Below are 228,248 nucleotides of genomic sequence, written 5' to 3' on the forward strand. Positions count from 1 at the left end.
GCAAATAGCGTACACTAAATATTTAGCCATAATTTATTTTATTTTCTCTTAATTATAGAGTAATGACTTATGATAATACCTATAAAATGATAATAATTACGCCACATTTTATAAATAGCGTTACTGTTTTCGTAGCTCAAATGGTTTAGTAGTAGTTATGAAAATGTCATCACTTCCTTTTTTTTATTTGATATGTACATTTTGCATGAAAATATTACTTTGTATTTTAAGCCAAATTCCTACTATTAAAATAGGAATAAACTAAAAACTCTTATATGTTCTATAAATCTCTTTGCATTTGACATAAATAAATAATCAGATCTATTCATATAAATTTTCTTTGGAATATAAACTACATTATAAAATCTCCTTGAATAATTAGGTTCAAGACGTCTTTAAGGGACTGGAAGTGTGGTCCAATTTTAGTTTGGATGACATTATGTAATTGGTTCTTTGTTTTTTTGGTTTCAGTTCTCAACTTCTTACTGGTTCAATTTTTACTTTTAATTTGTTGTTAATAAATCCTTGCCGTTCAGAAAGAAAAGAAAAGTAATATCCAAGAAATTTGGTGTAAATTTAACACACACCAAATATTTACCCATATTTTCAGTTTTTTTCAATTATAGAGTAATAACTATTACGCTATAACAAAGTACCTATAAATGATAATAATTGCTCTACATTTTACAACCAACCTAATTATATTATTATTATTATTATTATTATTATTATTATTATCTTGTATCCGGTTATAGCGCAATTATTTTATTAAGAGTAATTATGAAAATGCCATCGCTTCTCTTTTTTCCATTGATTTTGCATGTTTAGCATGAAAAAAATATTAATTTGTATTTTGAACAAAACTCGTACTATTATGGACGGTGTAAGCCAAATGATTTACTCTATATGTTATAGAAAATCCTCTTTGTATTTGATCATATAAATCTTCTTTGGAATATAAACTACATTATAAAATTTCCTAGAATAAATGGAAGATTTGAAGTGATTTTGGAGAGTCAAATATTTGATATGGTTTGAAACCTTTATGTGATCCGATGTTCCAAGAAGGTTGGTGGTAAAAAATAAAATGGACAAATATAGATTTGTTGCGAACAAGGAAGGCAAGACCAAGAATGTGCGGCGGTAAACTACGGCACACACACCCAAATGATCCGAAGCACCAAAACCAAGAGGTTTAGTTTAGTTATTGAGTCAAATGAGTTGACCACTTATGTTTCTACTTTAAGAAACTATAAGTGGTATGATATAAAGGATTAAAGCCTCTTTAGATTAGAAAATGTTGTTTTAAGTAAACCAAAATAGCACTTTTATTAAGGAAAAAAAACCTTTAAACTGCGTATCTTAATCTTAAAAATATATAAACGAAACATTTAAAAGTTTTCTGATTGCTCTCTATATTATCTTAAGTCATCAGATTGCTTTTTGTAAATGGAGGTTTCTCATGCATTTTGCCCGAATTCACGGATATGGGTCTCACCAAACCCAGATAGCCCTTAAACGGGTTATAACATCTCATTAAATTAAAAATTAATTTCATCAAATATTTGATATGAAAATTCTATAAATTAAGGATATGTTAAAAATTAATATCAATTTTTAAAAAAAATATATTATTTATATTAAGAAACAATTTGCGGATAATGGGTCTCATCAAACTCAGATAGTTTTTAAAACATGTTATAACATCTCATTTATTTGTGAAACCCCTTTTATCATCAAATCTTAAGTATATTGTTAACTCTTTTACAATAAATAATCCAAAAAATATATATAAATATTAGACGAATAATGTAAAATAACCTCGTAATATGGGGATAAAAGCTAATGTGAAATAAATAAAATTTATATTATGATTATTTAAATCTTTTAAGCATACGTCCAATAAAAGATAAAAAGTAGTAGAAAACCCTTGAAAACATTTGTGATACAAATATTAGATACTTGTTTATTACTTTTGTTTTATTTAAATGTGTAATCGTAATGAAAAATATAATCAAAGGATGATTAATTAATTTAGTAAATGAGAGAATTAGAAAAAGAAATCAAGGAAGATATGGTTTGGGTCGAAAGTTCGGATCTGGATCTTCATTGGACTACTCATTGGCGCGTGTCTTTGTCAATTTGTCACCCTAATTCGAACCACCATATAATCTATAACCCGTTCCCCATGAACTCAACACAAAAGAGCAAGTGTATTTATATTCACATAATAATAAAGTTTGAACTATTATCAAACTATTTACTATATTTATTTTCTTATTAGTGTTTTACTTTCTAAAGTTTTTTTGAAGAAGCGAATACCAACACATGTTGACAACTCTTCAACCACTGTTTGAAGTGTGAAGTATTATTGGACTGCAATCGGAAAACAAGTATGTAAGATCATAAGAAGTATTCATCTGATGTGTGTGTTGTCAGAACATATATTAACGTGTGTTATAGTGAGGTAGGTGGGGTGGGGGGGGGGTCCAAACACATGAATGTTTTAGGCGCCAGGAGGTTAACGAGACAATGGGCTCAAGTGTGCGTTGCCACTACAAATTCAACCAATAACATTCTTTTCACTCATCTTTGTTATATTAAAAAAACATTAAATAATAGTCGTGTTTTAGTCAAACCATTACGCGTGTTTGATTGGTTAATTAGTTAATGTCTCACTACCTACGTGTCAATGACGTGACATCACTTTTGATTAACTAACCATCATGCATAACTCAAGCCTAAATTGTGTTAGATGTTTCTATCACCGTCATAACCGCCTTAATTATAACATATCAAATTTGATTGCTTCACAAAGCATGCCATCCATATAGTTTGCCACGTAGGTGAACCAGGCACAATTCATATCCCATGGATCTGAGTACATATTCATCCAAGCCCAAACTCGTTAGAACCGCTCGGTCTGTCAAACTTGAAATAACTAGACCGTTCTTAAACGTCTTGTCACTTTATTTTTTGTTAAATCAGATCATAGATTACTCTTGTTAAACCACAATGACAATTTGAATAATGAGCTCTAAATATTTTATAACTTGTATATTGTATTAGGTAATATACGAGTTAAGTCACATCCTTCGGTTTCAACGTTTGAACTTTGAGTTTATATATATTTAATAATATTTTCTATGAACAAAATTAACTGTGATAAAGGTTGCAGGTGTGACTGTTGCGAGGTGGCCGGCTCATCAGTTTTCCGGCGATTCGGCGAAGGAGGAGCAACCGGATTTGACCAGGTTATGTTAGCCGGATAATGCTTTAAGGTCGCTGAACAGAATCGTGTTAACGATCGCCGGTGACGGAGGCTGTTGGGCAGTTTGCCGAATGCCGAGCCACCGTGGTTCGACGGCAAGTGTGTTAACCAGATATGTGTAACAGAAGTTGCAAGTGCAGGTATCAATATTTTAAACCCTAGGTAGGCCATAGATTATTTTGTTCTTTTGCTGGACCATGTTTGAAAAACAAAAAGGAGCTAGTGGAGTTTTTTTTTGAAACTAGGCCTTTCTTGTTTCACTGTTTGTGTTCTTTTTATGGTTTTTGGGTTTTGGTAGTATTTCAAGTTTGGGTTTTGGCATTATTGTCAACCATTATTATTTTAACCCGTTTTTGTAAAGACCATTTAGGTTCGGGTTCAGATTTGTTTGCAAGAGATTAGTCTGAGGTAACTTTATATAGTTTATTTACAGTTAGTTGATTTATCGGTTATTGCAAGAGCAAATCGGTTTATTTGGCAGTCATCTGTTGAACAATCGTCAAGTTTAGGCCCGTGCCCTTGTTGTGTCTGTTCACTGTTTTCGATTTGTTCTCGTTTGTTATTGTTATAACTGAAGACGAGGTGGTTATGATCGGAATGTTGACGGTTATGGATTTTGGTTGATTGGTTTGTCATGTGAACTTGGATATAGTACTGGTGATGGATAAACTTGGAGAAAATGGAACCAGCGGGTGTGCTGGTGACGGCATAAGTGAAAAAAAAAATGAGGTTAGTGGCAAGTCATGTAAACTATTGCTCGTTTGGATGATCTTTCGGTTAGGGTTTGAGTTAACTGATCGTGTGTACGGTCATAGAACCCTTGGTACCGCTTGATTTTATGAAAGTTCTACTGTTGTTATAGCTGTTTGCCTGTTAGCTGGTTCGAAACTGTGATTATTACTTCTTGTTCGTTTGGAATTGTGAAGTTATATCTTGTTTGGTGGTGATCAGTGGTACACCATTTGAGAGGTTCATAATCTCGTGTTGGGTAAAGTTATTTGCCGGGATAGTACGAGTGGGGTTCATCTCATGGAGTGTTGGTGTGGCATGGGTTGGGATAACAGAAACAGTGGGAGCTGGGCATAGTCGACTTGGTAGGTTGCGTAGAGGTGAGACATTTTAAGGGTCGATGTCGAAAGGTTTGGAATTCTGCTTTTGAGAATGTATCTGGGGTTGATGCATTGGGACTCAGTGAAGGCGGTGACGACTCTTGGGTTCAAGATTATGGTATGCTTTATTTGTTACTCACTTCAATGAAGCATTGTTGAATCTTTTAATTAAAGACTTTTGGAAGATACGAGTTTTTTTTTTGTATCGTCGGAAGAAGTGAACCAACTTCCGAGTTATAAGGTCTTGGCTCGCTGAATCGGGTAGAGCTAAGGGGTTTCAGTTTGCAGACATGAAGCCTGGAGCCACAGTGATGTTAGTTTGAGCGTATTCGGAGGAGGTCTGAACATGTTCGGGGTTTTGGTAACAGTGGGAGCACGCAGGTGTGTTCTAGGTTTGTTTCCAAAGGGACGTTGGGTTCGGAGGACCAGGAATCCGAATGTGAAAATCTCTCCTGGTATAGTCTGCTGATTTGGAGAGTGTTTATCCTCTGGAAGTCTTTGAAGCCGGTTGTGTGAGTAAGTGAGGGTCGGTTAAGATTGAGGATGAGTCATTGGCGAGTTTTGTCATGGCTGGGTCTGGGATGACCGGATTGGAGTTCTCGGGAGCTTCAATAGGCCTTTCAGGTAACTGATGAGAAGGGCGGATGCAACCAGGGTGTGGATTGGTAGAAATCTTAGTTTGTTCCTAGAGAACTGGAGGCTTGGAGAACTTCTTTTGTTGAAGTTTTAGCTTGTTCTTGGAACTGGAGGCTTGGTAGATTTCTATTACTGAAGATTACTAGAGTTACTGGATGAATGAGATTGTTATATTTACTTGGATGGCAGGCTGGAATTTATCGCAAGGCCTTCAAGTGGGAGATTGTTGGGTTATAAAGGCCTTTGGGCCGGTTTTATTAGGAGGCCCAGTTTTGGTTCCTAATTATGTTTAACCATAATATTGTTTATTATATATATCCCATCATGTAATTGTAATCTTTGTTCTGAGCTAATAAGAAAACCTAGTTGCAGCCCGTGGACGTAGGTCCCCTCGCGGGGACCGAACCACGTTAAATTCTTGTGTCGTTTATATTTTTCGTTTATGCGTGTTTATCGTTGTGCATGTGTGTGCTGTTTCGCTTCCGCGCGCCGCTTTGTTCCTAACAGTTCTAGCTTTTATGCACGGATGGCGCCAATGAAGAAACACTAATAGACCCCGGGCAGATTACGGATAATCTGGGGGTTAAATAGATGTTTCCCACGAGGGGTTAGACCCGGCAAAGATGGTTCTTCTGATAACCTGCAAAACAGACACCGTGAGCTCGTCACTGAGAAGGGGGGGGGGGTACCTCCTTGTGACCACCCTCCGGCGTGAGAATCAGACTAGATTGCTCTTGAATATAAGTGTATATTAAGAGATTGCTAGAGCAGATATCAGGTATAAGATGTAAGATACAAGATAAGATGAGATGATCATACCATTTGGGGTATTTATAGCCGAAGGTAGGTTTCCAAGAGGGTATAGCCGGTTGAATAGTATTCCTGTTCTACCAACTGTGGCCTACGCACGTGCCATGCTGGTAGTTGGTGGGTAGGCAGCGGCTGACAGTGACCAGGCCTGCTGTGTACTATTCCTTTTCCACCAACTGCAGGCTATGCACGTGGTATGACAGGAGTTGGTGAGTAGGTAGCGGCTAATAGTGACATACAGTACAAGAGCATGCTGCTCGCCATACTGTTGTCAATGGGCTGTCGTATCTCTGGTCAGATCTTTTGCCCATACCTCGTCAGGTACAGTACAAAAGATCTTCCAGTATCGTACGGACGGGCTCATTTGGGCGGGAGTATTCCCCCTCCCGCCTTTGTGCGGGATTGTTCCCGGCTTTGCTCATTCCTTCAGGTGACTACTGAATTATTGAGAGCTAAGTGCCTTGTGCGTGTAGCCTTGCTGCGCGGGTGGTCTTCCCTGATGGCTTGTATCCGCAGCTGCGGGAACAGGCGGAGTACTTCACCATTGGGAGGCATTTCCTGCGGGAACAGCTTGCGTACTGCGCGTAAGGACGTCACGTCTCTGAGCATGGTGGGTCCTGCGGATCCAGTTGGTTTCTGCGCAGACGTCTCTCTTCAAGGTGAGTCCTGTGGGTCCAACTGGGCTCTGCTGAGACCTACCTCTTCAATGATACTACGTACACAGACTCATATGTTCCATTCCCACTGCGGTGGTTGAGTTTCTATTTGATTGAACATCCATCACATTACTAGAAATCATTGTCTTAAATGTTCTAACTTGTACTTTGAATATTGGTGGGTATTGTTATTGTCACTTTTTGTTTGATGTTTGGTTGGTGTTGGTGGTGTTATTGTTTTTCATTTCTGTAGTTATTATTATATTTAGGTATATATTGTTTATTATTATTATTATTATTATTATGTTATAAATATTTATATATTTTGAAATTTTAATACTTTCGATATAGAATCTTTTTTTCACCAATAATATTTCTACCATGTATCAAGTAATACGGGAACTCACAACCTTTTAGTGGAAGGCCAATATACCTTTGTCACCGTACTAAATTAGTGGCTGTGAGCTGTTAAAAATAAAAATACTCTTTTATCAATTTCATAATCCCCATGATCCTTTTACTTTTTCTGTCACTAAAATAATAGAGACAGTTCGGGATCCAACCTAGCATAATCGTACCAAAACCGGACATGCCCTAACTGAACTCGGGTACAGGCTAGGTACCAATTCCTCAAAGAAACCTTACACGGATCCGGAACCGAATCGTAACCAGTTTCCTCTCTACCTGGTCAAAATCGATAATAAAATTTGGCCAAATGGTTCAAAACCCAGTCAAAAACCCAAAACGATCCTAAATTGGACTGACCCTACCCGGTTCTTGACTTTGTTGACCAAAATCAGACCCAATTCTCTGCTCTCTACCTGTAAATGGTTCTTAAAAATATCGGTTTGTACACCTCGACATGTTTCGAAATACTCATGTTGAGTTTGGACAGGAACCATGCCATCGGATTCTCAACCCTGGTCTTAAAAGACACAAGGTGCTTCAACACACTTAACTTAAGATAACACAGTTAAAAAAGAGACTTAAGATTCAGTAAATGGGCTCAAAATAATAGAGCACCCAATAAATAACCAACTCAAAGTCAACTACAAATTAACAAAAGTACAAAGATACCTATTAAAAAACTTTAGGGCTTAGCAGCTGGGCCTTGCATACTGATGTTTTCATTAATAGCCCAATTTCTATCTAAGATTTTTGACTGAAAACCCAACTTGTTAAACATAACAAAACAATAAAAGAAAGTTTTAAAAATTAACTCATATCTGCTTTATTAATCCAGCTTTATCTAAAGAAAATTACAGTACCTTCCCAAAACTCATTAGGCAGTTAAAACTATGAGTGATCAATAAACGAATCGTTAACGAACTAAACCGAAAACTGGTGAAACTGAACGCCAGTTATCGGTTATTTTTTGTTTCCTCGGTTAACCGATAACCGAACCAAACCATTCATATTTTCATATATTTCTAGGTTTTCTATCTTAGTTTCATGTATCTCATTTTTTATACCATCATTTCATGTATTTATACCTTCATATTATGTATTTATGCGTCTATTTCATGTACTTTTAAGTAAACCTTAGACCAAATTTGATTTTGGTTATTAACTAAAATTAACCAATACAAAAACTGAAAAATAAATCAATTAACCGAAAACCGATTGGTTACTTTAGTTAAGGCCAACAACCAAACTATACACACCTCTATTTAAAACCGCAACCATTAATATTGATGCACCAAATCCATGTCAATTTCTCTTAATTTATGCACAAGGATCCTAAATAATGTACATGTAATGATGTAAGTATGTAACTCATTTTGCAGTCACATCACACCTACATAAGCTGTTCTCTCCATAAACAGAGGCGGCTATGAGAATTCATGTGCCCTGGTCAAGCCGGAAAAAATGTCTCTTAAACCTTAACAAACTAATAGTGTTTTTTTAAATGACGATTAAAGTTATATTGATAATAAATATAACAATTAGCAAAATCATGGCATTCGAATAAGTTTATGACATATCAAATAGCAATAAACATAAGATTTTGGATATTTTAAAAATATATACACGTTATATTGAGAATTTTTTTTAAAATTTCATGTCCTCGAAAAATACATGCTCTGACCATATGTCCACATCTACCTATATATTAAAGCAACACATGTTTTACACATGCCATTCAACTAGACCCTTCATATAAGTGCCAAGGTGTATAAGTTTCCATTATTACAATTTTTATTTAATGAATAATAAAATAAAAAATATATTGTTGGTGGGAATTGAACTTACTACCTTAATTTTAAAATATACATTGGATAGTTGTCAATGTTTATGTGGTACCTTCAAGCACCTCTCCAAAAGCTTAATTATCTAATGTTCATGTGATCTTGCTCTAGTTTATGTTGATGTTGACTATATGAATGGATTGTCATTATCATTGTCATTTTACCATTAGATGCTATATGTTTTTCGGCACTAAATCTCCCTATTCATGGTTATAAGTAATTAACTCATATTTTTAAAGGCTTTCATTATTCCTTTGTCATCACTCATCATACCTTTTGATTTGACAACAGTAGAACTACATATTTAACTCATAATACAATGTTTTATCTACATATAAATTATCTTGAATTAAGTCTACATTATATTTGTGGAATGGTTTTAGCATAACCTATATGACTTCAGTGTATTTCTACAGTTGATCAGCTTGTTGACCTCGTGACCAAGTGATTGGCTTCCACACAGATTAATCATATTTGTTTCAAACTTCACGTGATCACGTCATTGTGAGCGTTTACCCTAGGGTTAAAATATTAGTTTTGTCAGTCTTAAGAGTCTGTTAAGTTCTTTTTGGTTATCATTAGCTGTTAATAACGACAGACTCACATTTTGCAATCTCTATAGCGTCTACTTATTAGTGTGAATACAATATAAAGCTCGAATACTTTTATTTTTCCTAAGTTGATAAATTCAAAACAAGATTTATCTTTTTAGTGCCATTTTCTTACCTTATTTCAAGCTTTGTGTTTCATGTTCACATGTCTATGAAAGAATAAAGCCGTGTAAAATATGGTTATATAATATCATCTAGAAACAATGGTTTTAATCTTTGACATTTGGGAGCATGTGACTTTGATTTTTCTATCTATAACTTGTATACATTTTAGCATTTGACTTCTTATTTTAATAATAAGCTCAAACATCCAATGCTCATTTTATGTTATGTTTTGTTTTGAGACATACATGTCTCAATGTATTGGATATTTGACCACATATCCCAAGTCTCAGTTACCTGACTTTTTGTAGTTAGTTTGACTTTTTTGCCTTTCAAGTTTTGTACACTACAGGATGCATATGCATGCATGTATATATATATTGGAATCAAAATTCAAAACCATATATTATTGAATGAATATTAATATATATATATATATATATATATATTCACTAATTCGAATTTGGTTTTTTTTATTTCTATAGAATGTCATTCACCCAAAACAATCATTTAAATCTTCGATTTCATCTATACTAGATCAACATTGTTGGTTTAACCGTGTATGTCTGTTTCAAATCACGCATGTCTTACTTTTTTCTGTTTATCATCATTTTCATTATTAAGTTCAAACTAACACTCGTTTCTTTCAATAAGAATGCTTTATTTAAAACTATTAATAAATAATAAGGTAATGTCTAATTCAGTGATATCCCATTAGTAGTATAATTTGTTTGCAAAATTTGCTAAAACTCCAATTGTCCACCATTGCCGTCGTTGCCGCTGCCGCCTCCAACGTTAGCTAACAAACCAAATATTAATATTCCACATAAAATAATACATTTAAATTAATTTGACAGTATTACTTTTTATATTAATATTTGTTTCTTTTTTAACAAATTTTAATTCTTTGATTGATTTCATATCATTTAAAAACATTAGAAGCCAAAATATTTATGACTATTTTGGTCTCATATATCTAAAATTATATTCTTAAAAGTAATACCACTCAATATTGGGAAGTGGACCAGAGAGATTTTTGTTCCATGACAAGGAAAGGCTTTCCAGATATTCAAAACTTAAGATGTTATCAGGTAATCTTCCTTGTAAGTTGGTGTAGCTAAGCAAAAGTGTTCTTAATGATGAAGAGATATTAAGATAGGTGGGTAAAACAAAACCTATATTAACTTCACGAAGCGAGAGATCTCTCAAAAAAGTGGATTTTTCAAGGAGAATACTAAAAATATGAGGTTGCATATGCAAATTATCAATCCCATTCCAATTGTAGGAGTGATCAAGTGAAACCAATTTTTGAGAGATCTCTCCTACAATGGGAATGAGATTGATAATTTGGCTAAGACGGTGGCGCTAAGCCAAAGTGATCTTAGAGAAGAAGAGATATTAAGATAGGTGGGTAAAACAAAACCTATATTAACTTCACCAAGCCAAAGATCTCTAATAAAAGTGGAATTTTCATAGACCACAAGGTTTTCTAATAATAAAAGTGGAATTTTCATAGATCTCTAATAATAATAAAAGTTTAGCAAACTTTTTGTTGATGGCATGTTTCTAATTGCTATAAACGTTCATGCTTTGCTATATACACATCATGGCTATTTGTTTGTAGCCTCAAACTTCAACTTTCATGTCTTATTATGCAAAAGATCCAATGCAGAGTATTAACAATCAATTCAACTGTTGCATAATCTGCAGCTGCAGTATCTGTCATGTGAAAAATTATCAAATAAAAATAACTCAAATCAAGTCTTGTACAAATAATCAAAGTAAGATGGAATATTAATGGTAACAATTTGAAACCTTGACAGCCACTTTTGTCCCTGATGAGTTTTGGCAACATGAACCTAAGCAAGGGAAGCACTTGCAATAGGAACAGGATCAAACTCCTTAAATATCTGTGTACACAAACATTTAACTCACTTTTAAGACATGAAAGATATAATCAGAATAATATAGATATATACTTCTCATATGCATACTTCTTCAGGTGGGCCACCGAGCTCTTTCTTGACAACCTGGCACACTTGATCATATGAAGACGTCAGGCATCGATTCAACATAGACTCCCTCAATGTATTGATGTATTCTTGAGGTACCAAATATTCCTATATCATAAAATGTCATTTAGCTCAACCATAAATTCAACTTTTTAAGAAGGGGCTTTCGAAGATATCCTACCAGTTGACCTATATGTTGGCCAAGCTTGATGTATATTCCACCATTTTTAAAACACAGTTCTTCAAGCCTACGTGCACTCCTGGTGTGGACCCCATGTTTAACTTATGTCCTCTCAATGCTATCTTCTGGCAGTCCCAAAAGTGAATCCTGATAATCTAAAAGGGCGCCAATGTTTATCTATTTTAGAACCAGTTTAAAAAGATGGTGGAATTCATTCGGATTGTATGAAAAATCGCTTCATTATTACCTAACTACAAGCATGCATGAAAGTGAAAAAAATGATCCGAAACAAAAACCAAAAGACGAACTTGCGGTTCATTTTTTTATAATTTAAATAATTTGTAGGTATTTAATTAGTCCAAAACATTCCAAAAGAAAAATGAAATTGGTCCAAAGTTATGGACCTACTTTGGAAAGAGATTCCACTTTTGTGCCCAAAATTTTAGAATTCCAAAAATGTCCACCTCTTACTCATCTTTGACGATGTGTTAGGAAATCTAACGTATCTTTGACGATGTGTTTGTAAAACATGATTATTTTTATCTATATGTTGGCATAGATTTTATTTAAAACCGTGCGGGGTCAAATTTTATTGAACATTTCGATCTTGATCTGACACGGCTCAGGTTTACGTAAGTTTATGTCGGTTCGTAGATAAAAATAAGCATGTGTATTCGAAATAATATAAAACTTTATATATTAAGAAAAACAAATATAAGTAGAATTAGTTATATTAATATAACTAGCTTTTGAATACACGGTATTTACCAAATGTTAAAATAAATAAAATGAGCTATTTGAAATAAATGAACAAAACTAAAGGTAAAAGATAAATGAAATGTATTGTACAAACTAAAGGTGCCCGAACCCTATGATGAAAGGCGTTTTCATCTCCTCAAGTCATGCTTTTGTGCCGCTACAAATAAAAATCATTTGCTTCAGCCTCAAGAGACTCCAAAGTTGGCATCCTAGTCATTGAACTCTTGATATATACCCTTGTTAGATAACACACCCCCTCTCGTAGCTAGCTTTTTTCCGGCTGACTTGGGTATTTTTTTGTAAAATTTTTAGCACCTAATGTTAATTTTTTAAATAAAAGAATTAATGAAATGTATCTAGATATATTGTAACATATTAACTATAAAATATAGATAGACTTCAGATTTTCATTTAAATTCATTACCTCATAAGAAAGTAACAGGCTAGTAGTTCCTGCACCACCATAGCAGTATTCAACTATCCATACCTATTCAAGAAGGTTCCATCTCTAAATCATTCTCTTGATGGAAGCTTAAGCTCTAAGAAACATGTACCAACAACATATGTTTGTTAAGAAAGATAAAAACAAAGAAAGATTAAAACAAATGTCTATCCTGATGATACCATCTCCATAACAAATGTCTCTTTACATGACCCAAATAATTAACTTCACAGCATAAAAACAACAATGAAACCATTCAATTAAGATAAAACACATCAAATATAACAATCACGCATAAATCAATTCAATTCAATGAACACCCTCAATCAAATGAAATGAATAATAAGAAAAACTAGTCAAAAGTGTATTCATAATTAAACCTACAATTGGGATAGTCAAAGTAATATCAAAATTCGAACTTAGACCAATATTGGAGAAATCTATCAAAGAGAGATAACATCACCTGTTGGTTGAGACGATGGTTTTGAAATCCAAGATCTGAGGAGATCGATGGAATTAGGGTTATGATTAATTGGGAATGTTTTGGTTTTTCTGCGCATCTGGTTGCTTATTATATATATATGACATATATTTTTAACCCATGGATACCTAAAATGCCTGAGATTAGGATTTTAGACCGGAATGTTATAAACAAAAACAAATAATTGTGGATGTTTAAAACTTTTTTATTTTTAACAATAAATTTCTTTTCAACGAAAATCCTCTTTATCCATCTTATATTTTTCAATGATTTGAACCCACCATCTTCATTTTAAAAAGATAGACCTCATACCACTAGATCATTGATGAAACCTTTTTGTTATTTCTTGAATCTTTTATTCACTATTGCATTCTATTTCAAATTAATTGAAAAATAAAAAACAAAAACTATCATTAAAGTTGAGTGATCTTAAAAGAGCAAAATGTTTTTGAATGATATTATGAAACGGAATAATAGTTACTCTTTGGTGAAGTTTTTCCATATGTAAAATGATGTTCAGTCTAGTGGCACGCAAAATGAACGTGTTTGAAGATGGTTTAAGATCGGGTAATACTTACAGAGATAAAGACATGCAACTCGTAAGTTAATTCTTAATTCAACAAATCAAAAGCGAACTCCTACAACTCATACTATATACACATTCATGCTTATGAAAGAGCTGCATACACTACAACAATGCCAATGAGACACAAATCAAATACTACAATACTATCACTAAACAAAACAGCCTTTACCATATGTAAACAACATAATTTGTTCGTGTTCGAATGGTCGTTTATTAGCCTAAAGAAACCTGCATGTTTTACTCCAACAACCATGAGCCATCTTAAGTGTCGCTTGCCAATCCTCTCTTTCAACCAATCCATTAACAACCTAGTAATAAAATGCCATATATTAACCACAATATTATTAATTACCTTTGATTGATTAACAACAAACGAACCTCAACTAATATTCCATCTCCACTTTCACAAAGAATACCAACATGCATTGAAAATTAAAAAATCATATATAGATAACAATATTTACTAATATTGTCTAGGTTGTTCCGGATAACGTTAACTTTCAGCCGCTCAGTTGATTAGCTGACTACCACTATACCTTAAGTTTGATGGTACAGTGACAATTAATATTTCATTTTAAAGAGTTTAGAATAAACAAGTATACAAATCATAGGATTAATAATCAGAACCGAAACATATAAAATGTTGTGTTTAGAAAGTAATATGAAGTAGAAAGTTATATGCACGTAGTCTAGCAAAGACAGAAACATGACATGAGAAAGAGAGAGGAGTTTTAAGACTTATAAATGTACAGGAATAAACTACACAAATTAATTCAGGTATACAAAATAGGTATACAAAATAAATATGTAGTGGTTAATTGAGAAGAAAACTAAATGGTCCTAGTAGGATCCAGACATATGTTTCTAATTATCTTCAAGACAACAAACACATACTGCTATCACTACGTACCTCTTATGTACTACACCACAAAGAAAAGCCTCATATATACACAAACTAGGTTAGGTACCCATGTCTTACATGGATTTGATAACTTAAATTTTGTAAGTGATAACTTTTGTTAAATAAAGTTGAGTAATACATTAAATAAGTATATGAAGTTAAATTATAACTACTATTTACAATCTTAAAAGTAAATCACAAATCTCTAAATACTTCTTTTGATACAACATTAGATGATATACTAAAAATATGGTAAAAACTAATGTAAAATAGAATTATGAGAGCATAAACGGTACAATCGGAACAATACGAACCAGTCATCAATAGAAGAAAGCTTTCGATCAGTCAAATAATGTGTACTAAAAGAGAATCAATAAGGTTTTGATCGGCAATATATGGATAGAAAGAAGGTGATTACAGTTACAAGGGAAAAAAGGCGGGTTGGGTTCAGTTAATGATCCACGCGCTTTTGATAATGAGCCCACTAGGTAAGTTTTAGAAGCTAAAATTTTTCATCTATATGTAAATGTTTTCTTATATATATACCTTATATATATATATGAGATATAATTTATATTAGACAAATTAAATAATGAAAATGTTTAGTTTATAAACATGTTTTATAAACAAACCTAACGCTTTTTAAAAATAAAAATACGTTTTGTAAAAGCAATTAGAGAAATCATAAAACAAAAAATATATAAAGAGAACTTTAAAAATGAATTAATGTACAATTAATAGGAGATAGAGGCGGGAAAAAAGAGTTAGAATTCATATGAGAATGACATGTGGGTGGTAAGAGGAAGCTTTTATTTATTATATAGTATAGATACACACAAACACAAAATGCAAGCTCGGGTTCAATTGATTTATAAACTAGCCGAGTCCAAGTCGGCTTGCGAGCCAACTTATTTAATTTAATGTATAGTGTTTGAATCAAATATAAATGACTTTTATCATAAGAAGTGTACAAATAATTGAAGTAATTATTAGTACTTTATAACTTTTGAACTAGAATAATTATTATTACATTACTTTATTTTTTATAACATAAATATTCTAGTTTAAAACTGTAATTACACTAGTTATTTGTATGTTGAGTAGGTTAAATTTTTTTATAAAGGATCCCACCCCTTTTATGTACGTATGTGTGTGTATACATAAATTGCTATTTTTTACACCATGGCTCGAGTACGGCCTGCGTAGACTATTATTATTACGAACACACACAGTGCTCGGGCTCGTTTATTAAACAACATAGCATTCATCACCAAGACCTACCGGTCTTCTGTCGAAACACGTGGGTTACAATCAACTAGTTTGTTTAATTGGTTTATATATTTGGGTCTCTTGTCCCCAATAACATTTGGGTCGTACACAGTAACTCATCGACGTTGAAGAATGATAAATTTATTTTCAGTAGGATCTGATTTTCCATTTTGAAAAGGACGACAGTGTAGCTTATTACCCGCACGCTTACCTACCATTGTAGTTGAATCCTTTGGTTGCTGTTAATAAAAGATTTTCCATTGTGCATTGTATTCAGAAATCGGTTCAAGTGAGAACGGAAAATGCGTATAGTTGGACTTGGGTGGCACTAGCTAGCTGCACTTGTTATCACATGATCTGAGCTGTAAACTGCTTGACACGTGTGAGTGTGTCATCGGATTGCAGCTTCGTGTACACGTATGCAAAAAGATAATAACATGTTCCATTATGAAAATGGAAAGACCTTAAAATAACAATAAGTTATCATAAATATTTTGGAAAAAATAGCATGAAACTATTTTATAAATTATGTTTTATAAGAGATGTAGTAGCACTAGTACAGTCATTGTAACATAAAGGGTATGTTTGATAAGGAGCTTTTATGGGTTTCAAGCTTAAAGCTTTTAAGAAAAAGCTCCTACTTAACATAAAGCTTTGTTTGGTTCAATGGGTTTAAAGCTTTTATATTAGGAGAAAAAGCTCTTTCTCTAAACGCTACTAGACTAGCGTTTGTGAAAAATCTTCAACCTTTACAATTGAATTTACAATTTTGGTACTTGAACTTTCATCAACTTTTGTTAATTTATATAATAGTTACATATTTTACCTTTATTCAAAACTAACTACCTCCATGACTCTTTAAAAGTTCATAACTTTTTTTACATATATATATATATATTCTGACCTAAACCCTCCACCTTTACTCCTTTAGTACCACTCACTCACTTACTCGATCATGGCTTCAAGCCTACTCATGATCATCTGCCTCCTTACCACCACCGCCAATATCAAACCCACCTCCAATTGGACACTCCTCCAATCCAACGTTGGCATCAATGTCATGCACATGCAACTCCTCCCTAACGACCGAGTATTAATGTACGACCGTACCGACTACGGTGCCTCTAAAATCTCCCTCCCCGACGGCAAATGCCGCAACGACTCACGTGACAAGACGTTGAAAATAGACTGCACCGCGTACTCTATCGAATACAACATCAAATCCAACACTTTACGTCCACTCATGGTTCTGACAGACATTTGGTGTTCCTCTGCCTCGTTGTTACCCGATGGGAGCGTTGTTCAAACGACGGTGCGTTTGTCGCTAGGGTGTTCAAATCGTGTGATAAGTGTGATTGGAAAGAGATCCCGTCAGCTTTAATCAATAAAAGATGGTACTCCACGAACCTGATGTTGCCTGGCAGCCGCCAGATTATTATTGGCGGCCGTTGACAATTTAATTATGAGTTTTACCCGAAGCTTTCAGGTTCGGATAAAGCGTATGATTTGCCATTTCTCTCTGAGACAAATGATCCGAAGATCGAAAATAATTTATATCCCTTTGTTTTACTTTACCCGGATGGGAATTTGTTTATATTCGCAAATAACCGCTCGATTTTGTTTGATTATACGAATAACCGGGTGGTTAAGAATTACCCGACGATACCGGGTGGGGACCCGAGAAGTTACCCGAGTACGGGGTCCGTGGTCTTACTTCCAATGCGTGTTGTACAAGGGAATGTGAGTGTTGTTGAGATTTTGCTTTGTGGGGGTGCTCCTAAAGGAGCATATATGAATGCGCTACATGATATACATGATCAGGCTTTGGATACTTGTGGGCGGATACGGATATCCGACCCGAATCCAAAATGGGTAATGGAGAACATGCCTTTGCCACGTGTGATGGGTGGCATGTTGTTACCAAACGCCGATGTCTTGATTATAAATGGTGCGTCTTATGGTGCCGCGGGTTGGGGGCATGGGCGAAACCCAGTCCTGAACCCGGTGGTTTACAATCCGAATAACCCATTTGGGCAACGGTTTGATATTCAAACCCCGAGTAGCATACCTAGAATGTACCGCGATTTTAGCTCATGATGGTAGGGTGCTTGTTGCGGGAAGTAACCCTAACAAATATTATAATTACTCACATGTCCGTTTTCCCACTGAACTTAGGTTCAAGGCGTTTTCGCCATCGTATTTGGATTCTAGATTATCTGACTCACAACCCACGATATTACCTGGTCCCCTGACCAAATTCGGGTATGGGGACAAAGTGATCATTCAGTTCAAGGTTTTAGGTCACGTGGACCCAAAACAAGTGTCAGTACACTGTTGGCGCCTCCTTTTAATACCCATTCATTTTCCATGAACCAAAGGTTGTTGATCTTTGATGGGGGGAACACCCGGCTTGTCACACGTATCAAGTGGAGGTGATGTTGCCGTTGTCGATCAACATTGCTCCGGCAAACCATTATATCTTGTTTGTGGTTCATGCCAACTTCCAAGTGAAGGCCTTTGGGTTCAAATAGGCTGAACCCGTAAATGTGTGATTTATGTTTTGTTTTGTGTGATTTATGTTTTGTTTTTTTTTAAGGTTGCTGGATAATTTGTATTGAGTCTTTAAAGCTGAATTAATATTTTATGTTTTGTTGCTGAATACTAATAAGAACTATATAGTCTGTATTTAAATATTGGGATTTTCTGATATATATATATATATATATATATATATATATATATATATATATATATATAAGAAACATTTATTAAGGACACATGTAAGAAACATTTATTACGTGAAATACTCTTATTTAGCCTTCTATCATTCCCTCCTAAATTTTCATTTCATTTATTACTACTGATTAAATTTTTAGTTACAAAGTGATGCATGGTAATTTGCTAAGGTTTAAATCAACCTTTATTCTACTATGTAGGAAAGTAATTATATGATGGTATAACCCAACAAGTCATGAAAGATGTGTGTTAGTAGATTGTATACCAGTGGCTTATTATTGCGAGTCAGGATGTTATGCTTTTGAAGAGGTTTTGTAGAAGGAAACAATGTAATACCTTGCAATGTATGAAAGTTAATACTTCCCCAGATCTTCGACGTTTGGGAACACGCGTCATTTGTTAATGTTGCTATCGGTTTGGATTTCGATACGGGCATTCTTTGTTTGCGTGAAAATTTCTTCAATTGCATCCACAAGTGTAGAAATGTTCTGTCATACTTGTACAAGATATTATACCTTATGGAAGCAGTGTTCACAATAGAAATTAGCTAAGGATGGCTTTCATACTACTTTATCACCAACTTATAACAATTTGAAATCAAATCTATAACATAAATAAGTATGCTACAACATATTGTGGCCTTTGGGTCACCTTCATTGACGACATTGCCGTGTTCAGGTAACGCCTTTATATACTTCTCAGTTTAGATATCCACATATCACATACCAATCGGTTTCCATAACTAAATTAATTTAGTGATTAGACTCCAAATATGAATTCGAGACAAACATGAATTTTTTTACTTATTGTTGAAAAGATTACAACTAAACAATTTAAAGAGGAACACCGCATTACTTAGTAATTTAATTTTGCCTTTTCTTTTTTCTTGCGGATATTGCGATTATGAAGCGTTGGACATGCATCCCAGAAAATTATGCGTTTCATCATGCCCGTCGGAGCCAAAACTAACAGTCGGTTTTTAAATTGTTGGCGCCAAAACTAAACGTTCGGCGCCAAAACCAAACGTTCTCTTTTCACAAAAACGGTCAGGCCCGACCGTTTAAGTGTATATGTTTCAAGATGTGATTGGTTAAAAAACGGAGGGTATGAGACAGATCTGCCGGGTGTCAATTCTATTATAGTGGATCATTCCGTTTAGAAAAGAGCCAGGGGATTAGTCAAGGAATTTGTATGGTCAAATGAACCATTTTAATCATTTTCTCTTTTATTTAATGTTGATTCTAAAGGATCAAGGACAAGAACTTTTGAGTTGTTATCAGCAAATAAAGGGATATGGATCGTAAAACTGACCTTGTGTCGAGTATTGTCACTTTTCGTAGGTAATGAATGAATTTTAGAAAGAGTCATATAAATACAGTAAAACCTTTATAAATTAATAATGTTGGGACCGGGATATTTTATTAATTTAATGAGATATTATTAAATCGATAAATTAATGAATTATTAATTTAAAGGGTTGGCAGCAAATCTAATTAATGTATCGACCTTCAAATTTTTTATGTCCGTTCACTTTATCTATTTGAATAAAACAGAAACAAGGACCTTCAAAATTCTCATATACAACTCTTCACAACTTTTTGTTGCAATATGAGAATACAGTGCCTCAACTCTTAAGTGCAATATGGGGAGATTTAAAGATGATCAACTCAATATAGATTTGAAGTTAACAGAAAAACAAGTTATTATAGATTCATTTTTTTACTAGACAATCCTAGATATTTGGAATGTTTTAGTAATTATAAATTTATAGTTCTGCAGAAACCAATATACTTACATTAGGATATCAAAAAAATTATTATTTTATCTATTGAGGTCCAATTTTGTAGTGGTCCCAAGTTGAGACCAGACAAATTATTAATTTTATCGAGTATTAAATTATAGAGATTCTACTTTAGATGAAATTCTTCATCTGTATAAACTACATTCAAAGTTAACTGAAACGTTCATTGTAAAAGCTTATTGTAATTTGTAAAAGTTCTAGTGTAATACAAATTTTTAATTTTGACTAAAGACGTATGAACTATGCAGTGCTAATTCTACATAAGGCTACCACAGAATTACCTGGTTAGAATAATTAACTCGGTTAATCGTAGCTTTAGAACAATTGATCCTTTACCTCTTGTTCTTTCTGAGTTGGTGAGTTTTTCTGACTTACATGAGTTTTTCTGAGTTGGTGAGTTTTTGTAAACCTAAGGTGTAGGAACATGAGAATTTTGTGATGCTTTTCGTTAAAATTAAAATATCGTTTATTATTATTAGGTGATCGATTAAGCAAAATTATACATGGCATGACAAGACTTATCAACTAGCAATAAAGTTGGTTGTAGATGCTTTAAAATAGGGGCATCTATCAAAGCAATTGTTAAGTTGCCATACTTGTTGTATTTGAAGCAAATAAGCAATTGGTATAAGTTGTATAACTAATTGTGGTTGAATTAGCATTCACTGGTATTTGCATTGCTAACAACTTGATGTGTAGATAAGCATGTGCAACGATGATATTGCCTAACAACACAAAATCAAAATAAATTATTAAGCTAATCAAATTATACCTTTTAAATATGGTAATGAATGTAACAATAATCATCATAACCAAAAACTGAGAGCACAAGCACTTCATTTCACCAACAAAATAACATTGATCTACCAATGATCTTTTTTAATCCAATGTTTCTTGTTATCATAAAACCAAAAACCATCTGTTCTTGCCTCCCATATACAATCTTTAACAAACCCCCCAACACAATCACTAATCATATCATCAACAAAAACTGTAACATATTTCTCTCTTGATTACTGCTTGAAATGGCATTGGTAAAAACGCTCGATATATACAACAAATTTAACTTCCTGGCCTGGTTGAAGCGTATAATCCTCAAGCATCTCCACATTTCGAGCGTCTGGAGCTTCACACCAAAACATTAGATCGTTAACATCTTTGTCTTTGATGTGGAGGACATGATTCCAGCTAGCTTTCGGTGGCAGTGGACCGGCCAAGCAACATGGTGGTGCCACAAGAATGAGTAACAATGCAAGGAATCTCATGGCTTTGTCCATTCTTTTTATATTATGTGAACCTTTGATGCTTGTTATATAGGAGAAAGTTTAGTGGTCTATCAAATATTTAAATTCAAATATCGAAATTAATTGATTTTTTGAACAGGTAAAAGAAACTTCATTGGTATAGTAATTAAGTTATTGAGGACAAAAGATCTTGCATTATGTTTGCTAATTTATTTTAAAAATATATATACGTTAATGAATGTAATTAGTATGATTGATATCTAATGTAAATATGATTATTTATATGTACCTTGAAGACTCTGAATTTTAGAAGTTTATGTATTTATCGTGGCATTATTGCAAAACTCTTAAGCAGTGCCTGATATGAATATATAGAACACGGAATGAAATAAAACATGCGTGGAGTGTGGTTGTTATGTATTTTTCATTTTTAATGTTTTCATTCTTACGTGTGAAGTGTAGTTGTCATGCATTTTCCATTTCAATTATTTTCATACTTTGGGAATAGATGTTTTCTTTTATTTGGTAGTTTATTGAGAATAGAATAAATTATGAATTATAATGGATGCACTATATATATATATAAAACAAATTTACAAGCAAATATCAAGAACAAGATTATGTACAGTAAATGATATAATAATTATAAATATATGGCATATACGTAGTCTTGATTTTCTACATGGATTAGGCTTGATGATTAATTCAAAATATTTGAATTAATGATATTTTCTTTTAGGTAGTGTCTGATAAGAGATGGGAGACATAATGAAACAGGTCATTTTAAAAAAATGGAAAAAATCATGTTTGATTGTCATGTGATAATGGAATGAATCATTACATAATGAATAAATTCTTTTCAAATATAACATTTTCATTCTTTTATTGATGTGTTTTTTCTTTTTTCCATTCCTTAGAGCATTCTCATCCTAATCCTTATCTCTAAACTAAAACTTACACTAAAACTCATTATATTTTCTCTCTTTATTTCAATTGAATAATACTTTTTTATATCTTTTTCATTAACTTTTCTCTTTCCCTCACTCATAACCACTTTCAAAAAATATTAAAAAATTATATGAGGTGAACGGTAATATTTCAAATATACAGAAAAATCACTACTTTTTTCTAAAATATAAAAGTTGTTCACTCACAACACCGAAAATCACTCTCTAAATTATAAAAATACCCCTCACATAAAATAAAGGGTTAGATGATAATACTCTTAGAGGAATGGAATCAACAACAACAATAATAATAATATGATTATTATTGTTATTATACAAGATTATTATTATATTATAATTTGTATATTATAATACATGAGTTTCTATCTTCTGATCTATTATCCAATAACAAAATGAATAACAAGTAGGTAACTTATACTAACGAAGTTTCTTCAAATGTCCCACAAAAGGTATTCATTTTTAATTATTTACATTTTATTTAAAATTACTCGGCTTTCATCAAGCGTTTTATGAAGGGGTTTAGATTGGGCTATAGGTCTTTCTCATCTATGGCGGGTCCATGGCCATCTTCGAGAATTCAAACGCCTAAGACAAGTACTAAAAATGAACCTCGTATAAAACAAGAGAACGACGATAATTGTAACACGAACAAACAAAACATATAGTCATTTACTTATTGTAACAATCTCAAATACACAAAATAAAGATAAGTGATAAACAAAACAAAATTAAACGAACGAAGAGGCCCTCAGAATACTTCGAAGCAAAATTTCGTGCACTTGTCACGAGACACCAGCCTGTATGGAGTCAAATACACTCGGCTACCAAACGAGTCACACACACACCCACCGTTCGGCGATTCAAACTGTACGTCGTCGTTTTACAAACAATGAGATTCAATTTTGACTTACCGGAACCTACCACAAACACCAACACCAACAAAGCCCTAACCCTAACACCAACACCACCGTCATAGTCACAATCACAATCACCGTCACCGTCACCGTCTACTCCGGCAACCGATGACGTGGATTGGCTTCCTCTTCAAAACCACCCCGTTTTCTCCACCTCCAATTCATCTTCAAATAATAATAATAATAATAGTATTATTCAGAGGAAGCGGAATCTTATGGCGTGGGACGGAGCCTCTCGCTTATACTACTGGAATCTCAACACGCAGTCTCTCCATCGGCTTTCGCTTCGGTTTGGCGAACCGGACCCGAGCTTTATTCTCGCCACTTCGCCTTCAAAGGTTTGAAGTTATAACTTGTTTTAATTGCAAATGCAGTCAGTATTTGAAATTATATGGTTAAAATGTTAATAATTAGGGTTTTGCTGTAGTTGCCCGTTGAACTATGTTTGAGCCTACGAGTGAGCAATAACCAAACCGAAATTAACCGAAAACTGAATTAACATAAATCGGTTATCAGTTTTTATACAGGAAGTATATTTTTTGTAGTATTTTTCATTGTGTTTTTTCCATTGTGTTATTTACATTGTGTCATACAATTGTGTTTTTTTTTTCATAGTGTATTTTTCCATTGTGTTTTTTTCATTGTGTTTTCATTGTGTTTTTTCGGACTTTTTCGGCGAGGTGGTGGCGGTGGGCGGTGGAGTGGTGGTGGTTGTAAGAGATGAGTGAAGATGTAATTGGGATTTATGTAAGTGGGTTTTTGAAATTAATTTAAGTGGGTTTTGAGATTAAAGTAAGTGGGTTTTGATATTAAAGTATTAGACTAAAATACCCCCCTTCCTAGCCTTTTTAGGAAAATCAAACTTCTTATTTGAACCTAACCCCCCCTTGGTTAATAAAAATAAACCGAACCGAGCAACTCATGTTTTCATATATCTTTAGCTTTTATATCCCTGTTTCTTGTATTTATACCTCCATTTCATGTAACTTTAAGCAAAAGTTTTAGCTCAAGTTTGGTTTTGGTTATTAACCGGAGTTCACCGAACCGAAAACCGACAAACTAACGGAATAAATCGATTCATTTAGCTGAAAATCAGTTGGTTAATATATAGATTAACCGATAACTTTGGTTTTGCTAGGCTAATAACCGAACTGAACTGTGCACATCCCTAGACTTTAGCGAACTGTTCGGTAGGAAGTTCGTTTATGCTCTTTCGTTTAATAAACATGTTCGTTTAATAAACGTGAACAAGGAATGTCGTTCGGTTAACTAATTGAATAAACACAAACAGAGGCCAAGTTCGTTCAATTGTGTTCGTGAACATTTGATAACGTGTTGATTTACGTTCGTTAATGTTTGTTTGCTTATGTTTGTTCATTAAAAGTTTGTAATATCATCATATAGATTTAAGCAAAATTATTAACAATTAAATAAGTGTATACATGAGTATTATGTGATTATACTTTATATGTGAATTAACTTATGAGTATGAATGCTAAAAAAAACACCAACACAAACTTGGTAACTGACCGAACCGTTGACATTGACCATTCTCGGTTAACCAAATAAGATAAAGCATTGTTTGTGTTTGTGAACCGTTCACGGACAAGTTCATATATGAACGAATACGAAAATATAAATTTCGGTAGGTTAGGTGTTTGTGAACAGTTGCTTGTCTGATAAATACTTAATGGACGAACGCGAACAAGGCATTGTTCGGTTCAGTTTGGATCGTTTACAGCCCTATGAATAACCTGCGAATGTGTTTTGTACACTATAGGTATTGCGACCTGACGTGGAGCTTAATTTCACGGTAGATAGAATTACAATCAACAGACACGGATCAGCATTGCTCTTAGAAGGATCAAATGGATTATGTGTTATGTATCTGTATGGGCGTTCTTCATCAAAAGATAGTTCTGTTATATGCAGGTAATTAAATAAATATAACTTTTGGGTCTTAATTTTTTTCTGTTGTATTACTGCATCTCTTTCGAAAACACTTTCATTTTACTAATTTGCAGGACGATCTATGTTGGCTCGAATCTCTACCTCAACACGAACAATGCAATACGGACTTTGAAAGTTTCATGGCACCCTTATAGTGATACTCATCTTGGAATTCTATCTTCTGATTCAGTTTTCAGGTCTGCAATTGAGTTTTCATTTCTCATTGGTTGTTTTATTTAGTTGTAGTTTATGACTGTATCTCGCATTTTGTAGGCTTTATGATTTGTCCTCAGCTATTGAGCAACCAGAGCAAGAATATTATTTACAGCCAGTTTCACGTGGTCGATCAAGGAATGCCTCATCAATATGCCCTGTTGACTTCTCTTTTGGTGGGGATCATTTGTGGGATCGATTTAGCGTATGTTGACTTTTAATTGTTTTTTACATGCTTTTGCTATATCGATTGCTCAACTACTTGTAATATTTGATTCTGCAGGTTTTTGTTTTGTTTAGTGATGGTGCAGTGTACATCTTATGTCCAGTTGTTCCTTTTGGGAGGTAAAGTTGCAAACTTATATATGTTTCCTTTTAAGCAATATGGTATGATGCTATGATCTCATTTATTTATGTTGTTACAGCATGTACAAATGGGAATCTGTATTGGAGATATATAATGATGCTCAAACATTTGGACTAAATTCTGGTAGCTCAAAAGCCTCTAGTAATGAAACTCTGGCAATTTCTTGGTTAGAAGCCACATTTCCTGAACTGGCTAAACAAGCAGCAGAAGGCGGGGTTCAACCTGCACTAAAGTCCCATCCTTATGCTCTGTTTGACGCATCAGTTCCATTGCAGGTATCTCTTTTTAACTACTTTTAGTATTATTTAAAACAATCCTTAAAACAGTTTTTATAAAATTATAGGGACCTTTGCATAAAGTGTACCATGGAAATGAAGAAGATTCTGAATTCAAAGTTACCGAGTGTGAGGGCCGAGCTGTCAGTTTTCTTTACAAGGCAGTAAGCAAAGATTCAATCCTTGTTACGGTTTGGAGCGGTGGGCAGTTACAAATAGATGCATTAGCTGATGAAATACAGCCTATTTGGATGGTGGGTAATCATCCACGTATCTCTGTTGATTCTCAAAACCGAATGGTCGGTTTTGCCATGATTTGTGAAACACAATCCAATGAGCTATCGGTTATGTCATTTGAACAATCGTCTGATAAAAACATCTGGTTGGGACATCCACCCCCGTTGTTGAAATTGGCCACTATTGATTTAGCCCTACCTGGGAAAACCGAGACCGGTTCCATAATTTCATTGTTTATTGATCCACTTATACCTGAGAGAATATACTGTGTTCATGATGGAGGTGTAGATTCAATAGTGTTGCATTTTCTTCCTTTCACTAATCAGAAGAACGGGATAGATGATGATATGAGACCGCCAACTGTGCAGTCGGTTCTCAATACGTGCCAGGTGGAATCCTCGTTGTCGTCTCTATATGGTTTTTTGGCGTTGGCGGATTCATTTGGATGTTGTTGGATTGTGGAACTCACGTCTGGTTTTGAATGCATTGTAGTTGGGATGGAAAGTTGGAATCTTTTGCTTCCTGCTCGAGTTGATAAAGAAAAGAAATATGAAAGTTTGGAAGAAAATGTTGGCACCGGAGATGCTACTATTATAAGTAAAGAATTACTCGCAGGCCCGAAAGTGGTTATTGTGCCGCCTACCTCACCGAACCCTGTTGCTGCCCGACTCTATTGAAGGGAGGTCAACTCTTCATCAGTACTTCAAGCTTTTTCATGAAAACTATGTTGAGTATGCACATAAGGTAAGTTTAGGGTTTTGACCTTTTACTTACAAATTGGTAATAATATATATGTATATATAGGATCAGGATCATGTGAGAACTTTTTGGGAATTGAGAACTATGAGAACCATTTTGGACCACAAAAAAACCCAAAAATAAAAAATCATAAAACAAAAAAAACACAAAAATAAAAAAAGTAAAAAAAACCAAAGTTCTTATTTATCACCCCGGTTTCTAAAAAAAAAAAACCCTTAAAAAAAAACTCGGTTTAGCTAAATTATACATATATGTATAATATGTACACACATGTTTTTTTCCTATACACATGTATATTTTAAGGTAAATGATAATGTACATATGTGTACATTACGTAACTAGAGATTAAATGAAAGTATACATATATGTATAGGTAAATACGAATTAAAAAGAAAAAAAATCGGTTTTTTTTATTATACATATATGTATAATATGTACACACATGTTTTTTCCTATAAACATATGTATAATTTAAGGTAAATAATAATGTACATACGTGTACATTACATAACTAGAGATTAAATGAAAGTTTACATATGTGTATAGGTATCATAAAAATTTAAAAAGAAAAAAAAACTTTCGGTCTTTTTTTTTTTTGAAACCAGAATGAAATATAAGAATTTTGGTTTTTTTACTTTTTTAAAATTTTTGTTTTTTTTTGTTTTATAATTTTTTAAATATTTTTTTAGAGGTTTTTTTAGTGGTCTAAAATGGTTCTCAAAGTTCTCAATTTGCCAATGGTTCTCTTAGGATCCTTACCCTATATATATATATATATATATAAATATTTTGGAGTTTGAAAATCTTGATGCTTTATGTGGTTTCTTAGGTTTACTTTGAGCTCAAACACCATGGACCGCAACTAAAGAAAATCATTGACGAACAACATGCTCGGTTACGTGAGGCACAACAAAAGCTAGCAAAAGTCGAAGAGAAACAAGAAAAGTTGGAAAACCGATTAGATCGTGCAATTGAGACTCATGGTATGTTGGAAGAACGGTTGATAAACCTGAGAACCTACCAGGAATCCACAAGAAGCCATTGTCGAAAGCAGAGCGGGAGTTCAAGATGGAGCTTGGTAAGTTGTCTTCAACTATTATCTTTCATCTTGTTTGACCAAGCCATCCCATTTTGAAGATGGTTTTGTTTGTTTTATGCAGACAGATTTAGAGGATTAGAATTAGACGCGTTGCACACGACCATAGAAGCTATAAACGGTCGAATAAAAAGATACTCTTCTTTTTCTCCGCAAACCAAAAGACCGAATCAAAGAAGGCAGATTGCACTTGCAGGGAGGAGGAAGGGAAATGCTGAAGATGATGAGATCTCCCACCTCAAACCCGCTATCGAAAAGCTTTCTTTGGTCAACAGCGAGAACACCAAAAAAGTCAAACTTGTGGATTCGGCTTTGAGAAACCGCGAAAGCACAAGTTGAGGAAAGGTAACATGTTACAACTTCGTTCGAAATCAAGAATTATGTTATTACTAGCTTTGAAAGATTGTGAAATGCTGAATAACTTTTGTGTTGGCATTTTTGATTTTGAGTTCAAGAAAATAGTAGTATTATTTTCATGTTATAGAATATTTAATGTGCTTATAAATTACTCAAATATCACTTCAATTAGTTTACACAAACAAAAGGTGTTAAATTTTAACACCCTTGTTTTAAAAAAATAGTGAAATTATATACCCTAATTTAAGTGCATGGTTTGGTTTGGGACCCAAAACTAAAATTTTGGTTTTTAGTTTTTTGAAAAGCGTTTGGTTTTGTTTTCCTGATGTTGCCATTGCAGGTTGAAAATTTTGGGCTGATAAAAAATTGTCTAAAAAACAATGAACCTGGGTCTAAATTATATTGTTAAATAATAAATTGATTATACCATTTGACTAAAATAATATCTATTAATTTTCATTAGTTACTTAAAATAAAAAACAAAAATCTATAAATTCGATTGATTAATAACTAATTGATTAATATACTTATGGGCCAATTTTGATAAGTTATTGGGCTATGATATGTCACTAACAACCCCAATTGATTCATTCACCTATATATACAATCACCGGCTATCATTCATCAAACGCACAATTAGTAAGCCCCACTTTAACCTTCATTATTTACCTGCAACCTTTGTATGGCGAATCCGTTTCCTGAGGATATAATATTCGGAATATTGTCAAGACTGCCCGTAAAATCATTGGCTCGTTTTCGGTGTGTATGCAAATCATGGTTCAAGTACATCAACGATCCTTACCTTCATACCATTCATGTCAAAGAACCCACACCAATATTCTTTCAACTTTATGTCAAAAAACTCACACCAATAGGGTTTCAACTTTCTCCAGTTAATGTTTGGGGTTACATCAAGATCAGTTTTTTGCATGGTACTACTAGTCTGCGAAAGAAGCCGGTTTTGGAGTTGGATTTTATGGGTCGCTTCTTCGATTGTTTGCTTGTTGGTTCATGTAATGGGCTAATCCTGGTGTGTAATGAGCAAGACCCCCGTGACTCTGAAGGCATTCATCGGGGCGTCTTTCGGTTTGCACTTATCAATCCTCTCAGTAAAGAGCGCTGTCATTTGCCACCCATCCCAACCAAGATGACTGGACTAATTGACTTTCGCAGTCCATACTACTGGGCATCAGGGTTTGGTTTTGACGATTCCACCAACACTTTAAAGACGGTGTTTTTCGCTAACTTAAACCTAGAGGCTTATGTGCCATGCACCATGGTTCATTCTTCGGGATCGAGCTCTTGGCGAGAGGTTGCCCAAAACCCTGCTTATCCGATAAAGGGTGGAGGGGTATTTGCTCATGGACGTTTGTACTGGTTGGCAGAGTCGTTCACATTAGTATGGTTTGATGTGAAGAGGGAGGAATTCGGGTTAATCGACCCTCCCAAACCAAAAGGAGACCGTTGGTTTGACTGTAATGAGTTGGATGATTTAAACGGTCAACTTGGATTTTCGTATTACGGTCCCTTTGGCATCAAGACATGGATATTGAAGCAACACAAAGAATGGGTGTTGCACCGTTGCTTTGATATCAGTCCTATTCTGCCACCACCGTATGAGGAATATGATTTGGAAATTTTGGGTTGTTGGAACAACGATGGGGACATATTATTGATGGGCTACATTTATCAAACGGAACGGTTGTTTGTTTACACCCTCAAAAGTGGTGATCTGCGAGAAGTTGATTGCGGGGATGCATCTGGAGGATGGATCCGAATGTACCAAAGCAGCAGCTTGTCTTTGCTCCCCACAAGTGCTTGATCATATGAACTTCTAATATTTCAAAATCTTTGTTCTTGTTTGTTAGTATAATGGATTACCTTTTTTGGCTTTAGTCCATTAGTTTTTAGTATGGATTGGTGGTATGAATTGCCTATTTGTATATTCACAACCAACTTTGACAAGTAACTAGAAATTTTCCCGTCGCGCGTTGCGGCGAGGGCACGTTTTGTTAAAGACGCGTACGTCAGGTTTTGAACCAACAAAAAGGGTGAGTCATTCGACGGATACATAGACCCTGGGTCAGAAGATAAAGATTGTTGAGGGCCCACTTCTATATTATATAGAAAACATGATGACGTCACCCTGTATAATCCATGTTAGTCTTTTCTATTTTTATATTTCTGTTTCTTTTGGATGTGATCCTCATACACCATCCCCTGCTAAGACAGGACATGTATATACGTCTCGTATAGGCATATACGGGCATGACTGACATGGGACAAAAAACAACATTTTTGCAGCCTATACAACCTTATAGACCTATACGAGCCGTATAGGCATTTAATTGCTCGTATTGCTCCCTGACACCACCCCCTGCCGACAGGACATGTCTATACGGCTCGTATAGGCATATACGGGCTGATAGGCTACGCATGACTGACATGGAACAAAAAAACAACTTTTTTGCAGCCTATATGACCGTATAGACCTACATGAGCCATATAGGCATTTAATTGCTCGTATTGCTCCATGACACACCATAAAACCTATACGACCGTCTATTGCACCATGTGTTTAGAACATAATGTATTTCGGGGTGCATTTTTATTTTTATATATGTGGATCAGATGTTTATCAGTGTGTTTTGACAAAATGTTTTCTTGTTTACTTAATCATTGATTGATTATTATGTATGGAATATTATAAAGTGTAACATTATATAATCTTAAACGAAGGTTCTCGGCATACAACCACAAAGGAGAGCGGCTAAAATTGCTAAAAAAAATATGGTGCAAGTCAGATAATATATCTGAATGATGGCTATATAGGATGTTAAAGTCATAAATCACATAAATATATGGTCGTAAAAAATTTGTGTCCAAAAAATTGTCTATACAGCCATATAGGGCTATACGAGGTGTTATACGACTGACGACATCCGACAAAAACTGGCACGATTCAGGTGCTATACGACCATATAATCATATACGAGCCTTATAGAAAAAAAATGATGTGTGAGGATCTCTAGTGATGTGGGAAGATCTTAACCCATTTATAAATGTGAAAACACGTTATGATACTTTCAGCCTTTTCAACTCCCAAGCCCTAAAATTTCTAAATTTTTTTTGTAAACTTGTTTATAGCGTACCACTTGGGGTAACTGTTTCCGTCATTAGGAGTGATGCTTGGTTTATTCTTATAAATTATTTTTTATTATTTCTACTAGCCTATGATACTTTTCTTTTTGTTCACGTTTTTTTATTTGTTAAAAATTATTAAAAAATTATATTATAGACTTATAATACTTTAATATTTTATTTTTTTATATATCAATCCATTATAACAGATTACTTAATTTTAAATGTCATGAAACTAAGCACCAATAAACTGTTATTTATATTATAATAAATTTAATATTCATTTTATTGGAAAAATTGCATTAGTTTCTCAACGTGGTTAGGTGAATTTACAAATGTACCTAATAAAATTACTCAAAAATCTTAATTAACATTATTAGTTATATTCGGTCATTACCCTTCTTTTGTTTTCTACAATAAAATTTCACATTTCTCTTATAATTGCAAAGATATTTGTAAGTAGGAACATAAAACCACTAGACCAAAAAAGTTATAAGACAGTTATTGACCTTCTAATAGTTAAATCTGCATATATCAAAACACTATAAGAAGATGTTTGTTAGTCAGGAACTGACAACCTGAGTTCAAATCTTTGGTCATTTTTGTGTAAATCTTTTATTAGATAGAATGAATTGGGTGTCATCGTAAAAATAAATGGCGGGAACAATCAAGAAAATATATTTGAAAAAAGATGGATGGATATTGGGGGGTCCGTTAGTAGATAAGTTTTCTCAAAAGGATGTTTGTAACAAGATTGATGAGACTAATGATCTCGCTTTTGCCACAAGTTTAGTGGCAAGTCAAATTTGGCATCTTATTGTGTCATGGCTCGGTCTTTCTTTGATGACGGGTTTTAATCATGGTGAAATGATGGATTGATTGGAAACACTAAAAGTTCAAAATGAAAAAAAGAAAGAAAGAAAGAAGAAGAAGAAAAAAGAAAAGGAGGAGGAATGCTTATTTATTATAATTAGATCATTTTTAACTTTTAATCAAAATTTCGTTTTCACTAACAAATGATATTTTTCCTTAGATTTCACAACCAACACACTATTTTGATTCATACATTTCCAGTCTCCATTTATTTGGAAGTGGGATTTAGGACCCCGCGCTTCTCGACGGGGCCGTTAAATCGGAAAAAAAAACATACGTAAAAATGTTAAATCATAAACTCACTGCAAGTCGACGTGAAGTCAGTATATATCAAGTTACGACATCGAAAGTAAACAAAAGAAATAAACCCGTCAATGTCAAAATACAACCAATTATCATATATAGAACCAAAAAACCAGGCATGTGACAGCTGCAAACCAACACAAATTCTGTTAATATCAGCGGTACCAACACAAATTCGTAAACATAAATTAGTAAGCCAAAAAATATTTTAAAGGTGAGATGTCAAACGTTGAAACGCGGATTAAAACCACGTGACGATGGAATATTTTAAATCATGAAAAAGTTTCAGTCATTGTAAAGATGAACTATAAAAAATATGAAAATGAAGTTTAAAAAAATCGTTTAACCTACATGTAAAGCCGATACTTGCCCAAGTTAACGAAATAAAAACAATCATTTTTATTTATGAAATTATGTGATGAACAGGGCTAATATATTAGACGGGTTAGACGCGTTAAAGGGAAAGCTTTCATCATAGCTGAATCTAGATACTTCACTCACATCGCGTGATCTCACATGTTACCGCCCATTCGAGCTGTGGTCCATAAAAAGCTTGGGACACCGGTTAATGCAGCCATTATCATGACTGCTACAAACTGCCTGGTCACGAGCCTCAATGTTCTAGCAAATCTTCTTTCCATATCTTGGGACATCGGTTAATGCAGCCATTATCATGACTGTTCATATTCTTGCTAGTGGCAATCGGGCAATTGTGAGACGATACTACTCAACGGGGGTGACAACGGGCCAATATAGAACCATGCTGATTATCTTCTTGGTGTTGACCGTTGTTCGGCTACTGGGATGGGTTTAGTTTGGGCATAGGGAGTAAACTGTTGGTTTGTGTATCTGTTTGTTGTGCATACTAAGAAAAATATATATATTCTGCACAAGCAATTACGCTGAACCACTTTTGTTTGAAAATACAAAAACATGCACATGAAAATCTGCTAATTTCATGTTAAATCAGCAACTAGTCACCCCTGCAGCAAATCTAACGCAAAAAATACACACGGAACTCTGCTAATTTCATGTTAAATGTCTGAATAACAGCAATGAAAAGTTAAACCAATTACTATTATAAAAGAGATTTTCGACTATCAAACGTAATTTTGAGACATTGTAATGCAAAACTAAAACAAATACTCAAAATGTAGACATTGTAATACAAAATTTAAACAAATACTCAAATATAGACATTGTAATACAAAATTAAAACAAATACTTAAAATATAGCATAATTTGATCAGAAAGTTCCCTACAACTGCCTGATTCAAAAGGGTCCAGATGCACCCTAAACTTCTTTACCTGCATCATATTTAAAAAAAAATGAAAGAAAACAAAGTTACGAGTTCTGAACAGTTTTGGAGAATAGAAAAACATATGAAATACATACCATTCATGAACTAATTTTATCATCTTCTCTTATTTTGCCTCTTCATGATCACATAGTTTGCTTCATCAACAATTGCATTGACCCATTTCGGTCTTCCGGTTGATAGCATTAGATATCCCAACACGAACCCAAGTAAGATTCCACATATGTATCCCATCATCACCACTTTCCATGCAAATCCACTCTCATCTTCATCTCCATCACCTTCAAGTTGTGGTTCGTGCAGACGCTCACTGCAATTTTTGGGCAATGGAAACCCACAGAGTTTTGGATTCCCTCCAAACGAATTCCCTTCAAATGTGTTGAACTGTTTTCCTTGCGGAATGTGGCCCATGAGATGGTTTTGGGACAGATTTAAGAACTCAAGAGAGGTCACATCAGCAAGGCTTTGTGGGATCTCTCCTGTGAGTTTGTTCGAAGACAGGTCTAAGGATTCAATTTCTGAAATATTTCCAAGAGCCTGTGGGATTCGGCCCGTTAGGCTGTTATGGGACAGGTTGAGTGCTTTCAAAGAGTTTAGATTACCAATGATGTTTGGAATCTCCCCTTCAAATTTATTGTTTGATAGATCGACAATCGTGTACTCAACCAAAAGTCGTGGGAAATTTTGATCCACTCCTTTCAAAGCACAAGTGATAGAGTAATACTTGTCACCTATGTTTAAATAGTATGGTCCTGTGTTACTTGTTACCACATTCTTCATCGCCTTGAAATTTTGAAAATATTTTGTAGGGAGTTTGCCTACAAACCCATTATGAGATAAGTCAAGAACTCGCAGACTTGGAAATGGGAAATTAACAAAGGAAGAGGGTACAATGCCACCATGAAAATTGTTTGATCTGAGGACGAGAACCTGTAAATTGGGAAGATCTCCTAACCAACCCGGGAATGTGTCATTTAAGTGGTTGTTTCCCAAATCAATTACACTCAATTGTTTACATTTGTTTAAAGAAGCTGGCACCTTTCCTTCTAACTCATTTCCATTCAAAAGAAACCCTTGTAATTGGCCCCAATCCTTGTATACATTTGGAATGGTGCCCGTTATCGAGTTATTTGAAAGATCAAAAAGTTCCAACCCATTTCCTCCTATCTCCCCTACCCAATCAGGAATGTGCCCATGTATATCATTTCTTGACAGATCTAAGTATCTAAGAGTTGTCATGGATCGAATGGATGCCGGAAACACCTTTAGACTGCAAGAGGCCAAACTTAAGGACCTAAAATTAGGATTGACATAATGATTAGCATTATTGGTGGTAACAGATATACCACTAAATGACAGAATGAGAAATTCAAGGTTTGTGAGGCTTGATAACAATGTATCCAACTCCCATTCACCTGTAAAATTATTATATGAAAGGTGTAGGGAAGTGAGGTTGGTAAGCCGTTGAAATGTTTGCTGGATGTGGCCATTATCAAGCACATCAATCTGCCCGCTTAATCGATTGTTATAAAGGGATAATACTCTTAAAGAAGAAAGGGTAAACAATGAAGAAGGTAATGTTCCAGAAAGCTTGTTATATGATAAATATAGAGATTCAAGGGATCTAAGGTTACCTATGGATTTGGGTATCTCTCCTGATAAGCTTGTGTCTGCCAGACGCAAGTCAATTAAAGATGTGAGATTGCCAATTGAAGTGGGTATCTCTCCTGATATGTTTGTCCATGATAGAACTAAAACCGTGAGAGGGGAGTTAGTGCTTGTGTTAACATTGGGAAGTGGACCAGAGAGATTTTCGTTATATGACAAGTAAAGTCCTTCGAGATATTCCAGACTTAAGATGTTATCAGGTAACCTTCCTTGTAAGCCGGTGTATTCAAGCGAAAGTGATCTTAGAGAAGAAGAGATATTAAGATAGGTGGGTAAAACAAAACCTATATTAACTTCAAAAAGCCAAAGGTCTCTCAAAAAAGTGGAATTTTCAAGGAGAATACTGAAAATATGTGGTTGCATATGCAAATCAAACCAATTGCTGGAAAGATCAAGTGAAACCAATTTAGGAAGAAGTGTGATGTGTGAAGGGATATGCCCTGTGAAACTGTTATCCGACAGGTCAAGTTCTTCCAAAGATTGAAGACTGAATATGTTGTTAGGTAGGTTTCCTTTCATTTTAGTGGAGCCAAGATTTAGCAATTTTAAAGAAGAAGAGATATTCAGATTATTAGGTAAAACTGAAGAGATTGTAACACCTTTAAGCGAAAGTTCTTCCATAGCAGTAGAATTTTGAAGCAGATTGATGAAAACATGAGGTTTTAAAATAAGATCAACCCAAATAAAAATCACACTGCTAGAGAGATCAAGGGACACCAATTTATGAAGGTGTGAAATGTCTGCAGGAACTTGACCCGTAAACCCACAAGAAGACATGTTGAGATGTGTGAGACTATTAGAAAGCTTGCTTATATGAGGTGGAAACTGAGAATCAGTAAAATTATTGTAAGCAAGGTTGAGTCTCTGGAGACGAGGAAGGTGAAAAAGAGTCGTGTTAGGGTGGATAGTACCTTGCAGCATACCACAACTAAGGTCAAGACCAATAACATCTCCAGTGGAGCGGTCACAAGTAACTCCATTCCAATCACAACAGTCCGTACTTGTGTTCCACTTTATAATTTTTGGAATATAACCCGAACCAAGCCAATCTTCACACTTGTAGTTAAACCAAGACATGTTAAACCAAGACATGTTATAATTGATTGAGGAAAGGTTTTGTTTGAACAGAATCAAAGCATGGGCTTGTTTAACTGAACATCTATGAGTGGTGTTCATAGAAGATGAAGAGGATGAAGGGATAAAAATAATAAACGAAAGGAAAAAGAAGAGCAGCATTGAATTACTCATTTTTGTTGTTGGTGTGTTTCTAGTAGCTATACATATTCATACTTTGGTACAATCTATATAAACACATCATGGCTATTTGTTTGTGGTCTCAAACTTCTACTTTCATGTCTTATTATGCAAAATATCAACTTCTAATTGTTTGTGGCCCATAATAAAACTTCTCACCCAAATACTGGCCTAATGCAGATTGTTCAATAACGTGTCTTTTGGTTTACAAGACTTTGATTTGGTCATGTCTTTTAGGGTTTTGGAAGTATACTTACAAATATCTTGTAATGAAATTAAGCAAATTGGTTTCAGGATGACAAATATCATAGACACATTATTGCTTCATAAATCAAACATAAGGCAAACGCGTTACAATTGTCTCAAATAGTGAACATAGACCACAACTTACATTATCATATTCCATATGGAGATATAAAATGTGGAGATAAAAAAATATAATAAACAAAAAAGTGAAATTTCATCTAACGTCTCAAAACACATACTCTGTCCAATGAACTGAAAATATATAGATTGGTGCCAATAAAGCTGGCTAATTTATTGATTTCCTCAAACTAGCATGGTTGTTAGTAACAAGGGATTCATCCCCAAAGAATACAAACGTAAATGATTTCTGTCTCCGATATAAATGCTAATGATTATTCAAAACTAACTAAAAGCTGTACGGAATTGCAGCATCCACAAGGCAACCTGCATTATGAAAAACCGGGCCTCTAATGAAATCTGCTCAAAGCAGACAAATAGGTAGGTAAAGAGCGAACTCACATGTGACAACTTTTCCTCAATCAATGCCTCTGAAGAAACTCTTCCAATGATTATGAAAGACTCCACAGATGGTCTTTGTATCTGTCGATAAACAATATACAAACCTCACTTCCACACACTTTCAAATTATAATTATTATTATACATGTTCAAAAGACATTTATAAATTTGGTAAAAAAGAGGATACCAAAGCGTTATTTACAGAACGCAAGCAATCATTGGTCTTTAACATCAGCAGGATAACTCGAGGTAGTTTATGCAAAAGCACTGTGATTTGCGGGAAATACTGAGAAGCATACATCTGCAAAACAAGACATCAACAGTCAAAATGAAAAGGCCCAAATGATTCAATTGTTAGTTATGAAGGGTGAGTCAGTTCACCTGACGTTCTGAGTGATCATTGCCTTGTATGGCAAGATGGTCAACTGCAGGGTCAATGACCCGATTCCAAGGCCTCATTGTAAGAATCCCTGCAAATAATGCATAAAGATCCTCTCCTGCACCCAATTTCATGCAATTTTCCTTGATTCCTTTCGCATCAGCCTGCAAAAACATTCACATGATAAGCTTGTTGATCACGTAAACATGGTAAGAAGATAAAAGGTGATTATTAAGATTCAAGAAAAACACCTTCCAGAGGGCAGCATAGTTGGTCCTAGTGGAAACGTCAAGTTTTTTGTACAGACCGTGGTCCAGCAGTACCAATTGTGGCTTTCTTCTTCCTCTTCATATACATACAAACAATAAAAACATCAAATAAAATTTATAAAAAACGGAAAACATCAAAAAAAAAAGAACAAATGAAAGTGCGACTATGAAAGATGGTCGACTCCCATAAGGAGCAGATTTTGTAAACGTTATCATTTCTTATATTTTTAATATTTAAAATCATCCAGGTCTCTTATCAAATTAGATCAAAGCTACGTTGTATGAGAAATTTGATAAAAATAGAAAGCTTTTACATTAAAAAACATAGTAAAAAAATGTATGATTACAAGTGTTGTTTAACAATTAGATGTCATACCAAAAATGCCACTTTTGTGGGAAGGCAGTGGTGCGAACTAGCAAGTTGGCAGCATGTGGGTCAATGCACAAATCCATGTTTAAACATCATCTCAGCAAATGTTTTACTCACCTGTATTGTCAAATATTAATAACATACGAAGCAAAAAAAGAAATAATGGCAATTTACTATCTAGAAAGAAAGAACTTACTAGAAAGAAAGAAAGAACTTCATCTATCAACCACCTATATTCAAACCAAACACAACTGTGGTTATTGCCAAATATCTCCATTTGCAAACGCACGCATAAAATAATAACAGCCAATGACATAAACCTGTAATCAAATGAGGGAAAGATCCAATGCAGAGTATTAACAATCAATTCCACTGTCGCATAATCTGTCATGTGCATATGTTGTACCTGCAAAAAGAATAATAAGAAATGAAATGAATAATAAGAAAAACTAGTCAAAAGTGTATTCATAATTAAACCTACAATTGGGATAGTCAAAGTAATATCAAAATTCGAACTTAGACCAAGATCTATCAAAGAGAGATAACATCACCTGCTGGTTGAGACGATGGTTTTGAAATCCAAGATCGATGGAATTAGGGTTATGATTAATTGGGAATGTTTTGGTTTTTCAGCGCATCTGGTTGCTTATTATATATATATATGACATATATTTTTAACCCATGGATACCTAAAATTAAAAAAAAACTATCATTAAAGTTGAGTGATCTTAAAAGAGCAAAATGTTTTTGAATGATATTATGAAACGGAATAATAGTTACTCTTTGGTGAAGTTTTTCCATATGTAAAATGATGTTCAGTCTGTTATCTTGTTCGAATGTTTTTTAATCTGAAAACTAGTTTTATACTATCTCCAATCCGGATTTCTCAAAATAATAAAATTAAATTTAACCAAAATATTCAACAAAAAAACTCATTAAGCGACTGGTATTACTAGACATAAAATAAGCCCTTTCAACTAAAACATATTCCTTCACTTCTATTCACATCCCAAGCTCAACCTCTTTATATTTCAGTATTATTATTATTATTATCCAAATGGAATGAGCACTTGTAGACTTTAGTCATAGACCAAACCTCTCATTTTTTTCTTTTTTTACTACGGACTACTTACACTTTACTTTTTACTTCTAAACTACACCAGGGGAGTTATCTACTCCAATGATATAATTCGATTAATGGTTTTCTCCTCAAAAGGCAAAAGTCTATACCAACCAACCAAACTGAAACAGTTGCTTAACACAAATATGATTATATGAGCATGATAATATATGCCGTTGTAGCATCATAAAGAAAATCATAGAGTTAAAACTTAATTCCCGGTTACAAGTTAAAATATTACATCCACATCACATAATAACAAATCAAAAGTTTGCTATATTAAAAAATAAGTAATAAAGTTTATTATAAATAAGGCATTTATATAAGTTTAATCATAATTTTATGCCATTACCATTTTCAGGTTATAGAATTATATGTTTTTTTAACGGTCAGTTGGATCTCTTTATCTTTCATTATCATTATCCAAATAGAATGAGTATTTAATGGCTATAGATATTCATACTTTGCTACAATCTATATATACACATCATGGCTATTCGTTTGTGGTCTATATCTATTTCAAAATGTAAGACAAGACTTTTGAGTCAATAGGCCTTGAACTCTTGCAAAATATCCACCTTTTAATTGTTTGTGGTCCATAACAATAAGTCTCACTCATATAGTAGCATAGTGAAAACTTTTCATTAACGTATTTTTTGGTTTACAAGACTTTTGACTTGTTCTGTGTCGTGGCCCTTAGGGGTTTAAAACATGTTATAACATCTCATTTATTTGTGAAACCCCTTTTATCATCAAATCTTAAGTATATTGTTAACTCTTTTACAATAAATAATCCAAAAAATATATATAAACATTAGACGAATAATGTAAAATAACCTACTTAAAGAGTTGCAGCGGCTTATAAGGGTGCGAACGCACTCACCCACCCTCGAGCGAAAACAAGGACTTATATATCCTAATCAATTTTGTAGTAACCAGCAAAAACATATATTTAACTAATAAGACAACAAGATACATCACATCGTAAATAAAGTTACATATTTAAATCCTTTTATGTGATTGACTAGCTAGGTTCAAAGTATTTATCAAGTGGTAAGTTTTAGTGTCTTATTATTATTAATACTATGTATGTAACACGTTAGAGATATATGATACTACGTACACAGACTCATATGTTCCATTCCCACTGCGGTGGTTGAGTTTCTATTTGATTGAACATCCATCACATTACTAGAAATCATTGTCTTAAATGTTCTAACTTGTACTTTGAATATTGGTGGGTATTGTTATTGTCACTTTTTGTTTGATGTTTGGTTGGTGTTGGTGGTGTTATTGTTTTTCATTTCTGTAGTTATTATTATATTTAGGTATATATTGTTTATTATTATTATTATTATTATGTTATAAATATTTATATATTTTGAAATTTTAATACTTTCGATATAGAATCTTTTTTTCACCAATAATATTTCTACCATGTATCAAGTAATACGGGAACTCACAACCTTTTAGTGGAAGGCCAATATACCTTTGTCACCGTACTAAATTAGTGGCTGTGAGCTGTTAAAAATAAAAATACTCTTTTATCAATTTCATAATCCCCATGATCCTTTTACTTTTTCTGTCACTAAAATAATAGAGACAGTTCGGGATCCAACCTAGCATAATCGAACCAAAACCGGACATGCCCTAACTGAACTCGGGTACAGGCTAGGTACCAATTCCTCAAAGAAGCCTTACACGGATCCGGAACCGAACCGTAACCAGTTTCCTCTCTACCAATTCCTCAAAGAAACCTTACAACCAACCTAATTATATTATTATTATTATTATTATCTTGTATCCGGTTATAGCGCAATTATTTTATTAAGAGTAATTATGAAAATGCCATCGCTTCTCTTTTTTCCATTGATTTTGCATGTTTAGCATGAAAAAAATATTAATTTGTATTTTGAACAAAACTCGTACTATTATGGACGGTGTAAGCCAAATGATTTACTCTATATGTTATAGAAAATCCTCTTTGTATTTGATCATATAAATCTTCTTTGGAATATAAACTACATTATAAAATTTCCTAGAATAAATGGAAGATTTGAAGTGATTTTGGAGAGTCAAATATTTGATATGGTTTGAAACCTTTATGTGATCCGATGTTCCAAGAAGGTTGGTGGTAAAAAATAAAATGGACAAATATAGATTTGTTGCGAACAAGGAAGGCAAGACCAAGAATGTGCGGCGGTAAACTACGGCACACACACCCAAATGATCCGAAGCACCAAAACCAAGAGGTTTAGTTTAGTTATTGAGTCAAATGAGTTGACCACTTATGTTTCTACTTTAAGAAACTATAAGTGGTATGATATAAAGGATTAAAGCCTCTTTAGATTAGAAAATGTTGTTTTAAGTAAACCAAAATAGCACTTTTATTAAGGAAAAAAAACCTTTAAACTGCGTATCTTAATCTTAAAAATATATAAACGAAACATTTAAAAGTTTTCTGATTGCTCTCTATATTATCTTAAGTCATCAGATTGCTTTTTGTAAATGGAGGTTTCTCATGCATTTTGCCCGAATTCATGGATATGGGTCTCACCAAACCCAGATAGCCCTTAAACGGGTTATAACATCTCATTAAATTAAAAATTAATTTCATCAAATATTTGATATGAAAATTCTATAAATTAAGGATATGTTAAAAATTAATATCAATTTTTTAAAAAAATATATTATTTATATTAAGAAACAATTTGCGGATAATGGGTCTCATCAAACTCAGATAGTTTTTAAAACATGTTATAACATCTCATTTATTTGTGAAACCCCTTTTATCATCAAATCTTAAGTATATTGTTAACTCTTTTACAATAAATAATCCAAAAAATATATATAAATATTAGACGAATAATGTAAAATAACCTCGTAATATGGGGATAAAAGCTAATGTGAAATAAATAAAATTTATATTATGATTATTTAAATCTTTTAAGCATACGTCCAATAAAAGATAAAAAGTAGTAGAAAACCCTTGAAAACATTTGTGATACAAATATTAGATACTTGTTTATTACTTTTGTTTTATTTAAATGTGTAATCGTAATGAAAAATATAATCAAAGGATGATTAATTAATTTAGTAAATGAGAGAATTAGAAAAAGAAATCAAGGAAGATATGGTTTGGGTCGAAAGTTCGGATCTGGATCTTCATTGGACTACTCATTAACGTGTGTTATAGTGAGGTAGGTGGGGTGGGGGTGGGGGGTCCAAACACATGAATGTTTTAGGCGCCAGGAGGTTAACGAGACAATGGGCTCAAGTGTGCGTTGCCACTACAAATTCAACCAATAACATTCTTTTCACTCATCTTTGTTATATTAAAAAACATTAAATAATAGTCGTGTTTTAGTCAAACCATTACGCGTGTTTGATTGGTTAATTAGTTAATGTCTCACTACCTACGTGTCAATGATGTGACATCACTTTTGATTAACTAACCATCATGCATAACTCAAGCCTAAATTGTGTTAGATGTTTCTATCACCGTCATAACCGCCTTAATTATAACATATCAAATTTGATTGCTTCACAAAGCATGCCATCCATATAGTTTGCCACGTAGGTGAACCAGGCACAATTCATATCCCATGGATCTGAGTACATATTCATCCAAGCCCAAACTCGTTAGAACCGCTCGGTCTGTCAAACTTGAAATAACTAGACCGTTCTTAAACGTCTTGTCACTTTATTTTTTGTTAAATCAGATCATAGATTACTCTTGTTAAACCACAATGACAATTTGAATAATGAGCTCTAAATATTTTATAACTTGTATATTGTATTAGGTAATATACGAGTTAAGTCACATCCTTCGGTTTCAACGTTTGAACTTTGAGTTCATCATGATTCATGTTTATATATATTTAATAATATTTTCTATGAACAAAATTAACTGTGATAATTATTAGCTAGATAATGTTAGAAGACAAGTGGACTAGTTTACTATATACATTAGCCCCGTGCCGCATGCCACGGGATCACAGTATTCAACAAATGAATAAACAAATTTTAATCAATCATAATAAGTGTTATTGAATTATGTTTAACAATTTTACCCAATATATACTTCTAAGCATGGTATTGGCTTAAAGTTGAATATTTTATGTGTCGTATATTTATGTACCTAGGTGATGAATTCGATCAATGATGTAACTTGTAATACTGATTTTAATGTTGGTTTTTTGACCAATTGCCTGAATTAATCTCTAAATCGTGAATAACTTCTAGATAAAAACTTATTTATGGGTATACACGATAATTTATTGGATAACACAGAGATTTCTGTAGATGACGTTGAATTTTGATGATTATGTGAATGTGATAATGAAACAGAGAAGTAACTGTCCTCTTCGGTTATGTCTATTCGATCAAGTGGGAGGGATCCCATGGAATGAAAACTTCGGCATTTAAAAAACGATTCCCACATCCCATATGAGCCAAAATAATTAATTAGAAGCCTACTTATCATTATACGTAAGTCCAAGTAGACTCACATAATAAATTCAAATAACATCAAGAATTAAATCAAGCCCGCATTCCCACGTCTACTAACTCGTTTATCTCCAACGTTATTTCCTCGATAGACAAGTTAACCCAATAACACTAAAATAACCAACATTATGCACGATCATTTTGGTACATACTTGATGAATAAAGTTACGAACTAGCTTTTTGGTGATGAAATGATTGAAATGATGATATATTCGTGCCTATAGAGTATATTGTTCATTCAATGTTTAAGAACTTATAATAATAATAATACTTCAGAATAATAAGATAAAGAACCGATCCTTTACATGACACCATACGAAGGAAGAGAATATGTGAACCATACATGAATGTAAACGATGATTTGACATAGTTGCTTTTGGTTAAAAAAAATAAAAAAAAATTAATATTATATATGGTTTATTTGGGTTACTGAAATTATACAAGGCAATTTGAGTCTAATTATAGTATTCAATGGATATGCATGAATCATTAATACAACACTTGTTAGTTTGAAACACACGGTTTGAATATAAGTTAATACCAACATCGACTATTGTTTGTTACTACCACCTACTCGTTGTCGACACCACAACCTGTTGTCATCGCCCTACCTACTACCATTGTTGCCGCTCACCACCACCATTGCTACCATAACCGCCGCCACCACATTCACCTGTCATCGCTAGTGTTATTAACTAGCATATAGCAGGTAAATCTATTTTATTGTTTTTCTTTTAAACCACTAATTATAAACTTTTTTTCAGACCGCTCTTAATTGTAATCTAATTATATATTCACCTTAAAGGATATTATCCTCAACTCACTTGGAAAGAGAGAAGACATTTTTCAACTAGGATGTCTCTTAAGGATCCACTCGTTTCAAACCAAGTCAATTTTTTTTTATGATAACTAGTTTTGACTCAAACAAAATTTCTAAAGCAACCAATTTCACCCAGATCTATTACCTACATGTACATTTTTGTAAGTTATTAGTTGGTCTGCCATCCTCAGTGAAGATGCAAGTTTGATTCTCACTTTGGCCATTTCTATGGATGACTGGGTGAAGGGACGAATCATGGCTTTAATCCTGGGTTCAAACCCGACATGGGGCGAGGGTTTACGGATTCCATCTCGTTCCCAGCATCATAAGGGTACGATATCACGGCGGTCGAGGAGTCACAGGTTTACATGTGAGATCCTCCGACGTTCAAAAAACTACTTCAAATATTGTTTGAAAAAAATCCAAAGATGAGATTGTAACTAAATCACAATCATGTGTGATTCATTTTTATAATCATGGGATGAAATATCTGTACTAAATATAAAATGTAGATACTATAAATCTTAGTACGTGAATAAAAATAGGTAGAAGAATTAAGATTGATTAGTTACAAGTGTATGTTGGTTGTCATTCCATTGATACTGAAATGGTCGGTTTCGTATGTTCTGTAATCTTATTAACATAAAAAGGTCGGTTTTATATATTTTTGTTTAAACATATAATATAACCAACTAATAACTACCTTTTTTTTTAATATTTGTCGGCGCCATGCATACACAGCTAGCTGGGTTGACTTAAATTAACTAACTACATATTTGGCTAATTGTTATTCATATAATAAAATTGTTTGATCTTTGTAAAAATATATGCTACATTAAATCAGAATTTTGAGGATGTTTAATCTATTTTGTATCTGAAACAAAGTTCTTTCTCTAAACATATTAATAGAAAATAAAAGGATCAAATTACAATAAATAGACAGGTAAGCGAGCAGCAAGCTGCGTCGCCACCCTCTTTTAAATGACAAAAACTAAAATAAGAATTGATTAGAAAAGCCAAAATAAGAATTGATTACACAGTATATCTAGTCACGAGACTTTCATTTTGTTAAAGCAAATACCCCCGGCTATCGGTATAGTAATGACGAAGATGAGAGAGTGAGCGAGAGATTGAAAACCACACCGTTAATGTTTTCTACTACAAATTGTGAATGAATTATATTACAGATTTACATCACATATATATGTATGTGTTAGCTTTGTTAGTTACATGCGCAATTGTATTAATAGTGGCGTCATCTAGTGGTCCCCTGGACCACTAGATGCCGCTATCTAGAAGAATTATTTGTTGCTTCTGGGACTCACCAAATAACAACTGATAACTTCTTCTCGGGACCACGGGATGTCACTGTCGATGCTCTTATTTATGTATCGATTTATTGTTTTAGAGGTGTTATCCCTACACATTTCATGAAAAATATATTGGAGCAAATGATTAAAGTTGGTCTTGTCGTAAATGGTGATGAGGGAGGACCATAGTGGACATTAGATTCTTCGAAGTACTCTTAGCCTTAGAATTTGAGATGCCATCGCACATAGGGTTCCATCGAGGGTCAATCAACCACTTTTTGAGATGCCAAGTGTTGAAATCGTAACGTCCACCCACTCATGGGTTCAATCGTCTCTTGAACCCAATGGTTCAACCCACTAAAGCGCGTATAACTAAGATTAGCGAGGTACAACAACCAAAACAATAATTATACTAACATAAAGGTCACACACTCGAGATCTCACCAGCCCAAGGTGTTTGATAAAAAAAAAACTATATTTTAATAAAACCGAAGGTCTTTGAGTTACAATAGGTGAATAACTAGTCATTAACAATTATAATGTTATCAAGGAATATTATTTAGTTAAATGATTGACATTCATTAATCAATCACCTTGAAACCCGCTATCAAGTAACAAGTATGTACGTTTTTGTTGATTGGGTCACATATCGTCATTACTATATACGTCCTATGGCTACAACAAAATTTAAAAACCGATTTCATAGTCGATTTTATACTTTTATAACCATTCCTTATATGTCAGGTTTCGAATTTAACCATGTAGTTAAGTAGATGTGGGCAAATAAACCGGTTAAACGATCCGACCCGAAAACTAAACCGAAACCGAACCGGTTTGAAACTGATTATGTAGAAATCGGTTTGTAATTTTCTCCACCAAAACCGGTTACAAACCAGTTAACCGAACCGAAATTGGCCAAAACCGGTCAAAACCGAAACCGATCAAAACCCGAACCGAAACCGATCGTAACATGGTAAGAAATCGGTTTCAACCCGAATCAAAACCAATCATAAACCCGTTTTGACTTTTGATGACCAAACCGGTTTTAAGTTTTAATCATCAAACTTTATTGTGTATTCATCTGATTCCAAAACTGCCTTTTCATAATTTCATTATTACTTTGTACATTTGTCACCATTTTGGATTTGAGTCGAAAATATTTATAAAAAAACATGATGCTTGAATTTAGAGAAAGATTGATGTGACACACAAAATGAAGTGCATTGAACTGACTACAAATTGGGATAATTCAAATGATCTAATTTATTAATTTCTAAAAAAAATTGTGGAAGTGGATATCGGTGTGTAGCTGGGATTTATCAGGTGGAGCAACCCTAAACCAACTCGTGTCCAATTTTCATTCGATACCCACTAACATAACAAAGCGTGCGGGGCCTTCGACTGAGTGTAGAGGTTTTAACTAAAAAGTAAGCAACAACACACCACGTATGTATAGGGAATCTCACTAACCTTTTACTTTAACCTTTTTTTGAACGACTTTTATCCCACTCTCTAACACAACATTCTCGGGTTTAAAATACAAGGAAAAGAAATGATAAGATTGAATAGAGGAAGAAAGGAAAAGAAATTATATATTTAAAAGATATTCTCGAGTTAAAATAAAATAATAAAAAAGAAAGTGTTAATTATATTCTTGAATTCGATAGGAAGGAAAAGATAGGAAAAAATTGTAACTTTACAATCATGTCCTCATTATTGAGTTAGATATGAAGGAAAAGATAGGGTAATTAGTAATATTGTACATAACTATAAACTTTCCTTCTAAATCAGGCCAATTTGGCTGAAAAGTTTTTGAGGAAAAAAATCCTAACTTTTCTTTCCATTCTCTTTCTTTTTTTTTTAATGAAAAACTCAATAATGAAAAAAGAAAAATTTTCTTATGTTTTCTTTTCCAAATCCTCAAATAAAAAACTCAAGAATGCAGTGTAAATTTAGAGAGCCCCGATGCCGCATTCTGGCCAGACTATGCTGTCATAGGTTTATAGTCGGGCCCACGCTGGCTTCAGAATATGGCTTGGGCGTTCCCTCGGGAAACCATACCATTGACTGCCACTTGAGAGTTGTGCCACCACAAGAGCAGAACTCTTTGGTGTAACACACGGTAGGGAGAAAACCCGGGTGGGCTTAGGTTTTGAACTGACAACCTTTGCATAAGGCCTAACCCAAATCCTTCATTGTCAATATCCACCAAAAGTGACACAAGTGGGATTCGAACTTGAATCTTTACTGAATAACCCAAGCCTCCTACCATCAAGCTGCACATAATGATTTAACTAAAATAACAATTATTTAATACTTTCTTTTTATTATATAAAATGTGAGTGAGAAGCTGTGATTGGTTAAAACATATGGCCCCACACGACAAGCCCTTAGCCCGCCAAGCTAGTGACGCCACGAGGGCTCTTATATTTTGTGCCCCTATGGAATTAGGACACCTCCAATAGTGCCTACATGACACCATCTCAAAATTCCAAAAACCAAAGTAACAAACTATTGACACCATTGGAGTGGTATCATCCGTCAAAAGTGGTTTGTGGGCAATAACTCTTACAAATGGTTTAAAGTGGGCCCAATTAATTCCAATAAAGGGGAAAAAAGGTGATCAGATGATAATTTGAAACATAAACTAGATAATAATTATTGAAAAAGAAATGAAAGTTTTTATATGTTGCAGATGATAATTTGAAACATAAACTAGATAATAATTATTGGAAAAGAAATGAAAGTTTTTATATGTTGCTTTGAAATCTGATGTGTGATGTTGAGTTAACGGTTTAAAACAACGATACGTGTGTTAAATTGGAGATGCTCTTAGGATGTGGGATAAAGAGTGGATGACGAGGCAGCCTGACATGTACACCACCCTACAACACTTGGTTTTAAAATGTTTAATTTTAAAAATTTAAATATCAGAAAGTTAAATGTATTTACAGAGAAATAAAAAAATCAATAACTCTTAAAAAACTTAAAAACGTTAATTCCATAGCTCTGATTCTCATAAGCGTAGCTAACCAAATTTGTTGTTGTCTTAAGAAAAGAGGGTTTCATTTTGAATTTTGCATGTCACAAAGCAAGACGGAATGGGCACAGAAATACGCGCCGGTGATAGCCAGTATGATCCAGTATCAGCGGGAAGCACTAGGCCGTGTGGCGCGATACCAATGTAAAAGACACCCAAGCAGATTTTAAGCTCAAACTGAGACATTTTCTATTTTAACAGTCAATATAGTTTTTTTATATTTCAACCGTCAAATGCAGTCGGGCAATTTCTTTAAAAAAATATTTTTTTTTACCAAGATTACTTAATCCCGTCTCCTTTAACAAAACAGAAATAAATGTTGCATTTTCTTTCATGCAATAAATTGTTTTCTTATTGATTTTGACTACATTAACTAGTCTTAATTGGATAGATTCGTTCATAAAATTAAATACGGATAACTTCGTCATCAATACGGATAAATTTGTCACTTTTGTGGTGTCACGTCATAATTCATAAAGTGCATTATTACGTGTAACTAAACAAAAATAATCCACATATAGCACACATTATCATATCAAATAAACATCTTAAATCTAATCTTAAATATATATAAACGGAACCTTTAGAAGCTCTCTGGTTATTCTCTACATTCCCTCAAGTCATCAGATTGCTTTATTTGTAAATGGGGACTTCTCATGCATTTGACCCAAATTCACGAGTACGAGTTTCACCAAACCCATATAGCCCTTAAACGGGTTATAATATCTCATTAAATTAAAAATTAATCTCATCAAATATTTGATATAAAATCCTATAGAATAGGGATATACTAAAAAATAATATCTGATTTTTTTGTTAAAAGATATTATTTATAATTAAGAAACAATTTTATAGTAAAAAAAATAAGCGGGTCATGGGTATCACCAAACCCAGATAGTTTTTTAACCGGCTTATAACATTTCATTTATTCGTGAAGCATTTTCATCATCAAACCTTAAGCATATTATAGCTTTTAAACCGGGTTATAATATCTCATTTATTTGTGAAACATTTACATTATTAAACCTTAAGTATATATTATTAATTTTCTTATCATAAATGAAATTAAAATCCAAAAACATATATAAATATTATAAATAAATAATGTAAAACATTCCTATAATACGACAGAAAAAAGTAGTTAATCATAAGTTTAATAAGTTATCTAGATATAGTGGTAAGTTAATGTTTGAAAATAAGATCCGGATACATCGTCTTTTATATGTTTTCTGACATGCAATTGATAGGTGCAAAGTATTTTGAAGTCTCTTTCATTCCATCATGTATTGCACGTGTAGCTCGTCTATGATATTATATACTACACACCAAGATTAATGTTCCAGAACAAAGGCGATAGCAAAAACAATATTTTACTCGAACCTTGTTATGTTTGTAGGCCTGTGTTTAGACCTGGCTTATTAGTTGAAGTTAAAAGAGGCAGATGCAGAACGGTTGGATCTAAGCGCAACCTAGTTTGGAATTTTATGTTTAATAAGTTGTAAACTCTAGCTTTGTCTCTATATATTTCACGTTATATGCTTGTAATTGCTTGCTACTGCAGTACTACATAAAGAATAACCAGTTGTCACATATGAATGTAGGTCAGTTCAGAACGAATCACGTTCAACGTTTTTACATCTATTTTTTTTTTCCGTTCAACGTTTCGGTCCCAAGTCGACTGTGTTATTATTTTCCATAATTTCATGTTTAATGTTTCAGCCTAATCTTTTGTGTGTAACACGCCACAACTGGCGTGCGTGACTGGACATTTTTACGTCTATTTTTCTGTTTAATTTGGCATTTATGCAAAGCACGGGCCCAACGGCCCATCAACACACGTGTTTGATAAAACGTATTATCGTTATTTTTTCATGGTTTTACGCTCCCATCACAACGCGAGAGCCTTGATACTAATTAAAAAATATTTTCATATAAATCTTTACTCACCTTCACCTTTTGTTTCATATAATCACCACATTTTACATTTATATTTAATAATTGATTTATTTGTTGGAAAAAAGTGTGAGTTGAAATTATTTTTATCACTAACTCTAAACAGAAATAATTGTATTCTTGTATGTGAGTTACGCAGATAAAAATTTTCGGGTTTGTTTTCTTCAATTTGACAACTAGACAACAAACTAAACCATGTCATAATCTTAGCTAAGATGGATGGAATATTGATACTTGAAAAAAAAAATCAAAGATGTTAGAATTTGGAAGAAATGGATTAAGGTTTGCCAACTTGTCCACATATGTCAGAAGACCTACTTAAAGAGTTGCAGCGGCTTATAAGGGTGCGAACGCACTCACCCACCCTCGAGCGAAAACAAGGACTTATATATCCTAATCAATTTTGTAGTAACCAGCAACAACATATATTTAACTAATAAGACAACAAGATACATCACATCGTAAATAAAGTTACATATTTAAATCCTTTTATGTGATTGACTAGCTAGGTTCAAAGTATTTATCAAGTGGTAAGTTTTAGTGTCTTATTATTATTAATACTATGTATGTAACACGTTAGAGATATATGATACTACGTACACAGACTCATATGTTCCATTCCCACTGCGGTGGTTGAGTTTCTATTTGATTGAACATCCATCACATTACTAGAAATCATTGTCTTAAATGTTCTAACTTGTACTTTGAATATTGGTGGGTATTGTTATTGTCACTTTTTGTTTGATGTTTGGTTGGTGTTGGTGGTGTTATTGTTTTTCGTTTCTGTAGTTATTATTATATTTAGGTATATATTGTTTATTATTATTATTATTATTATTATTATTATTATTATTATATTTTGAAATTTTAATACTTTCGATATAGAATCTTTTTTTCACCAATAATATTTCTACCATGTATCAAGTAATACGGGAACTCACAACCTTTTAGTGGAAGGCCAATATACCTTTGTCACCGTACTAAATTAGTGGCTGTGAGCTGTTAAAAATAAAAATACTCTTTTATCAATTTCATAATCCCCATGATCCTTTTACTTTTTCTGTCACTAAAATAATAGAGACAGTTCGGGATCCAACCTAGCATAATCGAACCAAAACCGGACATGCCCTAACTGAACTCGGGTACAGGCTAGGTACCAATTCCTCAAAGAAACCTTACACGGATCCGGAACCGAATCGTAACCAGTTTCCTCTCTACCTGGTCAAAACCTACACCCGAACCGGCTAAAAATCGATAATAAAATTTGGCCAAATGGTTCAAAACCCAATCAAAAACCCAAAACGATCCTAAATTGGACTGACCCTACCCGGTTCTTGACTTTGTTGACCAAAATCAGACCCAATTCTCTGCTCTCTACCTGTAAATGGTTCTTAAAAATACCGGTTTGTGCACCTCGACATGTTTCGAAATACTCATGTTGAGTTTGGACAGGAACCATGCCATCGGATTCTCAACCCTGGTCTTAAAAGACACAAGATGCTTCAACACACTTAACTTAAGATAACACAGTTAAAAAAGAGACTTAAGATTTCAGTAAATGGGCTCAAAATAATAGAGCACCCAATAAATAACCAACTCAAAGTCAACTACAAATTAACAAAAGTACAAAGATACCTATTAAAAAACTTTAGGGCTTAGCAGCTGGGCCTTGCATACTGATGTTTTCATTAATAGCCCAATTTCTATCTAAGATTTTTGACTGAAAACCCAACTTGTTAAACATAACAAAACAATAAAAGAAAGTATTAAAAATTAACTCATATCTGCTTTATTAATCCAGCTTTATCTAAAGAAAATTACAGTACCTTCCCAAAACTCATTAGGCAGTTAAAACTATGAGTGATCAATAAACGAATCGTTAACGAACTAAACCGAAAACTGGTGAAACTGAACGCCAGTTATCGGTTATGTTTTGTTTCCTCGGTTAACCGATAACCGAACCAAACCATTCATATTTTCATATATTTCTAGGTTTTCTATCTTAGTTTCATGTATCTCATTTTTTATACCATCATTTCATGTATTTATACCTTCATATTATGTATTTATGCGTCTATTTCATGTACTTTTAAGTAAACCTTAGACCAAATTTGATTTTGGTTATTAACTAAAATTAACCAATACAAAAACTGAAAAATAAATCAATTAACCGAAAACCGATTGGTTACTTTAGTTAAGGCCAACAACCAAACTATACGCACCTCTATTTAAAACCGCAATCATTAATATTGATGCACCAAATCCATGTCAATTTCTCTTAATTTATGCACAAGGATCCTAAATAATGTACATGTAATGATGTAAGTATGTAACTCATTTTGCAGTCACATCACACCTACATAAGCTGTTCTCTCCATAAACAGAGGCGGCTATGAGAATTCATGTGCCCTGGTCGAGCCGGAAAAAATGTCTCTTAAACCTTAACAAACTAATAGTGTTTTTTTAAATGACGATTAAAGTTATATTAATAATAAATATAACAATTAGCAAAATCATGGCATTCGAATAAGTTTATGACATATCAAATAGCAATAAACATAAGATTTTGGATATTTTAAAAATATATACACGTTATATTGAGAATTTTTTTTTAAATTTCATGTCCTCGAAAAATACATGCTCTGACCATATGTCCACATCTACCTATATATTAAAGCAACACATGTTTTACACATGCCATTCAACTAGACCCTTCATATAGGTGCCAAGTGTATAAGTTTCCATTATTACAATTTTTATTTAATGAATAATAAAATAAAAAATATATTGTTGGTAGGAATTGAACTCACTACCTTAATTTTAAAATATACATTGGATAGTTGTCAATGTTTATGTGGTACCTTCAAGCACCTCTCCAAAAGCTTAATTATCTAATGTTCATGTGATCTTGCTCTAGTTTATGTTGATGTTGACTATATGAATGGATTGTCATTATCATTGTCATTTTACCATTAGATGCTATATGTTTTTCGGCACAATCTCCCTATTCATGGTTATAAGTAATTAACTCATATTTTTAAAGGCTTTCATTATTCCTTTGTCATCACTCATCATACCTTTTGATTTGACAACAGTAGAACTACATATTTAACTCATAATACAATGTTTTATCTACATATAAATTATCTTGAATTAAGTCTACATTATATTTGTGGAATGGTTTTAGCATAACCTATATGACTTCAGTGTATTTCTACAGTTGATCAGCTTATTGACCTCGTGACCAAGTGATTGGCTTCCACACAGATTAATCATATTTGTCTCAAACTTCACGTGATCACGTCATTGTGAGCGTTTACCCTAGGGTTAAAATATTAGTTTTGTCAGTCTTAAGAGTCTGTTAAGTTCTTTTTGGTTATCATTAGCTGTTAATAACGACAGACTCACATTTTGCAATCTCTATAGCGTCTACTTATTAGTGTGAATACAATATAAAGCTCGAATACTTTTATTTTTCCTAAGTTGATAAATTCAAAACAAGATTTATCTTTTTAGTGCCATTTTCTTACCTTATTTCAAGCTTTGTGTTTCATGTTCACATGTCTATGAAAGAATAAAGCCGTGTAAAATATGGTTATATAATATCATCTAGAAACAATGGTTTTAATCTTTGACATTTGGGAGCATGTGACTTTGATTTTTCTATCTATAACTTGTATACATTTTAGCATTTGACTTCTTATTTTAATAATAAGCTCAAACATCCAATGCTCATTTTATGTTATGTTATGTTTTGTTTTGAGACATACATGTCTCAATGTATTGGATATTTGACCACATATCCCAAGTCTCAGTTACCTGACTTTTTGTAGTTAGTTTGACTTTTTTGCCTTTCAAGTTTTGTACACTACAGGATGCATATGCATGCATGTATATATATATTGGAATCAAAATTCAAAACCATATATTATTGAATGAATATTAATATATATATATATATATATATATATATATATATATTCACTAATTCGAATTTGGTTTTTTTTATTTCTATAGAATGTCATTCACCCAAAACAATCATTTAAATCTTCGATTTCATCTATACTAGATCAACATTGTTGGTTTAACCGTGTATGTCTGTTTCAAATCACGCATGTCTTACTTTTTTCTAGTTTATCATCATTTTCATTATTAAGTTCAAACTAACATTCGTTCTTTCAATAAGAATGCTTTATTTAAAACTATTAATAAATAATAAGGTAATGTCTAATTCAGTGATATTCCATTAGTAGTATAATTTGTTTGCAAAATTTGCTAAAACTCCAATTGTCCACCATTGCCGTCGTTGCCGCTGCCGCCTCCAACGTTAGCTAACAAACCAAATATTAATATTCCACATAAAATAATACATTTAAATTAATTTGACAGTATTACTTTTTATATTAATATTTGTTTCTTTTTTAACAAATTTTAATTCTTTGATTGATTTCAAATCATTTAAAAACATTAGAAGCCAAAATATTTATGACTATTTTGGTCTCATATATCTAAAATTATATTCTTAAAAGTAACACCACTCAATATTGGGAAGTGGACCAGAGAGATTTTTGTTCCATGACAAGGAAAGGCTTTCCAGATATTCAAAACTTAAGATGTTATCAGGTAATCTTCCTTGTAAGTTGGTGTAGCTAAGCAAAAGTGTTCTTAATGATGAAGAGATATTAAGATATGTGGGTAAAACAAAACCTATATTAACTTCACGAAGCGAGAGATCTCTCAAAAAAGTGGATTTTTCAAGGAGAATACTAAAAATATGAGGTTGCATATGCAAATTATCAATCCCATTCCAATTGTAGGAGAGATCAAGTGAAACCAATTTTTGAGAGATCTCTCCTACAATGGGAATGAGATTGATAATTTGGCTAAGACGGTGGCGCTAAGCCAAAGTGATCTTAGAGAAGAAGAGATATTAAGATAGGTGGGTAAAACAAAACCTATATTAACTTCACCAAGCCAAAGATCTCTAATAAAAGTGGAATTTTCATAGACCACAAGGTTTTCTAATAATAAAAGTGGAATTTTCATAGATCTCTAATAATAATAAAAGTTTAGCAAACTTTTTGTTGATGGCATGTTTCTAATTGCTATAAACGTTCATGCTTTGCTATATACACATCATGGCTATTTGTTTGTGGCCTCAAACTTCAACTTTCATGTCTTATTATGCAAAAGATCCAATGCAGAGTATTAACAATCAATTCCACTGTTGCATAATCTGCAGCTGCAGTATCTGTCATGTGAAAAATTATCAAATAAAAATAACTCAAATCAAGTCTTGTACAAATAATCAAAGTAAGATGGAATATTAATGGTAACAATTTGAAACCTTGACAGCCACTTTTGTCCCTGATGAGTTTTGGCAACATGAACCTGAGCAAGGGAAGCACTTGCAATAGGAACAGGATCAAACTCCTTAAATATCTGTGTACACAAACATTTAACTCACTTTTAAGACATGAAAGATATAATCAGAATAATATAGATATATACTTCTCATATACATACTTCTTCAGGTGGGCCACCGAGCTCTTTCTTGACAACCTGGCACACTTGATCATATGAAGACGTCAGGCATCGATTCAACATAGACTCCCTCAATGTATTGATGTATTCTTGAGGTACCAAATATTCCTATATCCTAAGCATCAGCATTAGGATATTCTAAAAATAGTCTAATACACTTATAAAATTTAGTGATTATATTTTTCAGAATAACAACATATATGATTCTTTTTCATAAAAGTCATATATGTTTTACGTCACCAAAAATCTTTAAAAGAAAGGCCAGCAAATGATCTGGAGGGACATGAAGACATTGAATATATACCCTTGTTAGATAACACACCCCCTCTCGTAGCTAGCTTTTTTCCGGCTGACTTGGGTATTTTTTTGTAAAATTTTTAGCACCTAATGTTAATTTTTTAAATAAAAGAATTAATGAAATGTATCTAGATATATTGTAACATATTAACTATAAAATATAGATAGACTTCAGATTTTCATTTAAATTCATTACCTCATAAGAAAGTAACAGGCTAGTAGTTCCTGCACCACCATAGCAGTATTCAACCATCCATACCTATTCAAGAAGGTTCCATCTCTAAATCATTCTCTTGATGGAAGCTTAAGCTCTAAGAAACATGTACCAACAACATATGTTTGTTAAGAAAGATTAAAACAAAGAAAGATTAAAACAAATGTCTATCCTGATGATACCATCTCCATAACAAATGTCTCTTTACATGACCCAAATAATTAACTTCACAGCATAAAAACAACAATGAAACCATTCAATTAAGATAAAACACATCAAATATAACAATCACGCATAAATCAATTCAATTCAATGAACACCCTCAATCAAATGAAATGAATAATAAGAAAAACTAGTCAAAAGTGTATTCATAATTAAAGCTACAATTGGGATAGTCAAAGTAATATCAAAATTCGAACTTAGACCAATATTGGAGAAATCTATCAAAGAGAGATAACATCACCTGTTGGTTGAGACGATGGTTTTGAAATCCAAGATCGATGGAATTAGGGTTATGATTAATTGGGAATGTTTTGGTTTTTCAGCGCATCTGGTTGCTTATTATATATATATGTCACATATATTTTTAACCCATGGATACCTAAAATGGCCGAGAATAGAGATGATTACTATAAAAATAAAATATTGTAAAAATAATTACTATAATTCAAACATTATAGTGTAATAATAATTACTTTAGTTATCTGTATTTACTTATTTGTACACTTCTCACGATAAAAGTCATTTGTATTTGATCCAAATCTCAAATAAAAAAAATCAAAATTTGATTCCTAAAAATACATATTCTAGCTGTATCTCGGAACGTTTAGATTGTCATAAATACTAAAAGCATATATGGTTGTCATTGTAGTGTTTATCCTAACCATTGCACATATATATATATATATTCTGACCTAAACCCTCCACCTTTACTCCTTTAGTACCACTCACTCACTTACTCGATCATGGCTTCAAGCCTACTCATGATCATCTGCCTCCTTACCACCACCGCCAATATCAAACCCACCTCCAATTGGACACTCCTCCAATCCAACGTTGGCATCAATGTCATGCACATGCAACTCCTCCCTAACGACCGAGTATTAATGTACGACCGTACCGACTACGGTGCCTCTAAAATCTCCCTCCCCGACGGCAAATGCCGCAACGACTCACGTGACAAGACGTTGAAAATAGACTGCACCGCGTACTCTATCGAATACAACATCAAATCCAACACTTTACGTCCACTCATGGTTCTGACAGACATTTGGTGTTCCTCTGCCTCGTTGTTACCCGATGGGAGCGTTGTTCAAACGATGGTGCGTTTGTCGCTAGGGTGTTCAAATCGTGTGATAAGTGTGATTGGAAAGAGATCCCGTCAGCTTTAATCAATAAAAGATGGTACTCCACGAACCTGATGTTGCCTGGCAGCCGCCAGATTATTATTGGCGGCCGTTGACAATTTAATTATGAGTTTTACCCGAAGCTTTCAGGTTCGGATAAAGCGTATGATTTGCCATTTCTCTCTGAGACAAATGATCCGAAGATCGAAAATAATTTATATCCCTTTGTTTTACTTTACCCGGATGGGAATTTGTTTATATTCGCAAATAACCGCTCGATTTTGTTTGATTATACGAATAACCGGGTGGTTAAGAATTACCCGACGATACCGGGTGGGGACCCGAGAAGTTACCCGAGTACGGGGTCCGTGGTCTTACTTCCAATGCGTGTTGTACAAGGGAATGTGAGTGTTGTTGAGATTTTGCTTTGTGGGGGTGCTCCTAAAGGAGCATATATGAATGCGCTACATGATATACATGATCAGGCTTTGGATACTTGTGGGCGGATACGGATATCCGACCCGAATCCAAAATGGGTAATGGAGAACATGCCTTTGCCACGTGTGATGGGTGGCATGTTGTTACCAAACGCCGATGTCTTGATTATAAATGGTGCGTCTTATGGTGCCGCGGGTTGGGGGCATGGGCGAAACCCAGTCCTGAACCCGGTGGTTTACAATCCGAATAACCCATTTGGGCAACGGTTTAATATTCAAACCCCGAGTAGCATACCTAGAATGTACCGTGATTTTAGCTCATGATGGTAGGGTGCTTGTTGCGGGAAGTAACCCTAACAAATATTATAATTACTCACATGTCCGTTTTCCCACTGAACTTAGGTTCAAGGCGTTTTCGCCATCGTATTTGGATTCTAGATTATCTGACTCACAACCCACGATATTACCTGGTCCCCTGACCAAATTCGGGTATGGGGACAAAGTGATCATTCAGTTCAAGGTTTTAGGTCACGTGGACCCAAAACAAGTGTCAGTGACACTGTTGGCGCCTCCTTTTAATACCCATTCATTTTCCATGAACCAAAGGTTGTTGATCTTTGATGGGGGGAACGCCCGGCTTGTCAAGGGGGACACGTATCAAGTGGAGGTGATGTTGCCGTTGTCGATCAACATTGCTCCGGCAAACCATTATATCTTGTTTGTGGTTCATGCCAACTTCCAAGTGAAGGCCTTTGGGTTCAAATAGGCTGAACCCGTAAATGTGTGATTTATGTTTTGTTTTGTGTGATTTATGTTTTGTTTTTTTTTTAAGGTTGCTGGATAATTTGTATTGAGTCTTTAAAGCTGAATTAATATTTTATGTTTTGTTGCTGAATACTAATAAGAATTATATAGTTGTATTTAAATATTGGGATTTTCTGATATATATATATATATATATATGTCTTAAGGACACATGTAAGAAACATTTATTACGTGAAATACTCTTATTTAGCCTTCTATCACTCCCTCCTAAATTTTCATTTCATTTATTACTACTGATTAAATTTTTAGTTACAAAGTGATGCATGGTAATTTGCTAAGGTTTAAATCAACCTTTATTCTACTATGTAGGAAAGTAATTATATGATGGTATAACCCAACAAGTCATGAAAGATGTGTGTTAGTAGATTGTATACCACTGGCTTATTATTGCGAGTCAGGATGTTATGCTTTTGAAGAGGTTTTGTAGAAGGAAACAATGTAATACCTTGCAATGTATGAAAGTTAATACTTCCCCAGATCTTCGACGTTTGGGAACACGCATCATTTGTTAATGTTGCTATCGTTTTGGATTTCGATACGGGCATTCTTTGTTTGCGTGAAAATTTCTTCAATTGCATCCACAAGTGTAGAAATGTTCTGTCATACTTGTACAAGATATTATACCTTATGGAAGCAGTGTTCACAATAGAAATTAGCTAAGGATGGCTTTCATACTACTTTATCACCAACTTATAACAATTTGAAATCAAATCTATAACATAAATAAGTATGCTACAACATATTGTGGCCTTTGGGTCACCTTCATTGACGACATTGCCGTGTTCAGGTAACGCCTTTATATACTTCTCAGTTTAGATATCCACATATCACATACCAATCGGTTTCCATAACTAAATTAATTTAGTGATTAGACTCCAAATATGAATTCGAGACAAACATGAATTTTTTTACTTATTGTTGAAAAGATTACAACTAAACAATTTAAAGAGGAACACCGCATTACTTAGTCATTTAATTTTGCCTTTTCTTTTTTCTTGCGGATATTGCGATTATGAAGCGTTGGACATGCATCCCAGAAAATTATGCGTTTCATCATGCCCGTCGGAGCCAAAACTAAACAGTCGGTTTTTAAATTGTTGGCACCAAAACTAAACGGTCGGCGCCAAAACCAAACGTTCTCTTTTCACAAAAACGGTCAGGCCCGACCGTTTAAGTGTATATGTTTCAAGATGTGATTGGTTCAAAAACGGAAGGGTGTGAGACAGATCTGCCGGGTGTCAATTCTATTATAGTGGATCATTCCGTTTAGAAAAGAGCCAGGGGATTAGTCAAGGAATTTGTATGGTCAAATGAACCATTTTAATCATTTTCTCTTTTATTTAATGTTGATTCTAAAGGATCAAGGACAAGAACTTTTGAGTTGTTATCAGCAAATAAAGGGATATGGATCGTAAAACTGACCTTGTGTCGAGTATTGTCACTTTTCATAGGTAATGAATGAATTTTAGAAAGAGTCATATAAATACAGTAAAACCTTTATAAATTAATAATGTTGGGACCGGGATATTTTATTAATTTAATGAGATATTATTAAATCGATAAATTAATGAATTATTAATTTAAAGGGTTGGCAGCAAATCTAATTAATGTATCGACCTTCAAATTTTTTATGTCCGTTCACTTTACCTATTTGAATAAAACAGAAACAAGGACCTTCAAAATTCTCATATACAACTCTTCACAACTTTTTGTTGCAATATGAGAATACAGTGCCTCAACTCTTAAGTGCAATATGGGGAGATTTAAAGATGATCAACTCAATATAGATTTGAAGTTAACAGAAAAACAAGTTATTATAGATTCATTTTTTTACTAGACAATCCTAGATATTTGGAATGTTTTAGTAATTATAAATTTATAGTTCTGCAGAAACCAATATACTTACATTAGGATATCAAAAAAATTATTATTTTATCTATTGAGGTCCAATTTTGTAGTGGTCCCAAGTTGAGACCAGACAAATTATTAATTTTATCGAGTATTAAATTATAGAGATTCTACTTTAGGTGAAATTCTTCATCTGTATAAACTACATTCAAAGTTAACTGAAACGTTCATTGTAAAAGCTTATTGTAATTTGTAAAAGTTCTAGTGTAATACAAATTTTTAATTTTGACTAAAGACGTATGAACTATGCAGTGCTAATTCTACATAAGGCTACCACATAATTACCTGGTTAGAATAATTAACTCGGTTAATCGTAGCTTTAGAACAATTGATCCTTTACCTCTTGTTCTTTCTGAGTTGGTGAGTTTTTCTGACTTACAAGAGTTTTTCTGAGTTGGTGAGTTTTTGTAAACCTAAGGTGTAGGAACATGAGAATTTTGTGATGCTTTTCGTTAAAATTAAAATATCGTTTATTATTATTAGGTGATCGATTAAGCAAAATTATACATGGCATGACAAGACTTATCAACTAGCAATAAAGGTTGGTTGTAGATGCTTTAAAATAGGGGCATCTATCAAAGCAATTGTTAAGTTGCCATACTTGTTGTATTTGAAGCAAATAAGCAATTGGTATAAGTTGTATAACTAATTGTGGTTGAATTAGCATTCACTGGTATTTGCATTGCTAACAACTTGATGTGTAGATAAGCATGTGCAACGATGATATTGCCTAACAACACAAAATCAAAATAAATTATTAAGCTAATCAAATTATACCTTTTAAATATGGTAATGAATGTAACAATAATCATCATAACCAAAAACTGAGAGCACAAGCACTTCATTTCACCAACAAAATAACATTGATCTACCAATGATCTTTTTTAATCCAATGTTTCTTGTTATCATAAAACCAAAAACCATCTGTTCTTGCCTCCCATATACAATCTTTAACAAACCCCCCAACACAATCACTAATTATATCATCAACAAAAACTGTAACATATTTCTCTCTTGATTACTGCTTGAAATGGCATTGGTAAAAACGCTCGATATATACAACAAATTTAACTTCCTGGCCTGGTTGAAGCGTATAATCCTCAAGCATCTCCACATTTCGAGCGTCTGGAGCTTCACACCAAAACATTAGATCGTTAACATCTTTGTCTTTGATGTGGAGGACATGATTCCAGCTAGCTTTCGGTGGCAGTGGACCGGCCAAGCAACATGGTGGTGCCACAAGAATGAGTAACAATGCAAGGAATCTCATGGCTTTGTCCATTCTTTTTATATTATGTGAACCTTTGATGCTTGTTATATAGGAGAAAGTTTAGTGGTCTATCAAATATTTAAATTCAAATATTGAAATTAATTGATTTTTTGAACAGGTAAAAGAAACTTCATTGGTATAGTAATTAAGTTATTGAGGACAAAAGATCTTGCATTATGTTTGCTAATTTATTTTAAAAATATATATACGTTAATGAATGTAACTAGTATGATTGATATCTAATGTAAATATGATTATTTATATGTACCTTGAAGACTCTGAATTTTAGAAGTTTATGTATTTATCGTGGCATTATTGCAAAACTCTTAAGCAGTGCCTGATATGAATAAATAGAACACGGAATGAAATAAAACATGCGTGGAGTGTGGTTGTTATGTATTTTTCATTTTTAATGTTTTCATTCTTATGTGTGAAGTGTAGTTGTCATGCATTTTCCATTTCAATTATTTTCATACTTTGGGAATAGATGTTTTCTTTTATTTGGTAGTTTATTGAGAATAGAATAAATTATGAATTATAATGGATGCACTATATATATATATATAAAACAAATTTACAAGCAAATATCAAGAACAAGATTATGTACAGTAAATGATATAATAATTATAAATATATGGCATATACGTAGTCTTGATTTTCTACATGGATTAGGCTTGATGATTAATTCAAAATATTTGAATTAATGATATTTTCGGATGGGAGACATAATGAAACAGGTCATTTCAAAAAAATGAAAAAAATCATGTTTGATTGTCATGTGATAATGGAATGAATCATTACATAATGAATAAATTCTTTTCAAATATAAAATTTTCATTCTTTTATTGATGTGTTTTTTCTTTTTTCCATTCCTTAGAGCATTCTCATCCTAATCCTTATCTCTAAACTAAAACTTACACTAAAACTCATTATATTTTCTCTCTTTATTTCAATTGAATAATACTTTTTTATATATTTTTCATTAACTTTTCTCTTTCCCTCACTCATAACCACTTTCAAAAAATTTTAAAAAATTATATGGGGTGAACGGTAATTTTTCAAATATACAGAAAAATCACTACTTTTTCTAAAATATAAAAGTTGTTCACTCACAACACCGAAAATCACTCTCTAAATTATAAAAATACCCCTCACATAAAATAAAGGGTTGGATGATAATACTCTTAGAGGAATGGAGTCAACAACAACAATAATAATAATAATATGATTATTATTATTATTATTATACAAGATTATTATTATATTATAATTTGTATATTATAATACATGAGTTTCTATCTTCTGATCTATTATCCAATAACAAAATGAATAACAAGGAGGTAACTTATACTAACGAAGTTTCTTCAAATGTCCCACAAAAGGCATTCATTTTTAATTATTTACATTTTATTTAAAATTACTCGGCTTTCATCAAGCGTTTTATGAAGGGGTTTAGATTGGGCTATAGGTCTTTCTCATCTATGGTGGGTCCATGGCCATCTTCGAGAATTCAAACGCCTAAGACGAGTACTAAAAATGAACCTCGTATAAAACAAGAGAACGACGATAATTGTAACACGAACAAACAAAACACATAGTCATTTACTTATTGTAACAATCTCAAATACACAAAATAAAGATAAGTGATAAACAAAACAAAATTAAACGAACGAAGAGGCCCTCAGAATACTTCGAAGCAAAATTTCGTGCACTTATCACGAGACACCAGCCGAGCCCTGTATGGAGTCAAATACACTCGGCTACCAAACGAGTCACACACTCACCCACCGTTCGGCGATTCAAACTGTACGTCGTCGTTTTACAAACAATGAGATTCAATTTTGACTTACCGGAACCTACCACAAACACCAACACCAACAAAGCCCTAACCCTAACACCAACACCACCGTCACAGTCACAGTCACAGTCACAATCACCGTCACCGTCTACTCCGGCAACCGATGACGTGGATTGGCTTCCTCTTCAAAACCACCCCGTTTTCTCCACCTCCAATTCATCTTCAAATAATAATAGTATTATTCAGAGGAAGCGGAATCTTATGGCGTGGGACGGAGCCTCTCGCTTATACTACTGGAATGTCAACACGCAGTCTCTCCATCGGCTTTCGCTTCGGTTTGGCGAACCGGACCCGAGCTTTATTCTCGCCACTTCGCCTTCAAAGGTTTGAAGTTATAACTTGTTTTAATTGCAAATGCAGTCAGTATTTGAAATTATATGGTTAAAATGTTAATAATTAGGGTTTTGCTGTAGTTGCCCGTTGAACTATGTTTGAGCCTACGAGTGAGCAATAACCAAACCGAAATTAACCGAAAACTGAATTAACATAAATCGGTTATCAGTTTTTATTGTACCCTTGGTTAGGATTATGTTATAATAGGAAGTATATTTTTTGTAGGAATGATAAGAAATAATCTTGTCCATTAATTTTGACTATGGAGGGTTGAGATTAGTTTAGGGGAAATCAAGTGTGAACACAAGGTAAGTTGCATAAAAGGAATAACACATTTGTTCACTTTCTCTCTCCACATGCAACGCACATGCCAAATTCCCCCATCATTTTAAAACAGTCCATAACTTTTTTTTACGACGTTTTTATTGAAAAACAAATACACCATAATAACGAGTGTCTTTTTATCTTTTATATGAGTACCATATTGTAATATAAAAATTAAAAAAATTAGTGGGTTTTTTACAAATTGTGTTTTACCGAATTGTGTTTTACAAAATTGTGTTATACAATAGTAATTTTCATTGTGTTTTTTCCATTGTGTTATTTACATTGTGTCATACAATTGTGTTTTTATCATTGTGTTTTTTTTTTCATAGTGTATTTTTCCATTGTGTTTTTTTCATTGTGTTTTCATTGTGTTTTTTCGGACTTTTTCGGCGAGGTGGTGGCGGTGGGCGGTGGAGTGGTGGTGGTTGTAAGAGATGAGTGAAGATGTAATTGGGATTTATGTAAGTGGGTTTTTGAAATTAATTTAAGTGGGTTTTGAGATTAAAGTAAGTGGGTTTTGATATTAAAGTATTAGACTAAAATACCCCCCTTCCTAGCCTTTTTAGGAAAATCAAACTTCTTATTTGAACCTAATCCCCCCTTGGTTAATAAAAATAAACCGAACCGAGCAACTCATGTTTTCATATATCTTTAGCTTTTATATCCCTGTTTCTTGTATTTATACCTCCATTTCATGTAACTTTAAGCAAAAGTTTTAGCTCAAGTTTGGTTTTGGTTATTAACCGGAGTTCACCGAACCGAAAACCGACAAACTAACGGAATAAATCGATTCATTTAGCTGAAAATCAGTTGGTTAATATATAGATTAACCGATAACTTTGGTTTTGCTAGGCTAATAACCGAACTGAACTGTGCACATCCCTAGACTTTAGCGAACTGTTCGGTAGGAAGTTCGTTTATGCTCTTTTGTTTAATAAACATGTTCGTTTAATAAACGTGAACAAGGAATGTCGTTCGGTTAACTAATTGAATAAACACAAACAGAGGCCAAGTTCGTTCAATTGTGTTCGTGAACATTTGATAACGTGTTGATTTACGTTCGTTAATGTTTGTTTGCTTATGTTTGTTCATTAAAAGTTTGTAATATCATCATATAGATTTAAGCAAAATTATTAACAATTAAATAAGTGTATACATGAGTATTATGTGGTTATACTTTATATGTGAATTAACTTATGAGTATGAATGCTAAAAAAAACACCAACACAAACTTGGTAACTGACCGAACCGTTGACATTGACCATTCTCGGTTAACCAAATAAGATAAAGCATTGTTTGTGTTTGTGAACCGTTCACGGACAAGTTCATATATGAACGAATACGAAAATATAAATTTCGGTAGGTTAGGTGTTTGTGAACAGTTGCTTGTCTGATAAATACTTAATGGACGAACGCGAACAAGGCATTGTTCGGTTCAGTTTGGATCGTTTACAGCCCTATGAATAACCTGCGAATGTGTTTTGTACACTATAGGTATTGCGACCTGACGTGGAGCTTAATTTCACGGTAGATAGAATTACAATCAACAGACACGGATCAGCATTGCTCTTAGAAGGATCAAATGGATTATGTGTTATGTATCTGTATGGGCGTTCTTCATCAAAAGATAGTTCTGTTATATGCAGGTAATTAAATAAATATAACTTTTGGGTCTTAATTTTTTTCTGTTGTATTACTGCATCTCTTTCGAAATCACTTTCATTTTACTAATTTGCAGGACGATCTATGTTGGCTCGAATCTCTACCTCAACACGAACAATGCAATACGGACTTTGAAAGTTTCATGGCACCCTTATAGTGATACTCATCTTGGAATTCTATCTTCTGATTCAGTTTTCAGGTCTGCAATTGAGTTTTCATTTCTCATTGGTTGTTTTATTTAGTTGTAGTTTATGACTGTATCTCGCATTTTGTAGGCTTTATGATTTGTCCTCAGCTATTGAGCAACCAGAGCAAGAATATTATTTACAGCCAGTTTCACGTGGTCGATCAAGGAATGCCTCATCAATATGCCCTGTTGACTTCTCTTTTGGTGGGGATCATTTGTGGGATCGATTTAGCGTATGTTGACTTTTAATTGTTTTTTACATGCTTTTGCTATATCGATTGCTCAACTACTTGTAATATTTGATTCTGCAGGTTTTTGTTTTGTTTAGTGATGGTGCAGGGTACATCTTATGTCCAGTTGTTCCTTTTGGGAGGTAAAGTTGCAAACTTATATATGTTTCCTTTTAAGCAATATGGTATGATGCTATGATCTCATTTATTTATGTTGTTACAGCATGTACAAATGGGAATCTGTATTGGAGATATATAATGATGCTCAAACATTTGGACTAAATTCTGGTAGCTCAAAAGCCTCTAGTAATGAAACTCTGGCAATTTCTTGGTTAGAAGCCACATTTCCTGAACTGGCTAAACAAGCAGCAGAAGGCGGGGTTCAACCTGCACTAAAGTCCCATCCTTATGCTCTGTTTGACGCATCAGTTCCATTGCAGGTATCTCTTTTTAACTACTTTTAGTATTATTTAAAACAATCCTTAAAACAGTTTTTATAAAATTATAGGGACCTTTGCATAAAGTGTACCATGGAAATGAAGAAGATTCTGAATTCAAAGTTACCGAGTGTGAGGGCCGAGCTGTCAGTTTTCTTTACAAGGCAGTAAGCAAAGATTCAATCCTTGTTACGGTTTGGAGCGGTGGGCAGTTACAAATAGATGCATTAGCTGATGAAATACAGCCTATTTGGATGGTGGGTAATCATCCACGTATCTCTGTTGATTCTCAAAACCGAATGGTCGGTTTTGCCATGATTTGTGAAACACAATCCAATGAGCTATCGGTTATGTCATTTGAACAATCGTCTGATAAAAACATCTGGTTGGGACATCCACCCCCGTTGTTGAAATTGGCCACTATTGATTTAGCCCTACCTGGGAAAACCGAGACCGGTTCCATAATTTCATTGTTTATTGATCCACTTATACCTGAGAGAATATACTGTGTTCATGATGGAGGTGTAGATTCAATAGTGTTGCATTTTCTTCCTTTCACTAATCAGAAGAACGGGATAGATGATGATATGAGACCGCCAACTGTGCAGTCGGTTCTCAATACGTGCCAGGTGGAATCCTCGTTGTCGTCTCTATATGGTTTTTTGGCGTTGGCGGATTCATTTGGATGTTGTTGGATTGTGGAACTCACGTCTGGTTTTGAATGCATTGTAGTTGGGATGGAAAATTGGAATCTTTTGCTTCCTGCTCGAGTTGATAAAGAAAAGAAATATGAAAGTTTGGAAGAAAATGTTGGCACCGGAGATGCTACTATTATAAGTAAAGAATTACTCGCAGGCCCGAAAGTGGTTATTGTGCCGCCTACCTCACCGAACCCTGTTGCTGCCCGACTCTATTGAAGGGAGGTCAACTCTTCATCAGTACTTCAAGCTTTTTCATGAAAACTATGTTGAGTATGCACATAAGGTAAGTTTAGGGTTTTGACCTTTTACTTACAAATTGGTAATAATATATATGTATATATATATATATATAGGATCAGGATCATATGAGAACTTTTTGGGAATTGAGAACTATGAGAACCATTTTGGACCACAAAAAAACCCAAAAATAAAAAATCATAAAACAAAAAAAACACAAAAATAAAAAAAGTAAAAAAAACCAAAGCTCTTATTTATCACCCCGGTTTCTAAAAAAAAAACCCTTAAAAAAAACTCGGTTTAGCTAAATTATACATATATGTATAATATGTACACACATGTTTTTTTCCTATACACATGTATATTTTAAGGTAAATGATAATGTACATATGTGTACATTACGTAACTAGAGATTAAATGAAAGTATACATATGTGTATAGGTAAATACGAATTAAAAAGAAAAAAAATCGGTTTTTTTTATTATACATATATGTATAATATGTACACACATGTTTTTTCCTATAAACATATGTATAATTTAAGGTAAATAATAATGTACATATGTGTACATTACGTAACTAGAGATTAAATGAAAGTTTACATATGTGTATAGGTATCATAAGAATTTAAAAAGAAAAAAAAACTTTCGGTCTTTTTTTTTGAAACCAGAATGAAATATAAGAATTTTGGTTTTTTTACTTTTTTAAAATTTTTGTTTTTTTTTGTTTTATAATTTTTTAAATATTTTTTTAGAGGTTTTTTTAGTGGTCTAAAATGGTTCTCAAAGTTCTCAATTTGCCAATGGTTCTCTTAGGATCCTTACCCTATATATATATATATATATATATATTTTGGAGTTTGAAAATCTTGATGCTTTATGTGGTTTCTTAGGTTTACTTTGAGCTCAAACACCATGGACCGCAACTAAAGAAAATCATTGACGAACAACATGCTCGGTTACGTGAGGCACAACAAAAGCTAGCAAAAGTCGAAGAGAAACAAGAAAAGTTGGAAAACCGATTAGATCGTGCAATTGAGACTCATGGTATGTTGGAAGAACGGTTGATAAACCTGAGAACCTACCAGGAATCCACAAGAAGCCATTGTCGAAAGCAGAGCGGGAGTTCAAGATGGAGCTTGGTAAGTTGTCTTCAACTATTATCTTTCATCTTGTTTGACCAAGCCATCCCATTTTGAAGATGGTTTTGTTTGTTTTATGCAGACAGATTTAGAGGATTAGAATTAGACGCGTTGCACACGACCATAGAAGCTATAAACGGTCGAATAAAAAGATACTCTTCTTTTTCTCCGCAAACCAAAAGACCGAATCAAAGAAGGCAGATTGCACTTGCAGGGAGGAGGAAGGGAAATGCTGAAGATGATGAGATCTCCCACCTCAAATCCGCTATCGAAAAGCTTTCTTTGGTCAACAGCGAGAACACCAAAAAAGTCAAACTTGTGGATTCGGCTTTGAGAAACCGCGAAAGCACAAGTTGAGGAAAGGTAACATGTTACAACTTCGTTCGAAATCAAGAATTATGTTATTACTAGCTTTGAAAGATTGTGAAATGCTGAATAACTTTTGTGTTGGCATTTTTGATTTTGAGTTCAAGAAAATAGTAGTATTATTTTCATGTTATAGAATATTTAATGTGCTTATAAATTACTCAAATATCACTTCAATTAGTTTACACAAACAAAAGGTGTTAAATTTTAACACCCTTGTTTTAAAAAAATAGTGAAATTATATACCCTAGTTTAAGTGCATGGTTTGGTTTGGGACCCAAAACTAAAATTTTGGTTTTTAGTTTTTTGAAAAGCGTTTGGTTTTGTTTTCCTGATGTTGCCATTGCAGGTTGAAAATTTTGGGCTGATAAAAAATTGTCTAAAAAACAATGAACCTGGGTCTAAATTATATTGTTAAATAATAAATTGATTATACCATTTGACTAAAATAATATCTATTAATTTTCATTAGTTACTTAAAATAAAAAACAAAAATCTATAAATTCGATTCGTTAATAACTAATTGATTAATATACTTATGGGCCAATTTTGATAAGTTATTGGGCTATGATATGTCACTAACAACCCTAATTGATTCATTCACCTATATATACAATCACCGGCTATCATTCATCAAACGCACAATTAGTAAGCCCCACTTTAACCTTCATTATTTACCTGCAACCTTTGTATGGCGAATCCGTTTCCTGAGGATATAATATTCGGAATATTGTCAAGACTGCCCGTAAAATCATTGGCTCGTTTTCGGTGTGTATGCAAATCATGGTTCAAGTACATCAACGATCCTTACCTTCATACCATTCATGTCAAAGAACCCACACCAATATTCTTTCAACTTTATGTCAAAAAACTCACACCAATAGGGTTTCAACTTTCTCCAGTTGATGTTTGGGGTTACATCAAGATCAGTTTTTTGCATGGTACTACTAGTCTGCGAAAGAAGCCGGTTTTGGAGTTGGATTTTATGGGTCGCTTCTTCGATTGTTTGCTTGTTGGTTCATGTAATGGGCTAATCCTGGTGTGTAATGAGCAAGACCCCCGTGACTCTGAAGGCATTCATCGGGGCGTCTTTCGGTTTGCACTTATCAATCCTCTCAGTAAAGAGCGCTGTCATTTGCCACCCATCCCAACCAAGATGACTGGACTAATTGACTTTCGCAGTCCATACTACTGGGCATCAGGGTTTGGTTTTGACGATTCCACCAACACTTTAAAGACGGTGTTTTTCGCTAACTTAAACCTAGAGGCTTATGTGCCATGCACCATGGTTCATTCTTCGGGATCGAGCTCTTGGCGAGAGGTTGCCCAAAACCCTGCTTATCCGATAAAGGGTGGAGGGGTATTTGCTCATGGACGTTTGTATTGGTTGGCAGAGTCGTTCACATTAGTATGGTTTGATGTGAAGAGGGAGGAATTCGGGTTAATCGACCCTCCCAAACCAAAAGGAGACCGTTGGTTTGACTGTAATGAGTTGGATGATTTAAACGGTCAACTTGGATTTTCGTATTACGGTCCCTTTGGCATCAAGACATGGATATTGAAGCAACACGAAGAATGGGTGTTGCACCGTTGCTTTGATATCAGTCCTATTCTGCCACCACCGTATGAGGAATATGATTTGGAAATTTTGGGTTGTTGGAACAACGATGGGGACATATTATTGATGGGCTACATTTATCAAACGGAACGGTTGTTTGTTTACACCCTCAAAAGTGGTGATCTGCGAGAAGTTGATTGCGGGGATGCATCTGGAGGATGGATCCGAATGTACCAAAGCAGCAGCTTGTCTTTGCTCCCCACAAGTGCTTGATCATATGAACTTCTAATATTTCAAAATCTTTGTTCTTGTTTGTTAGTATAATGGATTACCTTTTTTGGCTTTAGTCCATTAGTTTTGAGTATGGATTGGTGGTATGAGTTGCCTATTTGTATATTCACAACCAACTTTGACAAGTAACTAGAAATTTTCCCGTCGCGCGTTGCGGCGAGGGCACGTTTTGTTAAAGACGCGTACGTCAGGTTTTGAACCAACAAAAAGGGTGAGTCATTCGACGGATACATAGACCCTGGGTCAGAAGATAAAGATTGTTGAGGGCCCACTTCTATATTATCTAGAAAACATGATGACGTCACCCTGTATAATCCATGTTAGTCTTTTCTATTTTTCTATTTCTGTTTCTTTTGGATGTGATCCTCTTACACCATCCCCTGCTAAGACAGGACATGTATATACGTCTCGTATAGGCATATACGGGCATGACTGACATGGGACAAAAAACAACATTTTTGCAGCCTATACAACCTTATAGACCTATACGAGCCGTATAGGCATTTAATTGCTCGTATTGCTCCCTGACACCACCCCCGGCCGACAGGACATGTCTATACGGCTCGTATAGGCATATACGGGCTGATAGGCTACGCATGACTGACATGGAACAAAAAAACAACTTTTTTGCAGCCTATATGACCGTATAGACCTACATGAGCCATATAGGCATTTAATTGCTCGTATTGCTCCATGACACACCATAAAACCTATACGACCGTCTATTGCACCATGTGTTTAGAACATAATGTATTTCGGGGTGCATTTTTATTTTTATATATGTGGATCAGATGTTTATCAGTGTGTTTTGACAAAATGTTTTCTTGTTTACTTAATCATTGATTGATTATTATGTATGGAATATTATAAAGTGTAACATTATATAATCTTAAACGAAGGTTCTCGGTATACAACCACAAAGGAGAGCGGCTAAAATTGCTAAAAAAAATATGGTGCAAGTCAGATAATATATCTGAATGATGGCTATATAGGATGTTAAAGTCATAAATCACATAAATATATGGTCGTAAAAAATTTATGTCCAAAAAATTGTCTATACAGCCATATAGGGCTATACGAGGTGTTATACGACTGACGACATCCGACAAAAACTGGCACGATTCAGGTGCTATACGACCATATAATCATATACGAGCCTTATAGGAAAAAAATGATGTGTGAGGATCTCTAGTGATATGGGAAGATCTTAACCCATTTATAAATGTGAAAACACGTTATGATACTTTCAGCCTTTTCAACTCCCAAGCCCTAAAATTTCTAAATTTTTTTTTGTAAACTTGTTTATAGCGTACCACTTGGGGTAACTGTTTCCGTCATTAGGAGTGATGCTTGGTTTATTCTTATAAATTATTTTTTATTATTTCTACTAGCCTATGATACTTTTCTTTTTGTTCACGTTTTTTTATTTGTTAAAAATTATTAAAAAATTATATTATAGACTTATAATACTTTAATATTTTATTTTTTTATATATCAATCCATTATAATAGATTACTTAATTTTAAATGTCATGAAACTAAGCACCAATAAACTGTTATTTATATTATAATAAATTTAATATTCATTTTATTGGAAAAATTGCATTAGTTTCTCAACGGGGTTAGGTGAATTTACAAATGTACCTAATAAAATTACTCAAAAATCTTAATTAACATTAGTAGTTATATTCGGTCATTACCCTTCTTTTGTTTTCTACAATAAAATTTCACATTTCTCTTATAATTGCAAAGATATTTGTAAGTAGGAACATAAAACCACTAGACCAAAAAAGTTATAAGACAGTTATTGACCTTCTAATAGTTAAATCTGCATATATCAAAACACTATAAGAAGATGTTTGTTAGTCAGGAACTGACAGCCTGAGTTCAAATCTTTGGTCATTTTTGTGTAAATCTTTTATTAGATAGAATGAATTGGGTGTCATCGTAAAAATAAATGGTCGGGAACAATCAAGAAACTATATTTGAAAAAAGATGGATGGATATTGGGGGGTCCGTTAGTAGATAAGTTTTCTCAAAAGAATGTTTGTAACAAGATTGATGAGACTAATGATCTCGCTTTTGCCACAAGTTTAGTGGCAAGTCAAATTTGGCATCTTATTGTGTCATGGCTCGGTCTTTCTTTGATGACGGGTTTTAATCATGGTGAAATGATGGATTGATTGGAAACACTAAAAGTTCAAAATGAAAAAAAGAAAGAAAGAAGAAGAAGAAAAAAGAAAAGGAGGAGGAATGCTTATTTATTATAATTAGATCATTTTTAACTTTTAATCAAAATTTCGTTTTCACTAACAAATGATATTTTTCCTTAGATTTCACAACCAACACACTATTTTGATTCATACATTTCCAGTCTCCATTTATTTGGAAGTGGGATTTAGGACCCAGCGCTTCTCGACGGGACCGTTAAATCGGAAAAAAAAAACATACGTAAAAATGTTAAATCATAAACTCACTGCAAGTCGACGTGAAGTCAGTATATATCAAGTTACGACAACGAAAGTAAACAAAAGAAATAAACCCGTCAATGTCAAAATACAACCAATTATCATATATAGAACCAAAAAACCAGGCATGTGACAGCTGCAAACCAACACAAATTCTGTTAATATCAGCGGTACCAACACAAATTCGTAAACATAAATTAGTAAGCCAAAAAATATTTTAAAGGTGAGATGTCAAACGTTGAAACGCGGATTAAAACCACGTGACGATGGAATATTTTAAATCATGAAAAAGTTTCAGTCATTGTAAAGATGAACTATAAAAAATATGAAAATGAAGTTTAAAAAAATCGTTTAACCTACATGTAAAGCCGATACTTGCCCAAGTTAACGAAATAAAAACAATCATTTTTATTTATGAAATTATGTGATGAACAGGGCTAATATATTAGACGGGTTAGACGCGTTAAAGGGAAAGCTTTCATCATAGCTGAATCTAGATACTTCACTCACATCGCGTGATCTCACATGTTACCGCCCATTCGAGCTGTGGTCCATAAAAAGCTTGGGACACCGGTTAATGCAGCCATTATCATGACTGCTACAAACTGCCTGGTCACGAGCCTCAATGTTCTAGCAAATCTTCTTTCCATATCTTGGGACATCGGTTAATGCAGCCATTATCATGACTGTTCATATTCTTGCTAGTGGCAATCGGGCAATTGTGAGACGATACTACTCAACGGGGGTGACAACGGGCCAATATAGAACCATGCTGATTATCTTCTTGGTGTTGACCGTTGTTCGGCTACTGGGATGGGTTTAGTTTGGGCATAGGGAGTAAACTGTTGGTTTGTGTATCTGTTTGTTGTGCATACTAAGAAAAATATATATATTCTGCACAAGCAATTACGCTGAACCACTTTTGTTTGAAAATACAAAAACATGCACATGAAAATCTGCTAATTTCATGTTAAATCAGCAACTAGTCACCCCTGCAGCAAATCTAACGCAAAAAATACACATGGAACTCTGCTAATTTCATGTTAAATGTCTGAATAACAGCAATGAAAAGTTAAACCAATTACTATTATAAAAGAGATTTTCGACTATCAAACGTAATTTTGAGACATTGTAATGCAAAACTAAAACAAATACTCAAAATGTAGACATTGTAATACAAAATTTAAACAAATACTCAAATATAGACATTGTAATACAAAATTAAAACAAATACTTAAAATATAGCATAATTTGATCAGAAAGTTCCCTACAACTGCCTGATTCAAAAGGGTCCAGATGCACCCTAAACTTCTTTACCTGCATCATATTTAAAAAAAAATGAAAGAAAACAAAGTTACGAGTTCTGAACAGTTTTGGAGAATAGAAAAACATATGAAATACATACCATTCATGAACTAATTTTATCATCTTCTCTTATTTTGCCTCATCATGATCACATAGTTTGCTTCATCAACAATTGCATTGACCCATTTCGGTCTTCCGGTTGATAGCATTAGATATCCCAACACGAACCCAAGTAAGATTCCACATATGTATCCCATCATCACCACTTTCCATGCAAATCCACTCTCATCTTCATCTCCATCACCTTCAAGTTGTGGTTCGTGCAGACGCTCACTGCAATTTTTGGGCAATGGAAACCCACAGAGTTTTGGATTCCCTCCAAACGAATTCCCTTCAAATGTGTTGAACTGTCTTCCTTGCGGAATGTGGCCCATGAGATGGTTTTGGGACAGATTTAAGAACTCCAGAAAGGTCACATCAGCAAGGCTTTGTGGGATCTCTCCTGTGAGTTTGTTCCAAGACAGGTCTAAGGATTCAATTTCTGAAATATTTCCAAGAGCCTGTGGGATTCGGCCCGTTAGGCTGTTATGGGACAGGTTGAGTGCTTTCAAAGAGTTCAGATTACAATTGATGTTTGGAATCTCCCCTTCAAATTTATTGTTTGATAGATCAATAATCGTGTACTCAACCAAAAGTCGTGGGAAATTTTGATCCACTCCTTTCATCGCACAAGTGATAGAGTAATACTTGCCACCTATGTATAAATATTCTGGTTCTGTGTTCTTAATTACCACATTCTTCATGGCATTGAAATTTTGAAAATATTTTGTAGGGAGTTTGCCTACAAACTCATTATGAGATAAGTCAAGAACTCGCAGACTTGGAAATGGGAAATTAACAAAGGAAGAGGGTACAATGCCACCATGAAAATTGTTTGATCTAAGGACGAGAACCTGTAAATTGAGAAGATCTCCTAACCAACCCGGGAATGTGTCATTTAAGTGGTTGTTTCCCAAATCAATTACACTCAATTGCTTACATTTGTTTAAAGAAGTTGGCACCTTTCCTTCTAACTCATTTCCATTCAAAAGAAACCCTTGTAATTGGCCCCAATCCTTGTATACATTTGGAATGGTGCCCGTTATCGAGTTATTTGAAAGATCCAAAAGTACCAACCGATTCCCTCCTATCTCCCCTACCCAATCAGGAATGTGCCCATGTATATCATTTCTTGACAGATCTAAGTAATAAAGAGCTGTCATGGATCGAATGGATGCCGGAAACACCTTTAGATTGCAAGAGGCCAAACTAAAGGACCTAAAATTAGGATTGACATAATGATTAGCATTATTGGTGGTAACAGATATACCACTAAATGACAGAACAAGTTCTTGAAGGTTTGTGAGGCTTGATAACAATGTATCCAACTCCCATTCACCTGTAAAATTATTATATGAAAGGTCTAGGGAAGTGAGGTTGGTAAGCCGTTGAAATGTTTGCTGGATGGGGCCATTATCAAGCACATCAATCTGCCCGCTTAATCGATTGTTAGAAAGGTATAATTCTCTTAAAGATTGAAGAGAAAACAACTCTGGTGGCATATTTCCTTGGAACATGTTATTATCAAGCATGATATATTCTAAAGAAGAAAGGGTAAACAATGAAGAAGGTAATGTTCCAGAAAGCTTGTTATATGATAAATATAGAAAATAAAGGGATCTAAGGTTACCTATGGATTTGGGAAGGGACCCATTCAAACCACAATATGAGAGTGTCAATTCAAATAAAGATGTGAGATTGCCAATTGAGATGGGTATCTCTCCTGATAAGCTTGTGGATGACAGATCCAAGAAAAATAAAGATTTGAGATTGCCAATTGAGATGGGTATCTCTCCTGATAAGCTTGTGTATGACAGATCCAAGAAAAATAAAGATTTGAGATTGCCAATTGAGATGGGTATCTCTCCTGATAAGCTTGTGTATGACAGATCCAAGAAAAATAAAGATTTGAGATTGCCAATTGAGATGGGTATCTCTCCTGATAAGCTTGTGTATGACAGATCCAAGAAAAATAAAGATTTGAGATTGCCAATTGAGATGGGTATCTCTCCTGATAAGCTTGTGTATGACAGATCCAAGAAAAATAAAGATTTGAGATTGCCAATTGAGATGGGTATCTCTCCTGATAAGCTTGTGTATGACAGATCCAAGAAAAATAAAGATTTGAGATTGCCAATTGAGATGGGTATCTCTCCTGATAAGCTTGTGTATGACAGATCCAAGAAAAATAAAGATTTGAGATTGCCAATTGAGATGGGTATCTCTCCTGATAAGCTTGTGTATGACAGATCCAAGAAAAATAAAGATTTGAGATTGCCAATTGAGATGGGTATCTCTCCTGATAAGCTTGTGTATGACAGATCCAAGAAAAATAAAGATTTGAGATTGCCAATTGAGATGGGTATCTCTCCTGATAAGCTTGTGTATGACAGATCCAAGAAAAATAAAGATTTGAGATTGCCAATTGAGATGGGTATCTCTCCTGATAAGCTTGTGTATGACAGATCCAAGAAAAATAAAGATTTGAGATTGCCAATTGAGATGGGTATCTCTCCTGATAAGCTTGTGTATGACAGATCCAAGAAAAATAAAGATTTGAGATTGCCAATTGAGATGGGTATCTCTCCTGATAAGCTTGTGTATGACAGATCCAAGAAAAATAAAGATTTGAGATTGCCAATTGAGATGGGTATCTCTCCTGATAAGCTTGTGTATGACAGATCCAAGAAAAATAAAGATTTGAGATTGCCAATTGAGATGGGTATCTCTCCTGATAAGCTTGTGTATGACAGATCCAAGAAAAATAAAGATTTGAGATTGCCAATTGAGATGGGTATCTCTCCTGATAAGCTTGTGTATGACAGATCCAAGAAAAATAAAGATTTGAGATTGCCAATTGAGATGGGTATCTCTCCTGATAAGCTTGTGTATGACAGATCCAAGAAAAATAAAGATTTGAGATTGCCAATTGAGATGGGTATCTCTCCTGATAAGCTTGTGTATGACAGATCCAAGAAAAATAAAGATTTGAGATTGCCAATTGAGATGGGTATCTCTCCTGATAAGCTTGTGTATGACAGATCCAAGAAAAATAAAGATTTGAGATTGCCAATTGAGATGGGTATCTCTCCTGATAAGCTTGTGTGTGACAGATCCAAAACCGTGAGAGGGGAGTTAGTGCTTGTGTTAACATTGGGAAGTGGACCAGAGAGATTTTTGTTATCTGACAAGTAAAGTCTTTTCAGATATTCAAGACTTAAGATGTTATCAGGTAACCTTCCTTGTAAGCCGGTGTATTCAAGCGAAAGTGATCTTAGAGAAGAAGAGATATTAAGATAGGTGGGTAAAACAAAACCTATATTAACTTTATCAAGCCAAAGGTCTCTCAAAAAAGTGGAATTTTCAAGGAGAATACTGAAAATATGAGGTTGCATATGCAAATTATCAATCTCATTCTTATTGTAGGAGAGATCAAGTGAAACCAATTTAGGAAGAAATGTGATTTCTGAAGGGATATGCCCTGTGAAACTGTTTCCTGACAGGTCAAGTTTTTCCAAAGACTGAAGACTGAATATGTTGATAGGTAGGTTTCCTTGCAATCCATTGGAGCGCAGATTTAGCAATTTTAAAGAAGAAGAGATATTCAGAGTATTAGGTAAAACTGAAGAGATATGAAGATATGCAAGCCAAAGTTCTTTCATAGCAGTAGAATTTTGAAGCAGATTGATGAAAACATGAGGTTTTAAAATAAGATCAATCCCACTGTTAGAGAGATCAAGGGACACCAATTTATGAAGGTGTGAAATGTCTGCGGGAACTTGACCCGTAAACCCACAAGAAGACATATTGAGATGTGTGAGACTATTAGAAAGCTTGCTTATATGAGGTGGAAACTGAGAATCAGTAAAATTATTGTAAGCAAGGTTGAGTCTCTGGAGACGAGGAAGGTGAAAAAGAGTCGTGTTAGGGTGGATAGTACCTTGCACCATGCCACAACTCAGGTCAAGACCGATAACATCACCGGTGGAGCGGTCACAAGTTACCCCATTCCAATCACAACAATCTGTACTAGGTGTCCAGTTAATCATTTTTGGTTTACAATCAGAACCAAGCCAGCCTTCACCTATGTAGTTAAACCAAGACATGTTATCATTGATTGAGGAAAGGTTTTGTTTGAACAGAATCAAAGCATGGGCTTGTTTAACTGAACATCTACGAGTGGTGTTCATAGAAGATGAAGAGGATGAACTGGGAGAGATAAAAATAATAAACGAAAGGAAAAAGAAGAGCAGCATTGAATTACTCATTTTTGTTGTTGGTGTGTTTCTAGTAGCTATACATATTCATACTTTGGTACAATCTATATAAACACATCATGGCTATTTGTTTGTGGTCTCAAACTTCTACTTTCATGTCTTATTATGCAAAATATCAACTTCTAATTGTTTGTGGCCCATAATAAAACTTCTCACCCAAATACTGGCCTAATGCAGATTGTTCAATAACGTGTCTTTTGGTTTACAAGACTTTGATTTGGTCATGTCTTTTAGGGTTTTTGAAGTATACTTACAAATATCTTGTAATGAAATTAAGCAAATTGGTTTCAGGATGACAAATATCATAGACACATTATTGCTTCATAAATCAAACATAAGGCAAACGCGTTACAATTGTCTCAAATAGTGAACATAGACCACAACTTACATTATCATATTCCATATGGAGATATAAAATGTGGAGATAAAAAAATATAATAAACAAAAAAGTGAAATTTCATCTAACGTCTCAAAACACATACTCTGTCCAATGAACTGAAAATATATAGATTGGTGCCAATAAAGCTGGCTAATTTATTGATTTCCTCAAACTAGCATGGTTGTTAGTAACAAGGGATTCATCCCCAAAGAATACAAACGTAAATGATTTCTGTCTCCGATATAAATGCTAATGATTATTCAAAACTAACTAAAAGCTGTACGGAATTGCAGCATCCACAAGGCAACCTGCATTATGAAAAAGCGGGCCTCTAATGAAATCTGCTCAAAGCAGACAAATAGGTAGGTAAAGAGCGAACTCGCATGTGACAACTTTTCCTCAATCAATGCCTCTGAAGAAACTCTTCCAATGATTATGAAAGACTCCACAGATGGTCTTTGTATCTGTCGATAAACAATATACAAACCTCACTTCCACACACTTTCAAATTATAATTATTATTATACATGTTCAAAAGACATTTATAAATTTGGTAAAAAAGAAGATACCAAAGCGTTATTTACAGAACGCAAGCAATCATTGGTCTTTAACATCAGCAGGATAACTCGAGGTAGTTTATGCAAAAGCACTGTGATTTGCGGGAAATACTGAGAAGCATACATCTGCAAAACAAGACATCAACAGTCAAAATGAAAAGGCCCAAATGATTCAATTGTTAGTTATGAAGGGTGAGTCAGTTCACCTGACGTTCTGAGTGATCATTGCCTTGTATGGCAAGATGGTCAACTGCAGGGTCAATGACCCGATTCCAAGGCCTCATTGTAAGAATCCCTGCAAATAATGCATAAAGATCCTCTCCTGCACCCAATTTCATGCAATTTTCCTTGATTCCTTTCGCATCAGCCTGCAAAAACATTCACATGATAAGCTTGTTGATCACGTAAACATGGTAAGAAGATAAAAGGTGATTATTAAGATTCAAGAAAAACACCTTCCAGAGGGCAGCATAGTTGGTCCTAGTGGAAACGTCAAGTTTTTTGTACAGACCGTGGTCCAGCAGTACCAATTGTGGCTTTCTTCTTCCTCTTCATATACATACAAACAATAAAAACATCAAATAAAATTTATAAAAAACGGAAAACATCAAAAAAAAGAACAAATGAAAGTGCGACTATGAAAGATGGTCGACTCCCATAAGGAGCAGATTTTGTAAACGTTATCATTTCTTATATTTTTAATATTTAAAATCATCCAGGTCTCTTATCAAATTAGATCAAAGCTACGTTGTATGAGAAATTTGATAAAAATAGAAAGCTTTTACATTAAAATAATAACAGCCAATGACATAAACCTGTAATCAAATGAGGGAAAAATCCAATGCAGAGTATTAACAATCAATTCCACTGTCGCATAATCTGTCATGTGCATATGTTGTACCTGCAAAAAGAATAATAAGAAATGAAATGAATAATAAGAAAAACGTGTCAAAAGTGTATTCATAATAAAACCTACAATTGGGATAGTCAAAGTAATATCAAAATTCGAACTTAGACCAATATTGGAGAAATCTATCAAAGAGAGATAACATCACCAGTTGGTTGAGACGATGGTTTTGAAATCCAAGATCTGAAGAGATCGATGGAATTAGGGTTATGATTAATTGGGAATGTTTCGGTTTTTCAGCGCATCTGGTTGCTTATTATATATATATGACACATATATATATTTTTAACCCATGGATACCTACTAAAATGCCTGAGAATAGAGATTAGGATTTTAGACCGGAATGTTATAAACAAAAACAAATAATTGTGGATGTTTAAAACTTTTTTATTTTTAAGAGTCTGTGAGCGTTTACCCTAGGGTTAAAATATTAGTTTTGTCACTCTTAAGAGTCTGTTAAGTTCTTTTTGGTTATCATTAGCTGTTAATAACGACAGACTCACATTTTGCAATCTCTGAAAAGTTTTTGATGAAAAAAATCCTAACTTTTCTTTCCATTCTCTTTCTTTTCTTTTAATGAAAAACTCAATAATGAAAAAAGAAAAATTTTCTTATCTTTTCTTTTCCAAACCCTCAAATAAAAAACTCAAGAATGCAGTGTAAATTTAGAGAGCCCCGATGCCGCATTCTGGCCAGACTATGCTGTCATAGGTTCATAGTCGGGCCCACGCTGGCTTCAGAATATGGCTTGGGCGTTCCCTCGGGAAACCATACCATTGACTGCCACTTGAGAGTTGTGCCACCACAAGAGCAGAACTCTTTGGTGTAACACACGGTAGGGAGAAAACCCGGGTGAGCTTAGGTTTTGAACTGACAACCTTTGCATAAGGCCTAGCCCAAATACTTCATTGTCAATATCCACCAAAAGTGACACAAGTGGGATTCGAACTTGAATCTCTACTGAATAACCCAAGCCTCCTACCATCAAGCTACACATAATGATTTAACTAAAATAACAATTATTTAATACTTTCTTTTTATTATATAAAATGTGAGTGAGAAGGTGTGATTGGTTAAAACATATGGCCCCACACAACAAGCCCTTAGCCCGCCAAGCTAGTGACGCCACGAGGGCTCTTATATTTTGTGCCCCTATGGAATTAGGACACCTCCAATAGTGCCTACATGACACCATCTCAAAATTCCAAAAACCAAAGTAACAAACTATTGACACCATTGGAGTGGTATCATCCGTCAAAAGTGGTTTGTGGGCAATAACTCTTACAAATGGTTTAAAGTGGGCCCAATTAATTCCAATAAAGGGGAAAAAAGGTGATCAGATGATAATTTGAAACATAAACTAGATAATAATTATTGAAAAAGAAATGAAAGTTTTTATATGTTGCAGATGATAATTTGAAACATAAACTAGATAATAATTATTGGAAAAGAAATGAAAGTTTTTATATGTTGCTTTGAAATCTGATGTGTGATGTTGAGTTAACGGTTTAAAACAACGATACGTGTGTTAAATTGGAGATGCTCTTAGGATGTGGGATAAAGAGTGGATGAGGAGGCAGCCTGACATGTACACCACCCTACAACACTTGGTTTTAAAATGTTTAATTTTAAAAATTTAAATATCAGAAAGTTAAATGTATTTACAGAGAAATAAAAAAATCAATAACTCTTAAAAAACTTAAAAACGTTAATTCCATAGCTCTGATTCTCATAAGCGTAGCTAACCAAATTTGTTGTTGTCTTAAGAAAAGAGGGTTTCATTTTGAATTTTGCATGTCACAAAGCAAGACGGAATGGGCACAGAAATACGCGCCGGTGATAGCCAGTATGATCCAGTATCAGCGGGAAGCACTAGGCCGTGTGGCGCGATACCAATGTAAAAGACACCCAAGCAGATTTTAAGCTCAAACTGAGACATTTTCTATTTTAACAGTCAATATAGTTTTTTATATTTCAACCGTCAAATGCAGTCGGGCAATTTCTTTAAAAAAATATTTTTTTTTACCAAGATTACTTAATCCCGTCTCCTTTAACAAAACAGAAATAAATGTTGCATTTTCTTTCATGCAATAAATTGTTTTCTTATTGATTTTGACTACATTAACTAGTCTTAATTGGATAGATTCATTCATAAAATTAAATACGGATAACTTCGTCATCAATACGGATAAATTTGTCACTTTTGTGGTGTAACGTCATAATTCATAAAGTGCGTTATTACGTGTAACTAAACAAAAATAATCCACATATAGCACACATTATCATATCAAATAAACATCTTAAATCTTATCATAAATATATATAAACGGAACCTTTAGAAGCTCTCTGGTTACTCTCTACATTCCCTCAAGTCATCAGATTGCTTTATTTGTAAATGGGGACTTCTCATGCATTTGACCCAAATTCACGAGTACGAGTTTCACCAAACCCATATAGCCCTTAAACGGGTTATAATATCTCATTAAATTAAAAATTAATCTCATCAAATATTTGATATAAAATCCTATAAAATAGGGATATACTAAAAAATAATATCTGATTTTTTTGTTAAAAGATATTATTTATAATTAAGAAACAATTTTATAGTAAAAAAAATAAGCGGGTCATGGGTATCACCAAACCCAGATAGTTTTTTAACCGGCTTATAACATTTCATTTATTCAAGTCAAATGAAAAACAAAAATTTTGGCGGGTCAACCCAACCCACTCTGACCCTTTAAGATCATCAAGATAAATTCATTTGTTTATTGCTGAAGAGAAGAAAACTAATTAAAGTATTCATGAAAAAAAACGAAAACATCTAATTATGAATAAATTATTGCTGAAAGGTAAAAAGAAAGAAAAAAAATCACTTTCTTTGATTAATAAATTTCTTAAAGTTTTGAGTAAAAGAACAAAGTTTTGAGTAAAAGAACAAGAACTATGCATTTTCAAATATGTCACATAACTTAGGTACAATAAGCATTAAGTAAGCTTATTCTTAAGGAGTAAGCTCATATCACCAACTTTTTACGTAAACCTTGTTATGACACCAGAGGAATCACTTGAGCAAACAGATTTAGAAGCGAAAGCTTCTGCGTGGTCTAAAGAAAAGAATAATCCAAGTGAAAAGATAGCATATCATCATATAAAATATATAAGTTAGTTCATGAGAAGTAAAAATTACCATAAAGGGTTGAAGAATGTTCATTAGGACCAGTATCTGAAGCTAACTCATTACATGGTGCAATACTTAAAGAAAGATATGCTAATCCACTCTGAAAAAATTTATATCAAATAGTAAGTTTTTGTTTAACAACATAAAAGATAAAAAATCAAACTATTGATTTGTTAATAGAGGTGTCATGCTCAATAACATTAGAGCACTATTTGAAGACAAAATGTTCTAGAAATAAGATATATTCATGAAATTAGCTAAACAAAAACTCATCTAAACATTTAATGAATTAATTAACATTTTGGAAACAGAATAATTATTTTGAGTATGAATCAATCAATTTATTATAAAAGGATTACATGTAATATAAAAATAATCTCATTAATTAGATTAAAATGTTAAAAAAATATGCGGTTAACATAAATGGTTGAAATTTAAAATTGAAATAGATAGTATACATTCACAAAGTATTGAAGTCAATCATGATAGTTTCAGCCACTTTTAGTGTGTTTTTTCTTTTTAATAAAAATTTGTGAAGACAAGGGAATTAGTAAACCGCATTAACGGCAGAAAAGATTCATGATTGGGGTTGGTTTTGTGGTAAACACTAAGGGGACTAATTCAGTTTTTGGTACTTTTAAGGTATACAAATGAAGTGATTGAATTATTTTTATCAATTTGTATAGATGGTAAGAAAATCTGTATCAGTTTTGTATTTGGAAATTGGTTTACTTGACAATAAAAGTCATATATTAACTTTTAACTAAATATAAAATTTCAATGAAGTTTTTGGCATTTTAATACAATTGTTCTTATGAAACATCAACTTTCAAAAGTCAAAAGAATACTATTTTTTGCTGATATGTGTGTTCTTGTCACAACAGAGCAAAATTTATATAATAATGAGCTATGGTTCAATGTAGAACTCTATTTTAATTAAGTGAAACATTTTTAAACTTATGATATTTGTTTGACTAATCTTTAACTGCCAACAACTTGTAGTTTGTGAAGAGTTGTAAATCATGTTTTTTGGGTGTTTGGATATGGCTTATCATGAAGTTGAGCATCAATATTTAACGTCAAGAAACAAAAGTATATAAAACATTACTTCAAAATACACGATTACTAAAAAAATTCGGCAACTTACCTGAATGGTGTGAGGAAACAACTTGTTTTGATTACCGATTGCTTCATCAAGTTGATTGGGCATAATCAACTTCAAGAAAAAAAATTGTAAATGAACAATAACTATTAGCCAGAAGTTGAATATATAGCACTAACCCAAAAATTACAATATATATGTTATTGAAAAAATACATGGACAAAACACTACCTACTTATTTAAACTTACATTGGATAATGATGATCTTTTACTCCTACCACAAAACAATTAACAGACAGAGACCACTTAGGCTTTGATTTCGTTTGAAAAGTCATAGAATTTGGCGAGGAGTTTGGAAAGATTTGGTCGCCGGTTAATAGTCAGCAACATTAAATAGCCAACGCACAATTGATTTAGATTATGATGAATCTATTCGATGTTGGAGTTTGGGAATGAGTTTTGAGAGGTTTGGTCGCCAGTGATTCTGATTAATTTTGGAGTTTGGGGGAGTTGGCGCCGATGATTTAAAACAATACCAAAGGGGCAAAATTGATTTAGGGTTTCGCAAAAATTATAAAATCATATCCAGAGTAAGGGATCAGACCGTCATTGGGAGGGGAGTTTGTTGTAGGCGGGATTTGAAGTGGAAGAATAGGGTAATATAAGGACACGTGGCACAAATAATCCTTTATTTATTAAATAGTATAGATAAGTTTTAAATATTGTTATAAACAAGACATTTATATAAGTTTTATCATAATTTTATGCCATTACCATTTTTAGATTATATAATTTTATTATTATTATTATTATTATTATTATTATTATTATCGAATAGTCAGTTGGATCACTGATGGGTTACTGGCCCATCTAATCATCCTCATTCCACACCTAGGAGGAAACCGATCATAGGTGCCAAAATTCCCTAGTCCAGCCTGAAACCTCCTTTTATTTTATAACGAGTGAGACTTGAACCAAATACCTCTCCTATTTTTCTAATTATAGGTGAAAGAAAAATAGTGTTTTACAAATTATAAAACTATATAAAAAGTCATATGTTAAAATTTAAAACGCACAATATGATTTGTGTAAGCAAATACGCAATGTCCCATATATTAAAAGAAATTATCCTAAGGCTTTTGAACCACCAAAAAGGGTGAGTCATTTGAACGAATCCGGGTATGATATACGTAGACCCATGGGTCAATAGATAAAGATTGTTGTGGGCCCACTTTATTATCTAGAAAACATGTCGACGTCATCCTTTATGTGTGTAATCCGTGTTTTCTCTTTTCCTGTTTTCTATTTCAATATATTTTCATTTTATCAATCATTTCATCTCATGATAAAGGCCCAGGACATATGTTCATAATAATTAATTAAACAGGAATTAATTTTCATGATTTGTTAAGAGGATGACTTTTTACTTATTGTTTTGTTTGTTTAATTTAAATTAATTAACAAATGTACAAGAAACAGTAGATTAGAAATTATAGACTTTCAAAATATTTTGAATTTGTATTATGAAAGTGGACCTAAAGCGTGCAATAAAAACAGTTACGGTTTCAATAAAGAAAAAGAATTACTTGTGTTTAAAATTAGACGGTTACTCTACTAAAATATAGTACCCGTTCAATATAAAGATTTTTTTTCTTAAGTAGAGAATGTCAAAAACCGCATATGTTTGTGGCTTACCAACTCAACTAGGATGAATTGATGCTAACTTTCTTTTTCTCTTAATGGTTATAAATTCACAACCTTCTATTTTGATTTCTTTTAAAATACAAATACAAAATATTCTTACTAATATATGTATTTGAAAAAAAAATATTTATATCTTATAAATTCAAAAGGTATGCTATTATGTATATTATTAAATTTAACTTTTTTGTTTACTTTTAAATCACCCATGTATCACAATGGGCTATATCCTGGTTGCCTAATAAAGATAGGAATAAAACAACTCCTAGCTGCTTGGTAATGCCAAACACTTCTTAATTTTAGCTCTATTAATTAATATTTGGCTTCTTCATCTGCTAGTTTAAACTTTAAAGCTCCACATGGAGTTTCTTTAAATAGCCTCTTAGCGTGTTCGGGATTAAGCAACTACTGTTTGGTAGCGCCAAACTCTTCGTTATTGCTTCGAAATCAACTTTTTTTTATCTAGTTTTATTAAATATTCAGCTTCTTGTTATATGGATATACCAGTCGTCCGGGCATACTACATAGGACACAATAGTTGTATCGAAAAGTAGTTCATGTTTTATGAAAAATGGGAATTCGTTACTTTCATAGATTTTGGGCGTATAAATATGAATTCCTTGATGTTTTTGTATGTTGTATGAGGCCCTTCATTTAGGACATGCAAGTCAATTCGGGCATGTGTCTTTAACGAGTCACATTAGTCGAACATGCATGCTACTTAAATCACTTTGCCCAACAAGTTATGTTACAACTAACCTAGTGGGCTAAACTAATGCTAGGCTTGGTGTCAATGCATTAAGTTGGTTCTACATGTCTTACCGGGTAGATTTGAAAATAAAAAATGTGTGAGGTCTAATTGTGCAAAGACATGGTGAACCTTTTTGACAAAATGAACCTTTATTATTTACTCAGGATAGATATCTGTTGCACCATGTTCGATCTATTGCGCAAATTGTTATGCAATGATGAATTTACTAGGATAGTGTCCGTGTTATATACGGGTGAAAAAAATTTCAAACGTCATATATACATATATGTGTGTGTGTGTGGCTATCATAAGAATTCTTTACATTGTTTTCTGTAAAACCACAAAATATAAGAAAAATATGTATAAATGGTGTGAATGAGAAACTGTATAAATATACAAATCATTGAATTGCTAAAGTAATAGTCATACTAAAAAATGTAGCAAAAATTAGTTATAAATAATTAATTGTAGTCAAAATCAGTTTTTAAATAATTTTGAAAGGAAATAGTTGGTTATGATTACAGAAAACATTAATTAGTGAGGTTATGATTCTAGAAAATATTAATTAGTGAATTATGTGGCAATTCTAAAGATGGAAACTTTGTAAGCTTATGTGAACATTATATTTGAAGGTCATGTGGATATCTTGTTTTGCTTTAATAGTATAGTAAGTAGATTAACATTATGATTAAAATTAATTGATTAATTATATGGAAATTATAAGCATGGAAAGTGAATGACATGGAACATTAGGTGGACACACTAGAAGAAGGACATGTGGACAAATTGGTTTTCCTTTAATATATTAGTTAGATTGCGTCAAACCAATCTAATTTGTATATAAGAAGTAACATTTTTTATTTCTGTTTTTAATTTATTGTGCTTGTTTTCGTAATAATTAGTGTTTATAGCTTTTTCATTAACCCAAAACGATTACAATGAAGTGGCAGGTAAACGGGCAACAAACTGCGCCGCAACGACGCAACCCCTTTTGAATAGCAAAGTCGATGCTGCAGAAACAAAGCTTTGGGAATTCGTGTTTTGTAAAGCCGAAAACCTCCTTTTAAATAGCAAAGTTGACCCTAAACCCCAAAACAATTATAATTAGTGTTTTATAATGAACATTTCCCAATACGTGTATTAACACGTGTAGAAATGTTAACTTGTTAACATTTATAAAAGTAGTTGTAATTTTTTATACAATAGGATAGAATAGAGTAGCATAGACATTAATTTAAAATTATAAAAGGAAGCTGAATCCTATCTTTTAGTTTTTTAAATGTCACATTAGTAAAACCGCTACCTAATCTATCCAACATTTGTTGCACATTAATAAACTTAATATAGGGGCATAATAATACGTAAATAAAAAGTTTGATGAACATATTAAAATGTTCTTATCAGATATAACTCTATACAAAGTATTATTCTACATTTCTACCACCTTTCATGAAATCTTTCAAATCTTTAGCTATTGAAAAATTCTCATAGATCATTAGATGTTAATGAAAGTAAATGTGTGCAAAAGGTAATTATTTTCATAATTAAAATAAGTAGATATGAAAATTTTCATAATCAAAGCACTTTAATTCATATTTTAGGCATAACCAACCATACATAAGTAACTTCAGTAAACTAACGTCAATATTGAAAAGATGTTGGTAAGTGGTATCATACTTGTTAACTCGTACGCTGCGGTTTAATTAGACGTTAAATAAAAGAAAAAAAGAAAGAAAAAAGAAAAAATGAAAAATATGTGATTGACTGATTGGTTATCTGGTTATCAAACTTGTTATTTTGTTAATAGTCGCCCATAACGCCGCGACGCAATGTTGTCAGCGTTAAGGTGTGATACTATGATTTCCTAAGCATAAAGCAAGCTTTAGTGAGACCACAACTAGCCAAATATAAATTGTAGTCTTGTAGGGGTGAAGCTGAGTGTGAAAAGGGAAACAAAGGACCGACTAAATATACTTTTCTAAGAGCATTTCTAACCCATTCCCTACCATATATCCATATATATCATCTAATTACACTAAAAATCACTGTTTTTTTCTCTAATGTTTAATTAAATAATACTTTCTATACATTTATCATTATCTTTTCTCTTTCCTCCACCCATAACCACTTTTAAAAAATATTAAAAAATTATACGGTATGAATAGTGAATCCTCAAATTTAACTTTCCACTATAACATTTTATCTCTCCTCTAATCACAACCACTAATAATCATACCATACAAGTTAGCATTGTATGAACATTTACCTTTTAACAACAATCTAATCTGTTTGTAATACAACACAGATGTACATCATCACGAGACTCAAACTCCAACTTCTTAGAAATGGACACCTTTTTAGTTGTAATCTGAATACTACTATAGGTTATCTTGAAACATAAATCATAGGAGTGATAGGACATGTAACCAGTAATCCACTGTTATCAAAATGAGTAATAAACGCATTTCTTCTTAAATATTGGAGGTTTTAGTTTAATCTTGATGTTGACTTTAAAAGTAAAGAGGGTGTGTCAGATTGTGACCAGAAATAAAATATAAAAATATAACATCACACAATTTAATTTTTAAAGAACCAATAAGGAGAGGGTAGATCTATAGATGTTAGAAAGTGTCTTCTTAAAAAATTGATAGCCAGAGATGAGAGATACTGATGATTTATTGGTATAGTGGTATCGTTTACTCTCTCACAAATGTAAGTTTATGGGCTACAAATACAAATTAAATATGAAAATTAGAAGCTATTAAAATACCTTTACAAATATTGATTTTTAATACTCTCAATGTTTATTCGTCGCTGATAACACTCTAATTAACTTTCGATTTGTTACCGAACACTCTCAACTTTCACCCTATTTAATTTTTTTCACTCCATCACTAACGGACGACTAACGTCATTAGTGGAATCCCGATTTTCCGATGAACCCTGATTTTCGATGATGTAGATGATCGAAACAAAGAAGAGGGAGGTGGCGCTGCTAGGGTTTTGACGAATCTCAATTTTTCGGCGAAGCTGATGATTGGAAAAATAAAAGAGGGAGACATCACGGCTAAGGTTCCACCATAGGCGGAGGCCTCTGATTCAGGGTGGTTCGAACATCTACCGAATGCGGCTCACAATTGTGAAATGCATTCGACAGTCTGATATCATTTCCGACGGATTACCCTAACGTCGTCAGTCGTCTATTAGTGAGAGAATGACAAAAACAAATACAATAAAAGTTAGAAAATAGAACAAATCAAAAATTAGAAATGCCATTGGCAACAGCCTAAGGTTAAAACTTTAATAAAAACCAATATGTAATTATGTATACTAAAAAAAGTCAAGATGGGTGAAGAAATAATAAAAAATTAAAAGCAATTAAATACCCCCACAAAACCAAATAGGCACATCCTCGACAACGTGTCACATCTATCCTCCACATCCCCACACCACCCCGGGCCCACTTCCGCTGATCTGGTACCCCGTCAGCACGGCCCCACCGGACTCCAACTCTCCACTTAATTCCCACTCATCTTTCCTTTCACGTCCGTAGCATCTTTTCAACCCACCCTCTACAAATAATATTATCTCCCTTCTTCCTCTTCTCTATTCTCTACCGATTATTATTATTATTATTATTATTATTTATTAATAAACAAACAAATAAATATCATTCATCCAATCCAATCACACCTAGGGTTTCTATTTTCCAATTCAACATGAACAACAATAACAATCACGAGAATCAACAATCGGAACAATCAGAACAACAATCGGTTACGGATCGAGGCGTTGATGATAATAATCGTGATCGTACGGATGGCGGTAACGGAACCGGACTGGCGGATCGGTTGACGGACTTGTTCGTCGGAGACGGAGGTGACGGTGACGATGAGGTGTTGATGCGACGGAGTGCGCGAGGAACGGTTGTGCAGTGGCTTCACGCGCTTGATATGCAGGTGATGGGAGCGTGCCGTGCGGATGAGTGGTTGAAGCCGTTGCTTAAGGTTAATGTGTCCAGTGGCGTGGCGGAGGATCGGTTGCTGTCGCATTTGAGTCAGGTATTGGTTGATATTTGTTGATTGTGGTTAGTTAGGTGTATGTGTTGATGTATTATAATCAATTCGTATTAGTTAGATGAGTTATATGTATGTATATGTATATATATATATGTATACTGTACTGAGTTTGTGAACAATTGAAAGAAGCTGCTGATTAATTGCTGCAATATGTGATAGGATATGATGTAGATGCATAAATATCAGTTATATGCTTAGGTGTCTGAATTCATAGCTTATTTTGGATGTTATTGATATGAGATGGAAAGTATGATGTATAGTTGTGCATATTTGAAAGAAGCTGTTGATTAATTGTTGCAATATTTATGATATGATGTTATGTTGATGCATAAATGTGATGTTATATAGTTAGGTGTTTGAATTCATAGTTTATTAGTTAGATTTGGATGTTATTGATATGAGGTGGAAAGTATGGTGTATAGTTGTGAATAATTGAAAGAGACTGGTGATTGATTGTTGCAGTATGTAATATGACTAGGCTAGATACTGGTGTATTATGCGGATTGAATAAATGTTACATACTTGAGAATGAGGATTTAGGAATTATCTGCTAGTTGTGATTAGTTAGGTGTTGAATTCATGTTTTATTAGTTAGGTTTAGATGTTATTGATATTATTGATATAAGATGGAAAGTATGATGTATAGTCATGAACAACTGAAAGAGCCTGTTGTTTGATTGATGCAAATTGCAATATGTAATATGACTAGGTTAGATGCTTGTGTATTAGTTATTACACTGATTGAATAAATGTAATGTTATATACTCGGACGCCCTGCTTGCGGTGCGCGCATATAATGTATATATGCGTGAACCCTCAGGTGGGCAAAAGTAAAATTGCACTAATTTTGACATTATTTTACTAATCTCATGAAAATAACGTTAAAATTGGCGGAAGGTTAATCAGGCATCATGTGGTGGCGTTGATAGCCGAAAGACAAGGGCACATGCACCAATCAGCCGGTGTCCCGATGATTGAGTGCTATGTGCCTTATGTCCAAGGCTTGATGCAAAACTACTATCGAGCCGGGGGTCTCACCGGAAGCAGTCTCTATATCCCTATGGGATAGAGGTAAGGCTGTCTACATCTTACCCTCCTCAGACCCTACCATATCATTGCTATTGGTGGGATATACTGAGTACGATGATGATGATGATGATGATGATTATATACTCGGGGAATAAGGATTTAGGAATTATCTGCCAATCGTGATTACTTAGGTATGTGAATTCATATTATATCAGTTCGATTTGGATATCGTTGATATCATTTAATCGACTAGGATAGATACTCGTGTGCTACATGGATGTATAAATGTAATGTTATATAGTTGAGGATAAGGGTTTAGGAATTATCTATCAATTGTGATTACTTAGGTGTTTAAATTCATATTATATCAGTTCGATTTGGATATCGTTGATATCATTGATATAAGATGAAAACTATGCTATAGTTCTTGAATTATTGTTACGAACTTACGATAAACATGTGGAATTGGAGATAGAATCATAGATGAGTTATTTGCTTTTTCTAGCGGCTTATTGGTTGGTATGGAGTTCGTTAACAATTGAAAGAGGCTGTTGATTAATTGTTGCAATATTTAATATGATGTGATGCTGATGCGTTTGGTTTCGCTTGCAGCACTTCGAACCATCAGAAGTTGGATTGCTTGCGAGGTGTTTGTGTGTTCCGCTTGTGTCAGTTCGTGTTGGCAAGATTGACAAGCAAGGAACTCTCTTAATTCCAAACAGTTCAAGGTAGTTGCAATTCGAAATGCCCTGTAACTAAATTTTGATGCATTATAAGCTTATAACAGAAACAGCACATGCATCTCTTCATTAAAATTTGCTTGGATCATAAAACCAGAACACATGCATGTTAGTCAATTTGTTGATTCTTACAAAGTGTTGAGTTCTTAGTTCTAGTTGTTGATTGGGATAATCTGGCTGAAGCTATGGCCTTTTATCCAGGCTTGCGATATTTTTGTATTCATTTGTAAAGTTTTGAGTGTTGAGCCGTATAGAAGGTAATAGGTAACATACTAACATTTGCTTTGCATCCCATTCATAGGTTGCTGTGCGTATTTTAAGTTCACTTTCTCTGCTTTCTGGGTCTTAAGGGAAAGTTAGCTGCATTCTAACGTGCATAGATTTCAATATGAGAGGATGTTATTGTGTCTTTGTCGACTTAGTATCTAAGCTTTATTACTAATCATTTTACATGGGTTTTAGTTTGCACAACTAGGATTGTTCTTCACCGACTACTACTTACACGCGACATTTTAAGATTTTCTTTTTCCTGTGATGGACTGGCAGAGAACTGTTTGCTGTCTTAGTGATCATACACATACACAAATATACATCCCTCTTTTTCTCTCTCTCACACGCATCTTATTATTCTTCATTTTACATGCTTTTTCTTTGCATTATTAGTATTTATTCCACTTTCATGCAGCATTTTAAGATTTGTTGTTTGTGATGGCCTTACACAGAAATGTTTTGTAATGCCTTAGTGGCGCACACAAACACAACGCTTTATCCGTTATAACCCCGAAAGTGCAAGACATTTTCACATGTACTCGGGGTTAATATTTTCACAATAGGCAGCGTGTGATTTTGAACAATACTATATACTTCTAATCCCTAAAACTGTTGGGGTGAAAGTTTTGAGTGCCTTGTACGTGAATTGCAGACGTGTATGTATCTAACCTCGGATGTCAATACGTATCGGATACCATTTGGTTGCTACGCAGACAACTGCGTTTTGGACTGAGATTGATCATAGCTAGATGGTTGTTTGTCACGGGAAGGTAGCCATTAAGGTTGGTGGTATGACGTGGCTTATCAGATTTGTCAAGTGGTTATCAGTTAAATTTTGTGTATTGCTTGTGTGTGAAAATATCTGCTGCAGCTCACTAGTTAAATTGTGGGATATATCAGTTTTTAACCTGTTACAATTTATCTTGCCATCTATTCTTTACTTGCATACTTTCATTCTAACTTGTTCAATTTAACTGCTAATTGTCTTATTAAGAGAAACGTATGTTCACATCTGTTTATTGATATTGCATACTCTGAAATTTAATGAGTAAAGGTCTGATGCTCTAGGCTCGTGCACATCAGCATATTAATAGTGACATGTTCATCCTTCCAAATAAATATATCTTTTCATTGTAGGTAACTGGCGTATTCTTTTATGATCTCTGAATTAAGAAGAAGTAAAGGTAGAGTTATGCTCTTATATTGATATTCTTACAGATATGCTATGCTGTGTTGTATTCTGATTTCTGGAGTCTTCTACTCAACAAATTTTGATTTTTATTGTCATATGCTTTTTAATATTCTTGTCTGATTCTTTGACTTCACATCCATTCTTGTTACATTTTCTGTTCTTTAATGCACCAAGACACATTTTCAAGTTCAGAAATTTGGTTTCATGCTATTCAGTTATTGTATAAGTACAAAAGGTACCACCAACAGCTCTTGTTTTTGTGGATATTAATGTGAATTATGTGTTCAATAATCAATACTGTTTCTACTGTTTGCAATAGATAACATAGGAACTAAACTAGATCACCAGTGTCATTCTTATTATAAAGTAATATTGTTAATTCGTCATGATGTCTTTAACCATATGTGAAGTGTATGCCATGCTTTTGGAAAATTAAGATAAGAAACCATGTGAGTAGCTAATATTGTTAGGTGCACTAATTCAGTTAATTTTAATTTTAATAGAATAACAGCCTTAGTCCAACATTGCATTCTAAAGGCGTCTCATTATAGTAGTTGAAATACTGATTGTGTTTTTAGTATCTTTGATCTAATATGTGTACTGATTGTGTTTTTAGTAGTATTTTGTTATTTACAGCCTTTGATCATTGAAATACTAGAGTTATGCACTTATGGTGCCAGACATTATTGAGTAGACAGTTTCTAGAATGGTAGATAAATAGTAATGGTCTTGAGGGATCTTATAGTACAACTACTGTCTCTCGTATCCCTTAAAAAGAACTTATTAAAAAACAAACATGAAGAAACTTGGTATCAATAAATCACATTCCGGATTAGAAAACTCAAATTTCAATGTGTGATTTTGAATATGGTGGCTATATGTGTGATGAACTGATTATGTTTATTTTTCAATACTTGATGTTTGTACTTTCTTGCATTGAAACAGGGGGAACTTAACTCTGTCTCTCTTGCCGACATCTGATCTACGTATATCCTTTCTTGGAGATGATGGTCATGTATAGCGTCTTTCAACCTTGAGAAATATCTCTGATTGCTCGTCTGTCATGATTGAAGGAATATCAGCAGATAATTGTGGTCGCTCTTTTATGATTAGGGTTCCTACTAGTGATGAACCTTTTTACTTTTGGTGCTCTGAGAAGTCCAAACTTCTTGGTAATGAATTGCTTGATAAGGTAGGTATCGTATTTTGTGAATTGCATACAAACGTGCCTGCTACTGTGCTACAAACTTATTGAAAAATCTATACTGATATGCTGCATACACTGTTTTTAGATGAAGAACTTACTTGAGAAGAAGCCATCCCTTGCTGATTTAACTGGAATTAGTGATTCTCGTCTTGAATGTTTTGTGACTCGTCTTCGAACTTATCTTGTTGGTTCAAATCCTCAAGCGAATAATAATACTGAACCTGTGTCATTAGCCACTCCCTCCTCGACAACCTCTTTAGGTCATGGCGGAACTGGTAAAAGCTCACATTTGGCATCGAAGTCTTCACGTGGTCGGACCTGTAGCATTCAAGGCAGTCTGAGTCCAAAGGCAAGTTCTTTCAAAGACAGCCCACCTAGAAGTCTTATTTCCTTCAAAAATGTTGTCAAGGATAAATTCAGACGAAAGGGAGAAACAAGCAGCTTTTCATGTGCTGAAAATCTCGATACCATTTCTGTTTCATCTAGTAATACAAATATATCCGCTTCAAAACAGTCTTCTAAAGACAAGGTTTCTGTATCAGCTATTGATAGCAGCTTGTTACCGTTGATAACCGGACTAGAAGTTGGTTTAGATGAGAAAACAGTAGATGACACTTCGGTCATAAGTTCAACTCCTCCGCTTTCTCCATTTTCTCCTTATTGTTGGTGTCCACCTGTCGCGTCCGCTCTCCAGATGGCCTCTTCTTCACAGATGAAGCCCACGTCAGTGGTTGATTCGTTTACCTTACCACCCCTTTCTTCACTTCTCGCAGGCTCATCATCATCCAGCCTGTTAGCACCGAAACCAGCTCTTAATCTGGATGAAATCCCGCCTTTCTTACCTGAACCACTGGTTAGGTTACCCATATCCGTGCCAACTTCTCAACAGATCCCGCTTTTCACCCCCTTGATGACTGATTCAATAGTCCACATCCCTGTAATAGACATATGTTCCTCAGGTCAAGCCTACCTGGTGAGCGGCGGGCCTGCCATGAACGTCACCATCCCACCACTCCACCAGGCGCTCGTGAGCCCGTTGATCCAAGAAACCGACTCCATGGCTGAGAAGAGCGCAAGGGATACCCTACGCCTGCTAATCAGTGGTTCAAGCCAGCTGCCCTCGGTCCTAGCCCATGTCGACGGGAATCAAAACGGGCTGGCATCTGGAAGCAGGGGTCTTTATGGGGGAGCAACGGACGTGAACCACGCCATTGCAAATAGCATTGCTGCTATGGGATTGGTTTCACTGAGTGAGAGGTCCGGTGGTGGTGGTGGTGTTATGAGGAGGTGCCTTGATGACGGTGATCTGGTTGATCTGCTCGGTGACTTGGGTGGAACTTGTTCGAACAATGATGATGCTGATTCAGCGGCTGGAAAAACCCAGTAATGGGCTTCTTTACCTTTGTAGATCCTTGTTTGTCACTCCATGATTTAAAAAAAAAAGAAAAAAAAAACCCAAGTGTAGATATATCTTTAATGTAGTTGTTTTGGGTGCAAATTATTTGTAATTAGACTGGAAATTGGAAAGTCATAAAAGCATGCCTCTACCCCTTTATAATTTAAATTATTTGTTCAAAAGGGAAAAAAAGAATTGGTATGTGGTATAATTATAAATCCATTTTTCATGTTGCATATAAATAAATGAATTGAAAGTATTAACATGAATTGTGATTTAAAACTATTTTAAGACTGTTTATTGCTTGTTGATATATAAGATAACTAAACTTTAGACCATCCTGTATGTTTGTAATGTAGCATATCAATTGTGGGTCTTCCTCTATATATATCTTCTCTGAGTTGTGAAACAAGATATCTAATATCTATTTTAATGATTTTGATTGAGTTATGTTGTTCACACAGATGATTGGGTTAAAATAAGGCTTGTTGTATACAATTTAGCGCTATTCTGCGTTTATGGTTATGAGATGAAAATCTATTTATAGTGAAACTTATAGGGGTTAAAGAGATGAAACAAAATCAAAAGTTGAATCATAAACATGAATATGACGTGTATTCACATATGCCGGTACGAACTTAGTTTTACCTTTTCTAGACGCTAACGTTCTAAAATTGCTAATGTACAACAAAAAAGAGTGTATGTAGTGCAATCACATTTAACTATATAGACTCAAAAATGTAACAAAATGTATTTACATGTTTAACCTAAAATTCATCAAATCTCGGTTAGACTATATATAAGAGATTTAGACTATACAAACTCCTCAATTTCGAGTTCGGTTTATGTTCTACTAGAAATTTACATCCTAAATTTATATTTGTCATTTTTTAAAGGTTAATAACTTTAGAAAGTGTTTTATATTTTTACACTTTGTGTGATTATGCTATCTCATAAAGCAAATCTACTAATAGTACAAGAAATAAAAAAAATATATATATTTATTGTTCAGAGATTTACAGAGAGGAGATGTGAAATAATTTCACGAAAATAGGTAAAAGCCAAAGTAGCAGAAAGTAATTAGTTCTTCCATTTATAGAAACTTAATTCACTTATTTCACTAGCACTCTAGAGTCTATATATATATATATATATATATATAGAGTAAGGATCTAAGAGAACCATTATCAAATTGAGAACTTTGAGAACCATTTTGAACTACTAAAAAAATATCTAAAAAAATATTTAAAAAATTATAAAACAAAAAAAAAAACGGAAATTTTAAAAAAGTAAAAAAACCAAAATTCTTATATTTCATTCTGGTTTCATTAAAAAAAAACCAAATTTTTTTTTCTTTTTAATTCGTATTATACCTATACATATATGTATACTTTCATTTAATCTCTAGTTACGTAATGTACACATATGTACATTATCATTTACCTTAAATTATACATATGTGTATAGGAAAAAATATGTGTATAGATATTATACATATATGTATAATAAAAAAAACCCATTTTTTTATTCGTATTATACCTATACACATATGTATACAATCATTTAATTTCTAGTTACGTAATGTACACATATGTACATTATCATTTACCTTAAATTATACATATGTGTATATGAAGAATACATGTGTGTACATATATGTATAATTTAGCTAAACTAAGAAATTGTTTTTTACGTTTTTTTTAGAAACCGAGATAATAAATAAGAACCTTGCTTTTTTTACTTTTTTTATTTTTGTGTTTTTTTTTTGTTTTATGATTTTTTTTTATTTTTGAGATTTTGAGTGGTCCAAAATAGTTCTCATAGTTTTCAATTCTCAAAAAGTTCTCACATGATCCTGATCCTATATATATCTAACTAATATATTAAAGTAACATAATTTTATCCACATGTCCTTTACCTAGGTTGTCCATATAGGCTTCCATGTCATCAACTTTTCATAAATCTAATTTCCACATATTCAGAATAAAATTTTAATCAATGATATTGACTTTTATATTTTAGTAACTTATTAATGTAATTATGATATTAATTATTCTAATTATTGTTAGAATTAAAAAAACTTATTAAATTTACTAGGTTTAAATTGTTCATCGTTTCTTCTTTAAAAGGTACATGTTTCGTTCAAAAATCATAACGCTCCCCATCGTTTGTAACTAATTCTTCGCCTCATCTATAACCCGTTCTTCATGATTTTTCGGTTTCATATCCAAACAACATTAAATATGTGCATCGTTTGCAATTATCAGGTATGATTTATATTTTAGTGTTTAATCGATTTTTGTGAAGAACAGTATCAAATTCATTCACTATTATTGGATTTAGGAACTGGAATGGTTTTTTTTTATACTAACGGTTAATAGATTTGATGTTTAATCTATTCCTATTAATCGATTTATGTTTTAATCTATTTAGGGTTTAAAGGTATGATTTTTTTTAAAATATTGGTTAATCGATATGATGTTTAATATGTTTGTTACTTAAAATCTAACTAATATATTAAAGCAACACAATTTTGTCCACATGTCCTTCACCTATGTTGTCCACATAAGCTTCCATATCAACTTTCCACAAATCTAATTTCCACATATTCACAATAAAATTTTAATCAATGATAGGATATTGAATTTTATATTTTTATAACTTATTAATGTAATTATGATATTAATTATTCTAATTATTGTTAGAATTAAAAAAACTTATTAAAATTACTAGGTTTAAATTGTTCATCATTTCTTTTTTAAAAGGCACATGTTTCGTTCAAAAAATCATAACGCTCCCTACCATTTGTAACCAGATTCTTCGCCTCATCTATAACCGGTTCTTCATGATTTGTCGATTTCATAATCCAAACAACATCACATACGTTCATCGTTTGTTATTATCATGTATGATTTATATTTTAATGTTTAATCAATTTTTGTGAAGAACAACATCAAATTGATTCACTATTATTGGATTTAGGGTTTAACTACATGATTTTTTATACTAATGGTTAATAAATTTGATATTTAATCTATTCCTTATGTTTTAATCTATTTAGGGTTTAAATATATGATTTTTTTTTAAATTATCTACACATGTTTCTTCTTCTTCTTCTTCTTCTTCTTCTTCTTATTATTATTATTATTATTATTATTATTATTATTATTATTTCATGAAAGGAGAATCGAATGCAAGCTACAGTCTTTAAACCCGTCATTTTTCGTTTCAAAAGGTTTTTGAACGAAAACTCTACACAGGTGAAAATATAAGTTTAAACCTGCTATGTATTTGTAAGTTTAGTTTTCAAATAATATCACAAAATTTTTTACTAATGTGTTTTTTTATTTTTTTCAGGTATAATGGTTCATTATGTTATATTATTTCTTATTTACTGAATTATTTATTTATAAAGTATTTTCTTTTATGTTATAGACATAGTTTAACATATTTTATAATATATGCTGGTAAAAAACTTATGTTAAATATTTGTGTTGATTGAATATATTTTTTACATTTTATATTGTTTCTTGATATGTTTTCCACCCGTGTGTAACACGAGTTATTATCCTAGTATATATATATATAATCATGATCCTTTTCTTTCATGATCCTTTTCTTTTCAAACATGAACTTTATTGTTACAATTAATTTCTTGTTCTTTTGGACCACAAAATGAAAACCACTAACATATTGAACCCATTTTTCAATTTTAAAAAATTAATCAAACTCCATATTCAAAAACCCAATGGAATATGCTTGAAATAAATATTAACTTGTAACTAGCTAAGATCGAGCATCATACTTTATCATCTTGTTCGGGAGTTTAATACGCTAACAAATAAGATTGGAGCATCGAATAAATGCATGACGACATACTAAAAAGTATGAAGGAGAAGATGGACGATGAATAGAAAATGTACACTCACCTTGAATTTTTTTACCGGGGAAGCAAATTTGATGTATATCAGTTATCAGTAATTTAATATTTTTCTAATCAGTAATATAAAAGGGCTAACCCGTAACTCACCAGGTTAGCCCTAACCCATACTGTATATCCGAACGTGTTTATGGGTTCGACCTAAAATTCATCCAAACTCGCTTTGACTAAATATAAGCTCATTAATGTTGTGTTCATTTGTGTTTACCCCCAAAATTTAAAACTATCATTTTTTTAAAGATTACTTAAGTAAATGTTATGTATTTTTACACCTTTGTGTTTCTATTGTTATCATTTCTTCATACTATTGTATATATTCAAATGCAAATATATTAAAATAAATCAAATAGACATATTCATTGTTTGCATAGGTGATGTGAAATAATTTCACAAAATTAGGTACTTAAAAGCCAAAGTAACCAAAAAGCTGTCCTTCCATTTATAGAAAGTAATCAATTGTTTTCAATTTAATTACACGAAATCGACGTGAATGTGTTGGTAGTTGGTACACTGCCTTACAATAATATTAGGACGAAAACACCCTCAAACACTAAAATATGCAAGACTGGATTACCAAGTATAGGGCTGTAACGAACCGAACGGAACATAAATGAAGCCTTGTTAATGTTAGTTTGTTTAACATTAAACTTGTTCATGAACAGTTCATGTACGTTAACCGAACGGAAAATTTTGTTTGTGTTCGTTCGTTAAGGAATTGAACGTGCTCATAAACGGTTCACGAAGCAAAAGATCGAGCATATACTATTTAAGACAAAAAATATTCTTTATAAAAAACATAAGACATAATTATCACCTTAATCGACAATTTATTATACAAATGTCAACGAAACACAAGTTAAATTTTTTGTTATTAATTAAAGCAGCAAGATTTCATTAAACAAAGCATTAGCGAACACTAAAACTATAAAATTTAAGTGTTAGATTGGTTTTTACAAATAAAATATTATAAAAATATAAAACAAGCCTTTAGCTTACACACGTAAACAAACATATATAAATGAACACATTACCAAACAATCACGAACATAAATGACGGACGCAACCTCATTTAACTAAATGAACAAAATTTACTGTTCGTGTTCTTTCGTTTATTAAATTACGAAAAAATGTAAACTAACTTCTTACCAAACTGTTTACTAAATGCTCAGTTCATTTGCCTAAAGAACAATTCATATTGAGGATTAAATGGTCAAAGAAAATGAAGAGAATCCTGTGGGCCCTGTAACTAATAGATAGCACCAAGTAAAGTACCTGCAACACATTAACAGTTCATCATCACTTCTTCTTAACATCACTCTCTCACTACATTGTTTCTCTCACTAGAAAATTGCTGCAAAAAAGCCTTTGTGCAGATCAGTTTACTTCTAAACTTCTGGTTAGTTAAGTGTATATCATCTTTCTATGTATATATTCGTAATGAATATTTTCTTCATGCGTGCTCATGAATGTATGTGTTTAAAGTATGTTTAGTATGTGTTTGTGTTTTAAGTGTGTGAATATATGTATTTATGTGTGTTAAAGTGTGTGTGTGTATTATATATGTGTTGCATATTAAAAAATACAAACATATGTAAAAACTTATTTTGTGTTCTTGAACACATATATACAATATATACAAACATATGTAAAAAGACACATACTAGTATATTAACACAAATTTAAAGTATGTTTAGTATGATTTTATTAAAGTTGGGATAATACTAGATTTTATAATTCATACAAGTTATCTTTGTGTTTAAGATAAGTTTTGTTATATATGTTTGTATTTCATTTTTTTTTATAATTATATTAATGTTTATATCTTATATATACATGGACAAATGTTTGTTTTGTACATATATTACACGGATCTGTGTTCTTATATATGTCTTTTGCTAGATTTTTAACTTATATAATATATAAAAGTGATTTGTTTTGTGTTTGTAAATTGTGATATCTCTACATATGATGTATTTATTATATATTTTGGTTTTTGTAATGAATATATTTCTTCAATGTGTTCATAACTGTATGTGTTTTAAAGTATGTTTAGTATGTGTTTGTGTTTGTGTTTGTGTTTGTGTTTGTGTTTGTGCTTTGTGTGTTAAAGTATTTCATATAAAATTAAAAAAATACAAACACATGTAAAAAAATAATTTACTACCTCCGTCCCATTAAAAGTGTCCATATTTCCTTTTTTATCTGTCCCATTACAAATGTCTACTTTCAAAATTTATTAGCCAATTTCTAAGTTTACCCTTGAGCACACACAACTAGCATTAATAAACAATATGGTGGACCCATTTCCAATGGCATTATTGTCATTTAGTTAGCAAAAAAGGTAATCATTCAATCCACCTTAAACTTTGTGTTTTTCAAACCAAGACACTTTGACTGGGATGGAGGGAGTATTTTTTAGTGGATGATTTTCTTAAAATTCTGATAATACTAGATTTTATAATTTATGCATTTTTTTTTCTTTTTTATGTTTAATATAAGTTTTGTTACATATGTTGTATTCTTTAAAAAAATTATATTAATGTTTGTAACTTATAAAATACATGGACAAATGTTTGTTTTGTACATATATTACACGGATCCGTGTTCTTATATATTCCTTTTACTAAATTTATAACTTAATAAAAGTGATTTGTTAATTTGTGTTTTATAATATATATCTCTACATTTAGGCTACATATATTTGTTATGTATTTAATTTTTTTATTTTGGTTTTTGTTCATGTCATAGTATGTGTCTAGTGTCTGTATATATTTTAAGATTATAATACACTTTTTGTATGTGACACTAGACAGAAAACATAAATGAAGCATTCAGATCAGAAAGCATCAAAGGAAGTACTGGTGGTTCCACCAAAACATGTTTCTACTGGCTCAAACCGCAGCCCGATGGCTAGACGCACGACTGGAACCAAAGGCCGGAGGATCGAACTAGTCGCCAACCATTTTAATGTGAAACTGAACAACACCACTCATGACCACTTCTATCAATACAGTGTACATATCTCTCTCTACTCTTATATTTACAACTATATACTATTATTATTATTATGTTATGATTAATTTGAGTTAATGTTATAAATAGATGATACCGGGCTAGTGTTAAGAAACACGAGTTATGCGTAAGAGAGGTTTTAAGTCACATTTTTGTTGTATGTGTAACAAATGTTTATTGAGTTATATTTTTTATAAATAATATAATTGGGAGTTATAAAAAAAATTCGTGTTTTGTGTGCGTTTTCGTTTTGCGTTTATCAGTTTGTTCTATTATTATTATTATTGGTATAAATAGAATACATGAGCATATAAAGTATTTAAATCTGATGATTTATAATCTAGCATGTTGGTATAATGATTTAGGTGGCATTATTTTATGAAGATGGGAATCCTGTAGAGGCCAAAGGTATTGGCAGGCGAGTACTTGACACGGTTTACACATTCTACAATGCAGAAATGGGCGGTAAAGGGTTTGCATACGATGGCGGAAAGACTCTGTTTACTGTGGGCCCGTTGCCCGGGACTCAGCTCGAGTTCTCTGTTGTGTTGGAGAATCTGTCTTCAAACAGGTGCACAGTTTGATGTATTTTATTTATTACTTTAAGAATCTTGTTGCTAATGATTTAAGTGTTGTTTGTATAGAACTGTACGCGGTGGCAGCCCGAGTGAAAAGGACACCAAGCGATCAAGACGTCCGCCTCAATCCAAGTCGTATACTGTGAGGATCAGTTACGCTACCAAGATCCCGATCCAAGCCATTTTCAATGCGCTTCGTGGACAAGAATCCGACCAGTTTCATGAAGCTGTTCGGGTTCTTGATGTGATGCTTAGACAGCATGCTGCAAAACAGTAAGCATATATAATTATATACTTAAAATTAATATACAATGTATTTATATATTATTATTTGATTTGAATTATAAATTTATAATCATACTCATATTAATGTTTTGTTGTGCATGCAGAGGTTGTCTTCTTGTCAGGCAGTCATTCTTTCACAATGATCCAAGGAACACGATAAGCATTGGGGGCGGTGTTGTGGGATGCAGAGGCTTCCATTCCAGTTTCCGGTCCACTCAAGCCGGTTTGAGTTTGAACATGGGTAGTTAACACTTGACAGTCCGTATAATTTATCTTTATTTTTTCAAAATGTTGTTTTAACAATTAATAATGTATTTGCAGATGTCTCGACAACAATGGTACTCAAGCCCGGGAAGGTTGTCGATTTTCTTTTGGAGAATCAGAATGTTAAAAGCATAAGGGAGATTGATTGGACAAAGGTACTAGTCTGTTCTGTTTTTTTTTAATAATTATTTATTTATTTATTTATTTTTATATGATTTTTATTAGTTTGAACATTTGCTCATATGTTTATAAAAAAACAGGCAAGAAGGATGTTAAGGAATCTTCGGGTCAAGACGTTTCCCTCTAACATCGAGTATAAAATCATCGGCTTGAGTGAGAAATCTTGCAGACAACAGACATAAGTCCTAGCGTTAATATTATAATAATTATTATTATTCTGCATGAACAAAATTAATGTTATGTAACAAAATGATTGTTTTTGTAGGTTTTGATGAAGCAAAGGAATGGTGACAGTCCTGGTGAACCGATGGAGATCACGGTCTCTGACTACTATGCCGAGTACCGTAATCATCAGCTGACAGTCTCTCACAATTATCCATGTTTGGATGTCGGGAAACTAAAACGTCCCGTTTATATACCACTCGAGGTAATAAATATTCACAGTCTAAGTTAATAACTTAATATTAACTTTATTGTTAACATTAATTATTAATGTTTCTGCATTGGTTATATGCAGCTCTGTGAGTTGATATCTCTTCAACGCTACACAAAGTCGTTATCAAATCTGCAACGAGCGAAACTTGTTGAGCAATCAAGACAGAAGCCGAAAGACAGGATGAACTCGTTGAAACATGTAAGCTTGATAAAATTGTTTAGTAAATAATATATGTTTATTTATTTATATATTCATATAATGTGTGCATATTTTTGTTGTTTTAGGAGATGAAGAGAACAAACTATGGTGCTGATCCTTTGATCAACTCAACCGGCATCACAATCAACAACTCGTTTATCCAACTCGAGGGCCGAGTGTTGGAACCGCCAAAACTCAAGTTTGGAAACGGTTGGACATGTTTCCTCGTGATGGTCGATGGAACTTCAACAACAAAGTAAGTATTTCTTAAAACATAGTTTATAAATTTTAAATTATTAAAAAGTTCAAATTTTGTTAATAAGAGGTTCATATATTGAATGCAGACACTTGTTGAACCGAAACAAGTCAAGCATTGGGCGATTGTGAACTTCTCTGCACGCTGCGACACCGATAGCCTACGCAGAGACCTCGTCCGCTGCTGTAAAGTCAAAGGGATGGTGAGTTGACTTGTATATTTATTATTTACTTTGTGACTAAAAACAAATAAAAATATTGATACATATGAAAATATTTTTGCATATTTGCAGCTTCTTGATGCACCACATTCTGTGATCCAAGAGAATCTACAGTCCAGCCGCAAGCCTGCTCGTGTTCGTGTAGAAATAATGTTTGATGCTATCAAAAGCACACTTCCAGGCCTACCGTGCTTTCTTTTGTGCATCTTGCCCGAAAGAAAGAATTCTGACATTTATGGTTTCGTTTCTCTATTTTTGTTAAAATGCTTTTAATATGAAGAAGTTTTATTTATCTTACTACTATATTAAAGCAAAACAACACGGACACATGACATTTTTCTAAAGTGTCCACATAACATGACACATAAGCTATTTTTCAAAATTAAACCATATTTAAATCTATTAAATTAATATGCTACATTTATTATTATTTTTAAAATTCCTAAATTAATTTTTCATTAACTCTCATTTAATTGTGATTTTCGTAAATAAAAAAAACATTTAATGTTTTTATTACGTCTTTTAAACTAATTTTTTTTAAATACTTTATTTCAAAATATTATTATTATAAAGATCCTTTTGATTTCCGTAAAACAACTAGCATATGCCTAAACCATTAAAAGTCTCTTTTTCGAGCGTGTGTAGTGTGTACATCTAAATACCCAGAATTTGTCTTCTGTGAAAATTTAGTTAAACTTGGCTTGACTCTTGATTTATTTTACCATTTTAAAACCTTAAAGTTATCATTTCGTACCATTGAATTATTAATATGGGAAAACCACATATGTAATGAGATATTTGAAGGTTTATGAACAATTTTTGTATTTTTTAATCTTTTTTCAAATTATATATAATGTAATATTTAATTTCATATATGAGAAATTGTTATACATTCCTAAATTATACCACGTATATAAACATCTTTTTTTATTGATATTAGATTCTTTATTCAGCCCGTGTATTACACGGGATACTAACCTAGTTTATAATAATATTGTTAGGTCCGTGGAAGTCCAAATGCCTCGTCGAAAATGGCATTGTGACGCAGTGCATGGCACCGGGTAGAATCAATGACCAGTATTTAACCAACTTGCTTCTGAAGATAAATGCAAAGGTATTCATTTCAAATTAATAAAGTTTTCAATACTCAAATGTTTAAACTTTTTATATAATTTTCAGAACTCAAATGTTTATAAACTTTTTATATAATTTTCAGATGGGCGGTTAAACTCGCTGCTATCCGTTGAGTGCTTGCAATCTATACCAATTGTTTCCAAGATTCCCACAATAATATTTGGAATGGATGTGTCACATGGACAACCAGGCCGTTCTGATCTTCCTTCTGTTGCTGCGGTACATTCTCATTTCTAGATTATTAAAGCCATGAAACTATTAAAATCCAAATGTATAAAACAACAACTCTTGTTTTTGTTAATGTACTAATATGCAGGTTGTTAGTTCAAGAAAGTGGCCACTGATATCTCAGTACCGGGCTTCTGTTCGTGCTCAAGCCGTACGAAAGGAGATGATTGATGCCTTGTTTAAACCGGTGTCACCAACAGAAGACGAAGGAATGATAAGGTTTTGATACAATATAAATACATATATTTGAATAAACGTTCCGAAAACTAATGGTTGCTATTTCAGGGAACTGTTAGTGGACTTCTATCAAAGCACTCCGCAGCTGAAGCCGGAGCATATTATCATTTTCAGGGACGGAGTTAGCGAGTCGCAGTTTGATCAAGTGTTGAACATTGAGTTCGAGCAGATCGTGCAGGTTTGAAAAAATAAATTTCAAGATTTTATATATTAACTTGGTAACTAAAGTTAGCATATTATATGAATATTTGTGACATAGGCATGCAAATTCTTGGATGATAAATGGAGTCCAAAGTTTCTGGTGATTGTGGCACAAAAATCTCATCACACGCGGTTTTTTCTACCGAGATCTGATGTCAATGTTCCACCAGGTTCGCTATCCGAATCTTGGACATGTTAATGTTATATTCATTTAAAAAAGACTAAATATTTTCATTTTTTGTTAATTGTTTCAGGGACAATCATTGATACTAAAGTCTGCCATCCTAAGAACAATGATTTCTACCTTTGTGCCCAAAACGGACCGATTGTGAGTGTTAACTATTAGTTATCTGCCATAACTTTCATATAGGGTGGCAAATGTGACCCATGGGTTGAATGGGTTGTAATAAAATGTATATAATGGGTCAGAATGGGTCAAGCTAAAAAAAGAAATGACGTTTCTTAAGTATTTTTTTTATGGAACAAGAAAAACGGAGGAAACTTTTTAGTTTTTTTAGTTTTTTATTTTTTGATTTATATTTCGAGTTATGATTTTTTAATTATTTTTTTATATTTTTTTAGTGAGGGGTTTTTGAAATGGGTCAAAATGGCTTGAGATTTCAAAAACCTCTCACTAAAATATTCAAAAAAAATAATTAAAAAATCATAACTCGAAATATAAATCAAAAACTAAAAAAGTAAAAAAACTAAAAAGTTTTCTCCGTTATTCTCGTTCCATAAAAAAAAAACTCAAGAAATGTCAACCCGTTTTGACCCATTTCAATCCTTTTCTTTTTTTAGTTTGACCCATTCTGACCCATTATCTACATTTTATTATAACCCATTCAACTCACGGGTGACATTTGCCACCCCTACTTTCATACATGCATTAATGTTTGTGACTGAAAAACAATACATTGGTGTTTAGGGGACTACGCGGCCGACACATTATCATGTTCTTCTTGATCAGATTGGATTCAGTGCTGATAATTTGCAAGAGCTTGTGCATTCTCTATCTTATGTGTAAGTTAAATAAATGTTCACTGTGTAAATTTGTTGATAGTTAGTGACTGATTTGTGGAGGTTATGGATTATTATGCAGGTACCAAAGGAGCACAACTGCCATATCTGTAGGTAAGTTAATAACTAAACATCACTTTTTGCATATGTAGGCCTGTAAACGTTCAATGAACTGTTCGTGAACTGTTCGACGGGAAGTTCACTTATGTTCGCTCATTTAATAAGCGAACGAACATGAACAAAAAATTTGTGTTCTTTTAATTTAACAAACAAACCTTAACATATGTTTCGTTCGTTCATTTATGTTCATGAACGTTCGTTTATTTATGTTCGTTTGTGTTTGTTTACATTTTTTCATTTATGTTCGCTTATCTTTGTTCAAATGTTCAATTATACTGTTCTTTTAGATTTTAAACGAACAAACATAAACGAACAAAAACATGTTCATTTCTTAAATGAACGAACATGAACACAAATATTTTTCGATTAAGTGTTCGTGTTCGTTTATAGTTAAATGAACGAACAGGAACATGCATATGGTTTGGTTAGTTAAAACTTAAAAAAAATAATAATAAATAAACCTCTTTATGTGCAGTTGCTCCAATCTGCTATGCACACCTGGCAGCAGTGCAGATGGGGCAGTTTGTGAAGTTTGATGACGTGTCAGACACGGCATCCAGCCACAGTGGCGGTGGCGGTGGCGGTGGTGCCAGCAGTAGCGGTGCCGGTGGTGGTGTTACTCAAATTCCAAAGCTGCATGACAATGTATGCACTTCTATGTTTTTCTGTTGATTAACAGACAGTGGATTGTCTTAATATTAATATTAGTATTTGTATTTGTGTGGATGATTTAAGTGGAGTTTGCTGTGTGTGTACTTTGGTCAGACATTTTGTTGATTGAACCTAATGTATGCTATGCAGTTCTGTGCACAAGTATCCTTTTATCTAGTAACATTATGCATTAAGCAATGTTGTAAAAGTCGGATTCCAAGGCCGACTAGTCGGTTCTCGGACCCCTACCTTGGAGACTTTTTCCAAGATGGCCTAGATTAGTCGGAGGCGGTCAAAGTCGGTCAAAAGTCGGACTAGTCGGGCTAGGCGGTCAAAAGTCGAGCTAGGAATTTCTAAAAGTCGATAAAAGGTCAGTAAAAAGTCGGACAAAAAGTCGGGCTAGGCGGTCAAAAGTCTAGGCGGGCTAGGGCTCTCTAAAAGTCAGTTAAAAGTTATTCAAAAGTTGTTTAGTACTCTTTTGATGTGAATTATGCTTATTTTGAGAAAAATATAATGTCCAAAAATTAATTTTCATTATAATTACCATGTCGGAGTACTCGAAAGTACTCCGACTACTCCCAACTCTCCAGTCAGCCGTCTAAGGTCCGCCTAGCGACTTTTGCAACATTGGCATTAAGTTAGAAATAATGAAATACTTTTGGCGTTACTTATGATTTACTCTTAGTATGGATTACATTAATTTTATATTATTAGTTTAGTCATAAGTTTTGGCGGTTACCTTGGCCATAAATGGACTTTGAGCTGTTGCGTGAAAATCAACATTTCAATTTCATTGGGTAACAATAGGTTGCGTGCGCTATTAACTTTTGAGTTTGCATAAATATTATGCAAATTGGTGCGTGCTTAACATTTTAAAGTTGAGATACATGTTCAAGTGTCTAGTTTAAATGTAGTATAGGCCTATTTCTGTAGGAATAGGCTTTATCGAATCTTATTTATATGGGGACGTTAATTGTGTCACTTTCTTATAATTTATTGTATCTTATCCTTAATTTGACCAAATTTGTTATAGATTATAACTATTTAATCCATTCTAAGCTTTAACATATTATCACTAGTGACTAGTGATATTCTTGTAATGGTTTCATAAAATAAAACTAATTGAAAGTTTATTATATTAATGATGTGGGTATTACATGATTATAAGTCGGAAGACGTGTGTATTTTGAGTTCTTGTTATGATAGTTGAACTTAGAAACTTGGAATGCACTGAAGTTAAAAGAGTTGCCATAATAGTTGAAATGATACTTAGAAGTAGAAAATGCCATATTAGTTGAGATGATGGTTAGGTGTATTTAGAAACGATGCCCACTATCAATGTTATAAAAGAAGGCTTAGAAAACCGAGTATTCTTCGAGTAATCGCTACAAGGTTTGGCATCGAGCAACTTTTTTTAATTCCGCCTAGTTACTAAAAATCTATCAAATGTGGTCAACCTCTGCCAGAATATGATCTAGTTGGTCAACTTGTGGCGATTTTAACATTAAAAAATAAAACATAATTCGTATTTCTACAACCTTAAAGAACCAATATCAGTGTTTTAATCAATTACTAGTATTGTTACTCGCGCATTGCGGCGGGCGCGCTAATCCATGAAATGGGTCAAGTTTGCATTCCGTTTTTTGAATACGCAGAAAGTTCAACATTTAAGAAACTCCGAGATGCCTTATGCCTGATGCTTCGATTTAATAGGAAAAAGCAGCAATAACACCTTCATAATACCCGAAAACAACATAAAACAACTATCATCACTCTGTGTGTCCAAAATTGTGTTCGTATACGTATAAATAATATAATTGTCTAATCAATGACGAAATCATAAGATGATACTTACGTGTCTTTGAGTTATAAGAAATCATGTATACAACAGCAGTCAAAGAGAAAATTTGTTTCTGTTTTTTTTTAAGTTGAAGGTTAATTAAACTGTGGCTATCATATACGTAATTTAGAAGTCCCAAACAACATACATAAACCCTAAACCCAAATTGCTGAGAGACGTAGAAGTCGATTAACACCTAAAAAAATAAAGAAGAAACCCCAAACAATGCAGACAATCAGTATCGGGCCTTATGGAAAAAAAAGAAAGTTTAAAGGCTGTGGAAAAGGATGAAAAATGAATAAAAAAACATGTTAGGGAGTTGCGAATTTGGTGTTGGCTGTCGTCGCTGTCGAATCGCCGAATGATGCAGCCTTTACGAAACGACCGGTCGTCGTCGTCTGCTTATGGCGTGTAAACCAAAGGACCAGAAGAGAAGTAAAAAATAATAGAAGTTGATAACCATCATTAAGGCATATGACACAAACAGACAAAAGATGCATACAATAAATAATGACTAATATATATATAAAAATTTTTCAAGCGACCTATATGTACAAAATAAATGAAAGTTTTAACTACCCATGTGAAAAACTAAATTCTTTTCCCACGTGTATCAAAATTAATGGTTAGTGTTTGAGGTAACTAACATTTACTTTCTAATATATATATAATACTTTTTGGGAGAGGGATATTTTAAGAACCATGTTGAGTTTTTAAGAACTTAAGAACTTCATTCTCGACCATACGTTTATTTAAACTAGCATGATGCCTGTGCGATGCAGCGGTGTACGCGCAAACGCAGCCGGTGTAAGTGTGTTTATAACCTCGCAACGGTACGTGCGTAACCTGACGGTGGTATGCATTTAACGTGGCATTGGGCGTGTAACCGGTTCCAGTAAGCACGCCACATAACGCTTATAAGCGAGCAATCCGAAATGTATAAACAATGTCATCCGCGGAAATGTTGCTTTAGCGCACGCAACCGGTGACGACAATCAAGAAGCAAAGATGAAATGCACAATAGTTTCAAATAAACTACTTTATAACCCAATCCATTTTGACGGACGTGTTCCGACCCGAAAACGTTTTAACCCGAAGTCCGTTTTGGCATGACCCATTTCGATCTAAACCCATCCCGACATGAACTAAATTAACCCTTTTTTTGTATGAACTTGTTCCAACCCTAACTCGCTTCGACATCATTAGCCAAACCCGCCCGACCTGTTGCCAGTAATAACTGGTAATCACGTAACATGCTAGTTTTTTTAAAGTTTAATAAACTATAGCAATACTATACTCAAATTAAAGATAATAAAATGCTCATTTTTATGGTGTAATTTTTTAGAAAAAATATTAACGTGTGAAAAAGTTATGGCCGTTAAAAAGTCGTTGGGGGTGGTGGTTTAGAATAAGGGGAAAAATGTGTAACTATTTAATAAATTAACAAAACTTGGTTGAAGTTGAAGGACCATAATTGTAAATTATTTTTGATTGTGTAAAGACTATATTACCCTTACATTTTTAAAATTCTATACATTGTTACTTGTATAATATGCAACAAGAGTGATACCTCTTAAAATTTAAGAGGTCCCTCACTCCTATATTATATATAGTATAATTAGTCATTTTTAGAATAATTTAGTATTTAACGATGTATTTCTCAAAGTTTTATTAATATTCACCTATTTTGTTATAAATAGTAGTAAACTTATGATATGTTGATATTTGACATATCTAAAAATTAATTTTCTTTATATTTACTTACACCATCCAAATGTATGATACGGTATCTGTTTTCAACAAAGTTCGCGTATGATTGACATATAACATCAAGCATAGGCGCAATGCATACATATACGAGAATATGATACAATAGTGGGCAAGGTTGTAAAAGTCGCTAGTCAAATCCTAAGCGGACAACTGAAGAGTTGGAAGTGTTCAGAGTACTCAGACATGGTTAATATCAAATTGTATTAAGGTGATTAATGAATGAGTCTTGTGGGGAATAACAAACACTCTTTTTGTAATGTTGGTTGTTAAAAACAAAATGTAAATAGATTTGGTTTAGTATAGCATAATACTACTTTGAATGTGCGTAAGTATTTGGTACAAGGGTATGTGTTCGACTTTCTAAAATTGAAAATCATATTCTAATACTAGGCGGGTGTTCGCGTGATGCAGTGGGAAACACATACCTTGGTAATCATGTAACAAGTTTATGGATGTTCGTTTGTTTGATTTAAAACCGTAAAAACCGTTCAAGCTGGTCAATGGCTTGATTTCACGATTGTTTTTTTTCATGAACTTCTGGCCGGTCGTTTTTGGTTTTCGACGAAAACCTGTTGCTAACGGTTATGCCCACGATTTAAGTTTGGCCTTCATACTTTTTGTGAAGCCATTACAAATTCATACAACATTAATTTGAGTTTATGCTTTATACTGAAAATTGGCCATATAAAACCGGGCCGGTCAGTAAACTTATTATTGAAGCTCAATGTGTGAAACCAAACCATTAGTAACGATTTAGTTTGAATTTTCAACGATTAAGTTTCGGTTTTCAATGAAAAAATATGAACCGGCGGTTTGAGTTATTGCTTAACTTAGAAGCTGTTAAAACCGAATTGTGAACACCCATATGATGTTCGGTTTAATTGTACATATATTAACGTGTTAACATAATCGTTTTAATCGTTTAGTTTACGAACTTTGGTACTTCATACGTGTTTATTGTGTTTCAGGTCACAGGTACTTAACGCGCTTAATTTGGACATGTACGAGGACGGAATGAAGACCCGGGATGTCCAGCACGCGAATCGAGACATTTATATGGACTTGCTGACTGAAGTGACCCATCGCGTAGCGCGATGGGTGTTGAAGGTGGGGCATTGCGCTACGCGATACCCTGTAATTTACATTGCGTTGACTTTTGGTCCATCGCGTAGCGCGATGGACCGGGGGAGGAGACCATCGCGTAGCGCGATGGTCCCCAGAATCGTGAAAGTTAGGGTTTTAAATTTATATTCGTTTTGACGACCCTAGAGGCCATTATTCACTTTGCAGGCGATTTTCAGAGCAGCAAGGATCATACATGTTCTACTACATCATAACCGAAGCCTGAGAGATGCCGAGATGCGGCTAGATCCTTCGAGTCATACCTGGGATGTAGAGTATTGTATCTTTCAGCTTTTCTCATGTATTAAGAACGAATTATTTGTAACCATATTTGATTAATCTATGAGTGTTGATGTCTAGTTTTATTGTGCACTCAGTCAGTTTAAGTTTATTTTGATCAGAACGATTATTGTGCCAGTTGCTATGATAATTGCTTATAGGATTGTTTTGACTAGTTGAATATGATGAAGTATACGTTTGCCCTTAGTTGAGTCACACTGGCAGGGACCATTTGATAACCAGTGCCGTGTGTTAGCGAGCGTGGATACCTAAGGTTTATCTAGTTAGTCAGTCTGTGTTGATCATCGATTGTTAATCTGTTAAGTTGCATGAGATAACTGTTTGCTTACTTGCTTGAATCCCCGGGTGTGACTTGTTTTTGTTAATTGTTCGAAAGTTGTTTACTTGTTTAATCAATATTAAAACCAAACTGTTTGCTAGTGTGATCAGCATTTCGTTAATTGAATCACTTCATAATGTTAGGAATCATTTTCACTGCACACTAACCACATACTCCTCGTGGTTCGACACCCTACTTACCCTAGCTTGCTTAGGTGATTAGGACACTGAATTAATTGTTTTTGACTAGATAGCGACAGTCTAGTATCACCATACGTAACATCCTCATTTTAATTGAAATAAACTATAGCAATACCATACCCAAATTAAAGACAATAAAATGCTCATTTTTATGATGTAATTTTCTTAAAAGAATATTAACATATGAAAAAGTTACAGCCGCTGGAAAATCGTTGGTGGGAAGTTTGTTAACAATTAAATTTAAAAGAAATAAATTGGTAAAGATGAAGGTCCAAAGTTATAACTATTTCTTAAATTTACAAAAGTTGAGTAAAGTTGAGGGGGTAATGTTGTAACTATTTATAGGCATATTTTTAATAAACAAGTTTGTCCTTATCTTATATGCTATATAACGTGTGTATTATGCATTATAAATTGTAAATTACTTAAAAAAGAGGTGTCTTAATTGGCCGATAACTTATGTATTATATAGTATAGATAGGATCTATTTTCTCAACAATAGACTTTACTGAGTCTTTAAAATACGGTTGTTTAATATTATTATATCACACCCTTATTTTAACAAATTATAACTATTATCTAATCCTTTGTAAGCTTTAATATAGTATCACAAGTAGTATATTAGTTTTAACTTGCATTAAGGGGTTATAAGTTGTTTGGTAGCTTCTTAATGATTTCATTAAGTGTCAACCTCTGAATACGTCGAACTAGAATACGTTTGCTTCACTAAAAAAGTAAAAAGACCTCTTAATAGTTTATGGAGCATTTTAATGGTTAAGTTTCTAATACACCCAAGTATATATTCATTTAAAAAACGGCTAACTCACACACCCACTAATTTGACTTATAAATAAAAACCTTTTATACACAACATGCTATAACTCTCAACCACTAAAGGAGAAACATCGTATCAGTACGTCTTGGTACCATCATACTACAAACCTTTTGGAGGGAGTGTATGTATAACTCTCAACCACTAAGGGAGAAACATCGTATCAGTACGTCTTGATACCATCATACTACAAACCTTTTGGAGGGAGTGTATGTAAAAACTATAAATTGTAACCAATCATTTAGATCAATGTGATATTGCAAACAAAGTTAGCAAATCATCTTTACTTCTTATAATTTAATAATTTATAATGTGTTATCCGGTGCTCATGATGATCCATTGGCACAATAGCGAACCATTAGTCATATATGCGTGTTTAACACCAAAATAGCTTGTTGTAGCCTATTGTGGCTATGCACAACGGACCCAGGGCCGTCTTCGAGAACCTCTTAAAATTTTAGGGCCTGTGATGAGTTAAAAAACGGGCCCCTAAAATTGCGTTCTCACTTATGTAATAGATAATTTACAATTTTACCAATAAGTTTGTTTTTCAAAAGCCCAAAACAAGCAACTAATAATAAAAGTAATAAAATGTTATTAAAATGACATAAAATGAAAGTTTTTTCTATAAAAATTAGAACTGCAACTGTTGACTTCGAACCCACGACCTTTGTTTTCATAGTCCGAACCACTTTCCATTCAACCAAAAAATTATTTTGTAGGCTTTTGTATTAAAACAAAATTATATATAAAATTAAAATTTTATTTTTAACAATTATGGGCCTCTCGAGAGAGTGGGCCTGGGTCCATTACCCTCCCCGCCCTCCCCTTGGTCCAGGCCTAAACGAACCACTACCACATTTCTAGACTTATCAAGATCCAACAACGACCATAGATCGTATATGTGTGTTCAACCCAAAGATGATTTGTTGTGGCTTATTATTACTTGTATAACAAAACCAATCGAATAAAGACGTGACAAGGCTCATTGGTGGTAAATTTGTAGCACACGTTCAACAATTGTGGCGGTAATTACTAATACAATTAATTAAAAACATTTCATCAAAGGGCTTGTAGTATAATTATATCAATGTGTATACTATAGACGTTCAACCTCAAGACTTACACAGTTAAGCTTTAGTGTCGTAATAAATATTGATATAAGTTTAGGACTAGCTTTAGAAGGTGTGTAAGTCAATTCTTTTAAGATAATTTACAACTTATGAAAGCCATCAAAATAAAAAATTAGAAAAAAAACCAACCTTTAGATATGAAATAAGTATCAGTATATTTTGTTAACATCCCCAACTTGTGGCCTAGTGATAGAAGGCTTGGGTTATTCAGTAGAGACTCATCTTCGAATCCCAATTGTGTCACTTTTGGGTGAATATTGACAATGAATGATTTGAACTTGTGAAACAAAAACCAACAATTTGGTTTATTCATTTATTTACTTTTTTGTAAAAACCAAACCGAATTTATAATGTTAACTATTTTTTATTTTATATAACTTATAATTATTTAATAACTCACATATTTTATCCCAAACGTATAATAATTAATCAACCGGTTATTGATTAAAAAATGATTTAGGCTCAAATTCATTTTTTTCTACCCTAAAAATTTCAACATTAAATGACAAAAGCGAAACCGGACAGAATGCCCAAACCGAGCCATACACACCCCTTTTACTACACAGCAGAGCGTTTACAATTGAGAACCCTAACTACTCATATAGCACAAATGCAATTGAACTTCAATTAAAAAAGAAGAAAAGCTCACCAAATGCAATAGGATAAGCGGAAGAGGCGAACAGGAACAGTGGTGCAAAGCTTGAGAGAAGTGGCGGGATCTTCGGAGTAAAACCGGTTCGGTTTCGGTTCAGTTTTCGGCTCGGTTCGGTTAACCAATTTATTTGCCCGCCTCGAGAGTCAACTTATTAATCCAAGCGGAATTTCTAATTACTGAGGTTACGTCTGCGTTGGAGATATGGTTTTACTCGGTTGTTGGGGGGTTGAGTCACGCCTGAATCGTTAGATAAATTGAAATGTTGAAATCCCGCCGATAGACTCAGAAAACAAACATTGTTTGAAGAGAAACTTGATACAGTATTAACTAGGTTTAAAGTTGTCCAACTAAAATTAAGTATTTTATTTCTTTAAAATCAATCAACATTTAAGTAGTCATTTAACTTAATAAAAACGTTTACAAATGTTTTAAGTTCTAAACAAATAGAAGATATATGAATGTTGGTGAATATGATTATTATTATTTTTTATAACTTAAATTGAGCAGTTATGAAACTTATTAATTTTCATTATTACCTTATGCTCGAAGTTAATATCTTTTTTCAAAAGAAGTTATCACTAAATAATAACAATGATTCGTATATATTGTATTTATTTTTACTTTAAAGAGGTTTAAAACATTCAAAATAAAAGTTCACAAGATTAAAACACCTAATTAAAGTTTAGTGACGTTAAAATAACAAAGCACTTGTAATATTTTAGTGAAATAATCAGAAAACATTATTCTTTGGTGAAGTTTTTCTGTTCTTAAGATGATGTTCATTCTAGTGGTGCACAAAACTGGTCTTTGGGTCAACCGAACCGGTTTGAAGACTATTTACAATCGAATTAAAACATGTTGGACTCAAACCAGGTCTAGTTTAGAAATCGATTTATAAAGGAAAACCATACCGGATAGAGCCAGATCTGATGATATACCAAACCAATTTTGTACTAACGGATTGGATTGTGTTCAAACCGTTTTTACCCAGATGGTTACATGATTCGTTTCGGTTTTGATTGAGCAATAGTTCAATTTTAACCATTAGGAAAATGATATTGGGCCAAGCTACCAATATCTCAGGCTCAAAAACAAGAGGAGAAGAGCCCGTTTCAAATATGAAAATTATAGGCCCAACACATGTAACTAAAAGTCTAAAACTAGGTGGAAGCCCATCACCTTATAGAAATAGAACTAGATACCCATCACATTATAGAAACATACGCACTGTCGATATCTTATGTTAATAAACATAAAATCAATCTCTTTATCCTTCAGTATCATTATCCAAATGGAATGAGCACCTCTAGGCATAGCCCAGACTTATCCCTTTTATCTTTTTAATGACGACTCACACTTTACTTTCTATTTCTAAACTACACCAAGAGGGTAATCTACTCCAATAATATGATTTGAATCATAGTTTTCTCTTCAAAAGGTAGAAGTCTATACCACCCAATCAAAGCTGGAATAGTTGCTTAACACAAATATGATGACATGAACATGATAACATATGCCGTTGTAGCATCATAAAGAAACTCATAAGTTAAAACGTATTCCCGATTACGAGTTATAACATTACATCCACACCACATAATAACAAATCAAAAGTTTGTTATATTAAAAAACTAGGTTAGGTACCCATGTACAACACAGGTTTAACAAAGTTAAATTTATAAGTTCAATATATTCGAAATATTAAAGTTAAATAATATATTTTTTTTAATAACTGACATAATGTCACTAAAAAATATATTAATAGACGTGGTATAAGCCATATGACAAAGCACTAAGTTTAGTTGTATAATTCATTACATACACAATCGCTTCCTATACAAAAGGAACCTTCTAATTTCATTGACAGCAGCAACATGACATCCGTTTTAGCATAGAGGCCACCAATTTCAGTTAGAGAAAAAATAATGGGTAAAATAGGTAAAAGTATTACACTTGTGACTTGTTTACCTTGTTATCCGGTGTTTATATGATGAAACATTCATCATGGTGGTTGTTCTATAAATAAATACAGAAGTGCGCATTGAAGAAGCTATATTACATGGTAAATTATATGATTTATTATTAAGCAGAAAAGTACATTAAGAAGAACGACCTTGTACTCCTTTGACTCATATAAAGTCAAATGAAAAACAAAAATTTAATTGCCAACAACTTGTAGTTTGTGAAGAGTTGTAAATCATGTTTTTTGGGTGTTTGGATGTGGCTTATCATGAAGTTGAGCATCAATATTTAACGTCAAGAAACAAAAGTATATAAAACATTACTTCAAAATACACGATTACTAAAAAAATTCGGCAACTTACCTGAATGGTGTGAGGAAACAACTTCCAAATATTATTATACAAGATTATTATTATATTATAATTTGTATATTATAATACATGAGTTTCTATCTTCTGATCTATTATCCAATAACAAAATGAATAACAAGGAGGTAACTTATACTAACGAAGTTTCTTCAAATGTCCCACAAAAGGCATTCATTTTTAATTATTTACATTTTATTTAAAATTACCCGGCTTTCATCAAGCGTTTTATGAAGGGGTTTAGATTGGGCTATAGGTCTTTCTCATCTATGGTGGGTCCATGGCCATCTTCGAGAATTCAAACGCCTAAGACGAGTACTAAAAATGAACCTCGTATAAAACAAGAGAACGACGATAATTGTAACACGAACAAACAAAACACATAGTCATTTACTTATTGTAACAATCTCAAATACACAAAATAAAGATAAGTGATAAACAAAACAAAATTAAACGAACGAAGAGGCCCTCAGAATACTTCGAAGCAAAATTTCGTGCACTTATCACGAGACACCGGCCGAGCCCTGTATGGAGTCAAATACACTCGGCTACCAAACGAGTCACACACTCACCCACCGTTCGGCGATTCAAACTGTACGTCGTCGTTTTACAAACAATGAGATTCAATTTTGACTTACCGGAACCTACCACAAACACCAACACCAACACCAACAAAGCCCTAACCCTAACCCTAACACCAACACCACCGTCACAGTCACAGTCACAATCACCGTCACCGTCTACTCCGGCAACCGATGACGTGGATTGGCTTCCTCTTCAAAACCACCCCGTTTTCTCCACCTCCAATTCATCTTCAAATAATAATAATAATAATAGTATTATTCAGAGGAAGCGGAATCTTATGGCGTGGGACGGAGCCTCTCGCTTATAAATCGGTTATCAGTTTTTATTGTACCCTTGGTTAGGATTATGTTATAATAGGAAGTATATTTTTTGTAGGAATGATAAGAAATAATCTTGTCCATTAATTTTGACTATGGAGGGTTGAGATTGGTTTTGGTTATTAACCGGAGTTCACCGAACCGAAAACCGACAAACTAACGGAATAAATCGATTCATTTAGCTGAAAATCAGTTGGTTAATATATAGATTAACCGATAACTTTGGTTTTGCTAGGCTAATAACCGAACTGAACTGTGCACATCCCTAGACTTTAGCGAACTGTTCGGTAGGAAGTTCGTTTATGCTCTTTTGTTTAATAAACATGTTCGTTTAATAAACGTGAACAAGGAATGTCGTTCGGTTAACTAATTGAATAAACACAAACAGAGGCCAAGTTCGTTCAATTGTGTTCGTGAACATTTGATAACGTGTTGATTTACGTTCGTTAATGTTTGTTTGCTTATGTTTGTTCATTAAAAGTTTGTAATATCATCATATAGATTTAAGCAAAATTATTAACAATTAAATAAGTGTATACATGAGTATTATGTGATTATACTTTATATGTGAATTAACTTATGAGTATGAATGCTAAAAAAAACACCAACACAAACTTGGTAACTGACCGAACCGTTGACATTGACCATTCTCGGTTAACCAAATAAGATAAAGCATTGTTTGTGTTTGTGAACCGTTCACGGACAAGTTCATATATGAACGAATACGAAAATATAAATTTCGGTAGGTTAGGTGTTTGTGAACAGTTGCTTGTCTGATAAATACTTAATGGACGAACGCGAACAAGGCATTGTTCGGTTCAGTTTGGATCGTTTACAGCCCTATGAATAACCTGCGAATGTGTTTTGTACACTATAGGTATTGCGACCTGACGTGGAGCTTAATTTCACGGTAGATAGAATTACAATCAACAGACACGGATCAGCATTGCTCTTAGAAGGATCAAATGGATTATGTGTTATGTATCTGTATGGGCGTTCTTCATCAAAAGATAGTTCTGTTATATGCAGGTAATTAAATAAATATAACTTTTGGGTCTTAATTTTTTTCTGTTGTATTACTGCATCTCTTTCGAAAACACTTTCATTTTACTAATTTGCAGGACGATCTATGTTGGCTCGAATCTCTACCTCAACACGAACAATGCAATACGGACTTTGAAAGTTTCATGGCACCCTTATAGTGATACTCATCTTGGAATTCTATCTTCTGATTCAGTTTTCAGGTCTGCAATTGAGTTTTCATTTCTCATTGGTTGTTTTATTTAGTTGTAGTTTTTGACTGTATCTCGCATTTTGTAGGCTTTATGATTTGTCCTCAGCTATTGAGCAACCAGAGCAAGAATATTATTTACAGCCAGTTTCACGTGGTCGATCAAGGAATGCCTCATCAATATGCCCTGTTGACTTCTCTTTTGGTGGGGATCATTTGTGGGATCGATTTAGCGTATGTTGACTTTTAATTGTTTTTTACATGCTTTTGCTATATCGATTGCTCAACTACTTGTAATATTTGATTCTGCAGGTTTTTGTTTTGTTTAGTGATGGTGCAGTGTACATCTTATGTCCAGTTGTTCCTTTTGGGAGGTGAAGTTGCAAACTTATATATGTTTCCTTTTAAGCAATATGGTATGATGCTATGATCTCATTTATTTATGTTGTTACAGCGTGTACAAATGGGAATCTGTATTGGAGATATATAATGATGCTCAAACATTTGGACTAAATTCTGGTAGCTCAAAAGCCTCTAGTAATGAAACTCTGGCAATTTCTTGGTTAGAAGCCACATTTCCTGAACTGGCTAAACAAGCAGCAGAAGGCGGGGTTCAACCTGCACTAAAGTCCCATCCTTATGCTCTGTTTGACGCATCAGTTCCATTGCAGGTATCTCTTTTTAACTACTTTTAGTATTATTTAAAACAATCCTTAAAGCAGTTTTTATAAAATTATAGGGACCTTTGCATAAAGTGTACCATGGAAATGAAGAAGATTCTGAATTCAAAGTTACCGAGTGTGAGGGCCGAGCTGTCAGTTTTCTTTACAAGGCAGTAAGCAAAGATTCAATCCTTGTTACGGTTTGGAGCGGTGGGCAGTTACAAATAGATGCATTAGCTGATGAAATACAGCCTATTTGGATGGTGGGTAATCATCCACGTATCTCTGTTGATTCTCAAAACCGAATGGTCGGTTTTGCCATGATTTGTGAAACACAATCCAATGAGCTATCGGTTATGTCATTTGAACAATCGTCTGATAAAAACATCTGGTTGGGACATCCACCCCCGTTGTTGAAATTGGCCACTATTGATTTAGCCCTACCTGGGAAAACCGAGACCGGTTCCATAATTTCATTGTTTATTGATCCACTTATACCCGAGAGAATATACTGTGTTCATGATGGAGGTGTAGATTCAATAGTGTTGCATTTTCTTCCTTTCACTAATCAGAAGAACGGGATAGATGATGATATGAGACCGCCAACTGTGCAGTCGGTTCTCAATACGTGCCAGGTGGAATCCTCGTTGTCGTCTCTATATGGTTTTTTGGCGTTGGCGGATTCATTTGGATGTTGTTGGATTGTGGAACTCACGTCTGGTTTTGAATGCATTGTAGTTGGGATGGAAAGTTGGAATCTTTTGCTTCCTGCTCGAGTTGATAAAGAAAAGAAATATGAAAGTTTGGAAGAAAATGTTGGCACCGGAGATGCTACTATTATAAGTAAAGAATTACTCGCAGGCCCGAAAGTGGTTATTGTGCCGCCTACCTCACCGAACCCTGTTGCTGCCGACTCTATTGAAGGGAGGTCAACTCTTCATCAGTACTTCAAGCTTTTTCATGAAAACTATGTTGAGTATGCACATAAGGTAAGTTTAGGGTTTTGACCTTTTACTTACAAATTGGTAATAATATATATGTATATATATATATATAGGATCAGGATCATGTGAGAACCTTTTGGGAATTGAGAACTATGAAAACCATTTTGGACCACAAAAAAACCCAAAAATAAAAAAATCATAAAACAAAAAAAACACAAACATAAAAAAAGTAATAAAAACCAAAGTTCTTATTTATCACCCCGGTTTCTAAAAAAAAAAACCCTTAAAAAAAAACTCGGTTTAGCTAAATTATACATATATGTATAATATGTACACACATGTTTTTTTCCTATACACATGTATATTTTAAGGTAAATGATAATGTACATATGTGTACATTACGTAACTAGAGATTAAATGAAAGTATACATATGTGTATAGCTTTAATACGAATTAAAAAGAAAAAAAATCGGTTTTTTTTATTATACATATATGTATAATATGTACACACATGTTTTTTCCTATAAACATATGTATAATTTAAGGTAAATAATAATGTACATATGTGTACATTACGTAACTAGAGATTAAATGAAAGTTTACATATGTGTCTATACATATGTAAACTTATGATACATACTTATGATACATAGGTATCATAAGAATTTAAAAAAAAAAAAAACTTTCGGTCTTTTTTTTTTTTTTGAAACCAGAATGAAATATAAGAATTTTGGTTTTTTTACTTTTTTAAAATTTTTGTTTTTTTTTGTTTTATAATTTTTTAAATATTTTTTTAGAGGTTTTTTTAGTGGTCTAAAATGGTTCTCAAAGTTCTCAATTTGCCAATGGTTCTCTTAGGATCCTTACCCTATATATATATATATATATATATATATATTTTGGAGTTTGAAAATCTTGATGCTTTATGTGGTTTCTTAGGTTTACTTTGAGCTCAAACACCATGGACCGCAACTAAAGAAAATCATTGACGAACAACATGCTCGGTTACGTGAGGCACAACAAAAGCTAGCAAAAGTCGAAGAGAAACAAGAAAAGTTGGAAAACCGATTAGATCGTGCAATTGAGACTCATGGTATGTTGGAAGAACGGTTGATAAACCTGAGAAACCTACCAGGAATCCACAAGAAGCCATTGTCGAAAGCAGAGCGGGAGTTCAAGATGGAGCTTGGTAAGTTGTCTTCAACTATTATCTTTCATCTTGTTTGACCAAGCCATCCCATTTTGAAGATGGTTTTGTTTGTTTTATGCAGACAGATTTAGAGGATTAGAATTAGACGCGTTGCACACGACCATAGAAGCTATAAACGGTCGAATAAAAAGATACTCTTCTTTTTCTCCGCAAACCAAAAGACCGAATCAAAGAAGGCAGATTGCACTTGCAGGGAGGAGGAAGGGAAATGCTGAAGATGATGAGATCTCCCACCTCAAATCCGCTATCGAAAAGCTTTCTTTGGTCAACAGCGAGAACACCAAAAAAGTCAAACTTGTGGATTCGGCTTTGAGAAACCGCGAAAGCACAAGTTGAGGAAAGGTAACATGTTACAACTTCGTTCGAAATCAAGAATTATGTTATTACTAGCTTTGAAAGATTGTGAAATGCTGAATAACTTTTGTGTTGGCATTTTTGATATTGAGTTCAAGAAAATAGTAGTATTATTTTCATGTTATAGAATATTTAATGTGCTTATAAATTACTCAAATATCACTTCAATTAGTTTACACAAACAAAAGGTGTTAAATTTTAACACCCATGTTTTAAAAAAAAAGTGAAATTATATACCCTAATTTAAGTGCATGGTTTGGTTTGGGACCCAAAACTAAAATTTTGGTTTTTAGTTTTTTGAAAAGCGTTTAATTTTGTTTTCCTAATGTTGCCATTGCAGGTTGAAAATTTTGGGCTGATAAAAAATTGTCTAAAAAACAATGAACCTGGGTCTAAATTATATTGTTAAATAATAAATTGATTATACCATTTGACTAAAATAATATCTATTAATTTTCATTAGTTAGTTAAAATAAAAAACAAAAATCTATAAATTCGATTCGTTAATAACTAATTGATTAATATACTTATGGGCCAATTTTGATAAGTTATTGGGCTATGATATGTCACTAACAACCCTAATTGATTCATTGTAGGTTCCTGAACGCGAATCGTACACGGGAAATCTCTAACAACGCAGGTGCGGAATCCCTGCGTATATAGGTACGAGTGTAGATATTGTAGAGATTGAATACACGAACAATGAACACGAGCTATAAGGTAAACACGTTATATTGAATAACTAAACACGTGACAGTAGGTCACTGTTACAGAGAACAAAACGAAACAAAGCGTAACCAAAAACCCTAACTCCCGTTTTTTTTCTGTTTCGGCTGAAACAGTGTATTTAAACACGACAACTTCGCCACTGGCGAAGTTGTCAGTAACCTCGCTAAATCAGCAAGTTCGCCATAGCGAACTTGCTGATAACTTCGCTAGTTTACAAAACAAAACATAAACAAACCATTAACTATATTACAGACTCGATAACAAATACTAGACTATGAACTACTGACAAACATGTACCAACAGACTCCCCCTTGGCAGTAGCTTCATATCTTGATCTCTGAGTCTTGTAATCTTGCACTTTCACGCGTGCGCCCCTTCTCTCACACAAACCGACACAACTCCTTGATATTTCCTCGCTTGATCCTTCCAAGCAGGAATGTAGAAGATCTTCTTGTTGTTCAGCACTTCCAGATCAGCCTGCGATAGATTAACAAGATGCATCGGGTCATAAACCCGAAGAACTTCTTGTTCGTCCTCATCTTCCATAACCGCCTCAGCTGTCTCGCAATCCACATACCACCATTTCAGATCTGTTAGGACATTCTTGGGCATGACTCTCATTGGTACTTCCTTCAGATGTCGGACTGGTTTATACTTCATAACCATCCATGGTTTTCCGTCAGCCCTCATTCCCCTATCTTTATCTTCTATCAATCTTCCTTTCTGAGGCTTTAGCAGTTCAAACTTTTTGTCTTTGATGGCTTCTTTCCAGACGATCTTTTCAATAATTCTCGCCATATTATCGTTACTTCTGTTAATTAGCCCCAGTCTTGCTAACTCTTTCACCTCGCATTCCGGTAGGGAGTTTAGAGATCTCAATAATCTTTTAAAGTATTGAATGCCGTCGTACCTTTTGATCACAAATAATTTCAACTCTTTGTCGTACAACCAGCATATAATACCTTTCTTCGACTCTGCATAGCCCTTTATATTATACGTCTTTCTAAACATTGTTGGCACTGCAGGCTTCTTAGTTTTAACAAACCATTGAGCACACCCTTCTTTCCAATTTGGTTGCTCCTCCCATACCGTATCATCTACCACATTCTCATCCCCCAAATCTGCTCTTTCAACAGCTGGAATCTCATGTTCCACTGCGTCATCCACGATCTCTCCTTCTTCCAACACATTCACCACATCAATATTTTCTCCAATCCTTTCAATTTCCTCCACGGGCAACACATCATCGTCATCATCATTCACAAAGTCATCAACCTCCTCCTCATCTAACTCCTTCAAAGCATCGATGACGTCTTCAACATCAGCATCGTCATCAACATCCATAAACTCATCGTCTTCCTCATCATCCAACTCCTTTAAAGCATCGATAACGTCCTCAACATCAGCATCATCACCCATTCCAACAACAACATCACCAGCTACATCTGTAGACTCCCCCTCAGTTGTGGAAGCCCCAAGAGCCTGAGAGGTTCTTGGCAGCTCACCACCTGCACCCGAAGGTGCATTGGGATCATCGTCATGATCTTCTCGTCTTTTCGTTCTCAATTTTTCTTCTTTTAGTCCTCAGTTCATCGCCTCTATAGCTTATCTCCCCCTGAGATGCCAAGAACTCCTTCAAGGTATCTATTACGTTCCTATGCTCAACCTCAACCAGGAGTAATCAGTTAAAAAAAACATAAAACTATCTAAAAAAAATTTAAAGTATAAGGGATCAAATTTCAGTCTAGTTAAGGACTAGCACGTTTTAGAAAAGATCCTAACAGGAATCATACTAACTATGTGACTGTCACTTGGATCTGTGTTAAGCTGTATTATGACATAAAGAGACAGGTTGTAAGCATGTAAATAACTTAAATGGTTTTCATCGTTTCTGTGATACGGATTAAGGTTCAGTTAAGCTCAAAAATTTAAGATGGCAACATCTCAGAGATAATGATGTCTTCTATCTATTCTCAAAGCGTATTTGGCTATACCCAAGTCACCCCGAATTGACTTCGACCCATAGTGTCTGATTAACTTGTATATACTCGTTGTCTGCTTCCCGTTTTCTTCTTACTCCAAACTTGAGAAATCTTGAGAAGTCTCGGTTCTCGTCGTGATTGGCACTATTTCTCATAAGTACAAAAATGATACATGAATTTTTTTTTTTTTTTTTTTTTTTTTTTTTTTTTTAAATCAACATAAGTATTTACATCGGAGTACTAAACTACTGCAAGTCCCGAATCTGGATCACTGCAGTGTCTTTAAATGCTTTCTTCGCGGGAATCAGAACACTCACGGGCTCGTGTATGACTGGGTAGTTGCTTTTCTGCCTATCCTTCGAAAAGATATGTATGAAGACATGCAAAACTCTTAAGGAGTTTCCACATTAAATTCGAGTAAATTTAGGTTAGTATCACATACACTTTTACGCACCATTAAAATCACCATGACATACAATGACTGTTCTAAAGCCTTTTAAGCCTAATAACTTCACTAGTTAAGCACACATAATCAGTATAAATATCATTTTCCAAGGTTGGATCAATTTTCAATTTAAACATAGCACATTTACCTCAAAAGAAGTAATAGACTTGAAAAATAATTTCATTTCCCATAAAAAAAAATTTTGACTTCAATCGCCCCAATCATGTCAAAGTCATCAGGTAAACGGCTATCCTGAAGATCCATTGGATCAACTGGACCGACCACATACAAGTATGTGTCCTTCTTACTAAGAATGACCGACTAATTTTCAGCAACTGAAAGAAAAACATGTCAACACTGCCCCAGTTACTTTCAGTCTTCCGGTTAAAGGCTATCCTCATTTCCTAAATCGAAAACAAGGACCAAAACATATCCGAGGAGATGTCCATCAAACTGAGGTAACCGACTAATTTTAAGCAATAGTGACGTTTTTTTTTTTTTTTTTTTTTTTTAAATAAACACAAAAAAAACATGGTTACTCGTGATTGAGCTTCAGCTCTTCAACAAGGTTCATATTTTCTAACGTCATCTTCCCGTTATATACCGTATCCCTTCCTGTTATTTTGCCTCCACTCTCACTGGCAAAACTGACTCTCGCTCCTTGAACAGGTTTTAAATCTTGTAACAAATTTTTTGTTACCAGTCACGTGCCGGGAACAGCCACTGTCCACAACCCAAAGATTATTGGAAGCCCTGTTCAACTGTTCCTGCACAAATAAAATAGATTATTAAAATTTGGGGACCCAAGACCTCTTGGTCTTGGGTCGATTAACCTTCTCAACCGAACTCACACACCTTGGCTGACCAAAGTTAGCATTAGAAAAATTTCCACAAGTCCTAACAGGATACCTCCTTGGAGACTGATAGTGAGACCAACCAAAACGACGCACATTAAGAGACTCAAAAGAATTATAGCATCTGGTTTGTTTATTAGTGTAAAAACGAGATGTGTTTGTTTGAAAACCAGTATTATGTCTCAAATTTGAATCATTCAAACGATTACCAAAAGCCTTAGTCTCATTTTTCGAGGGCCTCACCTCTCTGATGCGTTGCTTCAGAGGGCAATCAGCAACAAGGTGCCCTGTTTTATTACATCTAAAACAACACCTATACTCCTTTTTCTTTTCAAAAGGTGTTTTAGATGTGGAGGGTGTGTTACTGTCAGTTCGTCTCACATAAGGTGGGACGTACGGATTGAGTGGAGAACTCTTTTTAGAAACTTCAATTTTATCTCCATCGGTGGGTAAACCTACCTTCTCTTTTGTCTGACCAGATTCGGACAACATATCCGAATCTGATGAGACTGGACTTGATACAGAAATATTCACACTAGAAACAGGCGAACTTGTTTCGCCACAGCTAACACTTGGTTTGACACTAGTAATTCTAATTGGGGTTGACTGAGCAATCTCAAAATCAACAGATTTTTGAACACTTGGATTATAAGTGTAATTATGGTTAAAGGGTGGTGGAACCTCGTGGTATCCGATTCCTGCCCTCTTTGCAGAGGTACTTGGATCACTCACAAGGTGATCAAGGATAGCCGAGGAGTTTCTGAACTGCTCAAGTTTGCGGTTCAGTTCCACCACCTTTACCTGGTGGTCAGCAATCTGTTTATCTCTATCAGCAATCAATTTTGTCTTTTCTTCCAAAACCTCATAACTAAGATCAATAATTTCTATTTTCTCAGCAAGTTTAGTTTTAAGACTTTTAATGTCTTTTTCACAAGCCTTTATCTTAACTTTATAACTGTTTTCTCTTGCTTTAATGAAATGGTGATCTTCTTTAACAGTTTTAAACTCAGCATCTAATTTGACATACTGATCAGTTATATTGGTTAGTTGCTCAGTCAAATTTTCACAATTAGCACAAATAATTTTGGGACATACCTTGGATCTACCATCCTGATCGTTCGCCATGAAAGCAGTTTCTTCTTCATTTGCTTTCTTCTCTCCATCAACCTTCTCAACTTCTACAGCTTCAGTCTCAGCCATGTGTGCTTGTTCACCCAAACCACTTGAGTGTTGGTTCCAGTTGTATTCTCCTGCCTCTCTGGTTAACATGGCATTGATCTCGCGGTTAATTCCAGAGTGTTGGTTAGGCCTAACTTGTCCCCGTTCAACTCTCTCATTCCTACATTCCCTAGCAAAGTGCCCGAACTGTTGACAATTGTAGCACCTTACTTTTGATTTGTCAAATCCAGGCCTACCACCAACAAACTTTCTTCCTGTTTTGTTCATAAAACGTTTTACCCGTCTCACGATCATTGCCATTTGCCATTGCAAATCCATTTCTTCCAAATCGTCAGCATCAATCTGGTCATAATCCTCATCAAGAACGGCAGGGTCCACAATCTTCCCCTGGATATAATTCTCGTATGAAGCAATAAATGAAGCGTAGACTGCAAACTGCTCTTCAGCAGATTTTACACTCATAGGCATCTTGGTGTAATTATTGCTTGTGGGACCAGCTGAATAACCACTTGTAGAGGATTGAGGCTTTGAAGCACTAGATCCTCCAGCAACAAAACATACGTCCCCATTTGAGTTCACAGAAACATTTCCTTCATGTGCTGAGTCAGAACCTGACTCCCCCTTCGAATAAAATGCAGCAGATTCAGGCCTTGAACTTGAGCCTGAGTTAACTTTAGCACCATACATACCAGGGTCTTGTATCTGGTCTGTGGGTGTCTCCTTTCGAACCATATTTAGCTCATACGTTCTGAGCTTGTTCACTGCAGTTTCTAAGTCACAGTTAGGAAAGTCTTTGTCTTCCCTCATTAACACGGTATACATTTCCCACTTCGGTGGGAGAGCATCTAGAAGCTTTTCAACGATCTCCTCCTCTCGATAGGCAATTGAATAGTTGCTAAGCTCTGTCATTAAGTGATAGTATCGGGTGATAATATCATCTAAGGATTCATTCTTCAAATATTTGAAGACGGAGAATTGGGTTTTTAAAAGTTTAATTTTTGAGGCACGTATACCCACGTTCCCCTCGAATCTGTTTTCCAGAGCATCCCAGAGCTCTCTTGCAGAAGTGTACTTTCGGAATGTATGAAGAACTTCTTGAGGTAGTGCCATAGTAATAGCAGCATGGGCCTTACTCTCAGCCTCATACATTTTCTTCTCCTCGTCATCCATCTTACTGTACTTCTTCACCACATCACGTCCTTCGTATTGCATGGTTGGAGGTACATATCCATCCTGCATGCACACCCACATCTTGGCGTCCTGATATTTGATATACTGGATGAACCTGTCCTTCCATGCCACGAAGTCCGTTCCCTTCATCAACCTCGGGGCCTTAGTGGCTGACCCCGCCTCTACCTCCATCTTGACTAAATCTGAGATGTTAATCGCGGACATCCTTGCGAAAACCTGAAAAACCTGAAAAACACACAAAAAAAATATTAAAACAGCTCAGATGGCGAAGTTAAGAATAACTTCGCTGGAAGTTAACTTCGCTGAACAAGAACTTCGCTGGATCTTAAATTCGCTTGGCTTGGCGAAGTTAAGAATAACTTCGCTTAGAATGAGCGAACTTAGGATGTAAGCGAAGTTGGGTGGTAAGCGAAGTTACGGATAACTTCGCTTTGGCGAACTTATGAGGTAAGCGAAGTTGTGGTTAACTTCGCTAATCCTTATATCTTCGCCGAAACCCTAATCTCCAGTGACGGCAACTTCGCCTGAATTCAGCAACTTCGCCCGATGAACGGTAACTTCGCCCGATGAACACGAAGAACAGTTCAGATCTGAAACTCGGATTTTAACGAGAATTTTGAAGGTTTAAAGGCTTAAACACACTGGTAGGTAGCTAGAATGAATAAACACACCAAAAACTCGTCCCGGTAACACCCGAAATGAAACGAAATCTACACCCGCGTGAAATCCCGAACCTCACAATCGAGCCGATGGCTCTGATACCAATTGTAGGTTCCTGAACGCGAATCGTACACGGGAAATCTCTAACAACGCAGGTGCGGAATCCCTGCGTATATAGGTACGAGTGTAGATATTGTAGAGATTGAATACACGAACAATGAACACGAGCTATAAGGTAAACACGTTATATTGAATAACTAAACACGTGACAGTAGGTCACTGTTACAGAGAACAAAACGAAACAAAGCGTAACCAAAAACCCTAACTCCCGTTTTTTTTCTGTTTCGGCTGAAACAGTGTATTTAAACACGACAACTTCGCCACTGGCGAAGTTGTCAGTAACCTCGCTAAATCAGCAAGTTCGCCATAGCGAACTTGCTGATAACTTCGCTAGTTTACAAAACAAAACATAAACAAACCATTAACTATATTACAGACTCGATAACAAATACTAGACTATGAACTACTGACAAACATGTACCAACATTCATTCACCTATATATACAATCACCGGCTATCATTCATCAAACGCACAATTAGTAAGCCCCACTTTAACCTTCATTATTTACCTGCAACCTTTGTATGGCGAATCCGTTTCCTGAGGATATAATATTCGGAATATTGTCAAGACTGCCTGTAAAATCATTGGCTCGTTTTCGGTGTGTATGCAAATCATGGTTCAAGTACATCAACGATCCTTACCTTCATACCATTCATGTCAAAGAACCCACACCAATATTCTTTCAACTTTATGTCAAAAAACTCACACCAATAGGGTTTCAACTTTCTCCAGTTAATGTTTGGGGTTACATCAAGATCAGTTTTTTGCATGGTACTACTAGTCTGCGAAAGAAGCCGGTTTTGGAGTTGGATTTTATGGCTCGCTTCTTCGATTGTTTGCTTGTTGGTTCATGTAATGGGCTAATCCTGGTGTGTAATGAGCAAGACCCCCGTGACTCTGAAGGCATTCATCGGGGCGTCTTTCGGTTTGCACTTATCAATCCTCTCAGTAAAGAGCGCTGTCATTTGCCACCCATCCCAACCAAGATGACTGGACTAATTGACTTTCGCAGTCCATACTACTGGGCATCAGGGTTTGGTTTTGACGATTCCACCAACACTTTAAAGACGGTGTTTTTCGCTAACTTAAACCTAGAGGCTTATGTGCCATGCACCATGGTTCATTCTTCGGGATCGAGCTCTTGGCGAGAGGTTGCCCAAAACCCTGCTTATCCGATAAAGGGTGGAGGGGTATTTGCTCATGGACGTTTGTACTGGTTGGCAGAGTCGTTCACATTAGTATGGTTTGATGTGAAGAGGGAGGAATTCGGGTTAATCGACCCTCCCAAACCAAAAGGAGACCGTTGGTTTGACTATAATGAGTTGGATGAATTAAACGGTCAACTTGGATTTTCGTATTACGGCCCCTTTGGCATCAAGACATGGATATTGAAGCAACACGAAGAATGGGTGTTGCACCGTTGCTTTGATATCAGTCCTATTCTGCCACCACCGTATGAGGAATATGATTTGGAAATTTTGGGTTGTTGGAACAACGATGGGGACATATTATTGATGGGCTACATTTATCAAACGGAACGGTTGTTTGTTTACACCCTCAAAAGTGGTGATCTGCGAGAAGTTGATTGCGCGGATGCATCTGGAGGATGGATCCGAATGTACCAAAGCAGCAGCTTGTCTTTGCTCCCCACAAGTGCTTGATCATATGAACTTCTAATATTTCAAAATCTTTGTTCTTGTTTGTTAGTATAATGGATTACCTTTTTTGGCTTTAGTCCATTAGTTTTTAGTATGGATTGGTGGTATGAATTGCCTATTTGTATATTCACAACCAACTTTGACAAGTAACTAGAAATTTTCCCGTCGCGCGTTGCGGCAAGGGCACGTTTTGTTAAAGACGCGTACGTCAGGTTTTGAACCAACAAAAAGGGTGAATCATTCGATGGATACATAGACCCTGGGTCAGAAGATAAAGATTGTTGAGGGCCCACTTCTATATTATCTAGAAAACATGATGACGTCACCCTGTATAATCCATGTTAGTCTTTTCTATTTTTATATTTCTGTTTCTTTTGAATGTGATCCTCATACACCATCCCCTGCTAAGACAGGACATGTATATACGTCTCGTATAGGCATATACGGGCATGACTGACATGGGACAAAAAACAACATTTTTGCAGCCTATACAACCTTATAGACCTATACGAGCCGTATAGGCATTTAATTGCTCGTATTGCTCCCTGACACCACCCCCTGGCGACAGGACATGTCTTTACGGCTCGTATAGGCATATACGGGCTGATAGGCTACGCATGACTGACATGGAACAAAAAAACAACCTTTTTGCAGCCTATATGACCGTATAGACCTACATGAGCCATATAGGCATTTAATTGCTCGTATTGCTCCATGACACACCATAAAACCTATACGACCGTCTATTGCACCATGTGTTTAGAACATAATGTATTTCGGGGTGCATTTTTATTTTTATATATGTGGATCAGATGTTTATCAGTGTGTTTTGACAAAATGTTTTCTTGTTTACTTAATCATTGATTGATTATTATGTATGGAATATTATAAAGTGTAACATTATATAATCTTAAACGAAGGTTCTCGGTATACAACCACAAAGGAGAGCAGCTAAAATTGCTAAAAAAAATATGTTGCAAGTCAGATAATAAATCTGAATGATGGCTATATAGGATGTTAAAGTCATAAATCACATAAATCTATGGTCGTAAAAAATTTGTGTCCAAAAAATTGTCTATACAACCATATAGGGCTATACTATACGAGGTGTTATACGACTGACGACATCCGACAAAAACTGGCACGATTCAGGTGCTATACGACCATATAATCCTATACGAGCCTTATAGGAAAAAAAATGATGTGTGAGGATCTCTAGTGATGTGGGAAGATCTTAACCCATTTATAAATGTGAAAACACGTTATGATACTTTCAGCCTTTTCAACTCCCAAGCCCTAAAATTTCTAAATTTTTTTTTGTAAACTTGTTTATAGCGTACCACTTGGGGTAACTGTTTCCGTCATTAGGAGTGATGCTTGGTTTATTCTTATAAATTATTTTTTATTATTTCTACTAGCCTATGATACTTTTCTTTTTGTTCACGTTTTTTTATTTGTTAAAAATTATTAAAAAATTATATTATAGACTTATAATACTTTAATATTTTATTTTTTTATATATCAATCCATTATAATAGATTACTTAATTTTAAATGTCATGAAACTAAGCACCAATAAACTGTTATTTATATTATAATAAATTTAATATTCATTTTATTGGAAAAATTGCATTAGTTTCTCAACGGGGTTAGGTGAATTTACAAATGTACCTAATAAAATTACTCAAAAATCTTAATTAACATTATTAGTTATATTCGGTCATTACCCTTCTTTTGTTTTCTACAATAAAATTTCACATTTCTCTTATAATTGCAAAGATAGTTGTAAGTAGGAACATAAAACCACTAGACCAAAAAAGTTATAAGACAGTTATTGACCTTCTAATAGTTAAATCTGCATATATCAAAACACTATAAGAAGATGTTTGTTAGTCAGGAACTGACAACCTGAGTTCAAATCTTTGGTCATTTTTGTGTAAATCTTTTATTAGATAGAATGAATTGGGTGTCATCGTAAAAATAAATGGTCGGGAACAATCAAGAAACTATATTTGAAAAAAGATGGATGGATATTGGGGGGTCCGTTAGTAGATAAGTTTTCTCAAAAGGATGTTTGTAACAAGATTGATGAGACTAATGATCTCGCTTTTGCCATAAGTTTAGTGGCAAGTCAAGTGTCATGGCTCGGTCTTTCTTTGATGACGGGTTTTAATCATGGTGAAATGATGGATTGATTGGAAACACTAAAAGTTCAAAATGAAAAAAAGAAAGAAAGAAAGAAGAAGAAGAAAAAAGAAAAGGAGGAGGAATGCTTATTTATTATAATTAGATCATTTTTAACTTTTAATCAAAATTTCGTTTTCACTAACAAATGATATTTTTCCTTAGATTTCACAACCAACACACTATTTTGATTCATGCATTTCCAGTCTCCATTTATTTGGAAGTGGGATTTAGGACCCCGCGCTTCTCGACGGGGCCGTTAAATCGGAAAAAAAACATACGTAAAAATGTTAAATCATAAACTCACTGCAAGTCGACGTGAAGTCAGTATATATCAAGTTACGACATCGAAAGTAAACAAAAGAAATAAACCCGTCAATGTCAAAATACAACCAATTATCATATATAGAACCAAAAAACCAGGCATGTGACAGCTGCAAACCAACACAAATTCTGTTAATATCAGCGGTACCAACACAAATTCGTAAACATAAATTAGTAAGCCAAAAAATATTTTAAAGGTGAGATGTCAAACGTTGAAACGCGGATTAAAACCACGTGACGATGGAATATTTTAAATCATGAAAAAGTTTCAGTCATTGTAAAGATGAACTATAAAAAATATGAAAATGAAGTTTAAAAAAATCGTTTAACCTACATGTAAAGCCGATACTTGCCCAAGTTAACGAAATAAAAACAATCATTTTTATTTATGAAATTATGTGATGAACAGGGCTAATATATTAGACGGGGTAGACGCGTTAAAGGGAAAGCTTTCATCATAGCTGAATCTAGATACTTCACTCACATCGCGTGATCTCACATGTTACCGCCCATTCGAGCTGTGGTCCATAAAAAGCTTGGGACACCGGTTAATGCAGCCATTATCATGACTGCTACAAACTGCCTGGTCACGAGCCTCAATGTTCTAGCAAATCTTCTTTCCATATCTTGGGACATCGGTTAATGCAGCCATTATCATGACTGTTCATATTCTTGCTAGTGGCAATCGGGCAATTGTGAGACGATACTACTCAACGGGGGTGACAAGGGGCCAATATAGAACCATGCTGATTATCTTCTTGGTGTTGACCGTTGTTCGGCTACTGGGATGGGTTTAGTTTGGGCATAGGGAGTAAACTGTTGGTTTGTGTATCTGTTTGTTGTGCATACTAAGAAAAATATATATATTCTGCACAAGCAATTGCGCTGAACCACTTTTGTTTGAAAATACAAAAACATGCACATGAAAATCTGCTAATTTCATGTTAAATCAGCAACTAGTCACCCCTGCAGCAAATCTAACGAAAAAAATACACATGGAACTCTGCTAATTTCATGTTAAATGTCTGAATAACAGCAATGAAAAGTTAAACCAATTACTATTATAAAGAGATTTTCGACTATCAAACGTAATTTTGAGACATTGTAATGCAAAACTAAAACAAATACTCAAAATGTAGACATTGTAATACAAAATTTAAACAAATACTCAAATATAGACATTGTAATACAAAATTAAAACAAATACTTAAAATATAGCATAATTTGATCAGAAAGTTCCCTACAACTGCCTGATTCAAAAGGGTCCAGATGCACCCTAAACTTCTTTACCTGCATCATATTTAAAAAAAATGAAAGAAAACAAAGTTACGAGTTCTGAACAGTTTTGGAGAATAGAAAAACATATGAAATACATACCATTCATGAACTAATTTTATCATCTTCTCTTATTTTGCCTCTTCATGATCACATAGTTTGCTTCATCAACAATTGCATTGACCCATTTCGGTCTTCCGGTTGATAGCATTAGATATCCCAACACGAACCCAAGTAAGATTCCACATATGTATCCCATCATCACCACTTTCCATGCAAATCCACTCTCATCTTCATCTCCATCACCTTCAAGTTGTGGTTCGTGCAGACGCTCACTGCAATTTTTGGGCAATGGAAACCCACAGAGTTTTGGATTCCCTCCAAACGAATTCCCTTCAAATGTGTTGAACTGTTTTCCTTGCGGAATGTGGCCCATGAGATGGTTTTGGGACAGATTTAAGAACTCAAGAGAGGTCACATCAACAAGGCTTTGTGGGATCTCTCCTGTGAGTTGATTCCATGACAAGTCTAACGATTCAATTTCTGAAATATTTCCAAGAGCCTGTGGGATTCGGCCCGTTAGGCTGTTATGGGACAGGTTGAGCGCTTTCAAAGAGTTTAGATTACCAATGATGTTTGGAATCTCCCCTTCAAATTTATTGTTTGATAGATCAACAATAGTGTACTCAACGAAAAGTCGCGTGAAAATTTGATCCACTCCTTTAATCGTAATAGTGATAGAGTAATACATGTTACCCGTTTGCATATATTTTGGTTCTGTGTTACTTGTTACCACATTCTTCATCGCCTTGAAATTTTGAAAATATTTTGTAGGGAGTTTGCCTACAAACCCATTTTGAGATAAGTCAAGAACTCGCAGACTTGGAAATGGGAAATTAACAAAGGAAGAGGGTACAATGCCACCATGAAAATTGTTTGATCTGAGGACGAGAACCTGTAAATAGGGAAGATCTCCTAACCAACCCGGGAATGTGTCATTTAAGTGGTTGTTTCCCAAATCAATTACACTCAATTGTTTACATTTGTTTAAAGAAGCTGGCACCTTTCCTTCTAACTCATTTCCATTCAAAAGAAACCCTTGTAATTGGCCCCAATCCTTGTATACATTTGGAATGGTGCCCGTTATCGAGTTATTTGAAAGATCCAAAAGTACCAACCGATTCCCTCCTATCTCCCCTACCCAATCAGGAATGTGCCCATGTATATCATTTCTTGACAGATCTAAGTATCTAAGAGCTGTCATGGATCGAATGGATGCCGGAAACACCTTTAGATTGCAAGAGGCCAAACTAAAGGACCAAAAATTAGGATTGACATAATGATTAGCATTATTGGTGGTAACAGATATACCACTGAATGACAGAATGAGTGTAACAAGGTTTGTGAGGCTTGATAACAATGTATCCAACTCCCATTCACCAGTAAAATTATTATATGAAAGGTCTAGGGAAGTGAGGTTGGTAAGCCGTTGAAATGTTTGCTGGATGGGGCCATTATCAAGCACATCAATCTGCCCGCTTAATCGATTGTTATTATCAAGCCAGATATATTCTAAAGAAGAAAGGGTAAACAATGAAGAAGGTAATGTTCCAGAAAGCTTGTTATATGATAAATCTAGATATTCAAGGGATCTAAGGTTACCTATGGATTTGGGTATCTCTCCTGATAAGCTTGTGTCTGCCAGACGCAAGTCAATTAAAGATGTGAGATTGCCAATTGAAGTGGGTATCTCTCCTGATAAGCTTGTGAGTGACAGATCCAAGCGAGTTAAGGAATTGAGATTGCCAATTGAAGTGGGTATCTCTCCTGATAAGCTTGTGGATGACAGATCCAATCCGGTTAAAGATTTGATAGTGCTTGTCCCTGATAGATCTAAAACCGTGAGAGGGATGATAGTGCTTGTGTTAACATTGGGAAGTGGACCAGAGAGATTTTTGTTATATGACAAGTAAAGTACTTCGAGATATTCCAGACTTAAGATGTTATCAGGTAACCTTCCTTGTAAGCCGGTGTTTCTAAGCCAAAGTGATCTTAGAGAAGAAGAGATATTAAGATAGGTGGGTAAAACAAAACCTATATTAACTTCAACAAGTACTGAAAATATGAGGTTGCATATGCAAATTATCAATCTCATTCCCATTGTTAAAGAGATCAAGTGAAACCAATTTAGGAAGAAGTGTGATCTGTGAAGGAATATGCCCTGTGAAACTGTTTCCTGACAGGTCAAGTTTTTCCAAAGACTGAAGACTGAATATGTTGATAGGTAGGTTTCCTTGCAATCCATTGGAGCCCAGATTTAGCAATTTTAAAGAAGAAGAGATATTCAGAGTATTAGGTAAAACTGAAGAGATATGAAGATATGCAAGCGAAAGTTCTTTCATAGCAGTAGAATTTTGAAGCAGATTGATGAAAACATGAGGTTTTAAAATAAGATCAATCCCACTGTTAGAGAGATCAAGGGACACCAATTTATGAAGGTGTGAAATGTCTGCGGGAACTTGACCCGTAAACCCACAAGAAGACATATTGAGATGTGTGAGACTATTAGAAAGCTTGCTTATATGAGGTGGAAACTGAGAATCAGTAAAATTATTGTAAGCAAGGTTGAGTCTCTGGAGACGAGGAAGGTGAAAAAGAGTCGTGTTAGGGTGGATAGTACCTTGCACCATGCCACAACTTAGGTCAAGACCGATAACATCACCGGTGGAGCGGTCACAAGTTACCCCATTCCAATCACAACAGTCCATACTTGTGTTCCAGTTTATAATTTTTGGAATATAACCCGAACCAAGCCAATCTTCACACTCATACAGGGTATCATTGATTGAGGAAAGGTTTTGTTTGAACAGAATCAAAGCATGGGCTTGTTTAACCGAACATCTATGAGTGGTGTTCATAGAAGATGAAGAGGATGAACTAGGAGAGAGAAAAATAATAAACGAAAGGAAAAAGAAGAGCAGCATTGAATTACTCATTTTTGTTGTTGGTGTGTTTCTAGTAGCTATACATATTCATACTTTGGTACAATCTATATAAACACATTATGGCTATTTGTTCAATAACGTGTCTTTTGGTTTACAAGACTTTGATTTGGTCATGTCTTTTAGGGTTTTGGAAGTATACTTACAAATATCTTGTAATGAAATTAAGCAAATTGGTTTCAGGATGACAAATATCATAGACACATTATTGCTTCATAAATCAAACATAAGGCAAACGCGTTACAATTGTCTCAAATAGTGAACATAGACCACAACTTACATTATCATATTCCATATGGAGATATAAAATGTGGAGATAAAAAAATATAATAAACAAAAAAGTGAAATTTCATCAAACGTCTCAAAACACATACTCTGTCCAATGAACTGAAAATATATAGATTGGTGCCAATAAAGCTGGCTAATTTATTGATTTCCTCAAACTAGCATGGTTGTTAGTAACAAGGGATTCATCCCCAAAGAATACAAACGTAAATGATTTCTGTCTCCGATATAAATGCTAATGATTATTCAAAACTAACTAAAAGCTGTACGGAATTGCAGCATCCACAAGGCAACCTGCATTATGAAAAACCGGGCCTCTAATGAAATCTGCTCAAAGCAGACAAATAGGTAGGTAAAGAGCGAACTCACATGTGACAACTTTTCCTCAATCAATGCCTCTGAAGAAACTCTTCCAATGATTATGAAAGACTCCACAGATGGTCTTTGTATCTGTCGATAAACAATATACAAACCTCACTTCCACACACTTTCAAATTATAATTATTATTATACATGTTCAAAAGACATTTATAAATTTGGTAAAAAAGAAGATACCAAAGCGTTATTTACAGAACGCAAGCAATCATTGGTCTTTAACATCAGCAGGATAACTCGAGGTAGTTTATGCAAAAGCACTGTGATTTGCGGGAAATACTGAGAAGCATACATCTGCAAAACAAGACATCAACAGTCAAAATGAAAAGGCCCAAATGATTCAATTGTTAGTTATGAAGGGTGAGTCAGTTCACCTGACGTTCTGAGTGATCATTGCCTTGTATGGCAAGATGGTCAACTGCAGGGTCAATGACCCGATTCCAAGGCCTCATTGTAAGAATCTCTGCAAATAATGCATAAAGATCCTCTCCGGCACCCAATTTCATGCAATTTTCCTTGATTCCTTTCGCATCAGCCTGCAAAAACATTCACATGATAAGCTTGTTGATCACGTAAACATGGTAAGAAGATAAAAGGTGATTATTAAGATTCAAGAAAAACACCTTCCAGAGGGCAGCATAGTTGGTCCTAGTGGAAACGTCAAGTTTTTTGTACAGACCGTGGTCCAGCAGTACCAATTGTGGCTTTCTTCTTCCTCTTCATATACATACAAACAATAAAAACATCAAATAAAATTTATAAAAAACGGAAAACATCAAAAAAAAAAGAACAAATGAAAGTGCGACTATGAAAGATGGTCGACTCCCATAAGGAGCAGATTTTGTAAACGTTATCATTTCTTATATTTTTAATATTTAAAATCATCCAGGTCTCTTATCAAATTAGATCAAAGCTACGTTGTATGAGAAATTTGATAAAAATAGAAAGCTTTTACATTAAAAAACATAGTAAAAAAATGTATGATTACAAGTGTTGTTTAACAATTAGATGTCATACCAAAAATGCCACTTTTGTGGGAAGGCAGTGGTGCGAACTAGCAAGTTGGCAGCATGTGGGTCAATGCACAAATCCATGTTTAAACATCATCTCAGCAAATGTTTTACTCACCTGTATTGTCAAATATTAATAACATACGAAGCAAAAAAAGAAATAATGGCAATTTACTATCTAGAAAGAAAGAACTTACTAGCCTTGCAATGTCATGAGGGTTGAGTCTCAAACCAAACACAACTGTGGTTATTGCCAAATATCTCCATTTGCAAACGCACTCATAAAATAATAACAGCCAATGACATAAACCTGTAATCAAATGAGGGAAAGATCCAATGCAGAGTATTAACAATCAATTCCACTGTCGCATAATCTGCAGCTGCGGTATCTGTCATGTGCATATGTTGTACCTGCAAAAAGAATAATAAGAAATGAAATGAATAATAAGAAAAACTAGTCAAAAGTGTATTCATAATAAAACCTACAATTGGGATAGTCAAAGTAATATCAAAATTCGAACTTAGACCAATATTGGAGAAATCTATCAAAGAGAGATAACATCACCAGTTGGTTGAGACGATGGTTTTGAAATCCAAGATCTGAAGAGATCGATGGAATTAGGGTTATGATTAATTAGGAATGTTTTGGTTTTTCAGCGCATCTGGTTGCTTATTATATATATATATGACACATATATATATTTTTAACCCATGGATACCTACTAAAATGCCTGAGATTAGGATTTTAGACCGGAATGTTATAAACAAAAACAAATAATTGTGGATGTTTAAAACTTTTTTATTTTTAAGAGTCTGTGAGCGTTTACCCTGGGGTTAAAATATTAGTTTTGTCACTCTTAAGAGTCTGTTAAGTTCTTTTTGGTTATCATTAGCTGTTAATAACGACAGACTCACATTTTGCAATCTCTGAAAAGTTTTTGATGAAAAAAATCCTAACTTTTCTTTCCATTCTCTTTCTTTTCTTTTAATGAAAAACTCAATAATGAAAAAAGAAAAATTTTCTTATCTTTTCTTTTCCAAACCCTCAAATAAAAAACTCAAGAATGCAGTGTAAATTTAGAGAGCCCCGATGCCGCATTCTGGCCAGACTATGCTGTCATAGGTTCATAGTCGGGCCCACACTGGCTTCAGAATATGGCTTGGGCGTTCCCTCGGGAAACCATACCATTGACTGCCACTTGAGAGTTGTGCCACCACAAGAGCAGAACTCTTTGGTGTAACACACGGTAGGGAGAAAACCCGGGTGAGCTTAGGTTTTGAACTGACAACCTTTGCATAAGGCCTAGCCCAAATACTTCATTGTCAATATCCACCAAAAGTGACACAAGTGGGATTCGAACTTGAATCTCTACTGAATAACCCAAGCCTCCTACCATCAAGCTACACATAATGATTTAACTAAAATAACAATTATTTAATACTTTCTTTTTATTATATAAAATGTGAGTGAGAAGGTGTGATTGGTTAAAACATATGGCGGTATGGCCCCACACAACAAGCCCTTAGCCCGCCAAGCTAGTGACGCCACGAGGGCTCTTATATTTTGTGCCCCTACGGAATTAGGACACCTCCAATAGTGCCTACATGACACCATCTCAAAATTCCAAAAACCAAAGTAACAAACTATTGACACCATTGGAGTGGTATCATCCGTCAAAAGTGGTTTGTGGGCAAGAACTCTTACAAATGGTTTAAAGTGGGCCCAAGTAATTCCAATAAAGGGGAAAAAAGGTGATCAGATGATAATTTGAAACATAAACTAGATAATAATTATTGGAAAAGAAATGAAAGTTTTTATATGTTGCTTTGAAATCTGATGTGTGATGTTGAGTTAACGGTTTAAAACAACGATACGTGTGTTAAATTGGAGATGCTCTTAGGATGTGGGATAAAGAGTGGATGAGGAGGCAGCCTGACATGTACACCACCCTACAACACTTGGTTTTAAAATGTTTAATTTTAAAAATTTAAATATCAGAAAGTTAAATGTATTTACAGAGAAATAAAAAAATCAATAACTCTTAAAAAACTTAAAAACGTTAATTCCATAGCTCTGATTCTCATAAGCGTAGCTAACCAAATTTGTTGTTGTCTTAAGAAAAGAGGGTTTCATTTTGAATTTTGCATGTCACAAAGCAAGACGGAATGGGCACAGAAATACGCGCCGGTGATAGCCAATATGATCCAGTATCAGCGGGAAGCACTAGGCCGTGTGGCGCGATACCAATGTAAAAGACACCCAAGCAGATTTTAAGCTCAAATTGAGACATTTTCTATTTTAACAGTCAATATAGTTTTTTATATTTCAACCGTCAAATGCAGTCGGGCAATTTCTTTAAAAAAATATTTTTTTTTACCAAGATTACTTAATCCCGTCTCCTTTAACAAAACAGAAATAAATGTTGCATTTTCTTTCATGCAATAAATTGCTTTCTTATTGATTTTGACTACATTAACTAGTCTTAATTGGATAGATTCATTCATAAAATTAAATACGGATAACTTCGTCATCAATACGGATAAATTTGTCACTTTTGTAGTGTCACGTCATAATTCATAAAGTGCGTTATTACGTGTAACTAAACAAAAATAATCCACATAAAGCACACATTATCATATCAAATAAACATCTTAAATCTTATCATAAATATATATAAACGGAACCTTTAGAAGCTCTCTGGTTACTCTCTACATTCCCTCAAGTCATCAGATTGATTTATTTGTAAATGGGGACTTCTCATGCATTTGACCCAAATTCACGAGTACGAGTTTCACCAAACCCATATAGCCCTTAAACGGGTTATAATATCTCATTAAATTAAAAATTAATCTCATCAAATATTTGATATAAAATCCTATAAAATAGGGATATACTAAAAAATAATATCTGATTTTTTTGTTAAAAGATATTATTTATAATTAAGAAACAATTTTATAGTAAAAAAAATAAGCGGGTCATGGGTATCACCAAACCCAGATAGTTTTTTAACCGGCTTATAACATTTCATTTATTCAAGTCAAATGAAAAACAAAAATTTTGGCGGGTCAACCCAACCCACTCTGACCCTTTAAGATCATCAAGATAAATTCATTTGTTTATTGCTGAAGAGAAGAAAACTAATTAAAGTATTCATGAAAAAAAACTAAAACATCTAATTATGAATAAATTATTGCTGAAAGGTAAAAAGAAAGAAAAAAAATCACTTTCTTTGATTAATAAATTTCTTAAAGTTTTGAGTAAAAGAACAAAGTTTTGAGTAAAAGAACAAGAACTATGCATTTTCAAATATGTCACATAACTTAGGTACAATAAGCATTAAGTAAGCTTATTCTTAAGGAGTAAGCTCATATCACCAACTTTTTACGTAAACCTTGTTATGACACCAGAGGAATCACTTGAGCAAACAGATTTAGAAGCGAAAGCTTCTGCGTGGTCTAAAGAAAAGAATAATCCAAGTGAAAAGATAGCATATCATCATATAAAATATATAAGTTAGTTCATGAGAAGTAAAAATTACCATAAAGGGTTGAAGAATGTTCATTAGGACCAGTATCTGAAGCTAACTCATTACATGGTGCAATACTTAAAGAAAGATATGCTAATCCACTCTGAAAAAATTTATATCAAATAGTAAGTTTTTGTTTAACAACATAAAAGATAAAAAATCAAACTATTGATTTGTTAATAGAGGTGTCATGCTCAATAACATTAGAGCACTATTTGAAGACAAAATGTTCTAGAAATAAGATATATTCATGAAATTAGCTAAACAAAAACTCATCTAAACATTTAATGAATTAATTAACATTTTGGAAACAGAATAATTATTTTGAGTATGAATCAATCAATTTATTATAAAAGGATTACATGTAATATAAAAATAATCTCATTAATTAGATTAAAATGTCAAAAAAATATGCGGTTAACATAAATGGTTGAAATTTAAAATTGAAATAGATAGTATACATTCACAAAGTATTGAAGTCAATCATGATAGTTTCAGCCACTTTTAGTGTGTTTTTTTCTTTTTAATAAAAATTTGTGAAGACAAGGGAATTAGTAAACCGCATTAACGGCAGAAAAGATTCATGATTGGGGTTGGTTTTGTGGTAAACACTAAGGGGACTAATTCAGTTTTTGGTACTTTTAAGGTATACAAATGAAGTGATTGAATTATTTTTATCAATTTGTATAGATGGTAAGAAAATCTGTATCAGTTTTGTATTTGGAAATTGGTTTACTTGACAATAAAAGTCATATATTAACTTTTAACTAAATATAAAATTTCAATGAAGTTTTTGGCATTTTAATACAATTGTTCTTATGAAACATCAACTTTCAAAAGTCAAAAGAATACTATTTTTCGCTGATATATGTGTTCTTGTCACAACAGAGCAAAATTTATATAATAATGAGCTATGGTTCAATGTAGAACTCTATTTTAATTAAGTGAAACATTTTTAAACTTATATATTTGTTTGACTAATCTTTAACTGCCTAACAACTTGTAGTTTGTGAAGAGTTGTAAATCATGTTTTTTGGGTGTTTGGATATGGCTTATCATGAAGTTGAGCATCAATATTTAACGTCAAGAAATAAAAGTATATAAAATATTACTTCAAAATACACGATTACTAAAAAAATTCGGCAACTTACCTGAATAGTGTGAGGAAACAACTTGTTTTGATTACCAATTGCTTAATCAACTTCAAGAAAAAAAAAGATTGTTCAATAACGTGTCTTTTGGTTTACAAGACTTTGATTTGGTCATGTCTTTTAGGGTTTTGGAAGTATACTTACAAATATCTTGTAATGAAATTAAGCATATTGGTTTCAGGACGACAAATATCATAAACAAGTTACTTCATATATCAAACATAAAGCAAACGCGTTACAATTGCCTCAAATAGTGAACATAGACCACAGCTTACATTATCATGTTCCAAATGGAGAGCTAGAACAAGATAAAAAAATTAATAAAAAAAATAGTGAAACCTCATCTAACATCTCAAAACACATACTCTGTTCAATGAACTGAAAATATATAGATTGGTGCCAATAAAGTTGCCTAATTTATTGATTTCCTCAAACTAGTATGGGTGTGAGTTAGTAACAAGGGATTCATCACCAAAGAATACAAATGTAAATTGATTTCTTTTGGTCTCGGGTATAAATACTAATAATCATTTAGTACTAACTAAAAGTTGTACGGAATTGCAGCATCCACAAGGCAACCTTCATTATGAAAAAACGGGCCTCTAATGAAATCTGCTCAAAGCAGACAAATAGGTAGGTAAAAAGCGAACTCGCATGTGATAACTTTTCCTCAATCAATGCCTCTGAAGAAACTCTTCCAATGATTATGAAAGACTCCACAGATGGTCTTTGTATCTGTCAATAAACAAAACACAAACCTCACTTTCACATACTTTCAAATTATTATTATTGTTATACATGCTCAAATGACATTAATAAAATTGGGTAAAAAAAAGATACCAAAGCGTTATTTACAGAACGCAAGCAATCATTGGTCTTTAACATTAGCAGGATGACACGAGGCAGTTTATGCAGTAGCTCTGTGATTTGAGGGAAATACTGAGAAGCATACATCTGCAAAACAACACATTAAAAGTCAAAATTCAAAAATCCAAACAGATTCAAGGTTAGTTATAAAGGGTGAGTGAGGTAACCTGAAGTTTGAAGTTCTGAGTGATCGTTGCCTTGTATGGCAAGATGGTCAACTGCAGGGTCAATGACCCTATTCCAAGGCCTCATTGTAAAAATCCCTGCAAATAATGCATAAAGATCCTCTCCAGCACCAAATTTCATGCAATTTCCCTTGATTCCTTTCACATCAGCCAGTACTAAAGCCTGCAAAAACATTCACACGATAAGCTTGTTGATCACGTAAACATGGTAAGAAGATAAAAGATGATTATTAAGATTCAAGAAAAACACCTTCCACAGGGCAGCATAGTTGGTCCTAGTGGAAACGTCAAGTTGTTTGTACAGACCATGGTCCAGCAGTACTAATTGCGGCTTTCTTCTTCCTATTTATATACATACAAAAAAAACATCAAATAAATTTATAAAATGGAAAACATCAGCAAAAAGAACAAATGAAAGTATGACTGTGAAAGACGGTGTATAAAATGGAAAACATCATCTAATTGTAAATATTAGCATTTCTTATATGTTTAAAGTTTAATATATAAAAATCATCTAGGTCTCTTCTCATATTTGATCAAAGCTCTGTTTGTATGAGAAATTTGATAAAAATCGAAAGCTTTTAGATTAATAAGCATGGTAAAAATATGTATGATCACAAGTACTAATTGCGGCTTTGTTCGTCCTATATATATACAAAAAAACAAACAAAACATCAAATAAATTTACAAAAATGGAAAACATCAACGAAAAGGACAAATGAAAGCATGGGAAAGACGATATAAGAAGCAGATTTTGTAATTGTTAGCATTTCTCAAATTTTTAATATACAAGAATCATCCATGTCTTATCAAATTGGATCAAAACTATGTATGTATAAGAAACGAGATAAAAATCGGGAAGCTTTTGGATTAAAAAACATGGTATAAAAATATATAATTCAGATAGTGTCGTTTTACAGTTAGATGTCATACCAAAAATGTCACTTTTGTGGGAAGGCAGTGTCCAAACTAGTAAGTTGGCAGCATGTGGGTCACAATTCACAAATCCATGTTTAAACATCATCTCAGAAAACATACGAAGCAAAAAAAGAAATAATGACAATTTTCTGTCCAGAAAGAAAGCTTACAAGCTTTGCGATGTCATGAGGGTTGAGACCAAGTTTTTGAATGCTCTTCAAATCATTGACTTGTGGGCCTTCCACAAACTCCATGGTCAACAACTTTGAGGTACTAAGGTTCCAATACACAGCAGGTGCATAAACATACTCTGCAATATGAGGAGATAACCTTCGAAAATTATCCATACATTTTATGCTGTTGTTGGCCTCATTTAAGAAATCTAGTTCCTGATAACCATCATCGTAATTTTATTAACAATATATTTTTAAATGCATAATACCACCTTACATTTGTTCATCCAGTTTTTGGTGTTTATAATGCAGCAGGATATCATAACAATTTGGGAAGCAGGTCAAAGTCAAAGATTAGCCTCTAACCTTAGGTAGACTCTCGTGTACTTCATCTATCAACCACCTATATTCAGACCACTATGGTTATTGCCAAATATCTCCATTTACAAACACACGCATAAAATAATAACAGCTAGAGATATAAACCTGTAATCAAATGAGGGAAATATCCAATGCAGAGTAGTGACAATCAATTCCACTGTTGCATAATCTGCAACTGCGGTATCTGTCATGTGCATATGTTGTACCTGCAAAAAGAATAATTATCAAATAAAAATAACACAAATCAAGTCTTGTACAAATAATCAAAATAAGATGGAAATTAATGGTAACAATTTGAAACCTTGACAGCCACTTTTTGTCCGTGATGAGTTTTGGCAACATGAACCTGAGCAAGGGAAGCACTTGCAATAGGAACAGGATCAAACTCCTTAAAGATCTGTGTACACAAACATTTAACTCACTTTTAAGACATGAAAGATATAATCAGAATAATATAGATATATACTTCTCATATGCATACTTCTTCAGGTGGGCCACCGAGCTCTTTCTTGACAACCTGGCACACTTGATCATATGAAGATGTCGGGCATCGATTCAACATAGACTCCCTCAATGTATTGATGTATTCTTGAGGTACCAAATATTCCTATATCAGAAAATATCATCTAGCTCAACCATAAATCCAATCTTTATAAAAGAAACTGATTTCCAAGATGTTGGGTTATGAAGGCCTTTGGGCCGGTTTTATTAGAAGGCCCGGTTTTGGCTCCTAATTATGTTTAACCCTAATCTTGTTTATTATATATATCCCATCATGTAATTGTAATCTTGGTTCTGAGCTAATAAGAAAACCTAGTTGCAGCCCGTGGACGTAGGTCCCCTCGCGGGGACCGAACCACGTTAAATTCTTGTGTCGTTTATATTTTCGTTTATGTGTGTTTATCGTTGTGCATGTGTGTGCTGTTTCGCTTCCGCGCGCCGCTTTGTTCCTAACAAGTGGTATCAGAGCTTTGGCTCGTTGTTTACACACGGTTTTGCACGGGTATCGATCGGAAAAAAAAAAAAAGGTAGAAGAGGCTGGTTTGAGAAGGGCTGCTACAGTGCCGCCGCTACAGTGCCGCGGTGAACAGTATCCGGCATGAACAGTGTTTCCGGCCGTGAACAGTGATTCTGCGGTGAACAGTATTGTCAGAGATCTTCGTTTTTCTGGTTAACAGGGCTGTTCGGGGCTGTTTTTCAGGGCTGTTTGGGACGGTTTTCCGGGTGATTTTGCAATTAGAATTCCTGTTTTGGACTTCTTGGAGTTGCAGGTTTCACTCGGGCGTTGCAGGTGAAGCACCGGGTCGGGTGTTTCGGGTTTTAGGGTTTTTCTTTGGAGGTTGCTCGGCTTCAGGGAACCGGGTTTTGTGAAGACCATTTAGGTTCGGGTTCAGATTTGTTTGCAAGAGATTAGTCTGAGGTAACTTTATATAGTTTATTTACAGTTAGTTGATTTATCGGTTATTGCAAGAGCAAATCGGTTTATTTGGCAGTGTTCTGTTGAACAATCGTCAAGTTTAGGCCCGTGCCCTTGTTGTGTCTGTTCACTGTTTTCGATTTGTTCTCGTTTGTTATTGTTATAACTGAAGACGAGGTGGTTATGATCGGAATGTTTGACGGTTTGGATTTTGGTTGATTGGTTTGTCATGTGAACTTGGATATAGTACTGGTGATGGATAAACTTGGAGAAAATGGAACCAGCGGGTGTGCTGGTGACGGCATAAGTGAAAAAAAAAATGAGGTTAGTGGCAAGTCATGTTAACTATTGCTCGTTTGGATGATCTTTCGGTTAGGGTTTGAGTTAACTGATCGTGTGTACGGTCATAGAACCCTTGGTACCGCTTGATTTCATGAAAGTTCTACTGTTGTTATAGCTGTTTGCCTGTTAGCTGGTTCGAAACTGTGATTATTACTTCTTGTTCGTTTGGAATTGTGAAGTTATATCTTGTTTGGTGGTGATCAGTGGTACACCATTTGAGAGGTTCATAATCTCGTGTTGGGTAAAGTTATTTGCCGGGATAGTCCGAGTGGGGTTCATCTCATGGAGTGTTGGTGTGGCATGGGTTGGGATAACAGGAACAGTGGGAGCTGGGCATAGTCGACTTGGTAGGTTGCGTAGAGGTGAGACATTTTAAGAGTCGATGTCGAAAGGTTTGGAATTCTGCTTTTGAGAATGTATCTGGGGTTGATGCATTGAGACTCAGTGAAGGCGGTGAAGACTCTTGGGTTCAAGATTCTAGTTTGCTTTATTTCTTGTTACTCACTTCAATGAAGCATTTGTTGAATCTTTTAGTTAAAGACTTTTGGAAGATACGGTCTCTGTATCGTCGGAAGAAGTGAACCAACTTTCGAGTTATAAAGTCTTGGCTCGCTGAATCAGGTAGAGCTAAGGGGTTTCAGTTTGCAGACATGAAGCCTGGAGCCACAGTGATGTTAGCTTGAGCGTATTCGGAGGTCTGAACATGTTCGGGGTTTTGGTAACAGTGGGAGCACGCGGTGTGTTCTAGGTTTGTTTCCAAAGGGACGTTGAGTTCGGAAGACTGGGAAATCCGAATGTGAAATTCTCTCCTGGTATAGTCTGCTGATTTTTTGGAGAGTGATTATCCTCTGGAAGTCTTTGGAGCCGGTAGTGTGAGTAAGTGAGGGCCGGTTAAGATTGAGGATGAGCCATTGGCGGGTTTTGTCATGGCTGGGTCTGTGATGACCGGATTGGAGCTCTCGGGAGCTTCAATGGGCCTTTCAGGTAACTGATGGGAAGGGGCGCTGCAACTGGTGTGGATTGGTAGAAATCTTAGTTTGTTCCTAGAGAACTGGAGGCTTGGAGAACTTCTTTTGTTGAAGTTTTAGCTTGTTCTTGGAACTGGAGGCTTGGTTGATTTCTATTACTGAAGATTACTAGAGTTACTGGATGAATGAGATTGTTATATTTACTTGGATGGCAGGCTGGAATTTATCGCAAGGCCTTCAAGTGGGAGATTGTTGGGTTATGAAGGCCTTTGGGCCGGTTTTATTAGAAGGCCCGGTTTTGGCTCCTAATTATGTTTAACCCTAATCTTGTTTATTATATATATCCCATCATGTAATTGTAATCTTGGTTCTGAGCTAATAAGAAAACCTAGTTGCAGCCCGTGGACGTAGGTCCCCTCGCGGGGACCGAACCACGTTAAATTCTTGTGTCGTTTATATTTTCGTTTATGTGTGTTTATCGTTGTGCATGTGTGTGCTGTTTCGCTTCCGCGCGCCGCTTTGTTCCTAACGATCCACAAATATATCTTACCAATTGACCAATATGTTGATCTACGTGCACTCCTGGTGTGGACCTCATGTTTAACTTTTGTCCTCTCAATGCTATCTTCTGGCAGTCCCAATAGAGAATACTGATAATCTAAAAAGATAGTAGAATTCATTAGTTCTGTATGAAAAATAGCTTCATTACAACCTAACTACAGGTGTGCATGAAACTGAAAAAACCGAACCTAAACAAAAGGCGTGTCTTGAGTAGCAACATGTGTTTATACCATTTGCATTTAATATTTTTGGTTTCCTCACGCCTTAACTATATAGCCGAGTCCAACTGGTCATTAATAGTAATGTTATGACCCCAATATCTATGTTATTAATTGAAATTTGTTTAATGTAAATTAGAAAAACAAATCTACAAGAATACGAAATTTAGACTTTCAAAACATATTAGGATTCATGTAATAAAAAATGAGGAACGAAAATAATTACGGTTTTAAAATTCAATGGTTATGATGTAATTTTAAAGAAGCTCCTGAAAAAATTTTAAAAGCTCCCCACCAAACATATCCTTTATTTTGTTGATTATATGTGTTGGCTGTCATTCGTTTTACCACTAGACACCGTATGTTTTTCGGCACCCAATCTCGCTATTTGGGGTTATAACTAAGAAATAAAGTCATATTTAGAAAGTGCATAATTCCTTTATCCCTGCTTCCTTGTCATCACACCGCTTTCTGGTATATATGACAATATTAGAGCTTACGTATTTAGATGTTAACGGAATATTTAATCTGCATATGAGATTTATGTTGAGATTGGTCTACTTTCTATTCGTTGGGATGGGTTTAGCATAAACTATCCTGGCTTCAATTTTGTTTCTACAGTTGATAAGCTTATTGACCCCATGATCAAGCTAATACAGCTATAAATCAAACTATTATTGATGATATATGAACCCTTTGGAATATTACACTATTCTTCTTCTAGTTTCAGAGTATGCACTTATGTTGTTCGGTGAAATGCCTGAATGGCTTACGCCAAAAATAGATCGAGTATTGGTAGAGAATTTTAAAGGAACTGATTATCAAGGTAGAAACCAAAAATATAACATTAATGATGCTGAACCTCTGGTGATCAAACATAAGAAAACAGTGCAATAATGTTGCTTGGTTGAATATGTGAATCTAGAAACAACACTAATTAATAGCTCATAAGAATCTCGATCCAAAACAAATATGAGATGACCTGTAGTGCTTAGCAAGTCAAAGAATAAACAGTGGCTGCTTCCTTAAATATGTTGAATTTGGTGTTTTTATCGCAGCTGGAAATATATTGTTCGAGTATGTTGTAGTCGGAGCTAGCGTGTCTCGTTCATGGAACCAAACACTAAGCGAGTTTCATGTTAATATTCCATCCATGGGAAAGGGGTTGACTACTTGGACCTGATAGCCGTCGTTGTATCTGGCCTCATTTGTATATTTGCATCATTCAGCATGAAAGGATCATCATGGCTTAATTCAATTGAAACCATAATCCATATCGGTGTCCTGCTTTTATAATGAAGTTGGAGCTGTTGATCATAATGAAGTTGAAAGAGGAAATGATGGAGAAAGTGTGGCTGCAACTTCTGAACCTGTAAAACTCAATACAATAACTAGTCGCACCTGATTTTTGTTTAATTTGGTAAACTTATGAAAAATGTGAAATGCAAACTTTAAAGAAACAGATTCCTTTTCTGATGTACATGTTTGAATCATGTGCTATTATTCTGCATAAGCAATTGCGCTGAACCACTTTTGTTTGAAATACAAAAAATACACATGAAACTCTGCTAATTTCATGATAAATGTGCGAATAACAACAATAAAGTTAGATCAATTACTATTAGGAAAGAGATATTGACTATCGATCACAATTTTGAGACTTTGTAATACAAAATTAAAACAAATACTCAAAATATAACATATTTTAATTAGAAGGTCCTCTACAACTGCATGATTCAAAAGGGTCCAGCTGCACCCCAGACTTCTTTACCTGCATCAAATTTAAAAAAGAAAGAAAAGAAAAAAAAATGAAAGAAAACAGAGTTACGAGTTTTGCAAAATTTGGAGAATAGAAAAACATATGAAACACGCACCGTTCATGAACTAATTTTGTCATCTTCTTTTATTTTGCCTCTATAAGATCACATAGTTTGCTTCATCAACAATTGCATTGACCCATTTTGGTTTTCCTGTTGATAACATTAGATATCCCAACAGTAATCCAAGTAAGGTTCCACATCCATATCCCATCATCACCACTTTCCATGTAAATCCACTATCCAGATCTTCATCTCTATCTCTATCACCTTCAAGTTGTGGTTCATGCATATGCTCACTGCATTTATTGGGCAATTGTTGCCCACAAAGTTTTGGGTTCCCTCCAAATGATTTCCCTTCAAATGTGTTGAACTGTTTTCCTTGTGGAATGGGGCCCATTAGATGGTTTTCGGATAAATTTAAGAACTCAAGAGATGTCAAGTCAGCAAGGCTTTGTGGGATCTCTCCGGTGAGTTGGTTCAGTGATAGGTCTAACGATTCAATTTGTGAAATATTTCCAAGGGCCTGTGGGATTCGGCCTGTTAGGCTGTTGTGGGACAGATTGAGCACTTTCAAAGAGTTTAGATTTCCAATGATGTTTGGAATCTCCCCTTCAAATTTATTGTTTGATAGATCAATAATCGTATACTCGTCTAAAAGCCGCAGGAAATGTTGATCCACTCCTTTCATTGCAATAGTGAGAGAGTAATACTCGTCACCTATGTATAAATATTCTGGTCGTGTGTTCTTTATTACCACATTCTTCATGGCATTGAAATTATGAAAAACTTCTATAGGGAGTTGGCCTACAAATCCATTATGAGATAAGTCAAGAACTCGTAGACTTGGAAATGGGAATTTAATCATGGAAGAGGTTACAATGCCACCATGAACATTGTTTGATCTGAGGATAAGAACCTCTAAGTTGGGAAGATCTCCTAACTAGCCAGGAAATGTGTCATTTATATGATTGTTTCCCAAATCAATTACTATCAATCTTTTACTTTTGTTTAAAGAAGTTGGCACCTTTCCTTCTAACTGATTTCCGTTCAAAAAATACCCTTTTAATTGGCCCCAATCCTCGTATACATTTGGAATGATGCCTTTTATCGAGTTATTTGAAAGATCCAAAAGTTCCAACTGATTTCCTCCAATCTCCCCTACCCAATCAGGAATGTGACCCTGAAGATCATTGTCAGATAAATCCAAGTAGCTAAGAGTTGTCATAAATCGAATGGATACCGGAAACACCTTTAGACTACAAGAGGATAAACTTAAGATCCTAAAATAAGGATTTACATAATGATCAGCATTATTGGTGGTAACAGATATGCCACTGTATGACAGAACGAGGGTGTGAAGGTTTATGAGGCTTGATAAAGATGTATCCAAATTCCATTCACCTCTAAATTTATTATACGAAAGGTCTATGATGGTAAGGTTGGTAAGCCGTTGAAATGTATGCCGGATGGGACCACTATCAAGCACTTCAATCTGGCCGGTCAATTGATTGTTAGCAACATGTAAACTTTCTAAAGATTGAAGAGAAAACAACTCAAGTGGCATATTGCCTTGGAATTTGTTATTATTCAGCCATATATATTTTAAAGCAGGAAAGGTAAACAATGAAGCAGGCAATGCTCCGGAAAGCTTGTTAGATGATAAATAAAGATATTCAAGGTTTCTAAGGTTAACTATGGATTCGGGAATGGACCCATTCACATCACAATCTGAGATCCTCAAATAAACTAAAGAGTTGAGATGGCTAATTGAAGTGGATATCTCTCCCGATAAGCTTGTGTCTGACAGATCTAACCTCGTGAGAGGGGAGTGAGTGCTTGTGTTAAACTTGGGAAGTGGACCATAGATATTATTGTTATATGACAAGTCAAGTTCTTCCATAGATTTAAGACTTAAAATGTTATCAGGTAACTTCCCTTGCAAGCCGGTAGAGCTAAGATCAAGTGCTCTTAGATAAGAAGAGATATTAAGATAGGTGGGTAAAACGAAACCAATATTTACATCATCAAGCCAAAGTTCTCTCAAAATTGTGGAATTTTTAAGGAGAACACTGAAAATATGAGGTTGAATATGCAAATTATTAATTCCATTTGAAGAGAGATCAAGTATAACCAGTTTTGGAAGAAGTGTGATCTCTGAAGGGATATGCCCTATGAAACTGTTTGTAAGGCCCCGAACCCGGTAGCCCTACTTTAGCGTCGGATTTACTCATAAACACAGTTCTTCAAATCAGAGTTTATTAAAACTTTTCGCGGAATATAAAACATCAATCATTTGTTACAAAACGTTAAACCTTTTCTTTGATACCATAACACAAAACTTTATATTTAAAACATCTTTACTTCTTTCTTCAGATGCCAGCCGTTCAATCCATGCCGTGTGTCATCCTCATGCTAACTCTGTAATCAGCTCACCTGCGTGCATACTAAAAGTCAGCTACGCTGAGTGAGTTCTAGTTAATCGAACGCCATACAATACATACACATACATACATATCCGTAGATACATATCCATACTTCACTAGTTACCCTTCTGTTCTACATACATACTTACTACCATACATACATACATATTTATAACCACTAACCTCAGTCTACCGAGAGTACGTTCATAGTCCGCCGTCTATACCTGTACTCAAGGTCGTGAACACGTAAAAAGGTCCGCAGTCCTTACCTATGTTCACCCTTTATGGTACGTGCAAGGTCCGCAGTCCTTCCCTATACCATCCTACATCCACAACACGTACAAGGTCCACAGTCCTCCCCTATGTTGCAACCTAAACCATAGCACGTACGAGGTCCGCAGTCCTCCCCTATGCTACCACAATACAACTACAGCACGTATAAGGTCCACAGTCCTTTCCTATGCTGATGCCTATCTATAATACGTATAAGGTCCGCAGTCCTTAACTACGTTGTCGTCTATTATCTGTAACACGTATAAGGCCCACCGTCCCTATCTACGTTTACATCTATCATCTACTTTACGTATAAGGCCCGCAGTCCTTAACTACGTTTACATCTATCATCTACTTTACGTATAAGGCCCGCAGTCCTTAACTACGCCATCACCAGCCGAGTCTATGTCCGACAAAAGCTAGAGGGATTTGCCATCCTAACTTACTATGTTGAACGTAGAACTCACATACCATTCGTGTACCTGTATACACCTACTTCACATATACAATAATTACATCATAGCATAAGAACACCCTAGGCGTTCTTTACATCATTCATTTAACAACCATACCTCTTGTCGATACGTGCAATATCCGAAGATCGTTCACGCCCCGACAAGTATTCATTTGTAATGTTCATACATCTTCGATGTATAATATTCGTACCTTTATTTTTGACCTGACAGTACGCGCAATATCCGAAGATCGTTCGCGTACCGACAAGCAACCATTCATATCCATCACATATATCACATATGGCATACACTTATCACTTAGGATAAATGTATTAACAACACATCGAGTATGCACACAGCCCCTAAAACATAACACATAAATGGGGCTAGAAACTCACCTGAATACTGTTACGCTCTCCGTTAATAGTTATTCCCCTCTTGAGCTGTGCACGGCTAACTGTATAATATTTACACGTATCAATTAGCTACTACTACTTATGTTGCGTTTCTATCTTTATATGACCCACAACGAACGGGGGTCCGGGGGCAGCGCCCCTGGTAGCGGGGTTCTAGGGGCGGCAGCCCCTAGCGGGGTCCAAGGGGCAGAGCCCCTGGCTGGGGTTAAGCTGCCAGGTCAGCTTGGAAAAATTTTATTTTCGATAACTGCCTTAACACATTTTCCATTAGGTTTTTAATTTATTTTCTAAACGAACCTCACTTCAGGCGAAGTTAAACCTCGGGCGAACTTGGCTTCAGGCGAAGTTAAACCTCGGGCGAACTTGGCTTCAGGCGAAGTTAAACCTCGGGCGAACTTGGCTTCAGGCGAAGTTAAACCTCGGGCGAACTTGGCTTCAGGCGAAGTTAAACCTCGGGCGAACTTGGCTTCAGGCGAAGTTAAACCTCGGGCGAACTTGGCTTCAGGCGAAGTTATCCTTAGGCGAACTTGGCTTCAGGCGAAGTTATCCTTAGGCGAACTTGGCCGTAGGCGAAGTTATCCTTAAGCGAAGTTACGCTTGAAGGCGAAGTTACGCTTGAAGGCGAAGTTCTTCAGGCGAACTTAATCTTGCAGGCGAAGTTGTCGCGCTGCAGACCTGTTTGCCCATAACTCCTTCGTTTCTTAGCCAAATAACTCGATTTTGGTACCCACGGAACCGTATGATCGGCGCCTACAAACCCCAACCATCAAATCGGCCTAAAATCGACGTTTTAGGGGTCCGATTTGGGCAGTTGGGTTTCGGGTCCGGTTAACCCATCCAATCCTAACCATTTTCAGTAATAATAGCTTTGTTAGATTAGTTCTTACCTTACCAACTCAGATCTATCAACAAATCTCGGGTCTCGGCTTCGAATCTAGATCGGTTAGAATGTGTGTGTTTTGAGGGTGTAAGGAGTGTGTGTTAGGGAGTTTGGTGAGAAATGAGATATTTTGGGATTTTGGGGGTATTTATATCCCTGAAATCCCATTCTCATTTAACCTATCTCAATTAACCCAAGTCCATAACCCACTTCCATTACCCGACACTAGCCCGACCCATACCAACTCCTATTCTTTTATTTATTTCCTGATAACCCGAGTAAACTTCCCATCTATTAATAAGTAATATAATTAATATTACCTTTGAAATTTCGGGATGTTACACTGTTCCTTGCCAAATCAAGTATTTCCAAAGATTGAAGACCGAATATGTTGTTAGGGAGGCTTCCATGCAATCCAGTGGAGTACAGCTTTAGTGATTTTAAAGAAGAAGATATATTAAGATTACTAGGTAAATCGGTGGAGATATTGAGAAATCTAAGCTTAAGTTCTTCAATAACGGTAGAATTTTGAAGCAGATTGATGAAAGCATGAGGTTCAAGCTTGAAATCCATCCCGTTATAAGATAGATCAAGAGACACCAATTTATGAAGGCATGATATATCTGCAGGAACTTGACCCGTAAACCCACAACGAGAGATGTTGAGATGTGTGAGACTATTAGAAACCTTGCTTATGTGAGGTGGAAGTTGGGAATCAGTAAAATCATTGTAAGCCAGGTTTAGTCTCTGGAGACGAGGGAGGTTAAAAAGAGAGGTGTTAGGGTGGATAGTACCTATCACCATGCCACAACTCAAGTCAAGACCGATCGCGTCACCTGTGGACCGGTCACAAGTGACCCCATTCCAATCACAACAATCTAAATTTGTGTTCCAGTTAATCATTTTTGGACTATAACCTGAACCAAACCGATCTTCACATCTATAGGCATACTCGTACATGGTATCATTGATTGAGGAAATGTTTTGTTTAAAAAGAAGCAACGCAAGTGTTTGTTGAACAGAACATTTATGTGTTGTGTTGGTAGAAGATGAAGAGGATGGAGTAGAAGAGATAAAGAAAGAGGAAAGGAAAAAGAAGAGCAACATCGAATTACTCATTTTCTTTGATGGTGTGTTTCTAATTGCTATAGACATTCATACTTTGCTACAATCTATATACACACACATGGCTATTCGTTTATGGCGTCAATCTTCTATTTTCATGTCCTATTATGCAAAACATCTAACTTTTAATTTTTTGTGGTCCATAATTCTCACTCATAGTATCATAGTGAAGACTTCAATAACGTATCTTTTGGTTTACAATACTTTGATTTGGTCATGATGGTGGTGGTGGAGGACGATGGGTGGTGGTGGCGGACGATGGTGGTAGGTGGTGATCGATGGTAGTGGTGGGTGGTGGGGGTGGATGGTGGTGGTGGCGAACGGTGGGTGGTGGCGGTGGTGGTGGATGGTAGCGGTAGTGGTGGTAGAATCTCGTCTCTTAAGACGAACGGCGGATGGTGGTGTGGTAGAATCTCGTCTCTTAAGACGAGATTTGAAAATCTTTTTTTCCTAGAATTTGAAAATATGGACAGAAAAGGTATAAACATAAAAAAAATAGTTTCTCAAGACGGTTTTTTGAGAAAAAAAGTTTAGTAGAAATTTGAACTTTTACTCCAAGATTTCAAAATTATTTGGACTTTCTCTTCATTATTTTCCCAAATCTTGTATCCTCCCTAACTTTCCTTAGTTATTTGGCCTACTCCCTCTATATTATTATCTTTTTCCAATGCGTCTGGAAAGTCTAAATTTTAAAAAAAATTTAGGAAAAAAAAGCTATTTTAGTCTTTCTCTCTCTAAAATGGGCTATTTTGGGAATTTTGCCGAAAGAAAAACCTTTTTTTGCCTTAATAACATGTAAAGAAAGCATGAAATATGCATTGTCAGCAACCAATAACATACAAAGCAAAAAGAGAAAGATTCAATGCAGACAATCAATTCCACTGTTGCATAATCTGCAAATGCGAGCTTGGATTTACGGCACGATGGGCAGGCCGCCGATTTTGTTGGTATGATTTAAGTTAAAAGAGTAGCGGGGGCCTTTTCGTGAATCATCTAGCTCCACGTAAGTAAGCAAGTCAACTCATTGGGGAGTTACCTTTATATCCTATTTTTAAGTTGTTTTAATATTTTTAAACCAGTGTTTTGAAACCCGGCCCGGCCGGTCGGACCGGGACCCAGTCCCTATACCGGGTCGGGTCAATGTTTTTGTTCCGTTTCAAAAACCTAGCCGGGTTTTGCGGGTGGCGGTCGGCCAGGACCGGTTGACTCGGCGAGTGAACCGGTAAAACCCATTTTTTATTAAATCCAAAATGAAATGTGCATGCCGGGATCGAACTTGGGTCATTTTAGAGATAGAAGTTTTAATAATTATCCCATGAGCCAACCAAGCTTCATTGATGTATCTATTAATTAAAAATTAACTATATATATTTTAAAAACAATGTATAAAACATAAATTAACATTGAAGTTTGTTATTATTAATATTATTTTTATATGTATATGAATTATATATATTTATATAAATATATATTTAAATTATTTATGACGTCATCCGGGTTAAACACCGATCCGCCCTCCCAGGTGGGTCCGATTTTTGACCCGGTAACGCATCCGGGTCAACGTCCAGCCCGGGTCTGAAAACAATGATTTAAAAAGGTAACTTATACAATATTTATTCTTTATAAAAAAAATTGTGGATGTTTAAAACTTTTAGTAATTGTTTTTTTGATTAACTTAAACTAGAATTTCGTGCACGCCGCGTTGCTGCAAAGCCATTAAATCAATACAAAAACATAGGGCCTGTAATCATATTTGTAATTTAGATAAATTACATGGACCATCTTATATAATTAGTTATGAAATATTAAAACAAATATATACATTTTATGTGTTATGGCGGATGGTATCTGGGTTGGTTTTGTTGTACTTGTAGCAAAGGAAAGATAAAAAGAGAAAAAAAAAATTAGAGAGTTTGTACCAGCTACTTAGATTATTGTATATGAAGTCCACTTGTACTCTAAGCTAGCATGATTGTACCTTGACATATTTAACCATTAAAATGAAATTGAAAGAAATAAATGGCCAAATAGAATTTTTCAAAAACCTAGCCGGGTTTTGCGGGTGGCGGTCGGCCAGGACCGGTTGACTCGGCGAGTGAACCGGTAAAACCCATTTTTTATTAAATCCAAAATGAAATGTGCATGCCGGGATCGAACTTGGGTCATTTTAGAGATAGAAGTTTTAATAATTATCCCATGAGCCAACCAAGCTTCATTGATGTATCTATTAATTAAAAATTAACTATATATATTTTAAAAACAATGTATAAAACATAAATTAACATTGAAGTTTGTTATTATTAATATTATTTTTATATGTATATGAATTATATATATTTATATAAATATATATTTAAATTATTTATGACGTCATCCGGGTTAAACACCGATCCGCCCTCCCAGGTGGGTCCGATTTTTGACCCGGTAACGCATCCGGGTCAACGTCCAGCCCGGGTCTGAAAACAATGATTTAAAAAGGTAACTTATACAATATTTATTCTTTATAAAAAAAATTGTGGATGTTTAAAACTTTTAGTAATTGTTTTTTTGATTAACTTAAACTAGAATTTCGTGCACGCCGCGTTGCTGCAAAGCCATTAAATCAATACAAAAACATAGGGCCTGTAATCATATTTGTAATTTAGATAAATTACATGGACCATCTTATATAATTAGTTATGAAATATTAAAACAAATATATACATTTTATGTGTTATGGCGGATGGTATCTGGGTTGGTTTTGTTGTACTTGTAGCAAAGGAAAGATAAAAAGAGAAAAAAAAAATTAGAGAGTTTGTACCAGCTACTTAGATTATTGTATATGAAGTCCACTTGTACTCTAAGCTAGCATGATTGTACCTTGACATATTTAACCATTAAAATGAAATTGAAAGAAATAAATGGCCAAATAGAATTTTTCATCGGTGGTGAAAAGAATAGAGAAAGAGTCCCGAGAGGAACACGTAGGCGCTAGGCATAAAGTGAACGGTGGTCCAATAAAATCAAAGGGAAAAATGAATGGTAATGCTATGAGTAAAGTAAAAGTTGTTTTTTTTAAATGAAAACCCATTTAAGTTGTGAAAACCCTATGTAGTACGTGTTTTTTTGTTACATGTAATATATGTTGTAACATTTAATACAAAATATCGAAACATCAAAAAAAAATGTTTTGCTATTTTTTAATATTTTTTTACTAATTTTTATATATGATTTCAGGAGAGAGAAAAAGTTATATTTATATTTACATTTTTTATTCACTTTAATTGTGGACCACAAGATTTAAACATTAATTAAAAACATATGATTGAGAATGAGTTTCTAGAGTTTTCACAACTCAAGTGGGTTTTTATTTTATACTTAGCCTATATATATATATAGGGGTGGATCTTGCGATAAGTAAATCTCAACCATTGATTACAAAAATTAATGGTTTATGTTACACCATGACAATTTAGTAAATATCAAGAAGTTGCTACCAGATGTTAATTGCTTACAAGGGCAAATAAGTCATTAGTGTGTAGCTAACAAAAAGAAACAACAATTAAACATTTAATGTGTTTTATTTTTTGCATGTACATAATATAAAATTTTATTTTTAGATACAATTTGCTTTTAATAAATTTTATACTAAAATGAAGACAACATAATATTTAACAAAGTTGTTTATTTGGATATTTACACCGGAATTTAATCCTTTTTATTTCACTCATTCGGTGTTTATTTCCACAGGAATTGAAAATGAAGACAATATAATAATTAAAACTGTTTATTTGGATATTAAAAATGTACATACATGCATACCCACGTTCGTACGTACATACCTATATACATCGATGCATACCTACCGAATAGCCCGGGTACATACTGGGACACATATGTATTTACACATAGTCATACCTATATAACATATGAAACTTTACAACTACGCACATACATCCTTCCTAAGTACAGACGTACATTCCTGAATACTTACGTACATACATGCTATCACACCAACATACACCCAAATACGTACGTACATACATACCCATGTATGAACATATGTCATTGTCTAGATACAAATAGTCAAACGATACATACCTACACTACATTAGTTATGGGTACTCAACATTTGAAAGTGTGCCGACACCACACTACATTAGTTATGACTACACAACATTTAAAAAGTGTGGCTACACTACATTACAACATTTAAAAAGTGTGGCTTACACTAAATTAGATACGTCTACATTAATTATAAATACACAACGTTTTTAAGTATGCTTACACCTCATTACGTAGCTATATCTGCATTACATAAATAAGCTTACACTACAATAGTATATTAAAATCAAAGGGGGGGGGGGGGGAAATCACATTTGAGATCAAATGATGATGATGATGATGATGATGATGATGAAGATAATTAGTTATGTTTTAGAATAAAATGATCTTAGATCAAATAGATTCTAATGGTTCAAATTTTAGATGAAATAAATAATAATAATAATAATAATAATAATAATTTGTAACTTACCATTTGCTAATAATTTATCATTAATTATTAAACCATTAATGAGCATGAGTTACAAAGCAAAAAAAATTATATTTCACTAATATACCCTTGTATATAAATAATTTGAAAATAAAAAAGAAATCATGTGATTGGTTAGAATCTATTCTTACACTTCTCTCTCTCTCTCTCTCTCTCTCTATATATATATATATATATATAGGTAAGGTTAAAATAAAAACCCAATTGAGTTGTGAAAACCAACGAAAACCCTATGTAACATCGTTTTTTTTGTTACGTGTAATATATGTTGTAACATTTAATACAAAACATCGAAACATAAAAAAAACAATGTTTTGCTATTTTTTAACATTTTTTTACTAATTTTAATATATGTTTTCAGGAGAGAGAAAAAGTTATATTTATATTTACATTTTTTATTCACTTTAATTATGAACCACAAGATTTAAACATTAATTAAAAACATGTGATTGAGAATAAGTTTTTAGAGTTTTCACAACTCAAATGGTTTTCATTCTATACTTCCTCTCTCTCTCTATATATAATATAGCAATTATGAAACTTATTTGTTATTTCGTGAATCTTTTTTTCACTGTTATAGTCTTCAAATTAGCTTGAGAAAATAATTATTATGATGGTTCATATATGTTCTAATGAGGTCGCCTGAATTTTGAAAGGTTACACATTTCTGATAGAGTAAACTATTAAAATCGTCACTGAGGTTCACATTTGCTTATTTCATCCAAAAACATTTTTTTCGCAATTAGACCCTTGATTTTTCTCAGTTGTTGTCAATTTCGTCTAAATTGTTAACTCAGTCTAAATTTAACGTTAACTCAATGGTGCTACTGTCCTTTTACACAAGCGTTTACACTATTATTATTATTATTATAATTCTTTATGAAGTGGTTTCAAGATTATTTTATTTATTTATTTATTTTTGGTCTTTGCACTGACGAGTCATCTCATAGTCAAAGTCAACATAACTTATTTCCACCTCAATTTCCAGATAAGCAGAGTAGTCAAAAATCAAAGTCAAGAAAATATTTCATATTCTCACTTTTCTCAACAATCAAAGATCCATTCAAGAAATTTAGATTTAGGTTGTAGTTTATGAGAGATTATAGAGGCGGAGTCAAGGGTAACAAAGGCAACCAAAACTACCAAGTTTTTTATAGTTTGGTTACTTTTGAATGACTTTAGTGAAACAATACGAAAACATTTTTAATGTTTGTGAAGTTACTCTTCTACTTTCACAATATGCACTTACCGTGTTTGATAAAATGCCTGAGTGAGTAATTACACCTAAAATAGATAGATCAAATATTTATTGGTTAGATGATTTTAAAAGAAATTATTGCTGATGCTGAACCTCTGGTGATCAAACATAAGAAAGCAGGGTTATTAACTCTTTTGAATGGAAACCGGTTAATGACGGTTTTCGGGTACCCAAAACGGAGGGGAATAACCACCTTGTTAGTACTGTTTCATAGACGATATATATGGGCGAAACTGTAAAGAATCTTTGATCAATTTCATAATAACAAACCATCTGCTTTGACTTTCGTTGGTAGACCGGATTCATCATAATTGATTCCATGTTTTTATTCTGAATTTCTGATGCGTATGATTTTACATATATGGACGTTTGATTCGCGATTCAGCGTGAAGAAAAAGATAGTCACGAGTTTGCATGTGAACTGAGAGACTAGCATAGCGGTAAGCGTCTAAGTCTGGCAAAACGGGCGGTTGGGTTTCCAGGAAAGTGGGTCCAGGTCTAAATGGGCTGTTTTATAAAATATCAATTTGGTTTGGGTTAAAATAGGTTCAGTCCAAGATGAACTTGGGTAGAGTCGTTTTAGAACAAAAATTTCAAAGTTTTAGGTGGCTGAGGGTGACGGGTGAAGGCAGAAGCGGTCATGCTGGTGACGAGGAAGGTGGCAGTGGCAGTGGTAACCCATGAACCAGGCTGAATCTTTACATTCAGTTTTTGGTCGGTGCGGGTTCTGTAAGTCGGTTTACCCCATTGAATCGAAACCAAAATACTAGTATGAGCTGCATATTCATAGGTTGCAACAAATAATTTATAGCTGTAAGAGTGTCAACAATATCACATACACTTGCCCCTTAACAGATTTGGTTTTTGGCTCTACATCAACAAAATTAGTACACCATAATGCAACAAATTAACATCTATTTCAGTTATTTCTTTGTCAAATGTATAAAAATTAGTTTCCTTTTTGATACAAAAAAGTAATTTTCCTCGACGTTGTACAAATGAAATTCATTTCACTTTGTGCTTCAAGGTGGTTTTGATTTGTGGGTGATAGACAAAAGTCGTCTTAACCCGCCTCATTTTAACCGACTTCATTTTGACCAAAACCCGTTTAACTCGCCTCATTTAAACCGACTTAATTTTGATCAAAACCCCTTCTGACACCAACCAAAATGACATTTTTAGAAAAAAGTCTCGTATTGACCTGAACACATTTGACCAGACCCACCTATTATGAGATAAGATCCGCCAGAAAGAAACACCAAGGTCAACAAAAACTCACTCATGTACGTTAGATTCAAAAGCATTAAGGTGTTTGGCAAATTCTGAACCATTAAGTACTGAACCAGTAAGAGGGTCTGAATGATTAAGAGAGTCCGAACCAGTAAGTGCTGAACCATTAAGTATTGTTTGGTCGGACCTCTGAATGACTATGCAGAATGACTATTTTGCCCCTCTAAACTATTTCGCGCTGAATGAATGTTTAGTCATAGCTCTTAATAACTGAACTGAATAACCAAATTTTTATTAACCAACCAAAATACATATTAAAACAAACCTTTATTATTATAATCAACCAAAATACATTTTGTTCATCACCTATCTTCATATCAAGCTAAGACCTAGCTGCTTTATCAAGAACAAGTGGGCCAAATTGCCCAATAGCAACATGTTCGCGTCAAAAACACTTTCAACATTTATATGCATACAACAATGTTAGAGTTGATCTTCCATCTGTAACAGACAACATGTTTGGGTTGACCAGCTCCATTATCTTCGGCAAGTTTGTGTGTTCTTGACAGATGCTTTGTGGCAACCCAACCTTCATAGGTGCAACCAAATCACCACCACCACATGATGGTTGCAACCCCTTCCGACAAAGTGCTGCCTAATTCTTGACAATAGCCTAGTAACGATTTAATAGTAATAATAATGATTAATAACTAAATACTTAATATATTTCACCAATCTCTCAGTTTGATTATCACACGTCCGTAGAAACATACCTATGTTTCTGCAGCTAACTTCTGAAACTCAGAAACGCCCATAGGCCCGTTGCAGACAATAGCTTTTGTATTATCCAAAGTTTCACTATACTTAAGAGGTTTATTATTTAACAACCAAACACACCTATACATGTTAATGGTCCCATTAAATGGTAAACAAACAGCCCCTAAGACAAGATTGAACAACATAATAATCATCACAAATATTCCACATAATTCAGAAAGTTCTGCACGCTTGCATGATTCAAAAGGGTCCGGTCCAGCCACACTTGAAAATTCAACATAATCTAGAAAAAGAAGGATTTTGATTTACCATGAATCTGAGTTGACAGTCCCTAACATCGAAAAGTTTTTCACACAAAAAGCACCAACATCACATAATTACTATTGAGATTCAAAAACAATGAGACAAAATCACCTAGCAAATAACATAATAACAGTAGAGTTTATGTGGTGGGACCCCGTCCTTAACGGAATGGTTGAAAACGAAAGATAAGGAACTCAAAATTATTGATGGTGATTCAAAGAATGACGGACGTGTGAAAATCAAACTGAGAGATTGGTGAAATATATTAAGTATTTAGTTATTCATTATTATTATTATCATTTATGGCATGTTAATTAACCACTAAACGAATGATGTGTGAAAGTAGAATTGAGAAGTTGATGACATGGATTAAGTGTGCAGTTCCAACGCAAAGTATAAATATAACAGTTATCAAGATTAAGCGCGTAACCGAATATAACAATTCTATTTATTATTTAACGGCTTTTGCTCGTTGATTACATGAATTATTCTTCTTATATCCAATTAATATGTCGTCGGTCGTTAAAGCTCGGTCCGTAGACCCACACACGATTAATTTATTTGAATGATGAATATGTAAAGATATTTTTTTTACCTTCTCGTTTGTTTATACCAGATATCGATCGGGTTTGACCGAGTTGACCATGTTTGTAGTAATTGATTTACATATAAACCATCGATCTATGTACCATCATCCGGTTCTTGCCGGAAAGTCGAGTTGCTGCCGGAGGCATGGCAGCGAACGACTGTCTTTCCGTCTTCCAAGAACCTTGATGCAGCGGTGCGCTATTGCCGATTTCTTCTCAGCCGCCGTTCTCCCTGATGTTGTTTTGTGATAGAAATGAGGATAGGGTTTATAACAATGTATTTATACTTAGGGTTAGAAATGGGTAAAATGGAAATTAAGCAGGTATCGCGTACACGAACTCATTCGCTCGTTTAACGTTTCGCTCTTAAATCGTTTATTCTTTTTATATTTTTTTTTCTCTCGAAGCATAAATAATTGTCATTTATGTTTCGCATAGTAAATGGTCTCATATTCGAGTTGACGTTCTAAATTTAAACGTTATGCTTTGCATGATTATTTTTGGTAATTTGATTCATTTAGTAATTTACTTTATTTTAATAATGTGTTTTACAGTATCTCGTTATATTTGACGTATCGTACCAGGTTTGTTATAACAATTTCAAATATTCATTTGTTTTGAAATAATAATTATTGAGTGAAATAATTATCACTGATCTAGCGGAAATGACATTTATTAGCTAAATGGGATTATCGGTATATTATTATATATATTAAAAACAGGATTTTCCTCCTCCATACAATAACACTATTCAATTTACTATTCAATTTCATATTATTTTATTGTTAAGACCATGCTCCAAACAAAAGATTAACATCACTTTACATAATCAAATGGTTATTTTTCCCTTTGTTTTACTTAATGTTTTAGCTAATTATAATGTTTAACAAACTATATCTATATCGGTTTTAGCTAATTATAATGTTTAACAAACTATATCGGTTTGTCGACTTTACATGTATTATTTATCATTTAAACGATTTTCTTAAATTTTGCTTTAGTTTTTGTTATAGTTGGTCTTTACAATGACCGAAACTTTTTCGTATTTAAAACTATCTCATCGTCACATGTTTTATATCCATGTTTTGATGTTTGATACCGCCTTTTAAAATGTTTTTTTGGGTTACTAATTCATGTTTACAAATCTTTGTTGGTATCGTCAATACCGAATTTGCGTCGGTTCACAACTATAACGTGCCGGTTTTTATTGGTTCTACATGTGACATTTTTTTGTATTTTGGCATTGACGGGGTTATTTCTTTTGTTAACTGATGCTAGACTGTCGCTACTAGTAAAAAAACAATTAAATCAAGATCCTAATCACCTAAGCTAGCTAGGGTAAGTAGGGTATCGAACCACGATGTAACATTCGTTACTTTTCACACCTGAAAACCCGACCCATTTTTTTAATTTTTGGTTTGTTTATCATATATATATATATATATATATATATATATATATATATATATTGTTATTAATTAATTTTCGTTGCATGTTTTCTATGCGACAATCATTATTTTGGTATTTTATTTATTCGTATTTGTTAAACCGAACCTTTTTGTCATTTTAATGTATCCTTGTTCAACGTTTATCGGTTGTGCGTTTTAAATTCATTTTGTTCAAATAACGTATAGCCAAGGGTTAAAGTTTATTAAATTGAATCGATTCGCAAACTATCGGGTGTAATACGAAAATAGTCCAAATATAAATATATACTTTTAACAAGTTTACAACATTTAAAAGTCCAAGGTTCATTTTGAAAAATATAGTTTATTAAATGTTTTATTATAACTTGAAAGTTGAGGGGCCTTAAGTGTAAAACACTTAAATTAATATATTAAAAATAAATTCCATCCATCAGCCTCCATTCCCGTTCCCACTGTAGCCCGATTTTCCGATCAAATCTCCAGCGGCTCCGGCGACTACAAATACACCATTAATATAGCGTTTTGACCCACTAATTTAGTTTAACATCTTTGGTCTTCGTCATTTGTCGATAATCAACAAATTAATTGAATAATAACGTATAATCTTCCGACCAATTAGCCCGAAATTCATCCGTAACTGCCGGCCAAATAATCAAACTACCATTAACGACCATTAATCAATTAACGCTTCATTTGACACTATAAAATGGACTACAAGCTTCGTTTAAACCCGTACCAAACCTCAACTTAATCAAATATACTCTCTAAATCCAATTCTTGATTATCAACGATAGTTTTCCGGTGAGGTCCCGTTCTCCGTCAATCCGTAACAACACCAAGTAAGTAATACATGGTTTTTAATCCTTTTGAGCCAATAAATAAAACCCCTAACCTTATTTAATCAAACAAGGAACGGAGTTAGAGAATTGCAATCTAGGGTTTTTTTGAATAAAGATGATGAACATTAGTAATAATATAAATATTTTCTTTTCTGTACTTTAACCAAATTGCATATTAGTTTAGATGGTAAAGATGCTTGAGTATGGTCTTAGTTCAAACCCGGGTCATGACTAGAGGTGTTCAAAAAAACCGGTTACGGAACCGGTTTGGCCGGTTCAACCGGAAACCGGTTTTTTAAAAACCGGTTTTTTTAAAAACCGGTTTGACCGGTTTACGTAACCGGTTTACGTATCGGTTATACGTTTTGGAGCCAAAACCGGTTTTATAACCGGTTATAAAAAAAACCGGTTTTTTTAAATAACCGGTTATTAAAAAACCGGTTAACCGGTTTTTAAAATAACCGGTTTATTACCGTTATAAAAAAAACCGGTTAACCGGTTTTTTAATAACCGGTTAACCGGTTAAACCGGTTTTCGAACGTTACCAAACGGCTTTATAGCCGTTTTTTTTTTTTTTTTTGACCGTTTTTTAGCCGTTTTTTTTTTGTTTTTTTACCATTTTACCCCCACAAACATCTATATATAGTTTAGGTTGGGTATTGGTTAGATCACACTTGATTATACAACTCCAAACGCTCTAAACGTTTATTTCATACGCGATTATACAACTCCAAACGCTCTTCTTTCGTAGTCGTTTATTTCATACTCGAGTATACCACTCTTAATTCGTAGTCGATTATCATGGCCTCCCAAAGTGCTGCTTCATCGGTCAACATGGGTGCCTCGAACACGGGAGAAACCGTCGTTCGGGTCATCCCCACGAAACGAAACCAAGATATTTGGCAACATTTCGACCTATGCGAAATGTCTAACGGAACCCAAAAAGCTAGATGCAAACATTGTTTGAAGTTTTATAACAAAGAAGCAAACTCCAGTTTAAGAGCTCATGTAGAAAAGCCCTCTTGCAAGGTCTTGAAGGTCGAATCCGGAAGTAGTTCGCAGCCGGAGATGACGAATCAAGGAACGGTGTTTACGTACGACCTTGAAGCGGTACGTCAACAGTTTGGCAACTTTGTGATTCAACAATCACTTCCTTTCAACCACTTCGACAACCCTCAATTCACGGAGATGATGCAAAAGTATGTTCAACCACGCTACCAACACGTAAGTCGTTCGACCCTTAGAAGAGATTGTCTTAAAGCATGGAAAAACGCTAAATCCGAACTAATTTCATACTTTTCAAACTTACAAACTGGTGTGAACTTAACAACGGATGTGTGGTCGGTACCTAATGGTTCGCCCGACTCATACATTTGTGTGACGGCTCATTGGGTTGACCCCCGGTCGTGGCAAATGATGAAACGAACCGTTGCGTTTCAATTGTTTGATTACCCGCACACGGGTAGAAATATTTTTAAACTCTTGGATAAAGTCATTCGACAATACAAGATTGAAGATAAAATCTTTTCAATATCGTTTGATAACGCGTCCAACAATACGGCCGCGGTTGGCCATTTAAAATTAAAGTATAAACCTATCTGTGATGGAGCGTTTTTTCATAGCCGATGCATTGCACATATTATCAACTTGGCCGTGCAAGATGGGTTAAACGTGATCGAAACGCAAAGAAACAATTTTAAAAGAATGTTACGAGATGTTTTTAGCAACAATTCAACATTTTCAAGATACAAAAAATTTTGTGAAGAAGCTAACTGTCAATGGTTGGGGCCTAATTGGGATTGTCCAACAAGATGGAACTCGACTTGTGAAATGTTTGAGAAAGCCATCCAACAAAAACAATCGTTAATTGCGTTTCATCAAATTTTGTCAAATAGGGGTAAATGTGCACCGTACGATCCTAGAAACTGGTTATTGATTGAGATCGTTACGGAGGTTCTTCAAATTTTTAAATCTTGCACAACTAGTTTATCCGGGGTTTACTATCCAACAAGCCCCATTGCTTTACCAAAAATTGCTGTCATGTGCACAAAGTTGACTGAAATTCATTGTAGGGGTGCACCTTATTTTGATATGGGTGCAAAAATGAAAGAAAAATTTAGAAAATATTTTCAACAACTACCCGCTTTTTTGACCTGTGCGGCTGCGTTAAACCCTTGCATCAATGTTGGTGGTGTTGAAGCTTTAATAGAAAAAATTTGTGATGAGCTAGAGTTAAACGACGATCAAAACCCCCATTATAACCAAACTTTAAAGAATGCTTTCAACACCACCTTGGCAAACATGTATGATGTTTACCTTACAAAACACGGGTCGTCTTCCCAAATTCATGACTCGTTAAGAGCTGTTGCCCAATCCCAATCCCAAACCGACCTTGAAATGGGGATGTACTACATGATTTGGGAAGACGCCGGTAAACGTCAAAGGGTAAACACCCCAAGCAGTGAACTTGGAAGGTATGGTGGTACCAACTTTGTGAAACACATGACTCCGGATGAATTTAGAAGTCTTGATTTGCTGGCTTGGTGGAGAGGTAAGGAGGATGAGTTTCCGATCCTCGCCGCCATGGCCAAAGATTTACTAACGGTCCAAGCTTCCACGGTAGCTTCGGAGTCTGCTTTTTCTGTTTCTGGCAGGGTTATATCGATTAGGAGGACTCGACTCACTCCACCAGCTGTAGAGATGTCGATTTGCTACAAGGATTACTTGGACTCTTTAGATAGGGCACAACATCAACGCTCACTCGAGGGGGAAATGGAGTATGAGGCGGCCTTGTATGAAGACGAGGTCAATCAAGGACACACTCAACCAATGACCGATGAAGAAGCCGCGTACGACGATTACCTAAGGAATAGCTCGGGATCGGGTAGCGAAGAAAATGAGTAACAAACATCAACTTGTTAATGTAATCGTGTCTAAGCATTCTTTAATGTTTGTATTTTTGAGTTACGAATATGCGATAACGATTTAATGTTTGTATTTTTAATGTAAAAGCTATAAATGAAAGTTATGTGTTTTTAATCTTCCAAGCAAAGAATGCTAACAACGAAACCCTAAACCCTAAACCCTAAAGCAAAAAAAAAAAAAAAAAAAAAAAAAAAAAAAAAAAAAAAAACCGGTTAACCGGTTAGACCGGTTATTAAAAACCGGTTATAAAAAAACCGGTTTAATAACCGGTTCTAACCGGTTTCTAAACCGGTCCAAACCGGTTTGGCCGGTTTGAGTTTTCATTGATAAAAACCGGTTAATAACCGGTCCGGTTATTAACCGAACCGGTTTTTTTCTGGATAAAAAAAACCGGTCCGGTTAATAACCGAACCGGTTTTTTCAAAAAAACCGATTTGTGCACCTCTAGTCATGACATATCTTTTTGGACCATTCTTTTTAAGCCTTTTACCTTATGTTTTTATAATCAAATAAATTATTTAAAAAAATAAAAAAAAATCAATTAAAATTATAAACCAAACTAAATTGTTTAAAATAATGAAAAATTAAATAAAATCATCTTGAAGTACATAAAATTATTATAAATTAATTTTTTGCATTTACCTTCAAAACCCAACTTTTTATTATTCGTTAAAGTTATAAAACCTGGTATTTTTTATATAATATTAAATACATTTTCGTTAATATTATAAATCTTTTTGTTAACTTTAAATACGCTAAAACAATTCTAAACGTGAATGAGATTAGACCGTTAGAGTTAGTTTACAATTCGGTAGCTTTTATTTCGGTAAACTTTAAAACTCGTTAACATAATCTTTTCCGAGTTAAAACTATAATTAAAATCTGTAACTCGCAAATATCATATTCCTCTTAATAGTGTCAAATTATTATTCTAGTGATTAAAATAATTTAAAACGTTAAAATAAATCGTGCCTTGTATTTATCATAACTCTCATATTAGTGTTAAAATTATAACTTAAATCATAAACATCGCTAAAATTTTGATAAACTCAAATATAATATTATATTATAATTTCCCTCGAAAAACTAATAAAAATATATTAAAATCCCTTTATCTAAGTTATTGTTTTCACCAATTCCGCTAGCTAGTCTTTAAATATTTGTATTTATTTATAGTTCGAGAAGTTCAAACGTTTTGGATTCTTTAAACGCATTTTCGATCGCTTCGGTTTCGTTATTGCGCTGTTGGCTTTTATTACAAGATTATCTTCGCATTCGAGGTGAGTTTCTCACATCCCCTTTTTAACGCTTTTGCTTTTGGGGGTAACATATATATCCTATTAAACGCAAATCGATTTTATACTCAGCTATTAAACTGTAATTCATATCGTGGACTTGTGTGTTATATGTGCTTACTTGATTATGTGCTCAGCAAGTGGTTGTCTCAATAAGTATGATCATACGCCCCCCTTTGCACTCAGGACCATTTTGTTATGAGTGGAAAAGGGACCCCGATCTGAGTACGTTGGCTGTTGCCAACTGGAAAGGACATTGCATGCGAAGTAGTTTAATTATCATCAAGTTTCATGGAATTGCAAGGTTTTTATGTATTTATTCAAACTTGTGGGAACTCACCAACTATTAAGTTAGTTGACCGTATTTTATATATATGTTATAGGTACAAACATTAGAGGATGATACTTGGAGAAGACACTAGACTTAGTTATTGAAACAAATGGACAAAATGTTTAGTTGTATTTATATTTTCTTGTATTTCTTGTTTACGAACTTGTGTATATGATGTTTAAACCAACTAATGATAATATTGTCACTTAATAGTGTCACATGTGTTTTGAGCAATCTGTACGTCCCTGTTCCCGCTTTAGCCAGGGTGTTACACACGAGGAGTATGTGGTCAGTGTGCAGTGACAATGATTCCTAACATTATGAAGAGATTCAGTTAACGAAGTGCTGATCACACTAGCAAATGAATTTGCTTTGTGATAAACGAACAAGTAAACAATTATCAAGCAATTAACAAAGACAAATCACACCCGGGAATCCAAGCAGTTAACCTAACAGCAAACTCATGCAACTTAACAGATTAACAATCAATGATCAATACCGATTGACTAACTAGATAAACCTTAGGCATCCACGCTTACTAACACACGACACCGGTTATCAAACAGTCCATGCCAGTATGACTCAACTAAGAGAAAGCGTATGCTTCATCACATTCAACTAGTCAAAATAATCCTATAAGCAATTATCATAGCAACTGGCACAATAATCGTTCTGATCGAAATAAACCTAAACTGACTGAGTGCACAATAATACTAGACATCAATACTCATAGATCAATCAAAGATAGTTACAATCAATTCGTTCTTAATACATGAGAAAAACTGAAAGATACAATACTCTACATCCCGGGTATGACTCAAAGGAACTAGCCGCGCATCGGCATCTCTCGGGCTTCGGTTATGATCTGGTAGGCCATGTATGATGCTTAGAGATGCTTGGAAGTGATGGGGGCTCTCATTTCTGCTCTGAAAATCGCCTGGAAGGTGTGGAATAGCGTCTGGGGTCGTCAAAACGTAATATAAAACAAAACCCTAACTTTCACAATTCTGGGGACGATCGCGTAGCGCGATGGTCCTCTTTCCTGGTCCATCGTGCTACGTGTCACACCCCGACTTAGGGCCTAGGCGTGACACCCGTAGTTGGTACCTGTTTTGAAAATATATCAGAGTTGCGGGTTATTAGCGGAAGTCTTTGATTATAATAAAATATTAATTTATTTTAAAATCTCTTGGATAATAAATATCCAAGTATTTTGGGTTTACGAACCTTGTTTATTCTTGTTTACAATATTTTATTTATTAAAAACTGAGCCATCTCCATCTGCGAGCATCTATCTCCATGAATGACTCTAATTCCTTGCTATCTATGCTATACTCGTTTTCCTGTAATGTGGGGAAAAATACGTCAGCGATATGCTAGTGAATCGTTGACACTGAAAACATTTGACAGACAAGATAGTTTTAAAACAAACTCAGCAGAAACGTCTCTTATTTTCTGGGAACTTGTGCCACTGCCATACACACACAATTATGGTGCTCCAATAACTGTTTCCCATTGGAGAACTTTCGTTATGTCTGTTAGCCTACGGCCACGTAGCCTTGATTGATAGGTTAACAGATATGTTTGGATCCAGACACATGTGTACTCGGTCTGAGTTGATTTTATTATCTACCTTGTGACTTTAGGGATCACGTAATCCCTTAAAATTTAGAGATCACGTAATCTCATATTTGACTGACTGTTTAAGATAAACAACCCGTTTATCTGACTGACTGAAAAAGGTTTAACGTATTCACTTGTGATTGTGATTGTGATTGTATTTTCTGAATGATGTGGTGATCTCGTTTGAAAACCCTTGTGAATGATTGATGATTGATCTATAATAAAATAAGTTTATATAAATACCCGGATCGTCTCTTGATCCAGCTACAGACCTTTAGTCTGGTTTTGATAGCTATAAACCTTGACTGATCATTTGTTTGAATAATATATTTAAACCCATAGTCTTTTCATTTGTTTACAAATCATGTGTTAAGTTTCTTCTTCATAAAGAAATATCTATTGATAGGTTTCTTCGTCAAGAAGAAACATTGAATTGACTATAACCCTGGTATGGAAAATCTTACATTTCTTAGTTGTGAAGAAACTACTATATCTACTTGTATATAAAAGCTTATGTTTCTTAATCATGAAGAAACATCATTTTAACTATAACCTTTGCATTTATAATCATAATAATGATGATCAAGGTTTTGGGCTATACCCCTGACTATGGTCTAAGCCATATAAAATAATAAACTAATATTTAGGCATAACCCTTACCTTAATAAGTACTCGGGAATGTTAATACTAATACAGAATGACGGCTTGATTGGCAGAACCTTGTTTCCTATTCGTTTAACTGATCTACGACGCGTCAGAACTCCAATTCTCGCATGAACCTCAAGAAAACGGACCTCGGAACTTCTCGACAAAGCTAGCACGCTTCCCAACACTAATTGTGTGTTTGTGAATGTGAAAATAGGATGCAAATGGGTTGAACCCGTAGGTGCCCTTTTATAGGGGAGTTTTGGCCACCATCGCGTAGCTCAATGGGGCTTTCCCTACGGCCATCGCATAGCGCGACGCCGCAATCCATGAGAGGCTGCCACGTGTTGACACGTGGTTGGCCACGTGTCCCTGGTTGCTTAATGGGGTCATCGCGTAGCGCGATGCCCCTTTTGATCCTGGACCATCGCGTAGCGCGGCGCCCCATTGTTCAGAATTTCTAGGGAATGGCATTGCGTAGCGCGATGATCAAATCTGTCCACCCATCACGTAGCACAATGGGCCTGGAAACCAAATTTTCATTTTAAACCCTTTAAGTTTCAGAATTGTCACTTTTAGCCCAATACTTGAATGGGGTATTTTCGAGATGTTACACTACGCGATGGTCCAAAGTTAACGTTGTTATTTACAGGGCATCACATAGCGCGATGCCCCACCTTTAACACCAATCGCGCTACGCGATGGGTCACTTTTCTCAGCAAATCCAGATAAATGCCTCGGTTCACGTACTGGACATCCCGGGTCTTCATTCCATGCTCGTACAGGCCCAAATTAAGCGCGTTAAGTACCTGTGACCTAAAATACAATAAACATGTATGAAGTACCATAGTTCCTAAACTAAATGAGTAAAACGAGTAAGTTAACACACATAAATATGTACAAATAAACCGAACATCACATCCCCACACTTATCGTTTGCTTGCCCTCAAGCAAAACTCTAAAGTAAACATTAATCGCCATCATAGGTCAACCAATTATCACCATTAATACTAGCAAGGTTTAAGGTCATACCCAGTTTCTCAGACTGACACTTTCTAGATTGACAACCCACAACTAAAGTTAATGCTTCCATAAAACTATAAAATCGCCCAGACAAGTGTACTTTGTTTCTGGTTAGAGCATACATGTTCACACCCCTCACACTATCAACACTCCTCTCGGTTTAACATCTGGACTGACAAAAGATCTGCGAGTATATGTCTCTGCCCTCAAACACCTAACATGAGTTACAACTTAATATACTTGCAAGTCAGTCTCATCTCCACCCATTTACCACCGGTTGCATAAAGACTCGGACTAAGGTTTTGCTGAGGCTTAGGTTTGGGAGCGGATTAGGCTTATTTAGTAACTTAGATGGATGAAACCCAGTTTAACAAACCAATGTACAGACTCACAAATACAAACGAACTAGATACAAACTCAACTGCTACTAATAACTGAAATACTGAAATGATAACTTCTTTTTTTTTCTCTTTGCTGATTTTTCAATTTTTTTTAGACATCAATAACAACTGAAATGACTGATAATTACAACTCAAAACTTGACAACTTTACAACTCGTCTGACTAAGTACAACTCGATATATATATAACTCGATAACGAACTGGATTTCATCACACGGATAAAATAAAATAAAGGCCAAGGCTGAAATGGTGTGTAATGTTCAGTTTAACAAATGAAAAAGGAATATGGTCAAAACGGGCTCTAAGGGGATAATGTCGGGTAAGGAATTTATTTAGTGAGGAAAATATGTACGGAATAGGTTTTCTAAAGTCCTAATCTCCATACAGGTGGTGGTATTAAGATCTCGAAAAGCATGTGAAAAGCAAGTTCTAATTCTGTAAAACATACCGGTTTCCCTCAATAAATGACAAGACATGTTTTATATCTATTATATAATATGTGTATTAAGTATAGGGGCTAATCTCACAATATGTCTGGAAATATGGGCTACCGATATGAAACATGTATACCCGTCCCCTTGACTCGTTATCCTGGCCTAAACGATTCCATTTTCAACTTCTCATTTTAAAAACATTTGTCGGGAAAACTATCGAGAAGCTGAAAAACCAACCATGATCAAAAACCTCTAACTTGGCATTAATAGCAATAAGTAACAGTTAATAATTTAAGTTTCTGAATACTGTTCGAGGTACTATCGGGCTAAAAATTTTCAATTTTCGCCCATCCCCACACTTGAGGTTGATATTGTCCTCAATGTAAAAATAATAATAAAACAATTAATAATAATTTGGAGGACAGGGTTGAACTGACAGTTTTACCACTTAAAACTCAGGGAACAAAGGTAATGAACTAACGCAAATTATACAATTACAATTCTAAAAACTAAAATAAAAATAACAAAATAGTTTATGAAACTGAAATCACCTGATAATAAAGACAATGCAATGCTAAACTCGGCCCACAACTCTCAACACTCGTGACACATGTCTCCACCACTGACCAATTCTGTCTAACCAAATCTGCACAAATCTCGAGACATGTATAAGCAACCACTCACAAGTATAAGACTTAGGTCTTTCGAGAGTTGAAATTATTATTATATTATAAAAACATTACCGATCTGAGTTAGTCAATTTCATAAAAATTTTTGTTAATTAATTAAAAATAATAAAAAACCTAACTCACTTTCGTAGGAATCACGGTTGCATTAAGTGTATGCAACAAGCCCTTTAAACCCCTCGGTAGCCCGGGTGGATGAGGGAGGTCTCGTGAGGGTTTATAGTGAACAAAGTTCCAAAGCAACACAAACAAATATACAAATATATACAAATATACATATCAAACACAGCAGACAAACATCACAAGATATATACAAATGTTACCCAGCCGGTTACCCATACATGTTTTCCAAATATAATATAATATTATACAGACCATATGAATAAAAACAAAATAAATGGAAAACAACCAAAAACGGAAACCGACGTCTGCTGATCTAATCTCCTCCCTCTGGGTCAGGCTGATCATCTGCCTGACCCTAGCCAGATGCCTCCGCCTGATCTCCAGCGCTCTGATGTGGCTGTAAGGATGCTAGGATCAGTACCTGCAAATGAGTAAATAATATGCGAAAGTACTCGTCCTGCCGGTCATGTGAGCCCGCATCTTCAAATGCTGCTGATGTATACCTTCGAGTGTAACTGGCGGCTGCGGTGGCTGCTGTGGCTGTCGGAGAGGGTGCTGCTGTTGTGGTCTCATAATATGGGGGACATGGATGGGCTGTCGGTGAGTCAGGATACCCATCTGAAGCGCAACAGCCGCGTCTGTCCCCGGAGGTGGTGGTGCCTGACGACCCTGTCGGACCGGGACGAGCATGGGTGGATCATGAAGCTCACAATACCCGGCCCTCCGGGCATCCTCCAAGTTGTACGGGGTCGTAGCAGGCCCTCGGGTAAAATAATCAATCAGGTAACGGCCGAATACCCCGAGGCGCTCTGGAATACGAGTAATATACGGGCCCAAAGCCAACTGGGCTGACCGGCCCTACCAACTACGGCTCCGAAAGAACGACGCGAGAAGCAGCGTCGCTATATTGGCCTCTCGGACCGTAATCATCGATAGCAATGAAAAAAGATCAATGTTGCTGCACTTATCGTGGCCCGAATGACGGCCCACGATAGAGCAAGCAACAATGCGGTGAAGGTAACGAGGGACGGGGTCCCGAATGGACGACTCGACAACCATGCTCGAGTGGGCCCCGTCCGCTATCGTGGCCCAGAACTGGCCTAACTCGGTCAGCCAAAACTCTCGGTCAGTCTGCAACCGAAGAGTATAACCCCGGACGCTCGTAAGGAACGCCGGGGTCAGCAACCTCCTCCGCGGTGTAATAGCCAGTGGCGACGGCAAATTGAGGTACCGACATCTCAAAAGTCTGTCGTCCCAAGGCGAAAGACACCGCATGTGGCTCGGAGAAATCGGTGGGTACGTGTCTGAAAGTGGAAAAGAACTTACGTGTGAGCTCGACGTACTGTGTTGAGTCACACGTGAGGACGTGGACCCACCAAGCGCTCAACATTGCCCGGACGGCCTCCTCACGGCCCATTGCAGAGAGCAATGGCCAGTCGATTGTCCGATGTCGGAGCTGCTGCATCATCATGAAGCGGCGATACGAAGTCTGCTCCTCCGACAAAGGAGCGAATCGTAGAATGATGTGAGGGATTTGGCGGCCCGTCACCCACGATCGCCTCCCGATCCGTATCGGGAGTGATCGGGATATCATCCCCATCGTACCTGATGACCCGTGATGGGCGCACCACGGGCTGTGGGGGCTCTGGAGAACCTCTCAGTTGGGCAACAGGACCATGTCGTCCCACGCCAGCTGGTCTCTGTCTCTTGCGCCCGGCGGCGCCTGATGACGGTCCTGGGACGTCTGACATGCTGCACGACAAAGATAGAAGATCAAAATAAGACATGAAAAACGAGAAAAACTCAGGATAACATATTTACATCTATAAGAAATCCAGGTATCTCCGCTCGAATGGAGATTGAGTACGGGCGGATAACCTAAATATGATTAACGCTCAAAATCTCGAAACACGACACAACAAAAAACTCGACTCAAACAAAACTAACCCAACTGACAAGTGTCTCGAAAAACGTGCACACAATGAAAACATAAATCGGGCTCACAGAATCGGGCGGATCAGGTTTTGAATTTTATTTAAATTATTGTAATATTATTAACTTATATTTTTTTGTTATATTAAAATATTATTAAATTTGTAAATTAATTAATATTATGTAAATATATTAAATTAGAATGTTTCAAGAAAAGATATATTTAATAATAATATTATTAGTATTATAATTAAAACTATTAAAGTATTATTATTAATAATTAAAAGATACTTATGTGATATTATATATAGAAAATATTTAAAATTAAGTTTTATACCTTTTATATTAAAATAGTAATATTAAAATATATTAGAATAATAATAAAATTTTGAAATTTTTATTTTTCTTTAGTTAGATTACTATTATTATTATTATAAATTTTTCGAATTATGAAACCCGACCCGGTACCCGAACGTTTAAAATCTTAACCCGACTAATACCATTCCCGCCAAAACTCAACCCAACAAAACCCGGCAACCAAAACAAATTTATCAAACCGAACAAAGTTAACCCGTCACCACTAGAAACTTATATACTTATTATACCCCGTGCGAGATACCCGAAACAAACCCCCTAACATAATCAATGTCAAAACTATAAACCACATAACCTGATACGAGCAAAATCCTGACATCCCAAAAATAAACCTCACCCGAATCAAAATCAATTCTAAATAATCACTTACCTCGAAATCGAAATGACAAAACTAGATGACACAAGGACTGGAGCGGATGATGGTGGGAAATAGTAGCGACGGCGGTGACTGTGGCTATGGTGTTAGTGGAGAGAGACGGCTGTATGGATGATGAAGTATACAAGTGAAAACAAAGAACAGGTTACTCCCCTGGTTTGTGTGCAGAATCTTTAACAGCTGAGTAGTATTCGAACGACTGTATAGCATTTCATTCGCGGCCGCAACCTCGGGATACCCAGTTCCAAGACGCCACCATAGCTACCATGCGCATAATATAACCTGCAAAACTCAAATTCGCTCGCATGTAGCGGCGTACAATACGGAAAACAAAAACATAAAGAAATAAATATATTTTTGTGTTTTTGGTTTTTATGATTTTTTTTTAATTTTTTTTTATATATATAGGATACTCCTTAAATCGACCGACTCGAATGGAGATTGAGTACGAGTGGTTTCATCTTGGAACAACCTGAAATAGAAAAAACTAAGAAAACAGATAGCATCACACAAATAAAATGAGTACAAACTCTACAACTCGGGCAAGATCCCGAGTGATGCGTCCACACGTCTACATCTCGGAGAGTGGGTCAAGGTAGAAAACCTCGACCGTCTGATCAGCCATCTGCTCGCTAATGTAGTGCATCAGTCCATCACCGTTCACCATAAATGTCCCGCCTTTGTCCTTAATCTCAACAGTGCCATCCGGGAAAACCTCTGTAATCATAAACGGACCTAACCAACGGGATCTCAACTTTCCCGGGAATAGCCTCAACCGGGAATTATACCATAAGACTATATCCCCACACTTAAACTGCTCAATACCCTCTAACTTACGATCCTGCAGTTCCTTCACCTGCTGCTTATAACAATCTGAATGCGCGTAAGTATGGTCCTGTAACTCCTCCAACTCTAGCAACTGATGAACATGATGATCTCCGGTAGATAACTCAGAATCAAAGGAAGATGACTCAATGTCAGCATCAGGGGATGTTCAATCAAGGCAACCATCTCAACCTCCGAGGTTTCCCTATCTAAGAAATGTGTGTCTGAGGCGGGGCCTCCACTGGTGTCACTGGAAAACTCCCCCACATGAGTCATGATCGTATCAATGAAGAATAGGGAGTCATCAGTCGATTTGGGATGCTTAGACGGCTGTCGAACGTCAAATGTGACGTTCTCATCCCCGACTCGAAGGATCAGTTTGCCATCGCGAACATCGATCAACGCATGTGCAGTGGCCAGAAAAGGTCTGCCCAAAATGAGTGGAACATTATCATCCTCATTCATGTCAAGAATAACGAAGTCCACCGGGAAGATGAACTTACCAATGCGAATGAGCATGTTCTCGACAATCCCACGCGGATATTTCACGGAACGATCAGCAAGCTGGATACTCATCCTGGTAGGCCTCGGTTCACCTAAACCCAGCTTGCGATACACAGAATATGGCATGAGATTGATACTGGCACCAAGATCTGCCAACGCATGAACCACTGTATCATCACTCAAGGTGCAGGGAATTGTGAAACTCCCTGGATCGACTCTCTTCTCTGGTAACTTCCTCTGTAAGATAGCAAAACAATTAGCACTCAAAAGGGTGGAAGCGGCCTCAGCTAACTTCTCTTTGTTCGAGAGAATATCCTTAAGGAACTTCGCGTGTTTAGGCATCTGAGTGAGTGCCTCAAGGAATGGGATATTGAGGTAAAGCTGCTTAAAAAGATCAAGGAATTTGGAGTTCTGCTCCTCATCTCTATCTCTATGGACTCTCCCGGGGTATGGCAATCGGGGTTTGTAAACTCTCGGTGGCTCGCTCGGTGATTGCTGTTTCTCGGCCTGTGCTGAACTCCCTGGGATGCTCCTCTTATGCACCTGGGCCGGTGGAGACTCCATCTGTATCTCCTCATCCACCTGCTCCTCTCCATCGACTGCAGGCTCCTCGACTCCTCCTCCTCTAGACCTCTGCTGAATCATGGGCTCATCTCGTGCCGCTGCACCGCTCCTTGTCGTCACAGCCTTCACGAATCCTCTCGGGTTCTGCTCGGTATTACTCGGTAGCGTACCCTGCAGCCTCTCATTTAATCGACTAGCTATCTCTCCCATCTGCAGCTCGAGATTCTGAATCAACGCTGCCTGATTCCTCATGAACTGCTCGTGCTCTCGAAGCTTCTCCTATGTCTCTTTGTGTCGGGAATCCTCACGCGACATAAGCTACGACAACATCTGCGTTTGTTGCGCCATCATCTCCTCCAAAGTGGGCTTCTTCTCCCCACTGCTCGCTTCCTCACCGGCATCCTGAAATAAACTCTGGCGTTGCTGAAACCCAGGCTGGTTGCCGCTCCTCCAGTTGGAGTTCTGATTGCCTCTCCATCCCGAATTATAAGAATTGAAAGAATTTGGATTTCGGGTTGGGTTTCCTACGAAGTCTACGACATCCTCCTGCGAACTGACTGGGAACTGAAAGGTATCATGCCCACCTCTGCATATCTCACATAACTTGCTCTTTGTCTGCATGTCCTTAACCATCTTCGCCAACGCCTCGACTTGTGCCGTCAGTGCGGTAGTGGTGTCCACCGAATGCATGCCTCGTGAGATGGAATCGACGGTCTTACCTCCTCTGGCGGGTGGTCTCTGGTACCTACTCATAGCTAGCCCATTGAATAAAGCGATACACTTATCGGGGTCCTTTGTTGTCAACAGATTTCCTCCCGCCGCCGTGTCGAGCATACTCTGCGTTGCGTACGTTACTCCATTATAGAATTTTTCGACGAGCGCCCAATCTTGCAAGCCGTGGTTCAGACACAATGCTAATAGATTCTTGAATCGCTCCCAGGTCTCGTAAAATCTCTCCGTGTCCTCCATCTGGAAAGAATGTATCTGGTTACGCAAACGAGCGGCCTTAGCCAGAGGATCGTATTTTTCAAGAAACTGGGTCTGCATGGCAGCCCAAGTAGCTATAGAGCCCTGTGGGATGGACTCAAGCCACAGACTCGCTTGATCAGCTAGTGAGAACGGAAAGACGCGGAGCTTAACAGCGTCTTCGGAAACGCTCGCAAGATGAAAAGTGTCGCAAATACGCACGATGCGAGTGAGATGAGAGTTCGGGTTCTCATGAAGCAACCCGTGAAACTGGGCAGAATGAGCAATGGTATTTAGAATGTTCAACGGGATCTGCCAGTTCGTAGCAACTCCAATGGCGGGTAGTGCGATGCTGGATCTCGCTCCAGCATTGGCCGGTCGGGCCCGATCCGCAACTGTCCTCCTCGGTGGTGTGATGTCTCCCATGATCCTATCCCTATCGTCGGGGTCAACGGATGAAGAAATGGATGAGGGTGAAATGGGACGATGTCTCTTACGAAACTCTCTCTGGCTCGGGGAATGCTTCAGTGTCAGGTGGTCCACGAGATCGAGTATGTCGCATAAAAACTATACTTAGAAATAAGATTATCTAAACTATTCTAACAAATAAGTAAAATAAAACAAAAATAATTACAAGTAGCACAAAAGATAAGTCCTAACTCGGATTGCTCTCAAAACGCCTAAAACCGTGTCCCCGGCAACGGCGCCAAAAACTTGATGTGTGTCTAAAGACCCTATAATAATTGACCTTCACAACTAAGCTTTAAATATAAAACGAAAATCCTAAAACCACACACAACCGGCAAGTGTACCGATCACAAGTAGTATAGACCTAGGAAGTCCGAGTATCGAACACGTGGACACGTAAGACGCTAACGATTACTAACCCTAGACAAGACCTACCTTAGAATAATAATTAATTGATTTTTGGTTTTTACTTACTAAACTGAACTAACTGGATTAACTAACAAAACTTACCAAAAATAGAAAATTTAACGGAAAACTAACTGTGTTAACTTAGGATAGAGAAAAACGTCTACCTAGGTCTGAATCAAATTGTAGGTCTAACAAGCTAATGGATTGAATGATATCAAGACACCGGTACCTAAAGATAACACGAATAAGGATCGCTCGGGCTCACTGGATTACCTCTCGGTCTCACACAACAAGCCTAAACTACTCAAAATCGGTTAAAACGACCAAACCGGTAAACAATTGCCAACGTGTCCTAATGAAGGATCACCTCTCGGTCTCACCAACACTCGACCCTAATGGCAATAAATACTACACAACCAAGGATAGAGGAACAATTCAACTTAAGCCAAAATAGATCAACTAGTCGCTCAAACACCTAAACCTGACAAGAAACGAACTCGCTCTCGCGCAATCCTTATTTTAGCATGCAAAGGCAATGAGACAACCCTAACTTCCTATCACCTCTCGGTCTCAAATAAGGTGTTCAACCGCTGTACTTTAATCAATTAATCATTCAACAAAACCCTACGGTGGTACCTACCGCAAACAAACCCTAAACACAAACAATGCACCGATCAATCAATACAAAACTAATCAATCAACACACGGGGTTCATACAATAAATTAATCAATATTTCCAGCCCTTAAACACAACCTATTTCATGTCTAAATCAAACTTTACAATAGCAATTCAAGTCTATTAATCAAACAATCCATAAAACCTATCAAAACCTAACAATAATCATCATTCCTAGGTCGAACTAACAAGTTTAGACGATCATCTTTTTTGGACAGCCATGAACCTTTAATAAAACCATTAATAAACTCATCTTAAAAATCAATTCAAACATTCAATAATCAATACTAATCAATAACAAGTCAATCTCTCAAGTAATTGCAGAACTACTAATCAATTGAACAAGTAAATCAAAGTATAAGAACAATGAAAAAGATGTAAGGATATGGATGTTTTCCGGGTTGTTCTTGGCTGTAAAAAACTGATGGTGAATGCTCCCGAGGCTTGCACTTGCTTCCTTCTTCCTTCCCTAGCCACCACAAGCTCCAACTCTAAGCCGAAAAAAGATTTTGGTGCCTTCTTCCCTGCTGTGCACTGTAGCTGCGGTCGCGGCTACTGTAGCAGGTCCTTTTTTTTTCTTTTTATATTATGATATTAGGGTAAGACTTGGGCCTCCATGATGCATTTGAGTCGGGCCTTGAGCTTTGTCTTGAACTTGTATGCGTAAAAGGCCCGTAGAATGCTCGAGAAGTCCCGGTTTCTTTCTTTCTTTCAACCCATAACCTACAGTATTATTAAACTTACGTAAAAACTATATAAAACAAGTAAAAACATATAAAATACAATATATTATGTAGATAAAAGGCACGGAAAAGACGTGTGTTTTACAACACATCAATGACACAAGGACTGGAGCGGATGACGGTGGGAAATAGTAGCGACGGTGGTGACTGTGGCGATGGTGTTAGTGGAGAGAGACGGCTGTATGGATGATGATGATGATGATTATGGCAGTGGGAGGTGGTCGGAAACGGTGGTGGCAGAGAAGTGTGACAGGTGTTGATGATGGTTTATGGCGGTGGTGGGTGGTGATAATGATGAACGGTGTTGAAGTGTGGAGATAGATGGAAGGTTGTGAGATGATGACGGTGGTACGGTGGCTGACGGTGGTTGGAGAGAGAGAAGAAGAATGGAGAGGCGGTGGTGGTGGAGGACACATATATATAAAAATTATATTTATTATTATTAATACTGATTGTTATAATTTTTTTTCGGGTTATCCATGGTCCATCGCGTAGCGCGATGGATCATGGGGAATGGCATCTCGCTACGCGACCTAAAACCAGTCAGATTAGGGTTCAGGGACCATCGCGTAGCGTGATGGTCTCTGATCTGGCGTCATCACGCTACACGATGACGTCAGACGTCAAGATTGTCCCAGCCACCATCGCGTAGCGCGATGGTGAGATGTCCAGGACCATCGCGCTACGCGATGGTCCCCGGTGAACAAAAAGTTTTTGCCATTTTTGTGTTGGGAATTTTCCGACCCGGTCACTTTTCGTCATCCCGACATCACCCTGAACATGTTTCCGAAGTCGAAATTTGAAATGCGTACCTGGATTGACGTGAAATTGACCAAATGCTTACCGAACCTCCATGATGTACACTTCACCAAAAGCCTCCCCACACTTGGGATTTGCTGAACAAACCTCGAGACAAAAGTCAAACAACGACTCGACAAACAGAAAGTAAAATGGAACACACTTACAACCCCCGGGTTGCCTCCCGGTCAGCGCTGAATTGTGTGTCTACAGCTCGACAATGCCTCGAATGCTTCAAGAAGTTCCATAAATCGATGAAGTCACTATGGAACTTATCGATTCCTTTTCTCTCCATCCCTGCCTTGCTGTCGGTTTCTCTCCATCATTCATCTTAACGCCTTTCTCATGCCAATCTTTCTTCTCACTGCTACCTTTCAGCTTGTTCCTGTCAGTTACAAAACACCCCTCTCTTGTATGAGTTGTGCACGATGGTACACACTTATCAACAAGAGGGTTAGTAGCATTTTCGAACAATAATAACCGCTTAACACGGTTCCCACACTTAATGCCCAAAAATCCCTCAGCACAATCAATTACCGCATGTGATGTAGCAAGGAACGGTCTACCCAGTATGACTTCAGATTGTTTAATATTACCCTTAGCATAATCAAGCACAACGAAGTCAACTAGGTAGCAAAAATTGTCTACTTGAACCATTACATTAGTGACCATGCCCCGGGGGTGTGTATGAATTTGGTTCGCCAACACCACAGTGGTGTTTACACTCTCTAATGGGCCAAACTCATACTGATCATATAAACTGCCGGGCATGACACTAACACATGCTCCAAGATCTAGAAGTGCCTGGTCAGTTTTAATATCTCCAATTTGAATTGATAAAAATGGCACTCCCGGGTCTTGGAGTTTACATGAGGTGGTATTATTCTCCATCTCCTCATCTCCCGTGTTGGTCAATTTGGCGTTTAGACATTTTTCACAAGTGCAGTTTTCACAAAAAGTTAATTCATCTGTTTTTAATTACACTTTATTTTGGAAAACCATTTCATTTTGACCAACACCTTCATTCTCATCACTAACATCATTCACCACCGCCTCAACAAACTGCGGTGGCGACTCACTTTCAACACAAGTAACTTGAAAATGAGGTACAAGACTTACCGCGTTAATGTGCACACTATTACCTTTCTTCGAGCTTGAGCTGGCATGTTGCGGGTTTACTGTGGTATCGCTTGGTAGCTGACCCGCGTTCTTCTGAAATCTTGCCACGTCTGCTGCGATCTGACCAATCTGCTTTGACATCGCTTTTGCTGACTTGTCTCTCAACTCGAACTGTCTCTGCGTTTTCTTTTGATTATCAGTCACGAGCTTCAGCAACGCATCTAACTTTGAATGTATTGACTCATCTGAATTTCCTGAACTATCCTTCTGCTGATCCTGATTCTGATTACCTGACGAACTGTTACCCCGGTAACCATCTTTGTTATACCCCCGACTGTTATACGGACTGTTCGAGCCACCCTGTCGGTAGCTGTTCTGCTGTCGGTTCTGACTGGACCCTTGAAAGTTCGGGTTCGACTGGTTCGACGCGTTCCCGTATTTGAAATTCGGGTGATTCCTTAGGCCCGGGTGATAAGTGTTCGAATTGAACCCTTGGCCTTTGGACTCCCCGTACGCGTAACTGACTTCCTCCTCATCGGTATACTCGTCATCATCAAACCCGGGGCAATCTTCAACCTTATGCCCCAATCCGCCACAATCTGAACAAACCGGGAATTTCACCCCGACTTTACCAACCTCCTTCTTTTTCTCTTTCCGATAACCCGCGAGTTCCCGTTCCAACTCTGCAATTCTATCTCGCTCGCTTGAGGCTGATTTAACTGTTCGGTGACCTCGACTTTCCGTCTTCTTTCAGCTGTTGCTTATGACTTGGAATCCTCATACATAAACTCAAGGAAATCCCAATCATCCTCTTCTGGTTGGTTCAACAACATCCCATTACATGACGATTTCAAATACTTTCGGTCCTCGTAAGTCAATCCGTCAACGAAACATTTCACTAACTCCCACAACTCAATCTGGTGGTGCGGGCACTTCCTGATCATCTCCTTATAATGAATAAATGCCTCATGAAATAACTCACCCGGTGACTGTGCAAAATGTCGAATCTCCATCCGGGCTTCGTTAGTCTTCGACTACGAATAATACTCGTTAAGGAAAACTTGCTGCATCTCGGCCCAGCTCTCAATATTGTGCATCGGTAGCGAGTTAAACCAGTGTTTTGCTTTGTCTTTTAATGAAAACTTGAACAACCGCAACCGAACCTCATCCTGATCATAAGTACCATCACCAATAGACCCGCAAATAGCTGAAAAATCTAACAAATGTGAATACGGGTCTTCTGATCCCAGTCCGTGAAAATGGGGAACTATGTTGATGTAGGATGGACGGGATTTAAATGTCGGCTGTCCCTGAACACGCACCTGTGGGACAATCGGTGATGCACCATCTGAAATAGCTGGTCTGAACTTACTGTTAACACCCTGAACCGGAGGCCTGTAATTCCTTTGTCTAGCCCTCGGTTCCTCAAAACCTCCCCGATTAACCTGAATCGGTTGTCTCTGTTCCTCCCGATATCTTCCTATACCACCTCGATCAAGATTCCTGTTCCTCTACATGTTACCTCTCACCCTGACCGGTTCCTCAACCTCTTTAACACGCAAACCCACATTTTCATTTCTCGGTCCAAATTCCCCCTCATCTCCCACTTCTTCATCTTCAGTGTGAATACTGACATGGTCAAAATCTTGAATAATTGGCTGTCAGTGACGAGGGGTATTGTTCAGGGCTGATGGCCTGGGTCTGTCATGGTTTCGGTTTCTGGAGTGTCGGGCTGAATTTTGGGGTTGTTGATTGGTGTTTATCGGTGGTGGTAGGTCATTATTTGGTGAGTTTTGATTATTCGGTGGGTTTGGTTCGGGTTGGAAAACATTAATTTCGGGTGGTGGGTCTTGGTTTTGGTTCTAGTTTTGACCTTCCATATCTGGCTATCTGATCTGAGCTCGATTCTGCTGAGCTAACCGTTCGATTTCTGGCTCGTAAATCAGTGGAGAACCTCTTCCTGAATAGCGGGTGTGCATAAACCTGTTAAATGTACAAACAACACACCCCGCGTAAAATGGGAAAATAAAACTAAACTAAAAATAAAAAAAAACAACTAAATTAAACTAAATTAACTAAGAAATCAATTAATCACAAAAACACTAAGCGTACTAACTCCCCGGCAACGGCGCCATTTTGATGCTAGACTGTCGCTATCTAGTCAAAAACAATTAAATCAAGATCCTAATCACCTAAGCTAGCTAAGGTAAGTAGGGTGTCGAACCACGAGGAGTATGTGGTCAGTGTGCAGTGACAATGATTCCTAACATTATGAAGAGATTTAGTTAATGAAGTGCTGATCACACTAGCAAATGAATTTGTTTTATGATAAACGAACAAGTAAACAATTATCAAGCAATTAACAAAGACAAATCACACCCGGGAATCCAAGCAGTTAACCTAATAGCAAACTCATTCAACTTAACAGATTAACAATCAATGATCAATACCGATTGACTAACTAGATAAACCTTAGGCATCCACACTTACTAACACACGGCGCTGGTTATCAAACAGTCCCTGCCAGTGTGACTCAACTAAGGGAAATCGTATGCTTCATCACATTCAACTAGTCAAAACAATCCTATAAGCAATTATCATAGCAACTGGCACAATAATCGTTCTAATCGAAATAAACCTAAACTGACTGAGTGCACAATAATACCAGACATCAATACTCATAGATTAATCAAAGATAGTTACAATCAATTCATTCTTAATACATGAGAAAAACTGAAAGATACAATACTCTACATCCCGGGTATGACTCGAAGGAATTAGCCGCACATCGGCATCTCTTGGGCTTCGGTTATGATCTATTAGGCCATGTATGATGCTTAGAGATGGTTGGAAGTGATGGGGGCTCTCCTTTCTGCTCTGAAAATCGCCTGGAAGGTGTGGAATAGCGTCTAGGGTCGTCAAAACGTAATATAAAACAAAAACCTAACTTTCACGATTCTAGGGACTATCGTGTAGCGCGATGGTCCTCTCTCCTGCGCGATGGACCAAAGTCAACACAGTCATTTACAGGGCATCGCGTAGCGTGATGCCCCACCTTCAACACTAATCGCGCTACACGATGGGCCACTTTTCTCAGCAAATCCAGATAAATGCCTCGGTTCACGTGCTGGACATCACTGGTCTTCGTTCCATGCTCGTACAGGCCCAAATTAAGCGCGTTAAGTACCTGTGACCTGAAATACAATAAACATGTACGAAGTATCATAGTTCCTAAACTAAACGAGTAAGTTAACACACATAAATATGTACAAATAAACCGAACATCATTAACTTCCGATGTCGTAACCCGATACAGGTTGATTTCACGTCAACTCACAAACATGTTCATTATTTAACGCTTTTATGTATGTTTTAATCGTTTAGTTTAATGGTCCCGTCGCGAAGCGCGGGTCCTAAATCCTAGTTTAATATTAAAATACCATATTAATGAATCAAAAGGTAGGGGTTGTCACACAGAAAATGTCATCGAGCTCAACCATAAATTCAAAAATTTTAAATAAGAAGGTGCTTTCAAAGATATCCTACCAGTTGACCTAAATGTGACCAAGCTTGATGTATTTTCCGCCATTTTTAAAAGCAAAGTTCTTCGAGCCGACGTGCACTCCTGGTGTGGACCTCATGTTTAACTTTCGTCCTCTCAATGCTATCTTCTAGCAGTCCCAATAGTGAATACTGATAATCTAAAAGGGCGCCAGTAGTTATATATTTTAGAATCAAATTTAAATACATTGTAGAACTCATTCAAATTGTATGAAAAATCGTTTCAATATAACCTAACAAAAAAAAACCTTGCAATGGTTATGGTGGTGGTAGGTCCGGCGACAAAAATGGTTGCGGCGGTGGTAGCGGTCAGGCGGTAGGGGTGGTGGTTGTGGTGGGGGTGGCGGTGGTCAAGCGATGGTAGCATTGGTAGTGATGGCGATGGTAAGATGGTGACGACGGTGGTGGTGGTCAGGCAGTGACAGTAGTGGTGATGATGATGGTCAGGCAGCGGTAACAATGGTCAAGCCATCAGATTGCTTTATTTGTAAATGAAGGCTTTCACGCATTTGACCCGAATTCACGGGTAAAGGTCTCACCAAACCCAGATAGTTCTTAAACGGGTTATAGTATCTCATTATATTAAAAAATAATCTCATCAAATATTTGAGATGAAAATCCTATAAAATAGGAATATACTAAAAATTAATATCCTATTTTATTTTAAAAAAAGATATTATTTATAATTAAGAAACAATTTTATAATAAGAAAATAAAGGGGTAATGGGTATCACCAAACCCAGATAGCTTTTAAACCGGATTATAACATATCATTTATTTGTGAAAACATTTCATCATTAAACCTCAAGTATATTAACTATTAACTTTCTTACAATAAATAAAATTAAAATCCAAATAGACATATATAAATATTAAAAAACGAATAATGTAAGACAACCTCCGTAATACGGAGGATACAATCTAGTATATATATACACACACATCATGGCTATTTGTTTGTGGTCTAGATCTATTTCTAAATGGGATACAAGACTTTTGAGTCAATAAGCCTTAAACTCAGGGCCGTCTTAGAGAGCATGTGTGGGCTAGGCAATCGTGCAAGGCCCATCGAGGTTTGAGGCCAATAAGTTTTTAATTTCTTTGAATATATTTCATATATTATATGAGTTTTTAATTTCTTTTAATATATTTCGAGGCCCATTTTTATAGCTCGTGCAAGGCCCACAACAACCAACGTGCACTTAGAGACGGCCCTGCTTAAACTTATGCAAAATATCCAACCTTTAATTGTTTGTGGTCCATAACAATAAGTCTCACTCATATAGTAGCATAGTGAAGACTTTTCAATAACGTATTTTTTGGTTTACAAGACTTTTGACTTGTTATGTGCCGTGGCTCTTAGGGCTTTAAAAAGTATACTTGCAAATACCTTTTAAAATAATTAAGCTAATTGATTTGAGGAAGATGAACATCATAAACACGTTACTGCTACTGAAGTTAAGGTGCATATAATGATCGTAGAACACAACTAACATCCTCTGGTCTATACTCTGTAAAAAAATGTATATAGAAAACTACGAAACACAAAGTAAGAAACAGAAGAGGAAGTACGGAATGAATGAATAACTTATCCTTTTATGCCTATTTTTATGTAATGGTAAACAAGATTCTTACACGAAAGTTCTAAACTTTTAGAATATAGATTTCAATAAATAAGTGACACGTCAGGGAAGCCGGCTAAGCCTTAGCCGCCACTTTATGGGCACGGAATTTTCTGAAAAGTAAACGGAACCCACTTTCACCCTATAGAAATTCGACACATGTCAAAAACGTCTAAACTTAGCCTACATCTATGGTTATTTAGCAGACATCCTCAACTCTTAGCCGGTTTCAGAATATGTATCTATTCACTTAGCCGACTCCATATATTCTTGCTTAGCGGTTCCAACTCTGGTTGTAGGCTAAAGCTACACTTAGCTGTCTTCTTCTTTTTCCTTTTAGCTACCAAAATTAAAAATACATACATACCCCAGTTAAATAATTATCTTGCTTTCATGTTTTTTTCTCTTAGTCGTCTTTATTTAGCCGCCATATTAAATACTTTACCTCCCAAATTAAATATTTAGCCGACTCACATTTTATTTCTCTTTTAGCCGTCTTCAGTTTCTCTTTTAGTCGGCATGTTTTAGGCGTCAAAATTAAACATTTTTACCTACCTAATAAAATTAGCCCGCTTCCATTATTGTTACTCTTAGCCATCCTCATTTTTTTCCCTAAACCGGCATGTTTTAGCAGCCAAAATTAAATATTTTTACCTAGCTAAGAAAACACTTACCTAATGAAACTTTGGTGGCTATAATTAAACGGCTAAAAGGGAAAAAAAGATAACTAAGTGAAGCTTCAAGCCGGCTAAGAAGGAATATATGGAGCCAGCTAAGTGAATAGGCACATATCCCAAAGTCGGCTAAAAGTCAAAGGTGCCGACTAAATAACCAGAGATGTAGGCTAAGTTTAGCCGTCTTTGACACATGTCGAATTTTTATAGTCTCAAAGTGGGTCCGATTTACTTTTCACAAAATTTTGCCCATAAAGTGGCGACTAAGACATAGCCACGTGTCACTTGTTTATTGGACAAATACTCAATGATTGGATAGATGTGAGTTAAATTAGACATGTCTATTTTAAAAATTTGTACGTAAAATTTGTTTATTTTAGCAATTTTTCCTTTAAATTTTCTTTTTGTCAAACTTATCAACTTTGGTAATGTCCCACTAAAAGAAATAATCCATGGTTTTGAACCATCAAAAGGGGTGAGTCATTCGACGGATACATAGACCCGTGGGTCAGAGGATAAAGATTGTTGAGGGCCGACTACAATATTATCTAAAAAACATGATGATGTTACCCTGTGCCATTCATGTCTGTCTTTTCTGTTTTTATATTTCTATTTCTTTTTAATTTCTCAAATCACTTCATCTCATGAAAAAGCTCCACGACATATGCTTCATAACATAATTAGTCAAACAATAACAAAATTTCATAAGTCATTAAAAGAATAATATTATTTTAATAACGTTGATGGGGCGTTAAGAAAGAGACTTTCAAGGGGGGCCTCATGAAGATCGACGCTATGTGAGGGGAAAGTGGGCCCTCCTCCTCTCATACGTGCGCGCGCGCACACACACACATATATATAAAAGAGGGCGTTAAAGGAGCTTTATACCACAACGAGACGTTACCGAAAGGGCTCCAATGCCTCTTTCTTACGTGACAATAACTTGGAAGGGCTTTAAAGCTCACCATTGTGAAGAGCCGTACTAGTACTAAAATATAGTACCCATTCAAAACATATATCTTTTTAAGTAAAGAAAATTGAAAATTGCATAGGCTGGATTGTTGTATGTATTTTGGGTCGAAACTGGTCATGGGTCAGAACGGGTTAGGGTCGAAATGGGTCAACTAAAAAAGGGTTGTTTTGGTTCGGGTCGGAACGGGTTAGGGTCAAAAGGTTTGGGTCAGAACGGGTCGGGGTCGGAATGGGTCAAGGTTGGAACGGGTCAAAACGGGTCGGATCGTTTTTTAAGAATGAGGGTAAAGGCACAAATGTTTTAGTTTTTTTTTACATTTTTTGTTTTTGATTTATATTTTGAGTTATGATTTTTTTTATTAATTTTTTTGAATTTTTTTAGAGGGGTTTTTATTGTTAATCGATCTAAACGAAACTAAAAACTGAAACAGAAATGAAAAGAAACTGAAAAAACAGACAACAACGAAACAAAAGGCCGAAAATGAATCCGAAACCGACCAAAAACAAACAAAAGAAACCGAAACCCAACCCGTCCAATGCTCCGAAATCGACCAAAAAGAAACAAAGGATACCGAAACCTAAACCGAACTCGTTCCAATCCAAAACCCGTTTCAACCCGAGCTTGCCACATTTCCTTAAGACAGTAACCCAAATGGACCCATTTCTTTAAATTTGTCGACCCATTTTGACCCGAAAATAAGGTGGAATTTTAAGTGACCCATTTTGACCCATCTTATTAAAATCTATGACCCAAACCAAAAACAACCCAAATTGACCCATTTGAAATGGTTTGGGTCAAGATTGCCACCCCACTTCCTTGTCATCACACGGCTTTCTGGTATGACAATATTAGAGCTTACGTATTTAGTTGATAAGCTTTTATTAACCTCATGGCCAAGCTACAAATCAAAGTATTATTGATGATATATGGACCCTTTGGAATAATAAACTATTCTTCTTCCAGTTTCACAGTATGCACTTAAGGTGTTCGATGAAATGCTTGAATGAGTAATTACACCTTAAATAGATACATCAAGTATTGGTAGAGGATTTACAAGGAATTCATTATTAAGGTACAAACCACAAACATAACATTGATGATGCTGAAATACCTCTAGTGATCAAACATAAGAACACAGGGCAATTGTTAACTCTTTTGAATGGAAATTAACCGGGTGGGCAATAATGTTGCATGGTTGAATTTGGTGACTTTGGTACTTTTATTGCAGCAGGAAATATATTGTTCGAGTATGTTGTAGTCATAGCTAGCATGTCTCGTTCATCGACGTCATATTTTGCAATCTTATGGAACCATAAACCGAATGAGTTTTGTATTAATATTCCATCCATGGGAAAGGGGTTGACTACTTGGACCCGATAGCTGTAGCGGTATCTGCTCTCATTTGTATCTTCATTCGTGATTTTCTTTGCGATGTTGGGTTTGATGGAGTGGCAACAATGGGTGAAGAAACCAAGAAGCCGGGAAGATATATACCCATCGGGTTAGTCGGGTCTATGTTGATTGTCATCACCACTGACTCACTTCTGGCTGCAGATGTGTCTAATGCAACCTTACAACCAAATTGATGTTGATGCCTCTTTCACAGTTGCATTTGAAGCTGTGGGGATGAACAGGGCTAATATATTAGACGGGTTAGACGTGTTAAAGGGAAAGCTTTCATCATAGCTGAATCTAGATACTTCACTCACATCGCGTGATCTCACATGTTACCGCCCATTCGAGCTGTGGTGCATAAAAAGCTTGGGACACCGGTTACTGCAGCCATTATCATGACTGCTCATATTCTTGCTAGTGGCAATGGGGCTATTCGTGAGATGATACTACCCAACGGGGGTGACAACGGGATAGAACCAAGCTGATTATCTTCTTGGTGTTTATCATTTGTTCAGCATGGGGAGTAAACAGTTGGTTGGTGTATTTGTTTGTTGTGGGGGTCTGGTTTTTGGCCACTTTTAGTATTCGGTTAAAGGTGAAGCAAGCGGGGAACCCGAAGCTTTGGGGGGAGCCATTTGTTGAAGTTCTTGGGGTGGACTACTGTCTTGCTGACATATTACTTTCTTGTGGGATTGCATGCCACGTATGATGCGTCGAAGGAGACCGTGAAGATGGAGGTTGATGATAATAAAGTTGAAAGAGGAAATGGTGGAGAAAGTGCGGCTGCAACTTCTGAACTCAATACAATAACAAGTCGGCCATGATTTTTGTTTAATTTAGTAAACTTATGAAAAATGTGAAATGCATACTCTGAAGAAAAATATTTATCTTCTGATGTACATGTCTGAATCATGTGCTATTCTGCATAAGCAATTGCGCTGAACCACTTTTATTTGAACACAAAAAAATGCACATGAAACTCTGCTAATTTCATGTTAAATCAGCAACTAGTCACACCAGCAGCAAATCTAATGCAAAAAATACACATGAACTCTACTAATTTCATGTTAAATGTCTGAAAATCAATTACTATTTTGAAAGAGATATTTAACTATCGAACGTAATTTTGAGACATCGTAATACAAAACTAAAACAAATACTCAAAATATAGACATTGTTATACAAAATTAAATTAAATACTAAAAATATAGACATTGTAATACAAAATTAAAACAAATACTTAAAATATAACATATTTTGATCCAAAGGTTCTCTACAACTGCATGATTCAAAAGTGTCCAGATGCACCCTAAACTTCTTTACCTGCATCATATTTTAAAAAAATTGAAAGAAAACAGAGTTACGAGTTTTGAACAGTTTTGGAGAATTGAAAAACATATGAAATACGTACCATTCATGAACTAATTTTATCATCTTCTCTTATTTTGCCTCTTTGTGATCACATAGTTTGCTTCACCAACAATTGCATTGACCCATTTTGGTCTTCCGGTTGATAGCATTAGATATCCCAACACAAACCCAAGTAAGATTCCACACATGTATCCCATCATCCCCGCTTTCCATGTAAATCCACTCTCATCTTCATCTCCATCACCTTCAAGTTGTGGTTCCAGTAGATGCTCATTGCAATTTTTGGGCAATGGAAACCCACAGAGATTTGGATTCCCTCCAAACGAATTCCCTTCAAATGTGTTGAACTGTTTTCCTTGCGGAATGTGGCCCATGAGATGGTTTTGGGACAGATTTAAGAACTCAAGAGATGTCACATCAGCAAGGCTTTGTGGGATCTCTCCTGTGAGTTTATTCCATGACAAGTCTAATGATTCAATTTCTGAAATATTTCCAAGAGCCTGTGGGATTCGGCCCGTTAGGCTGTTATGGGACAGGTTGAGCACTTTCAAAGAGTTTAGATTACCAATGATGTTTGGAATCTCCCCTTCAAATTTATTGTTTGATAGATCAATAATCGTGTACTCAACCAAAAGTCGTGGGAAATTTTGATCCACTCCTTTCACCGCACAAGTGATAAGAGTAATACTTGCCATCTATGTGTAAATAGTCTGGTTCTTTGTTCTTTATTACCACATTCTTCATGGCATTGAAATTTTGAAAATATATTGTTGGGAGTTTGCCTTCAAACCCATTATGAGACAACTCAAGAACCCGTAGACTTTGAAATGGGAATTTAACCATGGAAAAGGTTACAATGCCACCATGAAAATTGTTTGATTTAAGAACAAGAACCTCTAAATTGGGAAGATCTCCTAACCAACCCGGGAATGTGTCATTTAAGTGGTTGTTTCCCAAATCAATTACGCTCAATTTTTTACATTTGTTTAAAGAAGTTGGCACCTTCCCTTCTATTTGATTTCCATTCAAAATAAACCATTCTAACATCACCCAATCCTTGTAAACATTTGGAATGGTGCCAGCTATTGAGTAATTTGAAAGATCCAAAAGTACCAACTGATTTCCTCCTATCTCCCCTACCCAGTCAGGCATGTGCTGTATATCATTTCTTGACAGATCTAAGTAATAAAGAGCTGTCATGGATCGAATGGATGCCGGAAACACCTTTAGGCTACAAGAGGCCAAACTTAAGGTCATAAGATTAAGATTGACATAATGATTAGCATTATTGGTGGTAACAGATATACCAATATATGAGAGAATGAGTTGGCGAAGGTTTTTGAGCCTTGATAAAAAAGTATCCAACTCCCATTCACCTATAAATTTATTTTCTGAAAGGTCTAGCGTAGAGAGGTTAGTAAGCCGTTGAAATGTTTGCAGGATGGGGCCATTATCAAGCATATCAATCTGGCCAGTTAACTGATTATTAGCAAGGGATACATGTATTAAAGATTGAAGAGAAAACAACTCAAGTGGCATATTTCCTTGGAAATTGTTATTATTGAGCCATATAAATTTTAAAGCAAGAAGGGTAAACAACGAAGGAGACAGAGTTCCAGAAAACATGTTGTGTGATAAATCAAGAAATTCAAGGTATCTAAGGTTACCAATGGATTTGGGAAGGGACCCATTAAAACCACAATATGCGAGAGCCAAGAAAACTAAAGAGTTGAGATGGCCAATTGAAGTGGGGATCTCTCCCGATAAGCTTGTGAATCTCAAATCCAGGATCGTGAGAGAGGTGCTAGTGCTTGTGTTAACCTTGGGAAGTGGACCACAGAGATCATTGTTCTCTGACAAGTAAAGTTCTTTTAGATGTTTAAGATTTAAGATGTTATCAGGTAACTTCCCTTGCAAGTTGGTGGCGACAAGAACAAGTGATCTTAGAGAAGAGATATTAAGATAAGTGGGTAAAACAAAACCTAAATAAACTTGAGCAAGCTGGAGATCTCTCAAAAAAGTGGAATTTTCAAGGAGAATACTGAAAATATGAGGTTGCATCTGCAAATTATCATTCGAAGAGAGAGAAAGTGAAACCAATTTTGGAAGAAATGTGATCTCTGAAGGGATATGCCCTGTGAAACTGTTTCCTGACAGGTCAAGTTTTTCCAAAGATTGAAGATTGAATATGTTGTTAGGTAGGTTTCCATGCAATCCAGAAAAGGCCAGATTTAGAAGTTTTAAAGAAGAAGAGATGTTAAGATTAGTAGGTAGCACTGAAGAGATGCCAACACCATAAAGAGAAAGTTCTTCCATAACAGTAGAATTTTGAAGCAGATTGTAGAAAACATGAGGTTCAAGATTGAGATGAATCTGGTAGTCATACCAAAAACTAGTGAGATCAAGGGACTCCAATTTATGAAGGTGTGAAATATCAACCGGAACTTGACCTGTAAACTCACAAGTGGAGATGTTGAGATGTGTGAGACTATTAGAAACCCTGCCTATGTGAGGCGGAAGTTGGGAATGAGTAAAATTATTGTAAGCAAGGTTGAGCCTCCGGAGACGAGGGAGGTGTAAGTTGTGTTAGGGTGGATAGTGCCTTTAACCATGCCACAACTAAGATCAAGACCGATAACATCGCCGGTGGACCGGTCACAAGTGACCCCATTCCAATCACAACAATCCGTACTTGTGTTCCAGTTAATCATTTTTGGAATATAACCAGCACCAAGCCAATCATCACATGCTGATTTATACCTATACATGGTATCATTGATTGACGAAAGAATTTGTTTAAACATAAGCAAAGCAAGAGTTTGTTGAACAGAACATCCATGAGTGGTGCTGGTAGAAGATGAAGAGGATGAAGCATAAGAGAGAAAGAAAGAGAAAAGGAAAAAGAAGATCAAAATTAAATTACTCATTTTTGTTGATAGTGTGTTTCTAGTGGCTATAGATATTCATACTTCGCTACAATCTCTATATATGCATCATGGCTATTCGTTTGTGGTCTAGTTCTATTTCTAAATGTAAGAAAAGTCTTTTGACTCAATAGGCCTCAAACTTCTATTTTTGTGTCATATTATGCAAAACATCAGACACTTAATTCTCATATATTATCATAGTGAAAACTTTTCAATAACATGTCTTTTGGTTTACAAGACTTTAATTTGTTCACCTTGCTTAGGGTTTTGGAGGTATACTTGCAAATATCTTGTAACAAAATTAAGCTAATTTGTAACACCCCGGCTTTAAGCGGGATATGCCCGAGTGCAATGTACAGATCACTCGTAAGCTCGTAACACTATTAATAGTGACAATATATTTATTTTATTCCATAATATCGCAAGTACACAAATAGTTTGATAATGAGACAATCAACATTACATCTAAATAAAACAAATATTATTCATTGAAATAATCCTAAGGTATAACTAGTTTTCTTATCCTGGCACTTCATCGTATCAACCTGCAGCACGTTTAAAATAATATATTTTGTCAACAACACATGTCTGTGAGTTTTCATAAGTTTTTGCGTATATAATATATATAAAATGCGCGATTCAACGATCGTCATGCAATAAATATTCAAGCATAATATAAATGAAATCAAATAGTGTCATCCTCCCGTTCATTTAGCCGAAGCCGTAGAAGTCTGGGAAAAGAGAACCACCTTACGTAAACAACCGAAGTCGTAACGTTAGACGGCGCAGGTACGTCCCGTTAGACCCTCCCACTATGTGTATGCGTTTATGTTTGCATAACTTCCACCAATAAAACAATAAGCACGTTGCAAGCAAGTTCATGTATAATCATAAACAATGTGCACGAATAATATTAACATGTACGATATAAGTGAATCAGTTTGTCAACAAGCGCATAACTAACGAAATAAAAACTTGTGACGCGCTACACCCCAAAACATTATAAAGCATTAAAAATGGGGTTATGAAGAACTCACATGTTAAATAAGCAAGCCTGAGTAAATAAGCGAAGATGTCTTTAAGCGAGTGACCGACAGGGGTTGGTTCAATAAGTGACCCTAGATAAATAGATCACTATGATCAAAATAAGGTTGAGGAAAGATAAGGAATAGATGGCCGACATGTTCGGTTTATAATTCTTAAACGAAAAGTTTGTTAAAAATATAGTTTTGTTCTTTTTTTATAAGTTAAATGAAATAGGTTAGTTATTTGATTTTTAATCAATTTTGTTTTAGTTTTAGAAAAAAAATAAAAAATAAAGGTTATAATAATTATTAGTTAATTTTAATGATTTCGGTTCGTTTCTGAGCCGAATATTATTTAATAAAACAAGTTTAACGAGTGGTTCATGTTTTTGGTTGGATATGAACTCGGTTTGATTCGGGTTTATATCTAACATGCTTGAAATGATAAGATGGCGTGATATGTTGGAAATTCTTAGTCTTGTTTATTAGTTTTGCAAAAGTTACTTTTTAACTTAAAACTTATTTTTAACAGTACATTAACGTGCCGACGAGTGATAGTGAAAACACAACCACGGTTGTTAATTTAGAGTGACAACATGATGATGATCACATGATATGTTGTACATAAATAAGACAATAATTACCCGAGGATGGAATATCAAAGAAGAAAGAAGAACTTGAAACTTGGATTTTTGCACCATTTGAAAAGCAATAACACAATTGAAAGTGTAAAGTGTTGTGGTGAATGATTTGTAGAAGTTTGAGAGGCTTTATATAGGCTTTAAATCGTTAATGACAAGGTTGAAGTGATTAATTGCATAAGCTAGTCATAAGGCTAGTCTTAAGCAATATTAATCACCAAATTAATGAGCTTTGACCCAATTTGGTGAATTAGGAAGTTAATTATCAATAATAATCCAATACTTGAAAAAACGAGTCAAATGACGGGAATTTAGAAAGGATGAGAAGAAGGCGGTTGACTCGTCTTGAAAAATACCAATAATTATAAACAATTAAATAACACAATCAATACTCAATAAATGCGGAGATTTTATTAATAATCCGAAAAGTATCAAAATTTTAAAATGGTTTGGGTTTTCGGGTTTTTAAAAATGACGAATGTCATATAATTGTTTTGAAGAAAACTAAATAATGTATTTAAAATCTTTAAATACTCAAAATTTATTCTACAAATAAGAATTTACAAAACACTGATATCTACTTGTATTTGTAAGATAATATAGTTTAAATTAGTGTTAGGCTGTTAACTAGCAAACTGTATGACCGGCAACTGAAACATAGCCGATTATTGGTTGGTTTCAGGTTTCATGTTTTAGTCTCTTATATTTTTGGTTTTGTGTTTGGTCTTGTTGGTTCCGGGTTCTATCCATACCAAAAATACGTGCCAATGATGAATTACTAAAATTACACTGCATTTTCCTTTAGATCTTCGGTATCTTACAAAAAAAAATGTTAAAAAGTTATATTAATATTACAAACAACAACCAAGTTATTTAATTTGATTGTGATTTTAGTATCTTTATATGGTTTTTAGTTAATAATTCATAGCTCAAGCTGTTGAAGTTAGACACCAAATATATCATTTTAAAAATGAGGAGGTCTTGGATTCAAGTCTCACCTGTAATAAAAAAAATAAGACGTTTTAAATTGAGGCAATGAGTCTTCTCATAATATGGTGGGTTTCCTCCTTAAGGTGGTCTCCAGTACTTGGGGAATTGAAGTTATAAGGGATCCTACACTTTTAATAAAGTATAAAATAATGAGTCTTAGGTATCAAGCACACATTCAATTTTTAGCATAATTTTCCCTCGTAATATTTTAATCTCTCATTTCATTCATCCTAACTATTCATGAGTTATAGGTCAAAACCATTTTGGCAATTGAGTTATTATAAAATAGTCTCGCACCTATGGTCCAACCAATTGGGAGAGAATCAATAGATTCCTTTTCGGGAGCGATTCATCCTTCCCGAACGCAGCAAGTTTTTTCTCATATTCTTTTAATCTCGTCTCATTCACTCTAGCTATCAATGAGTCATGGTCAAGACTATTTTGTCAATTGGGTTATAAAATAATCAAGAATTTAAAAGTAAAATATTGATCGAAGATCAAACAAGTAGAAATATGAAAGTTAAACAAGTTATAAATAGTCAAAAACAATCTTTTTCTCAAACTGGTTTGTTCCTTTGATGTCCACTTTTACACAGAAACACTATGTATTGTATTATCCAGGGTAACTAGCAAATTGGTCTAAAACTGTTAATATTGAATGACGATAGAGATATTTTTGATAAAACAACAAATATTGTATATAAAAAGATTTTCTCAATTTTATAAATAATTAAATCAGTAATTATTGGATGAATTAAATCTTATAAATTAGATTATGAGTGAGAAACTAACAAATGAGATTTTTTTCCTTAGATTTCACAACCAACACGGCAACACACTATTTTGGACTTTGGTATATACGTTTCCAACTACTACACTATTTTTAGAGTAGTTGAATGTTCCGAGAAAACGATCCTTATATATGTTGACCAGCATTATAAGTCTTGTTTATCCACAACTGCACACGTCTTTAACATGTCCATACAATGAGTTATTCAAAATACTTTTATTTCCACATTGTTACATCATTTTGCTTCACCCTTTGACCCGTACTTTACTCGATTTATCTATATCAATTTTAAACAGATTTGGAAATTAATTAATCGTTTTAGTGAGATATTTGAGACCCATTTATCTATCCAAAATTGGATTTTTTTTTTCTCCATTAATTACCCATATACAATATTGGTTATTAAACCATAAAAATAGTTGGATGTTAATATGTGGTTTCTAATGATCTCATTGGTTAAACATGAGTACAAATCAACCAAACTATGAGGTGGATAATCTATCTACCTGTCATAATCTAATCCTATTATTATTATTATTATTGTTATTATTATTATTATTATTTTGGAGCCTTTGGATGGATTATAGTACTATTCTTCTAGTTTTCAATAAAATGCCTAAATGAGTAATTACACCTAAAATAGATGAAGTATGGTAGAGGATTTAAATGGAATTCATTATTATGGTATAAACCAAAACAAAGAAAACAGGGTTGTTAACTCTTTTGAATGGAAACTAACCGCGTGGGCAATGTTGCTTGGTCGACGATGTGAATCCAGAAACAACACTAAAAATGATCAGAATCTTCAAAACAAATGTGAAGATCTGAATGAGTGGTTAGACAAATGTAAGCAGTTCTGTGAGGTTGTTAAGACTTCACAACAGTTGCATAAAAATGAAAAAACAAGTACAAGAGATGACAAATCAGTTCTGTGAGATGACAAATCAGATCTAAATGACACATGTGATTTAAAAAACACTAACTCTTGTTTCAAGTGGCGTTCATATAGATGTTAACAAGCCTGGCCCTGGTCACAATCGTTCTAAAGCTGGTCCAACTATGGAAAAGCCATAATGGAAACAAGAGCCCGTCCAAAACTGGTTCAGATGAAGCAGAGCCTAAACTGGTTTGACCTCATCTGGTTCGGTGTTGGAGCCGTCATGGGTGCTGGTGTTTTTGTCCTAACTGGAGAAGCGGCTCATATTTAGCCGGTCCAAGCGTTGTTATATCCTATCTGATATCCGGTTATGCTGCTCTGCTTTCTGTCATATGCTACACTGAATTTGCAGTTGAACTTCCAGTAGCCGGAGGCTCATTTGCATAGGAATGTCATCTATCTGGAAAATCATCCAGGGAAGACTTCTGGAAAATCTCGAACTATAGGAATATCATCTATCTTTCATTCCTTATATTTGTATCCATAACATGAACAAAGAACGTCGGATGTCCTTTTCGTAGCATCTTGCGGGTCTTCATGATACTAATGAGCTTTAAATCTGAGTTACCTTGATCCCCTTGAATAGCCAGTCCATTCCCACAACTACATCGAAACTGCCTAGTTCAATATGCAATAGGTCGATTTTGAACTTATGGTTTGCTAACAGAATACTATAGTCACGCACAACTTCACCTGTTTCAATTAACATTAGCTAATTCGATAGAATATTTGGTGTCCAACTTAATGGTTTTAGTACCAAGTAGAGGTTCGGATTGTTTGGAAAAAAAGCTTAAATCGGCTCCGGTATCAAAAAGCACATAAGCATAGTGATTATTGACGAGAAACGTACCAGTGAAGCGGCTCGGCTCGTTTACACCCCTAATCGTTATAAAGAAAATAATAAGTTAAAACTTATTACGAGGTTAAATGTCACATTCGCATCACATGATAACAAATCAAAAGTTTGTTATATTAAAGTTTATTATAAACAACACATTTGTATAATTTTTATACCATTTAGATTATAGATAACTAGAAAATAGTGTTTTTATACCATTTATCACAAGTTTGTTATATTAAAGTGAAAACTTATTACGAGGTTAAAGATTGTTGAGGGCCACTTCTTTATTATCTAGAAAACATGATGACGTCACGCTGTGTGACCTTGTTTCTCTATTCTAATTTTATATTTCAATTTCTTATTTATCCATTAAATGTGGTGTAGTGGTAGAAAGTTTGGGGATTTCAACCTATGAAGGAAGACAGATATTTTCTATTTTCAGTTCGCTCCTGAGGGCATCTAGGTTTTACCACTAGTGGCCTTCGGGCAATGGGTTTTTCCCGGAACCGGAGATAATTGGAGGCGCTTAAGGGCTCAGTATGGCTGGGTTGGGCTAGCTGGCGGTGGCCTTTTGGTATTGGGTCACTCCGTACAGAGTACCTAGACATTCTATGTTTTTGTTTATTGACCGTTCAAAAATTTATTTTTCCATTTCTTTTTCTTTTTAATTTCTCAAATAACTTATCTCATGAAAAAGGCCCAGGACATATGTTTCATAAAATAATTAACTAAACAATAATTAATTTTTAGTTTCATGATTCATTAAAAGAACAATATTACGCCAATGAATGCTTTAGCTCACTGCTCACCTGACATTAAAAGGGAAAAGAAGATTTAGGCCGGAAGCCGTAAGGTCCCAAGTTCGAATCCGATCCCATCGGATTTACCGCAGTGGGCCTCGGGTATCCGGACTTTATTCGCTAATCGTTTAAAAAGACGAATGATATTATTTATTAGTTGAAATTTGTTTAAAGTAAATAAGAAAAACAAAAGAATTCGAAATTTAGACTTTCAAAACATCTTGGATCCATGTAACAAAAAATAAGGAACGAAAACAATTTCGGGGTTATAATTAAAAAATAAACGCATATTTTCATGAAAGTGCTTAATTCATTTATCCGTGCTTCCTTGTCATCACACGGCTTTCTGGCATATATGACAATAATCATTAGAGTTTACGTATTTAGCCGGTGTTAATGCAAATATTTAATCTGCATATGAATTATCTTGAGACTGATTTACATTCCATTCATGTGATGGGTTTACCATAAACTATTTGGCTTCAATTTATTGTTTCTACAGTTGATAAGCTTATTAACCTCATGATCAAGTGGTTGGCTTCGACACGGTTTAATTCTTATTCTAACCCTATTATTGATGATATATGGAGCCTTTAGATTACACTATACTTCTACTTTCACGGTATGCACTTAAGGTGGTGTTAGATAAAATGCTTGAATGAGTAATTACACCTAAAATAGATAGATCAAGTATTGGTACGTGGAGGATTTAAAAGGAATTCATTATTAATGTCGAAACCAATAATATTGATCAAACATAAGAAAACAGGGCAGCTGGACACTGAACTGATAGACGTGAACTCTTTTGAATGGAAACCGGGTGGACAATGTTGCTTGGTTGAAGATGTGAATCCACAAACACTAATAGAAGAAAAGAATCTCGATCGTAAACAAACGTGAGATCTGTAGTGCTAAGCAAGTCAAAGAAAAAACAGTGGCTTCCTTATGTATGTTGACTTTGTAGCTTTTGTTGCAGCTGGAATTATATTGTTCGAGTATGTTGTAGTCGGAGCTAGTGTGTCTCGTTCATGGACTTATATTTTGCAACCTTATGGAACCATAAACCGGACGAGTTTCCTGTTAATACTCCATCCATGGAAAGGGGTTGACTACTTAGACACGATAGCTGTAGCGGTATCTGCTCTCATTTGTATCTTTGCCTCTTACAGGATGAATGGATCATCAAGCTTCAATTCTACCGAAGCCATAATCCGTACTGGTGTCCTGCTTTTTATAATCATAGACGGATCAACAAAGGCTAATCTTGCCAACTTTGGCCCCATTGCACCTTTTGGTTTTCAGGGTATTTGGAAAGCTTCATTCGTGAGTTTCTTCGCGTATGTCGGGTTTGATGGAGTGGCAACATTAGGTGAAGAAACCAAGAAGCCGGGAAGAGATATACCCATCGGGTTAGTTGGGTCTATGATTATTGTCATCACCACTGACTCACTTCTGGCTGCAGTGTTGTGTCTAATGAACCTTACAACCAAATTGATGTTGATGCCTCTTTCACAGTTGCATTTGAAGCTGTGGGGATGAACAGGGCTGAATCTAGATACTTCACTCGCATCGTGTGATCTCACATGGTGCCGCCCATTCTAGCTGTGGTCCATAAAAAGCTTGGGACACCGGTTAATGCAGCCATTATCATGACTGCCACAAACTGCCTGGTCACATTTTTCACGAGACTCAATGTTCTAGCAAATCTTCTTTCCATATCTTGGGACATTGGTTAATGCAGCCATTATCATGACTGTTCATATTCTTGCTAGTGACAATCGGGTTATTGTGAGACGATACTACTCAACGGGGGTGACAATGGGCCAAGATAGAACCATGCTGATTATCTTCTTGGTGTTGATCGTTGTTCGGCTACTGGGATGGGTTTAGTTTGGGCATAGGGAGTAAACTGTTGGTTTGTGTATCTGTTTGTTGTGGGGCGCCATTTGTTCCATGGCTTCCGTCAAGGGGATCTTTCTTGATTAAGATTCAAGAAAAGCACCTTCCAGAGAGCAGCATAGTTGGTCAGAGTGGAAACGTCAAGTTATTTGTACAGACCGTGGTCCAGTGGCACTAGTTGCGGCTTTCTTCTTCCTATATATATACAAACAAAAAAAATATCAAATAAATTTATAAAAATGGAAAACATCAGCAAAAAGAACAAATGAAAGGAGCAGATTTTGTAAACATTAGCATTTCTTATAATTACATAAAAATTATCTAGGTCTTTTATCAAACTAGATCAAAGCTATGGGTATAAGAAATTTGATAAAAATCAAAAGTGTTTATATTAATAAACATGGTAAAAACATTGTAAGATTTCAAGTGTTGTTTAACAGTTAGATGTCATACCAAAAAAAAAAACATCAAATAAATTTACAAAAATGGAAAACATCACAAAAAGAACAAATGAAAGCATGACTGGGAAAGATGATATAAGGAGCAGATTTTGTAATTGTTAGCATTTCTTAAATTTTTAATATATAAGAATCATCCATGTCCTATCAAATTGGATCAAAGCTATGTATGTATAAGAAACGAGATAAAAATCGGGAAGCTTTTGGATTAAAAAACATGGTATAAAAACATATAATTCAGATAGTGTCGTTTTACAGTTAGATGCCATACTAAAAATGCCACATTTGTGGGAAGGCAGTGTGCGAACTAGCAAGTTGGCAGCATGTGGGTCACAATGCACAAATCCATGTTTAAACATCATCTCAGCAAATGTTTGTGTCACCTGTATTGTGTAAAACAAACCTCTTACCATGTTGTTAGAAGGAAAAACCTTGTTTGCCATAATAACATATAAAGCAAAAAGAGAATAAAATGCATGCGCGAGTAATAACTTCCATCTATAAAGATTAATACCAATTTGCAGTTATGAGAAAAAGAACTTACTAGCCTTGCGATGTCATGTGGGTTGAGTCCAAGTTTTTGAATGCTCTTCAAATCATTGTCTTGTGGGCCTTCCACAAACTCCATGGTCAACAGTTTTGAGGTACTGAGGCTCCAATACACAGCAGGTGCATAAACATACTCTGCAATATGAGGAGATAACCTTCGAAAATTATCCATACATTTTATGCTGTTGTTGGCCTCATTTAAGAAATCTAGTTCCTGATAACCATCATTTTAACTTCATTAACAATATAACTTCATTAGCATAACATTTGTTCATATCCAGTTTTGAGATAAGTCAAAGATAAGTCCCTAACCTTAGGTAGACTCTCGTGTACTTCATCTATCAACCACCTGTATTCAGACCAAGCACAACTGTGGTTATTGCCAAATATCTCCATTTACAAAACGCACGCATAAAATAATAACAGCTAGAGATATAAACCTGTAATCAAATGCGGGAAAGATCCAATGCAGAGTATTAACAATCAATTCCACTGTTGCATAATGTGCACCTGCGGTATCTGTCATGTGCATATGTTGTACCTGCAAAAAGAATAATTATCAATATAAATAATCAAAATAAGATTGAAATAATAGTCACAATTTGAAACCTTGACAGCAACTTTTTGTCCCCGGTGAGTTCTGGCAACACGAACCTGAGCAAGGGAAGCACTCGCAAGGCTGTTTGGATGCTCCACACAAATGATAACGTATGTTGTTGTTAAAAACTAGGGGTACAAACAAGCAGAGCCCAGCTAGGTTTGAGCTCGGCTCATTTAACTTTCACGGAGCTCGAGCTCGACTCGTTTCGAGCTCTATTTTCAAAGCTCGAGCTTGGCTCGTTTAACTTCCACAGAGATCGAGCTAGACTAGTTTCGAGCTCTATTTTCAAAGCTCGAGCTCGGTTCATGAGTAGATTTTCAAACTCAAGCTTGGCTTGAGCTCGACTTGTTTACTATTTATTAATTATATTTTTTTATATATTTATAATTATTTTTATATACTTTTTCAATTATAGTTCTATGTATAAAGTAATATATATTATTTAGTTATTTTTATTTATTTTTTCATAACATTATATATATATATAAATTAATAATTATTAAACATATATTTTAAAAAATTATATAAATGACAGGCTCATTTAAGGCTCGGGAGCCGGCTCGAGCTTGATAAGTGAAGCCCGGGCTCGTTTATTAAACGAGCTTACTTCTAGGCTTGAGTTCGGGCACACGGGCTCAATCGAGCTTTTTAACAAGCCGATCTCGAGTAGCTCACAAGAAGCTTGACTCATTTACCCCTAGTCGTTACGAAGAAATAAGTTAAAACTTATTACGAGGTTAAATGTCACATTCGTAACAAATCAACAGTTTGTTGTATTAAAGTTTATCACAAACAACTCATTTATATAATTTTTATACCATTTATGATTTTTAGATTATAAATAACTAGAAAATAGTGTTTTTTAGGTCAAATCTATAGCTTAAGTGTTTGAGGCGAGGTACTAAAAACTATAAGTTAAAATGAAGAGACTTTAGGCTCAAGTCACACATGTGACCAAGAAAAAAGGCTTCAAAGTTAGGCCAGTGAGTTTCCTCCTGAGGTGGTATTCGGTACTCGAGGAGGGTGAGCAAGTGACCCATCAATGATGATCTAAGTTGCACGTTAAAAAAAATTGTGCTTCACTAATAATTAAAAATAACTATCTAAAGCGTCAAATACGTTAAAACAAAAATATGTTTTCTATAAACAAATACGCAAGTCCCAATAATAGAAATTATGGCAAGGCTTTTGAACCACAAAAGGGGTTGAGGGCCCACTTCTTTATTACCTAGAAAACATGATGACATCACGCTATGTGATTGTGTTTCTCTATTCTGATTTTATATTTATATTTCTTTTTAATTTCTCAAATAACTTCTCATGAAAAAGGCCCAAGGACATATGTTTCATAAAATAATTAACTACACAATAATTAATTTTCATTTTCATGATTCATTAAAAGAACAATATTACGCCAATGAATGCTTTAACTCACCTGACATTAAAAGGGAAAAGAAGATTTAGGCTGAAAGTCGTAAGATCCAGGTTTGAATCCAATCCCATCTGATTTACCGTAATGGGCCTTGGGCTACCTAGATCCAGTACTGTCTACGATCGAGGGCGTATAGGGTTGCCTTTGCCGGGGTATCCAAACTTTATTCGTAGATAGTTTAAAAAGACAAAGGATATTATTTTATTACTTTAAATTTGTTTAATGTAAATAAGATCTGTTTTACGTCAAGCAATACATGGAGTAACTCCGGGTATAGCAGTAAAAGCAAGACGTGTAGGTGGATTGACTCATCAAGTTCCCATTGAAATAGGATCCACACAAGGAAAAGCACTTGCCATTCGTTGGTTATTAGCGGCATCCCGAAAACGTTCGGGTCGAAATATGGCTTTCAAATTAAGTTCCGAATTAGTGGATGCTGCCAAAGGGAGTGGCGATGCCATACGCAGAAGGGAAGAGACTCATAGAATGGCAGAGGCAAATAGAGCTTTTGCACGTTTTCGTTAATCCATGAACAGGATCTATACATCTCGATCGGAAAAGAATCAAGAGAAAAAGAAAGAATCGGAATTGATCGATATATTTCTCGAAACAAACGAAAAGGAAACGAAAGATGAAACCTAAATCATGGATCAACTAAGTCCTCTCGGGGACTTTATTAAGAATAAGAAAGAAGAACCTCATGTAAATACCATGGAATAAGGTTTGATCCTATTCATGGAGATTCCATAAATATTCCATTCCAAAAATGGAAACATTTGGGATTTTTTTAGAAATTGGATGCAGTTACTAATTCATGATCTGGCATGTACAGAATGAAAACTTCATTCTCGATTCTACGAGAATTTTTATGAAAGCCTTTCATTTGCTTCTCTTCGATGGAAGTTTGATTTTCCCAGAATGTATCCTAATTTTTGGCCTAATTCTTCTTCTGATGATCGATTCAACCTCTGATCAAAAAGATATACCTTGGTTATATTTCATCATCCCTGCTTCCTTGTCATCACACGGCTTTCTGGTATACATGACAATAATCATTAGAATTTAGGTATTTAGCCCGTGTTAGGAGAGTGGGGGTGGTCCGTTATACACGGCAATCACGCGTGATGGCATCACGAACATCACTGCCGGTCCGCCATCACGTGTGATGGGGTCCGGCCGTGATGGCCATCATGTGGTGAATACAAATTTATTGAACGTTGGGGAGGGGGTGACCGTTGGGGTTGGGTAATTAAAAAAAAATATTTTAACAATATAAATTAACAACCATTTCAATCCAACTTGAAATCAAATTCAACTCAAAACACTCTCAATCTTCTACTACAAAAACCTATTTCTTCACCACTTCAATTCAAAACAAAAAATATGGATTTTCCGAGCAACTCATTTCCCGCTAGACACCGATAGCTCTTCGTCTTCGGACGATGACATTGTTGAATGGTTCCCGTTGTTATATAACGAACTTGAAGGCCCGAGCCGTCCAAAGAAAAAAATGGTGGATCGTGATCGTATACATGCCCACGAAGTGCTAATGAACGACTATTTTGTGGAGGAGCCAAAATACAATAACGAGACGTTCAGGGATCGGTTTCGTTTGCCGAAATCTTTATTTTTAAAGATTGTAGCGGACGTCAAAGCAAGCGAAGAATGGTTTCAAGAATCTTACGACGTGGGGGCAAACGAAGTTTTACGGCGCTTCAAAAATGCACATCCGCTATTCGTCAATTAGCGACAGGTAACCCACCCGATCAATTTGATGAATACTTACAAATGTCTCAGAGAACTTCACGTGAATGTCTGCAATTCTTTTGTAACGCGATTATTAAATTGTATGGCAAAGAGTTTCTACGAAAACCAACAAGACACGACATTACACGTCTTTACGCCACGCATGAGGCTAGATGGCATTTTCCAGGGATGCTCGGTAGCATCGACTGTACATATCGAATGGAGGAATTGTCCATGGGAGTTTCGAGGGGCGTATGTTAGGGGTGATATCAAACGACCGACTATCGTACTTGAAGCGGTTGCGTCAAATGATTTATGGATTTGGCATTCTTATTTTGGTGTTCCTGGCTCAAACAACGACATTAGTGTTCTATACACATCACCGTTGTTCAAAGCGTGACAGATGGTACCGCACCCTGTCCATATTTTGTCAACGGGAGATATTACAGACGTGGCTACTTTCTTGTCGATGGTATCTACCTGCATGGTCTGTTTTTGTGAAAGCCTTTTCGTTTCCTGTCGAGGTCAAGGAAAAGGCGTTCAAGAAGTTGCAAGAATTGGCAAGAAAAGATGTCGAGAGAGCTTTCGGTGTCTTAAAGGGTAGATGGTGCATACTTAGTCGACCGGTTCGTGCAATAAAAAAACCCATGATCTCTAGCATATTATATGCATGCATCATATTGCACAATATGCTAATAAAAGAAGACGGACGTGCAATTTCTCCAGATTGGGTGCCGGATCCTTCTACTCAAGTTCCCGTTCCTGAGAACGTGCAATTAGACTTGCGGAACGAAGATATTCACCACCGGTTGAGATATGATCTAGTTAAACTTGTAGGTTCTTTAGGTTTGGAATTTCCGAATTCGAACGAGTAGATTGTTTAATGTAATTTTTATTTTTTTTAATTTACTATTGTTTTTAATTTTTAAGTTGTAAAAAAATATCAAAAAAAAAAAATTTCCATTACACCACACCACCACCCCACCAAAATTCCATCACTAGCGATGGAAAGTTATGGAGTGAGGTGGCACACTTGTATTGGTTGTTTTTAAACCACCCCCACCCCCCTTAATGCAATATTTAATCTGCATATTATTTATGTTGAGATTGGTCTACATTCTATTCGTGAGATTGGTAATTTAGCATAAACTATTACTGATGGCCACGCTCATGACCAAGCTAATACAGCTACAAATCAAACTATTATTGATGATATATGGACCCTTTGGAGATTACACTATTCTTCAATTTTCACGGTATGTACTTGTGGTGTTCGATGAAATGCCTGAAAGAGTAAGTACACCTTAAAAAGATAGATCAAGTATCCGTGGAGGATTTAAAAGGAATTCATTATTTAGGTGAAGAAACCAAGAAGCCGGGAAAGAGATATACCCATTGGGTTAGTCGGGTATATGTTAATTGTCATCGGCTCATCGCCACTTATTCACAGTTGCATTTGAAAGGGAATGACTACTGTTCTGTTAGCTATCATCATAGCCGAATCTAGATACTTCACTGACATTGCGCGAGCACACATGACATTGCGCCACCTATTCTAGCTGTGGTCCATAAAAAGCTCAGGACACCGGTTAATGCTGCCATTATCATGACCGCTACAAACTGCCTGGTTGCGTTTTTCACGGTCTTCTTTCCATATCTACACTATTCACATTATCGCTAGTGGCAATCGGGCTATATATTATGGCGATACTACTCAACGGGGGTGACAACGGCTCAAAATAGAACCATATTGATTATCTTATTGGTGTAGATCGTTTGTTCGGCTATTGAGATGGGTTTACTTTGGGCATGGGGAGTAAACAGTTGGTTGGTGTATTTGTATGTTGTGGGGACCTGGTTTTTGGCCACTTTGGGTATTTCGGTTAAAGGTGAAGCAAGCGAGAAACCTGAAGCTCTGGGGGCACCATTTGCTCCATGGCTTCCGTCGGGTAGCATTGCATTGAACTTGTTCTTGGGGTGGACTGCTGTCTTGCTAACATACTACTTTCTTGTGGGATTGCTGCCATGTATGATGTGTCGAAGGAGACCGTGAAGATGGAGGTTGATGATAATGAAGTTGAAAGAAGAAATGATGGAGAAAGAGTGGCTGCAACTTCTGATTTTGGTTTAATTTGCACCTGATTTTGGTTTAATTTGGTACACTTATGAAAAAATGTGTAATGTAAACTATAAAGAAAAAGATTTATCTTCTGTTATGCTATTCTGCATCAGAAATTGAGTTGAACCACTTTTGTTTGATTTAAATGCAAAAAATACACACGAAACACTGGTAACCTGCTAAGTTCATGTTAAATGTGTGTATATAACAGCAATAAAAAGGTAAATCAGTTACTATTAATTAAGAAAGAGATATTTGACTACCAAGTACCAAGTGTAATGTTGAGACAATTTGAAACAAAATTAAAACAAATACTCAAAATATAACATATTTTGTAAGAATCTCTACAATTGCATGATTCACAACGTCCAGCCGCATTTTAAAGCTCTCTACCTGCATCATATATTTTTTTACAAAAAGAGCAATAATAATAGAGTCACGAGTTTTGAACGATTTTGGAATTTAGATAAACATATGAAACATGTACCATTCATGAACTAATTTTACCATCTTCTCTTATTTTGCCTCTTCGTGATCACATAGTTTGCTTCATCAACAAGTGCATTGATCCATTTTGGTCTTCCGGTCGATAGCATTAGATATCCCAACACCAACCCAAGTAAGATTCCACACATGTATCCCATCATCACCACTTTCCATGTAAATCCACCTTCTTTATTTCCATCTCCATCACCTTCAAGTTGTGGTTCCAGTAGATGCTCAGTGCAATTTTTGGCAATGGAAACCCACAAAGTTTTGGATTCCCTTCAAATGAATTTCCTTCAAATGTGTTGAACTGCTTTCCTTGTGGAATGCGACCCACTAGATGGTTTTGTGATAGTTTTAAGACCTCAAGAGACGTCAAGTCAGCAAGGCTTTGTGGGATCTCTCCTATGAGTTGGTTCCAAGACATGTCTAGTGATTCAATTTTTGATATTTTCCCAAGAGTTTGGGATTCGGCCCATTAGACTGTTGTGGGACAAGTTGAGGACTTTTAAAGAGTTCAGATTTCCAATGATCTTTGGAATCTCTCCTTCAAATTGAATGTTTGATAGATCGACAATAGTGTACTCAACGAAAAGTCGTGTGAAAATTTGATCCACTCCTTTAATCGTAATAGTGATAGCGTAATACATGTTACCCGTTTGCATATTTTGGTTATGTGTTACTTGTTACCACATTCTTCATCGCCTTGAAATTTTGAAAATATTTTGTAGGGAGTTTGCCAACAAACCCATTATGAGATAAGTCAAGAACTCGTAGACATGGAAATGGGAAATTAACAAAGGAAGAGGTTGCAAGGCTACCATGAAAATTGTTTGACCTGAGGACAAGAACCTCTAAATTGGGAAGATCTCCTAACCAACCAGGAAAGGTGTCATTCAAGTGGTTATTTCCCAAATCAATTATTCTCAAATTGTGACATTTGTTCAAAGAAGTTGGCACATTTCCTTCTAACTCATTTCCATTCAAAAGAAACCCTTGTAATTGGCCCCAATCCTTGTATACATTTGGAATGGTGCCCGTTATTGAGTTCTTTGAAAGATTCAAAACTGCCATATGATTTCCTCCTATTTCCCCTACCCAATCAGGAATGTGTCCTTTTATATCATTGTTAGACAGATCTAATAGGTAAATATTTTTCATGGCCCAAACGAACACCGGAAAGACCTTTAGTCTACAAGAGGCCAAACTCAAGATGAAAAAATTAGGATTGACATAATGATTAGCATTATTGGTGGTAACTGATATACCACTGTACGACAGAGTGAGTGTATCAAGGTTTGTGAGGCTTGATAACAATGTATCCAACTCCCATTCGCCTCTAAATTTATTATATGAAAGGTCTAGGAAAGCGAGGTTGGTAAGCTGTTGAAATGTTTGCTGGATGGGGCCATTATCAAGCACATCAATCTGCCCGGTTAATCGATTGTTAGAAAGGGATAATACCCTTAAAGATTGAAGAGAAAACAACTCCGGTGGCATATTTCCTTGGAACATGTTATTATCAAGCACGATATATTCTAAAGAAGAAAGGGTAAACAATGAAGAAGGTAATGTTCCAGAAAGCTTGTTAAATGATAAATCTAGATATTTAAGGGATCTTAGGTTACCTATGGATTTGGGAAGGGACCCATTCAAATCACAATATGAGAATCTCAAGTAAAATAAAGATGTGAGATGGCCAATTGAGATGGGTATCTACCGATAAGCTTGTGTATGACAGATCCAATTAGGTTAAAGATTTGAGATTGCCAATTGAGATGGGTATCTCTCCTGATAAGCTTGTTCGTGAAAGATACAAGTAAGTTAAAGATTTGAGATTGCCAATTGAAGTGGGTATCTCTCCTGACAAGCTTGTTCGTGAAAGATACAAGTAAGTTAAAGATTTGAGATTGCCAATTGAGATGGGTATCTCTCCTGATAAGCTTGTTCGTGAAAGATACAAGTAAGTTAAAGATTTGAGATTGCCAATTGAGATGGGTATCTCTCCTGATAAGCTTGTTCGTGAAAGATACAAGTAAGTTAAAGATTTGAGATTGCCAATTGAAGTGGGTATCTCTCCTGATAAGCTTGTGAATGGCATATATAAAACCGTGAGAGGGATGATAGTGCTTGTGTTAACCTTGGGAAGTGGACCAGAGAGATTTTTGTTATTTGACAAGTAAAGTCTTTCCAGATATTCAAGACTTAAGATGTTATCAGGTAACCTTCCTTATAAGCCGGTGGAGATAAGACCAAGTGATCTTAGAGAAGAAGAGATATTAAGATAGGTGGGTAAAACAAAACCTATATTAACTTCACCAAGCCAAAGGTCTCTCAAAAAAGTGGAATTTTCAAGGAGAATACTGAAAATATGAGGTTGCATATGCAAATTATCAATCTCATTCCAATTGTTGGAGAGATAAAGTGAAACCAATTTAGGAAGAAGTGTGATTTCTGAAAGGATATGCCCTGTGAAACTGTTATCCGACAGGTTAAGTTCTTCCAAAGATTGAAGACTGAATATGTTGTTAGGTAGGTTTCCTTGCAATCCAGTGGGGCCAAGATTTAGCAATTTTAAAGAAGAAGAGATATTCAGATTATTAGGTAAAACTGAAGAGATGAAGATATGCAAGCGAAAGTTCTTCCATAGCAGTAGAATTTTGAAGCAGATTGATGAAAACATGAGGTTTTAAAATAAGATCAATCCCACGGTTAGAGAGATCAAGGGACACCAATTTATGAAGGTGTGAAATGTCTGCGGGAACTTGACCCGTAAACCCACAAGAAGACATATTGAGATGTGTGAGACTATTAGAAAGCTTGCTTATATGAGGTGGAAACTGAGAATCAGTAAAATTATTGTAAGCAAGGTTGAGTCTCTGGAGACGAGGAAGGTGAAAAAGAGTCGTGTTAGGGTGGATAGTACCTTGCACCATGCCACAACTTAGGTCAAGACCGATAACATCACTGGTGGAGCGGTCACAAGTTACCCCATTCCAATCACAACAATCTGCACCAGTTTTCCAGTTAATCATTTTTTGTTTATAACCAGAACCAAGCCAGCCTTCACATATGTGGTGTAACCAAGACCGGTTATAATTGATTGAGGAAAGGTTTTGTTTGAACAGAATCAAAGCATGGGCTTGTTTAACTGAACATCTACGAGTGGTGTTCATAGAAGATGAAGAGGATGAACTGGGAGAGATAAAAATAATAAACGAAACGAAAAAGAAGAGCAGCATTGAATTACTCATTTTTGTTGTTGGTGTGTTTCTAGTAGCTATACATATTCATACTTTGGTACAATCTATATAAACACATTATGGCTATTTGTTCAATAACGTGTCTTTTGGTTTACAAGACTTTGATTTGGTCATGTCTTTTAGGGTTTTGGAAGTATACTTACAAATATCTTGTAATGAAATTAAGCAAATTGGTTTCAGGATGACAAATATCATAGACACATTATTGCTTCATAAATCAAACATAAGGCAAACGCGTTACGATTGTCTCAAATAGTGAACATAGACCACAACTTACATTATCATATTCCATATGGAGATATAAAATGCGGAGATAAAAAAGATATAATAAACAAAAAGTGAAATTTCATCTAACGTCTCAAAACACATACTCCGTCCAATGAACTGAAAATATATAGATTGGTGCCAATAAAGTTGGCTAATTTATTGATTTCTTCAAACTAGCATGGTTGTTAGTAACAAGGGATTCATCCCCAAAGAATACAAACGTAAATGATTTCTGTCTCCGATATAAATGCTAATGATTATTCAAAACTAACTAAAAGCTGTACGGAATTGCAGCATCCACAAGGCAACCTGCATTATGAAAAACCGGGCCTCTAATGAAATCTGTTCAAAGCAGACAAATAGGTAGGTAAAGAGCGAACTCACATGTGACAACTTTTCCTCAATCAATGCCTCTGAAGAAACTCTTCCAATGATTATGAAAGACTCCACAGATGGTCTTTGTATCTGTCGATAAACAATATACAAACCTCACTTCCACACACTTTCAAATTATAATTATTATTATACATGTTCAAAAGACATTTATAAATTTGGTAAAAAAGAAGATACCAAAGCGTTATTTACAGAACGCAAGCAATCATTGGTCTTTAACATCAGCAGGATAACTCGAGGTAGTTTATGCAAAAGCTCTGTGATTTGAGGGAAATACTGAGAAGCATACATCTGCAAAACAAGACATCATAAGTCAAAATGCAAAAGCCCAAATGATTCAATTGTTAGTTATGAAGGGTGAGTAAGTTCACCTGAATTTCTGAGTGATCATTGCCTTGTATTGCAAGATAGAACCAAGCTAATCTTCTTGGTGTTGATCGTCTGTTCGGTTACTGGGATGGGTTTATTTTGGGCATGGGGAGTAAACAGTTGGTTGGTGTATTTGCTTGTTGTGGGGTCTGGTTTTTGGCCACTTTGGGTATTTAGTTAAAGTTGAAGCAAGCGAGGAGCCCAAAGCTTTGGGCGCCATTTGTACCATGGCTTCGGTCAGGTGCATCTTTCTTGAGGTTCTTGGGGGCTTAGGTTATTCATACACCAATGAGGTTATTCACACACCAGGAGGGCCTATACGACTCGTATAGGTGTAGTGTCAAGTCATTTTCGGTAAAGAGTGTTAGTTTTCATTTATTTGCATCGTATAGCCCCTATACGAGCCATATTGGCCTATATGTATAGAGTCTGTTTGACTCGTATAGTATTTTTTTTTAGATTTTTTTAAAATTACAAAATATTAAAAATAACATCCGAGTTGTTTACAAATTTGAAACACGTAATTTAAAATAAATATTTTTCTATATATATAAAAACATACGAACAATATGAGTTTTTTTTGGTAACGCATGCAATCCGTTTTGGTTGACGCCCATGTAAGTTATCTAAGCTTTTGACTACGTTTGGAGCAAGAAAAACTGATACCTGGCCTGTACGGGTCGTATACCATCTATACGGCTCGTATAGACCATTATAAATATATGGCCAGCTGACATGCTGTCTATATGAGTCGTATAGACCCTATACCATCTATACGGCTCGTATAGACCATTATAAATATATGGCCAGCTGACATGCTGTCTATATGAGTCGTATAGACCCTATACGGTTCATATAGGTCTATACAGTTCGTATAGGGTCTATACGGCTTGTATAGGGTCTATACAAACAAAAATTTCTATACGACTCGTATAGACTGCAAAAAGCTGCCACACTGTCACCTCCGTACGCATGTTAATAAGTTAGGCCTATACGACTCGTATAGGCCCTATATGAGCCGTATAGCCTTATTCACACACCATGGGGATGGTGTTTGTATATAACAACCCTTCTTGGGGTAGACACTGTTTTGCTGACATAGTACTTTCTTGTGGGATTGCATGCCACGTATGATGCGTCAAGGAGACCGTGAAGATGGAGGTTCATGATAATGAAGTTGAAAGAGGAAATGATGGAGAAAGTGTGGCTGCAACTTCTGAACCTGTAGAACTCAATACAATAACAACTAGTCGCACATGATTTTTGTTTAATTTGGTAAACTTATGAAAAATGCGAAATGCATACTCTAAAGAAAAATATATATTTTCTGATGTGCATGTCTGAATCATGTGCAATTCTGCATAAGCAATTGCGCTAAACCACTTTTTATTGAAAATATAAAAAATACACATGAAACTGTGCTAATTTCATGTTAAATCAGCAACTAGTCACACTTGCAGCAGATCTAATGCAAAAAATACACATGAATTTCATGTTAATGTGTGAATAACAGCAATAAAAAGTAAAATCAATTACTATTAAGAAAGGGATATTTGAGTACCGAGCGTAATCTTGAGACATTGTAATACAAAGTTAAAACAAATACTCAAAATATAACATAATTTGATCAGAAAGTTCTCTACAATTGCATGACTCAAAAGGGTCCAGTTGCACCCTAAAGTTCTTTGCCTGCATCATATTTATAAAAAAAAAGAGTTACGAGTTTTGCAAAATTTTGGAGGATAGAAAAACATATGAAACACGTACCATTCATAAACTAAGTTTATCATCTTCTCTTATTTTGCCTCTTCATGATCACATAGTTTGCTTCATCAACAATTGCATTGACCCATTTTGGTCTCCCTGTTGATAACATCAGATATCCCAACACGAATCCAAGTAAG

General features: G+C 35.1%; 9 protein-coding genes, 3 long non-coding RNA genes and 11 pseudogenes across 15 annotated transcripts; 11 read left to right on the top strand and 12 right to left on the bottom strand.

The window, feature by feature from the left end:
• Positions 1 to 11,271: 11,271 nt before the first annotated feature.
• On the bottom strand, positions 11,272 to 11,790 carry LOC143579093 (uncharacterized). Its single transcript, XR_013143395.1, has 3 exons — positions 11,638 to 11,790; positions 11,439 to 11,564; positions 11,272 to 11,354 (listed from the first exon to the last, which is right to left on the bottom strand). It is a non-coding gene; the product is annotated as an uncharacterized LOC143579093 (long non-coding RNA).
• A 5,240-nt stretch (positions 11,791 to 17,030) lies between these two features.
• Positions 17,031 to 18,611, top strand: LOC143579087 (aldehyde oxidase GLOX1 pseudogene; annotated as a pseudogene).
• Positions 18,612 to 23,713: 5,102 nt separating this feature from the next.
• On the top strand, positions 23,714 to 29,069 carry LOC143579094 (nuclear pore complex protein NUP88-like; annotated as a pseudogene).
• Positions 29,070 to 29,674: 605 nt separating this feature from the next.
• On the top strand, positions 29,675 to 30,814 carry LOC143579088 (F-box/kelch-repeat protein At3g23880-like). Its single transcript, XM_077062486.1, has one exon. The coding sequence runs from the start codon at positions 29,675 to 29,677 to the stop codon at positions 30,812 to 30,814; it is 1,140 nt and encodes a 379-aa protein (XP_076918601.1).
• A 3,777-nt stretch (positions 30,815 to 34,591) lies between these two features.
• LOC143579077 (receptor-like protein Cf-9 homolog) lies at positions 34,592 to 81,433 on the bottom strand. 2 transcript variants are annotated; one of them, XM_077062482.1, is made up of 2 exons: positions 81,065 to 81,433; positions 34,592 to 36,043 (listed from the first exon to the last, which is right to left on the bottom strand). In XM_077062482.1, exons 1-2 carry the CDS (start codon positions 81,390 to 81,392, stop codon positions 34,725 to 34,727), a joined length of 1,647 nt encoding a protein of 548 aa, XP_076918597.1. In that variant the 5' UTR covers positions 81,393 to 81,433; the 3' UTR covers positions 34,592 to 34,724. The 2 variants fall into 2 exon arrangements, with proteins under 2 accessions (XP_076918597.1, XP_076918596.1); XM_077062481.1 differs by lacking the exon at positions 81,065 to 81,433 and having other exon boundaries at positions 34,592 to 37,544.
• LOC143579081 (putative ABC1 protein At2g40090) lies at positions 38,167 to 50,317 on the bottom strand. The gene is made up of 6 exons (XM_077062483.1): positions 50,180 to 50,317; positions 39,653 to 39,738; positions 38,945 to 39,038; positions 38,696 to 38,857; positions 38,502 to 38,615; positions 38,167 to 38,396 (listed from the first exon to the last, which is right to left on the bottom strand). The coding sequence occupies exons 1-6, from the start codon at positions 50,315 to 50,317 to the stop codon at positions 38,199 to 38,201; spliced, it is 792 nt and encodes a 263-aa protein (XP_076918598.1). The 3' UTR covers positions 38,167 to 38,198.
• On the top strand, positions 59,144 to 60,693 carry LOC143579095 (aldehyde oxidase GLOX1 pseudogene; annotated as a pseudogene).
• LOC143579078 (nuclear pore complex protein NUP88-like) lies at positions 65,739 to 71,490 on the top strand (annotated as a pseudogene).
• LOC143579082 (uncharacterized) lies at positions 77,145 to 80,671 on the bottom strand. Its single transcript, XM_077062484.1, has one exon. The coding sequence runs from the start codon at positions 80,517 to 80,519 to the stop codon at positions 77,145 to 77,147; it is 3,375 nt and encodes a 1,124-aa protein (XP_076918599.1). The 5' UTR covers positions 80,520 to 80,671.
• A 581-nt stretch (positions 81,434 to 82,014) lies between the features above and the next one.
• On the bottom strand, positions 82,015 to 87,632 carry LOC143579089 (putative ABC1 protein At2g40090). Its single transcript, XM_077062488.1, has 7 exons — positions 87,570 to 87,632; positions 86,432 to 86,522; positions 86,285 to 86,348; positions 82,793 to 82,886; positions 82,544 to 82,705; positions 82,350 to 82,463; positions 82,015 to 82,244 (listed from the first exon to the last, which is right to left on the bottom strand). The coding sequence occupies exons 1-7, from the start codon at positions 87,630 to 87,632 to the stop codon at positions 82,047 to 82,049; spliced, it is 786 nt and encodes a 261-aa protein (XP_076918603.1). The 3' UTR covers positions 82,015 to 82,046.
• Positions 87,633 to 93,869: 6,237 nt separating this feature from the next.
• Positions 93,870 to 98,334, top strand: LOC143579076 (uncharacterized). The gene is made up of 4 exons (XR_013143393.1): positions 93,870 to 94,037; positions 95,697 to 95,812; positions 97,232 to 97,278; positions 98,232 to 98,334. It is a non-coding gene; the product is annotated as an uncharacterized LOC143579076 (long non-coding RNA).
• Positions 98,335 to 98,349: 15 nt separating this feature from the next.
• Positions 98,350 to 100,029, top strand: LOC143579075 (uncharacterized). Its single transcript, XM_077062480.1, has 2 exons — positions 98,350 to 98,478; positions 98,579 to 100,029. Exons 1-2 carry the CDS (start codon positions 98,350 to 98,352, stop codon positions 99,878 to 99,880), a joined length of 1,431 nt encoding a protein of 476 aa, XP_076918595.1. The 3' UTR covers positions 99,881 to 100,029.
• Positions 100,030 to 106,625: 6,596 nt separating this feature from the next.
• On the top strand, positions 106,626 to 112,870 carry LOC143579096 (protein argonaute 4A-like; annotated as a pseudogene). Its single transcript, XR_013143396.1, has 20 exons — positions 106,626 to 106,843; positions 107,207 to 107,412; positions 107,486 to 107,692; positions 107,809 to 107,945; positions 108,026 to 108,123; positions 108,229 to 108,330; positions 108,414 to 108,575; positions 108,666 to 108,782; positions 108,869 to 109,038; positions 109,127 to 109,240; positions 109,331 to 109,496; positions 110,260 to 110,394; positions 110,475 to 110,611; positions 110,709 to 110,839; positions 110,906 to 111,035; positions 111,117 to 111,228; positions 111,313 to 111,386; positions 111,987 to 112,081; positions 112,161 to 112,192; positions 112,674 to 112,870. The product of XR_013143396.1 is annotated as a protein argonaute 4A-like (transcript).
• A 12,243-nt stretch (positions 112,871 to 125,113) lies between these two features.
• LOC143579098 (nuclear pore complex protein NUP88-like) lies at positions 125,114 to 128,724 on the top strand. Its single transcript, XM_077062490.1, has 8 exons — positions 125,114 to 125,275; positions 125,368 to 125,490; positions 125,567 to 125,711; positions 125,790 to 125,851; positions 125,932 to 126,148; positions 126,217 to 127,128; positions 128,023 to 128,272; positions 128,355 to 128,724. Exons 1-8 carry the CDS (start codon positions 125,226 to 125,228, stop codon positions 128,627 to 128,629), a joined length of 2,034 nt encoding a protein of 677 aa, XP_076918605.1. The 5' UTR covers positions 125,114 to 125,225; the 3' UTR covers positions 128,630 to 128,724.
• Positions 128,725 to 136,329: 7,605 nt separating this feature from the next.
• LOC143579090 (F-box protein At2g23160-like) lies at positions 136,330 to 137,469 on the top strand. The gene has a single exon (XM_077062489.1). It carries the CDS (start codon positions 136,330 to 136,332, stop codon positions 137,467 to 137,469), a length of 1,140 nt encoding a protein of 379 aa, XP_076918604.1.
• Positions 137,470 to 141,220: 3,751 nt separating this feature from the next.
• Positions 141,221 to 144,315, bottom strand: LOC143579099 (receptor-like protein Cf-9; annotated as a pseudogene).
• Positions 144,316 to 144,755: 440 nt separating this feature from the next.
• Positions 144,756 to 197,965, bottom strand: LOC143579091 (putative ABC1 protein At2g40090; annotated as a pseudogene). The gene is made up of 12 exons (XR_013143394.1): positions 197,781 to 197,965; positions 156,400 to 156,419; positions 153,604 to 153,729; positions 153,424 to 153,519; positions 153,269 to 153,328; positions 152,734 to 152,957; positions 152,584 to 152,690; positions 151,901 to 151,992; positions 147,510 to 147,521; positions 145,285 to 145,446; positions 145,091 to 145,204; positions 144,756 to 144,985 (listed from the first exon to the last, which is right to left on the bottom strand). The product of XR_013143394.1 is annotated as a putative ABC1 protein At2g40090 (transcript).
• LOC143579079 (receptor-like protein 9DC3) lies at positions 158,522 to 164,074 on the bottom strand (annotated as a pseudogene).
• Positions 197,966 to 203,688: 5,723 nt separating the features above from the next.
• Positions 203,689 to 206,878, bottom strand: LOC143579080 (receptor-like protein Cf-9; annotated as a pseudogene).
• A 4,379-nt stretch (positions 206,879 to 211,257) lies between these two features.
• On the top strand, positions 211,258 to 227,604 carry LOC143579092 (cationic amino acid transporter 1-like; annotated as a pseudogene).
• Positions 214,342 to 216,960, bottom strand: LOC143579083 (putative ABC1 protein At2g40090). Its single transcript, XM_077062485.1, has 8 exons — positions 216,877 to 216,960; positions 216,278 to 216,358; positions 216,109 to 216,209; positions 215,981 to 216,017; positions 215,664 to 215,882; positions 215,432 to 215,550; positions 214,821 to 214,856; positions 214,342 to 214,429 (listed from the first exon to the last, which is right to left on the bottom strand). Exons 1-8 carry the CDS (start codon positions 216,958 to 216,960, stop codon positions 214,342 to 214,344), a joined length of 765 nt encoding a protein of 254 aa, XP_076918600.1.
• Positions 221,956 to 225,087, bottom strand: LOC143579086 (uncharacterized; annotated as a pseudogene).
• Positions 225,918 to 226,384, bottom strand: LOC143579100 (uncharacterized). Its single transcript, XR_013143397.1, has 3 exons — positions 226,347 to 226,384; positions 226,153 to 226,266; positions 225,918 to 226,047 (listed from the first exon to the last, which is right to left on the bottom strand). It is a non-coding gene; the product is annotated as an uncharacterized LOC143579100 (long non-coding RNA).
• Positions 227,605 to 228,248: the final 644 nt, after the last annotated feature.

The sequence above is a fragment of the Bidens hawaiensis genome, unplaced genomic scaffold (assembly GCF_021521415.1).
Source record: "Bidens hawaiensis isolate Kalapana, Puna unplaced genomic scaffold, B.hawaiensis_p1.1 tig00029600_1, whole genome shotgun sequence".
In the NCBI taxonomy this organism is placed as follows: domain Eukaryota; kingdom Viridiplantae; phylum Streptophyta; class Magnoliopsida; order Asterales; family Asteraceae; genus Bidens; species Bidens hawaiensis.

Bases quoted from the DNA above. Each gene is read 5' to 3' on its own strand.
- LOC143579083 (XM_077062485.1), bottom strand. From the start codon at position 216,960: ATGAGTCAAGCTTCTTGTGAGCTACTCGAGATCGGCTTGTTAAAAAGC. The intron at 216,018-216,108 runs GTTTATATCTCT...GTCTGAATACAG, and splicing joins TTTCCCGCATTTGATTACAG to GTGGTTGATAGATGAAGTAC. The intron at 214,857-215,431 runs GCTAGTTCGCAC...GTATATATATAG, and splicing joins GACCCACATGCTGCCAACTT to GAAGAAGAAAGCCGCAACTA.
- LOC143579088 (XM_077062486.1), top strand. From the start codon at position 29,675: ATGGCGAATCCGTTTCCTGAGGATATAATATTCGGAATATTGTCAAGA.
- LOC143579082 (XM_077062484.1), bottom strand. From the start codon at position 80,519: ATGCAACCTCATATTTTCAGTATTCTCCTTGAAAATTCCACTTTTTTG.
- LOC143579090 (XM_077062489.1), top strand. From the start codon at position 136,330: ATGGCGAATCCGTTTCCTGAGGATATAATATTCGGAATATTGTCAAGA.
- LOC143579098 (XM_077062490.1), top strand. From the start codon at position 125,226: ATGTATCTGTATGGGCGTTCTTCATCAAAAGATAGTTCTGTTATATGC. The intron at 125,276-125,367 runs GTAATTAAATAA...ACTAATTTGCAG, and splicing joins GATAGTTCTGTTATATGCAG to GACGATCTATGTTGGCTCGA. The intron at 125,712-125,789 runs GTATGTTGACTT...TTGATTCTGCAG, and splicing joins ATTTGTGGGATCGATTTAGC to GTTTTTGTTTTGTTTAGTGA.
- LOC143579089 (XM_077062488.1), bottom strand. From the start codon at position 87,632: ATGCCCAATCAACTTGATGAAGCAATCGGTAATCAAAACAAGTTGTTT. The intron at 86,523-87,569 runs GTAAGTTGCCGA...AAATTTTTTCAG, and splicing joins TGTTTCCTCACACCATTCAG to AGTGGATTAGCATATCTTTC. The intron at 82,464-82,543 runs GTGAACTGACTC...CTTGTTTTGCAG, and splicing joins ATGATCACTCAGAACGTCAG to ATGTATGCTTCTCAGTATTT.
- LOC143579081 (XM_077062483.1), bottom strand. From the start codon at position 50,317: ATGTCTCAGTTTGAGCTTAAAATCTGCTTGGGTGTCTTTTACATTGGT. The intron at 39,039-39,652 runs GTTTATGTCATT...ATGTATATGAAG, and splicing joins TTTCCCTCATTTGATTACAG to AGGAAGAAGAAAGCCACAAT. The intron at 38,397-38,501 runs GTATCCTCTTTT...GTTTATCGACAG, and splicing joins GTTCTGTAAATAACGCTTTG to ATACAAAGACCATCTGTGGA.
- LOC143579077 (XM_077062481.1), bottom strand. From the start codon at position 37,544: ATGAGTAATTCAATGCTGCTCTTCTTTTTCCTTTCGTTTATTATTTTT.
- LOC143579075 (XM_077062480.1), top strand. From the start codon at position 98,350: ATGATTGAAGGAATATCAGCAGATAATTGTGGTCGCTCTTTTATGATT. The intron at 98,479-98,578 runs GTAGGTATCGTA...CACTGTTTTTAG, and splicing joins GTAATGAATTGCTTGATAAG to ATGAAGAACTTACTTGAGAA.